Here is a 288,358-nt window from a genome sequence, read left to right on the forward strand (position 1 = left end):
CAAACAAAACAAATACCCAAATTGGCCTCTTCCAGAAATATATGCCTTATTCGGTATATTGAGGGAGTTGAGGGGATCAGGACAGCAAATGGTTAATTGTGGGAACTGAATGAACCACACTGACTCCATCTTGTGACTCAATTCTGGAGCTAGTTCAATTTCCTTTCTATTCAATTATGGGTCTTGTTCAATTTCTGTCTTGTAATGAAACTTTATTTGATTGCAAAAACTGGGACAAAACCTTATTGTATTGTTTGAACTGTCAACTTGGAAAAACACAGCACTACTAAAGTAGTCAGAAAAACCAAGTCTTTAATCAGGAAAGAGGTCCATAATAATCTGCCACTATACAGAGCCAAATGCCAAAATATTACAGTCAAAAACCTGGGACTCTGGGAACAGATTCTCTGGGAGTGAGAAGATTCTCCAAAGAATAAGAGAACTTGAGGGACTTATATATCATTTGGGGGACTAAGGACAGGGAAGTATGATTGATTACTATGGCTACAGAGAAATGGGAGAGGCTGATGCTTTCCAAGGGATATAAAAGAGAAAGGTCCAGCCAAGGTCTCAACTACCTGGGAGAGGACTTTGATACCATGGGAGAAACTACTAGGACAAAAAGGGTACTTATCATTTGATTAGATCTACTAGTTCAATCTGAAATGGGTGAGTCTGGGACTTCCCTCAGGGTGAGTTCTCAGAGGAAAGGAGCAAAATTGGGGTCCCCCAAAAACCCAGTTGACACACATAATTTAGCAGAACCTAGCCTTGCATGGCTGAGAGGCTGGACCATCTCTACCTATTGCTCAGAGACTCTTAAATAAGGACCTAAGTTATGCTGACCAGAAACTCAGTTAGATCCAAAAATGGATAAAAGGAATTTCCTCAGAAATGTACATATCAAGAAACCCATATGTCTTATCTGAAAACTGGCCAAATAATGATCAGTTATTGTTTCCATGTTCATTTGAGTGTTTACAGATGCTTGGGGGGAATGGGATGTCTCCTTTTCTGATTTCAGGGAACTGAACTTGTTTGCTTTCTTCCCCTATCTTGGAAAGTCCCTAATCTTTCATCCAATTAGAAATCAGATTACCTAATATTGTATTGTCTCCTTTTAATTAATTAGTCTTATTTGATTATTTTTAATGTAGAAAAATCTCTCTCTCTCTGTATTCCAGGTCCAACTCTGAGCTGAAAAGGCCTGGTCCTGGTTTATTGGGCAATTGCTATGCATTGCTTAATAAATCAATATAACCTTGGGGGCATCTGGATGGCTCAGTTGATTGAGAGCCAGGCCTAGAGACCAAAGGTCATGGGTTCATATCTGGTTTCAGTCACTTCTCAGCTGTATGATCTTGGGCAAGTCACTTAACCCTCATTGCCTAGTCCTTACTGCTTTTCTGCCTTGGAACCAATACACAGTATTGAATCTGTCAACTTAATATCTGGAAACTCCAAGTTTGTCTTTATCCCTTGGGAATTTGCCTTTAAGGGAAGTCCCAAACTGACCTTGTCTTAGACTGAACAAGGGATCACCAATTGTCCAATAAATGTTCTGAATAGGAGTAATAAAAATGCTCAAATCCTCAATCATCCTTTTTGTCCTAGAAGTTTCCCCATTGTATCAGAAAGATCAGTTCCCAAGAAGACCAACACTTGTGCAGGAACAATCCTTTTTGTATCCATTGTAGTAGACGACTCCCTGATACTCCAGCCTCAGTCTACATCCTCTTTCCCAAGCCTGCTTGTAACCTGTCAGTGTATGTTTGCTGTGCTTAATTCCTCAAAAGGTAAATAAGTTCCCAAGTTCTATTATTCTTTACAGAATCATCTTTGGTGGTGCATCCTCTCAGAGACACTGTTCCCAGAGTCCCAAAGCCCTTGGCTCTGTGTGGTTTTTAGGCACTTGACTCTGAGTGGCAGTCAAATATTGAACAGTTTCTTGTCCTGATTAAAGATTTGGCTTTACTGACTACTTTAGTGGTCCTATGTTTTTTACAACTTGACAATTCTAAGATGGAAGGTAACGGATGAAAAAAAAAATATATGACCAGAAGACTGAACCTTTGTTTCCTTAGTTATTTAATCTCTCAATCCACACAATATTAGCTCACTACCTCTCTGCCTAGAGTAGGTTACTGGCTTCATCATTACTGGCTTCCAGAACCTTGGCTGGTCACTGCCCTATTCTCTAATCCTTGACAAACAATGTCTTTCTCATCCCTGGGCTGTCACAGCTGGAGGAGGAGAAGGAGGAGGAGGAGGAGGAGGAAGGAGAAGGAAAATACTATCTTAAGGTTTGTTGATGTGGAATCTAGGAACCCCCAAACTTGTAGCCTAGTAAGATCTAATGAACCCCAAGTTTTAAGACTAGCTTGTAAGTTGGAGACCCCATAGCTTATACTTGTTCCCTGTTCCCTGAGAATCTATCCTGAAGGGAATCTCAGGCTGGCAGTTTCAGACTGAATCATGGACCCTAAGGTAAATTACAATCCCAATTAGGAGGGGCTAAGCAAATGCTAAGTTCTTTTTTTGTCTTAGGTAGTCTTCCCCATTGTATCAGAGACCCTTTCCCAAGAAGATCCCCAGCTATGATTCCTTTCCCAAGCTTGATTGTATATGGTGTGTATAGTTTAAACACTCCCATTTCCTTGTAGCTATGGTAATGCCAATCATCTTTTCCTGCCCCTGGATCCCCCAAATGGTATATAGGTTCCCCAAATTCTTTTGTTCCTGGGAGCTATCAATCTAGAGTGGCTGGCTATCCCAGGGGTCAGCGACCAGAGCAACCAGAGTCTCGAGTGTCGGGTGCCTAATTTAGCACTGAACCCCTTTCCTTAAAAAGTGGTGTTTCTGACTATTTAATAGTTCTGTGTTGCTTTTTTTCCCAGTTAACAGGTTGATTCTCTCCTTTGGTGTCACAGCAAGAACAAGTTAAACTAAACTATGTCTGAAAAGGATTGTCAGATAATTTTAGGGTTGTGACTTTAAATCTAGATGTAAATGGTCACCAAATAAAATTCCCAAGTCAGTCTGGAAATTTATGGTAATTTAATTAATATAGAGGGAAGGAATTTAAGGAGAAGGAGGAAAGAGGATATGGGATTTATCCTACCTGGCCTATGCCAGGGGGAGTTTTAAACTCCCTGCCTCTAGGTCTCTGAAGAAGATTAGAGGCTTCTGAGAGGAAAAAGTTGGAAAGTAAAGGAGGAAAATTCAGCCAGAAACTCACCACGGAACCGGACAATAGCTTGTAGCCATGCTAAGATGCTGAAAGGTTCAGCACACAGCTCTCAGCTAACTCACCACCGCCAATCAGGGAAAGAGAGAGAGGGACGAAAAATCTCAAATATATAGACCTTTCATCCTTTTGTCTCCTTCTCTAAATTTTCACATCTACCAATCACATTAAAAGCTTTTTCTCCAGGACTGCCCATGCTTTTAGTTCCCACCTTATTTGATTTGATTATATCTTTAGAGTTACTTAAGTTCACCTTTTGTGAGTTACTTGACCTTTTTGTGATTAAATTAACCTTTATAGTAACTTAACACCTTTTTGTATTAGATCTAAAAATAGACTTAGCTTAAAGTTCTAACTTCACTATAAGGTGAGAACTAAGTACCTTCGTTGTTCAATCAGGAGATTACAACTTTATCTTCCCCTAAAGTAGGGTCTAAGTAGGGTGGAGTAGTTTTTAAAGTTCATAGGATGGGGGTGGGATGTATGTGTCTGTGTCTAAGGTGCATGCATCTGTGGTTTGAGAATGTATGGGCTTCTGTATGCAACTAGGAGAAAGTATCTGTGTGACTGTGTGTGTGTATTAGGGGGAGTTATTTGTGTCAGGAGTGTACCTCTGTATTTGTTTTCAGCTGAGCCTGACTCTCCATGACCCCATTTAGGGTTTTCTTGGCAGGGGTACTAGACTAGTTTGCCATTTCCTTCTCTAGCTCATTTTTCAGGTGAGGAGCTGAGGTAAATAGGGTTAAGTGACTTGCCCAGGATCACCTGAGGCTGTATTTAAACTCATGAGTTGAATTTTCATGACTCTAGGTGTAGTATTCTATCCACTGCACCACTTAGCTGTCCATCTTTGTTTAGGGGGGTTGTATATGGTGGGTAAAAGCTGGGGTGAACATATGGGTTGGGATTGGGTGGACTCTTCCTCTTGGCAGGAGGGAGTAGGTAGGGAGCTGACTCCCCTGAGAAACTACAAAATGAGAAATCCTCTTCTGTAAAATGGGGATCCTCATAGAGCCCATCTCCCAGGGTTCCTCTGAGGATCAAGTGAATTAACATGTAAAGTTCTCTGCAAACTTCAAAGTGCTCTATAAATACAAGTTATTATTTTTTTAAAAACACTTGCCTTCTGTCTTAGAATCAATATTAAGTATCAATTCCAAGGCAGAAGAATGGTAAAGGCTGGACAGTGGGGGTTGTGACTTGCCCAGGGTCACGCAGTTAGGAAGTTAGGAAGTGTTTGAGATGTGAATTTTAGCAACCAGGAATGTATACATCCCAAATTAAGTATTAAGTGTGGGGGAGGAAGGTCTATGACCTGTGTGTGCAAGCAAGTGACAAATCAGAAACAACTGACTGACCCCCTGGGCCATCCAAATCCAAGTTTAAGCCACCATTGTTATGTGTGAGACACAGGAAGTAACATAAAGAACTGCCTTTATATTTTGAGTCACTTCCTGTGAGAGGGACTTGGTGGTGAAACTTGACTGTGGAGGAGCTCAAGTGTGAGACCTCAGACAATCACATGGTGAGTAATAAGGCTGATCCCCTTTCCTTGGCTTTTCTGGAGGCACCAGCATCCCTTTGCTGAGACCTTGGAACTCCTGCCAAATCCCTGGCAACCAACTAAAAATATAATAAAATTTACCCCTTGCAGAAATTTGAACCCAGGACCTCCAACCTTGAGGCCTGGCTCTCTATCCTTTGAGCCACCTAGGTCCCCTAATGTTGGTTATTAAAATCTTGAGAAGACAGGCTAGCAGCTCCTTATGCCTTTCTTCCCTAGGCAGATAAGTGGGGCAATGGTAGTAGTGCCATACTTAGAGTCAGAAAGTACTGAGTTTGAATATAACCCAAGGCACTAGCTATGTGACCTTGGGCAAGTTACTTAACCTTTCTGTTTCCTGGTCTGTAAAATGGGATAAATAAAAGCACTTATCTCACAGGGTTATTGTCAGGATCAAATAAGTTCATGTGTATAAAAAGTGCCTTGCAAACTTTAAAAATGACTGCATAAATGCTAGTTATTATTATTCCCAAAGGCACACCCAGACTTAGTTTGGAGATTCCTCTCTCCCACCTTTCCTAGTTAAGATAGATCTTCCACTTTAGTTTCCCAGCTGAGGCCCCCAGTTTATAAAGAAGCTTCTGGTGTACCCAGTCTCTCCTGGGACCTCCCACACACTAGGAGACCCAGTCTCAGCCCTCAGGGAGCTCTCCAGCTTGTCTAGACAAGATAATCAAATTGCTGAGGTGGTGGCTGGCATCAAAGATGAGATAAAAAGCTGGGAGAGCTTTAAACAAAGAGAGAAGAGTTTTTAAGCCATAGCTGGAGGGGCATAAATTAGAAACCTGCACCTTGGCATAGCCAGAGAAATGCTAGACTTAGAGTCAAGTTTGAATCCTAACCCAGGTACTTACTACATGTGTGATGAAAAAGGACTAGGAAAACAATGGCTGTGGAAATTGAAATGGAACACTGTAGAATTATGATGACCAGCCTTGGCCCTGAAAAGAGTTGAGCAAAGGCATCTCTCTCCCTTCTAGGCAAAGTCTGGGAAGTTTTGTTTATACCTTAAAACCTAATTGATTTATTAGTTATTTTTATTAAATGCTTTTTTAAATTCTCTGCCACAAAGTATGATTCAGTGGGTAGAAAAAGCTGGATAGGTATAGACAGGAATAAAGGTAATATAAAAATAAATGATAGTAATAAATTTATTTTTTTAACCTCTAACTTTCCATCTGGAATCAATACTATGCATTAGTTCCAAGGTAGAAGAGTAGTAAGGGCTAGGCAATAGAGGTTAAGTGACTTGCCCAGGGTCACACAGCTAAGAAGTATCTGAGGCCACATTTGAATCCAGGACCTCCAGGATCTAGGCTTGGCTCTCTATCGAGCCACCTAGTTTCTCCGTGTAAAGGTGAAAATTAATAGTTGGGCAATAATTTTATGAAATTATGTGGTTGCCAATATTTATTATATCTTGAGTCAGAAATTTATTTACAAGTATTTACAAATAGAGAGGAAACAATTAAGAGGAGAAATGTGAGATGGATAGAGAAGTTATCTATCCTATCAATGTAAATGTTTTGTCCCAGGTCTGCTTAATCCAGGCAGAGATTAATTAGCTCTCAATCAGGAAGGCTGGTAGTGAGTAATCACAAGGCCTCTTCCAAGATGGAAGCTAGTCTCTCCAGAAAGTAGGAAAGTAGTTAGCCTTTCACTTACCCAGTGAAGTAGTCCAGGAGTCAGAGTCTAAGTTGAAGCCAAGTTCCACACCCAGGATCCAAGCTACAGTCTTCAGCAAAGCTCCCCCCCTTCCCCCCAAAGACTCTCCCCAGTTAGAAGACCATCTCCAGAAGACAATCTCTTCAGACCACCTTCTCAAAGACAATGTCCTCTGAGGGAGTTTGGGCTTGCTTTTATGGTGACTTCGTATCTCCTTCTCTCTTCACATGGGCCAATCACAGTTTCCAAATTGTCTAGCACTGTCCAGGGAGCAGTGTCTGTGGGATGGACTTCTCACCTTCTGAAGGTCAATTTCTCATCAAAAAGATTCACAGTTTCTGAGAACTCTTAAAAGAATTCACAAATTTCTGTCTTATTGAGTTTAAAAAAAAGTGGAAATCTCCAAGTATCTTATTAGCTTCTTATCTAGCACTAAGTAGGGTGTTCAATCTTTTGTTGATTCAATCTAAAAGGTAGACAAAGGAGAGTTAATCCTCTTTTCTGTCTAGTGAGGTACTAAGTAGGGGTACTTAATGTTAACCAAAGTGTCAACTTCAAGAGGGAAAGAGAACAAAGAATTCCCTTTCGGGCTCCTAGTAATAAATTTATAATAATAAATCAGTCTAAAGGGAGGGTTCAAGAAGCATATCTGGAACACAAGCACTTAAACTAATTTTTAAAATTAATTAAAAAATAAGAATAGGGCAGAGTTCCCTGGCTCTGGTTGGGTAAGATTAAAACACAAGCATTTTCTACATAAAGGCAAAAAATTCCCCACAAAAACCCAGCAATAATACCAGAGCTCCCATTTATGATACTTTTGTATGGCTACAAAGCAATTTACAAATTTTATCTCATGTAAATCTCATAGTTCCCTTGTAAGTATTATTTACCTCCGTTTTGCAGATGGGGAAATCAAGGTCTGAAGACATTAAATGGCCTGTCTTAGTCACTTTGCAAATAAGTTACTCATCTAGAGCCTGCCAAGTGTTCTGAATTCAGATCCATTGATCTTTCCATTGACACTACTTGGTGTGGAAGACACCTGAGAGGAGAATCAAATGAGATAATATTGGTAAAGCATTTGACAACTGTCTGGAACAAAGAAACTTAATCAATGCTTATTCCTTCCCTTTCCTTCTCTTCTACAGTTTCATCCCAAGGTGTTTAAGGCCCAGTTCATTCCTCTATGTTCTTTTTCTCTAGTCCTTCCCTTCCCCTAACCTTTCTAATGAATTATTTTAGCCCAGGCAAAAGTGTTTTTACCTAGGTAAAATGCAACTTTCTATAACTCATCTCAATTCAACAAGTCTTTTATTGTGGATCCTGTAAGCAGGCCTGATCTGTTGCTGGTTCAGTTCAATAGCTATAATCTTAAATGTTCAAATTGCCACCTTGTTAAAGGAGAGAAAATATACCTTCAGATTAAGTGTTAGGCCTGCTCCAAAACTGTGGGACTCTTGAGAGGACAGACATTTTTAGAAGGAGCCATCCTTTGTACTGGCCTATAAAAGTAAGCCCACAGAATTTTTCAGACTTTGGGGGCTTCTTCTGCTTTAAAATTTAAATTAATATCAATAATGATAACTCCAGATTCTTATTTTCCATAGTTTCATTAATTATCACTAAAGATAGAGAAAGAAGATTAAAGCCTAATGTAACCTAACTGACCTCTGCCTCTCTCTCAGCTCTCAGCCATGGTCCCATCCAGCCACCACCAAGGGAATTAAGAGAGTGGGTCTGTCTCGCCCAACACCTTTATCCTTTCTCTTGAACTTGGACCTGTAACCTTCAGTTCTGGGTCGTATTCTTAGGGCTTTTCACCTGTGACCTCTGTTTGGAGCATCCACATGACATCCAGTCACGCAGCAAGGTGGGGATGAGCTGGACAGAAGGGGAGCATTATTGGATATTAATTTTAATATTACAGTGTGTTCACAGAGGAGTACTGCCACTAGTATGAGGACTTGCCCAGTCCTTTGCAGGGATCTTCATCCACCTTTGGTATCCACCTGTTACCCAACTCTCACCTGTGGCTCCCAAGAAGCTGATGCATATTCAGTGGCCCAGTAAAACTGTCTAGGCAGACCTGCTAAATCAAATTGAGGATAACCAACAGGCCTTAAACTCTTTTTTTTAAACCCTTACCTTCCATCTTGATCAACACTGTGTATTGCTTCCAAGGCAGAAGAGTGATGACGGCTACGCAATGGGAGTTAAGTGACTTCCCCAGAGTCACCTAGCTAGGAAGTGTCTGAGGCCAGTTTTGAACCCAGGACCTTCTCTAGGCCTGGCTCTCAATCCCCTGAGCCACCCAGATGCCCTCCAGGCCTTAAACTCTTTGGTGAGTTAGGAGGGTGTCTACCCCACACATATGAAGACTTCCTCTGGTGGAATGGGTAGATGAGAATGATTTGTTCCAATGGCCAGAAGGTGGCTGAAGTAGACAGTGTGGAGTGCTTAAAGCTTGGGTGAACATCAAAGATGCCAAGGTCATCCACTGCATCCTGAGTGACATCACCAGTTGACCTGTCCTTTTTCTTTTCTTTTGCAATTTGAAGACTCTAGAAGAAAGAGTGAGGATGACAACATTGTGTAACTCTGCCTCACTAAAATCCAAATCACTGGCAAGTCAAGACATCATCCAGTGATATCACTGGTCTTCTTCTAAGATGAAAGACAAATAACAATAGATATAGCCGGTGGAAGGAAAGGCATAGGAAGGGATTCCTTCCCCATCTGGGAGCTGCTAAGGACTGCTTTGGAGCAGAAGTACAGGGAGGCTGCCTATGCTTACCTGAAAGGCCTAGAGAAGAGAATTCTCAGCTTCTCTTGTCTTTTTATTTCCCATCCTGAGCATAGACCAAGGACCAGAGAACTGAAAGTAGGCTTTCCAGGTAGCCCGAATCTGGATCTGGGTATGGACCCAAGGCTAGTGATCAGCTCTGAAGTCAAGAATTATATGTTTACCTTTCTTTGTAACCCAAGTGATTACTGTAGTTCCTGGCATAGACATTCAATGCTTGTTAACTGACTACCCCCAAAAATCTCCTTTCTCTGGCTAGAAGACTAGATTCTGATACCATACTATCTCAGAAACCCCCTTTCTCCAAGTAGATAGTTGGGGTTTAGCAATAATGCTATTCTTGATTCTTTTCTGGGATTCTTCACTGTTCCAGCTTCTCCCAGAGTCTCCCATCTCTTGGGCCACAAAAGCCCACTCTTAGGTATCTGACCTATACACAGAAAAGAAAAAGGCAGCTGGTAAAACTCACCATTCTTTAAACTCATCAGATTGATCAGAGAATTCTTTTTGATTAGACACCCCCCCCCCACATTACATTACTAGTACAAGGCATCTTGCTTGGGAATGGGGGACAAAAAAGAAAAATCATATTGTCTTTGGCATTTACAATCTACTATAGATAAAACATATAAATATTTTGAATAAGATGCAAGGTAGAATGTAATAAATGCAAAGGTAGGGTCCAGATGAATTGATTTAAGAAAACTAAAGGAGGAAGAGGGCACTTTTAATCAAAGGTGATCAGAGATTACACTGTGGTACAATGGAATGTAATTGCGAATCCTACTGAATCTGAACTGATCAGCACTGAATCCAAGGCTTAGAGCATAGACCAGTATTGTTAAAGACACTAGTAGATAGCCAGGGCTGACTATCAGAACCTTTGTGGGGAAGCCAGGGGAACACAGGTCAGTGACAGACTAAATCAAATTAATCTAATCAAGGAGTATTTTAATAGATAATAGCATCTTCTATGTGATAGGCACTATGTCAAAGCTCTTGGGAGAAAAAGAAATTAAAAGTAGTTCCTGCCTCCAAAGGACTTTTATTCAAATGGGAGAAACAATATGCACACACACACACACACACACACACACACACACACACACATACAGAGTAAACTGGAGGAGATCTCAGAGGGAAGGCCTTAGTATTGAGGGGGTCTGAGAAAGGTCCCTTGAAGAAGATAGAATTGTAGCTGAGACTTGAAAGAAGCTAGGAGGTAGAAAAGAAGGAGAGCATCCCAAGAATGAGACCAACCACAATGAAAAGGCACAGTTAAATACTCAACTCTGACTAATGGGCACCTGATGTGAATGCAGAGTGCCACTAATGTTGTCTCCCCTCATGAAAGCATTGGAGAACCTGCCTTCTGCTTCGAGGCAGATGCTATGCTGGAACCGAGATAAATTGAGCCTACTCTCCTGAGTCCAAGGTCATGCAGAGAAGAGTATGCCTCTGAAGCATTAGGGGAAATGTTTGTACTTTAATTCTTGTTCCTTCTTGAAGGAAGCCAGGGATTCTCAGAGGCAGCAGAGTTTGAAGTAAATAATCTTTTAAAAATTATATTAAGTGGTTAAATGCTAGTTTCTGGCTCAACAATGGGCAGGAAAAATGAGGTCACCAACGTAAGTGCTTAAGAGATATGGTAAGGTAAGGGGCAGCTATGTGGTTCAGTGGATAGAGTCAGGCCTGGAGATGGAAAGATCCTGGGTGACTGAAACCTCCTAGTTGTGTGACTCTGGACAAGTAGCAGCCCTTACTGCTTAGCCCTTATTGCTCTTTTGCCTTAGAATCAGTACATGGTATTGAGTTCAAGATGGAAAGTAGGTATTTTTAAAAAATGAGAGAGATGTTAGAAAGAAGATATACTCCCAACCCTTTAGAGTATCCTAGAACCTTGCAGGGCTGATGCAGCTAGCCTGGCTGAGAGTTCATTGCTACACATGGGGCCATGACGGAAGAAAGAAGGCTGAACTTTTTCCATTTCCAAACCTAACTTGTATCTTCTTTTGTTTTCCCAGGATTCTCTGCAAATTCTCTTCCCAGCAATACTAATTCTAACATGTCATCCAGCTGATATCCAAGATTAACATCAGTCTAGACAAAGAACAGGCAAAAACAGTCCTTGTCCTCAAAGAGCTTAATACTAATGTTTGAGACAACATATGTAAATAGGCACATACAAGCTACATGCCAAGTAATGAAAGTAACCTGAGAGGAAGCTAGGCAATATAGTTAAGAGAACACTAGACCTGGAGTCAAGAAGACCTGAATTCAAATCTCAACCCTGTTGCCTCTGAGAATCCCTGGTTTCCTTTCCAATAAAATTATCTTCCATTTATTAGGTATATCTATCTATCTATCTATCTATCTATCTATCTATCTATATCCATTTATCTATTTATCTTGTATATATTTATCTATATGCATGTTGCTTATTTATTAAGCACAGTAAAAATGTTTAATAAATGCTAGTTGGTTAATTGATTGATTTCCTCTTTCCTAATCACTCTTCTCTCTACTCATAAAGTTTATCTACTGTCTTCATTCAGGCCCTCATTAGCTTTCATCCAGATCACTGTAATAGACTCTTAATTTGTCCCTTTGCTTTTAATCTCTCTCCTCTCCAGTTCATCTTCCACAACAACTGTCAAAATAACTTTCCTAGGATGCAATTTTCATCATTCAAACCATTCCACCATTTAGAATCATTCAATGGTTCCCCATGGCCTCTAGGAGAATATTAAAAAAAAAATTATAGCCTGGCATGTAAGGCCCTCAACAATCCGACTCCTACCTACTATTCCAACTTTATTCAGGAACTTAAGTATTTACTTAGTGTCAAGTACTGTGCTAAATGCCAGAGATAAAAAAGAAAGGCAAAATCAGGTGGTAATGTTTGAATGGGAGAGACAACAGGTACATACATATGTAGGTACATGCAAATTATATGGAGAGTAGATGGAAGGCAGAAACTGGTGGGAGAGGGATTGAAGAGTAAGGGTGAAGACCAAGAAAGACCACTTGTAGAAGGTAGAATTTGAACTAAGTCTTAAAGGAATCTGAGGATTCTTGGAAGCATAAGTGAGGAGGTAAAGCATTCTAGGTATGAGGGACAGCCAAGATAAAGGCATGGAGCTCAGAGGTAGAGTATAATGCATGAGGAACAACAAATAGGTCACTCTGATTGAAGCTTAGAGTTAGTGGAGAGGAATACGGTCTAAGAATTCCAAACATTTTTAAAGTACCTACTATGTGCCAAATAGAACAGCTAAGTGGCACAGTGGATAGAATGCCAAGTCTGGAGTTGAAGAAATCCAGGTTCAGACATTTACTAACTGTGTGATCCTAGGTAAGTCATTTAACCCTGTTTGCCTCAGTTTTCTCACCTGTCAATAAGCTGGAGAAAGAAATGGCAAACACTCCATTAGCTTTTCCAAGAAAACCCCAAATAGGGTTAGGCAAGACTAAAGTAACTGAACAATATGTTTCAGGCACTTTGTTAACTGCTGGAGATATAAATAAAGAAAAAGAGACAGTCCTTGCCATCAAGGAATTTACAGTGATGGAAGGAGACAACCCACAAAAGAAATCTGGAAAGTGAGGAGAGGAAAACTGTGTTCCAGGGATTTGAGCAGAACTGCTAATGGAAAATGGCATAACCCGGAAGGTTATGAGCCCTTCATAAAGGAAGGCTTTAGTAGGAGTTTATTGTTTCACCTTCCAGACCTTCATTCAGAGGGGAGAGGCAGCTGGGGTTGAATTGAGCTGTTGAGTATCAAACCCAATTCAGTCTGCTTGGGGATGAGATTTCAAAAGGTGATCAGTTTATTTTAGGAAGAAGATAGGAAAGGGAGGAAGAGACTATGTTTTTTTTAATCACATCTTTAAGTACTCATTCTAACTGCTTTGCCATGTGGACAATCTTCTATCACTAAGGAGCACGATATTCAAAAACTGGAATTCAAACCACCATTTCTTACTCTTGACAGGTGCAGAGGCCTCCCCAATTTCCTGGGCCTGGAATGCATCACTTTCTTAGCTCTGCAGAGTTCTTATTTTCCTTCACCATTCAGCTCCTTAGTCTTCTCTTTCACATAGCCTTCAGAGAACTCCCTAGTTATGGTTCTCTCTCATCAATTTACATAGTACTAGACTTGTATGCCCTTTATATCTGTCTCCCCTCTCCCCCCATGACCTTGCATTAGAATGCAAGCTCCTAGAAGGCCAGGATCATTATTTTGTCTTTGTAGTCACAGCAGAGGGCCTTCAGTTCAAAAAGCTTTTATTAGACACTAGTGATACAACAATAACTACTATTTATAGAGGGATTTAAAGTTGGTAAAGCACTTTATGGCATCTCATTTGACTCTTAGAACAATCCTGTGAGGTAGGGGGAACAGCTAGGTGCAGAAAGCCTTCAATTAAAATCCAGCCTCAGATACTTACTAGTTGTGTAACCCTGGGCAACTTAATCAGTGCCTACCTCAGTTTCTTCAACTGTAAAATGAGGATAGTAATAGCATCTACTTCATAGGGTTGTTGGGAGGATCAGAAGAGATATTTGTAAAGCAATTAGCCTGTACAGCACTTGGCACATAGTAAAGTGCTTAATACATGCTTGTTCCCTTCCCCTATAGAAATACTATCATTACTGGGCAGCTAGGTGGATTGGTGGATAGAGCACCAGGCCTGGAGTCAAGAAGACCTGAGTGCAAATCCAGCCTCAGATACTTCCTAGGTACATGACCTTATCTAAGTAATTTAACATCTATATGCATAGGAAGCAGCTAAGCAGCTAAGTAGCTCAGTGGATAGAATGCTGAGCCCAGAGTCAGGATGCCCTGAGTTCAAATCCAATCTCAGACACTAGCTGTGTGACCTTGGGCAAGTTATTTAACCTTTGCCTGGCTAACAGATCTGCTGGAGTAGGAAATGACAAATCACTCAGGTATCCTTGCCAAGAAAATCCCATGGACAGATGGGGTCCATGGCACACAGAGACACACACAACTGAACAGCAACAAATTATGATTACTCCCATTTTACAGATATAAAAACTAAAGCTGAAGAAGGTTAAGTGACTTGTCTAAGAGTCATATAAATAGTATGTATCTGAGGTAGGATTCAAACTCAGGCTTTCCTTTTGGGCCAATGTGCATCCAATTCATTATGCCAGGTATTTGGTTTAAATAAAAAATGAATGAGTCTCTGTATCAAATAGCTTACATTTTCCTTGGGGGGATAATATTTATACAGGAAAAAATATATAACTGGAATAAGAATATTGCACATAATTGGTGCTTAATGTTTGAATTGAATTAAATTGGCTTCTGGGCTACTTTTTTTGAGGTTTGGATGAGGGAGAAAGTGTCCTGAATTCTGGGATGGACCCTAAAAGTTATTTTAAGATAAATTCTTTATTTAACAGAAGCAGAAACTGAGGCAATGGAGGTTAATAGACTGTCTGTGAGTCAGTAGCATAACTAAGATATTTGGAATCTCTTGTCTCTCTCCCGCCCCTTTCTCCTAACCTGCTTCTCTTCCTCACCGGGTCGAAGCTGGACAGGAATTTTGGGACTCCTTTTACAGGTGAGAAAACAAGCTCAATGGGTAAAGTGACTTCTTGCCAACTTCGGCAAAATTGGGCTTCGAATTCCCTCCGACCTGGTACATATCAGCCTATAAGTGTGGGATGGGGCGCTAGAGAGGACAGGGTATTCCCTAGACTTGCCCGGGTCTCCCCAGGTCTGGCTTTTGGTGTGTTTGTGTCCAGGCAAATCCTCGGGCCCAGCCCCACCTCCCCCAAGGGTTTATGCAAAGCAATGAATTCTCTGGCCCCTAGGGGCGAGGAGGACGGGTGAATAGAGAGGGAAAGGAGGAGAATTTATCTCCTCCTAGCGGCCAAGAGTAGGCACTTCCTTTTCCTCCCCATTTCTCCCCTGTAGCCCACTAGGGTCTCCACCCCAGCTCAACCAGGCTGCTCACGGGGGGGGGAGGGGAAGAGGAAGGGGAGAAGCCACGTGACTGACGACAGAGCATAGCGTGGAGGCCAGCGTCCGGCTCGCGCCGTCGCGCGTCCTTGTGGGAAACGTAGTTCTCCCGGTCGCCTCGGCTGCCGAGCAGGGTGCCACTGCCCAACTACGCGTCCCAGAAGGCTGTGGGGCGACGCTGCCACCGTCGGTGGAGAGCGGAGACGCGGGACGGAGAGACGGAGGCACTACGGTCGGACGGGCGGGCGGCAGAAGGGTTGTGGCCAGGGCCGAAGCTGTGGCAGAGGCGCGGTTTGGCCTGGTCTGATTCTGCCGTTGAGAGGCTTCTAGCTGCAATCCGCCCCAGGGGCTCCGGTGAGTCTGAAACTCGGCGGGAGAGCCCTGGCAGCGGCTTCCGGGAGCCCGCGGGGCCTCGGCGGCCTAACGGCCCCGGCCCTTCCTCCTCAGAGCCGGGTTGGATCCCGGCGCCCCAAGCGCTCAGGCCGGGCCTTCTGCCATCTCCTCCTCCCTCCCGGCTTGGAGCAGCTGTGGTCTTGTAGTGCCACCTCCGGTCGGAGATTCGGAGAACTAACCATCTTTTGAGCAGAACCCCCATTCTAGGCTTGTTCCTTTCTGCGCCCCCGCCTAATTTCTACGCTGCTTTCTTTCTTGGCTGCTTCCTTCTCTACCTCCCACTTCTAGGCTTCCTTCTAGAGACTAGTCTACGCTGTTTTCCTTGTTACCCTTAGTGTATACCCAGATTTTCTTCTCTGCCTGGGGTCCATGCTTTTTCCGTACCTTCTCCCCAACTCCTTGGTTCTAGGCTGTCCTCCCAAGCCAGTAGGGTTTAAGCTGTTTCTCCCCTTTTCCTTAGGGACCAAGCCTGCTTCGCTCTTTTCCTTTCTACGACATATACTGCTTTTCTTACCTTCAAGAATCTAAACTGCTTTTCTCTTTGTAGGTTCTAGGTTGTCTCCCTTTCCCCCTATAGATTTTAGGCCACTTTTTTTCTTCCTATTTTTGGTTTAAGCTGTTTCCCTTCTTCATTTCTCTTAGGGGCTAAGCTGCTTCCCTCGTCTCCTCTTGGGGTCAGGGCTGCTTTCCCTTGCCTATCGAGTTAAACTGTTACTCGCACAAATTTTCCCAATGGCCTAGTCTATTTCCCTTCAGTCTACCGAAAGGAATTTATTAAGAGCCTATTATTTGCCTGGCAGTTAACTATCTCCCCACCATGCAATAAAGAAAACCAAAATACACCGTCCTTAAGAAGTTGATATTATTTTGGGGTGTATACTGCCAATGTATATAAGTAGGTACAAAGTGTAAACAAAGTTATGTTTGGGACGTCTAAGAGGCATTAGCAGGAGTGTGTGAATGATGGGTCAGAAAGGGACTTTATTGGAGGTAGTTTCAACTGAGCTTTCTCTCATCGTTAGAATTTTCTCTCCTGGCTCACTGTTTCAGCTGCTTCCCTCCCTCAGGCCTTACCATCTTCCCCTTTCTTAGTCTCTCTTTAGGCTTCAGTATGAAGTCTTTGGGGTTGATGTATTTATTGTTGCTTCCCTCTCCCAAATGCAAAGGATCAAATTACAGAATCTTTCTAATTAGTGGGATACCTCGTCCTTCAAATCCACTTAACATTTCTTCTCATCAAGACTGTGCCTTTTCTTATAGTAACTCCCTCCTACTAAATACTACCTGGCTTTAAAGAAGATCTGCTTTACATGAACCTGTAGATTATATAGATTGTGCAATTCTATTCCAGGAAAGGGTGTTTTTTTTTAAAATGCTTACCTTCCATCTTAGAATCAATACTGTGTATTGGTTCTAAGGTAGAAGAGTGGTAAGGGCTAGGCAGTGGGGTTAAGTGACTTGCCCAGGGTCACACAGCTAGGAAGTGTCTTGAGTGCAGATCCTCCTGACTCTAGGTCTGGCTCTCAATCCACTAAGCCACCCAGCTGCCCCCTAGAAGGGGTGTTTTTAATTCTGGTACATATTGACTTTGGAAGACTAGCTGCTGAAATTCTAAGCCATTTCTACCATTTCCCTTTTTTTATCTACTCAGAATTGTAGGTTTTGTGGTGCTATTTAAAGGTATGTGGCCAAAAGTTTGGTTATTTTTTCAGGCAGGAAGGCAACTACCTGGTACCTTTACCATCATGTTCTTGTCTTCTAATCTTTAGAGTATGGGTGTTGAATATGGAAACTGTCTGCCTTCAACTCTGAAAACTTCTACATTTAATTCATATAGCTATTTCAATCATAATTTCGTTTTTATTACAACCAATTGGTCAGCAACTTCCTTTATGTAATCACCTTCGTTTTTTGGAGGGGATAATAATTTAAGGAAGAATTAGGACAGGTTTAAATGAGTATACTATTACTGGTACTTGAAAGTTGGTATCTACCAATTAGAGTTTAGTGCCAGCTATGTAGAGGAGAAGTTGCTAATCTCACTGAAGAAATCCTGTGGAAAGACCTGATGAAGAGGAAAAAGTCATTCCTAGCCACAAAATAGATTTCCATTTTGTAGACTTGGATTGAAGAGACATGCAGCATTTCATAGTTTCTTAATTCTTTTGATTGAACTTGCTTTTCCCAGCTTTGACCAAAACACCTCAGTTAAACTGTTGCCTGGAAAGCAGCATACTATGAGGATATACTTGAGCAAAAATAACTATTGTCAGAGAATAGATTTCCTCAGTGGGGTACATAAATGAAGATAAGCAAGTTCTCTGTCAGGAAAGAAGATTTGAGGAATACTTGACTAGGATTCTCTTTTGTTTTATATTTATTACCTGAGTGAAGCCTCATATTGTCAGCACCTGGAAAGTGAAGTGAGTTGAAATCAATATAAGAAGCTAGCGATTATTTTTATTTCTGTTATCTAACCCCCCTCCCCCTTTTTGTTTTTCTCATTTCAAATTGATTCAGCACCAGTAACAAGATCTACAGTCTTGGAGATCTACGTCTTCTGTCCATAATACAGGTACAGTACAAATAATAGTTAAGAATTTTCTTCTCTATCCTTTCTATACACATCTGTTTATACTATTGGACAATTTCTCCTGTCCATCAATTGATGAGATTCCTGTAGATGGGGGAAGTTAACTTCTCTCTGTTGAAAGAGATGGGTTAAGAACTTTATTCAGTTTGGAGAATTTACATTGGGGTTGGTATAGTGGTCTGTATTCAAATGGTGGAGGGTCAAGAAGGGAGAGTTCTCTTCAAATTGGACTCCTAATCTTTAATGGGTGATTTCTTCATTTCTGGAAAAGAGGGCCTACTGTTGTGATTGGCTTTTGCCCAAATTGAGGGAAAGATTTGATGATGCAACTACTTCCAAGGATTTATTCAACTTGGTCTCTTATTTATAGACCCGAGATCATCTTTAGACCTAGAAATACACACAGGTTTGTACCATGTCAATATTATTTACCCCTTAACTTAACCAGAAGAGTAAGAAACAGAAATGCCTTTTCTCTTCAAATGTTGACTTTCTAGTATTTCAGGGAAAATTCTGATTTCTTAGGGAGAAATTGCCTGGATCATGTTGTGCATCAAAAATGATAATAGGGAACTTGTATGCTTTACAATTAATATATTTTCCTTAGAACAACTCTACAAGGTAGATAGTGTGAATACCACTAATCTCAATCTATAGATGAAAAAATAGGCCTTGGGAGTAAGATGACTTGTTAAAAGTTCTATCTATTTAAGGTAGCAGACTAAGACTTGAACAAAGATTGTCTGATTTCCACACATATTGCCTCCCATGGCCTTCTAGTTTGTTACTGGGCAGGAGTTATCTCCCCAGGGGATTTGGAAGTTGAAAGATATATGAAACCAAGGATTTGTTATATATCCTTTTTCCTCTTCTGTTATTCTTTCAAGAATACCCTATAATAATGGTTCTCAAACTTTTTTTTTAGTATGAATGTGTCTGCCTCCAAATAGTTAATAGATCCTTACGTGATAGTAGTTGTATTGTTAGTTTCCTTTCATTGAGGAGCTACATGATAACAAAGCTACAAATGCTGTAATGCTTTTAAATAAATTTTATTAATTATAGCATTAACCTATGTTTTGAAAAATGAGAATATATTTATACACGTATATGTGTTTTTATACACATACCAAGAGACAGGCAGACACACTTAGGCCACAGAAAATACGTTGACTTATCCTACTGAGTCATGATGTTTAGACTCAAAAGGATACAACAAATATAACTTAACAGTAAGTTGATACTCAAGCTAAGTAAGGAAATAGTAGGAGAGTACTTAGCAACTTTTGTTGAGTTCATATCACATGGCCCAGAGGAACCACATCTTTGGGTTAGAAAGAGCCATTGTCATTGTTTTTTGAAAGCAATGGCAGAAGCACCTCTGGACTAGAAAAGAGCAAATGTCTTGATTTTTAAGAAAGAGGGGAAAAGAATGTAGTTTTTCAAATTAAAGGTCAGTATGTTTGACTTCTTTTATATTGACTTATAGCATTTTATAACATATTAAAGAGATAACTAGTGAACCTCTAGAAAAAGGAGCAGTTGTCACAGAGAAGCACTTCAGTTTCATCATTTTCTATTCTAAACTGATAGTTAAGTGGAATGCTGGAGATATGATATACTTAGATTTTAGTAGAGTATTTGATAATATTTCTCATGCTTTTCTTGTGGACAAGAGGGAGAGATGTGTGCTAGACAATCCCACCTTTAGGATAGATTTAGAAACAGTTGAATGACCAAATCCGAAGAGTTATTATATATAATGCTTTGTTTTTGGAAGTGGTCTTCAGTGGAGTCCCCCAGTCATCTTTTTTTTTGTCCTGTACTATTTGACATTTTAGTAATGACTTAGCAGACTTAAATCATATTTATAAATAGTGTGCAGTTGATCTGAAAAATATGTTGTAGTTTTAGTGAACTGCAAGTTTAGTATGACTGTTGTGTGAAATAGCTTCCAAGAAAGCTAATGATCTGTTAGGCTGCTTTAAGAGAAGTATGGTTTTCAGGAATAAGGTGGTAACAGTTCCACTGTATTCAGTTTTGGTCAGACTGTATATAAAGTAGAATGTTTAGTTCTGGATATTACATTTTAGCAAGGATATTGAGGCTGAGGATGCCTTACAGAGGGCAGCCAGGATTGTGAAGAGGTCTAAATTCATGCCTGTGAGAAACAATTGGAAATATTTAGTCATGGATAAGAAATCCTTCTGTAGCTAATTGCCCTAGTTTGTGGCTGATCTCCACACTTGAGTGTGGAGTCCATGTGGCAAGAAGGGGCAGATTTCAAAAATTTTTATAGCCTAATCTGCTCCTATCTTTGCTGTCTTAAGTTTTTCTTCCCTCTACACAAACTACAGTCTTAACGACCGACCTTTTTGTTATTTGCACAGGCACTCTGTCTCCCAGTTTCAGTCATTTATATTTATTTATTTACGTTTTTGAGTATTTTTTTCCATCTGAATAAGTATATTTAGTCAATTTAGAACATTATTCCAACTGGGTATTACTTGTGTCCTTGATCAGAACCTATCCTCAGTTGGAGTAGTATTTTACCAGAGTTATTGCTTGCTTCTCTTCCAGAGTATTTATAATTAGAAGGGGTAACCATTTGCTTTGATATAGCAAGATCAGATAACAATATGCAGCCTGCAGCACTCTGAACCAGATTAAAATACAATTGGGAAATATTTAACAAAATAAAAATATAATAAAACAGATAGCGTATTTCAAAACTTAGGTCATTGTGTCCCCTATTGGAACCCTGACAGATGATTTAGTGTCTCTTATTTCTATATGAGTTTGACATCATTGAGTCAGGAAGATCTGTAATTGAATCCTGCCTCAATCACTTGCTAGGCATATGACCCTGGGCAAGTCATCAAGTCATTCTCAGACTCATTTTCCTCATCTATAAAATGAGGATAATAGCACTTCACAGATTTGTTGAAAGGATTAAAAGACATCACAAGTAACGTGTATTGCAAACTTTTAAGTGCTACTGATGATGATGTCCATGCCGTCCATGCCCTCACCCTGGGAAACAGCTCCAGTTCTCTCCAGGTCACTATTTCCCTTGCATTATGTAGTTATTTTGTCTTTTGACTTTCCTTGACATTTATGCTCAGCATAAATTTTTATTGATAGCATTATATTCTTCTGCATTTGCCTTTGTTATTAGGACCTTATAAGTATTCTCTTGCTCCTTTTGCACTTTTGCTGCCTGTATGGTCTTAGAAACATCAGATCCTTGACAGATGGTACCATGTGGACTAACTGAACTTATTTAGCCTCCTTGACTTAGGGATGCTTAGCACAGCCTTGCATTGAGGCTTTTTTTTTTAAATTTATATTTAAAATTTTTAATTAAAATTTTTTAAAATCTTTATTCCAATAGCAAATTTACACACAAGTTTTGTGAAATTACATGTTTCCTGTTGCCTCCCTTTTTTCCCTTCCACCTCCCAGAGTTGATAAGCAATTCCACTGGATTATACATGTATTATCACTGAAGACATATTTCTAACTTATTCATTTTTGCAAGAGAATAATCTTAAAAAACCAAAACCCTAAATCATATACAAACCCTGTATTTTCATCTGCATTTCTACTCTAGCAGTTCTTTCTCTACAGGTAGATAGCATTCTTTGTCATAAGCCCCTCAGAATTGTCCTGGATTGTTGTATTGTTGTTAAGTAACAGAGTCTATCACATTTGATCATCCCATAATATTTCAGTTACTGTGTATAATGTTCTCCTGGTTCTGCTTATTTTACTTGACAGGTAGGTCATATAGGTCTTTCCAGCTCTTTCTGAAATCATCCTGTTCATCATTCCTTATAGCACAGTAGTATACTATTACCATCATATATGACAACATCTCTTTAGTTTCCAATTCTTTGCCACCACAAAAAGTGCAGCTATAAATATTTTTGTACAAACAGGTCCTTTCCCATTTAAAAAAAATCTCTTTGGGTTACAGATTTATATTGCTGGATCAAAAGGTATGCTTTCTTTTTCTTTTTTTTTTCCTAAACCCTTACCTTCCGTCTTGGAGTCAATACTGTGTATTGGCTCCAAGGCAGAAGAGTGGAAAGGGCTAGGCAATGGAGGTCAAGTGACTTGCCTAGGGTCACACAGCTGGGAAGTGTCTTAGGCCAGATTTGAACCTAGGACCTCCTGTCTCTAGGCCTGACTCTCAATCACCCAACTGCCCCCTATGCTTTCTTTTAAAATCTTTTGGGCTTAATTCCAAATTGTCTTCTAGAATGGTTGGATCAGTTCACAACTCTACCAGCAATGCAATAGTATCTCAATTGTGCCACACCCCCTCCAACATTTATTATTTTCCTTTACTGTCGTATTAACCAGTCTGCTAGGTATAAGGTGGTATCTCAGAGTTGTTTTAGTTTGCATTTCTCTAATCAAGAGGGATTTAGAACATTTTTTCATATGATTATTGGTAGCTTTGATTTCTTCCTCTGAAAACTTCCTATTCATGTCCTTTGACCATTTATCAAATGGGAAATGACTTGGTTTCTTATAAATTTGACTTAGTTCTTTATAGATTTAAGAACTGAGACCTTAAGAGAAATTTGTTATGAAATTTTTTCCCCTGTTGTTTCCCTTCTAATCTTGGTTTCATTGGTTTTGCTTATACAAAAACTTTAATATAATCAAAATTATTCATTTTATAACTCAATGTTCTTGATCTTTTGTTTGGCCTTCATTTCTTCCCTTCTCCATAGATCTGAGCATTGAGGCTTTCATATACACACACGTGAATCCATGCTATGCTGATTGTATTTCAGGTCTCATATCATCTTAGAGGTCATCTAACCCAATCTGTCAATGGATGTTTATTGAATTATTAAACTCCTATCATGTGCCAAGAATTGTCATGTACAAGGGGTTCAAAGGTGAAGGAAAAAAACATCTTTACCTGAAGAAACATAATATATTAGGGGAGATGACATGTACATACCTAAGTATGGACAAAACTTTTAGTGGAGTAATCATTAATGAAGCCCATAAAGAAATACCTCATGAAGATGATGCTTAAATCTGAGCTTTGAAGGAAACTAAGACTTCTAAGAGGTGGAAATAAAGGGGAAGAGAGGGCATTTCAGACATGGAGGACAGCTTGTGTAAAGGCATCAGTCAGTGATAGATTATTGCCCAAACAATGTTAAGTGATTAGAGAGTTCAAAATATCCGGTTCCATTTTTGTAAATGTCATTGCTTTCCCCAGCTCCACTATCCTTTTTGATTTCCACTCTTTAGTAATTAAAAGTTCTGTAGTTAAAGTAGTTCCCTGGAGGTACAAAGAAATCTAACCTATCTTCTATTGCAGCCCTTTAAGTAATCTAAATGATCATCATATCCTTCTTGAATCTTCTCTTTCCTAAGAAGGGACTTTCTATTCCTCATATGACATGGTTTCAAATTAGTTTTTAATATTCATATTAAAATGTAGAGCTCAAACTTGAACATATTGCTTCAGATACATAATGGGACTATCCCTTTTCTTATTCTAAAAACTGTACTTCTTATAATGCATCCTAACATTGCACTTATTTGTTGACTTCTGAATTATACCGTTGCTTCACTGACTACTGGCAGCTAAAAACCATACTAAAGTTTTTTCTTGTTAAAATAAAATTTTAAGTTTTATTTAAAATATCACCATAATTTCTCCTAACATGCTTCCCTTTTTATTAGAAACCCACCCCATATGACAAAAAAAAAATAAGATTAGAAAAGAGGAAAAAAATCAGCATTATTGAGCAGTACATGAAAAATTTTGAATTCATATGAAAGGTGCAACACTTAGACCTTCCACCTTCTGAAAAGGATGAGATGGGAATGTCTTTTCATAGCTCTGTCTTCATTTTCACATACATTTCAGATAGGTCTCCCTCATTCTGCATTTGCATTTTTTTGCAGCTATTTTTTTTGGCTAAGTGTGGGATTTGACATCCTTAATCTTATTTTTTATTTGACTCCCCATTCCTTTTAGAATTCTGATTCTTTAATGTCTAACAAATTAGCCATTCCCACTTGCTTTGTGTTATTTGCAAAACTGATTAGTATCCCATCTGTGCCTTCATCAAAATTAATGTATCCAAGAGAATATTGAATAAATATCTCACTGAATAAATGGTCAAAGGATTTGAACAGATAGTTTTCCAAAGAAGAATTTAAACCCATAAACAACCATATGAAAGATTGTTCCTGGGCATTAATAAAAGAGAGATGCAAATCAAAACATTTGAGATTTTATCCCATACCCAAAAGATACAGAAGTCATCAGTGTTGTAGGAAATTGTGGCTAGTACATGGATATACTTGTAAAACTGTAATTTATCCAGACATTCTGGAAATCAGTGAAATTAAGCCAATACAATGACTAAAATGTCCGTATCTTTTTAAAGTCCCAGAGAATCACTGAGATCTAGAACCCCAAGGAAGTAAAAATGGAAAGAAAGGTCTCATGTATAAAAATAATTATAGTAGCATTTTTTTTTTTGTAATAGCAGTGTACTTGGAAAGTACACAAAGTAGGTGGCCACTTATTGGGCAATGACTAAATAAATTGTGACATCAGTATGATGGAATTTTACTGTGTGGTCAGAAGTGATTAATATAGGATGCAAAGAGAAATAAACAGAATCAGAAAAAAATAGACATAATTCTTATGACAATGTAAATGGTAAGAAAATGTGCCTCCTTTATTTGAAGAGACAAGGGACTATAGTTGTGGAACATTACGTGAGATGTTAGATTTAGTTGGTACATGGTGACTTGACTAGTTTTGTAGAATTGCTTTCCTCTTATTTCTAATTAAAAGGGGAAATGAAAGGGATGAAAAGACAAGAGAAGAAGAAAATTTTTTTTAATGTTTAAAAAGTTAGGACCAAGAAAAGAAATTCTGTGACACTCCACAAAAGAGACCTTGATCTTAAAAAATTTTTTTTTCAATTAGTATGTAGAAAAAATTTTTGACTTGGTTTCTGACGTTTTGCAATTTGCTTTCTCTTCTGCCCTCCTTTCCAGAGGCAATAGTCTAATTTAGGTTATACAAGTGCTTGTATTAAATATATATTTCCATATTTCCCATGTCGTGATTGAAGACATATTACACATACAGTAAACTTGTGAAGGATGGAATGCTTTGATCTGCAATCAGATTCCAACAGTTATTTGGCTGTGCATGTTTTTTGTTTTTGTTTTAAATCATGAATCCTTTGCAGCTTTGTTTTGCTGATAATAGTTTAATCCTGACACATTTGTTCATTGTTCAATATTTCTGTTGCTGTGGGCACTGTTCTCCTGGTTCTGCTCACCTCACTTTACATCATTTAAGTCTTTCCAGGTTTTTCTGAATTAATCTTTTGTCATTTCTTATGGCATAATAGTTTTCCATTCCAACCATATTAAAACTGCAGCTTAAGTTACTCCTCATTTGATAGATTACTCCCTTAGTTTCCAATTCTTTGCCACTACAAAAAGAACCACTAAAAATATTTTTGTACAATAGGGCCTTTTCCCCTATCTCTGATCTCTTTCCCAAAGAGATCCAGATCCAGTAATGTTATTGCTGGGTTAAATGATATGCATAGTTTTGTGACCCTTTGTATGTAATTCCATATTGCTCTCTAGAATGGTTGTGTCTGTTTTGCTAACATTCTTGAGGGATACTTGGACCTTATTTGAAGATTTCCAGTGACTGGGAAGCAGTTTACTCCCATCTCTTCTTAGACATCCCATTTTCAGATAACTAATTGTTAAGATGTTTGTCCTCTCCCCTCTGCAATTTATTTTCATATCTTTTTCCTAGTTTGTTCCCTGAGACCAAACAGACCAAGTCTCATTACTCTTTTTTCATGCTAGCTCTCCAGGTACTTAAAGATTACTGACATTTCCCTCTAAATCTTCTCTTCTTGAGTTTTAAAGACCCCTGGCTCTTTTCAGTAATTATCAGAATGTGATGTTGAGGGTGATTCTCTGTTGGAATCACATCATCTACCAGACTCATAAGCCTGTCTAAACATTAACTCTCTGGGAACTGATTTTTAAATGGAATGCTGACTTTGTTCTTCTGAGTTCACTTTTCTATTCCTTTACAGTGACTCCCACATGATCTTATGGTAAATCCAGAACATAATTTGCAAGTGTTTGCTTTTAGATTGAAAATTTGATCTTTTACTGTGATCTCTTATGCTTAAGATCATCCTAATTAAAGCTGAAAATATTTGTCAAGATATAAATTACATAGTTAAAAGTTGTGTATAATATAGTCAGATATGCAGTCATTTAAACTTGATCTATTATAAATGATCTATTTTTTAGATTTTTATCTATACCTTATTTTCCAAGTGTAGAAACTTTTAGATAAAATACTTAAATATTTCTATGTAATTTTCTTTTTTCTTTCATTCAACAAGCTATTTTTTTGCATGCTTAATCTGTATTTGCAAGGCATGGTTTAGAATGGTGGTTCCCAAATTTTTTTGGTCTCAAGAACTATTTACATTTTTTTCTTTGTAAAGCTTTTACCCTTAGTATCAATTGTAAAGACAGAAGAGTGGCCAAGAGTTAGGCAGTCAGGGTAAAGTGATTTGTCCAGGTTATACAGATAGGAAGAGTCTGAGTCCATATTTGAACCCAACTCCAGGTCTGGTGTTCTATCCACTGAGCCATATTGTTGCCCCTGTCCTTTTTACAGTTTTAAAAAACATTTTATATTTTTGGTATAATTTTACATATTTACATATTATATAATTTACATATATTATACAGTATTTATATATTACATACTTTTACAATTATTAAAAATTAATATGGGTGCTCCAAATAATTTTTACTTGTGAGATATATTTATCAATATTGTTATAGAAATTAAGATGGGTTATATTATTATTATTATTATTATCCCCTAAGAAGGTCTCAAGGACTCTCAGGGTTCTCAGGCTACACTTTTAAAGCAGTTTATATGTTTGATAGTATGGATTGTGGGGCAAAAAAAGCAGTACTGTAACATCTTTGGAGCAAAATTAAGCAAAAGTCTCTGGTGACAAAAAATGTTTTTATTGTTATCTTTGGCTCTATACATTATTGTATTTTTCCTTAGCATCTTTCTTCCTTTCAGAGAACCATCCCATATGCTAAATAACATTTTTAAGATAAGAAAAAGAGGGGGAAACCCAGCATAATTGATTAATACATTGAAAAAAGTGAAAATATGGGCAATAAACAAATCTTATAGACTTCTCACATCTGCAGGGAGGGGAGCTTGGGAATATCTTTTCATATCTCTTCAAGCCATTATTTATAATTTCATAAGATTCAATTTTGATTTGTGGTTTTGTTTTTTTTTTTCATTTATATTGCTGTAAGTAGTGTATATAGTTTTCTTCACTCTGCTTATTTCACTCTGTTTCAGTTCATTAGATTTTCTTTGTTTATCTCTTTTATCACATTCATCATTTCTTATAGCATAGTACTTATTCCTTTATATTCTTGTATCACAATTTGTTTAGTCATTCCTTGGTTGATAGGTGTCTACTTTGTTTCTATTTCTTTGCTATCAAAAAGTACTGCTATCAATATTATGGTATATATAAGAATTTTATCCATGTTCTCCTTGGGATATAATCTAAGTATTAGAATCTCTGGGTCAAAAGGCACAGACCTTTAGTCATTTATTTGCATATTTCCAAACTGCTTTTCAAAATGGTTGTAACAATTTACAGGTCTACTAACAATGCACCAGTGTTCCTAGCTTCCTGTAATTTCTTTACTATTGTCTATTTCTATTCTAATAATTAACTATTTGCCTACAGCATATTTGACTGTGATTGGGATATATTTCTTTTACTATTAGTGGAGTTAAACTAATTTGTTTCTTTAGATAGCTAACTGTCACAAATAAGTTACATAAATAGTATTGCTAATTACTTTTAGCTGGCATTTTTTTTAAGTCCTTACCTTCTGTCTTATATCTCAATACCGTATATTGGTTCCAAGGCAGAAGAGCGGTAAGGGCTAGGCAATGAGAGCTAAGTGACTTACCCATGGTGACCCAGCCAGGAAGTGTCTGAGGTCATATTTGAACCCAGGACCTCCCGCCTCTGGGCCTGACTCTGACCCACCTAGCTGCTACCATTTAGCCAGCAATTGTAATGCTATACATGCAAATACTTTCACTTTAGGTGATGATGAAGTAAGTGAAAGTTGTTGTAGATTTGTCTGAGCTGTGATTTTAAGCTATAAATCTAATGAACAAACATTGAGTACCTGTTATATAGTACATTCTGCTTGGTTGCTCTGGAGCACTAAATAATCTCAAGGAGATTACAATTTTGATGAGGTGACATTTCTTTCTTTATTATTATTATAGTAATACAACTTAGAATGGGATAATAGTATTCAAATGCATCTGTGATCTCATTAATTTGGAAATCTCTAAGGATCAATCATTAAGCCTTACTATGTTCCAGACCACAGATAATACTAGTGTAAAGAATAAAATAATTTCTTATTTACATCTGATATTCTAATGGGGGAGACAAGTACATATAAAATGTATACAATGTAAACAAAGTTAATAAATTCATATCCATACACATACAAAGTAATTAAATACAAGGTACTATTTATAGGGTAATGAATAAGGAGTATAAAAGTGATGAAAGAAAATCATGAAAAAATCTACTGCGTGGTAAAGGAGGCACAAGAAAATACTGAAGAAAATAATACTTTAAAAAAAAAACAGAATAGGCCAATTGGTAAAAGAAGCACAAAAATCCACTGAAGAGAAGAATTTCTTTGAAAATAGAATGCATAATGGAAAAGAAGGTTCAGAAGCTCACTAAAGAAAATAATTCCTTAAATATTAGAATTGGGAAGATGGAAGGTAATGGCTCCATAAGACATCAAGAAACAATAAAATAGTCAAAATAATGGAAAAAATAGAAGAAAATTTGAAATACTACATTGGAAAAGCAATTGACCCAGAAAATAGTTCCAGGAGAGATAATTTAAGAATTACTGGATTACTTGAAAGCCAGGAACAAAAAAGAAACTAGATACTATCTTTTAAAAAATTATTAAGGAAACTGCCCTTGTCTTCTAGAACCAGAAAATAAAATAGAAATTGAAAGTATGCACCAATCATCTCCTGAAAGAGATCTCAAAATGAAAACTCCCGGGAATATTATACCCAGATTCCAGAGTTCTCAGGTTAAGGAGAAAATATTACAAGCAGCCAAAAAAGAAATAATTCATATATCATGGAGCCATAGCCAAGATAACACAAAATTTATCAGCTTCTACAGTTAAATACTCAAGAGGGTCAGGAATATGCTATTTCAGAAGTGAAAGGAGTTAGGGTACACAACCAAGCTACAGGTTACCCAGCAAAACTGAGTTTAATCCTTTGGGAAGGGTAAGGGTAGGGAATGGTATTCAATGAAATAGAGGACTTAGAGGCATTCTTGGTGAAAAGATGAGAGTTGAATAGAAAATTTGACTCAAATATAAAACTAAAGAGAAGGCTTAAAAGGTATACAGCAAAAAGAAATAGTAAATTTAATGAGGTTAATTTGTTAAATGTCTACCTGGGAAGATGATACTTTTAACTACAGAGAACATTATTAGGGTAGTTAGAAGGAGTATACATAGACAGAGGGTAAGGGTGTGAGTTGAAAATGATGGGATGTTATAAAAAATGAAGGAATGAGAAAGGAATGCATTAGGAGGAGGAAGGGAGAGATAGAATCGGGTAAACTTTCTCAAAAAAGAAAGTGAAAGAAGAGGGGCAGGTGAGGGAGGTGAATTCTTGAACCTTATTCTCATCAGAATTGGCTTAAAGAAGGAAAAATATACACACTCAGTGGGCATAGAAATCTACCACCCCACAGGAAAGTAGGAGAGGAAAGGGGATAAGAGGAAAATGGGGCTGGGGGGATGATAGAAGGGAAGGTAGATTGGGAGAACTAGTGGGCACTTTTGAGGATAGAATGGAAGAAGAGAGAAAATGTAAATGAGGAGAAATAGGATGGAGGTAATCAGATTAAATAATGCTATCTATAATAGTGAAAAAAATGCTCTTAAATTCTTAATTGAAAAAAAGCACATTAAAACAATTCTGAGATTGGCCATCTTGACAGAAGAAGGAAAAATTACATAAGTTGGAGGAGATGTTGGAAAATTGAGACACTAATACATTGTTGGGAAAGTTCTGAATTGATATAATCATTCTGGAGAGCAATTTGGAACTATGTTCCAAAGACTATAAAACTGTGTATACACTTTGACCCAGCAATTCCACTATTAAAATTTTTTTAATTTATCACAAAGATAAAAAACAAAAAGGAAAAGGATCTATATGTACAAAATATTTCTAGCAATTCATTTTTTGTGGTGGCAAAGTATTGGAAAGTGATGAGATGCCCATCAATTGGGGAATGGCTAATCCTTTCAGAAAAACTTGGAAAGACATATGAACTGATGCAGAGTGAAGTGAGAAAATCAGGAGAAAATTGCATATTGTACGATAAACAGCTGTGAATGCTTTAGCTATTCTTAGCAGTGTTGTGATCCAAGACAATCCTAAAAGATTTGTGATGAGAAATCCTCCTCTAGAGCCTCCAGAGAAATACCTGAAAGAATTTGAATCTGGATCAAAGCATCCTATTTTATTTTTCTTCATTTTTTGTTCTAGAAAAAGACTATTATGGAGAAATGATTTACATGATTGCACATGTGAAATCTATATCAGATTGCTTGCCATTTTGGGGAGGGGAAAAGGAGCAAGGAGTAAAGGAGAAAATTCAGGACTCAAAAAAATGTTAAAAACTTTTTTTTTAATGATTGGGAGAAAAACAAAATATAATTTTTTTTAAAAGAACTCTTTTAAAGGAGGAAAGAATGCTTTCTAGTTATGGGAGATGGCCAGTGCCAAAGCCCAGAGGTGAGATGAAGTGTGCTAAGTTAAGAACGGAGAGCAGTACAATTTGGCTGAATTGCAGAGTAGGAAGAAGAGTAATGTCCAGTGGACCTAGAAAAGAAGGTTAGGGCCAAGTTGTGAGCTTTAAAAGCTAAACGGAAGAATTTGATTTAACCTAGAGGCAATAAAGAGCTGCTGGAATTTGTTGAAAAGAGAAATTTGGTCTGGTCTGTGCTTAAGGAAAATTACTTTGATTGCACTGGAGTACTGAAAACACTTAAGGCAGAAGTACCAGGTAGGAGGTTATTGCAATAATCTAGTTGAGAAGTCATAAAAGCTTGAACTAAGGTTGTTGTAGCTATGTGAGTGGAGAAGGAGAGCTGGGGGAAAGATGGAGATGACAAGATTTAGCAACAGATTGGATTTTTGGGATGAAGAAGAGTATACAGTGGAGGATAATCACAGATTTCAAACCTGACACACAGTGGAAGTATGGTGGTACATTTAATAGAAATAGGGATATTTGGAAGAGGGGGAGGGTTTAGGGGGAAAGATATGAGTTAAATTTTAGTCGTGTTGTGTTCAGGATATCTTGGTGACATCTAGTTTGCAATAGGCAATTAGTTGTCATTTAAAACTAATGGGAAAGAAGATGTGACAGTCTGTATTTGTAGATTTGGTAGTCATTTCCATTGAGATGATAATTAGACATTTGGAAGTTGAAACAGTGAATGAGTGTGTTTATGGCTTTTAAAATTGTTTTTACAGTTTTGATATGTATTTTTAGCTTTCTCTGAAATAGCCCCCTTTATCCTTTCTTAAAAACAATTGTATTCCATACATAACATGTAGTATAATTTGTTTAGCTATTCCACTATTGACGGACACTCCCTTAGTTTCCAATTCTTGGCCACCACAAAAAAGAGCTGCTAGACATAAGAGTCTGTTACTCTTTTTTTTTTTTTAAACCCTTACCTTCCGTCTTGGAGTCAATACTGTGTATTGGCTCCAAGGCAGAAGAGTGGTAAGGGTAGGCAATGGGGGTCAAGTGACTTGCCCAGGGTCACACAGCTAAGAAGTGGCTGAGGCCGGATTTGAACCTAGGACCTCCCGTCTCTAGGCCTGGCTCTCAATCCACTGAGCTACCTAGCTGCCCCCTCTTTTTTTTTTTTTAAACAGATTTGGTATTAAGGACATTATTTGGCATCTTTGAGGAGAGCAGTTTTGTTTTACTGGTGAGATTAAGAGTCCGATTGTAAAGGATCGAGGAGTGAATGAAAGGAAGTGAAGGCAAGGAATGTAGACAACTATATTTTGAAGAATTTGGCAGAGATAATAGCCTATCCTGTGTGACTCTTACATGTTCTCTTTTAATGTGCTGTAGTAGAATATGACACAGATTCTTACAATATGGAAGAGTAAAATGTGTCAGATGATCAAGAATTTATATTCACAAGACACCTAAATGAATTGCTTTTCCTTAAAACTGCAGTTAGCCTCCAGGAACAGTTTTGGTTTATAACTTCTATTTCTGGTAGCTTAATGGAATGAAGTTGAAAGTTATGTTTGGATTCAGGAAAACCTGGGTTTGAAATCTGCCCTCACAGTATTTGTATGATCCTAGGGAAATTATTTAACCTTTTTGAGACTTGGCTTTCTAAGCTGTAAAGTGGGGATAATACAGTATTTACTTCAAAGGGTTGCTGTATCATTATCAAGTGACAAACATTTAAAATGCTATGTAAATGTGAATTGTCATTTTTCTCTTTTTCCTTTGCTAGCCTACTGTTTAAGGAGCTAACTAGATGTCCTTTTATAAAGCCCCAAAAGAATTGTTTTGTTATTGCTGTGCATAAATCATTTTTGGACAGTGATGGGATGCAGAGCTGTGGGAAAGTATTGCTAAATTATTGGGATTTCTCTGTAGAACCACTCTGCTTTTGCTAGGGAGGCTATCCAGGATAGTTTGAGTCATAGAAGAGTTTATAATTTGGGAGGTAGTGGGAAACCATTTGTTAAAGGATTTGAGTGTCCTAGGTTCAAATCTGGCCTCTAGCTGTGTGACCTTGTGCAAGTCACTTAACCCCATTGCCTAGCCCTTACCATTTCTAATGCCTTGGAACCAATACATAGTATTGTTTCTAAGGTGGAAGGTAAGGGTTTTTAAAAAATACATACAGGAAGGAAGGACGGACGGACAGTCAGACTTGAGTCAAGAGGGCTTGTCAGGCCAAAGTCGGAGTTTTTGGCTATTGGAGAGCATTACTTGAAGACAACTTATTTGCAGAATGGCTTCTTTGCTTACTTGTAAGTGTTTTGTGTAGTCTTGTGTCTTTGCACAAGTGGCTTGCCTTGTGGCAGACCTCTATCTAGCTTAATCCCAAGATCCAACTATGAGCTTTTAACTGCAGCAACTTTAATATATGCTATTGGAGTTGGAATTACCACTGCTGACTGCACCAGATTTGCCCTCTAACAGATCCCTGTTAAAGGATTTAAAGTGTACTCATTTCAATTACAGGCCCTCGAAAGAATCCTGTATTGTTATTTTTTCTCACTACTCTGGGTTGGGAGTGAGTGATTTGCTCTGTGCCTGCTGCCTTCCTTGGATGTTCCTTCCTTTTCCTTTGTTTCAAATCAGCTCTCAGGGGTGTTAACTGCCAAGCATGTTCTTCAACATGCAGTAGCCTCTTAGCCCAGGAGAAATTCGTAAGACTGGAATATCCATTGAGACTGCTATTTTGAATGAGTATTTGGGGCCATTTGGTTTACCTTGTTCCTTTTTCCTAATAAGACTGGTGGTAGAATAGTTATAAAGAAAGATTTCCCTGGTGTGATAGGGAATTAGTGATAGAAAGCTACTTGAGGAAGAGTTGTCTTGAACTGTACTATTGTGATCCTCCGAAAAATTTCAAAGAAATAAAATTATGACCCTTATTGTACTTCACAGCATGCAAACCTGCATTTACAGACTTCTGTGGCATATGAACTGAGTTTGTAATAGATATCTAGGGGTCATTGTTGTCCCAGAAGAGTTCAATGGAGGGGGGGAAATCACCTTCATATCATTAGTGATACTTTGTAGAGAAAAGACTTTTTTTGCTTAAGATTTTGCCAGACAAATATAGATTTGTTGGGGGTGGGGTGTGTGCGCACACACACAAAGCTCATTCCAAGTTGTCTGAAAAAGGGTGAAGAACAAAACAGCTTTGAGACAACTGTAAAACACAAACTTTAGATTCTGACTGGAAAATATAGGAGAATCTTGTGCATAGGTATCCCCCAAAGAAAGTTTGTGGTAATCCATGCAACCTTCTAGGAATGTTGCATCCTTTTTCTTGTGTTGGCAATTCATAAGATCTCAGAATATTGGTCAAAAGTTGACTACAGAGACCATCATACAGTAGCTCTGGGACTGAAACCCAGCCTTCTGGTTCTTAGTTGTGTGGCTTTTTCATTATGGGAACCACATGGGGCAATTTTTTTTTTTTAATCTGGACTGGGTTGAACTCTTCTCTGGTAATAATTTGTTTTCTTTTCTTTTCTTTTCTTTTCTTTTTTGTCAAATTCTCATCTTGGGTCTTAGAATCAATATGAAGTTCCAAGGCAGAAGAGTATAAGGGCTAGACAATTGGGGTTAAATGATTTGTCTAGAGTCACACAGCCAAGAAGTGTCACCTAGCTAAGAAGTATCTGAGGCCATATTTGAACCAAGAACCTCCAGTTTGGAGACTGGCTTTCTATCCATTGAATCACCTTACTGCCTGTGATAATTTATTTTCACAGAAGAGGTTAATCACTGCTTTTGGCTGTCATCACTTACATATTATCATTTTTGTTTCAAGCAGTCAAGTTTGTTTTTAGCCAGCTGCGGCCACCTTACTTTGGGAATTCCTATAAGGAGATACCTATCTAGGGTTGATGGAAATACATTATAACAACATTCTGTCACAGCTAGGAAAATTTGTATCGTTTTTAGGACAAGCTAACATTTGAGATGATAGCCTTAACTTGTGTGAACTTTGTGACAGTTGCTCCTTTTGACCTGTCACCTTAAAGGTTGTTTTAACTACTTCATTGTCAAAGTAGCTGAAAAGACTAATAGAATTCAGGTATTTTACCTGTGTGTACTTGCTATCAAACTAACATTTGTTTTCTGAGCACTGCTCTCATTATGTGGTGCTCTATATAGAAGGGATTTATCTTTTTAAAAAATTAATACTTAAACTCTTTGTTTTCTGGAATTTTCATGATAGTCTTATTGCTCTTCAGTAGTTTCATACTTTGGTATGTGTATACTAGGCCATATTGTCTGGAAACTCTTTGTAGGAGAGGCTAGAAAGATATTATTGTATTCTGAAATCACAGTTTCCAGGAAATGAAAAGCATAATTGCTGAATCAGAGAATGTGGCTTTTATTGAATTAGTTGTTGCAGGAGGGAGCAGTTGGTTTTGATCTCCAATGGAAAATCAGTTTTAAATAAATTTGCAAGCCTACACAATTCTTAGTAAATGATCACATTTGTAGTTCTTCCAGTTTGTGGTTTTATTAATCTACTGTCTTGTTATATTTATGGACAAAATACTGATTCAAGTGAAGTGATCCTCTTTGTAAATGTTAAAAAAAACCATAATTTTATTTAAAAATTATTTTTCCATGGTTACCTGATTCACATTCTCTCCCTTCCCTTTTCCCTCCCCTCTCTTGGAGCTGACAAGCAATTCCACTGGTATTATCGCTCAAAATCTATTTCCATATTATTCATTTTTAAAAAGTAATCTTTTGGAAGCAGCTGGGTAGCTCAGTGGATTGAGAGCCAGGCCTAGAGACAGGAAGTCCTGGGTTCAAATGTGGCCCCAGACACTTCCTAGCTGTGTGACCCTGGGCAAGTGTCTGCATTTCTACTCACACAGTTCTTTCTCTAGATGTGAATGGCATTCTTTTCATAAGCCCCTCTGAATTGTCCTGGATCATTGCATTGCTGTTAGTAGCAAAGTCTATTACATTTGATCATCCCACAATATTTCATTTACTGTGTATAATGTTCTGGTTTGCTCATTTCACGCCATATCAGTTCATGTAAGACTTTAAGAGTTCTTATGGAGATGATGCATTTTGTGAAGAAACCACCATTCATGAAACATGAATGACCCAGGGCTTGAGAGCTTTGTGGAAGAAAGATTTGCTGCTTGCAGTTGCTTACTTCTAAGTTGCAATCAATTTTATCAACTGCTTAGATATCGTTTGGGTGTTTTCTGGAGTTTGGGGAAATTGTAGAATGTGGTATTTCAGGTAGGAAATCCTTCCCCCCCCCCCCCAAAAAAAAAACTGCTGCTATAATAACGTTTTTTAAAAAAAACCCTTACCTTCTGTCTTGGAATTAATACTGTGTATTGGTTCCAAGACATCCTTGGAACCATTGTTCCTGGATCATTGGATTTGCTGAGAGTAGCCAAGTCTCTCAAAATTGATTATCGTACAGTATTGCTGTTGCTGTGTGCACTGTTCTCCTGGTTCTGCTTATTTCACTTTATATCAGTTCATGTAAGTCTTTTTAGCTTTTTCTGAAATTATCCTGTTCATCATTCTATGTAACTTTTTTCTTAAGAAAAGCTGGTGGCTCCAGAGAAAGAACTATTGAAGTCAGATACAGATGAAAACATGCTGTTTTTCACATTAGTTTCTGACTATATTTGGAAGTTTTGGTTTTATATTAGTATTCTCTTAACAATGGCCAATATGGAAGTATGTTTTGTATTATAATACAGGTATAACACAGATCTAGTTGATTACCATCTCTAGGAGTAGGGTGGGAAGGGAGGGAGACAATTTGGATCTTATAATTTTGGGAAACATGTTGAAAATTGTTACTACATGTAAATGGGAATATAAAATATCTTTGAATAAAAACTAGTGGTTTCACATTGCCCATAGAATAAAATTTAAACCCTTTAGCTAAGCATTCAAGATTTCTTAAGATTTGGCCACTCCCTTTCTTTATGTCCTCTCTACTCTCATTTATTAAACAAACTAGACTGCTCTCTCCAGATATGCTTTCCTGAACTCTTCTTGCCTTTGCTTAGCTTTCCCTCCATTAGTCTAATTCCTTCTTTAAGGATCATATCAAATCCTTGATATCTGCCAGATTGAAGAAACCTCTTCTGAATTCCCATAGTATTTTGTTTCTTTCAGAGGTATTTCCACAATCTCTTTTCTAGTTATTTGTATGGGTATTTTCCCTTACTGTGTTGCAACTTCTTGAGGCTAGGAAACCATGTCTTTTTCATTGTATTTCAGACATTTGTTGAATGATCGAGTCAGTCAGCAAGTATTTGTTAGGTATCTATTCTGTACCAGGCCCTGAGGGAAGTGCTAGAGATGTGAGACAAAAATAAATTAGGCCTTGTTCTCAGGGAGCTTGCATTCTTTCAGAGGAGAAGACACTTAACCTATGAAATATATACATACAAATGGTGTCAGTCAACAAACATTTCTTAAGTACTTACTATTGGCCAGACACTGTGCTAGGAATATAAAGAAAGCTTTTTAAAAATCTGCCATTAAGGTCAATGTGTTCTAATGGAGACAACTTGCAACAACTGTGTAGATACAAACTGTGTAGTAGTGTAAATGTAAGGTAATCCTAGAGAAAAGTGGGGGTAGGTTAGGAAAGATCCCTTACAAAAGGCAGGAGCTGAATCTTGAAAGAAGCCAGGAGACCCCTTGAAGAGGGAGAGCATTCCAAGCATGATAGAGGAAAGCAAATGAAAAGGCATATTGTTGGGAGAGGCATAGAATTGGGAGATGGAGTATCTTGTGTGAGCTATGCAGAGCCAGTGGCCTTGATTGTACAGTATGCAAGGGAGACTGAGGAATAAAGAGTAAACTGAAAAAGTGAGAGGAGGGCCAGCTTGTGAAGACCTTTATAAACCAAAAGACATTTTATATTTAGACCCAGAGGTAATAGAGAATCACTGGGTTTTATTAAATTGGAGATGACATGATCAAACTTGGACTTTAGGAAAATTACTTTGACAGCTCAAATGGAAGATGAACTAGAGTGGATATAGAGACATAAGACAGAAAGTCCAACTAGAAGGCTGTTGTAATAGTTCAGGCATGAAGTGATGAGGACATGTATGAGGGTGGTTCCTGTGTGAGTGGAGATAAGAAAGAGGTGTGAAGGTAGAAATGAGAGGATATTATAACAGATTTGGCTATGTGAAGTTAGTACAAATGAGATGTCAAGGATGACACTGAGGTATTCTGCACATTAAATACAAGGTTATTTTGAGAAGAGGGGAGTCTAGTCTCTGAGGGAGGGAATTAAAAATGATCTTTGAAAAAAACTAAGGATTTGAAGACATAAGTGAGGAAAATGCATTCTAGGCATGAGGATAGGCACAGATGTTTGAGGAATAGCAAAAAGGCCAATTTGATTAGATACCATAGAGCAGTGATAGCAAACCTTTTAGAGATGGAGTGCCATTCCCCTCCCTCCACATGCTGGGTACATCTCCCCCCCCCCACACACACACACACACCACACAGGGGAAAGGAGGAAGCACTCCCATTGGGCTGCTGGGTGGAGGGATGGGTAAGGTAAGGAATGAACTCAGTGAGTGTAGAGAGTGGGAGGGGAGTAGCCTGAGCCCTCTGCTCCCCTCCAGCTCTGGCTCCTATGAGCTGTCCACCTTACCCCCTGTGCACTCCCATTGATTGCTAGGCAGAGGGGTGGGGATGTGAAAAATGTCTGGCACAGTGGAGAGTCCCTCTGCCCTTCTGGTAACAAACAGGGGGTGGGGGGTGGGGGAAGCACATGCCATATTTGGCACCTGTGCCATAGGTTTAACATAGAATATATGGTGGGGAGTAAGCCTGGAAAATTAGATTGGCACTACATTTTGAAGGGCTTTAAATGCTAAATAAAAAGAGTTTATATTTGATTCTAGATAGTGTAAGGGCCAGAACATAAGGGGCAAAAATAAAAGGGTTGGACTAAATTTATGAGAGTGTGATCATCAGGAATTATTACTCAATTCCAAGTGAGTTTTTATGGTAGTTTATTTACAAAAGGAGAAAGAATGAAAGCAAGAAAATCAGAGAGAGTAGATATTTACTCTGGCCTTGTTGGAACCAGACAGGGCTTAAGAGTCCCCAGCAAAGGGGACCCAGAGGTAAATTAAACAAAAGTTTTAGCCACAAGACTCCTCCAAGATGAGAGGCCTCTCCAGAGACTAGTACCTCCAGAACAAGCCAGTTTTTTACAGTCAGCCTTTTTCACTCACCCATATGGTAGTTCTAAGGGAAAATAGAAGCAGTCCAAGGTCCTCCAGAGTCAAGTTGAAGACACAAGCTCTTTCTCACAGGAAGTTCTTGCCACTTTTAAAGACCATTCCTTTTGTCACTGCCTGTGCCTTCCTTCCATTTTACATGGACCACTTAGGACTGCCCAGGGGGACAGTCAGTGAGTTCTGATTCATCACCCACTTTCACACATGTGGGTCACAGACCTGCCCCACTTAAGGATAAGTGGGGTGTTTATGCTTCTGGTGAATAAATCTAAAAAAAAAAATAGACAGGGGAGAGTTAATCCCATCTTCACAATAGGTAATAGATAAAAAAGGAACCACTGAAGTTTATTGAGCAGAAGAGTGACATGATCAAATCTCTGTTAGAATTGTCACTTTGGTAGCTGCTTTGAAGGAATGAATCTTGAAGATTAACAGTGACCTTTATATAGAACTCCTAAAACTGTAGTTTTAGCTAATTTAAGAATAATCTCTAATATTTATGTGGTCTTTTCCTCATAGTAAACCCTCTGAGACAGGTAATGAAAATAATTATTATCGGGGTGGACAGAAGAGGACAACTGAATTTGAGATGCTAAGTAATGTGCTTATGATCACATAGTTAATAAATGTCTGAGGTGAGATTCCAATTTAGTTTCCGACTTCAGGCTGACCATTCTTTCCATTAATCCAGACTGCATATGAAGGAATAAAACTGCAAAAATGCTTTTGATTGCTGCCTATATAGTAATGGAATCTTTTGAATAATCATTTGACACTTATAAATTGTGATTAATCTTTCATTGAATATTTGTCTAATAGTTTTTGGCAGAGATTGTTAGTATTTGCAGTTATGGATGATGATAGAAACTTAACTTAACCTAATAGTCCCTATGACCGTAAGACCAGGATCAAACTAGAATTGTGAGAGACTTTGTCATAAAATTTGTTTCATCCTGGTCGTAAGGGCATCTAGGTTATAAGTTTCTGTTTTCCTCAATTGCAAATACTGATACTCCCCATCAAAAATGTGTTTAATGTTGGCATAATTTCCTCAATCTCTAGCAAGAGAAATTTTGTGGCCATGTTTTCACTAGCTATTTGATTAGATGACTGATAAAAAGCAGCAATTAACTCTTTAGTGAAGTTAGTAAAAATATATTCTTAGCCACTAATTCTTCTGTCCAATTGGCAAATCCTCTCCAGGAAAATATTTGATATAGCAAGAATTCCTGCATTTAATTTTGGTAATTCACATTTCATTTTATTATCCTCTTTAGTTCTGCAGATACCCCAATTGACAAACTTTTTCGTAGTAATTATGACCCTTAGTAACACTTTACTGGATAGAACCCTGTCATTGGACATCTTCAGCATCTCTACTGCTGGCTATTCTCTTTTTGCTAAAACAGTTTTTTTTTTTAATTTTATGTAGTCAATTTAGGACATTATTCCTTGGTTACAAGAATCATTTTTTCCCCTCCCTCCCCTCCCCCCACCCCTTCCCATAGCCGACAAGCAATTCAACTGGGTTTTACATGTGTCCTTGATCAGAACCTATTTCCATCTTGTTGATGTTTGCACTAGGATGATCATTTAGAGTTTACATCCCCAATCATATCCCGTCTACCCATGTAATCAAGCAGTTTTTCTTCTGTGTTTCTACTCCCACAGTTTTTCTTCTGATGTGGATAATGTTCTTTCTCATAGATCCCTACAAGTTGTTCAGAATCACTGCATTGCCACTAATGGAGAAGTCCATTACATTTGATTGTGCCACAGTGTATCTGTCTCTGTGTACAAAGTTCTCCTGGTTCTGCTCCTCTCACTCTGCATTAATTCCTGGAGGTTGTTCCAGTTCCCATGGAATTCTTCCACTTTATTATTCCTTTGAGCACAATAGTATTCCATCACTAACATATACCACAATTTTTTCAGCCATTCCAATTGAAGGGCATCCCCTCATTTTCCAGTTTTTTGCCACCACAAGGGGTACAGCTATGAATATTCTTGTACATGTATTTTTCCTTATTATCTCTTTGGGGTACAAACCCAGCAGTGCTATGGCTGGATCAAAGGGCAGACAGTCTTTTAGCGTCCTTTGGGCATAGTTCCAAATTGCCCTCCAGAATGGTTGGATCAACTCACAACTCCACCAGCAATGGATTAATGTCCCAACTTTGCCACATCTCTTCCAGCATTCATTACTTTCCATTGCTGTCATGTTAGCCAATCTGCTATGTGTGAGGTGATACCTCAGGGTTGTTTTGATTTACATCTCACTGATTATAGATATTTAGCACACTTTCATGTGCTTAATAATAGTTTTGATTTCTTTGACTGAAAATTGCCTCTTCATGTCCCTTGCTCCTATGGCTTGATTTTTTTTACAATTGATTTAGCTCTTTGTAAATTTGAGTAATTAGACCTTTTTCAGAAGTGTTTTTTTTTTCATTTTAAATCAAAAGTTATGATTTTATTTTGAATATTAATACACCAGAAAAAAATAGTTCTTTTATATTGTGAAATATGCACTTGAAAATGGTAACAATCCTGACAATGCTCTGGTTTGCCCTATCAAGCTTACATGGATGGCCTTCTAGCTGAGCACAGTTTACAGATTTCCAAAGAGTCTGCATCTTCCGGTGGTTTTCAAAGAAACCCTGTGACAGGCTAGCCCCTATGAAGCACACAGAGCCAAAGAAAGAGTAGGATCTCTTGCTAAGGTCCTTAATCTTTTCGTTAGGGTTACCCCCACTTTTTATCTACTAGGGAATGACCAAAGTGGGAAAATAATTCATTATAAGTATCAACCTGCTACTGAGGACCCACTTCCCCAGCCTAGCCAGCTTAACTCATTTCTTTGAATGATACTTCAGGAGAAGCCCACTACAACGTAGTCCCTCACACCAAGGGTTTGTATTTACTGTAGTATAGGGAGACACATCTTCCTATAGGTGAGCCTTGGCCCAGTAGAGACAATTGGATACATTATCAACTTTGTTATTGATACTCCCCAAACACATGCTACCGATGTGTTTCCATGGTATTTTCTGCTCAGCTTTCATCAAAAGGAGAAGACCAATTACGCCCCAGTTTCTAATTACACCCATTCCATCAATCAATGTGATGCAGGGAGAAATGAGAAACAAGAAACCCAGATTCCTCCCCCCCCCCCCCCCCCCAGCTTTTCCATGAACCTTGACCTTTGAATAAGAGGAAATCAGCATGGTGACATCACCTTGCCACCTCATGCCCCAAGTGCACTGCAGAGGTTTTTGTTATGAAGATTGTTTCCCAATTTGTTCCTTCCCTTCTAATTTTGGTTGCATTGGTTTTTTATTTGTACAAAACCTTTTTAATTTGAAGTAATCAAAATTATTTATTTTACATTTTGTGACTTTTTCTAAGTCTTGCTTGGTTTTAAAATCGTTCTTTTCCCAAAGGTCTGACATGTAAACTATTGTGTTCACATAATTTACTTATAGTTTCCTTCTTTATGTTCAGGTCATTCACCCATTCTGAGTTTATCTTGGTGTAGGATGTGAGATGTTGATCCAAACCTAATCTCTCCCACACTGCCTTTCAATTTTCCCAGCAGTTTTTTATCAAATAGTGGATTTTTGTCCCAAAAGCTGGGATCAAATTCCCTTTAATATTCTTTTCTAGGCTAGAAAAGTTTGCTAGTCCATTTCATTGTCCTGGTTGCACTCCTTTTGGCATTAATTGATTAAGTGTTCTTCCTAATCTATAGCACCCATAACTGAAGATAAGAGTTCTAGATCTGGTTTAATTAAAGCAGAGAACAGTGGTACCATCCCTTCTTTATTTCTGGAAACTATGTATTCATTTTTAAATTTAGCCCAAGATTTCATTAAACCTTTTGGGATGATATAGCATTTTTACTCAAAACAAACTTGCAATCAGTTCACTAAAACCTCAGGATATTTTCCACACAAATAAGACTCCCATTCTGTATTTATTTGTGAGGTTAATTTTTCTGAATGCCAGCATAAGACTTTATATTTATCCCCATTGAATTTGATCTTACTAGATTTAGCGCAATGCTTCTGTCAAAATCTTTTGGATGGGGGACAGCAAGGTGGCTTAGTGAATTAAGAGCCAGGCCTAGAGAAAGCAGGTCCTGGGTTTAAATGTGGCCTCAGACACTTCATAGGTGACCTTGGGCAAATGATTACACTTGATTTTAAGATGGAAGGTAAGGGCCTTTTTTTTTTAACCCAAACTTTTTGGATTTTGACTCTTATTCACTGTTAATTATCTCTTACAGATTTGTTTCATTTGTAAATTTCGTAAGTATACCAATTGCCTTTATCCCCGTCATTGATAAAAATGTTAAAAAACCAAAGGACTACCCAAAGAATCTTGGAATGGTGTAACTGACCAGGGTTCTATCTCAGGTCAATCAGATTTTCTGTATCTTTTAGTTTAAAGTAGTTTAAAAGGAAATAAAACCTGCTACACTATGGGAATCATGCAAAGTCTTCAATATTCTCTTTCTCTAGTGCCAGAATAGCAACTAAGAATCCTCAATCATAGACCAATATAACAATTGTTTACATTTTTATAGTCCTTCAAGGTTTAAAAAAAAGTGAGCTAGTGAGTAGACAACACAATCCTCATTTTGTAGAAAGGGCAAGTGAGGTTCAGAGATTTGTCTACTATACAACTAGTAAGTGTTGGTACCAAGCTCTATTTTGTTAGTGTCTATTGTTTTAGTTGAGGTTTGTTAGAAGAGGTGAAAGACTGTCTTAAAATGATTATACTGGGGAAGAAATCATTTGAAATCCAAGATGAGATCTTCTGGCTCTGAGGCCCTATCTGCTCTACTATATTGACCATCCTATACTCATTTGGAGTTTTTTATTGTTTTCCTCTTGAATACCATACAAGTTGCCTTTTTAAAAAATTGTCAGATAACAAGTATTTATTAAACCCCTATAATCTCCTAGGCAGTGGGGATGTAAAGAAAGGCTAAAGAAAGGCCTGATCTCAAGAAACACTCAACGTAATTAGGGAGGCATGCAAACAATTAGGTACAAAAAAAGATAAATCACATTAAAAAGGATTTGGAAAGACACTTGTAGAAGGTGAGATTGTAGTTGATATTTGGAAGAAATCAGGAGATTAAGGCAAGGAGGGGAAAGCATTCTAGGCATGGGGCATAATCAGTGGAGAATTTCTAGAGCTTGGGAGATGTCTTATAAAGTATGAGGAGGGGAATAAGGCATAAGAGGACTGGAAAGGTAAGAAGAGACTAGGTTACAATGGGGTTTGAAAGTAATCATTTAAACAATTCCCACTCAATGAATTTACATTCCAACAGGGAAAACACCTATGTAACTGCATGTATACACATGTATGTATATAGGCACATGCATATATGTAATATACACACATGTGCAGAATAAATGCAAACAGAATAAAAATCATTAAGGATAAAATAGTTTGAGAGGGAAGACACCAGCAACTGATGGACTCAGTAAAGACAATGTAGAAGATGATACTGAGTTCTTGAAGGTAGAGGGGGATTCTGTGAGGTGAAGGTAAGAAGAAACTACTTTACAGACATGTGGAACAATCAGCGTGAGTGTATGGAAATGGAAAAGGGAGTGTTGTGGCTGAGTAACCAACAGATGATCAAAATCTGGCTGTGGAAGGGGCAATCATGTCATGTCTATCGAGGTAGGAAATGGTATTCAAGAGGAAAACAATAAAAAACTCCAAATGAATATAGAATGGTCAATATGGTAGAACAGATAGGGCCTCAGAGCCAGAAGATCTCATCTTGGATTTTAAATGGTTGCCAGGAAAAAAAAATCCCAAAATAAAATACCCAAGTCAGTCTGAAAATTTATTGATTTTTTTTTTTAAAATTAATATAGAGGGAAGGATTTAAGGAGAAAGAGGGAAGAGGAAATAGGATTTCTCCCACTTGGCCTGTGCCAAGGGGATTTCAAGATCTCCATTCACTAGGTCTCTGAAGAAGATTAAAGGCTTCTAATAGGATAAAGTTTGGAAAGTAAAAGAGGGAGACTCAGCCAGAAACTCACCACTGAACTGGGCAATAGCTGTAGCCACGCCAAGATGCTGAAAGGCCTAGCATACTGCCATCAGCCAACTCCACCGCCAAAGGGTATCAGAGAGAGGAAGTGACTTGAAATATATAAACCTTTTACTTTTGTGTCCCCTCCTCTCAATTTTCACATCTACCAATCACATCAGAGACTTTTCTCCAGGACTTCCCTTTCTTTAGTTCTCATCTTCTTTGATTAGCTTATCTTTTGAGTTACTTAACACTTCTTTGTTAAATTCACCTTTTGTTAGTTACTTGACCTTTTTGTGATTAATTTACCCTTTATAGTTACTTAACCGCTATTTGTATTAAGATCTTAAAATAGACTTAACTTAAATTCTAGCTTCACTATAAAGTAAGAACTAAGTACCTTCATTGTTCAATCAGGAGATTACAATTTCATCTTCTCCATAAAGTAAGATCTAAGTAGGACCGAATAATCTAAATTTCACATTACTAATCTCATCTAACCTAACTATATTTATTTATAGCCTGCCCCAAGTTCCTATCCATTAATATTAACCTCTAAATTTATAGATGAGAAAACTGGGGCCTATAGAACTTGTGACTTGTCTAAGGTCCAGTAGACCAGATGTGGCAGAGTCAGTATTCTAACTTGAATCTTTGGTTCCATATCCTGTGCTCTTTTCATTTTCTCCTTTAAGGCTGCTTTACACTGTTAAGTTAGAATCCTAGCTTCCTTGCATATTAACTGAAAGACTTTGGCTAAGTTACATAATCTATTGAGTCTGCTTTTTTAAGGGACCTCCCAAGGTCTGAATCTGTAATCCTGTGATCTTAACTCAGGTATTTATTAGCTGTGAGCCTGTGGACAATAGGAAATTATCTAGAACCTCCAGTTATTCTCCTGTAAAATGGAGATAATAATACATTATCTGCCTGACAAGGTTATAAGAAAGTGCAATCCAATCCTTAAAACACTAAACAAATATGAGTTGTTATAATTGCTTAGTTAATAGTTTAGAGCTTGACCTCATGACTGGAAATAAAGTGTTCCAATTGCTGTGTGATTTCCCCCACCTCCACCCCCTTATTCTTGGTATATGAAAACCCCAAATAGGACACAACTAATCAATTAAGCAATAACAGCAACAAAAATTGATATACCCAGAACTCTAGAGGTCCTCTTATGAATCTAGAAACTAGAAATATTTTGTAAATACCATTGAACTCTCCATCTGTTTTATTTCTCACTGTTCCATTTAAATAAGTTACCTGTTTTAGTCTTATATTTACAACACCTTTTCCTGAAGCTTAAAGTAATGTTAACGCAGGAGGTACTGATTTAGTAAACATTTATTAAGTTCCTATGCAGAATACTATTCTTAATGCCAGAGTATGTTCTAACATGTAGATATTATGGGAGTAGTAGAGAGGAATATGATCTATACACCAGAAATCATAATACACAGCAATAGGTATATAACAGAGGTATGAGCAAAGTGTTATGGAAGAAAGCTTGACTTGAGAGTTGGACTTATATATGAGAAATCAGAGGCAATCAGAGGTTAAGTAGACTTGACCAGGGTCACACAACTAGTAAGTATATGAGGTCAAATTTGAACTTAGATCTTTCTGAGTCAATGCTCCATCTATTGTACCACCTAGCTCTCTCAGTGGAAAGTATATATCTGGATTAGTTGTTATTGGTATTTTTAAATCTTTTGTGTATTATAGTCCCCCCCCAAAAGTTTTTTAAACCAGCTTTTGGTATCTTCTCTAAAATAACTGTAATCAATGGGCTTTCTCTGAATATTGGATCTAGTCTTAACTACTCTTCCTGTCTTCATTTCTACTTCCTCATATAGCACACTGGGGGCAAATTTGGAGGGTTTTCTTTATCTTAGCTCTTGGACTTTGGTCTATGATTTTGTATTGCATGCTTTATATTTGCCTACAAGAATTCTTTATAACTAGACAAGACTGGTTTGCTTCATTGCAGCTGATACATTTAGCATTTAAAGATAATATTTATTTGTGAAATCTGAATGTCACAATTGTGTGCATGGAAGAGATTGTGCTGTTCCCATTGACCTTGACATAAAATATGAACTTTGTTAGCCAGCTGTTTTGATAAAATTTCATTCAAATCTCCTTATACCTTCCTTTCTCCCTTCCAGTCTGAATCTTGACAATTCTTTAAAGTTTATTCCAAATCCTTTCTCTTTTGTATCTCTTTCTAGCTTTTATTCCAAGTGTTACAAACTAGTGAGAAAGATATAATTACCCTTTGTGTTTGTTATTAACATTATCAAATTGGGACAAATTGAATGAGTATAAGACATTGTTTTGGTTCAAAAATTTTCCCTTCTAACTTTGCTATTCCTGCTTCAAGTTATCTAGGCTCTGAAAACCTCACTGTCACTTTTAACTCCTATCTCCCTTTTCCCCCTCCCATCTAACAATTTTCTTTTAATAAAAAAATTTAAAACCCCCTTCCATTACATGTAAAAACTCCAACATTTTTAAAAGAGTATTGAGTTTTGAATTCTTTCCCTCCCTCCCTCCCCTCAACCTCCTTCATATTAAGCAGCCTCATATAGATTTTAGATGTGGACTCATGTAAAACATTTTTCTATATTAAGCCTTTTGTGGAAGGAAACTCAAATAGAAAAAAAAATTAAGAAAGTGAAAAAAGTTTGCTTTTGTCTGGATCATACTTGGTTCTTTTTCTCTGGAAGCAGATAACATTTTTTATCATGAGTCTTTTAGGATAGTTTTGGATCATCATATTGCTGATATTAGCTGTTATTCATAGTTGTTCATTGTAAAGTATTCCTTTCACTATACAATGTTCTCCTGGTTCTGCTTATTTTATTCTGTGTCATTTCTCCCCTCCCTTCCTCTCTTCTCTTCCCTTCTGTCTTAGAATCAATATTGTGTATTGGTTCCAAGGCAGAAGAGTGGTAAGGGCTAGGCAATGGGGTTAAGTAACTTGCCCAGGGTCACACAACTAGGAAGTGCCTGAGGTCATATTTGAACCCAGGACCTCCTGTCTATGTGTGCTGGAACTGCTGCAGTTCCTATTTAATTTCCTTGTGGGTGGTCACCTGAGAAGGAGAACGGAGACTGAGGGAAAATGGATGAAGAGGTAATAGAGATAGAGAGAGAGACAAAGGAATAAAGACTTAGAGACAAAAAGTTAAAAACACGAGGGATGTAGCAAGCTCCAGTGATGCTTCTCAAAAGAAAGAGAGTGGCTTGCACATGTCCCCGAACTTTTATTGGAGAGTTTAGGAATGTGGAGTGGGAGCTAACTAATGAACATGTGACATGGCATAGGTTTTAACATTGGTTTAATTGACAATCATGTAATCAAAGAGGAGGAGGCTAATCAAACATGTGACTTGGAAAGGAATGTGGTCTAACTAGGTGTGAGCTAGGACCCTTTGGCAAATAATGTCTTGCTCAGGAATTCTTTTGTCCTTTGGACTGAAGATTTGGAAATGTAATAATCAATAAGTAACATGACCATGAGTCTAGTATATGAACACATGAGATACACTATTAATACATCAATAATACTTCCAAGATGTTAATATACCTGGTATGGTACACTTGGCCTAGCTCTCAATCCACTGATTCACCCAGCTGCCCCCTCTTGTGTCATTTCTTCTAAGTTTTCCCATGTTTTTCCGAGCTCCTCATGGTTGTTATCTCTTATAGCACAATAATGTTCTATTAAAACCAGATAATATAACTTAACTTAGCCATTCTCCAGTTGATGGGTATCCCCTTACTTTCCAAATCTTTGCCTCCTTAAAAAGAGTTGTTTTAAATATTTGTTGTACATATAGTTTCTTTTCCTTTTTTTTTCCAATCTCTTTGGGATTGGATCAGTGGGTATGTACTGATTTAATAACCCTTTGAGCATAGGTCCAAGTTGCTCTTCTGAATGATTGAGTCAATTTGCAATTTACCCAAGAATGCATTTGTGTGCCACTTTTCCCATATTCCCTCCAAATTGTCATTTTCCTTTTCTATCATCATAGCCAATCTGATTGGTGTGGGGTGGTACTTCAGAGTTGTTTTAGTTTTCATTTCTCTAAATAATAGTGACTTTGAATATTTTTTTTGCATGACTATATAGAGCTTTAATTTCTTTGTCTGAGAACTGCTTGTTCATATACTTTGACCCTTTAGCAATTGGGGAATGACTTCGTGTGTGTGTGTGTGTGTGTGTGTGTGTGTGTGTGTGTGTGTGTGTGTGTGTGTGTGTGTAACTCCTCTGTATTGACAAATGAGACCTTTATTAGGGAGACTTGTAAATAAAATTTGCACTTTTATGATTACTGGATATTACTTTCCATCTCTACCTCCCCCAATTTGACCCTCTTTTCTATCAGCCCCATTTCCCTTCTCTTATCCCCTTCCCCTAAGATTTCTATGCCCAGTTGATCATGTATGTTTTTCTCTCATTGAGCCAGTTCTGATTAGGGTAAGGTTCACATGATCTCTCCCATCTTCTCCACTGTGAATGCTTTTTTCATGCCTCTTTTATGTGCAGTAATTTACCCATTCTATTTTTCCTTCCCCCTCCTCCTAGTGCATTCCTCTTTCTCATACCTTAATTATATCTTTTATATCATCTCATCATATTGTACCTCCCCATTTCCTCTTGCCCTCTGTCTTTGTACTCCTTGTAATTGCTCTAATAATGACAAAGTTCTTTGGTACCATTACAAGAATCTTCTCCCCATGTTGGGATGTACATAGTTTAAACTTATTGAATGTCTTTTGATTTCTCTTTCCTGTTTACCTTTATTATTCTCTTGAGTCTTGTATTTGAGAATCAAATTTTCCATTCAGCTAGGTCTTTTCATCAGGAATGTTCAAAAGCCCTCTTATTTCATTGAATGCCCATTTTTCCTCTGAAGGATTATGCTCAGTTTTGTTGGGTAAGTGATTATTGAAATTCTTTCTCCTTTGCTCTCTGGAATATCATATTCCAGGCTCTCTGATCCTTTAATGTAGAAGGTATAAATCTTGTATCATCCTGACTGTGGCTCCTAGATATTTGAATTGTTTCTTTTTTACTGCTTGCAATATTTTCTCCTTGACCTGGGAGTTTTGGAATTTGATTGTAATATTCCTGAGAGTTATCCTTTTGAAATCTCTTTCAGGAGGTGATCGATGGGTTCTTTCAATTTCTGTTTTGTCCTCTGGTACCAGTTTATCAGGTCATTTTCCTTGATGATTTTTTGAAAGATGATGTCTAATCTCCTCCTGCAATACTTTCATGATACTATAGAATCCTTTCTAGCTCTAAATCTATGATTTTATAATCCGGCTTTCTCCTGATTCTCCTCTTAACTTTCTGCTTAACTGTGCTTTCTCATTCTCCTTTGCTGGTACATTATGGGCTCGATGATTGATTCTAGATCACTAAGAAGCAGGCTTTCCAGTAATATCTTGATTTCAGCTGGTCCCCTTGGTGGCTGAATGCTTATTGCTGATCACCTTCCCATTTAGGTTGTAAACCTTTGAGGAAAGGGACTAGAGCTGTGAATTATATTTCTTTTCTTCCATCAGTGCATAGAATAGTGTCTTGCATATTATATGGATGTTCTGCAGGTATTGGGAATATAAATAATAAAGAATTAAACAGTTCCTTTTTGAGGAACTTCTAATATAACAGGGAAGAAATATACTGTAGCAGTAGATAAACTAGTATTTACAGAACAAAAAAAAAAACTAGGAAGTGGGCCGTAGGGACCTGGATCTTGAAGAAATAGAAGAATTCTATGAGGTGGAAGACAAAGTCAATTTGTCCGGATTCTTTAGTAGGAACAGGAGAGTAGTAATGTTTCTTGAAGCTAGAAGGATAAATTCTTGTCAGGTTGGATTTTTAAAAGATTTAAAAAGCTAAAACAAGGAATTTATTTTGTGTTAGAAGTTGCAGGGAGTCATTGGAGATTGACTTAGAGGAGAGTTACATGATTAGATGTATGCTTAAGGAATTTCACTGGAATGTCCAGTAGACAATTGGTGATATGAAACTAAAGTTCAGGGGAGAGACAGAGATTGTTTATGGTAATTAGAAATTGTTTCATTGGTAACTTTGGAGTTTGCATATGCAAAGAAAAGAAATAGAGGATGACTGTAAACAAACTGAATCCCTGCTCTGTCCAGATTATTTGCTTTTTAAATTCATAAGAGGGGGCAGACAGCTGGATGGTTCATATCTGGCCTCAGGCACTTCCTAGCTGTGTGACCTTGAGCAAGTTACTTAACCCCCATTGCCTAGCCCATACTGCTTTTCTGCCTTAGAACCAATACACAGTATTGATTCTAAGATGGAAGGTAAGGGTTAAAAAAAAGTTTATAAGATACTCCACACATTTTCTTAAGTTATACTAATTGTCTTTATCCCTTTGGGCACCCCCTACTCTCTCATGCATATTTTTTTTAAGATTGACTGTTGCCTTTTTAAATTGTCGTGTCTTTTAAACACCCTCTCAGCATTGAACCTTCCCTTGTAAAAAAGAGAAAACATTAGGGTAAAGTCAGCCCATCTAATGTCCCAACTGACAGCACATGTATCTTATTTCATGCCTGCATGTTCCACTTTTTTGGGTGAGATTGTAGTTCTATTATTCTGAAATTAACATATACCAACAACAAATATGTTGGCACAATCAAGCAAACAAAATCACATGTTGGCTATGTCAGAAAATATTTGTATCATTCTGGACCTTTAATCCAACACTTCTCTTCCAGGAAGCAAATGAATCAAGAGCACTTATAGATGAGGGGAGCATAGAAATAGTGAGTTAGGAACTGACATCAGCAGGTTTTGATATAAAGGGGGTGATCCTGCTCTAGTGCCTTAATTTTCTTATTTTGGTGAAGTTTTTAGATGAAACTAATTTTTTAAACAAGGAATGGCTTCCATGAGAAGTGAGGAAAAGAAACAAGGAGAAAAAAGGGATTGTCTTACTGCCCAATTGGATCCAGCTGAAGTTGGAAAAGATTAATGTGTATGAGATGAAGCACATGGAGAAATTTAGGGCTAGTTAGCAGAAGATGAATGTCAAGAGGACAAACGTGGGAAGGATTCTAAAGTTAGGTGTTGTTAAAGTTAAAGTGTTGTTGAATTGGTTATCTATAGGGTTCAAGTTGGGAAGGAAGGTGAAAGCCAGAGAAAAGTCTGGGATAATACTAAGTGAGGTAGAGGCACTGGAGGTCTCAATAAGAGAAATTAGACTTTGGTGTAGCAAAGCACATTGAGAGTATTGGAATAGATAAGAGATATGGCTAGATAGGAAAATAGCAGACTTTTTGAACATGGAAATGGAAAAAATGTGAGTAATGATTTAAGTACTATAGCTGGAGTAGAAAATGACCTGAAAAGGTGAGAATTTCACAATTGCTTTCATCTTCCAGAACAGTGAGTTTCTGGAGAAGTCCAGGAAAGTAGCTTGGTGGGAAACATTGAAGAAAATCCCATGGCCTCTAGAATTCCTTGCCCTAGCAGTAGGGCATCAGCTGGGGAGGAGGAGAAGGCTAGGAAGCCTAGGCCTCAAACTATTGAGAAGGAATAATAGCCTGGGGAGAGTTGGATAAGCAATCATAGCTAAGATTCAAATTTTGAAATTAAAGGAGGAAGGATGGTTGAATAACAATGTCAGAAGGAAAGTCTGGCAGTGACAGAACATTTTGTCACCCCTATGTATTATTGTGTATATATGAAATGGAGGGTTGGTATGGTTAGTGTCATCTGGGAACAAGTGGGGGAAAGAAAGGGGGAGAAAGAGAGGTCTAGAATGAAGATGTTTGTCACTATGGTGTGGCAGTTCCAGAGGGTACATTGGAAGGAATGATGAGCAGGGTTGGTGTGATAGTACAGGCCTATTATAATAGTATCTTTGAGGAGGATAGTAAGGAGGAAAGGGAAATGTGGATCTGGAATAGTTGATTGAATAGTGTAGGGATAGTGTGAGAGAGTAGCAAATAGTACGAATTTGTTAGCCTTGTGGACTAAACAATCTTGCTCTCCTTTTGATTTCCTTTTAGTGTTCATTTTATCTTGATTTTAGTGACATAAACATAGTTCAATTGGTTGAAAAGATTTATATAATTGGGAGTTTAATCTAGTGCTTAGCATGGCAGGTACCTCTAATGCAACTCTAGTTACTTAATGCTTTTTAATTGATTGATGTCATTCATTTCTGTCATTCATGTTGTCTCTTCTACCTTCACTCTCCTACATCCCATTTCCTTGGCAGGAGAAACTGTTAGGGACCCATTCTCTTAGATGCCTTAAAATTATCCCCAATTATATTGAACTTCCAGTATATGTGTGCTTCTTCATTAAGCAGTAACTTCTAAATTGCAAAAGTATTTTGACCACAGAAAGTTGGTAAAGCTAGAAATCAGTATTGTGGGTAAGTATAAAAGATAATCTTTCCATCAATTCTGGAAACTTTGTTCTAGTAACTCCCATCTTTTTTTCTGTATTAATTTTTTTATTTTAATAACAAATTTCCACATGCATTTTCCAAAGTTATATTGTCTCCCTCCCTTACTCCCTCCCCCCTCCTGAAACTGACAAGCAATTCAGTCTGGATTATGTGAAAGGGAACTCTATTATCTTTGACTATTTTGAGTTAACACTTGGTTAACACTAACTTAAGTACCTGTGAAGTGTTGTGAACTTTAAAAACTACTCCACCCTACTTAGACCCTACTTTGGGAGAAGATAAAGCTGTAATCTCCTGATTGAACAATGAAGGTACTTAGTTCTCACCTTATAGTGAATCTAGAACTTTAAGCTAAGTCTTATTTTTAGATCTAATACAAAAAGGTGTTAAGTAACTATGAAGGTTAAATTAATCACAAAAAGGTCAAGTAACTCACAAAAGGTGAACTTAACAAAGAAGTGTTAAGTAACTCTAAAGATATAATCAAATCAAAGAAGGTGAGAACTAAAAATATGGGAAGTCCTGGAGAAAAAACCTTTAATGTGATTGGTAGGTGTGAAAATTTAGAGGAGGAGACACAAGGATGAAAGGTCTATATATTTGAGATTTTTTGGACAAGGTCTCTCTCTCTCTTCTCTCTTCTCTCTCCTCTCTCTTCTCTCTCTTGTGACAAAGAAATCACTTTAAAAGACTGATATATATTAATTTAAGGTCGCCAAGGAATTCAGCTATGTAATTCCTAAATGAAAACTCAAGTCAGCAGTCAATCTTTTATAAAGTTTAATTACAAACAGGATGAAGAAAGGAATTAGAGATAGAGAGAGAGAGGGAGAGAGAAAGGGGAGAGAAGGGAATAGGGCTTAAATACCCCTTCTGTTTAGGCTGGGCCAAAAGGCCCAAGCCCTTAGATAGCTGAGGCAAAGAAAGGAGATCAGTCCCTATTACTCACGTGACCAAAATGGAGAAACAGTCTCAGGGGCCTCCACCTCCAGCTTCCTTCAGAGCCAACTCTCAAAGCACCACCTCTCAGACCAAAAACCTCTCCAACCAACCACCCCTCAGTTCTCAGACTCCTCTATCTATAAGGAAACCATCCAAGTTCCCTCCCCTCAGTTCTCACATCTATCAATCACTGTCCATGTCTTCCCTGTGCCAATGGTGGCTCTAGCTTAACCCAGGACCGTCCAGAGGTCTGTGGCTTTGCACATGTCTGTTGAAGGTCATATTCTCAAATAATTAAATTTTGATCTATGCTGCAGCCCTTCCTAAATCCTGTTAGGACTGAGTGGGGTGGAAATTGTATTTTCCAAGACCTGGTTCTGTCATTCCAAGTATCTCTATTGTATCAATTCTAAAATCAATCATGACTCAAAGAACTTCCTGTTCTATGCTTAAGCATAGGTCAAAGCCCTTTCCATTGTTCAGCAAAAGGTTTCTGTCCTAAAGTAATCTTAAGAAGGGAGGAGGAGGAACCTCCCATGCCAATGGGGTTCACATTCCAATCGAGTTCCCATTATCAATAGGAAATTTTTCAAGTATGAAATTTCCCAATGGTGAAATTTCCAACATTTATAAGTCTAAGAAATTTTAAGGTTTACACTCTTCTCTCTCTTCTCTCATCTCTCCCTCCGTGGTGAGTTTCTAGAATTTTCCTCCTTTCCAACTTTTTCCTCTTAGAAGCCTCTAATCTTGTTCAGAGATCTAGAGATGGGGAGTTTAAAACTCCACCTGGGATAGCCAGGTAGGAGAAGTCCTATATCCTATTTCTTCCTTCTCCTTAAATTCCTTCCCTCTATATTAATTAAATTACCATAAACTTCCAGACTGATTTGGGAATTTTATTTGGTGACCATTTAAATCTAGATTTAAAGTCACAACCTTAAAGTTATCTAACAGTCTGAATCAGATTTTCTTTTAGTATCCCTACTTTGTACCTCACCACACACTAAGTAAGAATGTTCGCAAGCCATTTGCTAGAGTGGGTAAAAACTCAATCAGTTAGGAAATTGTGAATCCTTTTAAAGAATTTACACCTCCAGAGGATGAGAAGTGGATCCCACAGACACTGTGCGGCGCCCTCCTCCCCCCCCCCCCCCCCCCCCCCCGCCTCCATCAGTGCTAGACAGTTTGAAAGCTGTGATTGGACCCTGTGACGAGGGGGAAGGGAGGACAAGAAATCACTATGAAAGCCCTCAATTTCTGGGCTAGAGGTTGGCTTCAGGAGTCGTCTTCAGCTTGAACTGCCTCTTGTAGGGAACTTGGGTGAGTGAATAGCTGGCTTTCCTTTCCTGACTTCTGGAGAGAGATTAATTCTGGTTGAGGGTTAACAGGTTGTGCAGAGATGAGTCGAGCACTGGAGCAGTATTTAGTGTGATAGGCTAAATATCTTCTCTTCCCTCTTTTTGTATTTCTCAACTTTCAATCTCTCTACCTATTCTGTAAATTAAAACTATTGAAGGTCATTTTGACTTGAGCTATAATATTTTAAATCGGTGACCATCATATTATTTATATATAATTTTCATATATGTTAGTCAAACCCTTATTTTTAATTCCTTACAATTATATATTATCATGCAAAACATTTCTATATTCATTTTTGTAGAATAGAGAATGATATAGACCCCTAAACCCCCAAACATATACCCAAATAAACAAGTGATAAGTCATGTTTTCATCTGTATTTCTACTCCAACAGTTCTTTCTCTGAAGATGGATAGTATTCTTTTTCACAAGTCCTCAGAATTGTCGTGGATCACTATTAGTAGCTGTTAGTAGCAAAGTCTATCATATTTGATTATTCCACAAAATTGCAGTTACTAAGTATAATGATCTCTTGGTTCTGCTTGTTTCATTCTTCATCAGTTCATGTAGATCTTTCCAGCTCTTTCTGAAATCATCCTGTTCATTATTCCTTATAGCACAATAATATTCCATCACTGTCATTTACCACAGTTTGTTCAGCCATTCCCCTATTGAGGGACAATTCTTTGTCACAGTAAAAAGAGTAACTATAAATATTTTTTTTGTACAAACTGGTTCTTTCCTTTTTTTTTTTAATATAAACCCAGTAGTGATATTACTGGATCAAAAAGTATAGGTTCTTTCTTAGCCCTTTAGACATGATTCCAAATTACCCTCCAGGATGTTTACATCTCTTTCAGTTTACAACTCTACCAGCAATACATTAGTGTCCCAATTTTGCCACATTCCTTCCAACATTTATCATTTTCCTTTACTTTCATATGATCAATCTGATAGGTATGCAGTGATACCTCAGAATTGTTTTAAGTTGCATTTCTCTGAGAGATTTAGAACATTTTTTTCATATGATTGATAGCTTTGGTTTCTTTATCTGAAAACTGCCTATTCATATCTTTTGATCAATTGGGGTATGACATGGATTCTTAAAATTTGACTTATTTTTTTATATATTTGAGAAATGAGTCCTTTATCAGAGAGATTTGTTATTAAAAAAATTCCCACTTTGTTGTTTCCCTTCTAATCTTGGTTGCATTAGTTTTGTTGTACAAAACCTTTTTTAACTTAATATAATTAAAATTATTCATTTTATATCTTGTAATGTTCTCTATCTCTTGTTTGGTTATAAATTCTTCCTTTCTCCATAGATCCGACAGGTAAACTGTTCTATGTTCCCCTAATTTGCTTATAATATCACTCTTTATGTTTAAATCATATTCCCATTTTTGACCTTTATCTTGGTATAGGACCATGTTGGTGAACCATGGCACAAGTGCTGGGGTGGGTGGCACAGAGGGGGCTGCTCTGTTCCCTCACTCCACAGTGCCTGAGGACATTTTTTGCATGCTCTACCCCTCTGTCCAGCTGTCTAATGGGAGCACTTCATCTTTCTGTTGTCTGTCTGGGGTAATGGGATGGGGTGGATCACAAGCAGCTTACAGTTGCAGTTTGGGCACTCAGTCTCGAAAACATTCACCACCATGTATAGAGTGTGAGATACTGATCTGAACCTATTTTTTTCCAATTTTCCCAGCAGTTTTTGTCGAATAGAGAGTTCTTATCTCAGAAGCTGGGATCTTTAGGTTTATCAAACACTAGATTGCTGAGGTCATTTTACCCCCCCTGTATATTGTGTATATTTCATTGATTTCCCCCTTCTGTTTCTTAGTCAGTATCAGATTGTTTTGATGATTACTGCTTTATAGTACAGTTTGAGATCTGGTATTGCTAGACCACCATCTTTCACATATTTTTTCATTAGTTCCTTTGACATTCTTGACCTTTTGTTCTTCCAGATGAATTTTTTGTTTATTTTTTCTAATTCTAATAGTAGTTTGATAGTTTGGTTGTCGTATGACACTGAATAAGGAAATTAATTTAGGTAGAATTGTCATTTTTATTATATTAGCTTTGCCTACTGATGAGCAATTAATGTTTTTCCAGTTGTTTAGATCAATTTTTATTTGTATGAAAAGGGTTTTGTAATTGTGTTCATAGAATTCCTGAATTTGTCTTGGCAAATAGATTCCCAAGTATTTCATATTGTTTAGAATGATTTTAAATAACTCCCATTATTTTAAAAGAACTCTTTGTTATAATATATTCTTGTTTGAAGTATGTTCTAATATGTTTTGAAGGCCTTGCTGGTTATTTTGGTATTGCTACTTAAAAGTATTTATTCAGATATATAAGCACCAAAAATTATTGAAGTATGAACTCCTGGCCCTGATCCAGCCTGATCCATAGTCTGGCTCCAGCATACCTGTTAAACCTTTTTTCTAACTACTCTAGGTTCCATTCCTGACTAAATTCTTTCTCATCATTATTATGTTTTCTTCCTTTTCTCTATATCTTCATGCTTAGAATTTACTTCCCCTAACCTCTTTATCTTTCATTGATGTCCCTTTTTTTCTTTTAAGCCACAGCTGCCTTTGGACTGCTCCCTTGGAACTTCCCCTTTCTTAGCAAAATTTTTTCTCCCTCTTCAGATTTCTCATAGCACTTTGCCTGGATTTGTCCTTTGCACTTGTCTTCCTCTCTCTATTATAATTGTTTACTTGTTCTTCCTTTGCCATTAGATCGTAGATTTACTGTTTTGTAAAGTTATTTCCTAAATTAGAAAAAATTAAATTAAATTACTGTATTAATTAACTCTGTCTAAAAATTTTTTGTTTCCTAGAGTGAACCCTTTTGTTTCAGAAGATGGGTATCATGTTTTATTGCAGTTGGTCAGTACTTTGACCAGAGTCTTTCAAATTTTTTTCTTTTCACTGTTGTTGTATAAATTCTCCAGGTTCTGCTCACTTCATTCTGTTTTCAGTTAATACAAACATTCCCAGGTTTCTCATCCTCTTCATTTCCTCTAGACTAATAATGTTACATTGTGTCCATAAGCTCTAATATGTTCATCTATTAGGCAATTGATGTTTACCGTCTAGGTTTCCAGTTCTTTCCACCACAAAAATGAGCTGCAAGAAATATTTTTGGACATATAGGTCCTTTTCTCCTTTGCTCTTTTTGGTATATAGATTGGCATAGTGGTATTAGGTAGGGTATGCCCCTATACAGGTATTTGGAATATAATGCTGTTGCTGGGTTTAGGTGATAAAGCAAAGATGTTCATTACCATTACTATTTTATATAGTGCTAGGAATCCTAGTCATAGCAATATAACAAAAAGATCTTGAGAGAATAATAAGCATAGGCAAAAGGGAAATAAAAATAATTGCTTTTTTGCTGATAAATTCTTTTACTTGGTGAATTCCTGCTGGTCTTGGCCATAGTTGGAGCTCCAGCAGACTTGCTGGATTCAGAGGAGGCTCATGATAGAGTTGTAGGCTCCCCTTTGGTCCAAGTTCTCTGCTCTAGTTATTCTACATGTTTCAGTCTAGTTGGGGGCTGGCCAATCCTTAGGTATAGGTCTTCTCAGTTTGCATTGGATCTGGAATCTAGTTCTGGGTCTGAATGACAGGCTGCCAGTTAATACCTTATGTTCCTTCTATCCCCTCTATATTGGATCTAGGATTTCAGCCTCAAGCTGAATTTCTTGTTTCTAGCTAGACACTTTGTTCTTAGTTTCTGAAGGTCTCTCTTTCTTTGCTTATCTAGGGCAGAAAAATACAACTCTTTTTGTTTGTTTGTTTGTTTGTTTTTAATTTCCTGATCAGAACTTGGCTTGGCACTTATTCTATATCTTTTGTAGAATACTTGCGAGACCAGGCAGGCTTGTCCTACTTCTCCCAACTCAACCATTTTACCTGGTCTTCCCCCAATATTTTTTGGCTGGGGGTGAAGGGGGCACGGATGACGGCATATTTTTTTCCTTTTTTAGTTCACATGTGTTTTAAAAATTACTAAATTATTTATAAAAATTGTTACTAAATTACTAAATATTTTTTCAATTAGCCAAAATCTACTACCTCACCCTATCATCCCAAGACCCCTACCTGTACATTGAGAACTAAAGAAAAGTAAAACCCATTACAAAAATGTATAGTTAATCAAAGCAAATTTCCCCATTAGACATATCCCAAAAAATTTTTTTTGTCTTCTGCACTCAGAATCCTTCTCCTCTCAACTAGTGGGTAATGTGTTTTCTCTGGGAAAGTGGTTGGTCATTATACCGATAAGAATTCAGAATTCTTTCAGAGTGGTTTTCCTTTACTATATTGTTATCATTGTATAGATTCTATTACCTTCATTCTGCATCAGTTCTTACAGATTTTCCCAGATTTCTCTGAAGCCTTTCCTTCATTTCTTAGAGTACAATAATCTAATATTCAGTTAACATTTACATGCTGTAACTTGTTATGAGACCTCTTCAGTTCCCATTTTTCGCCATCTCAACAAGAGCTAAAAATGTTTTTGTACCTTTTGCTTGAACCTAATCCTTTCCTTAACCTACTTTCCCTCTTATTACCCTTCCCTCTTTTCTTCTATTTCCCTTTTTAGTAAAATACATTTCTATACCCAGCTCTGTGTGTATGAGTTTTCTTTGCTTCTTTGATCAGTTCAGTTGAGAGTAGCATTCAGATATTGACTACCCTGACTCTTTCCTCCACAGATGTCTACTTGTACACTCCAGTTATATGAGATAATTTCCTTATATCTTTCTTTCTCTCCCTAAGCTCGCTTCTTATATTCCTCTTCCCATCAAGACTACTTCCTAGGCCTTTCCTAGTAAGACTTCCTAAGTAACTCCTGATGATAGTTGGGTTCAGAGGGAATACCTGTATTATCTCCTGATATATGAATGTATGAATATAAGCAGTTTATCTTTGTTTAGTTTACTTTTTTATGTCACTTAACTCTTGTATACAAACTTCAGAACTTAAGATTTCCTTGCTGACCTAGTCATCACATCAAGAATGTGTATGTCTTCTATTTAATTTAAAGTTCATCTCCACCCACACCCCCAGAGTAACATTGCTCTCAGTTTTGCTAGGTAAATTCTGTTGGCCTGTAAGCTTAGATCCTTTGCCTTCTGGAATATTGTATTTGAATTTTTCTGCCCCTTTATATTGGTGTCTTCCAAATTGTGTGTAATCCTAAGAATCCATGAATTCTTTCTTTCTGATTACTTGCAGTATTTTTCCTTTAACTTGGAACTCTAGATTTTGGCTGTGACATTCCTAGGAGTTTTTATTTTAGGGTTCCAGGGCAGAAGAGTGGTAAGGACTAGGCAATGGAGGTTAAATGACTTGCCCAGGATCACACAGCTGTCTGAGGTCAGATTTGAGCCAAAGACTTCACATCTCTAAGCCTGCCTGAATCTACTGAGCCACCTAACTGGGCCCTTCCCCAATCTGGTACATTTTCTAGGTCTATTTGGAATAGTTTTGTGGAGGAGAGCTTGAGTTATTAAATATTTTTCTATACAAAGGAGAATAGAAAAAATCACAGATGAAACCATGAATCTTCACTATGTAAAACTTTTAAACAAAAATTTCAACATGGAAATGCAAAATAATTTTCTTTTCATATTTAACATGAAGATTCCTTGTCTATGGTCCCTTCAAGAACTTCTTGTCTCTTCTGTTTATTTTAAAGTTACTCATTGATACTCTATTTTCTCTAATGTAACCTATATTTGTTCACAGTTACTTACATGGTTCCCCACTTTCCCATTAGATTGTATGCTTCTTCAAGGAAGGGACCTTTACTTTTCTTTTCCCCTTTGGTTTTTAGTAATAGTAGTATGTAAGATTTTTAAAGGGTTTTATAAATATCTCATTTTTTTTTCTCACAACAATCCTAGGAGGTAAGTCATTATCTCATTTTATAGATGAGGAAATTGAGTGGTTGAGTCCCCATGTCCACATAAATATTAAATGTCTAAGGTCCAATTTGAATTCTGGTCTTCTGATTGAACCACTGTACAACATATATGCTTAGTAATAATAATAATAAATGCTTTTTGATAATTATCACTGTAACTATCGACCTGCCTACCTCCCCCAAATACTCCTTTTTAACAGTAATAGCTAGCATTTATATGTATATGCCAGGTACTAAATGGTTATTTTCATTTGATTCTTACAACTATCCTGGGAAATAGATATCTCTCTCTCTCTCTCTCTCTCTCTTTCTCTCTCTCTCTCTCTCTCTCTCTCTCTCTCTCTCTCTCTCTCACACACACACACACACACACACACACACACACACACACACACACACACACACACCCTGAGGAAACTGAGGCAAACAGAGGTTACATGCCCAGGATCACACCAACATTATAAATATCCAAGACTGAATTTGAACTCAGGTCTCCAAGTCTGAATTTGAACTCAGGTCTTCCTGAGACTCAGGCCCAAATCCACTATACCAAACTGCCTCAAATAAGCATGGTCACTTTTTTTTTTTAATGCACACTTTCGCTGTGTCTGAGAAATTATGTCTCTTTTTACCCACTAGTTCATTATATCTCTCCTGAGAGGAATAAAAGCATGGTTCATCATCATCCTTCTAGTCATTTCATTTATCATTGTTTACAGTGTACCTGTGTAAATTGTTTTCCTGGTTCTACTCACTTTGTTCTAAATCAGTTTATACAAGTTCTCTGAGGAGTTTTTGAATGCAATAATAATTCATTATTATTTGATTGATATACCAGTTGATAATTGATGTACCAGAATTTTAAAAAACTAAGTTAAAAAATGTTTAAAGAAAATCTACTTATTTTTCCTCTTATTCTCTTTCTCCTTCCACTGGAAGAGAGAACTTTTCTTTTGGTCTTTTTTTATATATTATTTTTGCGATTACATGTAATAATTTTCAACATATGTTCCTAAATTATAAGATCCAAGTTGTCTCCCTCCCTCCTTTCCCTCCCCCCTCCTGAGATAGTAAGCAATTTGATCTGGGTCATATATGTATTATCATGTACAACTTCCATATTGGTCATTGTTGTAAGAGAATACTCATATAAAACCAAAGCCCCTAAATAAAAACACAACTAAAGTGAAAAATATTGTGATTTGATCTGCATGTGAACTCTTAACATTTCTTTCTTTGGAAGTGGATAGCATTCTTTGCCATAAATCCTTCAAAATTGTGCTGGATCATTGTCTTGCTGGGAGTAGCTAAATAAAAGAAAACCTTTTCGTAAAATATGCAGAGAAATTTGATGCAAAATATTTTACCCTGGTTAACTATTTACATTCTAAATAAAATATTAGTTAAGCAGAAAAAATTTGATAAAATTAATCTGGAGAAACAATTTCAAGGGAAATTATTTTTTAAATGAGAAGGAATGAAGAGGAGCATAGGGACAGCTGATCTAAAACTATTCTAAAAAGCAGTAAGCATTAAAACTATTTGGTATTGGCTAGAAAATAGAAAAATTGATCAGTGTAGTACAGTATTTGGTAAGCCTCATAGGGTAAGGTCTCAGTAATTTATAAAAACTGTTAGAAAACTTGGGAAACAGTTCAACAGAAAATAGGTATATAGAACAACACCTTCTATCATACCACAATTGTTAAAAAATGATGCATGGTTTGAATATTAAATGGTCATATTCACAATAAGAAGAATCAAGAAGATATTCTTCACAACTACAGATGTGGTAGAGTCCTTGATTAAACAAGTGAGAGGGGAACAGGGATAAAAATGCATAATTTTGATTGTATGAAACTGAAAAGCTTCTGCAGAAACCAAACTAATGCTGTAAGAAAGTAGGGAGGGATACAATTTGGATCTTATTGTTAACATAGTCTACATAAAGAACCCTAAATAATTGAAATATTATTGTTTAGAGTGGCCTTGAAGCTGCAGATTAATTTAAATTATGTTGGCATGATCTAACCATAAGCAATATTTCTTCAATTATTTAGGTATTTTTAAGTTGTGTTCATAAAATTCTCAAATGTGGCTTGTTAAGTAGTCTCATCTTCATGTGTTGTACTTGTAAACTTCAAATATTAAATAATAACTCTTCTGCAGAGTACTTGACCTATATTCTCAGTGTGATTTCATTTCATTTCAGAATAATTGCTTCCTGACTTTGTAATTGGAGAAATTTAAGACGCTGGCAGTGTTCTTTTTGAGAAGGTGACGTTTTGGGAGGGGTGCAAGTTGTCATTATTCAAATAAGGTAAATAAATGGACAACAGGAGGAGTTGACATCCTTCTTGGAGAGTAGAAATCTAGTTGAATTAAGATTCTTGATTATTCTTGAAAATGCTTTATAAATATATGGTATTATTCCTACTAGCGATTCTTTTTACAGATTTTAAAAATTAACTTTCTTTTCAATCAGTGAAATTCCCTCTCAATTGCTCTTGCTCCTGATTGAGAAAGAAAAACAAACTTTTGTAATAAACATGTATAGTCAAGCAAAACAAATTCCTATTAGCCATGTCCAAAAAGACATGTCTTAATCTGCCCTCTTGAGTCTATCACCTCTCTTTAAAGATTTCAGTCAAGGGGGGTGTTGGGTAGCTCAGTGGATTGAGAGCCAGGCCTAGAGATGGGAGGTCCTAGGTTAAAATCTGACCTCAGACACTTCCCAGCTGGGTGACCCTGGGCAAGTCACTTGACCCCCATTGCCTAGCCCTTACCACTTTTCTGCCTTGGAACCAATACACAATATTGATTCCAAGATGGAAGGTGGTAAGGGTTCTAAGAAAAATAAAATAAAGATATCAGTCAGCTAGTTATTTTAAGGAATATTTATATTACTAATCCACCTATCAAACTAGATGTAATCATCTGTTTCTTGATAAGACAAAGTAATCAAGACACTTACTGAAATATTTTCTCTTTCTCTTGTTATAAGAGTTTAGAGTTTTGCTTTTTTATTTTTAATAATTTGTTTTGTATTATGGACCTAGTATTTTAGACAGACCCATAAAGAAATACCTTTAATTTTTTGATGCCTTTTACTAAAACATTACAAACCTTATAAAAACAAATTTAGAGATTCTTTTTGAGGAATATCTGGCATCTCATTGTTGACAAATCTTTGTAAAAGTCTTCTGTAAGGAAGTGTGATAAGCAAAGTGACTGAACTGCACGACAACTTTTTGATCAAAAGCTAGTTTTGGCTTTAGAGCAGGAACATGGGACTAGAGTGGAGATATTAGGGAAGTGGGAAGAGAAGAGAATCAGCATTTTATATAGCTCCTATTACACGACAGGTACTGTGCTATATTACAAATATTATCTAACTTTTATAACAATCCTTTGTTGTAGATACTATTATTATCTCTACTTTATAGAGAAGGCCGAACTTTATAGTTGAGGAAACTGAGGTAGGCTGAGGTTAAGCTATTTGCTCAGGATCACTTCATTTGTAAGTGTCTTAAGGCTGTATTTAAATTCCAGCCTTCGTGACTAATGCCCCTTGTTCTATTAAGTTACCTAGGTAGATAGATTAATCTGAGAATCACCTACTTTGGGAAATGGACTAGACCTGTGATTCTATTAATAAAGCACATCTCCTCCTCCTGCCTTTCTTTTACCCTTTCTGATGACCCTTAGGACTAAGAGTGATAGAGTAGATTTCCAGGCCTTAAAATCTTCCCTGCCACTTCATTCTCAGTCCTTCTAGGTCTTTTCATGTACTCTGCCTCTGCTTTTCATGTACTCTGCAGGTGCCCTGGCATAGTCATCTAATTCACCTGGACTTGCCATCTATGCTACTGTACCTTTAGGCTTTTCAGTTCAGAACTTTACATCTTGGTAGCTGAGCTTTCTTTGTCTTGCCCATTTAGTATATGAACTTCAGAGCAGTGCCTAACTTGATTTTTTTTTTTGTTTGTATGTTCATTACTTGGCACAGTGCTTAACACAAAATTAGCACTTGAAATCCCTTTTGTTCATTCATTCAGTTACTCACTGATGAGGAAAATCTCATTGCCTGTACAGGTTAGCATTTTTGTGGCAATATTAATTATTTCCTAGAGTAGAAAGTATCAAATTCATTGGCTAGGCCTCCCTAATGCATCCACCAGATTAAAATGTAATAAGGAAATATTTAACAGCAACCAAAAAATACAATACAACATAGATAATGTTAATTTGTGGTTTTCTAAGTCAATATGTGACCCACAGAAATTCTTTTCTATTTTAGTTTGATACCACTGTCCTAGAGCACTGAGACCTTAATTAAGTGTCTTACCTAGGGTCACAAAGCTAATATATGACCATAGGTGGAACTTGAGCTTAGGTTTTCTTGACTTCAGCGTCAGCTCCCTCTCTATGTCACTATGACTCTGCACAGAGATGATAATTCAACATTTTTAAATTTATGTGATCACCTAGCAGATGAATAGAGAAAGAAGAGAAGAAGGCTGAAGACAAAACACTGGAGAATACCTACACTTAGGATTTGGAGGTAGAGGACCCAAGAAACTGTGGATAGCTGTGAAAAGGAGGAAAATAGAGAAATTCAGATAGGAGTGAGTGAGGAAAATAGAATTTTAATTAAGAATCATCCCCTCCTGTTCGTCCTGTAGGATTCACTTTTTCTCACCAAAAAAATAAAAGATATTTGTGTGTCAACATCCCCTTTCCCCCTCCTCCAGTAGAATGGAGATTTACTAATTCCTGTACCTGGTATATGGGCAGCCAGCAGTGAAAGAGGGGATATGAGGGAACAATGTTGAGGGTGAGATGAGATTGTGTTGAGAGAGGAGTTCATTAATAGGTTGAGGAAATAGGCATATAGCTACCTTTTAAATCTCTAATTGGGTATAATTCCACCTAGGACTATGATGGTGAACCTTTAAGAAAGGAATACTGGACCTCACCCCAGCCCCCAGACCAAATGCCTTGTCTCACCCCACCCCTCACCCCCTTACAGGGTTGGGATGGAAGAAGTACTTTCATTGGCCTGCTAGGCCATAGGCAGTGGGACTGGTGATGAGAGATGTGTGAAGAGGGGGAGGGGAGTGGCCTGAGTGCTCTGTTCCCCTCCTGCTATGTGCTTGTGCCACACTGTGAGCTTTGCTCCCCTCAAACCTAGCTCCTCTCCAGTCCCACCATGGGAATTACCTATACCACAGACAGGCTGCCATCTGTGCCTCACACTCAGTGAAGCATGTGAGCCTTCCTTCCCCCAGCACCTTATCCCAGACAGGAAAGGGAGGAAGCGTTCCAATTGGGCTGCTGGTCAGAGGGGCAGGGAAGTGAAGAATGTCCTTAGGTGAATGGAGAAGGGTGGGCCATAGCTCTGCCCCAGCCCCTCTCAATTTCTAGTTTAAAAAAAAAATGATGATAGGCATGCCCTTTTGGGTATATGTGCCATAGGTTCACCACCACAGACCTATGGGGGTAGGAATTAAGGAAATAGAGGGAGGGCAGACATTTTAGGCAGAAGGTGCAGGCTTTGCAAAAGCATGAAGTTGTGATAGTAATTTTAAACTTGAGAGGCAAAGTGTAACTACTGAATTTTTCTTTCCATTTTCTTTTTTCCTTTGAATTTAACAAATTTTCCTCTATGCAATGAAGAATAAAAATTTATTGTATTAGAAGTTTGAACTTATAGGGGTTTTTTTTGAAGTACGTATTAAAATGAACGTGGTAGTACCATGAATGAGAGGTCCCTTGGTCTCTCCCAGAGAACTGGCTTTGAAGTAGTAACACTAGAGTTCAAGTCCAGCTTTTAATGCATAGAATGTATGTGACCCTGAGCAACCTCTGAGTGCTCTTGGCAACTTCTGAGAGTATAAGTTTTGAAGAAGGTGCTGACCTGCATTAGTAGAGGGAATTTCCCAACGCCAATGAAATCATAAGTCTAATAACAGATTCTAGTAACTTGACTGTTCCGATTATCTATGTTCCCTTCATATCTCTTTCTGTTCACTTTTTTCCCCTTAATGTTTCCCCCTTCCCCAATTATCCAATGTCTCTCCCTCCCTTCCTCCCTAGGAAGCCCCTTGTAACAAGTATAGTTAAACCAAACAAATTAGCATACTGGCTGTTTATGAAAACTTGTGTTTAATATATTTTACCTCTAGTATGTCACCTTTCTGCCAAGAGGTGGGAGGCATGAGATCATTTGTTTACTGCATTGATCAGAGTTCTGAAATCTTTCGGTTGTTTTCCTTTAAAATAAAAATAAATGATGTTATTTTCATTTTTCACGTATGCTTTAATTTTGTGCAAATGCTTTACAATTTCATGTAATCAGAAATACCTGTTTTACATTGTGTACTTTTCTTTCTCCTTGTTTGGCTAAATATATATCTCCTACCCTTAGCTGTAAAATATGTATGATCTGCTTCTCTTCTAAATTTATGACAATATTCAAGTGATGTGTCCATTTCGAATTTATTATGGAACATGCTATAAGATGGTGGGCTAAGCCTAATTTCTACCACACTGCTTTCCAGTTTTCCCAGAAGTTCTTATCAAAATAGAATTTCTTCCTAAGAAATTTATGTTTTCAGGTTTTTCAAATAATATTTTCCTGTGTTCCGTTATTTCTTGATTTCCCCCTTTTTTCTTACCTATTCCATTAATTTACTTTTCTATTATTTAACCAATACCAAATGGTTTTTGATGACTACTGCTTTGAAATGTAGTTTGAGATCTCAAAGTGCTATTCTTACATCATTCCTGTCTCTTTTCATTAGATAGTTAAGTCTTTTATTAAGTGCTTACTATAGGTTAAGAATTTTTCTAAGTACTATCAATCAATCAAGGGTCTTACATTCTACTGAAAGAAGATAGTACATGAAAAGGAGCAGAAAGAGAGGGTTTGTGCCCACTCACAAGTAAGTTATAAAAACCCAGAGAGTCAGAAGGGGAATAAAGTTAAAAATTACTATGTTTTGCTTGGGTATATCCTTAAATGGAGATTCCAGGTAAGAACTCACCAATCAGAAGAGGTTTTACGACATTGCCATATTCCCTTGATAGTCTAAACTTTTTGTTCCTCCAAGTGAATTTTATTTTACTGAGTTCTCTAAAGTATCCCTCTTATAAGTTTCATTAGTAGAGTATTAAAACTATAAATTAACTTTGGTAATAACTTTGAAATTTATTTTTTATTTATTTGCATTGATACCTTTTGTCATTCTATTATATTCATTTCCAAATATATATTCTTCTTTCTCCTGCCTAGAAAGTTATTCCTGATAACAAAAATTTAAAAAGAAAAAAAAAGTTCTAAACTAAGTATTTGACAGTGTTTGACATTATTTGCAACATTTCACATCTCTGGGCCTTTACCTCTTCAGTTGAGAGATGAAAGTATATTTTCTCAGTTCTTCTGGGTACCAGTTATGGCCATTATAATTACACAACATCTAGTTTCTTTTTATTCTATTTGTTTAGTTGTGTGTGTTTTTGTTTTTGTTTCCCTTGTTATTATTTATGACTTGGATGACTTCTATTTTATTTCCAAATTTTTACTCCTAAAGAAAATGTAGCTATGAATATTTTGGTGTTTGGAGGTATAGTTTCAAGTTTAAAAAAAAAAAAAGAAAAGGTAACCTCTACATTGAAAAGGAAGAAAGTTCCTCTAAGTCATTTTCCCATGCTGTTCTTACAGGACCTGTATATAATCTGAGTAATATATGTCTTTCATGTGACTTATCTAGTCTGTCAAGATCAAAACTTAGATGTATTCATGTTAATATTTTATATCACAAAATTGTGTTAAGCATAGGTGATTAAGAAAGCTTCAAAGCAGGGTCCTATATTGGCATTCAAATCATGAAAGAAAAATGAAATTATATTTAGTTACAATTTCACTCTTAAGCATGTTTTTCTCAGTGTCTAGTTTAAAAAGTTGTGATTTGTAGATTCATTTTTCAGATAACCAGGATAATTAACCATGAATGATTTAGATGTAATGAACTGTATTTTATATATTTATATATGTGCCACAAGATTCTATTTAAGGCACACAGGACAATCAATATATATCTAAGGATATCTAACATAATATGAGGGGCCATGGAGAAGAGACTGTGTGCTTAGTACATGTAGTGCTAGTCTTTGTGGTTCAACCCATTAATTAATTAGCATTTATTATAATTTGAGCATTAGTGTGGCTTTTATTTCTGGGTACTAATTGGGTTATGATGATAGAAAATAGAAGACCTCAAAAGTATGTAGAAAAGGAAATTAGTGTAATGTCTATTAGAATAGGTGGTAATGGTCAATACAGATTTGCTTCTGGAAATGAGAAGACAGTATCTCTGATGCTGTTGTATGAGAATGATATGTAATATGAGAAGAAAACTGAAATTGCTGCCTTTGGCCTTCCCAAAGGGATGCCACATGAGCTTCTGAGGAGGATCTTGAGAAATTTTTTTACATTCCCAGTGTAATGTTCACTCATTCAAAGGTATTGAGCTGTAATTGCTTGGATTAAGCTGGATTTATACACCTATTAGATGTATTTGCAAGATTGTGTTCAATACAAAGCTTCTATACTGTTTGAAGTTATTATAATATCAGAAGTGTTCTATCTCAAAAGAATACCTCTCAACTTTTTGCCACTGATACCTTGTATTATTAACAGCTAGAAGTTTAGTAGTTTCTATCCCAATGACTGTAACTTTTGAAATCATCCTTTCCCCCTTTTATTTTCTCTGGTACATCACTTCTCCTTTAGTCCCACCCTCAGTACACATAATCTCAGTAAAATTTTCAGTATTATACAGTTTGGAAATATGTGGATAGATCATAAACATATAGATGAGTCACAGGTTTGCACACTCCCTGTCGAAACTCCTTTGATCCAAAGAAAGTTCGGGACTCCTGTGCCATGGACCTGTGGAACCATTGGGTAAGATTACTTAGGATCAGAGAAAAAGCTAGACTTGACAGGAACTGACCTGTTAAAAAAAAATAAAACAGAACAAAAAACTTGCTGGGGCTCTGTCCACTTAAACAATAGTGGAGGCAGTGAGATTGTTTAGTGGATTTTAAGAGCCAGGCCTGAAGACAGGAGATGTCCTGGGTTCATACCTGGCCTCAGACACTTCCTAGCCGTGTGACCCTGGGCAAGTCACTTGACCTTCATTGCCTAACCCTTACCACTCTTCTGCCTTAGAACTAAGCCATAGCATTGATTCTAAAATGGAAGGCAAAGGTTATAGAAAGAAAAGGAAACAATAGCATAAAATTCTTTTACTTCAACAGAAAAATCTGTTCTGATCTGTGGCCAGTCTTACAGGCTGTCCTAATGGACAGTGTTTTTATTTTGTAAGGGTTCTTAACTAGGAGGTCTGTGGATTTTACTTTTCATATTTTGATAGTTTTATTCTTCTGTAATCCTATGCATTTTATTTTTCTGCGTTAAAAAAAAAAATTCTGAGGAGTCCAGGACTTTAAAAAAGTTAAGAACTCCTATTATAATGGAATGAAGACAGGGATAATTATTTTGCGACCTACTCTGCTGTTATTTAGCTTTTCTATGTTTGCCAAGTCACTTCACTTTCGTGAAACTTAGTTTCCTTGCTCTTTTAAATGAGGAAGAAGATCATATTTAGTACGAGGAAGGGACCTTAGAGAGCACAGCATCTAATCCCTTCATTTTACCAATGAAGAAACTGAAGCTCAGAAAAGAAGACCAGAAGTGATTTATTTGAAGTCACACTGAAAAGTAGTTGATTTTTGAACTCCTATGATTCCAACTCTTATGATCTTTTTCATTTGTAGCATACTGTTTTATCAAGTTGAACTAGAAGCTCTGTTCCAGTTTTCAAAGTCACCAATTTATTTAAAAATCACTTATAAGTGTTGGCTTATCTAAATCATTTTCAGTTAGCTTAAAATATTTGAAAATGTCATTGATTCCTCCCTTCAGATAACCCAAGTCCAGTTAGTCACTAAGCTCTGTACTCTCCCTTCTTCTGTCTTTCTGATTTATTAATTTCCTGTCTTCTCCTCTAGCATTATCATTGTTCAGGCATGTATTACCTTAGTCCCAGACTATTATTTCATTGATCTCCTGACTAAAGCTCCTTTCCTTCACAGTTATGTATATCTGTTTTATATAGATAGTATATCTGTTTTATTTAGATAGTATAAGACCTAGTTTATATAGACTAACCATTTCTTGTCAGCTAGGATTAGAAGTTAAGATAATGACAATGAGTATAGCTACTGATGTTTTCTTAATATTGGTTAGTGATAACACTTCACTTTAGACTTTTTTTAGCCAAAAGAAACAAATTCTGCTAATAACTATGACAATAAAAATAAAAATTTTACAGACTTTTAAAAATAATTTATTAATTTGTCCTTCACTTAGAAGGAACAGCTAAAATGACATAAATAATTTCTAGTAAGATCCTAGAATAGAGGAAACTATTATTAAGATTAATCTAGCCACCTTTTTTTTTTTAAGCTACATCATTATATCCAGGGCCTTTTTGTGTTTTTGTTTTCAAATATATCCCTTTCCACCCAGATGAGATAAACTGTTGGTTGTAACAGAACAAAATGAAAGAAAAATACAATTCTGCAAAATCATCCAGCATATCATCAAAGTGATACTATTTCACACCCCTTAACTTCCATCCATTTCCAGGAAGAAAGGAAAGGAAGAACATTTTTTCATCTCTTCTATAGGGCCACGTTTGTTCATTACTCAGTGTTTAGTTTCTATTTTGTTATTCTTTCCACTTAAAATATCTGAATATTGTTTTCCTAGTTCTGTTTGCTTTGCATCAATTCATATGACTTATGCTGCTAAAAAAGTTTTCATATTGTTTCTAATGGCACAATAATATTATAGACATGTGCCAAAAATATTTATTCCTGAATCAATGAACATATACTTTGTTTCCAGTTTTTTGCTACCACAAAAAGTGCTGTTTATAAGTATTTTGATGTGCATGGGATTTTTAAAGCATAATTTTATATTGCTCTCCAGAAGGGTTGGATCAGGTATACATCTCTGCCAGGAGTGTGTTAAGTGTACCCATCTTTCCCTCCAAGAACTATTTCCATCTTTTGTTATCTTTGCCAACTTGCTGAGTGTAAGGTGAAACCTCAGAGTTGTTTTGATTTGCTTTTCACTTATTAGTGAAATGGAACTATCTTTCAGAAGTATGTTATTAATCTATGATGCATCTTTTGAGAACTATCCTTCGTGGATTGCCTCTTTGTCTTAACATTTATAGATCAGTATTGATGCTGATCAGTTTCCATGAATACAGAATTTTATAGCTGTCTTTCTTTACATTTATGTACTCATTTTAGAATCTGCCTTAAGTGAATAGGCAATCTTACTGCTAGCCTACTTTCAAAAACTTATGGACACAAGCAGCATGGTAGATAATCAGTAAGCATGTATCAAATTATTACTGTGTGCAAGGTATTATCATTAGTCATCCTAAAAGTTCATCATGGGATCTATTGTATAAGATCATAATTAGAGCTTGGAGGATTAAAGCTCATCTAGTTCAACTACCATATTTTTTTAAATGAAGCAAAGAAACAATAGTATTGTGCCAATATAAGTGTTGCAAAGTATCTGCTCTAGTTTGGAAATTAAAATAAGTCTTAAGAAAGTACAGGAGGTCTTAACTTCCACTGCCCTTATTTTGGTGGCTAACATAGGTTCACTAAGTTTGTACCATTTTTCTGATTTTGAGAGAATTTATTTGGTTCTGCCCCTTTAAAAAGTAGAAAATGGAGGGGGTGGAGTTTGCCATGTCATCAGATCAAGAAAGCATTCACTAGTTGAAAGCAGGAAGGAAATGTGACCTCTTGTGAGCTCTACGCTGGAAAGAAACTGTCCTTAACTCTCCGTGCTCTGAGTCCTCTGTGGCAGCATTTCTGAAGTTAGCTGAATTTCCCTTCTCAAAGCTTTTCTCACTCAAATGAATGTGGTACTATGCATTTTTCCTGTAGGTGAGTTGCCCCAGATGCAAGTGAAAAGTAAAATTGGTGGGTAAGTATCCTCTGATCCTGCTAATACTTCGATTTTCAGGAGAATTTTCTTATCTGTAAATGAGATAGGGTGAAGTGTAACACTACTTTGCTAAATCTTTCCTCCTTGAGGGATCTTCAGAAGCAGATTTTTTAGTTTCTTTGAACTTGAATGGGAAAGGAAAATAATTCACCCACAAAGCCTAATTTCAATCAACCATTAATTCTTCTGCCATTCTCAGTGTTGTTTCACTAGCATAATGATGAAGAATGTCCCTAATTTGGTTTGAACTTATAATTCTTTTTTTAATCAGAGAAACTCAAAAGCTTAGAAAGGTCCTTACAGAGTATAATTCCAACCCTTGTATTTTACCAATACAGAATTGAAGCCTTGAAGCAGAGAAGGAACATACTTACAATGTGAGGTTTATATGATAATTTAGTTTGGGCAAATTGTTCACAATCAACTGAGTGTTAAAATGACCTGAGTAAGTGTTGCTTAGTATCTTAGGTTTAAAACCTTTAAACTGGACCACCTCTAAGGGAGTTCAAAGAAGAAAGCTTAACTATTTTAAGGCTTACTTGGGGATTGTTAGGCATTGATTTTCATAATGAAGGAAGAATAGTGCTGTCAGTAGCTAAGCATGAGAAGATGACAACATCTGCTATTTCTCAGTTATTGGGTGGGGCTTAGTGTTACATTACCTAGATTCATGGAGGAGGAGGCAGCTCTAGCATGTCTTTCTCAATATAGTATTTGCTATCTCCCAGATAGCCAAGAAAAAATACCTGTGGTTTCATCTTCTCAGATTAGTGAAAGTTTAGGTTTTAAAATATTTAAGTGACAGTGATCTAAGATGTGAATCCAGTCAGAAGTATACATTTCTTTGTGATTCTTGTTACAGTTAAAATGTCCAAAATGTATGACAGCTTGATTAGTAAAATTGATTTGACCAGGCAACTTCCTGGGATAGTAAGTTAACTTTCCTTAGGTAGTGTTAACCTGTATGAACAAAGATAAACCAGAATTGCTTTGTCTATTCAGTTGTCTTCCAGTTAAGTGACATCAGTGAAGAAAATGTAAAATAGGACAGCTGATATCTGAGTATTTAACTGGATAGGGACACAAGTGATTTGCACCTCTCTGGATAGATCTAGGCCACTATTTTCAGTTGGTCTTTATACCTGTATTTTAAATAATTCCTATGTATATTAGTTCCATTATATTACTTTATTCATTTCTGTATATACTTATTTTATATATCATAAATTTCCTTTTAATGATCAGTCTGGGTGTCCTGAATGAAATACCCTGACCTGGAGAACCACTTTAAAGTTCTCTTGGAAAAGACAGTTATTTCATGTTATGTTTTCATTCTATTATCATCCTGATGACAACTATAAAAAGAATAAATGACACATAATTTTCTAAACAATTACCTAAGTGGGAGAAAAGGTGAGAATATTTGTGTTACTATTTTCTGTTCTCAGTTATAATATTCATTAGAAAAACAAGTTGAAGTGGTAAATATTTAATTAAACTGCTATGAAATTAATAGAAGTATGTTGTCAATTTTAACAATAAAAATGGAGTTTCATAGAGCTGGAGTGTTGAGAAGATATATATCATTGATCAAATGCTCTTTTAATTTTATATATTATATATTAAATTATATTTCTTCTAACATCTTCCTCCTCCCCATGAATCAGTGAGGAGACATTTCTGAAAGCAATTAATGAAATAGTCCACACTGGACATGGTATTTTGGACTTCTCTGTCCTAGAATTAGGAGATAGTTGGAACATGACTGAACAACATCAAATTTTATTGCTTCTACCAGAAATTTGCTTTAACAATTCTTTTAGAGGAAAGTTGTTATAAGGCTGGATCTTCTAAAATCATGTCCAAGGAAGCTTACTTATACTTTATGTAAAGTATGAGAAGGATTTAGAATTTGAAGCTATAAACATTTGTAAGGAGTTTTCCAGGACTTTAGGGATAATAGTTTTGCTTCACTTTTTGTTACTTACCTTTAAGTATTTATTGAGAGTGTTTCAAGAGAGATTTACTATGCTACAAATCTTTGAAGGTTAGGGGCAGCTAGTGGTTTCCAAATTACAAAGCTAGAGGATATTGATCAATGTTTAAATGAATTCCAATAGTTTCCAAAGTATTTATGTGTAATGTTTTAACTAAAATAAAGAAGTTAAAAAATTTTAAGATAAACTAGGATAATTTTGATCTTTTAAAATAAAGGCATAGTTAAATTTTTTTTTACTTTTTAAAAATTTTATTTAATTGATTAATTAGAAATTTTTTCCATGGTTACATGATTCATGTTCTTTCCTTCCCGTCCTCCCACCCCACTCCCATAGCCAACGTGCAATTCCACTGGATTTCACATTCGTCATTGATCAAGACCTATTTCCATATTATTGATATTTGCACTAAGGTGATAATTTAGAGTTTACATCCCCAATCATATCCCCATCGACTCATGTGATAAAGCAGTTGTTTTTCTTCTGTGTTTCTACTCCTACAGTTGTTTCTCTGGATGTGTATAATATCCCTTCTCATAAGCCCTTCAGGAATGAAAAGGAGCAAGTTTTAATGGCAGGGAGGGGGCAAGTGGTGGTAAATAATGTTAATTGTGCCAAGGTTAAAAATTTCTTTTAGTATTCTTTGTAAATTTTAAGTTTTTGAACTTGATAGAAGCCAGTTTTGTTGTTTATGTTTACAGATTAATCTGTTATGAATTATTGATGAGAACTATTGAATAGCAGTATAAATGTCAGGACATATCTCTTCTCTCACTTGGTTTCTTCAGGGATCTGAGAACAGCTTTATTGTTGTCTGCTACCCCTGAGCAAAAATATCTGAAGTCCAGGAATATCCCACCGCTCCTCTTAATTCTGTTTCACTCTTGCTTACCATTCCCAGGAGGAGAAAGTCTCTGGAGTCAGGAAAATATAGTAAACAGGTTTAATATTTCACTAGGGATTTGCTTTCTTGCCACTGTCTTCCTAAAGGCTTGTAAGAGTAAAAATCTAGTCCCATAGCCCTGTATTGAAAGCACTTCCATAAGGAGGGGGGGAAGACACATGAATGACTTAGTATATTAGTGTCGTGTCTCATTTGTTTTCTTTGTTCATTTAAGATTTTTGTCTTTATTAACTGCTACAAATCTTTTATTTATGCTAAGTATTCTTATTTCATTTTGTTATTTGGTGTCCTACTTTTTCATAATAGTCAGTGAGTTTTCCCCGTCCATGGCATAATGGATAAAAGTAGGGTAGAGTTTAACTTGTAAAGATGTGTGAGTATGCTTGTGAATATTCTTTGTTTAGCAGCCTAGGAGAAAGGAAGGGTGCATGTTATAGTAGATAGAGAGCCAACCTTGAACTAGGAAAATCTGGGTTAAAATCCTCTCTGATACAAACTGGCTAGTGACCTTGAACAAGTCACTTAATCTCTCCATAGCTAGGGAGCACAATGGATAGGGTGCCAGGCCTGAAGTCAGGAGGACCTGGGTTCAAATGTGGCTTCAGACACTTCCTAGTGATCCTCGGCAAACCACTTAACCTTAATTGTTTAGCCTTTACTGTTCTTCTGCTTTGGAACTGATACTTGTATCAATTCTAAGATAGAAATCAAGGGTTTAAAAACAAAGGAAAACTACTCTGTAAGACTGTAAATTGCAGGGGGTGTGCCAATCTGCATTAGTAAAAAGCTTTTTTCATCCAGAAAATTTCCTTTACTGATGAAATCACAGGCTCAGTTCTTAGTCCTGGTCTTAGAATCCTGACTGTTTCTTCTCAAAAGGCAGGGTAATAATTCTTACATTATCATATTCCTCCATTCTCTGGACCCTTTTCCTCTTAATACTGTGAATGAAGATGTTAAATTGTGAGGTAGAAAAGGCTGCAGAAAAAAAATGTTTTTTAATATGTACACTTTTATTACCAGTTCTATTAAAATAATAGTATGTCACAATAATCTTATTTTTTATTTTATTTTTTATAAAAACCCTTACCTTTCGTCTTGGAGTCAATACTGTGTATTGGCTCCAAGGCAGAAGAGTGGTAAGGGCTAGTCAATGGGGGTCAAGTGACTTGCCCAGGAGAAGTGTCTGAGGCCAGATTTGAGCCTAGGACCTCCCATCTCTAGGCCTGGCTCTCAATCCACTGAGCTACCCAGCTGTCCCCAATAATCTTTTTTAATAAACAGTTTTGGCCCATTTTTAAATCGCCAATAGAGGTCCAGAAATGAGTTAACTGGGCAATTATGAAACCTTTTATCTACAAACTTTTTTCCTAGTACAGTAAAGTCATTAATGGTTAATATTTAAATTACAACTAGAAAATTAGTTTTAAGCAGGTAGTTCTTTTTCTCCTTAAACATTCTCTTTTAATTTTCAACACACATCCTTATATAATTATTTCTAGTAATTCAGATTGCTGGGCGCTACAGTTGGGTTTCAGCTTTATGGAGACTCTTGATACACTTTTTCCTTGATAGGATCGGATTACAGGTCTATTGTTTCCAGGTATGTTCACTGTAAGTGAAACAAGCACGTGATGCTAGTCTTTCCAGCTTTGGCTGGCGTCTTTTGCCGATAATAGATTCTGGAAACTGATCAGCACAAAATAGAGCCAATGACATTTATAGAGAAATTCTACGTATTTTGATTCTTTTTATATCTAAGTTACCAGGACAGCTGGTTGTAGAGTGGCTTCACACAGGAAATAACCCTGATCACAGGCTTGGTTTTGAATGTCGTTTGCTTTCTCACTGCCATAGTCTCCCTTTAGACTCTTGCTTACTACAAGTGGTTATTTTGTGTTTTAAGTTCCTTGAGGAACAGTTTTCTTTTACATTATCGTTATATTTATTTTCCTTTGGTTTCTTAACAAATTAAGTTTTCTCTAAGAAGAATGTATTATCTAGCTAAAGGATACTTAGTTTAGAATCTTTGGATTCACATTCAGACCTTCCCATCAATAGTGCTTTTTGGTTCTGCCAGAACATAACATTAAATAGCAGGACCTTAGGGGAGGCAATTTCTCTTATAGAAACACTTATAAATACAGCCCTCTGACTAGAGAGGACATACTAACATCCATTTATGGCCAGTTTTTTTGCAGTGCCTTTTGACCTCATAACTTAATTGAAAGTTATTTAAATCCCTCTCCAAATTCACCAATATTCTATTGTTAAATCTGATAGTCTTTTCTTAGTCTTTGTCCTTCTCAATAGACAGTTGCTTTTGACACCATTGACTTTTTCTTTCTCAAAATACTACTGTTCTCTGGGTTTTCATGACATTGTTTTCCTTCTCCGTCCTTTTTTGGCTTATCATTCACATTATGCCCACTAGCTATGAGTGTTCCCTAAGCTTCTGTGGTGGATCCTCTTATTCCTCTTAGTAACTTTCTACGGTTTTAATAATCTGCAGATGATTCCCAGATTTGTATATCCAACTGCAGTCTCTTTTTGGAGTTTCATTTTGAATTACTTAAACTCAACATGGCTGAAACAACTTATTTTCTTTCCTGGAAACCCATCCCTTTCCCAAACTTCCCTATTTACTGTTGAAGGCTCCATATGCTTCTTCCAGGTTCTTAATTTTTCTACTCTTCTAGGTTCATAGCTATTCTTCCAAGTTCATAACTCAGCATTATTCTGAGCTCCATTCTTTTCCTTACCCCTGGATATCTATTCAGTTGCCAAAGCTTGCCTTTTCTACCTTCACAATGTAATCTTGCATCTGACTGATTCTCTTCACATAACCAGGTATAACTTTAATTTAGGCCGTCTTCTTCCTGTTGCCTAGTTTATTGCAACAACTTCCCATTTGATTTGCCTTGGATTTCTTTCTATATTTGTTCATTGTACACACTCCTACCAAAGCAATTCTTTAAAAGTTGTATTGTTGGTTGGTCACCCCTTTGGAAAAAAGAGAAAAGAAAAATTCCCTCATTGTATACAATTCTTTACTCTTTATCACTTTCTGACAGTAGATGACTTGTTTTCATCATCTGTCCTTTAGAATCCTGCATGGTTGCTGTGTTGATCATAATTTTTACAATGTTCAAAAGTTGTCATAGTTTTGATGTTATATAAATTATTCTCTTGGTTCTGCTCATTTCATTCTTTTATCAGTTTATAAAAGTTCAAAATTGTAGAGTTTTAAATTGTTGGTGGTAGAAATTGTTCTGATTTTGCTTACTCTGTTTTAGTTCATATAAAGTCTCTCTAGGTCTTTTTGAAAATCAATTTCTTTTCTTATTTTGCAGGACAGTACTTATCCCATCACATTCACATATCACACCTTATTTAGCCATTCTTCAGCCATTCTTGATGGGCATCCTTTTAGTTTCTTTTTTTTTTTTTTTGGACATCCACAGAAAAAGCTACTTACACATATTTTTGTGTATATAGGATCCTTTCCTGTTTCTTTGACCTCTCAAGTGTAGGTTTTTCAGTGATAGCTAAGTTAGATGATATATACTATTTAGTAATTTCTTGTGTATAATTACAAATTGCTTTCCAGAATAGTTGTATCCATAAGTCCATCAGTAATGTATTGATGTAACTTTTTCCCCACAGCACAACCCAGATTTGTTTTCCTTTATCATCACCTTTGCCACCCTAATAAGCACAAAGTGGAATCTCAGAATTTCTTTAATTCAGAGTGAACTTCCTTAAGCTTAGATATGACACTGTCACTCCTTTTCTCAAACCAATTCCATTTCTGTTGCCTTTAACATAAACCATAAACACTAATTTGTTTAAAATTTAAAGACCTATATAATTTTGCCCCAACCTACTTGTCCTCCGTGGATGCTACTGCCTCTCCCACACTGCAATCCAACCCAACTTGTGATCTCTCTATTCTTAGTTTTTCTTTCTCCTGTCTTTATGCCTTTTATGCCTATTGTCTTTTGCACTGGACATCCTCACATACTAAGAATGTACTTCCACTCTACCGGTGCTTCAAACTATCCCTGTTTTCTGTCAGCTGCAATTTAGGCATTGTCTTTTGCTTGAATCCTTTTCTTGTTCCCTTTAACTGATAGTGCTTTCCTTCTCAGATTATCTTTTTTTTTTTTAATTTAGAATATTTTTCCATGGTTACATTATTTATCTTTCCCACTCCTCTTCCCTCCTCCCTCCTGCAGCTGACAAGCAATTCCACTGGTCTAGACATGTGTCATTCTTCAAAACCTATTTCCATATTATTCACATTTGCAATGGAGTGATCTTTTAAAGCCAAAACCCTAATCATGTTTCCATCAAACTACCTGATCGATCATATGTTTTTCTTCCATGTTTCTACTCCCACAGTTCTTTCTCTGGATATGGATAGCATGCTTTCTCATAAGTATCTCAGGACTGTTCTGTAGTAGAAAAGTCTTATTACATTTGATTGTGCCACAATGCATCAGTCTCTGCACAATGTTCTCCAGGTTCTGCTCCTTTTGCTCTGCATCAATTCCTGGAGGTCTTAACAGTTAACATAGAAATCTTCCAGTTCATTATTCCTTTCAGTACAATATTTCATTACCATCAGATACCACAATTTGTTCAGCCATTCCCCAATCGATGGACACCCCCTCAGTTTCCAATTTTTTTGCCACTATAAAAAGCACAGGTATAAATATTTTTGTGCACACATTTTTCTTTATTATCTCTTTGGGGTACAAATCCAGCAGTAGTATGGCTAGATCAAAGGGCAGGCAGTTGTTTAAATCTTTTGGGGCATAATTCTTAATTGCCTTCTATAATGGTTAGATCCGTTCATAACTCGACCAGCAATACATTAGTGTTCCAATTTTACCACATCTCCCCCAACATTTATCATTTTCCTTTGCCTACCATATTGGTCAATCTGCTAGGTGTGAGGTGGAACCTCAGCATTGTTTTGACTTGCATTTCTCTAATTGGGAGGGATTTAGAACACTTTTCCATGTGATTATTGATAGTTTTGATTTCTTCATCTGAAAACTGCCTATTCATGTCCCCTGACCATTTGACAATTGGGGAATGGCTTTATTTCTTGTGTATTTCACTTAGTTACTTATATATTTGGGAAATTAAACCCTTGTCAGAGAGTCTTGTTATAATTTTTTCTCCAGTTTGTTGCTTTCCTTCTAATTTTGGTTGCATTGGGATTTTTTTGTACAAAAACTTTTAAATTTAATATAATCAAAATAATTTATTTCACATTTTGTAGTGTTCTTTATTTCGTTTGGTCTTAAATTTTGTCCTTTCCCATAGATCTGACAGGTATACTATTCTATGTTCACCTAATTTATTTATGATTTCACTTTTTATCAGACTACTTTGTTTTTAACTATTTTAGATATATGTATACATATTTAGTAATATGTACTTGTCTCATTAAAATACAAGTTCATTGTGAATAGGGATTATTTCATTTTTTCTATAATTGTACTCTATTAAAGTCTTCTGTAGATGGTAAAGGAGAGAGCTTAGGACAAAGTCTTGGGAAATTCCTAGAGTTAGGGGGAATGATATGGATGGTTTCCTAGCAAAGGAGACTAAATAGAGTGCTAGGCAAACTAGAAAAGAAAAGTTGTCATGAAAACCCAGACACAAGATGGTGTTTAGATTGAGAGGGTGGTCAACAGAAGAAGGTCATTTAGCAGATAGGTCAGGAATAGGTGTTCTTAACTTATGGTTTTTGTCATGAACCCATTTGGCAGTCCAAAGCCTAAGGACATTTTTTTAGAATAAGGTTTTTAAATCCGTAAAATAAAGGACATAAGATTACAAGAAAAAATCGTTACTCAGAATATTTTTTTAAAACACAGAGTTCATAAACTCAAGGTTAAGAATTCCTGGTCAAGAAAGAGGATTGAGAAAAACCCACTAGATTGATGTATAATTAAGAAATTGTTTGTAATTTTGTTTAGTGTAGTTTTACTTAAGTGATAAGATCAGAAGCCTCCTTTCCAAGGGTTGAGAGAAGTGGAGACAAAGGAAGTAAGTGGTTTTGTCCTAGGAGTTGTGCTTTAAGGGGAGGAGAGAGCTATAAGATGAAAACTAGATGATGTTAGAAGTCTAGTGAGAGGGTGTTTTTGTTTTGTTAAAGATGAAGAAGGGAAACAATCTTCATAAAAACCTCTGACAAAGGTTTAATTACTCAAATTTATAAAGAGCTAAATCAATTGTACAAAAAATCAAGCCATTCTCCAATTGATAAATGGACAAGGGACATGAATAGGCAGTTTTCAGATAAAGAAATCAAAACTATTAATAAGCACATGAAAAAGTGTTCTAAATCTCTTATAATCAGAGAGATGCAAATCAAAACAACTCTGATGTATCACCTCACACCTAGCAGATTGGCTAACATAACAGCTATGGAAAGTAATGAATGCTGATGGGGATATGGCAAAGTAGGGACATTAATTCATTGCTGGTGGAGTTGTGAATTGATCCAACCATTCTGGAGGGCAATTTGGAACTACACCCAAAGGGTGATAAAAGACTGTCTGCCCTTTGATCCAGCCATAGCACTGCTGGGTTTGTACCCCAAAGAGATAATAAGGGAAAAGATTTGTACAAGAATATTCATAGCTGCACTCTTTGGTGGTGGCCAAAAATTGGAAAACGAGGGGATGCCCATCAATTGGGGAATGGCTGAACAAATTGTGGTATATGTTGGTGATGGAATACTATTGTGCTCAAAGGAATAATAAAGTGGAGGAATTCCATGGAGACTGGAACAACCTCCAGGAAGTGATGCAGAGAGAGAGGAGCAGAGCCAGGAGAACGTTATACATAGAGACTGACACACTGTGGTACAATCGAATGTAATGGACTTCTCCATTAGTGTCAATGCAATGTCCCTGAACAATCTGCAGGGATCTAAAAAAACACTATCCACAAGCAGAAGATAAACTGTGGGAGTAAAAACACTGATGAAAAGCAACTGCTTGACTACAGGAGTTGAGGGGACATGTCTGAGGAGAGACTCTAAATGAACACTCTAATGCAAATACTAACAACATGGAAATGGGTTCGAATCAAGAACACATGTGATACCCAGTGGAAATCACACATCGGCTATGGGAGGGGGGGGATGATCTTTGTCTCTAATGAATAATGCTTGGAAATGATCAAATAAAATGTTATTTAAAAATTAAAAAAAAAAAAGATTTCAAATCCTGCTCTCTACTCTGGGTAATTCTGTCTCTAAAAATTATTAATTAGGTGATCATGAGCAAATCACTTGGGTGTTCTAAATTTTTCTTTAACCTGTATGGTGGAGATAATGATATCTGTAGTCCTTACTTTACAGAGTTTTTTATAAAGATCAGATGAACTAATGTATATTAAAGGCTTTTCAAATCTTAAAAAAAAAAAAGATGAAGAAGAGCATTAGGCAGAAGGGAAAGAATTAGTAGATAGGGAGAGATTGAAGATCTAAGAAATTGATCTTTATGCTAAAGATGCTTAAATAGTTTTAGGGATTGCTCTTTTTGAAAGGATTATATATTTAAAGAAGAGAATGGAATATGTGTATGTACTTGTGTGTGTGTGATTTTTTTCCCATAGTAACACCATTTAAATATCTAAGAAGCTCTCCAAATAGTTGATTTGAATTAGCTAGATCTACAAAACAATTTATTTGTATTTAAGTTTAATTTTTAAAAAAAATAGGCCTCTTTAAGTGCTCTTTTTGGGAGGCTGGCATGGGATAATATAACTCCAGGAGTAGTTTTGTCATTGATGCAAAAATTACAAAGTAATCAGAAGAGGTCATTTAGAAATTGGTGGTCCAGATCCTGAATCTAGAAGCAAGTAAGAGATCATGTGGTACAGTGAAAATAGGAAACAATATTGAGTTTGGAAAAATTGGAACTGAAATTGAATCCTCACTCTTATACTTTTCTCATCTGTAAAATGAAATTATTGAGCTAGCTGCCTTTTGAGTTCTAAATCTGTTTCATAAGTACCATATTGTTAACTATTCCTTTTTTTTCTTAATTTTTTTTTATCTTAAACCCTTACCTTCCATCTTGGAATCAATACTGTGTATTGGTTCCAAGGCAGAAGAGTGGCCTAGGCAATGGGGGTTAAGTGACTTGCCCAGGGTCACACAGCTGGGAAGTGTCTGAAACTAGATTTGAACCCAGGACCTCTCATCTCTAGACCTCTCAATCCACTGAGCTACTCAGCTGCCCCCTTAACTACCCTTTTTAAGTCTTCTGTCCCACTAACAGTTAGGAATCACTAGAAGGATTAGACTTTTTGACTAGCTGAAATTTGATATTGGTTTAGAGAGCTTCCTGGGTGGAGTTGTAGTGAGAGATGGGATAGAATCTTCCACTGGTTAAGGAATGGTCCTGTAACCAACCTGTTTTAGAGAAGAAAAGAACATAGGAAATCTAAGACTACAGCTGCAAGAGATCTTAGAGCTCACTGGTCCAACCTTCATATTTTAGAGATAAAATTATTGAGGCTTATAGAGGTTAGTTAAGTAGTTTATCTACACAGTATATGCAAAATTCACACTTTTCTCAAATCCATTGGTCTTTTCTTTGTGGCATAGTGAAGTAGCCCAAAAAGCAAAGTATATTTTCAATACATCAGTGATTTTAAATTAAAGTCAGGTTTTCTTATCATTGGTGGTCCTAAAGTTTCCTTCATTTTCTCCTCCAGTTTCAAGTAAGGATTTAGCATGATGACCATCACTGCTCCTCCATCAGGTTTTTGGTTGTAAATTTATATATTCTGGGTCCTTACATAATTTAATTTTTAAAATTCAGTTTTATTTTATTTTCAATTCCAAATTCTCTCCCTCTTGCCTCCCACATCCATTGAGAAAAGCAAGACCCACTTCTAATGTGTATGGTAATGAAAAACATTTTCTTTTTATCCATGTCCATAAAGAAAGAGAAGAAAATGTTTCTATTTGATCTATCAGCTCTTTATCTGGAGGTGGATAGCATGTTTCATTATGGAACTTTTGGAATTATTAGGGGGCAGCTGGATGGCTCAGTGGATTGAGAGCCAGGCCTAGAGATGAGAAGTCCTAGGTTCAAATCTGGCCTCAGATATTTCCTAGCTGTATGATCCTGGGCAAGTCACTTAGAACCAATACAGAGTAGTGATTCTGAGATGGAAGGTAAGGTTTAAAAAAAAAAAAAGTTGATTACCATTACAATATTGATTTTATTGTATAAATTATTCTTTCAGTTCTTCTTACTTCACTTTGTATTCGTTCATACAAATCTTCCCAAGTTTTTCTGAGACCATTCACTTAATTTATTTTTATTTTTATTTTTAATTTTGTTTTTCTCCATTACATGTAAAAACTGTTACTAACATTTTTCAAAGAAGTTTGAGTTTCAGATTCTTTCTCTCCCTCCTTCCCTTCCTCCTCCCCAAGATGGTAAACAATCTTATAAATTTGACATTTGCAATAATGTAAAATTTTTTCCCCATATTAATCCTGTTGTGGAAGGAAACTTGAACAAAAATAAAGAAAGTAAAAGTTTGCTTTGGTCTGGATTCAAACTCCTTCAGTTTTTTCTCTAGAAGCAGATGACTTTTTTATCATGAGTGCTTTGGGATTGTTTCAGATCACTGCATTGCTGAGAATAGCTAAGTTTTTCACAATTGTTCATTGTATAGTATTGTCACCATGTACAGTGGTCTTCTGGTTTTGCATATTTCCTTTTGTGTAAGTCTTTCCAAGTTTTTCTGAGTTCTTACAGCACAATAGTATTCCATTACAATCCTGGACTATAATTTACTCATCCATTCTCCAATTGATGGGTAGCACTCAATTTTCCAGTTCTTTGCCTCCACAAAAAGAGCTGTTTCCATATTTTTCTATGTATAGGTCCTACCTCTTTTTGTTTTTTATCTCTTTGTGAAATAAACCTAGTGCGAGGTCAAAGGGTATGTGTTTTATAGCCCTTTGGATATAAGTCCTAATTGCTCTCCAGAAATGGTTGGATCAGTTCACAACTTCTTCAACAGTGCATTAGTGTCTCAATTTTCCCACTTCCACTCCAACTTTTGTAATTTTCCTTTTATATCATGGTAGCCTTTCTGATAGGTGTGGAGTAGTACCTCAAAGTTGCTTTAATTTGCACTTTCTCTTAGTAATCATAATTTAGAGGTGTCATTTAGGTGCCTCAGTGGATTGAGAGCCAGTCCAGAGATGGGATGTCCTAGCTATGAGACCCTGAGCAAGTGACTTGTCCCCTTCCATTTCCCATTGCCTAGTCCTTAATGCTCTTCTGCCTTAGAACCAGTACTCGGGGTTGATGTTAAGACTGAAGATAAGGTTGTTGTTTGTTTGTTTGTTTGTTTTTGTATGACCACAGAGAGTTTTAATTACTTTGTCTTGAGAACTTCCTGTTCATATCCTTTGACCTTAGGGAGTAACTTGTATTCTTATACATTTGACTCATTTCTCTATGTATGTGAGAAATAAAGCCTTTATTAGAGAGACATAAAAAATTTTGCACCATTCTGATTACTGTGTATTACTTTCTATCCTATTTTTCCCTATTTTGTTTCTGACAATAAACTCCCATAGATTTGCCCTCTTTTCTCTCAACACTATACCCTCTTCTCTCCATTGCCTTCCTCTCCTACTTTCCTGTAGTATAAGATAGATTTCTATATGCCTGATTGTGTATGTTCTCAATAATTCTGGTGAGTTTAACGTTCTCATTATCCCTCCCCACCTCCATCATCTTACTCTCCATTGTAAAAACTCTTTTGTGCCTTTTTTATGTGTGATAATTTACTCCATTCTATTTTTCCCTTCCCTCTCCTCCCAATGCATTCCTTTTTCTCATACCTTAATTTTATTTTTTTTAATATCCCATCATATTCAACTCACACCCCTGCCCTCTGTCTTTCCACCTGCCCCAATAATGATAAAATTCTTAAGAGTTGAAAGTATAATCTTTCTATGTGGGCAAATAAACAATCCAAGTTTGTTGAATGTCTTTTGATTTCTTTTTCATGTATATCTTTTTATGCTTCTCTTGAGTTTTGTATTTGAGAGTCACATTTTCTATTCAGCTATGGTTTTTTCATAACCAATTTTTCCTCTGAAGTATTATGCTCAGTTTTGCTGGGTAAGTGATTTTTTGATTGAAGTCCTATCATCCTCTGCCCTCTCAAATATCATATTCCAGGCTCTCTGATCCTTTAATGTAAAAGGTTATACATCTTGTATCCTTGTGACTGTGGCTTCTCGATATTTGAATTGTTTCTTTTTGGCTGCTTGCAATATTTTCTCCTTGATTGGGAGTTTTGTAATTGGGCTATAATATTCCTGGTAGTTATCCTTTGGAGATCTATTTCAGAAATTCTTTCCATTTCTTTTTTGTCCTCTGGTTCTAGAATATCATGGCAGTTTTCCTTTGATTTTTTTTAAAAAATAATGTCTAAGCCCTTTTTTTTTATCATGGCTTTCAGATAGTTTAATAATTCTTAAATGAATTCTCATGGATTTATTTTCTAGATAAGTTGTTTTTCTCATGAGATATTTTACATTTTTCTAATTTTTTTTTCATTCTTTTAGTTTTTATTGTTTCTTGATGTCTCGTAGAGTTATTAGCTTCCACTTGCCCGATTCTAATTTTTAAGTCATGATTTTCTTGAGTGAGCTTTTGTACCTCTTTTTCTCCTTGGCCAATTCTGCTTTTTAAGGACTTCTTCCCTTCGTTGGATTTTTATGCCTCTTTTACCAATTGTCCATTGTTTGTAGTGGTATTGACTTTGTTTTCTTCTGAGTTTGTGTTTTTGTCTTCCCTGTCACCAAAATAACTTTCTATATTGTTTCTTTTTGTTGTTTGCTCATTTCGGAGCCTTTTTCTCTTCTTTTAATTTAAAAAACTGTTAGGTTGGGCTCTGTAACTATGGTGAAGGAAACACTGTTCCAAGCTTCAGATTCTTTGTGCAGCTGCCTTTGGTGCTAACTCTGGAGATGTATATGCTTCCAAGGTGGTAGAATCTAAATACTTTTTAATCTTTTCCTGGCTTGTGCTCTGTTCTATAACCATAAGCGCTCTTTTTTGTCTTAGAGCTATATGACCAGGAGCAAATGTTGCCCTGTGACCAGAAGCATTGGTGTGTGCTGGTACTCTTCCTGACTCAGACTTTGACCCAGGGCTATGATTTAGGTCTGCGTCTTGGCAATGTGACAGGTCTTCCACCCAGAACCAGCAAAGGGACCTCTGTAATCTCCTTCAGAACAGTTATCTCACCCTCCCTTACACTTAGTGTTTGTGACTGAGAGCTACTTAAGCCTTTGCTGCTGATTCAGGTGTCTCCAAGGACTTCTGCTGTGGTGGGGCCAGCTTTGGTGTATTGCTTGGCACTCTACTTTCACTAGATCTTTTATGCTGGCTTTCTAAGTTATTTTGGGATGAAAATGTTTTCCTTCAGTCTTCTTAATGGGTTATGCTGTTCCAGAATTCATTTTGAGATGTTATATTAGTTTTTGGAGATCTAGTAGTTCTGTGTCCCGTTCTCTTCCCCCCCCCCCCCCAATTATTTCTAATAGTACAATAGTATTGCATACCATTGACCAACTTGTTCATACATTTCCCAAATGATAGGAGTTCTTTCACTTTCAAGTCCTTTGCCACCACAAAAAAAGAGCTACTATATATATATATATATATATATATATATATATATATATATATATATATATATATTGATTGATTGATTGATTGATTGATTGATTGATTGGCCCTTGCCTTCTGTCTTAGAATCAATACTGTATATTGGAAGAGCAGAAAGGGCTAGGCAATGGCCCAGGGTCACACAGCTAGGAAGTGTCTGAGGCCAGATTTGAACCTAGGACTCTCATCTCTAGACCTGGCTCTCAATCTAGTGAGCCACCCAACTGGCCCCTATAAATATTTTTGAAATATCAGTCCTTTTTCTTTGATCTCTTTGGGGTTTAAATTTAGAGCATCATTACTGAGTCAAAGGATATGGACAGTTTAATAGATTTTTTGGGTGTAGTTTCAAAATGTTTCGCAGAATGACTGGACTGGTTCCAAGCTCAACTAACTATACATTAGTCGACTTGTTTTCTCATGACTCCTCTAGAATTTGTCATTTTCCTTTTTTTTTTCATCATAGGCAATCTGATAGTATGAGTTGGTACCTCAGAATTTTAATTAGCATTTCTTTTGCCATTAGTGATTTAGAACATTTTTTTCATATTTCTACTGATAGCTTAGATTTCTGCCTCTCAAAACTATCTGTATTCTTGTCCTTTAATCATTTATCATTTGGAGAATGACTCTCTTGTACATTGCATTTAGTTCCTTATATATTTTTGAAATAAGATGTTCATCGGGAAATTTTTCAATTAAAATTTTTGCCCTAGTTTATTGTTTCTCTTTTAGATCTTTTTAGATGTATTGGTAAACCCCATGATCTTCTCCATGTTTTCTTTGGTCACTAACTCTTCTTTTCTCCATAGATCTGAACGGTATAATTTCTTCCATGCTCCTCTAATTTGTTTATGTTGCTACCTTTTATGGCCTATTTGTCTTTTAGCTATTTGAAGCTTGTCTTGGTATTGTGTGAAATGTTCTATACTTATTTTCTGTCATACTGCTTCCAGTTTTCCAAATAGTTTGACTATATGTAAATATATGTATGTGGATATAATATTCTTAATTCATTTCACTGGTAACCTTAAAGTAAATTCTAAATGAAATGCAATGCTTCCTGCTTTTTATTTGTCAATGTGGCATATAAATGCAGCATTTTTCAAATGGTTCTGTAAAGAAAAAAAATGTAATGGTGAACACCGACAGCAAATCTATATTGCTGACTCTTACATAAAGTGGTATCAATCATTTGATCCAGAGAACGATCAACAGTTTGTCAAAATTGACCTTGTAACAGAATAGTTGACTACTTCTAGATCTAAAATTGAATGTACCTTTTTTTTAAAAGTCTCTTGTCAAAATTCTTGCAAAATAATGATAAACCATTAATATTCTTGATATTTTGCTGTTGCTGTTTTTAATACCAGCTTTCATTTAAAATAGGCAAGGCAGAGAAATTCAAAAGAGTTAGAAGAAAGGGCCATTAATGTTTAGGAGTCTGTAGTGAAACAACACTTCAACTCTAAATTCCCCCCAAGAAAAGAAACACAACTCTGGTATCAAGTATCTCCATTTTGGATACATTTTTTATAATGCTGAAGTGTCAGGTGGTCTGTCATACTAAAAGAAAATAATTCATGACTTAAAATGACAATGGGAAATATTTATAAATATAAGTCCTGCAGTTTGTTAAGCAAAAATGTGTTTAACTGAAACAATATCCAAATATATCACTTGTGTGAGGAAAAACAAAAATTACAGTTGTTATTAAGTTATCATCTTAGAAAATGATTTCTTGCATCTAATACAGTTTTTGCTTTTTTAAACCCTTATCTTCTGTCTTAGAATCGAACAAGGCAAATCATTCCAAGGCGAAACAAGTAAATTAAATTTTTTGAGTGCTAGTTTTTTAATTCTTCAGTTATAAATGAAACTGTTCTGTCTTTGACCCCTGTGTGTGTGTGTGTGTGTGTGTGTGCAGTACTAAGATCTTATTCAAGAATATGAATATTTTAATATTTTCGAGTCAGTCAATAAGCATTTATGAAGAACTTATCTTTCATGTCCCAGATACTGTACTGTGTAAGCACTGGGACTACAAAGAAAGGCAATAATAGTCCCTGCCCTCATTGGGGAGACAATTTGTAAATGACTGGGTACATATAAGCTATATCGAGAGTAATCAGAAGGTAATCTCCAAGGGGAAGGTGCTAACACAAACAGGATTAAGTAGAGGGTACACTCAAGAAAAATATACCGTGACTGTGTCCAAAAAATTCAGACCTGTTCTATCACCTGTCAGGTGGGTCTTCCATAGAAGAGATATGATTAACCAAGATTTTAATAATAATTAAATCTTTCAAAGTTGTTTTTCTTTGTTTTTGTTCTTGTATAAGAGATTCTCCTGTTTCTGCTTTATTTTATACTACCAAAAATTCTCTGAAATCTTTTCATCATTTTTTGTTGTTTTCAACACAATATTCTTGAATTTCATTAAGAAAATCTGTTCTTATGTCAAAATATTTTGGGGTAGCCAGGTTGCTCAGTGGATTGAATACCAGGCCTAGAGAGGGGAGGTCCTAGGATCAAATCTAGCCTCAGACACTTCCTAGCTGTGTGACCCTGGGCAAGTCACTTAACCCTCATTGCCTAGCCCATACTGCTCTTCTGCCTTTGAACCAATACACACTATTGATCCCAAGATAGAATGTAATGGTTTAAAAAATTAATTAACGAAAGAAAGAAAAATTTCATAGTTCCTTCAACATAGAAAAGCAGAACAAACGTTTTATTGAGCTGTTTCAGTGTGATATTTTGACTAGTGAATGTTAATTATCTGCGCCTAAAATGCTTTCACAAACAAAATAGACACAACGGGACTTGGTAACAAATTGGACATAAGGAATAGGGGGATATATGATGGAGAAAAAAGTAAATTTTCTATTTATAGAAAAATCTAAGTGCTTAGATCATTAAGACACATTTGGAAAATTTCCTAAATTATTGATTTTATATGAGGGACATGTTGGTGACTAATGTTACATATAATCCAATAACACTAGAATGGATCAATCATCTTTTAGCAGAACAGGTGCCTACTATAGGTTTCCAATGACATTCTCTTGGAAAGTAATATGTCTTACTTCATATCATTCACAACAATTGTGTTGTTCCATTGTCACTGATAGTTCTGTCCTCATCTTTGTTTTTCAAAATCTCAAGTTTAGAATTCTATGTGTGGTTTTGCCTTCACTGCTAGCTTGTGTTTGTGTGTGTGTTGTATGTTCTTAATGTAAATGTTTTTTTTTTTAAACCATCCAAAGCATAGCAGTTTTACCTGTTCCAGAAAGTACAAATGTCTTAACATTTATTTATAATAAAAAGTTTATTCTTCACAATAATTCTCCAAGATAAATAGTATGAGAAAAGTCATCTTAAGCCAAGTTCCATTTTTACAGATGGGGAAACTTAAGGTTTTGGAAGAGAATAACTTTTCTAAGGTCATAAAGAAATAGACGCAATACTTAAACCGAAGTCATATATTTGTATTCAAAATCTTCCAATTATAATTCAAAATTAGACTTGTTACACACCTCCCTGCCCCTCTTACCTTCCTTTGCAGATTTGGGATGTCCATGAATGCAAAACCTTTCATACATTAATCAGTTTTGCTGACTTAAAAAAAATTTTCCCCCCATACTTTTTAGGGAGACTGAAGGATACAGTAGAAGATTTCATGTACAAAACAAAAACCTGAGATATCAATAAGATTTTATTTTGTTCCCCAAAAAAGCGTGTATAGACATGGCAACATCATGCAGACAAAATGATGTCTTTCAAAAGCCATTGTGTGAAATAGAAGAAAGTACTATTTTTCAGGAACTTGCCCTATTCATACAGGAGATTAAGAACTGACTTGGCCAGCTGCTGTGAACCTGTCCAATAATTCTCTGCTGCTAGACTTTCTGACAAAGGCAAATCTAGGTTAGGATGCTCTACTACTATACTCAGATTGAGCCAGTAGGAAAAATGTATACAATAACAACATTAGAAAGGAAAAAAATTTAGAAAACTAATCAAAGGAGTGACAAACCAGTATTCCAGAGGACAATGATGAACCATGCCACTCACCTCCTGACAAAGAGGTCACTTTAGAGTGGATCTGGAAAAAAGAGAAAATAAATACTTATTATAATTTGGGTGGGGTAGGGGGACCCAAACCATTGTTGGTCTTAGTGTTCTTTATGTTACTCATTTATTTGTTTTTGTTTTTCAACTCTAGGTATATTGAAAATTAGCCCTCTCTTCAGAGATGTCAAAAACAAATAAATCCAAGTCAGGCTCTCGTTCTTCACGCTCGAGATCTGGATCAAGGTCTCGTTCTCGTTCATTTTCGAAGTCTCGTTCTCGGTCTCGATCAGTATCCCGCTCCAGGAAACGCAGGCTGAGGTAAGGACATGCAGCCATGCTTCTGTTATCGATCTATTGTGTAGCCTGTACACTTAGGTACCTTTTTATTAAATGACAATGTTAACTGTCCTTTATTACCTCTTCCCAGATTTCCATTCATCAGCATGAACATTTTCAAGCTTTTCAATATAAAGGAGTTAATTAGCTTGAGAAGCCTCATATCTGCTGAAATAAAAGGAAAACAAACTTTAATTAAAATGTTTCCTTCTATTCTTTATCCTTGCCTACTCTTTTTTAAAATCTTGAAAAGCCTAGGCAAAATTTTGCCTTTGATTTATTTATGAATAAAGGTAACTAAGCAAAATAATGGTATAATCAATTTGTAGGATTAGTGTTTAACCTATTTCAGGGAATTGAGTTTTATATATATGACAGTACCCATTTGTCCATATATTAATATGATCATTAGAAACTGACTGTATCTGCATATCAAAGCAGTTTTGGTAGGACCTCTAATTGGTGTTACTTTGTCAAGCAATAGATTGTTTTGCTGTATATCTCAGATAATGAAAATACATTTCAGAGTTTCCTGAAACATTAGAGTTAGGAGATGCCATAATGATGATGACCCTTCTCATTTTATGGCTAAGTAAACAAGACTCCAGTGGGAGATGAGGTGGACTCTGTGTAAGCTTGTTCACATGAGAAGAGCCAAGACTGGAAAACTGTCTACTAACCTTTAAATATGAAAAGACTCAGGCCTCTTCCTGATAACTCAAACTACTTTATAAAAATGTTTTAAAATCAAGAGTTTTTTATTCATTCAAATTAGTCTTCCCTCCACTTAATTTAAATTACTGAGGTTTTAATATGTGTGGACATGTTGTCTTAATCCTTATACTTTGCCTTTTTTCTTGTTTTGAATTTTTAATTTTCAGTTGATTAGGAAAGGAGTATTTCAGTTTTCATTTGTGTGGCTAATTTTTTTTGAAAGACAGCTCTTTCTGACTAAGGCTAAGGAAGAAAAGTCAACTTTTGAAAAAGTTCAGAGAAAAAAAGGAGTTTAGAAATCAACTTCAGAGTATATCTTAAGTGGTCATTGATTTCTTTGGATGTTACTGGAAATTAAAGAAAGGTCTGGTAACCTTGATAGGTTACTATAGAAGATTAAAAAAAAAAAAAGATTTTGCTACTTGAAACACCTTTCAGTTTTAAAATTGTATATAGAGTCCATTTTTCCTTAGGTGTATTGGTCATGAGGTTAAAAATATCTTTGGAAAAGGTCACTTGTTTCTTTAAGCTGTCATCTTAGTTGTATTCCTAGCACTCTTGTGCTTTTAAATAGCCCAGTAAATATGACACAGGAGTTTTTCCCTTCCAACATATTTTACTGAATCCTGAAATGCTTCATCTCCAGTTATCTGTGATGGGATATTGTTTTCCATTCAATTTTTTTCTTTATGGAGGTGTTTTATTGTATATCTTCCCCCTCTTTCCCCCTTGCATGTAAAAAATGAGTCTCATTCTATACACATTCACACACTCTCCAACTTGAGATGGTAAGCAATCTCATATAAATTTTACACTGTTTATTTTGTGTATGGAAACCCAAATAGAAAAAAAATTTAAAAGTGAAAAAAATTGCTTTGGTCTAGATTCAGACTTAGTTCTTTTTCTCTGGAAGTTAATGGCATTTTTTTTTATCATGAATTCTTTGTTTTCCATCATATTTAAAAGAAAACTGCTTTTTAATTTTTACCTCCACACTTTGATGTACAGTGTTTTTGTCTGTCTAACAAAATAGTTATCATTAGGGGTATTTTCAGCAATTTCTTTTTTGCCCAGGAGCCTTGTATTCAAGTCATTGTAATTTTTCTCAACTATAAGTCTCTTAAAGGTACACTTTTTAAGATTGCAGTTGGCATATAAACGTTTTGAAGTCCATAAATCTTAAGGGCATGATCCCCAGGTCCTTCTAAACATCAGGTAAAGACAAGCAAAGGTCCTAGGCAGGTCTTCTTTTTTCCTTGTCTCCTTTGCCTCCTGAAATCAGTTGATTATAGTCTGACTAGGAAAGGGAGAAAGAGAGAGAATGTATGTCTCCATCTTCTGCAGTACATCCATAAGGGTTAGAGTTAGATCTGCTTTGTTACCATCATACCATGGAAAAAAACAGTATTGGAAAAGAGTGCCTATATTTTGTTCCTCTTCCCCAATCCTGAAGCAGATGTATTTGCAGTTGGCTGCTCTGTTTTGAATTCTGCCTCGTCTGTTTCATGATTTTTTATTTTAATTTCCCCTAAACTACAAGGAAAGTATATTGTACAGAGTTGTGAAAACCTACACTTTAACCATCCAATTAGCTGCTGTGCTACAGAATGGGAGAAAATGGATTATTTCCATGTATTTCACAGAATGTATCCTTTTAAAGCAACTTCTTAAAATAACTTCATTTTGCAGTCCACAGAGACTCATGCCCGTGCATCTGTACAGTGACCCACAGGTTTTGGATGCAGTGTGCTACAGGCCCCTCACTAGTAATTGGTAACAAAAATGTAAATAGCCTCCTGAGGATGTGAACATGAATTATACTCCCACTTGGTGCTTTGGGTGGATCACATCTCTTCCACCTTCAGTATAATTTTTAATCCGGTCAGATTCAGTTTCAGAGCCTGCATCTGCCCCTTTTCTTTCTTATATTATTGTTTCTGTTTTCACATGAAAAAATGTTAAAGGTAAGGTTTTTTAATTGTACTAATAGTCAGTTAGCAACTTTGTATTGACATCTTTGTCAGATACTAGTGCCAAAACATTTTTATCCTTGAATAAAGACCCAAGTTTAAGGAAATCAGAATTATGAGAAACTAAGATCCAGTTGTATTGATTATATTGAGTATAGTCATACTGAGTATTTGCAATGCAAAAGTGGTAATTTGTTATAATTCTATTTTGAAAGAACATTGAATCTTTGTATTTTAAAAACAAGATTTCAGTACGTGTGTGGACAGACTTCTCCTATTCACACCTCTAGAAACCTAATAGTGCATTCTGTCAAGGATTGTTTGTTACAATCCCTAAGGGAGGTTGATAGGGGCCTCTGTTACAGAGCCACAGAGGATCCCATGAAAGAGACCTAGGTATTTGGTGTCAGACACTGCTGGTGGGAGCAGCTTTGCCTGGAAAGGATTATGTAAAAGTGTTTTTTGGTTGGTTGGTTTAAATCATAAATATGTGCAGATTCATATACAAAATAGGAGACCTGCCAGTGAATTAAATTCAGTGTCTTTATCCTGGTAGACTTTTCAGTAAATGTTCACATTGCTGTAAAATCTCCTCTCTCCATCTCAGTGCTGAGTAGCTCAGTGGATTGAGAGCCAGGCCTAGAGATGGGAGGTTCCAGGTTCAAACCTGGCCTCAGATACTTCCCAATTATGTGACCCTGAGCAAGTCACTTGATAATCTTTCTGTCAACTTCCTAATGACTTGCCCCTGTTCCAATAGAACTTTTTGTTTTAACTAAGAAGTAATTTTGTTTTAAAAAATCAATTCATTGGCTCATTCTTTCAGTGCATACTTCCTTCCACACCTATAGCAACCTGACCTTTACATGAAATAGTGATACTGTTTTCTGATAGCAACCCAAAGTCCAATGTTAATTTTTCCTGTTGATAGAAAGCCTGCCTCCCTGTCACAGATAAGCCCAACGTTTTTTAGTTAATGCCAAATCTTAGAGATTTTTGCACTATGATTTTAAAGCAAATAGTACCTAAAAAATTTTTTTTTAATCAATTACATATAATAACAAATTTTCACATAAGCTTTCTCAAGTTATATGGTCTAAGTTGTCTCCCTTCCTGCGTTCTCTCCCCCCACTTCCAGAGCTGGCAAGCAATTCTATCTGGGTTATACATGTATTATCATGCAAAACATATTTCCATATTGTTCATTTTGTAACTGAATGATCATATAAAACAAAAACTCAAATAAACAACTTTAAAATTATATGCTTTAAATTTTTCATCTGCATTCTTTCTCTGGAGATGAATAGCATTCTTTGTCATTAGTCCCTCAGAACTGTCCTGGATCATTATATTGCTGAGAGTAGCTAAGTCTGTCACATTTGATCATCCCATAATATTTCAGTATAATGTTCTCCTGGTTCTGCTTATTTCACTCTAGATCAGTTCGTGTAGGTCTTTTCATTTCTTTCTAAAGCCATCTTATCATTTCTTACACAAAATAGTATTTCATCAACATCTTATATTACAATCTATTTAGTCATTCCCCAATTGAGGGACATTCCCTTTAGTTTACAATTCTTTGCCACTGCCAAAAGAGCAGCTATGAATATTTTTTGTATAAGCTGGAGGGAGCCCCTTTTTTTAATCTCTTTGGGATACAGACCTAGTAGTGGTATTATTGGATCAAAGGGTATGCATTATTTTATAGCCCTTCAGGCATAGTTCCAAATTGCCCTCCAGAATAATTGGACCAGTTCACAACTCCACCAGCAATGCATTAGTGTCCCAATTTTGCCACGTTCCCTTCATTGTTTATCATTTTCCTTTACTGTCATATTGACCAATCTGATAAGTGTGAGGTGGTAACTCGGAGTTGTTTTATTTTATATTTCTCTAACCAAGAGGGATTTAGAACATTTTTCCATATGCTTATCGATAGCTTTGATTTCTTTCTCTGAGAACTGCTTATTCATATCTTTGACTATTTGCCAGTTTGAGAATAACTTGTATTCTTATAAATTTGACCTAGTTCTTTATATGTATGAGAAATAAGAACTTTATCAGAGAAATCTGTTACAAACCGCCACTCCAGTTTGTTGTTTCCCTTCTGATCTTGGTTACATTAGTTTTGTTTATACAAAAGTTTTTTAATTTAATAAAGTCAAAATTATTAGTACTATTTTTTATACTACCACCACCAGCACTACTACAATCATCCTTGTCAAATGAAGAGAATCAGTGCTAGAAATCTGGCAAATAACTTGGTTCTGCTCTGGAACGTATGGAGTTCTTTGAAACATCTACAACCTTATTAGGACAGTGAATTTTTATGTTCTCCTGATGTTAAGTTTACTACCAACCTCATATATACAGTAACCTCTCGTGGTAACATAGGGCATATTAGACAGTTGTAAAGTTGTGAAGCCAGATGTTAAATTCATGTGAATGTAATATTTTAACCTTTGACTTACTTTAGAGAAACTATCCATGGATATTTTTAAATTATGTGGTTTAGAGTGTTTAGCCAATCTAGTTTTTTAATGGATTCTATTGAATACCATAGAATTGATCCAGATAAGTGTAAGATATGGCTTGCTTGAGAAGCAAGTAAATTACTACAGCCAGGAAAGGTTTAATATATATAGATCAGGGTCTCAGGAACTATTACAATTGGGGGCATAAATACAAATACTATGGAACTTATTTTCCCAAATTTTAAGTTTTTTAGCTATTTTCTGTTCCCATGCTATTTATGTATTTGTGTGCATTAAAATATATTTTTAAATATTCTTCTATGTTTACATGATTCATTTTGTTTCCCATCCCCCTCCTGGAACCAATAAGCAATTCTACTGGGTTATACAAATGTTATCACTTTATACCTATTTCCATATTATTCATTTTTGCAACAAAGGAATCTTTTAAAACCAAAAACCCAAATTGTGTATCCATATAAATAAGAGATAAATCATATGTTTTTCTTCTGCATTTCTATTCTCACAGTTCTTTCTCTTGATGTGGATAACATTCATTCGCATAAGTTCCTCAGGATTATCCTGGATTGTTGCATTGTTAATAATAGTAAAGTCCATTATATTGGATAGTTCCACACTTTCTGTGTATGAAGTTCCCTTGGTTCTGCTTATTTCACTTTGCATCAGTTCATTGAGGTTCTTACAATTCATATAGAAATCCTCCAGTTCCTCATTCCTTACGGCACAATAATATTCCATCACCATCATATACCACAATTTTTTCAACCATTCCCCAATCAAGGGAGATCCCCTCATTTTTCAATGTTTTGCCACCACAAAGGGCATGGTTATGAATATTTTTGTACAAACATTTTTCATTATCTCTTTGGGGTACAGACCTAAGTGGTTTTGCTGGATCAAAGGGCATGCATTCTTTTAATGCCTTATGGGCATAATTCCAAATTGCCTTCCAGAATGGTTAGATTAATTCATAATTTCACCAGCAGTGCATTAGTGTCCCAATTTTGCCACATCTCCTCCAACATTTATTATTTTCCTTTACTGTCACATTGACCAGTCTGCTAGGTATGAGATGGTGGTTACCTCAGAGTTGTTTTGGTTTGTATTTCTCTAATTAATTAATTGTTGGTGGTTTTTATTACTTTATCTGAAAATTGCCTATCCATGTCCCTTGACTATCTGTTACTTGGGGAATGGCTTGATTTCTTGTACATTTGACTTGGTTCCTTATAAATTCGAGAAATTAGGCCTTTGGCAGAGGTTTTTGTTATAAACATTTTTTTTCTCAGTTTACTTCCCTTCTAATATTGATTGCATTGGTTTTGTTTGTATACAAAACCTTTTTAATTTAATATAATCAAAATTACTCATTTTATGTTTTGTAATATTCTCTATCTCTTGTTTGGTCTTAAATTTTTTCCTTTCCCATAGATCTGACAGGTATACTATTCTATGTTCACCTAATTTTGCTTATAATTTCCCTCTTGAAATCACTTACCCATTTCGAATTTAACTTGGTATAGGATGTGAGATATTGATCTAAACCTATTTTTCCCATACTGTTTTCCAGTTTTCCTAGCAGTTTTTGTCAAATAGTAGGCTCTTGTCCCAAAAGCTGGAATCTTTGGGTTTATCTAGCTTGCTGAGGTCATTTACCCCGAGCCTATTCCATTGATCCACCCTTCTGTCTTAGCTAGTCCCATATTGTTTTGATGATCACTGCTTTATAGTACAGTTTAAGACCTGGTACTGCTAGGCCTCCATCCTTCACATTTTGTTTTCATTAATTCCCTTGATATTCTCGATCTTTTGTTTTTCCAGATGAACTTTGTTATAATTTTTTCTAATTCTATATTTTGTTGGTAGTTTGATAGGAATGTATTAGCTCATCCTACCCATAAGCAATTAATGTTTTTCCATTTGTTTAGATCTGTTTTTATTTGTGTGGAAAGTGTTTTGTAGTAATGTTTATATAATTCCTGAGTTTGTCTTGGCAAAGAGATTCCCAAATATTTTATATTGTCTAGAGTGATTTTAAATGGAGTTTCTCTTTTCTAACTCTTGCTGCTGAGTTTTGTTGGAAATATATAGCAATACTGATGATTTATATATAATACTTATTTATTTTTTACCCTAGAACTTTGCTAAAGTTATTTCCTTAGTTTTTTAGTTGATTTCTTGGATTCTCTTAAATATACCATCATATCATCTGCAAAGTGATAGTTTAGTTTCCTCATTACCTACTTTAATCCCTTTAATGTCTTTTTCTTCTCTAATTATTACCTCTAGTATTTCTAATACAATATAAATAATAGTGGTGATAATGGGCATCCCTGCTTCACTCCTGATCTTATTGGGAAGGCTTCCCCATTGCAGATGCTAATTGATGGTTTTAAATAACAAATGCTTATTATTTTGAGGAAAGGCCCTTTTATTCCTATGCTTTTTGGTGTTTTCAATAGGAATGGGTATTGTATTTTGTCAAAGACTTTCTGCATCTATTGAGATAATGTAATTTCTATTAGTTTGGTTGTTGATATTGTCATTTATATGGATGGTTTTCCTAATATTGAACCAGCCTTGCATTCCTGTTATAAATACCACCTGGTCATAGAGAATATGCAGTAATATTTTAGCTAGCATTTTATTTAATATTTTTGCATATGTGTTCATTAAGGAGATTGGTCTATAGTTTTCTTTCTCTGTTTTTGGTTGTCCTGGCTTCAGAATCAGTACCATATTTATATCATAAAAAGAATTTGGTGAGACTCCTTCTTTGCTTATTTTGTCAGATAGTTTGTAGAGTATTGGGAAATTCTTTAAATGCTTGATAGAATTTACTTGTGAATCCATCTGGCCCTTTTAACTAAGTTTATTTGGAAGAACAAAAGATCAAGGATATCCAGGGAAATCATGAAAAAAAATACAAAGGAAGGAGGACTTGCAGTCCCAGATCTCAAACTATACTATAAAGCAGTGGTCATCAAAACAATTTGGTACTGGGAGGATCAGTGGAGTAAACTTGGGGTAAATGACCTCAGCAAGACAGTGTATGACAAACCCAAAGACCCCAGCTTTGGGGACAAAAATCCAGTATTTGATAAAAATTGCCAGGAAAATTGGAAGACAGTGTGGGAGAGATTAGGTTTGTATCAACACCTCACAATCAACACACTCTACACCAAGATAAACTCAGAATGGGTGAATGACTTGAACATAAAGAAGGAAACTAAGTAAATGAGATGAACACAGAATAGTATACATGTCAAACCTTTGGGATGGGAAAGATTTTAAAACCAAGCAAGACTTAGAAAGAGTCACAAAATGTAAAATAAATAATTTTGACTACATCAAATTAAAAAGGTTTTGTACAAACAAAACCAATGTAACTAAAATTAGAAGGGAAGCAACAAATTGGGAAACAATCTTCATAACAAAAACCTCTGACAAAGGTTTAATTACTCAAATTTACAAACAGCTAATCAATTGTATAAAAAATCAAGCCATTCCCCAATTGATAAATGGGCAAGGGACATGAATAGGCAATTTTCAGTTAAAGAAATCAAAACTATTAATAAGCACATGAAAAAGTGTTCTAAATCTCTTATAATCAGAGAGGTGCAAATCAAAACAACTCTGATGTATCACCTCACACCTAGCAGATTGGCTAACATGATAGTAAAGGAAAGCAATGAATGCTGGAGGGGATGTGGCAAAGTAGGGACATTAATTCATTGCTGGTGGAGTTGTGAACTGATCCAACCATTCTGCAGGGCAATTTGGAACTATGCCCAAAGGGTGATAAAGGACTGTCTGCCCTTTGATCCAGCCATAGCACTGCTGGGTTTGTACCCCAAAGAGATAATAAGGAAAAAGACTTGTACAAGAATATTCATAGCTGCACTCTTTGGTGGTGGCCAAAAATTGGAAAATGAGGGGATGCCCTTCAACTGGAGAATGGCTGAACAAATTGTGGTATATGTTGGTGATGAAATACTATTGTGCTCAAAGGAATAATAAAGTGGAGGAATTCTATGGGGACTGGAACAACCTCCAGGAAGTGATGCAGAGCGAAAGGAGCAGAGCCAGGAGAACGTTATACACAGAGACTGATACACTGTGGCACAATCAAATGTAATGGACTTCTCCATTAGTGTCAATGCAATGTCCCTGAACAATCTGCAGGGATCTAGGAGAAAAAACACTATCCACAAGCAGAGGACAAACTGTGGGAGTAAAACACCGAGGAAAGGCAACTGCTTGACTACAGGGGTGGAGGGGATTTGATCGAGGAGAGACTCTAAATGAACACCCTAATGCAAATACCAACAATATGGAAATGGGTTCGGACCAAGGACACATATGATATCCAGTGGAATTGCGCGTTGGCTATGGGAGAGGGGTAGCAGGGAGCGGGGTAAGGGGGAAGAAAATGATCTTTGTTTCCAATGAATAATGTTCAAAAATGACCAAATTAAAAAAAAAAAAAGATCAAGTTTGAGGGCAGCTGGGTGGCTGTAACAAGGGAATCACTTTAAAAGACTGATATATATATTAATTTAAGGTCGCCAAGGAATTCAGCTATGTAATTCCTAAATGAAAAACTCAAGTCAGCCGTCAGCCTTTTTTGGAGTTTAATTACAATAGGAATAAGAAAGGAATTAGAGATAGAGAGAGAGAAAAAGGGAGAGAAGGGAATAGGGCTTAAATACCCCTTCTGTTTAGTCTGGGCCAAAAGGCCCAAGCCCTTAGATAGCTGGGGCAAAGAAAAGAGATCAGTCCCTATTACTCACGTGTCCAAAATGGAGAAACAGTCTCAGAGGCCCCCACCTTCAGCTTCCTTCAGAGCAAGCCCCCTCCGAGCCCAGGAACCACACTGACCAAAACCTCAACCACCTCCCCGAGTCTTCAGACCCCCTATCTTTAAGGAAACCCTCCAAGTTGCCTCCCCTCTGTTCTCCCATCTCCCAATCCCTGTTCATCAATTTCCCTGTGCCAATGGAGGCTCTAGCTTAACCCAGGACCGCCCAGAGGTTTCTGGCTTTTGCACATGTCTGTTGAAGGTCATATTTTCAAATGATTAAATCTTTACTCCTTTGCTACAGCCCTTTCTAAATCCTGTTAACTTGAGTATGGTAGAGATTGGAATAATTAAATTTTGATCTAGGCTGCAGCCCTTACTCAATCCTATTAGGACTGAATAGGGTGGGGATTTATTCCAAGTATCTCCATTGTATCAATTCTAAAATCAATCAAGACTCAAAGAAATTCCTGTTCTATGCTTAAGCATAGGTCAAAGTCCTTTCCATTGTTCAGCAAAGGGTTTCTGTCCTAAAGTAATCTTAAGAAGGGAAGAGAAAGAACCTCCCATGCCAATGGGGTTCCCATTCCAATAGACTATCAGTAAGAAATTTTCCAAGTATGAAATATCCCAATGGTGAAATTTCCAACATTTATAAGTCTAAGGAAATTTGAGGTTTACAATCCCCCCTGATGATCATTGGGAGACTAGTCTCCCCATTGATCATTTAACATAATCATTTTGTAGTTCTAAATTCACTTCTAACTAAAGATATACACAATATTCAATTTTCTAGGAGAAATTAGAATAGTGAGAGAGGAAATAGAAAAGAAAAGAAAGCAAAACCAATGTTTGCTAGGCGCATTGACAGAAAACCAAATTAGGGGCAGTCCCTTTTGGCATAAATGTTACAATAAATGTTCAATCAAAAGTTCAGTCCAATCAATCACATCCAAAGTTCATTCTTGATCTTCTTGATGAAGTGTAGGTTTTTGGCATCTTTCTGCAACAGTTCATTCTCTGGATATAAAAGTTTCAAGCTTCTTTCTTGAAGATCTTTTCTCGAACAAAATCAAAATCTTTGAAATTTTTTATAACATGGCTCAGTGGATTGAGAGCCAGGCCCAGGTCCTGGGTTCAAATTTAGCCTCAGATACTTCCTAGCTGTGTGACCCTGGGCAAGTCACTTGACTCCCGTTGCCTAGTCCTTTCCACTCTTCTGCCTTAGAACCAATATACAGATTCTAAGACAAAAGGTAAGGGTTAAAAAAAAAGAGAGAAAGAGAGATCTATTCTGGAAAAATGGGACTGGCCCATAAGATTAAGAGATGGGGTTCTAGATATGCTTCTGCCCTCAAAGCAAAAGATCAGGGTACATAGGGCTCTATCTACTGTGCTGCCTAGCTACCTCAGTTCCCTAGATCTTTTCTTTTTTCTTAAAAGCATAGATTTTTTTCACATATTTAATATAATATGTAAGATAATATAATGTATACAATTTATTATAATATGTACAGAATTATAATAAATATGCTTATCCAAGAGAAACAAACAAAGAAAAGTATTCTTTTGCCTAGTTGCCATGTTGTCATGTAATTGAGCAAAATAGCTTTTAATTATTGCCTTAATTTCCTCTTCATATTAGAGGTGAGATCACTGTTTTCATTCATGATACTGTTAAATTCTCTTCTTTTTTTATTAGATTAATCAATACTTTTTTTTCAAAATACCAGCTCCTAGTCTTTATTTATTGGTTCAATAGTTTTTCTTACTTTCAATTTTATTAATTTCTCCTTTGGTTTTTTTTAATGATTTCCAATTTGGTCTTTACCTGAGGGTTTTTAATTTGTTCTTTTCCTAGGTTTTTTTCCCCCATATGATTTAAAGATTGTACCTTCTTGGGAATCTAAAAAAAAATCACTATATTCCCTAATGCTTTTTTTAATGTTGAAGCTATTTGCATATACTGTGTGAAAGCATTTACTTTATTTGAATTAAGAAATACATGATACTCTGTGTAACTGTAGGTTTTCATTTATCTCAGTAGTAAGAAAACTATTTTAACATCTCATCAAGCTTGCTTAAATAGAGGTTTTTGCCTTTATAAAATCATAATCTGATTATGGACCCATAATAATCCATTCAAGTAGTAAGATTAATTATTTTCAAATATTTACTTTTAGCATCAAAAAGCAAATGAAGAACAAAGTCCTTGGGAAGCAGATATCATTCAAGAGTATCTTTGTCAGGATTTTTAGGAAGAATATGATACTTTTTTCCCCAGTGATTAGCTGCATCAAAAGTAGAAACCATTTTCTCTCTTTTCAGTTCTAGGTCGCGTTCCAGATCATATTCTCCAGCTCATAACAGAGAAAGGAATCATCCAAGAGTATATCAGAACCGAGATTTCCGAGGTCACAACCGAGGCTATAGAAGGCCCTATTATTTCCGTGGTCGCAACAGAGGCTTTTATCCGTGGGGCCAGTATAACCGAGGAGGCTATGGAAACTACCGGTCAAATTGGCAGAATTACCGCCAAGCATATAGCCCTCGACGGGGCCGTTCTCGATCTCGGTCCCCAAAGAGAAGGTCCCCTTCACCCAGGTCTAGGAGCCATTCTAGGAACTCTGATAAGTCTTCCTCTGACAGGTCAAGGCGCTCTTCATCTTCTCGGTCTTCCTCTAACCATAGCCGAGTTGAATCTTCTAAGCGCAAATCTGTAAAGGAGAAAAAATCCTCTTCCAAGGATAACCGGCCATCACAGGCTGCTGGAGATAACCAAGGTGATGATTCCAAGGAGCAGCCTTTTCCTGGAGGTACCTCTCAGGATGCCAAACCATCAGAGAGCTCAAAGCCATGGCCTGAGGCCACTACCTATGGTGCTGGCTCAGCATCAAGAGCTGCTGTGTCTGAGCTGAGCCCCCGAGAGCGTAGTCCTGCCCTCAAAAGCCCTCTCCAGTCAGTGGTGGTGAGGCGGCGGTCTCCTCGACCTAGCCCTGTACAGAAATCCAGTCCTCCACTCTCCACGCCTTCTCAGATGGGCTCGGCTCTGCAGAGCAGCACTGGCTTTCAGGCTGGAGCTCACCAAGGCCAATTTGATCATGGTGCTGGGGGCTTGAGCCCATCCAAAAAGAGCCCTGTGGGTAAGAGTCCCCCAGCCATTGGTTCCACATACGGCTCTTCATCACAGAAGGAGGAAGCATCTGCTCCAGGAGGAGCAGCGTATTCAAAGAGGCAAGTATCATGTTTTTCTTATCTTGCCTCATGTCATGTGGTATACCAGCTGGGTATTGATTTTAATGTGGTATAGATGCCAAAAACTATTTGTGGTGAAGGAAAATAGTGATTTTTGTTTTCCAAGTCAAATTTGTGATTAATAGTAGCAAGGTAACACTGTTCCCTGAAACTTTGTTTAGCAAAGTTAAAAAAAAAAGACAAAAGTTACACAAGGAAATCTTTAGCTTAACTCTAGCTTTCCTACCTTCCTGAATTTGTATTGCAGCATAAAGTTTCTTTAGACTACTCTGCCATGGTGTTTTCACATTTAAAATTTGCCTTGGAATCTGCCAATGTGTCTATAAACCAGAGAGCAGTAGAGCTTTGTGGGTCAGCCATCAAACAGTATGGTCTTTGCCAGAGTGAATGACCATTGGAACGGTTAGCATTCACCTGCTAGTATCCACCGTCTACTATGACCGATCTGCACCAGCCCATCATTGTGAAGAGCTGCTTACTCACACATTCAACTCAGGAGATCTGGGCAGAATGGGGAAGTCCAAGGCTTATGCCCAGGAATGCCTTATTTTAAAACTGCAAGGTGGGTGTATATCCCAATAAAAAGCCACCAGGCTGCATTTTAAGAGAGGACGTGGCAAAAATACCCCTGTCTATCTGCACGGTGAGTGGAATGTGGATCTTGTTTCTTTTTTGTGTGAGTGTTTTGAGGAATAGGGCAACAGGAATAGTCCATGGTCTTATGGCTGTTAGAGAGTATACTCTGCCATTGACTTCACTTTGCCTCCCCTGGCAGGCATCCTTTCTGTTGCTCTGCCCTTGAGTCTTTTTCTCCCTGAAGAATATGTTTATTGACTTTTTTTTTTAAGATGCCTAACCTCCCTCTGATGCTTTGTTTTAATTTCAGTGCACTAGATGTTCTACTTTAATTATCCCAATGAAGTGGATCATATCTCCCTTGTTCAGTTCTCAATAAATACATTTTTAAGTGGTTCTCATACCATGTTTGTAGACAGCTATCCTCATTAGAAGAATTTATTATGAGATTCATTTTCCACAAGAAAAACCCCACATTAACATTTGTTTTTATTTGTATTTGCAGTAGATGAGATGTTTAGATCTTCTAAGCGACTTGCATCAAATTTGAAGTCGCTTTTGAGACTTTTATTTCCAATGTGTATTATATAAAGCAAAACAATCCAAGGTTGAACGTTCTGGTGTGTTAACTCTGCTGAAAGTAGATTTATAAATGACTGAGTGGAGGTGTTGGGTAAGACCTTAATTTTTTTTCATAGACTTAAGTCTATACAGGTAAGTTGATTCTTTTAGTACTTTAAAAATGCCCTCTGCTGTTCCCTCTTTGCTCTTTTTGCCATACGTTCCCATGTCCTGTATACATTTCTTTAGAATTAGGTGCATAAATCTACATGAGATTTAACAAATGTATTCAAAATTAGCTCCATTGTAAAACTTTTGGCAACTTTGGAAGCAAAAATTCTTGAACTTGAAAAACAAAATCCCAAAGCCTAATCAAATTGCTTAAGAAATCTTTTTTGTATGTATATGTTTATGTTTCTATAAATAGGTATTTGGAAGAGCAGAAGTCTGAGAATGGGAAAGATAAGGAACAGAAACTAACAAATGTTGATAAGGAAAAAATAAAAGAGAAAGGGAGCTTCTCTGAGTTGGGCTTGGGAGATCCAAAAGTGAAGCCTGACCCTTTTGCTCCCAAAGCTGATGCTGAGAAACCTTTTAGGGGCAGTCAGTCACCCAAGAGATATAAGCTCCGAGATGATTTTGAGAAGAAGATGGCTGAGTTTCACAAGGAGGAGATGGATGAATCAGACAAGGAGAAGGCCAAGGGCCGTAAGGAGTCAGAGTTTGAGGATGAGCCCAAATTTATGTCCAAAGTCATCGCAGGCACCAGCAAAGGTCAGGAGGATGAGCGGCCCGGCAAATGGGAAGGCTTGGTGTACATGCCAGGGGGTAAGGAGAAGCAGAGAAAGGCGGAAGAGCTAGAGGATGACACCTATGGCGACAGGCCCAAGAAGGAAGAGCGGGCGGCCACCAAGAGGACCGAGGCCACCACACACCGGGGCTTCGTGCCAGAGAAGAACTTCCGGGTGACTGCCTACAAGGCCCTGCCGGAGAAGAGCTCATCACCACCACCTCCACCGCCTAGGAAGGCCACTGCCACCACCCCGGCTACTGCTGCCCCTGGCGACAAGCTGGGCCCAGCCCGGGCCGAGAGCCTTCCCCTGGGCAAGTCCTCCTTCTCTATCACCCGAGAGGCCCAGGTCAACGTGCGAATGGACTCCTTCGATGAGGACCTGGCCCGGTGAGGCAGCCAGGGAGGGAGGCAGGCCTGAGAGGGAGGGGGAGGGTAGGCCAGCCAGCCCCAACTCCCAGGCAGCCTCAGGGCAGCAGCTGCCCTTGGACCCTAGGGGGCGCCGTAGGGCAGGGCAGAAGGCAAGATGGCTGCTTCAAGGAAGGAGTGAGTGAGCAGGGGTCCTCCTGCCCTGGCCTATGGGCCTCTCTGGAGGGCCTGCCTGTCCACCTGTGACTGGGGTTGGGACTAAGAGAGTGTGAGGGTCCTTCTCTCCTCTCCTCCTGGCAGGGCCTGCTCTTCCTGGGCCTGGTCTTTGCCTTGGCCTGTGCCCCTTGGGCCTGTTCCCAGCTAGGCCTATCTTAGGCCTGCTCTTCCTGGGCTGGGTTTAGTTCCTACCTCCTGCTCCTGGGCCTTGATGCCATGTGCTGAGGAGGTGCCCAAAAAAGGCCCCCCTAGGATGTTGGGGGGAGGGGGAACTTATTTGAGGGTTCTTCAGACATTCTTAACTGACCTCCAGAGGATCAGCTGCATACCAGATAGGCAGGGCTGCTACAGTGATTGTCTTTAGGTCACACTGATAAAATTATTGGGCACTTGGTCTCTAGTCATACTGATTTTCTATGTGCATTTTCCTTAAATCTCCCTTTCCTCTCATTTTTCTATTCCAGTCCCAGTGGCTTATTGGCTCAGGAACGAAAACTCAGTCGAGATCTAGTCCATAGCAACAAAAAAGATCAGGAATTCCGCTCCATTTTCCAGCATATACAATCTGCTCAGTCTCAGCGGAGCCCCTCAGAGCTGTTTGCCCAGCACATTGTGACTATTGTTCATCATGTTAAAGGTGAGTCCAGGCCCACCACTTACCCTTCCATGCCTTCTTCTAAGAAGATCATTTGGGGGTTGGGGGGAGCTTTAGTCCTCTTCCAAGTGGTCCATAAGGCTTTCTAAAAGGAGAGGCCCCTTCTCTAGTCCTTGATTAGTTGAATTAGGTATCCCATTAGAAAGGTCTTTGAAGACCTTGGCTGCTATGAGAGAATTGCCTCTAGGGCTACCTCACCAGTACAGCAAATTATGGGGTTTCAAGTGTTAATTACTGATGTCTGGTGAGAGTGGTTAAAACTCTTGCCCTAGAAATAAATAAATAAATGAATGAATGAATAAATACACACACACACATATACATACACAGTTGAGTTTGTACTATAAAAAGATTTTTCAGATTTCCTTTTCTTTTTCTTCTCAGACTTCGGGTCTAAGGGCAGATCTTCTGATTATAAGCGTCTTATAACAGATCTTTATAATGCCTTTCCCTCTTCCTCCTTGATTTCCTGAAATGAGATTGTTTCTTTGGCCTTGGGATAAAAAGTCCTTCAAGTATTTTTCTTAAGAACTTAAATCATTCCAGAGAAATTGGATCAATTTTTATCTTTCTTAAGTAATTTAGAGGAGGAGTTTATGTGCTATGGGAAGAGATCAAAATCAGGAGTACAACCAGGATTAGGCAGAGCCTGGGCTAGTTCAGACTTGTGGCACATCTGCAAAACTGTGTTTAGGGAGGAGCCTTTGTATTTCAGGAAGAGAAGTTCCAGTTCCTCTTCCTTGACTACAGGTGTCATAAATGAGTGGCCTTGGAGCTCTGTAAACTGGGCATGTCCTCTAGTACCTCCATGCCCCCACCCCCTTTCCCCCTGCAAACAGTGTTTTGATAAATGTCTTTTGTTTGCAATAGAGTTTATCTTAACCTTTGGGATTTTTATATATGATACATTTACTCTGCATCAAGTTTAAACTGAAGCCCACACAATTGTTGATTGAGAGGCCATCTGGTCCAACCCCCTGATTTTACAAATGAGGAAACCAAGACACAGGGAAGTTAAAGAACTTGCCTGAGGTCACAGAGCTAGTAAGCATTAAAGGAGGCATCTGAACTAGAGTAATCTTGATTCTAGATCCTTTGAGCATTCTACCAATACTATCCTGCATTGCAATAATCATGGGTTTTTTTCCCATCTTTCCATCTCCACAGAGCATCATTTTGGATCCTCAGGAATGACATTGAATGAACGTTTTACTAAATACCTAAAGAGGGGAACAGAACAGGATGCAGCTAAAAACAAGAAGAGCCCAGAGATTCACAGGTGGGGAATATGATCCTTCTAGTGGAGGTTTTTATTGGAAGCTTGCTTCAGTTTGATTGTCATATTCTCTGTATTAACTGTGGAATTTAGAACAACTGTTATAAACTCTAGGATAATGCAGAGCCCATTGGTCCTTGTAATAAAGTGCAATAGGGAGATATGAGATTAATGAGGCCAGTCAAACATCTGGCCATGAGCTGTTCTGTGTCTCGCAGAGGGGCAGGGGATGTGTGCCCACAGAGAGTGCTCTGCTTACCACCTTTGGTTTCACCATCACTGGACCAGGCTCTCCTCCTTTGCTTACTTTTGAGTTTTACTTAAACATGTTTGTGGCATTTCTGAAAAAAAAGAAGCTGCAAAATTTTAAGGGGATGATATAGGAGGGGTCTGGTATTTTTTGTTTGTTTATATTTTAAAAGATATTTTCCCAATTATATGTAATAACAACTTTCCTTTCCACATGTGTTTTCTGATTTTATAAAATCCAAATTGTCTCCCTTCCTCCTCCCAGAGATGGTGAGCAATTTGAGCTGGATTACCCATGTATATTTCCATGTTCATTGTTGTAAGAGAATTCTAATTCTCTTAGAGAAATCAAGAGAAAACTAATTCCCAAATTAAAACATAACTAATGTAAAGGATAATATGCTTTGATCTGCATTCTAACTCCAACAGTTCTTTCTCTGGAGGTGGATATCATTCTTTTTGTCACGTCCTTCAGAATTGTGCTAGTCCAGATTTCTGATTTTTTTTTTTCCCAAGAAAGTTGTATTCTGATTTAGACAGTGCTTTGGGTGTTTTTTCAGGAAAATAGTTATCTTTTGCCCTTTGCATTAGGCAGAAGAGGCATGTTTAGGCACAAGACTGAAGGTTTTGTTTTTTTTGTTAAATGTGTTAGGGGGCTGGGCCTTCAGTAGTCAACTCTGTTCTATGGGCCAGAGGAAGAAACAGTGGGAGATAGTCCTACACTTTGCAAAATGAAGTTGGTTCTTGGAATTTAAGCCCTAGAGGTAGAGCCAGCAGGTATGGGATATCACATCACCAATTTGATTTGACTTCTTCAGCTAAGTTCACAATTCTTTATATATTGTTTTGAGTAATTTACACACACATCCTTGGTAGGCTCATTGAATTTTTGGGTGGGGGGCGCATGGAGCGGTGCTATGATCCAGATCTCTAAATTTCATCAGAGAGTATAAGGAACTCTGTTGGAAAATTCTACACTGATGAAGCTCAACACCACATCTACAGCTTGAGAATTTTAGGGCGTTCCTTCAGGAACTGTGTTACTATGTGTAAAGAGACAGGAACAGGACTTTAAAACTCTTGTCTTCTCCTCCAAGGTACCCTCTCTCTCTCTACTATTCCCAGACTCTCCAAAGATATTTTCTTTCCTGTTGATAAATTAAATGAATAGAAACTTTTTTATTTATCACTGTCCCCCTGAATGGCTAGCATATAGTAGATATTAAGTGAATCTGAATTTTGTAGGTAAGTGGTTACAGAGAGCATTAAAGATGAGAAGGTGTGAGATTGAGTTTCATTGAAAAATATTGACTTGGGTTTTGTTTTGTTAATTTCCTAGGAGGATAGATATTTCTCCCAGTACATTCAGAAAACATGGTTTGACTCATGACGAGATGAAAAGCACCCGGGAACCTGGCTACAAGGTGAACTGTCGCTTTCATCAGTAATTTCAACAAAATGAGTGCGTTGGGCATGAACTTAACAGAAATGTTTTTGTTTAAATTACTCTCTACTTAAGTTTGTGTTTTTCTTTTAAGGATGGGCATAATTCTAAAAATGAACTACAAAGGGTTAATTTTTATTAAATGTATCAACAACCTTTGTGAAGTGGTTAGAATATGGTAAATGACCCCAAAGTCTATTGAGGTGAGATTGAGAAAAAAAAGAGAGGAGTTTTGGAACAAGTGCCCATGATGAGAGAAGAAACTTTTTGTGATATTTTTCTGCTTGTAAGTATTATCAAATCAATTGTATACATGCGCTATTTCCAACCATGATTTCAAAAAGACATGCATGTCAGAGAGAGGAAAATAAAACTTTTATTTGTTTTTATGCTGAGTAAAACTATTAATACACAACTAGTCCAGTCTGTTCTAACGTTGTACCCATATCATTTGTCCCTTACTGTTACTTTACTGTTGCCCAGCCCAGCTACATTTAGACTGCTGTGAATAGTAGTATGGAGAGTATTTAAGTACATTTAAGTATTATGAATTTAGGTTGAGTTTTTGTTGTTATTGTTTTTTAAAGCCTCAGTCATTCTTCATGTATGTTTATTATTAAAATTACAAAATATTTTCCATCTTTCTGAAACCTTAATTTTCACATACTTATTTTCAAGGTTTCAAAAAAAAGGGAAAGAAAACAAAAACTTGTTATATCAGAAAAATATGATGAACCTGGTTTTTTTTTCTCCTCTAAATATCAGCTTGACTTTATATGAAACAAATTTAAACTGTGGAAGAAATTTTGTCCTCCATGTTCTTGGGGGGGATCTGTATTAATGTTTACACTCCCCAAGGGAGCAATGGCTACTTCCATCAATGACCATTCTCGATGCTGGGAGTAGTTTGGTGCCTGAGAAGAGATAATAAAATCTCTTTCCTGGGAAAGTATACAAAAAAAAAACACCTCAAAATAAAACTGCTACTAAAAGTACCATGGAAATAAAATCTCTGTCTCCACCAGGAAGAGATGAGTAACTGCCATCTCTTCTTCTTGTGTTGTTTAAGTTTGAATTAAGTAAAATTTTAATAGCTAAAAAGTAATTAAACTAATCTTTTCTGTTCCCTCTGTCATTCATGCACAATTCAAAGGATTATGTGTGAGATAAATGTAATTTTTTGGTATTATATTTACATCTGAATTCACATTGTAATTTCCCTCTCCTTCTTGGTTTTGAATGAAAAAAATCATCTGCCACAAGAGATGATTTCTTTTCTTTTTTGAAACCATTATTGGGGTGTAATACATAAGTGTACTACATCTCTGTAATGTTACTTCTCTATTAAGTATCCAGAAGATAGATTTTTTTTATAATTTGTCCTTTTTTTATATAAGCTCCTACCAATTATTGCCACTTCCATGGTTTTGAATTATTCAGCTTCCTTATAAGGAAGTTTCCTCAACATCTGTAAAGGTAACATTAGGATAGCCTGCTTAGACCCTCCTTTTCCTGCTTATAGGCCAGATGATGCTTTGGAATATTTCCCAAGTTTCACAAAATGCCTTGTAGCAGATTGGGAATGTATCTTTAGTTCACTCTGTCAAATGTCATCAGGTATTCTTGGTTGTATACATAGTTGTTCTGTGCCAGTGCCTGATCTGCCCTACCCCTCAGGAAAGAAAAGAGTTGGGGGAGAAGGCTCTCACTTTTAAGTCTGCCAACAGAATCCTTCTTCATTAGAATTCTCATTCTGTAGATTATCTTTGGCCATTGACAAGCTAGCATGTTCAAGTCCATCTCCATGGTTTATATACAGTGGTAGGAAATGAACTAGTTTCCTATAATGTTTTGTTTTGTTTTGAATAGTTCTTGTTCTTGCTAGGTTAAATAAATGCCCCAAGCTTCTTGTTAGGAAGGGACATTAAATCACTTGTGCAGCTGGGATATGTTGACTAGTATTCTCATCATTCCCTCCCCTTTCATAATATCCCTGCAGTGAAAATCTTGGTTTTTTTAGGGTGACTAATATATTGATAGATTTATAATCTAAGAGCCTTAACTCCTAATTCTTTCTTTCTCTGCAGGCTGAGGGAAAATACAAAGATGACCCTGTTGATCTTCGCCTTGATATTGAACGTCGTAAAAAACATAAGGAACGAGATCTTAAACGAGATAAGTCAAGAGAATCAGTGGATTCCCGAGACTCGAGCCACTCAAGAGAGAGATCAACTGAAAAAACTGAGAAAACTCACAAAGGCTCCAAAAAGCAGAAGTATGTCGGCATTCAGGTCTATTTGGGTCCTGCTTGATACAAGGCTGGTGCCAAGTGTAAACTCTCCAAGCTATCTAGGAATGAATTTTCATTGCTAGTAGTAGCTTAATACAGCCACACTCCCTCAGAAGGTTGCTTCAGCTCTTTTTCCACATTAAATCTATTAAAACCTAACCCTATAGTAACATTGCTTGGTCAGTCACCCATTTAGAATATTATTCTTCCCATATTAAACCTCTCAAAGTCGTTTCACCAGGTTTTCTCAGTGGAAATTATGATGTTAGGTGGGTAAATGTCTATAAATGTTTATTTAATGTATGCCCCCCATTTTTCTGTGCAGTAGAGATTCTAATCAAAACCAGACAGGTTCTTCACTGTATACAAGTTATGGTATTGAATTTTTTTAATGGGGGAGGGGAGAATAAATTTTGAAAGAAATAAATTATAACTTTGCCAAATCCAAAAAAGTGTAGTCTTCCTTCAAAGGAGTCACTTTGGGGATATGCTTGCTCTGTCAATGGTAGCTTGTTTCAGCATTTTTCTTAACAGTTCTAGAATCCTTTGAGACTAGCCTGCTTAGCTTGTAGCATTCATTTCAGTATTCTTCTTGGTGATGAATTTTAGTCCTTTAAGTGAATTTTTTAAAAAAGTGCATCCATTTAACAATTTATCATCAAGCTGTCCTTTCATGGTAAAAGAAAAATAGACAGTGTAATAAGTCCTTGCCTTGCATAACTGATTTAACTGGATTTAAATTCTAGTATGATTTTGAGTATATTCAAAGAACTCCTGATTTCTTTGGTGTAGCTTCTCTGTCCACCAATGCCACTCACAACTCTCCTGCCCTTTAATGGAAGGTCTTTTCAAGTTCTTGTGTTGGAAAAGGATTGACGAGGAGGGTCATCCCTGGTGGCTAATTTTGTGGTGACAAAATTTTCCTTACTTTGTTAGGTGGATTCCTGGATAAAAACTGTTCAAGCCATCTTTGTACCTTTCTAGTTTGGTGTGACCTTTCAGCACTTGGGCTGCTCTGCTGCAGTCTAAGAGAGCCCAGGGTCACAACCTCTGTGCCCCAGTGAGGCATTGGAGGAAAATGTTAGTGAAAGAAGTCCTCTCCTTGTTTTTTTTTTTTTAAGTTTTGTGTTTTTGTTTTTTTGCTTTTCCTTTTCAGAAAATACTCTTACCTTGTATTTGGTTCTATGGAGATCTCTGCCAATATGCCTTTTTTAGCCATCTTAAATTTCTGATAACCTTACATTGAGCTAGTACTGTGTAAAGAACTTTCACATAAATTATCATATTTTAGGCTATGCTGAGAAAGAAAAATTGGACAGATATTTTCTTTGACAGATGAGTAAATTGAGGCACTTGAAAACCATATACTGGCCTATGTTCAGACAGTATTTAGGGACAATTAAGGCTAGAATCTAGGTCTTCTGCCTCTCACTTCAGTACTCTGTTTTATGTATTGCCTAATCAAGTCCCTTAGGCTAGGGTAGAATTTTATACAAGGCTAGTTTAGATTCCTTCCAAGAAAATTTGATCATAGGCTAAAAATTAGAAGGGATCTTGGAAGCCACCTGGCCCAATGCTATCCCTGAGCAGGAATCTTCTTGGTAGCATACTTAAGTGGTGGATATATTTTTGTTTGAAAATCTCCAATAAAGGGAATCTACTCTGTATCCCTCAAGTAGTCTCTTCTGCTTTAGGATAACTCTTAATTTTTAGAGGAGGTGTTATTACTAATTGACAAATAGATTTTATAAAATGATCTCGTATCTAAGATTAAGGACACATGACCATATTTTAGGGAAAAGGTTCATTCCATTGAATTATTTTTCATTTTGACTGAAGATGAAAAGGGAGCAGTGGAGACTTCAGAATCAGAGGATGGAGATATATAAGCTAGACAATAAAAATGTTATTTACATTTGGAACCAGTTGACTTGGTAGACCCAACAAATAGCAATTAATGACTTTTATGTCAACTTGAAAGAAATATCTAGTGGAGTACCTACCCCAGAAATCTATTCTTGGCCCTGTGTTGTTTAACCCAATTAAATGCCTAATATGTGCATGACATTTTACATTCTTTATGGAATGAGCATTTTTACCAGTAACTTTGATGAAATGGCATAGATGACATATTTATTGGATTTGCAGATAATCTAGGGCTGGTAAGGAAGTAAATGACACATTGGATGACATAGTTTCCAAAAATATCTTAACCAGTTAGCATGCTGGTGCAAATATCTCAGTAGATATTATGTAATTAAGATAAATATAATGTCTTATGAAGTTAAATCTTTAAACCTAATTATAAGCTTGACAGTGAGGGAAGATGAGAAAATCCAGGGAGGCAAGGAAGAAATGTAGTTTGAGAGCAGCTTGGCTGAAAAAGATCTGGAGGTTTTGGTGAACTACAAGCTTCACTATGAATCAAGGTTGTGATATGGCAGCCACCAAAAAAAAAAGACAAAATGCTCTTAGGTGACATTGAGAGGCATAGTGTTCAAAAAGGGAGAAATGATCATATCACTATATTCTCTCCTGGTCAGATAATAACCAAAATGTAGCTTTTCTGGGTATATTTTTTATGTGGAGATTGATAATCTAGAGGGCCATTAGGTGATAAAGATCATACCATAGAAGGATTGAGTAAAGTAATTTCAACTGAAAAAGATAGAGAATTCATAATGGCCTTCAAACATTTGAAAGGATATTATGTTAGAAGAGAGATTTGTTGTTCTCAAAGACCTCAGAGGTCAGAATTAAGAACAGTAGATGGTAAGAAGTAAGGAAAATGACATCCAACCTGGACAGTAAATTGTTTTGTTTTGCTTAACTGTCCTTTGTTAAAAGAGAGATTTCCCTTGAAGAACCATTGGAAAATAATGTTATAATGTAAAAAATAAATTATTAATTTCTTAAAAATTAAAATAAAATGGAAGTTACGTGAGAGACAGATTAAAGTTTCATGTAAGGAAAAACTCCAGAAATTAAACTTGTCCAAGATAGAAGATATAGGTTCTTTCTCACTAAATGTCCCTAAGCAAAGACTAGATGACTCCTTATTTGGCATAGAGTAGAGGAAATTCCCACTCAGTTATAATGCAGCCTAGATGTTCTCTGAGATGTCTTCTAACTTTCTTGGTGAAAAAGAAAAGGACCTGTTTATCATCAACCATGTAAATGGCTCTCAGCAGTTCAGAATGAAAAGTATATTAATCCCACAGGTATGACTTCCTAATTTAGTTTTTCACATTGTTTCTTGTGGGTGGGTCTGACTAAGTAGTCCTAACATAAACTCTTCTACCTTATAAACCTGAAGTTTAATCTTGGTTTTACTACCAGTGATCATTAAGGACCTTTTCACTGCTCTGGCAGTCTATGATTATGATTCAGGCAGAATATTCTCTAAACATTCATAGCAATCTAAAAATACCAAAAGGAAACAACTCTGGGAATGTGGTACCACCAACTCCTGGGTTCAGAGTAGTGCTTCTGAGGCAAACCTTTCTTGAGGGGCAACTATATAGTACATGGTAACTCCCCTATTTTGAGTGGAAACTTAAAATTCTCCTTGGAATTCTCAGGCCTTTATGACTTGGCCCTTTCCAGATCCAGTGTTGCCTCAAGAGGCTAATCTTTATACCTCCTTCTGGAGGCCAGCTGGTTACATAGATATATTAATATTAGATCATGGAAATACATTGCTCGCTGCCTGTTTCCCCCTTCTTTAGTACAGACATCACCTTTAAAGGTTGATTACTAAAGCTCTAATCTTTAGGTTCCAAGGGGAACAGCCATTTAAGAAGCAACTCCTAGAATAGCCTTTCTAGCTCTCTGGGTTCCCATCCTGTCCTATGAATAACACCACCTGTTAGTTGATTCCAAAGTGAATGAAGTGGAAGAATACATCTTTGTATTGGAAATGTGCTTTTGGGTTTATCTTTTAATCTAACTTAGATGTGTTCAAACCTGTTTTAACAGTCATGTTAAAAGTCCACACCTATGAGATACCTGGTGCTGGTGCTAAAAGAACCAAGCCAGGGTTCTTTTGAGGGACTCACAGACAACATTGGCTTCTCTTTTGGCACAGGAAACATCGTCGAACACGGGATCGGTCTCGGTCATCATCGTCATCCTCCCAGTCATCACATTCTTACAAAGCAGAGGAGTATACTGAAGAGACAGAGGAGCGGGAAGAGAGCACCACAGGCTTTGACAAATCCCGGCTGGGGACCAAAGATTTTGTGGGTCCAAGTGAGAGAGGAGGCAGAGCTCGAGGGACCTTTGTAAGTCATTTCATACCCCAACCTCCTCCCTCCCTACCATATGACCTGCAGATAAGACTTTCAAGGGTGCTGTTCTCCTTTTTTAAAAAGTCCATCTGCCCCAGGAGAATGTAAAGTAGGCTCAGAATGCCTGCTCAATATCTGTCTCCATGGGTCAAAATAGGTTTCTCTGTATCTCTCCCTTCTTCATCTTGGGCTAATAATTATTCTAGGTTTGCATTTTTCATCCTTTATTGGGATATCATAGGGAACAGGGAAGGTATTTGTAATCAGGTAGAGGTCACAATCCCTTCCATCTGACATTTTCTTTTTGCATCAGCAGTGACTATCTCTGGGTTCAGGAACTAGCAGGTTCTTACAGATCATACAAATATCCTATGCTCCTTCTTGTCCAGATGGTATAGTCCCTTTTGGCCCAGTCACTTTTTTCCTCAATTATCTATTTTCACAGTTTCTTTTTTCAGTTTGAAAGGTTCTTCTGTAGCTTCTGGTTCCTAACCTTGTTCTCTCTCACTGGTCACCCCAAAAAATACTTTTTAGACATGCTCATACATCAATGAATTAGACATCTAAGGTTCCTGAATATTTAGCCACATGATTGAATAGAAAGCTGTTTTATCAGCAGGAGCTTAGGGGGCATGTGTCAGTTTTGTTTTCCTGAAGTTTTCTAACACAATCTTCAAGAAGGGGCCACCATCTACATCCTAAATAAGACCAACTGTTCTTCTCTGTTTGTTGCTGCAGCAATTTCGAGCTAGAGGAAGAGGCTGGGGCAGAGGCAACTATGCTGGCAATAACAGTAGCGGCAACAATGATTTCCAGAAGAGGACCCGAGAGGAGGAGTGGGACCCAGAATATACACCCAAAAGCAAAAAATATTACCTGGTATGTGTCTGGGAAAAGAGAAGGAATTTGACCCCAACCATGGTCGATACCTGGGGCTCTAACAGGATGCTGTACCAAAAGTGACATTGCAGCTAGCCAATGAGTTCAGCTGCCTAGTGATATTGTTCTTTTTTTCAAATGGGTGCTGACAACCATGTATGGAGTAAAGGCCAAATATCCATTAACATAGCTGGAACAAAGTGAATCTAGCTTTAACAACTTATACATAATTGTGTTTGTGCTGCATAATTATTATAATAGCTAACATTTATGGAGTACTTTCTATGTACCAGGTGCTATGCTAATAAGTGCTTTATAATTATCTCATTTAATCTTTAGACACCAGTGGTAAGCCATACATATAAATGGCTAATATTACTTGTATATTCTTAAAGCCAGGCATATTTGGAGTCCAGGGGGGGGCGGGATGGGGGGGAGGTAGATGCAGGCCTAGGAGGAGGATGCTTTCAGACTAAATTGTCAGAAACCTGGTCACTGGCTTGTGAAGCAGTACCAGCTAGAATAAAGGGACTACAAGTGTTCCTTAGCCTCTTCCCACCTCTCCAGGCTGTCCAAGAGGAGTAAGTGAGGATAGACCTCACCTTTGTGGGATCCTTATTGCTCTACATGGTTGACAATCCCACCTTTGAAGAGCATTTTGTGTTAACATACATTCCTGGGTTGGTTTAGGGTTATGGTGCTTGCAACTACTTATCTCTCTTATAAAGTTCCGTTTGGGGGAATTAACAAACCTTTTTCCATCCCTGCTTCTTTCTAGAGTTGCCCACAAACACTCCAAGTTACAATGAACATTTCTAGGCTTTGGTAGAATATTGGGGGGTTAGGGGTGGAGGCATGCTTTGGCTGCAATCAGAAGAAAGTACAGTAGTTGGGGACAGGAAATGTCCTGAATTCAGCAATTCTAGGTGTGTGACAAGATAGTTTTCCCCTCGGCTTAAATGTTCTCTGTAAAAGGGATTCTAATACTACCTGCCCCTGAGGCCATCATAAGGATGGTGTATTTCTTACTGTGCTTAGATGGCTATGGGCCAATTGTGCATAGATAATCCTTTGGTCCTGTCTAGCACCAACATTTATATAGAGCTTCCTTCTATTTCCCCAAAGACTGCCTGCCTCCCAGCCCATCTCAGTCTAGCTCTTAGCCCCAGTGCCTCTGCTTTGGTCTAGTTGAACCAGTTGCTTGTTCCCTGACACATCCACATCCACATCCGCCTGATCCTTGAAGTTTGGAGTTGAGAGAGATTGGGAAGGAAGAGACAAGTTTTTCATTTGAGCCTGGGTAGCCTGGGTACGGAGAGTGCCCATGAGAGTTCTGGATGGCATGACCATTGAGATGGGAAGGAAGGAAAGTAGAAAGTGTTTCCCTTCTGCACCTGTCCTCAGACTTTGTCACTCACGTTCTTCCCTGGTAATTGGTGCAGAGGGAGACAGGAGGGGCTGGACTTAACTCAGCCATTGGTGGGTAGATAAGCAGTAACCTGGGGCCTAGCACTTACTTACCTAACTGAATTCTGATGTCTTCTCAGCACGATGACCGAGAGGGTGAAGGCAGCGAAAAGTGGGTGAGCCGAGGCCGAGGCCGGGGTGCCTTTCCTCGAGGCAGGGGCAGGTTCATGTTCCGGAAATCCAGCACCAGCCCTAAGTGGGCCCACGACAAGTTTAGTGGAGAAGAAGGCGAGATTGAAGATGATGAGAGCGGGACGGAGAACCGGGAGGAGAAGGACAATTTACAGGCAGCCACTGAGTAAAGAGCCCCTGGAGGGCACTCCCCACCCCCACCCCCCAAAGGGAGAGCGGCACCTGGCACTGGCCAGGGAGATGTCCCAGAAAGACTGAAGAGCTGAAGAGAGGATTCTCTAAAATATACCCCAAAGCCCCACCCTTCCCCTGCTCCCACCCCCCACCCCCCAACTAGAGGGGAGCCATCCCTGGCCTGTCTACTCAGAGCTGTCTGTGCAGTCTGGCTGAGGGAGGGCCCAGCTCTCGATCTTAACCACAAGTAGGGCTTTTGGTTGTTTCTTGCTTGTTTGAATGGGAGTGGGGTGGGACATAGGCTATGAAAACTTGTTTGGATTTCAGTCTGTATCCCACTTTGAACCAAGTCTTATTTTTTATTTTTGTATTTAATTTTATTTTTCATTTTCCAATATAAGCTGAGAGATGAGGACTAATTTGGTTCATTTTGGTCTCCTCTTCCTCCATCCCCTCTCCCGGACCCATATAATTTTTTAGGTCTACTTTATGCATATTTAGTAACACTAGCTCTCCAAGTTTAATTTAGGAAAATGATTCTCAAGAACAAAACATTGGTGTGTCAACTTTGATTCGGGACCAAGCAACATTGAAAAATCTAATTTTTAGAGCAGCTTTTTGTATGTAGTAAGTTTAGGTCCTTTCAAACTACTTTGTTTGCATAAGCCTTCCCTGCCGAGCTCTCTGTGACAGGATGTTGGCCCCACACACATCCACACCCTCTAACCTTTCTCATTTCCAGGGGGCTGCTGTCCCTTATGGGACTAGGCCCCAGGAGTTGTGCTTATCCTCTCAGCAACTGGGATGTGAACTGGAGGGCAGTTTCTGGTGTGTTTTCTAAGAAACTTCTGAATTCTAGCTAAAAAAAAATTATAAAATGAGAATAATTTTTTCAATATTTTTTATTAATCTTTTTATAAAATGAAAACTCCTGTGATTAATGAAGGAAGGCAGTTGTGGTTGTGTGGTTTGTGGGGTTTTTTTGTGGTTACTTTTTTTTATTACACCTTATGTTTTAAATTTAAATTTTCTCAAAAGATGTTGAGAGAAAACAATTATCTGGAATGAGTCCCTATGCTTGCTACAAGCAGGTGAATCATAAGGAGTTCATATGTTGTTTAAAAAAAAAAAAGAAAGATTGCCTCCCTCCCCTTCTGTACCTCTGCCCTTTCCACCTTCAGATGGTTGTGCTACTTTTTGTTCCCTCACTTTGCTAAATTTCTATAGTTCAGTTGGTTTTACTTGAATGATTCATGTTTAGGAAAAAAAATTTAAGTTTGTTTCAACTCCTCCAGCAAATAAAGAAAATAAGCACTAGATCTAAGTGGGCCTCTCTTCTTCTTGGCGGACTCGGGGATGGGGTGGCTTCCCCCCAAAGATTCTGGGGTGGACTCTGGGGAGGAATGGAAGGACAGCTTCTGCAAGCCCCGTAGTAATAGCCTCATAGGCAAGCTTTCTCCCAAGTTGACTCACCTTCCCCAGCTCAGAGCTCCATCTCACCAGATGGGTGACTAGAAGATAAAAGGGAAAGATCTGGGCTAAACACCCAAGAACTTGACAGCCTTATCAGGGTGCAGATGCCAAGCATTCAAACAGCACCAGCGTCTAACCCAAGCCCCTCAGTCTCCTGTGCCTATTCAGTCTCGAAAGAGACCAGAGCAAGCACCCTGACGTTATGATTCTGCAACCCCTTTCCCTCCCCTCAGCCGTCTGCTGGGACAGCTCCCCACTACCACCAGCAACAGTTCTTGACTGGCATGACCCTCCCTTAAAAATGAGACCCCCTGGAGGCAGCTAGGTAGCACAGCCGATAGAGCACCAGGCATGGAGACCAGAAGAATGTAGCATCACATCAGACACCCATCGCCCACTCCCAGCCAAGTGATGGAAAACCAGACCACAGGCCTTGGGGGTTTATTGGGTGATGGCAGTGGATGGCTGCGGGCTTGGCTCAAAGGCCAGAGGTGAATGGGCGGCTGCTGATCCCGGAGGCTCGGCCACAAGAGCCATTCTTTAAAACCGGCCCTGCCTCACCCCCCCCAAACCTTGCACAGCCCACAGCTGAAGTCCTTTCTGCCCTCAAAATGCTTGATCTTAGCTGGCAGGCTTTCCTCCCGTGTCTGGTTGAGGAGGCCTGTCGGGTTGGGGAGACATGACCCACCTAGCAGCAGGCCCGGCAGACTGTCGGGGGAGGGGGCGCCGCGCCCCACCAGGTTGCGCTTCCCTGGGAATGGGAGGTGGGCCACAAGTGGCGGGGCTGGGCTGGGCCTCTTCCTCCGCAGCTGCCAGCCCCAGGGCCACTCGACCCGGTCCCACCCCCGCCCCCTCCCCTCCCTGCTCACCTGCGGGCTGGAAGCCCGACTCCGCCCAACCCTTCCACCCAGGAGTGGCTTCCCCTCTCCCCAGGCTGGCCCAGCCAGCCCAGCCCAGCCCCCGGAGCCCCTGGAGCCCCTGAACGCCATGGGTACGTGCGGGAGGGACGAGGAGTCGGTTTGGGGTGCATTTTGGGAATCTCGACTCCCCGAGACGGGCAGGCAGAGGCTTGAGGGAAGGTATATAAGCCTCTCGCTGAGCCCCAGCATTTCCCTCGGAGGCCTTGAGCTTTCCCATCTGTGAAAGGGGCTCTCTCCAGCTGTACGCATATGCGCGGCCGAAGCCCCCTTGGGGCCTTGCTCTCTCTGGGTTTCGCCTGGTTCCCCGGGGGTGGGGGGCGGCTCGGCTCAAGTGCCCTCATCGCTCTCTGCCCTGCGCGCAGAGGTGCTGGTGCTGGCGGACTACCAGGCTTTGCGGGAGGACGAGCTGACCCTCACCGCCGGAGACGTGCTCCGGGACGTGCGCCAGGGATCGGCGGACGGCTGGCTCCTGGGGGAGCTGGCTGGGCGCCGGGGTCTCTTCCCCAAGCTCATCGTCCAGGTGAGAACGAGACCGGGTGGGGCTTGGGGCAGCCCTGGCGACGCCCCGTCTCATCCACTGATCCTCGGCTTTTGACTTCACCCCAGGAGATCCCGGAGAGTCTCCGAAGTGACGGAGCACCCCGGAGGCCCCGCTCGACGCGGCGAGGTGAGGCTCGGACTAGGGCGAGCCGAGACCGAATCTCTGCCCTTCGCCAGCACCGGTCCCAAGGTGGTGTTGGGCGGGGCGGGACCACCCTGGAGGCCCCCTCACCCCGCCCCCCAGCTCCCCCGGGCAGTCATTGGCCGCTCCGCCCCCGCACACAATGGGGGTCTTGCCTTTCCAACCAATCGCGATTCACTCGGGACTGGTCGGGGGGACGGTGGGAGGGGCCGAGGGCTTGCTAGGAGCCCGGGGGAGGGACAGAGAAAAGGGGGCGGGCGCGTCTCCGGCCCCTGAGCCCTCCCCCCGGCCATGGACCCCCCCTCCTATTGTAAGGGCACCAGGCCAGGGTAGGGCCTAGGAGAGGGCTCTGGGCATGGGTCTCGTACCCCTGATCCAAAGTTCTGCCACCCACCTCCCAGGTCAGCCCGGGGTCACTTCAAAAACCCAGCGATGGTGTAAAGTGAACTTTAACTACAGCCCAGAACAGCCCGATGAGCTGCAGCTCCAGGCCGGGGAGATAGTCCAGGTGCTTCGAGAGGTGAGGAGAGAACGGCTCAGGGCTGAGGGTTCAAGCGAATGCGCATGCTCATCCCTCGGCTCTGTCTGCTTGAACCATTTCTCCAGATTGAAGATGGTTGGTGGCTGGGGAAGAAGAATGGGCAGCTGGGGGCCTTTCCCTCTAATTTTGTGCAAGAGCTGGACAGTACGACCCCTGGTGAGAGCAGGGGGTGCGCTGTGTGAGAGGCCCCATTCCTGATCCAGTCCGACCCCCCTTCTCCAGAGCCCCCAACATGGGCTGGCTCCCTGACCTCCGTGCAACCGTCATTCCTAGCCCTTCACCTCCCTATCCCTGCCCCACAAAGGTGGCCCCTTGCCCCTGGAGTTCCTCCTGATCTTTCCCAGGCGCTGTGATCCCAGATACCGTCTCCAAGCCTACTGGGCTGGCCCCGTCTTGCCCAAAGGTAATGGAGGAATGGGAAGATTTGGGGGAAGAGGGGGGATGGAGCTCCTGGCTCTTTGGAGGAGCCTGGGAGAGAAGGGAGACTCCATCCCTCCATCCCTGCCCCTACCTCCCAGATGACCAGGATTCAGGAAGAAACCCCAGCGTACCTCAGTACAAGTGAGTAATGCCCAAGGGACACCCCCACTCCTAGACTCCTCTGGGTGTCCCCCGTAGTTGGGGGGGCCATGGAAGAGGCCCCCAGGCCCTTGATTGACACCCTCACCCACCACTGACCCAGTGACTGAGAGCTGCCGGGTCCTGTTTGACTACGAGCCTGAGGCACCGGACGAGCTGGCCCTGCAGAAGGGCACTGTGGTCAAGGTGTTGAGAAAGGTGAGGCAGGGCTGGAGCCGGGGGACTGCCCGAGCAGAGGGAGCCTCCGCTGGGGTGACCCGTCCACCGTCTCCCCAACCTTCCAGATCACAGAGGATCCTGGCTGGTGGGAGGGAGAATTCGAAGGCAAAAGAGGAGTTTTTCCAGACAATTTTGTCCTCTTGCTGCCCATTGTAAGTGCGGAATCTTCTCCAAGCCCAGTTCTTCTCCCCACCCTCCCTAACGGCCGCTCATCTTTAGCCCTCTCCTCTCCCTAGATTAAGAAGCTCCCAGTCTGTCAGCGGAGTCCCCAGGATTCAGGTAGTGGCTGACCCAGGCCCCTGAAGGGGCGGTCTGGATCACCAGGCTCCAGAGAAGTGCCCGAGCACCCACTCCCCTTCTGGGCTCCTGAGACTGAAACAGAGCAGGCAGGCAGCTCCAGAAAAAGCCCCTCTCCCCCACCTAGCTCCTCTCCCCCACCACTGCGGGTGCCCCCATTAGAGGGTAGAGGGGTGGGAGGGAGCAGAGGCTCTGGGTCCCCGGCGTGATTGGGGCACGTCCTTCTGTCAGTGTTTAGTCGAGAAAGCCATGCCTCCTGTGGGAGGAGGAAGACAGCCAAGGAAATGAGAGGTAAGGGGGAAAGGGCTAGGATGGGGAAGAGAGGGTCCCCTGGGCCGGCAGACTAGCGGCCCCTCACTCCCCCCTCCCTCCCCCAGCAGCTGCTAAGGAGTCTAAGAGGATCGAGTCTAAAATCACCCTCCCCCCCATCAAAAAGCTGTCGACGCCCTCTAACAGGCCTGCCAAGCCTCGGCCCTCCACACCCAGGTATCTATCCCTAGAGGCTGAGAGAGGAGACTCCAGTGGGAGCTGGCCCTCCCCACCCCAAACCCAAGAACAAGGGGCCTGGGTCTGGTACTGAGAGACGGAAAGCGACCTGAGTGTGCTTTAGGCCTCTGGCAGTGGGATCAACAGGGGACAAGCAGAAGAACCCTAGAGAACGTGGAGGAGGAGGAGGTGGAGGTGGAGGAGGTGGAGGTGGAGGTGGAGGAGGAGGTGGAGGAGGAGGAGAAGGAGGAGGAGGTGGTGGTGGTAGAGGAGGAACAGATGGAGGAGGAAGAGGACCAAGAGGGAAAGCAGGACTGGAAGGGCCAACAGGACCAGGTGAGTCCAAGAAGGTCCCAAGTTCTTGTGAGTGACTTGGACCCCCCCACACACTCCCCCCCCCCCACGTGAAGTTCAGGCTGAGTCCCCAGACTGGAAGTCTAAGAAGGGGGGGGGGGGCAAAGAAAAGTGTGTGAGGGAAGTGGAGTGATGGGGAGACCGAGGACAGAAACACTGTGGGTCCAAGGGAGGGAGGCTGCTCCACATCCTTGGGGTGTGTGGAGGTGGGATAATCTAGTTAGAGGCTGAAGGAATCCCCACCTGAACTGGCCTGGCCTTCTTGACATCCTTCATCATTGCTCTGGGAAATAGAGCACCAGACTACGGGGTCTCGGGGCCCCTCCGAGTCTGATCCCCAAATCCTAGCTCTGACCCTAAACTAGTCCCTTGCCTCTTCTACTTGTCTGTCTTCTTGTTAGACCTCCCTATCTCCCAGGGGGACCACGGTGGGGCAGCTGCGCTAACCCTTATTAGGGAGGTCCTAGGTAGCGCCCGTGGGGGACCTCTCTAGCGCCCAGGAAATCTCCCCGTCTGTCTCCCTAAACAGTGACCATGTCTCTGACTTTGCCAGTGCCAGGCAAAGGCAGTGACTCTGCCCATGCGAAGCCTGACTCCAAGATGGCACAATCCCACCGCATTTGGTCGAAGACTCAGTTTCAGGGTCAAAATCCTCCCAACTTGGAAGTGAGCTCCTCCTCGGGTCCCTATTTTGCCCCCAGCTACCCCCCCCCAAGAGAGGGCAGGGCCCCGGGGTATGGCTGGTGGAGGGCTCCTGCCTTCCAGGTGGGTGGCAGGAGGAGGTTCTGGGAGATGAGGATTCAGCTCCTTCTACCTTTTCGGAGGATGGAGCCGTGAAGCCCCTGCCCCTGCCTTGACTTTACAGCTGTGGCGGGGCTTTCCCGCCCTTTACTCTGTATCCTCTCTTCTCCCAGGTACAAGACGAAGAAAAACCCGGTTTGACCAAGAGTCAACCTCCAATCAAGACCAAAAGCTATGCTGCTTCTCCGGAGAAATCTGCTTTCCGGAATAAGGCACCTTCCCGGGAGAAGAAAAGCAAAGAAAAGAGCGCCAAGGCCGCCAAGTCCCACCCTGGGGACAAGGCCCTCCTGGAGGACAAACCCGACAAGCGCAGGTTCTCCGGGGAATCCCACACTTCGGACAAGCACAAGCTCTCCGGGGAGCCCCATACTTGGGGGAAGCGCAAGTCCTCGGTGGAATCCCAAACTTTGGAAAAGCCCAGCCTCCCAGAGGGCCGCTCAGACTCTCGGGGAGCACCAGGCTTGGCTGAACACAGGCCCAAAGGCAGCAGCGTGGCAGGGGAGTCCGTGCCTGGCCTCTCTGGCCGCGTGGGGCAAATGGAGGCCGAACTCAATGCTCTGAGAGGCTTGGTGGAGCACCTGGTCTCCCAGCAGGCGTGAGTATCTCTGTGAGACGGTGGGACGGGCGGAAGAGGCCGAAGAGGGAGTGACACAGGGGTGGGGCAGGGGCGAGGGGGGAGCGTCCTGGTTGGAATGCCAGCTCCGACCTCTCCTTGAGGAAGTCCTTTTCCCCACCTATATATACAATGCGGGGCGCTTTCCCGGTCTGGGGCTGAGCTCGGCTCTCGTCCGCAGAAAGGACCTGTTCAAGATTCAGGAGGAGCTGAAGATCGAACGGAATCTGAGAGAGGAGCTGCAGGTAAGGGGGCTGCGGAATGCGCGCTGGCCGGCCCTCCTTATCCTAGTCGGGTGTGGGGGTCCCTCACTTCTTGGGGCCGTGGTGGAGGCGGGATCTTCCGGGGTCGCTTCTGTAGGGGAGGGAGAGAGTGGAGTCTCTTGCGGGCAGGGCCTTCCCCTCTTTCTCTTTCCCCACCCGAGGCTAAGTTCGAGATGCTGAACTCGAAGGAAAACCTGGTCTAGGGCCCCGCCCGGAGGGGGCTTGTCCCGACCCCGCGGACACAGGCTGCGGACACAGGCTGCGCCTCTTCCCCATTCCCTCCCCCATGGCGGGGGACCTCAGGCAATTCCTTCCCCCAAGAAGTTACCCCCTTCTGGGCTTTGCGAGTGGGGCTACGAGGGTTGTGGCTGGCCCTCCCCCCAACATTACCCCCGTGAGCCCAGCTCTGAGGACGCTCCGGCCCCGCCTTACCCCCCCCCGCTCCCCCCCCCCCGTGTCAGAAACAGAGAAATAAAATTGTATTTGTAATCGCGCCTCTGAAGGGCGGGGCTTGGCGGGGAAGGGGAGAGACCTTTGCTGGCTCCAGCCTCGGGTGGCCCCCTCTTTCCCTTCGACGGACACATCTGGCGAACATGTGGCTTCTATTAGGGTCGGGGCTGCAGGGCTATTTTTATCCGCCCGGACGTGGCTGGGCCGGAGAGGGACTGGCCGGGGAGGGCACGTGGGAAGTGACTCCGCCTCCTCAGGGAGCCGAAGGGGGTTCGCGGGGCCTAGGCCGGTCTTGGCTCTCCCCCAAACTCGGACTCCGAAGCCCAGCCCTGAACACATCTGGAGAGGCCCAGGAGAGCAATGAGACGGATCCCTCCCACACAGAGCAGGACCGGCCCCCACCCCAACACACAAATGCAGACACAGCCCACATTTCGAGACCGGACAGATTCACGCAGGACAGATTCACGCAGGTCCACTCCGTGCCCCCACCCCCAACAACCACATCTCCCCTCCCCCCCCCAAAAAAAACTCCATGCTTTTTCGGAAGCTCGGCCAGCACCCTTGGCTGCATCAGACACACATCACCCCTTTCCTTTAGGGGGAAGGTCGCTACCCCTACCCACTCCCAAGCAAAATGAAGTCCCCACCCAGGGCTTTAGATCCAGTTTCCCAAACCCAATGACCACGCTATACACAGCAGGCAGTCATGCTACATATAGCTAATCTTAGCAGAGCTTTGAAGGTCAGGGTCCTTCCAAAGCCTGGGAAACAAGGAGGAAATCGGGGCGGGGCAGAATAAAGGACAAAACAGTTTTCTAAGGAAGATCTGCTAAATGGGTTGGGGGGGCGAATTCTTAGGGCCCCGGGGCTCCTGGGAGCCTATCCCTTTTCAGCTTTCAGTCCAGCTCCCACTCACAGAAGGGAAAGACAGGGGTCCCCCTCCCCACGAGCCCCTTTTCTCCCCAAGTAAGACGGAAGGAAAACTTTAGGGACTGATCCCTTTGTGCTCCCATAAACTGAAGGAGATTAGTCCTGAGTTTCTTCTGTTCTAGAGCAGGGTTGTTTATGGAGAGCCCCTAAGACAGCTTCTATTGGTCATCTTAAAGCTCCCAGAGCCAAAAGACTCCTCTTCTTCCAGGCTGTACTCCTGAGGATCCATTAAGGGAATTGAGGGAGTCCGGCCTTAGCACCGTGCAAGGGGAAGGATTGATCCAGTCTAGAGGCCAGGGGGAGCCAGAGGGAGCCCTCCCCAAGCTGTAAGGAAAAGGTGGCTCATTTTCAAGTCAGTTCCCAGAGTCCCTTGAAAGGGGGGAGGCACATCAATAATAATGAACCCGGCCCACAGTGCCAGTACCGGTGCCCAGGAGGTCAGGCTGCCCAGTACGCCAGATTTCCCGAAGGATCCTCTCCCGCTCCTCCAACCGCTGGGCTCGTTCTAGCTCCTCCGCAGAGGTGAAGACGTTGATACTGAGGGGGCTGTCCATCTCCGTGGTCAGTTCTGGGCCTGACCCGACATCATCGGGGCCCAGCCGGGTCATTGTGTCGGTATCATCCTCGTCCTCATCTTCATCCCCATCCTGGGGGTCTCCTCGGGAGATTTTCTGGGGACCTTTTCCCGAGGGCCGAGGGTGGGGTCGGCAGGAGATCCGGATGACCAGCAGGCAAAGGGTCAGCAAGAGCCCAAAGCATATGCCCAGGACAAAGTAGAGGCCGAAACTCTCAGGATGATCTGGAAGAATTAGGGGTTGGCAAGGTCAAACTGGGTCCCTGTGCCTGGCATGGGTCTCCCTTTCCCCTCCTCCACCAGCAGTGTCACCCTGGCAGCCAGTGGCCACAGAAGCTCTATTTTCCAAGTTTGTGGGATATCTGGGAATTCTGGGAATTCTAGCTTCAGAATAAGGATAGACCCTCCATTCTTCAGGGCACCATTTATCTAGAGTCCGAGTTAGGACAGCTGGACTAGGGGTTAAGAAGCCCTCCTGCTGCTGAGCACTCACCTCGGACATAGGCAAAGGCTGCCAGGCTGTTACTGAGCAGTTCCATGTCTCGTTTCCGGGCCTCCATGTTTCTTCTGAAGAGGGTACAGGGTGGGAGGCCCCTGGATAGGTCAGCAGGAGACGGAGGGTCCAGACACCTGGGTTAGCCTGGAGTTGGGAGGGGAGGAGACCCAGAATCAGGAAGCCTGGTTCTCAATTCCTGCACTCAATCCTTTTCCAGACCTCAGGGACAAAGCAACTTGGGCTTTTTGGCCCCGTCTCCCCCTTCAAAGCCCCAAGGTATCCTGGGCATCGGGACCCCATTCCTTTCCCCTCGTTCGGTATAGGCCCCCCCCCCTTGCTATGCACGGAAAGCCACTCCCTAGGAGGCAGGGAGAGCTGAAGGCTGCCCCACTGAAGCCCACAAATGGCTTGGGTCCCCATTTCCACAGAGGACTGGACCAGGGTCTCAGCTCCCATCCGCGTCTCCCTTGGGGGGTTGGGGGGTAGAGGCGGAGGTCCTCCAAATTCCCACGGCTCCTCAGTCACTGGAGCGCGGCTGAGACTGAAGTTGGGAGCTGGGGGAAAGGATTGTTGGGAGGGTCGATGAGGCCCGGGGTCACTAGCGGGTTGGGGGGCTCTACCTAGGATTAGTAATTCAAGCCCCAGGGGTAGCCTTCGGGCATTTCCTTGGAAGACCCGGGGCGGGGTAGGGGCGGCAATAACGGGGCCATCTGAGGTCAGAAGTTTGGGGGTTTCACCACCCCCTGAAGGATAGTAAAAGGAGTCCGTGAGCTGCCCTCCGGGAACCCTTTAGGACTGAAAAGAGTGCTCTCCCCCCCCCTTCGCTGATGGGCAGGCGGCCTACCCCGCTCACCCTGCCCCTTTGGGCCCCAGCCACCCTCCCACCCCATCCCCGACTCACCGGCGCAGCTCAGAGGCTCCACCCCAGCTTCAGCTCAGGGAGCGTCCCCCAACCTGTCCAGTGGCTCCATGGCGGGAAAGGAACAGAGGGAGCTCGGTCCGCCCCGTCCGGCTGTGGGTTAAGCTACCAGTCTTGGGGACGCAGGAGCCGCGGCCCGGCCGCCAACGGAGCGGACGGAAAGTTTCCTCCGAGGAAGGAGGAGGGCCCAGGAGGGGGAGGGAGGAAAGGAAGAGGGGGGAGCGCCCCCGCCCCGCCCCCACCCCCACCCCCGGCACAGGAAACTGGCTTTTGGAGAACTCAGGCGGCCCTGAAGCGGGATGGAGGGAGGGAGGAAAGGGGAGGGTCTGGAGCTCTTTGGCCAGACCCATCTCTGTATCATCGTCCCTGGGGTCCTCCAGTTCTCATCCGAGACCCGTCCTCACTGTATGGCCAGCCCCCAGACCTTCAAAATCTCTAGCCACCTCCTCAGCCCTATCAGGCTGCCCAGAACCCCTCTGAACCCCCAGGCCCCACCATCCCATTCAACTTTAGCACCCCAAGTCCAGCTCGCCATTTGAGAACCCCCCAAGTCCCTCATCTCACTAAACTTCAGAGGCCCCCATCTCCAGGCTCATCCCATCGAGTTCCGTTTGCCCTGCAAACTTCAGACACTTTCCGCACCATCTTCCGCACCTCGTGCCCCTAAAGCCGGTCCAGGCCTTCCCAAGCCTCAGGCTCCAGCTCAGAACTCGGGCAAACCCCCCACCCCACCCCGGGATGGGACTAGGATGCCAGTCCCGAGGCAGCCAGGCACCAACAACCCGAGAGCAACGGGGAATGCTCCCTCCTCCCCCTCCCCTCCCGCCAAAGTCCGGGATCTGGGTGGGGAGGGAAGGGTCAGGGGCCCAGCGGGAGGGCCGCTCAGGTTAAGGGGGAGGGGGTCGGGAATGTGTCTGCCTGGCTGAGCCAGGGCCGGGCTGGGGTTAATGATTGCCGGATTCCATTCCTGGAGAGCTGCCGGCTATGTCTGTGTGTGCATGGGTGAGTGTGCAAAATGCGTGTGAGCCTGCTCAGGACTTCTGCACGGGTGGCCTTGCATGTTGGGGGGGGGGGGACGGCGGCATTTTGCACACTCGGATGGATCCTGGGGCGGTTGAGCTTCGCCCCGGCGGCCCTCGGAGGCGGTGTCCTTCCCGGAACGCTGGGGTGGCCGGCCAGTTGGGTTGGAGGGAAGGGGCTGGGAGGGGGGGCGGGGAGAGGGGAAGAGGTCTGGAGGAAATTGTTGACATAGCAGAGGCTCCCGGCTCCGCCTGCGTGGGGAGGCGGGGAAGGGGCTGGGGGCTAGGGCTAGGGGCCCCTTCCCCGCCTCAGCCCAGGCCCCCCTCCCAGGCGGGCTTTGGGGAGGCCTTCCCTGGGTGAGCTCAGCTGAGGAGCTTTATGGCAGTTCTGGCGGGGAGGGCTTCCCCCCTGGTCTCTGCTCCGTCCTCAGTGAGCGGCTCACAGGATCCCAGGCACTTCTCTCAGGACCTCAGTTGTCTTACTGGTAAAATGGGGAGAGCGGAGGACATGCATGGGGCCGGCCTCTTCTAAGGTCCCTTACAACTCCAATACTGGGTTCCTCTGAGGCCAAAGGGACACCAAGCTAAGCCCCAAGGCCGGCACTTGCCCTCCCCTCCATTTTGGACAAGGCCTCTTCCTTGTGGCAGCAGCCATCCTCTAACCCTTATCCCAGAATCCTGGCACTCATCTTCAGTCCTGGTTTAACCCCCCCTCCTTTCTTCTTCTCCCCCCAATTTGTTCCCAAACCCCCCGCCAGAAAAGTCACTCCCCTGATTCAAAGAGCAACTGGACTGGGGAAAGGAATAAACGTTTATGAAACATCCATGTGCCAGGCATACTGCTAAATACTGCAAATAGGAACTCATTTGATCCTCATGATGGCCCTGGGAGATGGCTGCTATTATGCCCATTTTACAGTTGAGGGAACTGAGGCACACAGGAAAAGTGACTTGCCCAGGGTATCCCAACTAGTAAGCGTGTGAGGCTTGATTCGAACATATATTTTCCTGACTCCAGGCCCCGTGCTCTATCCACTGTATGGAAGTGAGCTGGGGGCCAATCGCTTCTCAAGGTGAAAAGATACATAGTGTCTGGGAAGAGAGGGAGGCAGAGAGCCTCCCAACTGAGTATGAACAGTTATCAGAGGAAGGAGTAGTCAGTGTCCTTGGAGAGGAGAGAAACATGTGGGGTCTGCTGGTCAGGAGACTGCTGGCTTGCTTATCTTGTTGCACGACCCAGGGTCTATTATTGCCTCGTTTCTGTGGCCCTCAGTTTCCTCATCTGAACCAAGGATGGACGATTACCTCTGAGCTCCCTCCTCAGCTCAGTCAGCCTCACCTAAGTAGAGCCTCTCCCCTGTCCCCCCTCTCTGAGTCCTCAAGTAGGCCCTTCATTCTAGCCAGCGACCTAGACCTTCTGGGACACTGAGTGCCACTAGGGTAGCCAGAAGGATGGTCCATCTCTGCAGAGGATGGCAGCTGCCACCTAAGAGGATGCAGGGACCACCTAAGAAGGAGGCAGGAAGAAACCCCCATGGCGACATCCCTGTGGCCCCCAAATCTAGCTACGGATGGCTGGAATGCCCTATCAGGGGCAGGTGAGCAGGGGGCAGGGAAAGGAGGGAGCCATGGGCTCTTCACAGAGTCACAGATCCAGACACCCTCTGAAAGCCCACAGAGATTCTATAAGGGTGGGGTTCTGCTGACAGGGAGTAATGGACTCTCTGAGCAGCGATGGGCTCTGCCAACTGTGCCAGGCTCTACAAACAGCAAGAGTGTCTATGGAGACAAGTCACCCCCCAAGGGTGGTCTGCATGTGTGCTTGGAGGAAACTGGCCATCTCCCAAAACTTGCTTTTTAAAACCCTTATCTATCATCTTTGAATCAATACTTAGTTCCAAGGCAGAAGGGTGGGAAGGGCTGGACCACAGCGATTAAGTGACGTGCCTAGGGACAAAGTTTTTTAGTCCCATCCCACAGAATCACCAAATTTCATTGCTGGATGGAATCTCAGAGGTCTCTAAAGAAGCAAAGGTGTAAACATCTTCAGCACTGCAGCAGCATTGTCTTAGACTTTGGAAGGGTTGGTACGTGTGCCCAGTCAGATGCATTCATGTGCACAGCTACAAATGCATATATGCACACACATTGGGGAGAGATTGCATGAGGCAACCCGACCCATCAATGACCATCCATTGCTCCACAGCTCATTATTTTCTAATCCTACCTGGCAAGTGGACCATCGGCCACATGTGCCAAGTTCCCTGGTGATCAGTGTTAGGAATGTTTGTAGAGATCTCATGGCTAGGTATGATTGCCAGGGAGATCAGAGATGGAAAGAAAAGCCCCAGGGACAATAAGAATATTCACGGCAACACTTTTTGTGGGGGGCAGGATTTTATTTTTTTCTTCCTTTCTTGCTGAGGAGGGGAGGGAGGAGATGGGAAGGAGAGAATTTGGACTTGAAAATAAAATAAAATTGAATTAAAAATAAAAGTCCCTGGAAACCAAGTAGTCATCCATCCATTGGTAAACCCATGTCTTATGATGTAAGAAATAATTTTAAGAGCATAAAAAAGCAAAAGACTGGATATCTAGAGCTAGAAAGGATATTGAAGGTCATCAGACCAGACCCCATCTGATACAAGGAAAAGTAAGACTTGCTATCCAGTCAACCAGGTATACTATGATTGGGTCTATATCCCAAAGAGAAAAAGAAAGAGGGAAATAAAGAGGACTGGGCAAATTGTTAGCAACCCTTTGATGGTAGCAAAAAAAAAAATGAAAACTAGGGAATAACTAGACAAGTATCTGAAAATGTTGAGACACTAGTACGCTATAAGAAAGGAGGCAGGTAATGGTTTCAGAAAGACTGGAGAAGACTTCTATGAACTGATGCAAAGTGAAGTGAGCAGAACCAGAACAACTTATGCAAATTGAAATATTATAAAAATAATCAAGATATCTAGTCTACACACTATTTGCTCCAACCCCTAGCTCAACCCAGGCAGGGCTTAGCCAGAAAAGCTTCCACATTGTGCCAAAGACCTGGGAATGCAGGGAGCCTCTCTCAAGAGTAGGTCTCTCCTGAAGCTAGTTTTCCTCAGAAAGTCCAGGAAAGGAGTCAACTCTTTTTACTCACCACGTTTCAGTCCAAAGGGAGATATTTAAGAACAGTCTCACCAAGTAGAGGGTCAGCAGATTCTTCACCAGCCTCCAACTTGAACTTAGAACTCCAGAAGTTGTTACTACAGGAAGTTGTAACTCCCTTTTAAAGACACTTACTTTTGTGTCACTTCCTGTGCCTTCCTCCACTTAAGTCTACCAATTACATTTAAAACTTTGCTTAGGACTGCCCAGAGGGCAGTCAGTTTGATTCTGATTCATCACTCACTGTCCCACCTGTGGGTCACAGACCTCCCCCACTTAATAATTAAGTGGAATGTTTATACTTTTGGTGGTTAGATCTAAAAATGGGCAGGGGAGTTAATTTAATCTTCACACTCCCCATTGCCTAGCCCTTACTGCTCTTCTGCCTTGGAACCAACACACAGTATTGATTCTAAGATGGATGGTAAGGGTTAAAAGAAAAAAATAATCAACTTTGAAAGACTTAGGAAGTCTGAACAACAGTGATAAACCATAATTCCAGAAGTCTCTCTCTCCACACACATATATATAATTCATAATGCAGGAATTTGTTTTGCTTGACTATATATATTTGTAATGGATTTTATTTTTCTTCCTTTCTTGATGGGGAGGAGAGGGAGGAGTTGGGAAGGAGAGAATTTGGACTTGAAAATAAAATAAAATTGAATTTAAAAAATCCCAAATATTATGGTGAAAATATATATTTAAACATGGATAACCCAGATTGAATTGCTTGCCAGCTCCGAGAGAGGGAGAGAAGGGAGACAATTTTTTAAAAATTTTAGAATTATGTGAATTTCTTTTTTAAAAAAATGTTTAATTTTAGAGTATTTTTCCATGGTTACAAGATTCATGTTCTTTCCCTGCTCTCCCTCAATCCCCCTCCCACAGCAAATGAGCAACTCCACTGGGTTTTACATGTGTCATTGATCAAGACCTATTTCCATATTATTATTTGCACTAGGGTGATCATTTAGAGTCTACATCCCCCATCATATCCCCATCGACCCATGTGATCAAGCAGTTGTTTTTCTGTTTCTACTCCCACAGTTCTTTCTGTGGTTGTGGATAGTGTTCTTTCTCATAAGGCCCTCATTGCATTGCTGCTACTAGAGAAGTCCATTACATTCGATTGTGCCACAGTGAATCAGTCTCTGTGTACAATGTTTTCCTGGTTCTGCTCCTTTCACTCTGCATCACTTCCTGGAGGTTGTTCCAGTTCACATGGAATCCCTCCAGTTCATTATTCCTTTGAGCACAATAGTATTCCATCACCAGCAGATACCACAATTTGTTCAGCCATTCCCCAATTGAAGGGCATCCCCTCATTTTCCAATTTTGTGCCACCACAAGGGGTGCAGCTATGAATATTCTTGTACATGTATTTTTTCTTATTATCTTTGGGGTACAAACCCAGCAGTGCTATGGCTGGATCAAAGGGCAGACAGTCTTTTATCGCCCTTTGGGCATAGTTCCAAATTGCCTTCCAGAATGGTTGGATCAATTCACAACTCCACCAGCAATGCATTAATGTCCCAATTTTACCACATTAAGAGAGACAATTTGGATGGTATAACTTATGTGGAAATTTGTTATTATAAGCAATTGGTAAATAAATGTTACCAAAATATATATATATATATATATATAAATAATATCTACCTATAAAAGTGAGGCTTGAGAAGCTGCACCTGAGGGATATATTGGGAAGTATGAGTGACATCAAAATAAGGATATGAAAAATAAAAATAAGAAAAGAGGCTGAGCCCCCCCAAAACTGTGAAACGCCCCTCTGGCTTGGAGACCCTTGAAGGCGTCTGCATTCCACGAGTCCCCACTTGTCTTCGGGGAGAGCGAGCCCAGTCTGCCTTTCTGCATGCAAGTGAATGTAAGGGGCGGTTTTTTTTTTTGCCGTTTCTCAGAGGGAATCCGGGCCTGGAAGGGCCCTTGGAAATCCGGGAGGCGAACCCTTCCTTTTCATTTTTCTCCACAGGTCGCGATGCTGCCTCGGGGCACACTGCTAATACGGGGTACGAAAGTAAATCCGACGGCCCACTGTTCCGGGCTTGACTCGCCCGTGGCCTCGGAGCCTGGCCTGTCCCGAGCCCGGTGCCTCTTCTCCCGGGAGTGTGTGCCGGCCAAGAGCGCGAGATATGGCGGCGGCGGGAGGAAGGCGCCCCTAAATGCCAGGTTCTGTAGCCCGGATCCCGTGGGACCCGGGGAACCACTGCGGGCCTTGGTCCGCTAGGGTAGGACGGTCCGCATGGCGGCATATACCAAATGGGCGGTGGAGGAAGGAGAGAAATGCCTTGGAGAAGATTGTCATCGCCCAGGACGAGAGAAACGAGGGGGCTGCCTCAAAGGGGTGTCTGTGGGTCTAATGGCTCGGCAGGCTAAATTTAGCAAGAAGGAAGGAAGGAAGCCCCGCTGGGCCCGGAGCTCCCCGATCCCAGCGTGGCTCCCGCACTTGCCTGCCTGGGCTCTGCCCGCCCTTATTCCTCCCTGCTGGAAGGCTGGGGGAGGTTCTTCCTCTCTCCAATCTGGCTCCCAGGCAGGATGGGAGTGGGGGAAGGGGGAAGGTAGGCCACGGAGGGGTGGAGGCGTTCTTTTTGTGAATAGGAGCGGGGGTCTGCGAGCCCTCTTCCAGCCGTGCTCCATTTTGGCTGCGATTGCTGCCGCCCCCGCCTGGCCGAGGTTCCTGGAAAACCCAAGCCAGCAGCAGGGAGGGGAGGGGCTCGTCAGCCGGAAGTGCTTGGTGGGGTAGAGCCCCCTCCCCCCCGCCTTGGTGCGTTTCCCCTGGTCCTGCCGGACTCCTGGCTCCGCGGTGGCAAGCAGTCATCCTAGGGGAGCGACGTCTTCTCCCGAAGGAACCCCAACAGGCAGGCAGAGGCCGCGGGTGCCCCCTGGCGTCCGGGCCTGCACGTCACAGCTTGAGGCGGCCGATTGGACCGGGTGGGCGGCAAGAAGTGACAACACAGGCTGGGGTGGTTCTACATTAGGAAATTTTATTGCAGACATGCAGGAATAGTTCTGATATAGTACAAAAATAGGTCTTTATACAAATTTTTTTTGTGACTTTTTCTTTACAATAGGACTTCTTCCCTTCAGTATGTCGTCTCTGCTCCTGGGCCCAGGCTGGCCCTGACCCTGCGGGGCTGCCCCCAGGGGCCTTTTCTCCCTCCTCTGCTTTCACATAAACCTGTAATCATCGTCTGCGGATTAACCATGGCCAGGAATATTCAATAGGATACAACTCTGCAGAGTCCCCAGAATATTGCTTTGAAAAGGAGGAAAAAACCAAACCCAATCACCAAGAAACAACTTTCCCAGGAAGGGCGCCCAGGGAGACCCGGGAGGGGCGGGGCGCAGGCTGAGGTGAGGCGGCGCCTGGGCCCCCCCTCATGCTACAAGGCCGGCGCCCCCGCCCCACTACAGGTGGCCCACCTGCTCTCCGAGGGGAATAGGAGACTCCACCCCCAGGCGGCTCCTGCCACCGCTCCTAGGCTGGGATTCTACTCCTTGGAGAGCTTTTTGTCATTAAAAATAAATAAAATAAGACTCCTTCCTCCCGCCCATGCGTGTGCTCTGGCTAGCAGCCTGCGGGTCCAGGGTGCTCGACCCATCACTGAGATGTCATAGGTGTGGGCTAGGAGGGCTCCCACGGGTGAAGAAAACACGGGACATGGAACAGACACAGAGCTCTCCCCAAAACAACCAAGTCACCGGGGCGGCTGCCCCTCCCCAGGACATGAAGCCCCACCCCGGTAACTTGCTGGCAAGAGTTGGCCCCATTTTTTCCAGATGGGGAAACTGAGGCACAAAGGTTTGGTAACTTGCCCAAGGTCACTCACAGTGAGTCAGCATGGGGGGAACCAGGGTTGGGGGGAGAGAAACATGGGCAGCCTCAGCTTTTCCTTCTTTCTGCACTGCCTCTGGGTGCCGCTTGGAGGGGCTCTCTGAAGACCACTGTAGAAACAGGACTCTATGAAGCAGGAGAGGCCCTGTCAGTCACGGGAGCCCTGCCTTCTCTCTTGGGGGGAGACCCAGGGAAAGGGGGTGCAGGAACACCCCCCAAGCTTAGGCTGGGGATAGCAGAGCCCAAGCTGAGGGCATGAAGACGTCTCATTAACTGTGCCAAAGCGGGGGCTCCCCGGGGGCGAGGGCTGGCATTGGGGCCTTCTCCCCAGAAAGGCTGAGGAGGGTCGCAAGAGGAGGCTTTGGGTAAGAACAGTATATCTGGCAAGACAGGCATCCAGTTCACAACTAGGCTCAAAAATGAAAAAGGACATACGCTGTTCTCGGGCCCGGCCTCTCCCCGGCCACCCCGCACGGGGACCCGAGCCCCTCGCCTGGCCCAAGTCTCCGAGTGGCTGCTGTGAGGAGTGTCTTTCACATTGTAAGTCATATATTAGATCTCTGTGTACCACAATGAGTGTGAGATGGGAAGTCGGAAGTGATGCGAGTGGGAGCCGGCGGCCCCAGGCTGGACCAGCGGAGGTGGAGGACAGCTGGCTCCTTGTGACCAAAATCATCATCTTTTGGAGCCAGGCGGGGGATGAGGCGAAGGTTTCTTGAAGCTTGTGGAAGAGCTCTGGGAGGCTGGGGCGGGGCAGGGGCAGGGAAGGAGGCAGGGACAGGCTTTAGGAAACAGTGAAGTCGCTCCAACTCCCACCGCTCAGCTTATTCAGACCCCCTGGAGCAGCCCCCGAGCCGGCGGCCCTGCCAGGAGAAGGGGCCCGGCTCTCCAGGCGCGCTCCATCCAGACAGCATGGTTGGTTAAAAAGACAGAGGTAGATTAAAAAGTCATGATTAAAAGCAGATTAGTTGTCTAGGCTTTTCGGATTAAAAAACAAACAGCGGATCGATCCATCATTCAAGACGCCAGCAGCGTGGCCTCCCTGGGGGGGGCTCGGCCGGGGAGCTATTGCTGTCGCTGGAGGGTGGGCAGGGCCACTATTTGCGGAGGTAGCGCTGCGCCAGGATGGCGGCGTCCAGGGGGTTCATGGGCTGGGCGTCCCGGCCCAGCCGCCGCACGGGGGGCACGCTCCCGAACTGCCGCTTCTGCAGGAAGCTTCTGGCCTCGTGCAGGGTGCTCTTCTCCTCGGCCAGGAGGAGCTGCTGCCGCATGTAGTTCTCAAACTCGTACTGGGAACACTCCTCCGTCACCTTGGCCTGGGCAAGGAGAGAAAGCCTCGGCTAGAGGAAGGGGATCGGGGAGGGGCGAGAGCGCGGCCCCCTCTCCTGCTCTTGCCGACAAGGGCAGCACCACAGCCTGGCTGGAGCCCGTCCTTTGAGCACCCGAGGCGAGGCCTGCACAGCCTCGTACAAGAACCGTGGGGGGTCCTCCAGGAGATGCCCCCGGCCCACACACAGCGCAGGGCAGGGCTTGGCTTGGAGCGGAGGGAGGGGAAGATGGGCCGGATCTAGCTTCCCTGATTCGGGCTCCAGAGGGGGAGCTCGGGGACACGGAGCCTCGGCTCTGCATTTCATAAGGAACGTGTCCTTGTCCGAACGCCCAGGCTGGCCTGAGCTGTCTGGGCCTCTCAAAGCAAAGGGAGTGCGAGCAGAGCCTTTCCCAGGAGGAGAGCACAAGGGAGAGGAAAGGACAGCATGAATCATTCAGAGGATGAAGAGCAGGAAGGGCCAGTGAAAGCCCAGGAGTCAGAGAAAGCTTTCAAAGGCCCAGGAAGCGGAGGGGAGGACAAAACAAAGGCAGCCAGGAGTAAGGAAGGTAAAATGGAAAGGAAGGGATAAGGATGGCGATTCAGAATCACCCAACTTTAAGGGCAAGGTACTGCTCACTGGGGGGCTCCCTCTTAATGCACAGGGCAGGGAGCATCACCCCTCAGCATGCAACTACAGGGCGCAGAAATCCCGACAGATTTTATGGAAGAGGAGCATTCAGAGGAGAGAGGATAATAACTTTGCCGTGGCCACGGGGGATAGTGAGTGGCGCCCAAATGTCTTCCTAACACCAATCCTGTGCTCTTCTAAGTCTGGCCTCAAGGTCATGGACCACAAGGGAAGTCAAGGGTCTGGTTGGGTGCCCCCCCCCCCCACGACTCCAGGCTCAGTTTCAATTGGACAGACTGCCTGAAAAGCTCACAGGAAAACGTGGGCCCCACACCCCCAGCGGGGCGCCCCTGCTAAGCCAGAATGTCTGGCCCCTCACCTCTTGGGAGCTGTCAGAGCTGTTCACCTGGTCATCAATGTCTGGAACTACTTGCAAAGGACCACTGAGTGAAGACATGGACTGCCTACAGGGGAAGAGGACATGGCATCAGTGTCAGCAGAGCTTCTCCCTCTTCTCTTCCCCCCCCCAGCTCTGCCACCCTCACCCCCAATACCCCTTGGGGGGCCGAGATGACGAGGTTCCCCTCCTCTCCTCCCATGGTGAACAGGGTGGAAACAGCCTGTTTAGTCGAGAAACTCCCTAACGGGTGGGGGGAGCGGGGAGGCCAGCATCTATTTCATGATATCGTAGGCGCTCAAAGCTGCAGCAAAGCTTCAAAGGTCATCTAACTCTGACTCCGTCTGCAGTGTGAGTCTTCTTCCAGGGATGGGACGCTCACTACACGAGCCTGTTCTACTGACCAGCTGATTGTCCCCCTTCTTCCAAAATGCTCTCCCTTTTTTAAAATAGGAGTTGAGTCCTCCTTCCAAATAATGATCCTTCAATGAGGAAAGAGTTGTCGTGCCTCCATGACCACCCCCAGCCTCCTGCAAGCCCACATTTGGGAATGGTTTCCCGGTCCTTTCCTCCATGCACCGGGAACCCTTCCCCAATGTGCACACCAGATGGGGTTTGCATCATGGAGGACGTCTCGGCTCAGACTCATAGACTGGGGAGTTTTTGCGGCTCTCAATTACTCAGATTTTGTACCATGAAAGAATGTTTTGGTCCTTCACATCACCAGGCCTCCTAGGGCCTCACTGACATCTCAATTCACAGGGCAACCACCCCAGCCTCAGGGCCCAGAACTCCCCGCTCTGTTTGCTACTCACCAAGAGGCGATGATGGCGCTCAGAGACTCCAGCACTTCCGGAGCAGCCAGGCGCTGCTGGGGGTCAAGGACGAGCAGCTTCCGGATGAGACACACAGTGTTCTCGGAAACGCGGCCATCTCTGACCAGAGAAAGAGAGCAGAGAGAGGCTGTGAGCCCGGGAGCACAAGGGGAAGGAGGCACAGTGTGGACCAAGGGCAGGCGGGGGCCTCCTCTCAAACAAATGCCCAGGCGATCTCCTCCTGTGAGCTGCTGCTCTGGAGGCTCCTGACCCGGCCTTGGCGCCAGGCCAAGACAACACTTGCTCTCGTGCCCTGGCAATTCTCCCCCCCTTCACCACAAGCACCTGGGCAGGCACCCTGGGGCCAGGGGCGGGCAGGACTCACTCTGGGATCGTATACTCAGCAGCTTTGATTTTCCGGAAGAGCTCCTGTGGGATGCTGTCGTAGAAGGGGAACTGCCCGTACAGCATGGTGAAGAGCACGACTCCCAGGGCCCACATGTCACTAGGCTTCCCTCTGTACGGGCGACCTGCAGAGGAAACACGAGGAGTCCTTTCCGTTGATCAGGCCCAGGGAGCTGGCGGAGGGACCCAAACCTCCCTCATGGACCCTGTGCTTTCTTGTGGCTGTGCCTCTACCTTGTTCTATCTGCCTAGAAAGCTCCCCATGCCACTTGGCACTCTCCTAGTCCTCCTTCAAGGGTCTGTTCAAATGCTTCCTCCTTCAGGAAGTTGTCTTTGATATGTCCTTCCTTCTGTGCCCACAAGGCACAATGCATCGTGAAATGGTGCCAAGAACAGAAAGATAAATAAGATACAGCCCCCCTCCCCCGCATTTCTAGGGGCAAGGTAACAAGGTACAGACATCACTGTCTGTGCAAGAAGGGCTACGAGGAGCTGAACAGCACAGGAAACACTGACTAATCTGGGAAGGCTCTATGGACAAGATGGCACTAGACTGGAGTGGGCTGGAAAGGAACAGGGAAGGACACACTGTAATAATCAAACTAAAACTGCTATTGATTAGGTTCAACTATAATAGGTGTATTGATAGCCAAACTATGATCTGTTATATTGATCTTCCTGTTGGCATTATATATAGGCAAGTTGTTATAATAATTATAGCTGTTAGTTGTTAAACTATTTACTGGCGATGGATGGACTTCAGAAAGCAGTTTGATCCAACCCTACTTTTTTACTGGTTGAGGTAGAAAAAGGAAGGAGGATAAAAACTAGAAATATGGCATGGCATCTATTAATCCCCAATTCTAAAATTGTCTATATCACAGAACCCTCCCCCAAACTGGCTCCTCATGGAGCTTCTTCTTTATCTACTAAGGTAGATACTACACTTAACTATACTCAACTATCTTAAAATATGAAATTTGATCTTACTACCTTACACTAATTTATCATGAATCCTAAAGTAATTTAAAAAATCTTTTATAGAAACAACCAGCTTCTCTCTCTCCTCAGCCAGAGAAGACGAGGTTTCTAACCGTTTCTTCTGGTCTCAGCTCCACTCCAACTTAGTTGACACAAACAGCTCTCTAGCGCCACCTCAGGTTCTGAGGTGAAAAGCTTTCAGTAAACAGCTCTCCAAAAAACAGTATCTAAAGCAAGGGTCCCCAAACTGTGGCCCCCTGAGGCCATGTATCCCGCCCCCACTGCACTTCCAGAAGGGGCACCTCTTTCATTGGTGGTTGGTCCACCAATCTGAATCATAACAACACCAAGGCAAGGTCCCAGGCCTATTCACAGGGTAGCCCTCTTTAGAAGGAGCAAAGAATACCCAGAGGGAGGCAGAAAGACAGGCTGAAACCAAACCATGTGCATGTCTGTTATCCTTCGAACCATGGACAACCACCAATGGGCTCGAACAAGGCCAGGTCCTACGTGAGTCTCGCCTCTTCAAGTTTCTCAAACTTGCTGAAGTCATGGGACCATGAGATATTAAAAAATGAATCAAGGGCAGCTAGGGACCATAGAGGGTAGAGCACCAGGCCTGGAGTCCTGAGGACCTGGGTTCAAATCTAACTTTAGAGACTTCCTAGCTGGGGGGACCCTGGCCAAGTCACTTAACCCTAACTGCTTAGTCCTTGCCACTCTTCTGTCTTAGAATTAATACTTAGAAGATAAGGGTTTTTTTGTTTGTTTGTTTTGTTTTAAAGCATGACCACAAAACCATTTAGAAAAGGAAAAGTAAGAATCTGGAGTTTATAGAAATGAAGGAAAATTCATACTCCCTTATGTTGAAAAGAAATCTGTCTCCTGGTAACTTCTCTCCATTGTTCCTAGTTGTGGTCTCTGGGCCAACACAAAGCAAGTATAATCCTTCTTATAAGAACTTTGTAGACTCAGACAGTCTTCTTCCAAGGCTTTTCTCTTCCCCCAATAGCCTCAAAGTTTTTGAGGGAAAGGTGCCTTGTGTTTACTCATCTACCTCCCCAGAAGAGGCGATCAAGTCTATGCTCAGGAAGTGTTTTTAGCTGGCCTAGGAAAGCCTCCAGTTATTACTGAATCCAGGATCTACTAACAGCCAAACTCTTCTCTGGCCTGCCACAGTCAGGGATGTCCTAGAGACAAGAGCTTGGATGGAATCAAACACTGGAGTCCTCAGGCAGACTGGAGTCTTAGAGCCTAACATTTTGCTGATATGATCACTGTTCAGACTTCCCTGGAAGTGGGCTTGCTGACTAGAGGCACCAGTATAATTTATATAAATACAAACACAAACACACATCATTAAACCTTTGCTGCCTGAGGAAGGTTCCACACAGATTTGCTTGCTCAGTGTACATTCTGCCCAGTGTGCATAATGACCACTTCCTTTTGCGCCTCAGGCCAGGAGAACATTTGCAAAATAGATCTTTAAGAATGAAAACAGGGGGCAGCTGGGTAGCTCAGTGGATTGAGAGCCAGGCCTAGAGACAGAAGGTTCTAGGTTCAAATCTGGCCTCAGATGCTTCCTGGCTGTGTGATTCTGGGCAAGTCACTTGACCCCCATTGCCTAGCCCTTATCACTCTTCTGCCTTGGAATCAATACTATTGATTGAGGTAAGGGTTTAAAAAATAAGAAAAGAAAACAATGGATTCTGAAGCCAGTTTCAAGGCAGCCAGATCAAGGGGCAGGTGATAGACCTTGACCCTGGATGCCAATTGCCCTAAGAGAGATTTCATTGATACTGAGGCTCAGGTGGCTGGGGAGGAGGCAGGCCATGCAGCAGCCTGGCCCTCCTGCCTAAAGCAGGAGTGGCCACCCCATTTGGTACATGGCATCACTCTCCAGAGCTAAGCTTGCTCCTCATCTGCTGGAGTCCTCCAAGGACACCCCCTCTTCTCTCATCCTCCAGCCTTTCTCATCTGTTTCACAGAAGAGTGGCTGGAGCCACCCAGGAAGGCTCCAACATCGAGCCCTAGTGCTGACCCACGGGGGGAATAAAAGGCACTGCTTCCTCTGACTCAGCCTGTGAGTCACCAGGGCAGGCCTCACTAGTTGAACAAATTATTCCTAGTTCTAAAAAGCTAAAAAGAGGTGTTCTGAACCTTTATCTTGTCTTCCACTTCTTCCCTCCCTCCTCAGGCTGTGGGTATCTCCCACAAATCCTTGTTGCTGAATCTTTTAGTCAAGTAGGCGGCTCTTTCCTGAGAAAACTAAAAGCCATCAGCCACAGCTTCCTATGCCAGGCCTAGAGATAAAGAAGTTCCTCTTCAGTTTGGACTGTCAGGAATGGAGTGTTTCCTCTTTGCCTAAACAATGATGGGCTCTCGGGATCCTGTCCTCTCGCTTTGGGGGCTGGGGATTTTGTACCCAAAGCTGGGTCAGAGAAGATATAGGCCTAAGCTGCCCAGTGACCTTCTTTCCTGTGGTTCTGGAAGGAAATGGCAAACTATTCCAGTATCTTCAAGAAAATCTCAGGGACATTATGATCCATAGGATTGAGGTCAAAAAGTGTCCAGGGGGCCATGACCGAATGTCCGAGTAACAACCACTGCAGGGGCTCTGCCTTCATGCATGCAATGGCACACAACTGCCCCCTTCACCCAATGAACTTCTCCTCTCATGGGATTCTGCAGGTATGTTGGGTGCATCTTTAAGTGAAGACCAAGGTGTGTAAATTCAGCAAGATGCTAGGGAGAAGATACTACTTATTACTCCTAATAAAGTATCTGAGATCACTCCCATCAACTAAATCTCCCCCCCTTCCTTTTAAACAAATATCTCTACTTTTCCTAACAAGTAGAGAATAAGGAGTTGAAGGAGAAGGTTGGAGATGACAGCAGGGAGATTGAAACAGCTTCTGTTACCCCAAAATGAGGCCACCTGTTCACACTCTGGGTGCCAATCAGCCCTTGGCACTACACAGGCGACACACACATGCATTTCACGGGTATCGGCATTCCTGACAGGTGCCAGCTGCTCCTTGCAATGGTCCCACCACCACACCTCTCCCAAATTATCCTTTAGAAATAGTAAAAAAAAAGTCTCCAATATCTGAGCATGGGTTTAAAAATAAACTTTATTGTTACTCTAATACTGAGAAGGCCGGACACAGGTACATTTCTTTGTCACGGTGACCAGGCTAGGCCTGAGCAGGAGAAGCAAGGTGAAGTGGGAGCTATGGCTGCTTTCATGGCTCTAGTCCCAGAAGTCTATCTCTAGTCCTCTGGCCCATTTGGCAGAGGCTAATCACTCCCAGACAAGTACTAATGAATTTGGCAAATGCTGCTACCATCTCCCCCAGATGCCAGGAAGGCCAATGCTACTAAAATGTCAGGTTTTTCAGAGGGGCTGTGAAGGCTAAGGAATCCTTTAGTTAGTATATGTGCCAGGAGATAGGAAACAACAGATATGAAAATCATCTTTCCTATTTAGAGATTTTTTCTGAGGAAACTCTTGCTGAATATAGTTATTTCTCTGGTTGGGGTACTCGGAGATAGTTGCCCTGACTCCCTGGATGGGTTCTCTACTGCTCTGTCTCTGAGGCTAAAAGAACTCAACAAGTCTCAGGGACTAAAGAGAGGAAATTTCCAAATTGTACTTGCATGAGACCCAGACTTATATAGTACACTATAGGTTAGTTGAAGAGTCTAAACCCTAAAAAAACAAACAAAAAACCAAACAAACAAGAATGCACCATCTCTCCAGTTGCCTAACATGATAGAAAGAGTGGAGAGATCCAATCCTTTCTTGGAGCTAGTAAAGAAGAAGAATGGAACATGATGTTTCTGGGGAAAGCCTCCAAGACTGAGCACTATACAAATCTCCTTGAAAATCTAATCTTCAAGGGGGGGGGGGGGTGGAGCCAAGATGGCGTCTTGGTAGCAGCAAAAGCTGAAATCAAATCACTCTGATAATCCTTCCAAGTCAATCTTTAAAAAGTGTCTCAAAATGATGGGAGTGAGGGGGTTCTCCCACTGAATAAAATGTGAAAGATAAGGAAATTGAGGTTAAGTGCCAGGCCCAGTACACTATCTACTAAGTAATAAAGGAACTAATTGGATGTGATTGCTGAATGACTGATAGTGATACCTGAAAATAGACTTTTATTATGTACCTACTATGCCAATCACTGTGCTAAACCCTTATAAATATTTTATTTCATCTTCACAACAACTCTGAGAGGTAGGTGCTATGATTATCTCCATTTATTACAGTCAGACAGTGACTTGCTCAAGATAACACAACTTAATAACTGTGTAAGCCTGAATTTGAATTCAGATCTTCCTAACTCCAGGATTAGCACTTTATCCACCAACCTACCTAGCTGACGTTAAGAAGTACAGCATGAAAAACAAGCAAACAAATAAATAAGTACAACATGTCAGATAAAGGGCTCTTTTTTAAAAAAAAAGGGGAGGAGAATTAGAGTCACACACCACAACCCAGTGAACCTGATTTCTGGCAAAAACTGTAAGCTGAATCATTAAAAAAAAATTAATGAATAACCAGAAAAGGAAGCTATAATTGCAAAGAGCCAGCATGGCTTCATTTAAAAAATAAAAAAGGTTATTTTAGATTAAACCCTATTTTCCTTTCCTTTTGTGAAAGCATTACCAGACAGGCAAATCAGGGGACTGCTACATAACTCACAAATTTTAGTACAATAGAGAACCTCCAGCAGCTCTTGGAGAAAAGACAATGAAAGTATAGGATGGACAACAGTACAATCAGGGGGACTGGAATTGTTTGTATGTTTGATATTAGTCATTAGTGTTCCCATGTCAACTTGGAAGGAATGATCCAGTGGAGTGACCATGGGCTATATATCCCTAGTACCAAAGAGGAAGTCATGGCTTACTCTTATCAAATCTGCAAACAACCCAGAGCTAAGAGGGAGAAGTAACAATGGCCACAGAAGGCAAAAAGAGCATGTGGGTCTAGAACACTGGGCCGACTATTTTTTCATTCACCTCTAACTGATGTTTATATATTTGTTGAAAGTGGATTATGGTGAGAACATAATAGACTCTTTTTTATTCTACATTTGTTGAAAAGTACTACAAGTATTTCAATAATCACTTGAAAAAAATGTTCTAAGACATTCTCAATTAGCAAAATGCAAATTAAAACAACTCTGAGGTACTCACACCTATAAGACTGGCCAATATGACAGGAAAGGAAAATGATAAATGTTGGGGAAAAATTGGGACATGAATGCATTTTTGGTGAAGGTGTAAGCTGATCCAACCATTCTGGAGGGCAATTTGGAACTATGCCCCAAAGGCTATAAAACTGTTTTATCAGTGATGGTGAGCCTATGGCACACATACCAAAAAGGGCACTCAGAGCTCTCTGTGGAATTGCCTTGCCAGAGTTTGTTCCTAGAAAGCCAGAGGGACTCAGCTGCTTCCCTATCCCTCTCCATCTGCCTAAAGACATTCCTCAACACAACCACCCCAGCAACCCAATGGGAAGGCTTCCTCCCTCCCCTGTCTGCTGTCTGGGGTAAGGGATAGGGGGCGGAAGGGGGACAGGGCTTGGCACTTGGTCTGGGGGTAGGGACAGGGCTCAGCACTCCACCTCTAAAAGGTTCGTCATCACAGGTGTATATTCTTTGATCCTACAATATAACTACAAGGTTTGTATCCCAAAGAGATCATAAAAAAAGGGAAAGGACACACATGTACAAAAAAGCTGCTCTTTTATGGTGGCAAAGAATTGGAAATTGAGGGAATGTCCATCAATTGTGGAATGGCTGAACAAATATGATGGTTGTGGGATACCACCGTGTTATAAGAAATGATAAGCAGGACGATTTTAGAAAGAGCTGGGAAGATTTGAAGGAATTGATGCAGAGTGAACTAAGCAAAATCGAGAGAACATTGTACATACTAATAGTAATACTATATGATGATCAATTGTGATAGACGTGGCTACTCTCAGCAATACAGTGATCTGGGACAACCCTGAAGGACTTATGATCAATCTCCAGAGAAAACTGTGGAGTTAGATGCAGATCAAAACAAACTATTTTTTCACTTTAGTTTATTTCTGTTTTTATTTTGAGGTTTTGGTTTTTTATATGCGTATTCTCTTACAACAATGACTAATATGGAGGCATGTTTTGCATGATAATACATGTATGACCCAGATCAAATTGCTTACTATGGGATAGGAAGGAGACAATTTAGATCTTATAATTTCAGAAAATATATGTTGACAATTGTATGTGTAATTACATACAGTTGGGAAAATGAGATCTCCTTTAAAATGGAAAAAAAAGAAAAAGAAAATCTAATCTGCCATAGTCAGTGTTTCAAGATGGAAGGGGCAGTTTCCCTAGGTTTTTGGACAAGTGTCACATACCACTGAGCACGTCTGGGCTGATATATGCAGGGCTTCCTCTCTGATCCTTCAGCAAATCATCCTCACTCACAAGGTGCTTTCCAAGACAGAAGTTGGTGATGGTTATCCTGTGGGTTCTTTGAAGAAAGAGATACTCATTTAGTAAATAAATGGCATCACAAGGCTGAAGTTAAGGAAGTTCCCTCCTCAGATATAGAAAAACACCTTTGTCTAGTTCTTACAAAACCAAAAAGTTTCAAACTTACCTGTTCCAAGAGCTATTTTGAGTTTAAGCCAGCCAGTCTATCAGTCTGCCCCTCAGGGAGGCGCACATAGGCCAAAAGAAGCAAAACCAGCATTTGTTCTAACCTTGCCAATCTAGTTGGTACCTTCTTACAACAATTTTCATTAGTCCCCTTTGCCCTGCTGGTCCACAGGCTAAACATCTGTAGCTGCCTGTAGCCAGCCCAGGAAAGGCAGGGATCCATTTGCAGTCACAGTCTGAAAGGTCGTTCACCCCAGGGCTCCATTTCCCTTAAATAGTGAAGAAAAGGGATGGAGTGGGAAGAGAGACGAGAAGCTAGGCAGCTTAGGGGACTGAAAGTCAAGCCTAGAGATGGGAGGTCCTGGGTTTTAATCTAACTATAGATGCTTCCAAGCTGTGTGACTGAGCAAGTCACATAACTCCCATTGCCTAGCTCTTAATGCTCCTCCAATGCCTTGGAATCAATATTTAGTAATGATTTTAGGGCAGAAGAATTTTAATTAGAAAAGGGAAAAAAAAGAGCGACCACCCATCCTCTACAATCTATTTCTCCAGACGCTTCTTGAATTATTCCCTCTCATCCATGTACTTTAGACTCCAATCAGACAAGACTTGAACCATCAATAAAATGTCAACTCCTTCCTTGATGCAGAGATTGCCTTGTCTTTGTATCACTAGACATAGCATAGTGCTTTGGCATAATGCAATTCCCAAAAGCTCCTTCAAAATTTAGCTGAAATACTCCTTACTTCTTGAGGTCTTTTCTGATTGCCCCTCTTCCCCCAAAATTGTTAATGCTTTCCCCTTGCCTTCCATATTATGTTATATGTATCTTGTATTTATCTGGGTACACATAATTGTCATGTCGTCCCTCTCCCCCCATCAGAGTTTGCATCCCCAGAATGGAGAATGGTCTTAGCACAAAGGAGGGGCTTAAACTGAATTCCAGGAGTGGAGAATTTGAGAGCTGCATGGACAGGCCCTCCAGTTGCCTAGCAAAGTCCCTCGATGACATGCCTAACCAGAGGCCACTACTTTCTGCTTGAAGACTTCTGCCAAGAAGGGGTAGGGACGTATGTGAGGTGAGAGACAGATCTACCACTTTCCAAGGTGAAGCCCATTTCAATTCTAATAGCTCTAATGGTTAGGTAATTGTTTCGTGACATTAAGCCTCAATTTCTCTCCTTTTCTCTTTTTGTTGGTTGCAATTTCATTCATTGTTTGAGTCCAGACAAAATCAGTCTCATCAGACTGTCTTCCACATTAGAGGTCCTGGAGTACTTGAAGACAAAGTTATCCTCTAGGCTAATCATTCCCTAGGTTCCTTCAAGGATCATTACATGCCATGATTTCAAGGCCCTTCACCCTCCTGGCTGCCTTTCTCCAGACATGCTACAGTTTAAGTCTGATTTTTTAAAACTGTGGCACTCAGAACCCAATATAATATTCCCAAAGTGGTCTGAGTAGGGTGTGGTGCAAAGGGCCCACCACTGCCCCCTCCCCAGGAGCCAGGGCTCTCTTACAGCTACCCAAGAGGACACCACCTCATGCTGATTCAGAGTGAGGCTGAAGTCCCCTTAGTCTTCTGTAAAACTGCTGTCAAATCACAGCCCCCTATCCTATTCTTAAGAAGAAAAATCTCTTAAACCCACTTAAGCTTTGACAATTAGTGCTTCTGAATCTTATCTTCACAGATAACAACTAATAAACACATTTGGGAAACTGAACTGACTCTTAAGGGCTCCCCAAGAAACCAAAGTCATGTTGGGAATTCTCCTGAAATACTTCTCCTTTCTTGGCCTCACTAATGATTTAGCAGGTTGTAAACCTGCTTAATTGTTCTGAGGCTCCACTCAGGTGAGGGCTGACTATCTGTGATTCCTCCAATGGCTCATCTCTCAGCACCTTCTTTGCACTTGACTCGTAGAATCTAGTGTATTTAAGTGCTTCTTAGAACAGCTCTGGAGAGCAAGCTTAAGTCTCTCTTCCATTTCTCCAGGAGGCTTTATCTCTTGTTTTCTATTTTGCATTAGTCCTCCATCTGTATCTATGTTCTACTTAGACTGGGAGCCCCTTGAGGGCAAACTATGTTTTTACTTCTGTAAGCTACTCCCCTTGCATTGAACATAGCCTACTGGTATACAGTAGCTGTTTGATAAATATTTGCTGAATTGCAAATGCTCTTTTCCTTCCTCAGGTCTTAGAGGGTAAGCATCCTATTCTAGCTTTAAAGATTGTCAGGGCATCTAGGAGGTTCTGTGGATAGAGTCAGGCCTGGAGACAGGAGGTTCTGGGTTCAAATCTGCACTCAAAGACACTTCTCAGCTAGATGACCCTGAGCAAGTCTTTTCCAGGCCTTATCACTCTTCTGCCTGGGAACTGATGCTTGGTATGGAACCTAACAGAAGGTAAGGGTTAAAAAAAAAATTAGCAAGAGAAATGCCTCTAGAACTGAGCTGATTTAATCTCCTTTGGAATAAGAACTGCAATCTTTCCCAAGGGGAGAGCACAGTGCATCTTCCTCAACAGAAAGAGCTCCTGGGGATCAGGGCAAGTTTGAGTCACTTGGCTATCTCTACCCTATAGCTTCCCAGAAGTGTAGATGGAAGAATTGCCTGGCCCTGAAGCAATAGCTCACACAGGCCTTAATCATTCTCTGCCTTTTCAAAACACTATTTACAAGTCCGTGCATGCTGGCCTGATGAGATCACTGAAGGGATTGTCCAGGAAGTAACTGAGCCAGTTCAAGGAGGCAGCAGCCCAGTCATCAGCAACAGAGAACCAGCCTAGAGAACTATAGAAGCCTCACATTATACACCGGGGGTCTTAAAAGTTAAGAACAAAATGGATACAGGAAAGAAGTTCTTCTATCTCTACACCGAGAAGATGCTAGTTTCTCCTCCCCCATAACAATATACAAGGCCAGCTCAACAAAATATAGCCAGGTCTGTAGCGGTTAAATTAGAAGTTTTGTATTCAAATTAGCAGCCACCCAAATGTTAGGGATTGCCTGGTATTATTTAGTCAAGGAAGTCTGCTCTAATTTATAATTATAGAATCTAGTTCCTGCTAAATGTCACTACATAATGCTGGGCTAAAAAAACAACAAGAAACAAAAACCCAAACTCTTGGATACATGGGTTTTCTGGGTGATAACTTCTGCATTCATCACAGAGCAAACCACCTTCTCCTGGGGAAAAAGAGAGGAAGTAGCCAGTTTTGGTACCAGCCCATGCTGCCCTCAGATTCTGTTTGTTCAGAAGGCAAGGGAAATGTGAGGAGATTTACTTTGGATTTAGATGCCAGGAATATTTATAAGTGCTGTCAAGTAATTAAATATGTTTCCATCCATCAATTTTATGCACCTAGTTCAAGGGTAGGGTGAATGGAAGTGATGGTCACAAAGCTATGTACTATGGAACTCTTCCCCAAACCTAACATTAAAAAAACCTAGGATATTCATCCCTCCTTGGGAAAGAGTCCTTTCCTTCCTAAATCTCCAGGAAAGTAGGGTCCTATGGAGGCACCAGGGGTACATTTAGAGGGTTCCTCCAGCTCCCTTACTGAGGAATGCTGGAGAATAAAAGTAGAAACCTTACTCAATTCAGAAATAGTAAAAGGACAGCAAGAGGGACTAAGATGATGAGGATGGATAGGGACATAGTTCTTGAGTCTGGCTCTCAACTTCTGCTGCATAAGGATCAGAGTGGGGGCTGTGTATGAGTGGCACTTTGCAATTATTAAGAAAGGAACAAAATTTTTAGGGTTTTGGAGAGGTGCAAGGGCCTGAAGAAAATGTGACATTTTTTATGATGGACCTGGGTAAACTGTGAAAAAAGGAGAAAACTGGTTTGCTTTCACTTCTAATTATTCTTGTACAATTCTCACTCAAGTCCTTGGGCCTGACAGTCTATCTAAAGGTTAGGAGGAAGTGAATTGGAGGGAAAGGAAAAGAAAAAATATTCATTTCCAGTCAGTGTCAGATTCTTCTTTCCACTATCAGGAGTGGGTGGGCACATTACGGTAATACTCCATCTAACATTATTAATTAGTTCTGGACAAATAAAATTGGGAAGAGCAGAATAAATTCCATGAGAAAAATGTTACAAAGAGGTGGCTGGCCAAATAAGGTTACATTAGAGTTTGGTTTTATTGTGAAATGATGATGATTTAGGAGACCTTTGAGGGATACATGTCTGTGTTCAGTTTAATTTTTTTTAATTCATATTTTTCTGTAAGATAATTATTGAAAATGATATACCACAATAAAAATTTAAAAGTGCCAATGTTGTTCTGGATTTTCTGAGTTCTGGCATAAGGAAAGGCTTTGTTTGTTTAGGCAGTAATGACTATGCCATTTTGGAACTGATATGGATGCTAATCACAAGACAAGGTGAAAAGGGGATTGACTGAATAGCAAATGCTTTTTGATCCTCCAAGGTTTTCAGATGCTACAGAACTACTTCATTAGTGTTCTCCAATGCTTGGTGTGGTGCAAAACAGGTAGGTGAACAGAAGGTCAAGAGAAAAGTGATCCCTAGAAACTGCATGAGAGGAAGGTAAATAGGAGATAAAAATAACCTCAAGATTCTCAAGCTTATTGAGCTGCCTAAGCATTAAGTTTATGAAAAGCAGCCCTCAAAGTGCTTTCCTGTCACTTCTAAGGTTTAAGGTTTAATGAGCAGCAGCAGAACATCAGCAAACAACATTCGGGGCCTGGTTGTATTAGGTAGATTTTGTGGACAATGCCCTGGGGGGCTACAAAGATGAGGTCTTTGAGGTCACTAGCTTCGAGGAGCAGTCTGTTTAGCAGGAGTATGTCAACAGACAGCCTATATCCATGTTGGTGAAACCATGGCATGCATGCTGGAGGGGGCTGCTACCCTCCCCCTCTTCACACTCACCTGAGGACATTTCTCCCATCACCTAGCCTTCCTCTACCCAGCAGCCCAATGGGAGCACTTCTTCCCTCTCCTGTGGGGTAAGGCTGGGGGCTCACATTTGGTGTGAGGGTTGCAATTTGGGCACTTGGTCTCTAAAAGGTTCGACATCATTGGCCTACACCATAAGCAGGACGGAGAAGAGAATGGGATGATTGAGGCCTAGTGAATGTGCTCTATAAGGTTGGCAGGAGTTCTTTTCTAATGGAGCTGGAAGGGAAGGAAGGAGGGGGAAGGAAAGGAGGGAGGTCTGTGGTCTTGTGAGCACAAACTCAGTGGCAGCAATTTAGTACATAAGAACTGATGCCTTGCAATGGGAAGGAACAGGAAATGGCAGGGCTTTGAACTCTGATAGCCTAGAATTGACTAATAAGTTCAGAATCAGAAGAGGTCTACTGGCAGTTTAAAGGCCTGTCCAGTGATTTCAGGATTCCTATCTGTATGCTGCTTCAGAAATGTGTTATGACTACTTGACCCTAATTTCCCCTCATTCATCTCAGAGCTTCAGCTAATTTTTATAAACTAGCTGGCCCAAGGGATACTAATGTGCTTTCAGATCAGCTGTTTTCAAATAGTCCTGGTAATCCCCCTTGTGAATCTTTAAAATTCTCAGACCCTACTTCATAAGATTTGGTTAAGACCATTCCTCATTTAAACAATGAAGGTACTTAATCAGGAATGAGAGAACTCTACTTCACCCATACTTAAGCATACTTTAGGGGAAGATAAAGTTGTAAACTCTTTACTGAACAATGAAAAAGTACTTAACTCATACTTATAGTGAGGCAAAAGCCTTAAGCTAAGTCTATTTTTAGATCTAATACAAAAAGGTGCTAAGTACCTATGAAGGTCAAATTAATCACTAAAAGGTCAAGCAACTTGCAAACTTGCAAGGGGCAAAGAGGTATGAACTTACTCAGAAGTTTTAGTCTACTCAGGTGTGAATTACTCAAAAATTTAGACTACTCAGGTGTGAATTAAGAATGGTCTGTCCTTTGGAAAACGTCTACTGTGATTGGTAGATGTGAGAACTTAGGGGAGGTGACATATGAGAAAATTCTCTTTAAAAGGAACTTTCTCTGAGAGAACTGGGATGGCTGGCTGAAAATTCAGTTTGCCAAAGCTGAATTGGAGCTCGGACTAGTTGGAGTAGCTGGGTCTCTCTGAACACTAGAATCTTGCTTGAGACAAATCTTGTGGTGAGTGGATTAAAGACTGACTGATCTCTCTTAGGGCTTGGGCCAAGGGTGGGCTACAACTTTTCTCATTATTTTCTCTTACTCTCTCTCTCCCTTTCATTAATTCCTTAATTTGTATTAATTAAAATCTCCATAAAAACCCAGCTGACATGGGTATATTTCATATTTGGGAATTTTTCCCTGGCAAACACTATATTTTTGATTTGAAATCATATTTACGCAGTCACAATTTAAGGCAACCACTCTTATCTGTAACAGTTTATACCAACCACTCTTTTAATTGTTATACCCTGAAATGGGCAAGACTGTAGCTTAGCAGGGCAGTTCAGCAAAATGTTTTTAAACCACATGAGTGAGTCCATGCAATTCTAAGAGCATTTGTTTTGTTTTAGACAATTTTCCAGCACCCAAAAAATGGCTGGAAATTTTTGTTCTAAATGTTCTTAGTTCTTGTTCTCTGAACTGCACAGGGCTTTCAATGACACCAAGTCACCTCAGAATAGCAGCCAGATAAAAGACTACAAAAGTCTGGGGGCTTTGAGTTGGGTATGTTTAAAGTAATTTAAACATTAAGTTGTTTGGCTTAACTATACTCATTTGTTTATTTGGGAGGGTTGTGTTGGTGGGGGTGGGGTTTGAATGGAAAGTGAGTGAGAGGAAAAAAAAAAGGAACATCAATAAAAAATTTTTAAAAACGAAGTGATGACAAGCTTGGCCCCAGAAATGAGAAGATGTTTCCCCTGCTCCTTGGCAGAGGTTGATAAGCATGGGTACAGAACATTTGCATAGTACAGCAGGTTTTTTCTTCCTCTTTTTCTTTCTTTGTAAAACAATTTCTTTGTTATAAGGGAGGACTCTCTGAGAGGAGAAAAGAAGGATATGGGGATATATCTTGGTAATATGAAAATTAAAGATATTAATAAAAAGCTATTTTTGAAAAATAGTGTTTTACATAAAGGTGATAACTTGCTTCTAGGTAATACTCCATCTTCATGTCTACTCCAAGGACAATGATGCAGGGATGAATGCTTGGAACATTTCAGTAATGCTTTTACACCTTTTCCTTTGCTAGGCTCAATGTCAATGATGTGTTGCTGGCAGGATGCTTTTAATAATGACCAAAATGAAAAATGGCCAACTGACCCAGAGTTCATTGAGGTCACAGATCATTAAAGCAGGAAGAAAGCTTAGAGACTTTCTGGTCTAGAGGGTTCTTAAACTGAGGTCTATGAACCTTCCCCCCCCCCCCAATCCTGATAACTATATTTCAATATAGATTTATTTCTTTTGTAATTCTATTTCTTCTGGAAAAGAACCCATAGGGTTCCACCAGGTTGCCAGAAGGGTCCATAACACAAAGATGTTTCAGAAGCCTTGATCTAGTTTGACTCCATATTAAAGATAAAGAAATCAAGGCTCCCAGGGCTGTTGTTTGATCTCTATCCTCAGCTCCTAGCACACCTGCCCTTCTGTCTTGGAGTTGTTACTAAGATAGAAAGTGAGGTTTAAAAAAAAAAATACACTCTCTGATCAGGCGGAGTCAAGATGGCGGCCTAGAAGGAGCAGAAGTTCAGACCTCTGAATACCCTTCCTAACCAATCACAAACTGAATGCTCCCAGGGGACTGAAAACCAAACTTAACAAGACAGAGCCAAGGAACCCTCCTGCTGGACTTAATTCAAAAGGTACGCCCCCCTGAAAAGCCGGAATCCGAGAACACTTGGGTTTAAGGGGAAGACAGAAGGAAGGTCCCAGGACCCATCCCCCCTCCCACCCAGAGCGCTGAAACTCTAGAGGCAACGGGAACTTCTGGGCAGGCAAAGGTGCTGGTCTGGAGGGCGTACCTTGCAAGCAGGGCTGTGCCAAGTTCAGAGCGTCCAACACAGACGGTGGGGAAGAAGCTAGAGAGGGAGCATAGACCTGGCAGCCTGGCCAGAGCTGTAGAAATCCTCCATATTTGCTCCAGCCTTCCAGGAAGTTTTGGACTCAGCACACACAGCCCAACTAAGCAGAACTTAATCCCATCAAAAGTCTCCAGAACTCAGGAAAGCCCAGGCACCACACCCATCCTCAATGACTGCTGGACTTTAATCCAATCAAAAGCCTCCAGAGGACAGGGAAGCTCAAACCTCAACAAACCTCCACCAGAGACTACACTGAGATCTCCAGTTAAAGCTCCAAGAGGGGAGACTGACAGAAGCCCCCAAAACCAAAAAAATGAGAGGAGTAAGAGCACAAACAAATACGAGGAGTAAAGAAGGGGTGAATTTGAGCAAACAGAAAAAGAAGAGACTACAATAGACAGCTTCTACTCAGCAAATGGAACAAAGGGGGAGAGATCAGCAAACAATAAATCAGAAATCCCAGCGAATTGGATACAGGCTGTGGAAGAACTCAAAACACAATTAAGAGAGGCTAAAGACAATTGGGAAAAGAACTTAAAAATTAAGATAAGTCATCTGGAAACAGAGGTACTTTAACTAAAACAAGAAAATAGTGTCTTGAAAGCCAAAATCAATCAGCTGGAAAATGAGGCAAAGGAGATGAAAGATGAGAAAAAGGAGATGAAAGACGAGGTAAAGAGGATGAAAGATGACCTCCAAAGAAAATCAGACCAGAAGGAGAGGGATGACCAAAAAGCCAGGGATGAAATCCAGTCTTTAAGAACCAGAATACAACAACTGGAATTAAATGACCTCACAAGGCAGCAGGACACTATAAAACAAAATGAAAAGAATTAAAAAATTGAGGAAAATATGAAGCATCTCATTCACAAAACAGAGGATTTAGAAAATTGTTCGAGAAGAGACAATTTAAGAATCATTGGTCTACCAGAAGACCATGACAAAAGAAAAAGCCTGGACATAATACTACGGGAAATTATTCAAGAAAACTGTCCCGATATCCTAGAACAAGAGGGAAAAGTGGAGATTGAAAGAATCCACAGATCACCTCCTGTTATTTAATCCCCAACTGACAACACCCAGGAATGTTATAGCCAAATTCAAAAACTATCAGACCAAAGAAAAGATATTACAAGCTGCCAAGAGGAAGCCATTCAGATACCACGAAAACACAGTGAAGATAACACAGGATCTGGCTGCACCCACACTGAAGGACTGAAAGGCATGGAATATGATATTCCAGAAAGCAAGGGAACTAGGTCTACAACCAAGAATCAAATACCCATCAAAACTGACTATATTCTTACAGGGGAAAGTATGGTCATTCAACACAATAGAAGAATTCCAAGCATTCATAAAGAAAAGACCAGACCTGAACAGAAAATTTGATGTCCAACGACAGAACTCAAGAGAACCATCAAAAGGTAATTAAAAAAGAGGGGAAAAAAACAAAACAACAAAAAAAATTTTTTAAGAGACTCAATAAATTAAAATGATATGTATCCCTATAAGAAAAGAGGTCATTGGTAACTCTTAAAAACTGTTGCTATCACCTGGGCAGCTAGAAGAATTACACTTAGAGGCAACAGTGACAAACTATATAGGATGATAGGACAAGACATAAATAGGTATATAGATATATGCATGCATAAATACATATACGTGTGTGTGTGTGTGTGTGTGTGTGTGTGTGTGTGTGTGTGTACAACCAGATCTAAAAAAAAAAAGAGGCTAATAATAAAAGAAATGGGAAAAGAAACAAATGGGAATAAATTTATATGTCACAAGGAAGCTCATGGCGGGAAGGGGGAGAACATTGATACACTGGAAGGGTAAAGAGGTTGGAGATAGGAAATACTCAACTCTTATGTGCTTTGAAACTGACCCAAAGAGGGAAGAACAATCCAATCCATTGGGGAAGAGAATAGATTTGCGCCCTATAGGGGAGTAGAAGGGTAAAAAACGGACTGGTGGAGAGAGAAGCAGTACAAGGGAGGAGGGGGGTGGGGGGGGGCAATTTTAAAAAGACTACAGGGGAAAATAAGAAGTGGGGGGTAGAAAGTGAAGTAAAATAAGGGTGGGATCTAGGGGGACTGATTATAAACAAACAATGGTGTAGAAGGAAATAGTGCAAGAAGAAAAGACAGGATCAGGAGTAGAAATCAAAATGCTGGGAAATACACAGCTAGTAATCATAACTCTGAATGTGAATGGAATGAACTCACCCATAAAACGCAAGCGAATAGCAGAGTGGATTAGAATTCAAAACCCTACCATATGCTGTCTGCAAGAAACATACATGAGGAAGGTAGATACGCATAGGGTTAAAGTAAGAGAATGGAGCCAAATCTATTGGGCATCAACTGATAAAAAGAAGGCAGGAGTCACAATCATGATATCTGACAAAGGCAAAGTAAAAATAAATCTAGTTAAAAGATATAGAGAAGATAATTACATCTTGATAAAAGGCAGTATAGACAAGGAGGAAATATCTGTACTCAATATGTATGCACCAAATGGCATAGCATCCAAATTTCTAAAGGAGAAACTAGAGGAGTTCAAGGATGAAATAGATAGAAAAACTATACTAGTGGGAGATCCGAATCTTCCTCTATCCGAACTAAAAACCAAAAAATAAATAAGAAAGGTGAGAGAAGCGAATGAAATCTTAGAAAAATTAGAGTTAGTAGACATGTGGAGAAAAATAAACTGGGACAAAAAGGAATACACCTTCTTTTCAGCAGCACATAGTCCATTCACAAAAATTGACCATGTATTAGGGCACAAAAACATTGCAAAGAAGTGCAAAAGGGCAGAAATAATAAACACAACCTTCTCAGACCACAATGCAATGAAAATAATAATTGGTAAGGGTACATGGAGAGATAAATAAAAAATTAACTGGAAATTAAACAATATGATTCTCCAAAACCAGCTAGTTAAAGAACAAATCGTAGAAACAATAACTTCATTGAAGAAAATGACAATGGTGAGACATTCTTTCAAAACCTATGGGATGCAGCTAAAGCAGTACTCAGGGGAAAATTTATATCCTTGAGTTCATATAAAAACAAATTAAAAATCCTTAGATGAAGACTAAATTAGAGATCCTAAAAATCAAAAAAATTGAAAATCAAAGACCTATTGATTTAATAAATAAGACTAGAAGCTGGTACTTTGAAAAAACAAATAAAATAGACAAAGTACTAGTCAGTCTAATTAAAAAAAGGAAAGAAAAAACCAAATTGACAGTATCCAAGATGAAAAGGGAGACCTCACCTTTAACGAAGAGGAAATTAAGGCAATCATTAAAAACTACTATGCCCAATTATATGGCAACAAATATGGCAATCTAGGTGATATGGATGAATACTTACAAAAATATAAATTGCCTAGGCTAAAAGAAGAAGAAATAAATTACCTAAACAACCCCATATCAGAAAAAGAAATTGAACAAGCCATCAAAGAACTCCCTAAGAAAAAATCCCCAGGTCCAGATGGATTCACAAATGAATTCTATCAAACATTCAAAGAACAACTAATCCCAATATTATACAAACTATTTGACATAATAAGCCAAGAAGGTGTTTGACCAAATTCTTTTTACGACACAAACATGGTACTGATCCCAAAGCCAGGCGGGTTAAAAACAGAGAAAGAAAACTATAGGCCAATCTCCCTAATGAATAGAGATGCAACAATCTTAAATAGGATACTAGCAAAAAGACTCCAGCAAGTCATCACAAGGGTTATCCACTATGATCAGGTAGGATTCATACCAGGAATGCAAGGATGGTTCAATATTAGGAAAACCATCCACATAATTGACCATATTAACAAGTAAACTGACAAAAATCACATGATTATCTCAATAGATGCAGAAAAAGCCTTTGATAAAATACAATATCCATTCCCATTGAAAACACCAGAAAGTATAGGAATAGAAGGGCCTTTCCTAATAATAAACAGTATATATCTAAAACCATCAGCAAACATCATCTGCAATGGGGATAAACTCGAAGCCTTCCCAATAAGATCAGGAGTAAAACAAGGATGCCCATTATCACCTTTATTATTTAATATTGTACTAGAAACACTAGCAGTAGCAATTAGAGAAGAAAAAGAAATTGAAGGTATTAATATTGGCAATGAGGAGACCAAGATGTCACTCTTTGCGGATGATACGATTTACTTAAAAAATCGTAGAGAATCAACCAAAAAGCTAGTCGAAATAATCAACAACTTTAGCAAAGTTGCAGGAATACAAAATAAACCCACATAAGTCATCAGCATTTCTATATATCTCTAACCCAGTTCAGCAGCAAGAATTAGAAAGAGAATTCCATTTAAAGTCACCTGAGACAATATAAAATACTTAGGAATCTATCTGCCGAGACAAACACAGGAATTATATGAACACAACCAGAAAACATTCTCCACACAATTAAAACTAGATCTAAACAATTGGAAAAACATTGATTGTTCATGGGTGGGATGAGCTAACATAATAAAAATGACCATCCTACCCAAACTTATCTATCTGTTTAGTGCCATACCCACTGAACTTCCAAAAAACTTTTTTACTGAATTAGAGAAAACCATAACAAAGTTCATTTGGAAGAACAAAGGATCAAGGATATGAAGAGAAATAATGAAAAAAAAATACAAAGGAAGGTGGCCTTGCAGTCCCAGATCTCAAACTATATTACAAAGCAGTGGTCATCAAAATAATTTGGTACTGGCTAAGAGACAGAAAGGAGGATCAGTGGAATAGACTTGGGGTAAATGACCTCAGCAAGACAGTCTAAGACAAACCCAAAGACTCCAGCTTTTGGGACAAAAATCCACTATTTGATAAAAACTGCTGGGAAAATTGGAAGACAGTATGGGAGAGATTCAGTTTGGATCAGCACCTCACACCCTACACCAATATAAACTCAGAATGGGTGAATGACTTGAATATAAAGAAGGAAACTATAAGTAAATTAGGTGAACACAGAATAGTATACATGTCAGACCTTTGGGAAGGGAAAGATTTTAAAACCAAGCAAGACTTAGAGTCACAACATGTAAAATAAATAATTTTGACTACATCAAATTAAAAAGTTTTTGTACAAACAAAACCAATGTAACTAAAATTAGAAGGGAAGCTTGGGAAACAATCTTCATAACAAAAACCTCTGACAAAGGTATAATTACTCAAATTTATAGAGAGCTAAACCAGTTGTACAAAAAATCAAACCATTCTCCAATTGAAAAATGGGCAAGGGAGATGAATAGGCAATTTTCAGTTAAAGAAATCAAGACTATGAATAAGCACATGAAAAAGTGTTCTAAATCTCTTATAAACCAAGAGATGAAAATCAAAACAACTCTGAGGTATCACCTCACACCTAGCAGATTGGCCAACATGACAGCAAAGGAAAGTAATGAATGCTGGAGGGGATGTGGCAAAGTGGGAACACCAATTCATTGCTGGTGAAGTTCTGAATTGATCCAACCATAATGGAGGGCAATTTGGAACTATGCCCAAAGGGCAATAAAAGACTGTCTGAAAGAGATAATAAGGAAAAAGACTTGTACAAGAATATTCATAGCTGTACTCTTTGTGGTGGCAAAAAATTGAAAAATAAGGAGATGCCCTTCAATTGGGGAATGGCTGAACAAATTATGGTATATGTTGGTGATGGAATACTATTGTGCTAAAAGGAATTCCATGGAGGAATTCCATGGAGACTGGAACAAGCTCTAGGAAGTGATGCAGAGTGAAAGGAGCAGAACCAGGAGAACATTGTACACAGAGACTGATACACTGTGGTACAATCAAACGTAATGGACTTCTCCATTAATGGCAGTGCAATGACCCTGAACAATCTGCAGGGATCTATGAGAAAAAACACTATCCTTAAGCAGAGGACAAACTGTGGGAGTAAAAACACCGAGGAAAGGCAACTGCTTGACTACTGGGGTTGAGGGGATATGATTGAGGAGAGACTCTAAATGAACACTCTAATGCAAATACCAACAAGGAAATGGGTTTGGAGCAAGGACACATGTAATACTAAGTGGAATCATGCATTGATTAGGGGAGGGGTGAAGGAGGAAAAGAAAATTATCTCTGTTTCCAATGAATAATGTATGAAAATGACTAAATAAAATAATGTTTAAAAACAAACAAAAAAACATACATTTTTTGATGCTTCTGCTGCTTGTATGTCTTTGGACAATCACTTTATTTCTGTGATCCTCAGCTGCTTCTACTGTAAAATGAGGGATGGGGGTGGTGGTAGACCAAATGACCTTTAGGCAACCTTCTAGTGCTAAATCCTATAACAAAAAAGCCACTTCTCTGCACCCACATTCCCTTATTTGTGAAAGGAGGAGTTTGCCAATGAAAGCTCAGCTCTAAGTCATGGGAAACACAGGATTCTGTGTTCCCCAAGACCCCACTGAGGAGGTAATACATTTTTCTTTTTTTCCTTTTTTTTTAAAAAATGTAAACCTGTACTTACTTTATGTCTTAGAACTGAGTATACTGAGTATCTGCTCCAAGGTAGAAGAGCAGTAAGGGCTAGGCAATGGGGGTTAAGCTACTTGCCCAGGGTCACATAGCTAGGAAGTATCTGAGGCCAGATTTGAACCTAGGACCTCCTGTCCTTAGGCCTGGCTAACCATTGAGCCACCTAGCAGCCCCCTGTAAAACATTTTTCAACAGGAGCCATCAAGAGCCACCATAGCTGGAATGAGGAGAAATCTAGTTTGTCAGACTTACTCTTAGCTGTTTCAACTTTTGGCCAAGGCCAAATCTGTCTCCACTGTAGATCTCTACCTAGACCTTCCCCTTCCTGAGCCATGCCATCTTTGGAAAACAGAATTCACTCATCCTTCCCCCTATTTTGTTCCAGGAGGGCTTCCAGTCTTCTGCTTTGCTTCTTCCAGGCAGCTCATGTGCCTATTAACAATGGCCTTCTGAAGCTTTACACCTGATGCTCAAGGAGTACTTTGAATGATGAGACCCTCAGGCACCAGGGCAGGTTTGGCAGGCTGGCCTTCAGAGAGGAGAGGACCAGTCCTGGGAAAAGTATTCTCCAAAGCTTGTAGATCTTGGGATGCTCCCCTGAACTGTGCTGTTAGTAAAGGTACTAACTACATGAGGTGGGGGTAGAAGAGTGGAGGGCTTGGACTTCTGTCTGTCTTTTGATACACAGAAGCTGGGCAAGTCTAAAAATGAGTCTCTATTTCTTCATCTCTAAAAAGGAGTAAAACCTATACACTCCTGATCTCAAAGAGCTACAGTTTAGAAAGCACTTTTATACCTTTAGATGAGAAAGATGAACCTGTTCAGCTTGGGGAAGAAGGTCATGAAGCCTCCATTCCTCTTGAAGAGATTAAACAGTAAGAAAGTCCATTTTCCTCCATCCCCAGTTCTATTAGCTGGTGCAGGGATGGACCCATTCTTGTCTTGTATCTTGAGCTACACAGTACCTAACATTTAGCAGACACTCAAAAGCTGGTTAATGAGAGCTTTTTTTGTGTGAATTTAATATAAATTTTACTTCTTATTTGGTTTGAAAACCCAGTTTAGTTGGTATCCGTCCACCCTTTGACTGGGTGAGCATTCATACTCTGGAAGGATGCCAGAGGCCTTGTGACTCCCTGACTCCCAGAGGAGACTGGCCCCTAGTTCATGTGACTCCTGGCATCCGGAAGCCTGGATCTGACCCAGACTGAAGTTAAATCAGAGACGCAGAAGTGACGTCAATGGCTTTATAAGAGGGGACTGAGGAAGTGACAGGGCTTTTTTTGGGCTTTTCAGCTCTTGGTCTGGAGACTTACTGGTGCAATCACTTTGGGCTAGTGTATGGAGACAAATGTGGCAAACTGAGATTAATTAGGAGGGGCCAGGTGATCATGGGATTCTCTCTCTCTAATAAATAATTGTAAAAAATATACCATCTTCAGAGAATTTTAATTGTAACACTTTCTAAATCTGAAGATGGAGGAAGAGGCTTAAAAAAAATAATCTTTTTTGGGATTCCCCAAGAGACTTGAACAGACTAGAGCCTTCCCTTCCTATAGTATAAAATAAGCTACTGAAGAGTTAAGAAAGGCAGAAAACAGAATATAGGGATAAAGTCTGGTCAAATCCAAGGGTTACTAATGTGGCAACCTGACAACAATCTAGGAGGCTTTAAAGACCTTTCACAAACCTGTGGATGTGCTGGCAAAGGCCAGCACAAATAAAACAAAGATGAGCCTCTGCTTTCCAAACTCAAAGAAAATGAGGCTCCAGTTTTTTTGGGAAAAACTGACAGAGCCTGATCAACAGAACCGGAGAACTGTGGCAAAAAGAGAACTCTTACGATAACAAAACGGGGGAGCCAAATAGCGTCTCAGTAATCACCTAGTTCAACTCTATCATTTCACAAATGAGAAAATGTGCCTCACCCAAGTCCTGCAGAGGCAAGACTAGGAACCAGGCCTTTTGGTAGCTTTCCACTGCACCATGCTGGGGTTTCTGAGTAATGGCAAACCAATGGAATGAGACTGAACCACTGGGTCACAGTGTTCAAGGGGAAACTCTTGAAACCTTAAAGAAGAAACATTCTAGCCTCCCTACCATTCTGCCTCCATTAGCCTTGCATGTGAGATGAACAGAGTTGAAAATGTAGCCTGGAGAGACCTTGGAGGCCAGACATATCTTCAAAGATGAACCTTTTGTTCCTATTTTAGATAATCAAAAGGACTTTAGAGCAGAAAGAGCCGTGACATATCATTTAGTCCAACTTGGGGGAAGCAAGCAGACCCTCCAGCCCCAAGTCAAGAGTTAGGGAGATTGTAGACAATCAGTATATCTCAGAAAGAGACATTAGGACACCATGGAGAAGGAAAACTCCTTTGATTCCTAAGAAACTTTCTCTGCCCAAGACAGAAGCCTAACATAGACTCACTCATTAAGACAATTACAGAATTCAATGGAGTATATTGGAAAATGTTACTCTGCAGGGCTGAATGACATGATACTGTGCTGGAGGTGTTTGGGATTAAATATGGATGAGCTCCAACAGAACCAAAGCAGCTTTTCTGTGAAGGATACAGGTTTCCTGCCTTTTCCACTAGAGGATCCCTATCTCAATCTAAGCCAGGGGAAATATGACAACAACTACTTCTCATTTAGGGAGGCATTTAGAGTTTCTAATACTTTCCCTTTACTATAATAATGAGGGGTAGATAGTGCAAATACTACCATTTTTATCTGATAGAGAAGGACATAGTCAGAGAGGTAAGTGACTTGCCTTCCCACAGTACATAGTAAAGCTAGCTCTGACACTGAAACAACCTAAGCTCAACATTCCTACTGTCATATCATGATGCTACTCTAATTGAGGGGTATAAAAAGTCTAACATGGATCCATTAAAAAAATGAAACACCCAAGAAAGTACGGAGAGCTCCCAGGGCCAGCCTCCCTGGGAATGTAATGCCCTGGTCAACTGTGGGGAAAGAGCAAGGCCTTTGGGAACCAACAGACTCCTAGGCCCCTGCTAACAAGGCAGGCAGGGGAGGGAGATCTGTGACAGCGTTAGTACAGTGAGTCACACTTCAGTTATGACCCTGTTGGCTGCCACTGTGTTTTTTCCTTTTCTAGGAACTTGGTATGCAACACTTTAAAAGAGGAGGGAGGGAGTGAGGGAGAAAGGAAAAGAGAGGGGAAAGAAGGAAACTGAGGTGGGGGGAAAGAGACAGAGACAAGGGGAAGGAGGGAGGGAGAAAGGGAGAGAGAGAAAGATGGGGAAAAGAAGGGGAGGAGAGGAAGAGACTGAAGTAAGGGACAAAGAGGGAAGAGGAGGGGAAAACAAAATGAGGGAAGAGGAAGTGGGGTAGAGGAGGAAGGAGAGGAGTAAGAAGGAGACTAAAGTAAGGAAGAGAGAGAAAAAAGGGGGAGGGGGAAGGAAAGAGAAAGGAACTGCACCAAACCTCATTTAACCCAAATGATGACTTAATCATTTCACTTTTTCCAAAGAAGGGGAGAACATAACCACTATCATCATGTGCTTCTGGTAAAAAGTTCTCTTTTTCATTTTCCTTATACCAGGAGAACTCTTGGCTCTTTTTACCAGCAAACTCCAATGGAAGTCATTAGTGTATTGGTTCCCTTCTTAAGGTTGGGAACAGAAGCAAATTAACCAAAGGAAAAGCATGGAGAAAAAAAAAATTTGCTTCAAGGTAGATAAAGAGGGCTTTGGGAATTAATGAAAGCTTAGCCAGGAGAGAAGGGTAACTGAATTGGAAATTATGAGAGCAATGGAGAGTTTCCAGCTTTTTTGAAGCAGCACATGGGCCCCTGGACACTGGAGGTGTCTGTTGGATTTTCAGATGCAGGGGTCTACTTGTAGCAGTGACAGAGGGAAGATGCTGACTAGTAGAATAGGGTGTCAAGCCACTGACAGATATAGTTATTAGACTATTACTGAGTCATGCAAACCTCATATACAAAATATTACTGAATGAGAACCATCAGTGTGTTTTTCTTCTTTTCTTTTTAGAACAAATGCTTTATTAGTGTCCTTTGATCAATGTGGCTTCTGGGCCTTGTAGTCCCCCTATAAGGCCTAGCTTTATTTACTGTCAGTTCTCACAACTCAGAATTGTTGGAAGAAACTTTAGAGTCATAAAGGGCCAAAGACACAACTCTGATTAGGTCAGAATTAAGGTTTTCCAACTTCAATTCAGTGTTTTCTCCCAAAACAGGCTACCTATGAGTTCTAAGCCATAGCCTTTCAATTTCAAATAAATTGAATCTCAGTTGAATAAGCCAGGCATACCTTTCCCCTGAGAACCTGACAAGCATCATCTTTAAGAGCCTAAGAGGAAGAGGCAGTTGGGTGGTTCAGTGAATTGAGAATCAGGCTGAGAGAAGGGAGGTCCTGGGTTCAAATCTAACTGTAGACACTTCCTAGCTGTGTGACCCATGGCAAATCACTTAACCCCTATTGCCTAGCCCATACCACTCTTTTTTGCCTTAGAATCAATGCACAGTATTGATTCTAAGATGGAAGGTAAAGATTAAAAAAAAAATTTTTTTAAGAGCCCAGGAGGATCCCCTGCTAAGAGCTAGGACTTCCTGTGACTCTTTACACTGGCCCAAGGCTAGAGTTTACTCCAAATTCAGAAAGGGCTAACCAAAGAGAAGTGAGTCTATCTTCACCAAGGAGCACACACGTACATGCGGTTGTGTCCAATGATGTCTTAGACTTTAACCACTTTCTTTCAAAGTAGGAGGGCTAACACTTATTGGAAATGTCTTTTCAGTGGTGCAGTAGAAAATAGTACTGGGTCTAGAGTCAGGAAGATCCCTAGCTTTTGACATTAGCTATTGGTCTTAGGCAAGTCATTTGACCCCTCCTTGCCTCAGTGTCCTCATCTATAAAGTTGGGAGAGCAGCACCTACTTCACGGGATTATTGGGAGGATCAAGTAAAATAGTATTTGTAATTTGCCATAGTATGATAGCTGGCACACTTTTAAGTGTTTGTTTCCTTCCCTCTCTTGTCCTCCTCGTGCAAACTCATTGTCAACTGGAGGTCAAGACAGCCTTGTGATTCACTCCTCTTGCTTCTGAAGAGCTTCCTGTTCCTTACAATAGGGTCAGAGTATGAGGCTATCAAACTTGCCATAGAATATGGACTATTTTGATGCAGCCAGGACTGTCACTAACCCCCTGCATCATCCCTTCTTTAAAGGTATTAGAGTATCATTTTGAGGGGGATTTTCTTTGGGTTTGAAGGCCAGGACAATCTGTTTTCCATGAGACTAACAGCAATGGATGATAAAGGAACCTAACTCTTGGCATTTTCACAGTATATATACATATATAATATATTTTTTAGCCTCTGTACTTTCAAGATCATAGATCCATGACTGAGGAAAGAACCTTTAAGGAAAATTCCTCCTCTAACCACCCTGGTGATAAGCCCTTCTACATTCAGGCTGTTTATCAGATAACCTCATCCACTGTAGCCTGTATCCCCAGTCTTTCTAACATTGGTGGGACATAGTTGGTAAAAGGGCAACAGCCTCAGTTCATTCATGCCTTGATGGGAAGTGTGGGTATAATATGAATACACAGAGCTACCCCTGTCTGGGGAGAATAAAAGGGGCCCCAGTTGACTCACTCAGGGCAATAGATTTCCTGAAATGGTGGTGGCTCTTTGAGAAAGGAGAAGCTACAATGTCACTGAAAGTTGTTTCAAATTAGGGGCAGCTAAAAGAAATGAAGATTGCCCAGAGTTGGGAGGAACTACATAGTCCACCTTGTCCCTGCAGAGGAAATCTCTTTCTCCTAATATCCCTAACAAGTTATCCTTCAGACTCCTTTAAAGTCCTCCAGTGGAATTCTATGTGAACTGGAATGACCTCCAGGAAATGATGCAGAGTGAGAGGAGCAAAACCAGAACATTGCACACAGAGACTGATACACTGTGGCACAATCAAATGTAATGGATTTCTCCATTAGTGGCAATGCAATTACCCAGGACAACCCGGAGAGATTTATGTGAAAGAACACTATCCACATTCAGAGGAAAAACCGTAGGAGTAGAAACACCGAAGAAAAACAACTGTTTGACCACATGGGTCGATGGGGATATGACTGGGGATGTAGACTCTAAATGATCACCCTACTGCAAATATCAATAAAATGGAAATAAGTTTTGATCAACGACACATGTAAGACCCAGTGGAACTGCTCATTGGCTAGAGGAGGGGGGTGGGAGGAGGGGAGGGAAAAAACATGAATCATGTAACCATGGAAAATTTTTCTTAATTAATCAATTAAATAAAATTTTAAAAAGAAAAAAGAAAATAAAAATAAAGTCCTCCAGTGAGATTCACTCACTACCTACTGTAACAGCTGATTTCACTTTGGGGCAGATTACTAGAAGTTTTCCATTTTATCTGAAACCTCTCTCTTTGCAATTGCATTGCACTCTGGGACCAAGGAAAACAACAGCTTTTTCAAAAATCTCTCTTCAAACATCTGAAGGATTAAAACTATGTTTCCACTAAGTTTTCTTCTCCCCATGCAAAACATCTCTTGTTCCTTCAACAAGTATTTGTATATTACATGATTTCCAGTCCTGTTTCCAGATCAACGGATCCAGATTTCCAAATCTACAATGGTCACCATTCTATGGATATGATATGAGGACTGTCTATATCTTTTCAAAAATGGAGGCCGTCTTCTAGCTGTGATCCAGGCAGAGCAAAGTACATTAGCAATTTTGGCTGCCATGTCATATTTTGGATTTATCCCTCCTCCCCCCAAATTCTTTTCACATAAACCATCACCTAAACAACTCCATACTGTATGATTGGGCAGTTAAATTTCTGAACCCAAATTATAAGACTAGGACTTGACATTTTAAACTGTTAAATTTGTACTGTTGTTGCCTCAATCTCAGGGTTATAGAAACAGTGAGGAAAAGGTAGCTTACCTTTTGTTTAGCACCATATTGCCAAGTTTCAGGTCTCTGTGCACAATATTTTTCTGAAAAACAACATGGACTGAGAATATACCGATTTTGGATTTGGGTTAGACACTCAAAAAATTCAAGACTTATAAAACTTTAAGGCCCTGAAGCCTAAACTCTAAAATGTTCCCAAAGAAGTTGACCATAGAGCATCTGCTCTAAAATCTCTAATGATGGGAACTTATCCCTCAAATCAGAAATACTTTCCTCTTTAGTTCTTTCTCTGCTATACAACCTGCAGAGAGGCCAAGAATTTTACAGCTCATGTGGGAAAGAAATTGAATTTTAACACCAGAAATCGTCACTAAATCCCACCCTACTCTCTCCTGCTTATGGATAATTGCTAAGAGAGAAAGATCGCACCATACACTTCCATCACTGGTTCACCTATATGTAAAACACCCGATATTGTGGATGAAATTACATTGCCATCTGATTTATAAAAGAGGAAACAAGACAGATGTGGACAGCTCTAGCTAAGAAGACAGTTTAGAGGTAGATCATGGACTCAGAATCATGAACCCTAACAAATTCTCTACAATGACTCATCTGCTGGAACACTATGGATCTACTTCTTTTAATTTTTAATTTGTGACAGACTGACAAAGCTTTCAGACTGATTTTTAATCTCATAATCAACTGAGTCCAATTGTCATAGACTCTTCTAGGTCATGCTCTGACCTGTTTTTAAGTTTGAACACTCCCAAACCTAGGAAATCTGTTGTGCTTAGATGCTAACCTGGCTTACATTGCATTCCACTACTATTTTTCTTGAAGTTTCAGTTGCTGAGCCACCATCACCACTCAGGTGGATGAGAAGATAGAGTCAGGATTCACTGCAAGTATTTTAACTGTTAAGGAAGCTAAGATATTCACCTAGGCTCATCTTTTAACTAGTACTTGAAAGGTAATAGACTCAGGGGGCAGCTAGATGCTAGATAGCCTGGAATGTGGATGGGGTGGGGGATAGGTTCAAATTTAGCTGCAAATACTTCCTAGCTATGTGACGCAGGGGAAATCACTTAACACTAAGTTCCTAGGCCTTGCTGCTCTTCTCTCTTGGGATTGATCCTGGGACAGAAGGTGAGGGTTTTTCAATACAGGTAATGTACTCTCTGGTCTAGAGGAAAAATAAGAACAGCATAGTTGGGTAGCTGCTTACCTTATGCAATGCTTCAACAACTCGGACCACATCATAGAATATCACTACTGTCTCTCTTTCACTAAGTCGCTTCTCCTTTATGACGTAATGTTGGAGGTTGATGAGATCTGCAGTCTTGTCACTAAAGTCATGTGCACAAAGGCAGTCCAGGACGAGACAGATCCGTTTCTTCATTTTCTTGACCATCCGAGTTGATTCCACATCCTCAACAATTTCACAAGCTCGGTCCTAGGAGGAAAGGAAACATGCAGATAGCGGTTTTGTGACAGCTGTTGGAACTGAAATCTCCCATCTGGATTATAGCATATTAATGAACAAGAATGCCATTCAGAAGTCTTAAAAAAACCCAAGCCCACCCATGTACAGGGAAGCAAGAAAGAGAGGCTGAGAAGTAGCACATAATTGTGGGAATGAAACTAAATGATTATGGGGCCAGTCAACATTGCCTAACCTTTAATGTGCCAAGAGCTACACCCAGCAAACAAGTCCTAGTTCAAGTCACTGGCAATCTCAGGACTGGCACTGTGGGTCAGAGAAGTACATTCAAACGCTGCCAGATTCTATAGCTAAAGAAGTGCCCATATCCATAAATGGAAGGACTTAGTGACCCTGGATTTAGGTCATGTGCTTTTTTTTTTTTAAATAAACCTTTACCTTCCATTTTAGAATCAAAGCTGTATATTGGTCCCAAGGCAGAAGAGTGGTAAGAGATAGGCAGAGGGTTAAGTGACTTGCCCAGGGTCACTCAGCCAGGAAGTGTCTGAGGCCATATTTGAACCCAGGACTTCCCATCTCTTCTCCCAACATGTTTTTGGTGGGAATTTGTCGGGGGTGAGAGGGTTGGGAGTAGAGGTCTTAGGAGGAGAAAGAGGTGTTCATTCTTCCTGTTACATCATTCTTCGGCATCTCTGCCATTTCTTCATTGGCCATCAGATGTTCTGCTTGCTTTCAACTCCATCCATATCATCACACATGCTCACCTATAGCTCATTGCCATGAAATTCACCATCATGGAGATTGCGTCAGCTTTGATCTTCATACCTCAATAGTACCTTCAATTGCTTCTGCCTCTCTGATTGGAAAGCTCCCTTTACAGAGGACTCAGAATCTCAGTCATCTCTTTATTTGCCACCAGCTGTTCTGATTAGTTTCTCTCTACCATTTCCATTATATCTCTAAGGCAAGAACCCTCTGACATCATTCCCACCTTCCTCTTTCAAGTTCCATGAATTGTATCCCCAGTGCTTAACACAGTGCCTGGCATACAGTAGGTACTTAATAAATGCTTACTGCATTGTATCATTTAGTGTCTAGGCAGCAATGTGATTTTATTCCTGCAGAACAGTAAAAAAAATTTTTTAAGTAAAGAACAAAATAGTAAAGGTAAAAAATAGAGGTCAGTTCTGGGAAGCTCCTATAGGATTTCAAAAATCTCACAATTTTGCTACACAATTACCCTATCTACATCAATCCTATTCTGAGTCTGAGGGTTTATTGCTATTTTCCTTCTTTAAAATTTAAGCTGAACTAAGACAGATAACAAGATCTTGGATTTTTCTTTCTCTCTCTCTCTTCTACAATGTGCTCTGCTCCCTGACTCATGGTAATTGAATATTACCAAAGATTCTCTAGAATCACAGAATTCCAGTTAAAAGGAATCTCAGAAATCATCTGGTTCAAATAGTATCATTTTATAAATAAGAAAACGGAGGGCCAAAGCTGAAGTGACTTGACCAGGTTGGGTCCCAAAGGAAATTAAAACCTTAGCAGGGCTGACACTAGAACTCCAGTGATTTCTCTTCTCCTGTTCTTCTGAATTTCTAAAGCATTTACTATCTAGACCAAACACTTGGTATTTATCATATTATCTGTATTCCCATCTTTTTATCTTCTCATTGGACTCTAAGATCTTTGAGGTCAGAGATCATACCTTACATGGTTTATGTTGTATTACCCAGAGCATCAAGTGCAGGGGCTTATATAAAGAGAATATTCAACAAATACTGATAGACTATCAAAACCAATCTTAATCTTGTCTTTTAAAATATGTTTAAAATTTTATTTTAAATTAAAAATTTTAATTTAAAATAATAATTTTAAAATTATTAAATTACAACAGGTACTTTTAAAAAGACCTTTTTCTGGTGTTAAGTGTTTCTAAGAAAATAAAACTATTCTAATTGTGATACCCTGGAAAGGAAAAGCTTTTGGATTAGTACTCTTTGTTACCTTTCAGAGTTTCTGAAAGAAAATCTAAACACAAAAGACATCAGGGAGAAAACATCTACAATTCACTCCTCTGGATTACATGGATGAGGAGCAGAGGTTCAGCTGTGCCTAATCATTTATTACAGGAATGTTAGAAATGGGGGTCAATGAGAGGCTCCTCTTATGCTAGCCACTATCTCCCCTTGCTCTCACCTAATGCTGTCAGATGTACTTCAGCAAAGGTTGGAGATTCCCCCAGTGAAGATAGGCCACATATTTCTTTTCTAAGGACAGTTTTTCTCTTTTATTTTAAAGGTGTAAGAGTCTCTTTAAAGACATGGATTTTTAATGAGTGCATTTACAAAAGAATTCCTAACTAGTCAACTGAACTTGAATGACTAGTTTTCTGCTTCAATGACCAGAAGACCTGAATGGAGAATTCAACAAATGCCTAAAGGAGATAGTTATTCATTGGGAAAGAATCTACTTCTGGTCATTTTGAAGAGATATGAAAACCCCCTAGCTTCTTGTTTTACTATTTTTCTTGCATTTCTCATGAGGTCAAAGCAACTTTGGAGAAAAGAACTCAATGCTATCCCAAAAATCCTTGTATCTTTAAGGGACTTCCTGGATTTTCCCCTTTGCCTGGAAAAGCTGCTTTTCAAAGAAATCACAACCATTAAAATATACACTGTTTATGTGCTGGCTAAAGTTGATCATCTTGGCCAAGACTACTGGGTCAGCCAATAAACAATGTCCTCTGTATAACCTCTCTGAGGTTGTAAGGAAGTCCTGATTCATTGGGGGTGGCTCTACATAGGAAATGTCATTGTGAGAAATGGCTGTCTGGGGAGGGGAATGGAAAACAGGGGGAAAATTAGGGTGATGTAAAAACAAAAGACATCAGTAAGAAATTATTTCAAAAAATTAACACAAGAAACCACTGGAAAGTGGAATGCCAGACCCAAGAAGTGGCAAGAGGCTCACAGAACTAGCCAACCACTGGAATGCCACCCCACTTTCTGCCATTTACCTGGAAGAGTCCGTGGTGGTGAACTACTCCATCCTGAGTGTGGAGAAGGGAAAGCAGAGAATACTCCGTGTGCAATAGCATCTTGCCTTGCCTTTCCTCTTGGGTCTCTAACCCTTGTTCTCCCCTTTCTTCCAGAGTCAGAATCTTAGGGAAAAAGAAAAAAAAAGTCTTGCTGTATCTGTTGTTCATAAGACAAAAGGTCTGGTAGGATTGTATTGCAGTATAGGAGAGGTTTCACTTCTAATACACAGGGCAGACTGAAGAGGCTTTTCAGATGTGATCACTTTTTAATTTTATGTACATACAAATCCATTTAAATCAAGAGTTAGAAAGAATGAGAGGATGGGTGAACCTAACTGCTTCAAGGTAAAAACATAGTCACACTACTCATTTGAAAGCAACATTGGACACAGGAACTATATGAACACAACTACAAAACACTCCACACAATTAAAACTAGATCTAAACAATTGGAAAAACATTGATTGCTCATGGGTGGGACGAGCTAACATAATAAAAATGACAATCCTAACCAAATTAATTTACTTATTTAGTGCCATACCCATTGAATTACCAAAAAACTTTTTTACTGAATTAGAAAAAAACATAACAAAGTTCATTTGGAAGAACAAAAGATCACAGATATCCAGGGAAATCATGAAAAAAAATGCAAAGGAAGGAGAACTTGCAGTCCCAGATCTCAAACTATACTATAAAGCAGTGGTCATCAAAACAATTTGGTACTGGGAGGATCAGTGGAACAGACTTGGGGTAAATGACCTCAGCAAAACAGTCTATGATAAGCCCAAAGATCCTAGTTTTGGGGACCAAAAACCACTATTTGATAAAAAACTGCTGGGAAAATTGGAAGACAGTGTGGGAGAGATTAGGTTTGGATCAATATCTCACACCCTACACCAATATAAACTCAGAATGGGTGAATGACCTGAATATAAAGAAAGAAACTATAAGTAAATTAGGTGAACACAGAATAGTATACTTGTCAGATCTTTGGGAAAGGAAAGACTTTAAAACCAAGCAAGAGCTAGAAAAAAATCATAAAATGTAAAATCAATAATTTTGATTAGATCAAAATTTTTTTGTACAAACAAAACTAAGGCAACCAAAGTTAGAAGGGAAGCAACAAATTGGGAAATAATCTTCATTACAAAAACCTCTGACAAAGGTCTAATTACTCATATTTATAAAGAGCTAAATCAATTGTACAAAAAATCAAGCCATTCTCCAATTGATAAATGGACAAGGGACATGAATAGGCAGTTTTCAGATAAAGAAATCAAAACTATTAATAAGCACATGAAAAAGTGTTCTAAACCTCTTATAATTAGACAAATGCAAATCAAAACAACTCTAGCAGATTGGCTAACATGAAAGCAAAGGAAAGTAATGAATGCTGGAGGGGATGTGGCAAAGTTGGGGCATTAATGCATTAATGCATTGCTGGTGGAGTTGTGAATTGGTCCAACCATTCTAGAGGGCAATTTGGAACTATGCCCAAAAGGTGCTAAAAGACTATCTGCCATAGCACTGCTGGGTTTGTACCCCAAAGAGATAATAAGGAAAAAGACTTGTACAAAAATATTCATAGCTGCACTCTCTGTGGTGGCAAAAAATTGGAAAATGAGGGGATGCCCTTCAATTGGGGAATGGCTGAACACATTGTGGTATATGTTGGTGATGGAATACTATTGTGCTCAAAGGAATGATAAAGTGGAGGAATTCCATGGAGACTGGAACAACCTCCAGGAATTGATGCAGAGTGAGAGGAGCAGAACCAAGAAAACATTGTATACAGAGACTGATACACTGTGGTACAATTGAACGTAATGGACTTCTCCAGTAGTGGCAATGCAGTGATCCTAAACAACTCGGAGGGATCTACGAGAAAGAACACTATCCACATCCAGAGGAAACACTGGGAGTAGAAACACCTAAGGAAAACAACTGCTTGAATACATGGATCGAAGGGATATTGTTAGGGACATAAACTCTAAATGAACATCCTAGTGCAAATATCAACAACATGGAAATAGGTTCTGATCAAGAACACAATACCCAATGAAATTGTGTGTTGGCTGCAGGAAAGGTGGGTGGGGGGAGGGAGGGAAATAATGTGATTACTGTAACCAAGGAATAATGTTCTAAATTGACTAAATAAACCAATTCAAATGGAAAAAAAATAAAAAAATAAAATTTTTGCCACTTGAAAACAAATGAAAACAACATTGGTGTCAAGCTACCTGGGGGACACACAGTTCTTTCAAGAAAGCAGAAATCAGAAGTACCGAGGCCTTCTTTTCACCTACCTTTAGCTGATAGAAATCATCTGTCCCATCTTTCCTTGCCAAACACTGAACGATGCTGGGCACAGGTGAGTTACCTAATCGAGGACCTAAGGGCACAGAGCAAAACAGATGTGTTTCCATTTAAAGGGCCATACCTAGCACAGCGGGATGTTGTTAAGATCATACATTCAGAACTAACAGGGGCCTCCAATGCCAGCCAACCCAATTTGCATCTCAATCCAGTTCTCCTATTTAGATAGACATATAGGCCTACGTAGAGCAAATCTTTCCTACAAACTGCTATTCATAAACACAATCAAATTGCTAGGATCTTAGAATCTTCCTGAACAATACCATGTCTACAAAAAGAAGCTTTTTACATACAAATGGGTATTCTTTACAACTTTTTTCTTTGGGCCCAGTGCTGTGGAGGGGAATCCCTTTCAAGTAGCTGTGGGACTAGATGATCCCCTTCTAGCTCTAAGAGTTTATGATTCACTCTTCTTGTACCAAGGTGAAGAAATTCCTGATAAGTTCACATGCTCAAGGGGGCAGTCATGCAATCCAGCATACACCTGAGCTCTGCCCCAGCACGTGAGGGCAGAGTTTCCTAAGACCTGCTTGCTCAATACAGCTAGCTCCTTTCTACAGGCAATCTGGGTTTAATGTTTAGCACGGTGCCTGGCATAAAGCAGGTGCTTAATAAATGTTTGCTGATGTGATGACCAGCTTTACTTAGGGGCTCAAAATAATCAAAGAATTGCAAACTCTGGAACAAAACCCCAGTCACCACGACTGCCATTTCCATCATACTCTGGTTTCTTTGGATTCTGTAGGTAGATTTTCTTAAGTATACTGACACCACCAAATGCTCTTATTCATAAACTTTCAGCCAAATTTTATAGGTACTTGGGAGTTAGATCAATGACTTTCTAGAACTAATCATGCCCTTCAAGCACCACTCCACAGCAAATCTGAGGTCTCTCAGATGGGTTTTTAATCAAACATAACTTGGTCTCATGATAAAAATAGGGCTAGTATACCTCTTATGTCTCAGGTGGGTGGAGGAGGGGAGGAAGACAAGGAGGATTTTTAGGGAAAAGAGAAAAGTATCAATTCCTCAAAGGAACTCAAAGGAAAGAGAGTCTAAGAGAGTCACCAAATGCAAATTCTTTCCCCCACCTACACACACACACACAAGCGCACGCTTAATACTCCCCAATTCCCCTGAGAAATTAAAAACAAACAACCTTTAGTTTAATATAGGAGCTCTGAAGATTATGTGAGGGAACTCACAAGGCCTGAACAATAGTTCCTATTGGAACATTTCTTCTATCTTGCTACTTTTCATTCAGTGAGCACATGGACCAGGAGTGGAGAAACCAGGCACACTTTTACCTAAGATGAATGGCCCGGCTCTCTTTGCATTATTCCCAGAAATGCTGCTCCCGAGAGCCTTTGCCCGAGCAGACGTCTCCCCAGCTCCTCTGTCTGACGCTCTCCGCTTCATCCTCAGCTCTGGAAGACAGAAAGAAATGATTCCCCCACAATGACTACAAGCCTCTGACTTAGCACCTCCTCTTCCTCTTGTAGAGGGGCCATTCTCACTGACAAAAAGTGAAGGCTCCTTAAATACTGGATTAACTGGAGGCTAAAGATGCCTCAAGTCAGAAGAGTAGATTGGCCACTGAGGTAGGAAAAGCTGCATCTACTAAAACCAGGATATTTGTACTTTCCACCTCACTGCACTTTTTTGAAGAAAACAACATATAAATGGCAAGTATTATATAAACTTGAGCTCTGATTATTATTACTTTTCATATCAATTTCAGTTTATAGCATGGGATAGATTTTGGTGGTGTTCATTAAAGGCCTAATTGAAAGAGAACTCAGGATTTTTCAGAAAAATCTACTTCACTCTACTAAAATGATACACATAGAGAAGCTCAAATAACCTGAAATTAAAAAAAAAAATCCAAACTGGGTAAAGGAGCAAAATTTAAAACTTAGCAGTATATGTGAGGGTTTCTTTATTAAACATGAACCACAATCTGGGTTCTTTTGGTTGCCTGGGTAGTCATTTGTATTCATGGATAAAATTAAAATGAAGAAAATTTACTTGGATATCAGAGAGCACTATCTTTTGAAATGGGGAACAAATAATAGGGAAATATGTTTTGTATAACCCAGACTGAATTATTTGCCAACCCTGGGGAAATAATTTGGATCATATAGCTTTGAAAACTTATGTGGAAATTTGTTATTACATGGAATTGGTAAAAATAAAACAAAATGAAATTTTAAAAAATGAAATTGGTACTAGGTGATGCAGGATAAGAGTGCGGAGTCTTCAGTTAGGGAGACTCAAATCCAACCTCAGACACTTACTAGGCTCTGTGACTCCTTTGTGTCAGTTTTCTCATCTGTGAAATGGGAATAATAATAGCATCTGCCTCCCTTGTGAGGATCAAATAAGATAATAATTTTAAAGTGCTATGTAAATGGTAGTTATTTTATTGTTAAGAAGATAATTCCCAGTGGAAGCTAGGTAGCACAGTGGATAGAGCATCAGGCCTGGGATTGAGAGGATGTGAATTCAAATCTAGCCTCAGACACTTTCTGGCTGTGAGACCCTAGGTGAGTCACTTAACCCTAAATGCCTACATTCTTACTACTCTTCTTCCTTGTTACTGATTCTAAGACAAAAAGATAATTCCTATTTCCCCCCAATCCTCAGCATGTTGAAATAAAAAGGTCAGCAATAAAAAACATGATATATTGAGAAAAATACTAATCTTGGAAACAAGAGACTTGTATTCTAAGTCCCAGCTGTGATACTGGACAGGACATCTTTTCTGGGACTCTGTTTTTCACTTACAAAATGAAGGAGTTTATCTCTAAAAGCCGTCCATCTCTAAAATGGAGAAATCTAAATTATTTTACATATGCCAAAGATAACCCATAAAACTAATATTCCTGTTGCTTGAGATGGGCTGTATATCTTGCTGCTGGTCTTGAGCATTGGTAGTTAGCTAGAAATTCCTTGGCCACATATACCATAGTCAGAAATGGGTGACTCTCTCTATTCCACTATTGGAAATAAAAAGGGTTAGGACACCACCTTTAAGAGATTTTGGTAACCCTCCTGCCTTTAAAAAAAATTATAAGTGATTGCATTTATTTGAATACCATGTCTAGTGCACTAGGCCGAGAAACAGGATTTACTTCCTCTTTGGCGACTCCCACAGAGGCCCTGGTACATCTGTGCAAATGCTGCCTTTATTATACAAAACAGAGTCTAGACAACAGTATGATGAGAGCTGTTTCAACAGAGATGAGTGGGAACAGCCCTTATGATGCTGCCATACACTGTACCCTTACTCCCGATTCCCCACACCATCTAAGGCCTCTGGGATTCAATTAGAATAGAACAGAAAACCTGTTTAAAAGTCTAGACCAAAAGAAAGAAGGTAACAGAGACAAAAACCAAATATAAGGCACAGCTGAGGAGTAGCAGGTGAATCCCTTTTCTATTATCAGGTCCGCATCATCTTAAGCAAAGCCAGTCCTGGAGAGTTTGAATACAAGCAAGCATTTACTTCACAAATGAAGGAGATACTCTGCCTCCTGGGTTCATTGCACCTGTTGCAATCTGTCTGTAGAAACTGGGTCTTGGGAAAAAGCCTTTTGAGATAGAGAAGAATATACTGGTGGCATACTAATTCTAACCTCTGAAATCCATGGGCAGGTATTGAATCATTCCTCCCCCTTCCCACCCCCCCACCCCCATATTTGCCACTTAAGGCAGGGCACAGAGATTTCTATGGGTAACACTCCCAGAAGTGCAAGTCCTCTTTTAAGACTACATAGGGTCCCTCATAAGGGGGAGAGGGAGAGAGAATGTGTGTATGTCTCTGTGTGTGTGTATCTATCTGTCCTCTCCCATCAGCCTTAGAATCAGAGAGACAATCTAAAATTAGAGGTAGGGGCTGTGTCTATTTGCAGCTATTCCTTGAATCTGTGCTCTGCTTTGCTGCTGGCACACAGGGATTTCAGTGCTTTCTGGCTTAGAAGGAACCAGAGATGCCTCCTCTCCCTCCTGTCCTCTTATTTGGATGCCAAGAATAAACTCTATTCAGATCTGGATTCATTTAGTGAGGTAATCAGGGAAACCTAGAGAAACACCAAAATGTAGCTTCTCCTCCTTTTGGGGGCTGTGGCAGCTATACCTATTTCTTAAAACAGTTAATTCAAATGTGTTCTGGAGATGGTGCCTTTGGAAAAAAGATGGTTCTAGAAACCTCTGTTACAGGGGTCAACAAAGAGGTCTTGAGGTGATGGCAGCCAGAACACCATTCTGACATCAATAAAACATTTTAAATAATATGGAAGGAAAAAAGTTCAGAAGAGGGCACAAACAGGGAATGGTACTCTTTTGTTAAAATTAACATATTTAAAAAATTATAACAGAAGTTCACACTTTTTGTACATTACACACAGAAATGTTTGGGTTAACTAGAGATTGTTAAATTCATAATAAAAAGAAATTAATAATAAATAAAATAAAATAATAAAGAAAGTAATTAAAGTAATACTCTAACCAAGTAGGGGGTATCATTACTGTATATCGGAAGTCTGGGGGTCTGCCAAATTGGACAGAAAAAAAGTTATATCTTTATTTCAATATAATAGTTTTCCTTTGAAATCCCAGTATTTTATGCATTTAAAACATTATTCTGAGAAAGGGTCTGTAGTTTCTCCAGACTGCTACCCGATAAAGTTAATTTGAATATAGCTGGGCCAAGCTGGAGAGCTCCTTCCAAAATAAAGACAATGCCAGGAGCATGGCCGGTGGGGGACCCATGATGAAACAGTAATGTCAAAGGTCCAAGTTTTTGCTTCTGTATTATATAGGTCCAGTATTATGGAGTTGTATGTACACGTAACTCAAACAGCTGAATTCAACTTGGCATTGGACAGAAGGCCAGGAAAGAAAGGACAGAAGAGGCAAAAAGCTTTGGACATATGACACATGCTGACTGTCCTCCCTTCACATGTGGCCCAGTGCCACCTTATCCTCACCAAGACAGGAGTTCTATTCTTATTCTGGGAGTCCACAAGGCTCCCTCCCAGAAGCTACTCCCCTGTCCCTGAGAACACTTCTAGGAGACTGACTAGGCATACTAAAGAGATTAGCTAGGGATGGTTCTCGGATTAGCAGTCATTTTATGCAAGGCCTGATCCAATCTCAGAGGTGCTTCCATACTTGGATAAACTGGCTGCAAGGCAGGAAAAACAAGGGAAGTCAGAAAATTGAAAGGAGAATTCTCATACTGAGGAGTTATTCATGTGCCCAGGCCAAAAATCAATCCCTTCTCCCTGGGGGACTCCTGGTTGTGACAATTTGTCATCAGCTGTGAAATGTCAAATGAAAGAGGGGAATGCCTGCTTTACAGTGGGTCCAATCCAGCAGTTTTACATGCAGCGTGAGACACTCCGTTACTTGCCTTGCAAAACAGGATGGGGCAGAGAGCTTACATCTTTACCTAGAAAGGATGTTTCCAAAGAGAGCTGATTCTTGTCTTTGGGGTTATTGTCCTGGCAGGCTTAGGGACAAAGATCTCCCACTTTGGGCACCAGGAACCTGGAAATGAATAAGGAGCTGGAGGATATTTGCTACGTTTATTAAGGGGGGCACTGTTGTGCTAGGTCTAGTTATGTGTGATGGGAACTGGTTGGTAGAAAGGAAATACAAAGGAAGTAGAAGACATATCCCCATTCTTTAGGAGTGTGCAATGTAGCTGGAGAGGGAAGATGTACATACATTAAATTCTCAGGTAATAATATATGGAAATATATCAAATACAAGATTATGTATTTAGACTAACACCACCAGGATCTCCTCTTTCCAATTAGTCTGCTGAGTCATCAAATTAATCTTCAGAATACACAGACCTGAGCATTAGCACTTACTCCCCTTCTCAAAAACTTCCACTGGCTCTTCACTGTCTTAGCTCTCCACAATCTAGTTCAAATGTAAATTTAATCCTATTTTTCTATTATTCTCCTTTATATTCCTTTATATAGTCTATATTCCAAGCCAAAGGAAACTACTATACTTCTCCTTGTTCTTGCATTTCACTTTTCTGTCCTTGCATTCATGTAAGTCAGCACTATATATGCCCAGAAAACACTCCATCCACATATCTTCTTGCTGAAATTCTCTTCTTTAAGATGCAGTTCAAGTTCTCCCTCCTAAATGAAATCTTCTCAGATTCCCAACCTTACCAGGGTCCCATTGTACTCCTCTTCCCTTTAAGACACTAACTTCTGGGGGCAGCTGGGTAGCTCAGTGGATTGAGAGCCAGGCCTAGAGATGGGAGGTCCTAGGTTCAAATCTGGCCTCAGACACTTCCCAGCTGTGTGACCCTGGGCAAGTCACTTGACCCCCATTGCCTAGCCCTTACCACTCTTCTGCCTTGGAACCAATACACAGTATTGACTCCAAGACGGAAGGTAAGGGTTTAAAAAAAAAATAAAAAAAGACACTAACTTCTGCTGTAGTCCTCATTCTTAGAGGCCTAATTTCCCCTGGACACAGCAAAAGCCCTCCTAGAGAGACCTCCCCATTTTTTTCCATCCCATTCTCTTGCAATTAGATAAAAGGCCCACTTTAAGAGGGATAGCATAAGCAGAATATCCTGATTTGTCATTGAGTATGAACATAAATAGCATATTTCTAGAAAGGACTCTTACCTAGTCTTTCAATTTCACCAAGTACTACAGCTAGATGCAAATGTTCATAATCTAGTCCCATGTCTTTGAAAACTTCCTTGTCGAACATGAATGAAGCAGAACAAATTTGGGTTGTGAGTGTAGCAACAAATTTGGGAAGAAAGAGGTCTGGTTTCTACTTGGACAGATTTAATTTGCAAGCTTCAGGTTTTTAATTTGGGAAAGGGGCCCATTCACTAAAAAGTTGTCTGGAATTTGCAGTTTGTACTTCCTCTGATGCTTCAGAGAGTCTGAAAGTTGGCCAAAGTGGTTTTTAGCTTAGCAAGATAGTGTGTGGTCATAGTGAGAACAGATGAATAGTAGTAGGCAGGAAACATCCTGGGTGTTGACCACAGCTGACAAAAAAAGAAGTGTATTCTTCAGGATGGAGCACATTGCATAGGTCTATGCAAATTCTCTAATGGGAAGGAATATATGTCCAATTATAAGTGGCTTAACCAGGAACTACTGCTCAAAGATGTCAATTGGTCAGTCAATAAACATTTATTAAGTACCTACTAAATGCTAGAGAAAGCATAGCAAAAGAGAAGCAACAGACAGTCCCTACCTTCAAAGGGCTTACAATCTCATAGGGAAATGAATAGGAAATAATTAATAGAAGGAAGGTGTGCTACAATTAAGCAAATTGGGGAAGGCTTCCTGTAGAAGATGAAATTTTAGTTGGGACATGATTTATATGCTAGTTTGCAGGTGGTGAGCAAAATATGGGTGAACTTGTACCATGGGGGCAGAGAAGAAGCTAGACTAAAAATATAACATGAAATGGGGTGTTCAGTCAGAAAATGATTTGATCTGAGGGTCTTTGGAAGTAAAAGACTTCATAAAATTGGGATTTGCAATGGTGGGTATTCTGTAGCATGGGATGAAGTAACCTATCTTTGATAGACACCTGTTGCCACAGATTGTGGTAAACCACTTTGACAAGGGGATAACCATAATATCTGCTGAGATGGTAGCCTGAGAGCTTTGAGGGTTGCAGGTTGATGGTGTGGGAGGTCCTCTGATTTGCTTGTCCTATCTTTAGCTCTAGTGTATATCAGGAAAAGTGGCATAATCTCTCAAACTCGGTGACAAAAGAGGTCCTGAATGAATAGGTATTTGGGACTATTGGTAATGCTGAAAGACTTCAAAGAATCACAGAATTTTTAAAAAAGAAAAGATCCGAAGAGAGATTTCTGTCCAACCCATTCCCTGAATTAAGATTTACCTCTTCAACATACCTTGTGTGCCAGGCAATCTTGTCTTTGCTTGAAGAAGAAAAATCCATTGAAGTAAAGGGGATTTCCTTCCTAGGCCACTTTTGGATAGCTCACAGAAGCTTTTCCTGACCATAAATGAATCTAAATTTGCCTCTTTTTAACTTATACCCTATTACTTCTACTTCTGCTCTGCAGGGGCAAGCAGAATGAATCCAACTGCTCTATCACAAGTATTTGCAAGAGAGATAAGCCAGAGAGAGTCTAGCTGAGGGGGATCAGGATAGGATGGAGGATCCTCTTTGAGGATCAGCTGAAGGAACAGGCCATTTAGATTGAAGGAGTGAAGCCTTGGGGTAGATACTAATAATGGGCCTTCAAATTTTAAAAGACTAACATGGCTCCCCTGTCCAAGTCTTCTTTTCTAGGACTATTAAAAACAGACAATTGTTACAAGTGCTTTATGTCTGCCTCATTTAATTCTCTTGGCAACCCTGGAAGATAGGAGCTGTTATTATTCCTCTTCTATAATAGCTAAAAGGTATGAAGTGATTTGTATGGCATAACAAAGCTAATAAGTTCTTATGATCAAAAGACCAGATATCAAACTGGAAGGGTTCTCAGAAGCCATCCAGTCCAGTCCTCTCTCATTTTACAGATAAGGAAATAGAGACATAAGGAAATTAAGTGATTTGTCCAAGGTCACCCAAGTAGGTGATCTACATAAGTGATAAGATTTGAATTCAGGTTCTTTGATCCCTAAGCCAGTATTCTTTTCCCCTTTACCATATTGCCTTCCAGCTCAGTTACAATTTGAAATCAGGTCTTCCTGACTCCAAGTTCAGCAATGATCCTACAATCTTAACTATAATTTTGAATCATGTTACCACCATCTCCAGTCTACCAATGTCCTTCCCTAAAATATAGTGCCCAGAAAATATTACAGAGGTCTTATCAAGAAAAAGTGGAAAAGGGGCAGCTAGGTGGCTCAGTGGACAATAGAGAGCCAGGCCTAGAGTCTGAAGGTCTGGGGTTCAAATCTAGCCATTGACACTTCCTAGCTATGTGAACCTGGGCAAGTCACTTAAACCCAACTGTCTAGCTGCTCTTCTAAGATAAAAGGAAAAAAAAAAGAAACACTCGAGATCTCTTTCCTATTCCTGGATACTCTTTTTAAGGCAGTCTCAAGTCAAGCGAACATTTTTTTGCTGTCAGTGCATTGCGAACTCATACTAAATGAACGTGCAGTCTTACTCAGACCCCTTGATCTTTCATATGAACTACTGGCTTCAATTTCCTTTGGGCTTGTAAAGTTGAATTTGTAAGCTTAGTTTAAGAAATTCACCTTATTGGATAACTACTTAGCTATCCTAGTAGCTTTGCATCATTTCTAAATTTCACAAGCATGCCACTTATGTCTTTATCTGCAATGTTAAATTGTTGGCTTCTACCAATACACAGAAGTATGGACTTTATAGATGCAAGGATCTGTCCTAAAAGAAAAAGAAGTTTCTTTCCACAGAAGTAAATTCCATAGGGCCCACATTTAGCCTTGAATCTTATTGTTGCTCTTCATAGATTAACTGTACAAATTCTATTTGGGCTTAAGTGGTGGAGAAGTTTTCAGAGCAAAACAAGATTGGAGAAGTTCTTTGCTAAGAGGCCTGAATTCTACATCCAGTGGCTTTGTTTCAGCCTTTTTAGATTTGAAATATTTCCCCCTGAAGATTCCCTGTCAAGTGGAATTAATATCTGTACTCTCTGCTTCATAGGACTTGTAAGAATCAAATGAGCTAACAGATATAAAGTACTTTGGAAATCATAAAAGACTACATCAATGTTGACCACAATCCTATCCTTATTCAGTGCTGTAGAGAAGGCCAAATATCTTTACAAACTGGGCCCAAACTCTCTTTCCAACCTTATTATATTTTACCTTTCAAATTTTCTAAATGGTTCAATCAAACTGGTCTTCTTGCTGTTTCTCACATACAACCCTACATCTCCTCCCTGCATGTCTTGAATTCATCTCCTCTCTACCTCTGACCCTTATAATTCCTAATTTCTTTCAAAGCTTAGCTCAAGGGCCACCAGAACTCTACCTGAACCCTTTCCTGATCTCCTCAGCTACTAGTGAACTCTCTTCCAAAATGACCATGCATGTATTTTGTACAAATGTATATACATACATATCTTTCCTTAACAGAACGCAATTGTTTCTTGCAAAGACCCTTCACTGTTCTTTTCTGTTACTTTCCTAAAGTAGCCAGAACTGAATATAAGGCTCCAGATGAGAAATAACCAGTGAAGAATGCTGTAGTATTATTACCACTCAATCTGGTTACTACATTTTTATTAAGGTAAGATACAGTAGTAATTGCTTTTTAAAGCAGTTTTATAACATTTAATTTATACTAAACTTGTCAACTAAAACCCCTGGGTATTTTTCACCTAACCTATACATAGCCAATTGATTTTTTAAAAACCTAAGTCTTAGACTTTACATTTATCTCTTACATTTCATTTGCTTATAGCAGCCCATTAAATCTATTGAAATTCTGGAGGTTTGATTCCAGTTTATTACTGATCCTTCCAATGTTTGTAATCTGTCAATTAGATAACTACATTGCTGATATCTTTGTCTTTGTCTTCAGTGTTGCCACCCTTACACCACCCTTGGAAGAGTAAAGTTAGAAGAAAAGGATGGAGGAAGGCAAGGCCCAGCAAGGGCTGAAATCATTAGAAGAATATAAATATATTTATTTAGTATGAAGCCCATTTCTTGGGTTACTTTATTGCCTTGTGTTTGGCTCTTATTTAGCTTTCTCTCTTAAATACTATTCCCAAAAGAAAATGCTTGAAAGTTTGCTTCTGGAGAACAGTTGAGAAAATGCATATTCCTCTCTTTGTTGCAGAAGCAAGGGGCTATGGGTGTGAAGAATCACATACACTTGTTAGACATAATGGACATGCTGGCTAGTTTGGCTGAACTGCTTTGTTATAAGGCATTGCTCACTGTATAAGGAATGAAGAGAGGGAAAGAATACATTTAGAAGTGAATGTGATATAAAAAAATCCAAAAGGCAGCAATAAAAATAAGGTAAGGTAGAATTAGAGAAAGGAGGAAGGGGAGGGGAAGAGGGAGAGAGAAACAGACAGACAGACAGAAAAGGTGGGGGTTGGGGGGAGATGTCAAACCTATTCTAGTCCATGGAAAATACCCTGCTGTGTGGTGAAGACAAAATGCAGATCACCTGTTAACCAACACAACTCAAAATTGTGATACATTGGATAGACCTAGAGCTAGACTCGGAGGTGGGAAGAGTTGGATTTTAAATTTTGTGTCTGAAACTCACTAAATACATAATCCTAGGCAAATCACCAAATCTCACTGAACCTAAATTGCTTACCTGTAAAATGGGAACATTACTCCCCACTGCAGTAAACCTCACAGGATTGTTGAGTGATGCTTTACAAATTTTAAAGTTCTATGTGAATGTCAATTTTTATTAAGTGGAACCAATCAAACTCAATAAAAAAAAAATCCTTGAAACAAATCACAAAGACCAAATATTTAAGTGCTGAAATTCTGAGAAGCTAGTGCTATTTCAAGAGAACCTCTTTACAGACTAGCTTCCAACTACAAATATTCAAGGCCTAAATCAAGGGAAGCCACTGAGATCAGTTTAATTATCTACAGAGCTTACATATAATGGTTGCTGGAGAATTATTTCTTTGTTTCAAATAGTTTTTCTGGGATGAGTTTAGTGCCCCCTTAGTTTGCTTCTAATAGGGCTAGATCTTAATGTTCTTAATAATAATCTTAATAACCCTTGTGTGCTGACATTTTTATTTTTCCAAAGTAAAGCATTTATTTTGTTCATTTGAAAAAAGTGCAAAAGCTTTGTAATCTTAACTTGTCAAATTACATATCTGCATAATTTTAAAAATAACATACTTTACTCAGTCTAGGTAAAGACTACACTTACTCCTTTAACTAAAGATCTCCTATTGCTTGATAAACCCCAGATAAGCCCAATCTTCCTGAAACCTAATTTTCATAGCTATGTAATGGGGAGAATACCTGCAGCAGAAACAAAGGAAGTGACTCATTAGTGGGAAATGGACAGGACAGTCAGAAATAGAACCCCAGGGTCCTGCCTATTTCCTCCTTTAAGCTCTGGACAACATCCTTCTTGCTTTTCAGCAAAATTACAAAATGCTTTTCAGAACAATCTTTTGGTATAAATACTCAATTCAGTTTTTGAGCTCATGAGCTGGGACATTTTGGTTACTTCAAAGTGAGAGCGGCTATGAATTAGGACAGTTCAGTACTTAAAAAAAATCAATTATGTGATTTTAAAAATCTATATGGGGGCAGCTGGGTGGCTCAGTGGATTGAGAGTCAGACCTAGAGACGGGAGGTCCTGGGTTCAAATCTGACCTCAGACACTTCCCAGCTGTGTGACCCTGGGCAAGTCACTTGATCCGCATTGCCTAGCCCTTACCACTCTTTTGCCTTGGAGCCAATACACAGTATTGACTCCAAGACAGAAGGTAAGGGTTATTAAAAAAAAAATCTATATGGAAAAAGGTCCAATTAAAGTTCCCTTTTCATCTTTTTTTGGGGGGAGGGGGGACTGATCTTTAAAAAGCTGAGAGAAGACTGCTTCTGAAAACTAAAAGGAAAGAAGTTAAGTACACTTTAAACATTGTAATTTCACTCCTGTAAACTTCAGTGTCAATGGCCAATAGATATACAAAGATAGTGAAATAGACAGAGGATAAGAAGAATCTTTAGAAAGGGCTGTTTCTGGGAACAACTATTAAATGGGGCAGAAAACTAAGTCTCTGTATACATTAGGCTGAGTTTTCTGTTCTGATCTTTAGCAAATGGCTTCACCAGCAGCTGTTTGGAGTTTTACCAAACTAGTTCCCAGTAGAGCCATGGCAGAATAGAGAAATCATTCAACTAGCTCTCCCAACATTTATTTCCTCACAAATAATTTTACAATAATGCTTCAAGTTGAATTCTGGAGTGGTAGAGAACAAAAGGACAGAATAAGACATTCTTTTAACCCAAGACAACTTAGGAGATCAGAAAGAGAGATCTATGCCAAGGAAGTGGAGGTTGGCCTGAAGCCAATGTGGAGGAAACACCAGTGGTGGGACAAGTTGGTGGTGACAGAAACAGCAACAGCTTCAGGATTTCTCAAACCAGAGACAGTAAGGGAACCTGGAAATTGATCAGAAAAAGATTACAAGAACCCCTGTGCTAGATCTAGTTACAGGACCAGACACTGTTTGGAAATCCCATTGCTCATACCCATTTCTGGGTTAAAATTCAAGGATGAAGAGGAACACTTTCTTTCAAAAGGGAACAGGAACCCTATGGGATAGTATTTTCAACCCTAAGAGAGCAGATACCTTGGCGAACAACATAAAGGGATTGAGGATCTTCCTGGGTAAGAATGAAAGAGAACAGAAGAGCAGTGATTATACCTCTCCCCAACTCCCACCATTTTGGAAGCACAAAAACTTCTAAATACCCAGAATTAGCTAAAACCCAGCAGTGTGAAAAAAGCCTGAAACTTGAAATGGTGCCCCTCTCTGCCACACCAGGAGCGAAGTCCAACTTTAATATAAAGTTTAAAATCAAGAAATAAAATGGGAAAATGAGCAAACAACAAAAAGGAACCCAATCATAAAAAGTTGCTATGGGAAAATCAAGACAAACTCAGAAGAAGAAAATTAAACCAAACTACCACAAGCAAAGCCTCAAAAGAACAAAGTATGAGCTGGACCTAAGTCTAATAAGAATTACTGAAAGAGCTAAAAATGATTTTCAAAATTAATTAAGATTGAAAAAAGAGTGGGGGCAGCTGGGGGCTCAGTGGATTGAGAGCCAGGACTAGAGACAGAAGGTCCTAGGTTCAAATCTGGCCTCAGACACTTCTCAGCTGTCGGACCCTGAGCAAGTCACTTAACTCCCATTGCCTAACCCTTACCCCTCTTCTGCCTTGGACCCAATACATAGTATTGACTCTTAAGACAGAAGATAAGGGTTTAATTTAAAAAAAAAGAACAAAGGAAAAAAATAGATGAAGAAATGAAAGCAAAGAAGAAAAATTATAAAAATACAATGAACAAATTAGAGAGATTGCTTAGGTATTTCAAGGAAAACTGCTCTGAGATCCTAAAACAAGAAGGTTAAAATAGAAATTAAAAGACTCTACCACCTGAAAAGAGGTCCTAAAATGAAAACTCCCATAAATTATAGCCAAATTCCAAACCACCCTGGTCTGTGGTGATGAACCTATTGGCACATGTGCCAGAGGGGGCACTCAGAGCCCTCTCTGTTGGCACGGACACTGTCACCCCAGCACAAGAGTTCACCAGAGTTCATTACTAGAAAATCAGAGGGATGTGGGGTGGACTGTGCTTTGCTGCTCCCCTCTCCCTCTCCACACATGCCTGAGGACATTTCTCACATCATCTGCCCCTCTAAAAGGTTTGCCATGACTAATCTAGGTTCAAAGAGAAAATACTTCAAACATCCAAAAAGAAACTATTGAAACACCTTGGAACCACTCTTAGGAGCACCTACCAAAAGAAAGAAACAGAGGCCTGCTCCATAAGAAACAATGAGCAGATTAGTTTTTTAAGAACTTGGAGATGAGACAACGAAGAGTGAAATAAGTAAAACCAAGAAAACATTATAAACATTTACAAATTTAATACTTGAAGAATAACTCATCTCTAGAAAATGAACTGAGAAGTGATAACATCAAAAATCACAATATACATATCTGTTTGCTGAATGATCTCTTCTATTGTGTGGGGAGAGGAGGGGCTGAAAATTTTTTTAAAAGAAAAGATATTTCAGGAAGCAAAAGAGATGAGACAGGATTAAAACCAAGAGTAATCTACCCAGAAAAACAAAATATAATTCAAAGGGAAAATATGGATTTTTAATGAAAGCGCACTTTCAAGATTCATGATGAAAAGACCAGAACTGAATGGAAAATTTTACTTTCAAATACAAGACTCAAGAGAAGCATAAAAAGATGAACATGAGAGAAAGCATAAAAGACTCAAAGTTAAAGCATTTACTTTTCTATATGGAAAGATGACAGTATAATTTCTAAGAACTTCATCATTATTAGGGCAGTTAGAAGAATTCTACACAGAAAGATGGCACAGGAGTCAGTTGATTATGTTGGGATGATTTTTTTGTTTAAAAAACGGATAGGTGAGAAAGATGCCTTGCGAGAAGGGAAAAGGAAAAATTAGTTTTTACAGTGGAGAGGGAAATAGTGGTAGTAAAGGGCAATACTTGAACCTCTAGTGAAAAAATTCATCTTGCCCTTCTGTCTTAAGAGTTGTTACTAGGACAAAAGGCAAAGGTTTAAAAATATATATATATATATATATATATATGTTTTACCCAATAGAGAAGTAGGAAGGACAGCTTAGATAAAAGAAAGGAAAGAGGGATAAAACAGAGGGCAGATAAATGAAGGCAGTGGTCAGAAACAAAACAGATTTAGAGGAGGGAGAGAATAAAGAGCGAATGACAAATAGAAGAAAATAGGATGGAAGGAAATGCACAGTAATCATAATTGTGATATAATGAAGTCGACTATAAAATCAAAGCAGATAGCAGAACATATTAGAAACCAGAATCAAACAATGTTATTTACAAGAAACACATCTGAAACAGAGAGACATAAAGTTAAAACAAGGGGCTGGGATATTATCTATTATGTTTCAGATGTTAAAAAGGCCAGAATAGAAATCCTGATCTCAGAGAAAGCAAAAGCCAAAATTGACCTAATTAAAAAGGATAAGAAGGGCACTATATCTTGCTAAAAGGAACTATAGAAAATATAGAAATATCAATACTAAACACATATGTACTAAAAAGCATAGCATCCAAATTCTTAAAGGAAAAGTTAAATGAATTTACAGAAAATAGTAAACCTGTAGTAGTGGGGAACCTTAACTTTCCTCAATCAGAGCCAATCTAACCATAAAATAAAGAAATCAAGGAAATGAATAAAAAAAGGATTATATTCCCATTTCTCAACCACAATATGGCACCTTTACAGAAACTATGTTTTAGGGCATAAAAACAGAATCAATTTCAGACTATAATGCAATAAAAATTACATTTAATAAAGGGCCATGGAAGCATAGATTAAAAATTTGTTGGAAGTTAGACAATCTAATCCTAAAGAATAGGTTAAAGAACAAATGAGAGTAACAATAATTTTATTAACAAAAATGACAACAACAAGAAAACATCCTAAAATCTGTGGGACAGTACAAAGTAGTACTTAGGGGAAAACTGATATCTCTAAATGTATACTGTTACAGGTAAAATTAGGGTTGTTGACTGAAAAAATTATCTGTCAGATCTATGGATATGGGAATAATTTAAAGAGAAACAAATCAGTAGAAACAAAATGGATAATTTTGATGACATGAAATTTAAAAAGCTTTTTCTCTAACAAAACAAATGAAGTCAAAATTAGAAGGAAAACAAGAAACTGAAAATTTTTCATAGCAGTTTCTCTAATAAAAACCTCGTTTCTCAAATATAGGCAATAGAGACAAATTTATAAAAGTAATAGCCATTCCCTAGATGATAAGAGGTCAAGGGGTATGAAAAAGCAGTTTTCAGAAGGAAAAAACAAAGCTATTCAAGAGTCACATGAAAAAATGCTCTAAATCATTTCTGATTAGTAAATTAAATTTAAATTACTGATTAGCAAATTAAAACTCTGAGACACCACTTTCATACCAATCAGATAGGCTAACATGAAAGAAAAGAAAAATGGCAAATGTTGAAGGGGTTATGGAAAAATTGGGACAATAATGCATAGTTGGTGGAGCTGTGAACTGATCCAACCATTCTGGAAGGCAATTTGGAACTATGCCCAAAGGACACTAAAAGACTGACTACCCTTTGATCCAGCCATAACACTGCTGGGTTTGTACCCCAAAGAGATAATAAGGAAAAAGACTTGTACAAGAATATTCATAGCCGTGCTCTTTGTGGTGGCAAAAAATTAGAAAATGAGGGGATGCCCTTCAATTGGAGAATGGCTGAACAAATTGTGGTATATGTTGGTGATGGAATACTATTGTGCTCAAAGGAATAATAAATTGGAGGAATTCCATGTGAACTGAAATGACCTCCAGGAATTGATGCAGAGTGAGTGAAAGGAGCAGAACCAGGAGAACATTGTACAGAGACAGATACACTGTGGCACAATTGAATGTAATGGATTTCTCTACTAGCAGCAAAGCAATGATCCAGAACAATTCTGAGGGACTTATGAGAAAGATACTATCCACATCCAGAGAAAGAACTGTGGGAGTTGAAACAGAAGAAAAACAACTGTTTGATCACAAGGGTCGATGGAGATATGATTGGGGATATAGACTCTAAATGATCACCCTAGTATAAATATGGATAATATGGAAATAGGTTTTGATCAATGGCACATGTAAAACCCAGTGGAATTGTGTTAGCTAGGGGAGGGGAGGGAAAGAACATAAATCTTGTAACCATGGAAAAATATTCTAAATTAACTAACTAAACAAAATTTAAAAAAAAAAGAAAGAAATGATGAGTAAGATAGTTTTGGAAACACATGAAAAGATCTATATGATGCCTGCTAAAAGTGTAGTGAGAGGAACCAGAAGAACATTGTATACAGTAACAGCAATATCATAAGGATGATCAGTTGTGAAAGACTTAGCCACTCTGATCAAGGCAATCCCAAAGGACCCATGATGAAAAATAATATCCATCTCCAGAGGAAGAACTGATGAACTCTGAATGCAGATTGAAACACACTGGGGGTTGGTTGAGTGGCTCAGTGGATTGAGCTCCAGGTCCAGAGATAGGAAGTCCTGGCTCAAATGTGGCCTCTGATACTTCCTAGATGTGTGATTCTAGGCAAATTACTTAATCCCCATGGCCCAGCCCTTATACACAGTACTGATTCTATGACAGAAGATATGGGCTTAAAAAAAAAAAGAAAAGAAACATACTTTTCACTTTCTCTATTTTTCTTTTTTTGGTCTGTTTTCTCCAGCAACTTGGCTAATATGGGAATATGCATTGCATGACATCCTACGTTTAAACTGACATCAAACTGCCTGATTTCTCAAGTAGGGAGAAGGGTGGGAGGGAAAGAATTTGGAACTCCAAATGTTAAAAAAATGAATGTTAACTTTTTTTACACATAATAAGGAAATATTTAATGAAATAAAAATATATCAAAATTTAAAAAGAAGCATTTCCCTACACCAAAACCCTTTCCCTACCCCAAACCTCCCTCTTTGCCACAACATTGCCAAAGCCTGGTTTTTCAAAAAGTTCTTCCATGATGGAAGCAGATAAGTTTTAAATGCTTTAAATTGCTACTCACTGTAAAGTGTTACAACAAGTAGTAGACAGAATACCATGTTACCTACCCACCCGTTTCTTGAATCTTCTTATCAGGTCAGTCTTTGGCCAAGCTATCTTCACTTGGACTGGAAGAACCCGGTCCCAAACGACCTACATTACTCCCTCTCCAGAACCTGTAATATAGTCAAACTGACTTTTTTATCTCTTCTCCCAGACCTTTGGACTGGTAACTTCCCCATGCCTGGAACCCACTCCCTACTCACCTATGCCTCACAGACTCTCCCCTTGAGAGAGCTTTCTATCAGAACTACCCATACTTTCCTGATTTTCTCCAGCCCTATTGCTAGTGCCCACCCTTTCTAACCCCCTTGCATTTATTCTCTTTACATGCATTCTGTATGTGTTTACATTTGTAACGGTGGTCTCCTCATTCAAATATAAGCTCCTAAAATAAGACTCTTTCATTCTTTTTATTTCTAAAAAGTGCAGTTAGTGGCCCAAAAAAGGTGTTGTGAGGAAGACAAAGAAGAGATGCTAGATCCACTCTCTCCAAATGTGGGGTGAGGAGTGCTAGAAAATAATGGGAAGGACTAGACAGATTCTGGTCAGGAGCAGCTTGGGCTTTGTTAGAGTGTCTATAGCAACAAAAGGCTGTCAAATACAATTCAGATGAGATGAAGTGAAGTTCATTAGCTATCCTAGGCAAGATGGAATTAAACATAAAATTTCACACCTTTGACAACTGACAATATAGTTCATTTTCTGAAGTTTCAGCAGCTGTTGTGCAGAGAGAGAAGGCACTCTGAATCCATATTCAGGGTGGTAGAGGAAGCAAAAGATTGCTGGCCCACTTGGCAAAGCCCCTGCCAGGAGGCATCCTTCGTTATAAGCTAAGGTAACCTGTCTAAACAGGTGTGGCTCCAACCATCAGGTCTCAAGAAGAGACATTTCACACACATTCTAGCTGGTTATCGACCAGCAACATTACCTCTCCCTACACAGGTTCCAGAGGTCAAACAAGGTCTATGAATGCTGAGAGCAGCAAGGGCACTGAGGGGCCGTTCTAGGGAGTCTGTGGATTGCAACACAGAGCCTGAGCTCCATCTGTGACAACACAGCCTTTAACTTTTTATACTCACTGCTGCACTGAGGCAAGGAGAATCGTTTGTTCAACTACAAAATTAAATTCAGTGTAACAACTCTCCTGGAAGACTTTCAATTATTCTAGAAAAGAGCTTACCTCTGACTCACCAAGCAGAAGCCTGGCAAATCCCAGGATTCTCTATAAGGTTTATACACAACTAACCCCTAGCCCAGGGGCCAAGGACACTCAGGAACTCAGGAACTGAACTGCTAGACTGCTAAGTGGTGCTCTAAAGCCATGACACCCATGGCTACAAGGGCTAAAGGCTAATTTACAGGCAGCCATCACCTGTCACCTGTACTTTGCAAATAACTTTAACTGCACAGGTAGTTTTGCCAGTCTGGCTAAGGTTCAACTATAGCAATCTCATACTTTCCTCACCTTCTTCCAAACCAGTTATAACAGAAAGCCAAAGAAGTCTAGCCTAAACAATGTACTTCAACCCATACAATACTGGCAAAATGTCACATATACAGCTAAGGGCCTTGCACCCTGGAATACTGCCTACCACTCTGGACACTGAACCAAGGCCACTGGAGATGGCGGGCAACAATTAAGTAGGTGAGCTCTAAGCCCCACCAACCCACCCAAAAGAAGAATCCAACAGAGAAAATAAAAGGCTGGAGGAGGGAGGGGACTGAAGTCTGCAAACAAAACTATGAAGTCTGATCTGGGTCAACATATACTTCACCAAAATGTAGGGCCCTACAATTGAGTCTGAAAGAGGTAGTTAAAGTAAACTTACCACAGAGGGTAAAAAACTCCTGAAACTGCCAAGGAGTTTGAGAGGCTAAAAAGAGAAATAGCTCAAAAAAGGAATCTTGAAATGTTTCAAGATAGTTGAAACTTTAGAAGACAACCATGACCTCCAAATCACCCTTTGACCTTCCTGTCAGGGATAGAATCCTAACTTAGAATGGCTACAGAGGGGACAGAACAGGGACTAGGGGCTGCTTATTATAGTAGGGAAGTGGGTTGTTGCTGGCCAATATAAGCAAAGATTTCCTAAAAATTTTAGCTGTCCCCACAATGGGCTGGGCTACCTTGTAAGGTATCTTTACTACATACAGGAGGTTCATGACCATTTCTCAGGGATGTAGTAGAGGGGATGTATACTTTAAGGAGAGGTATGTAAGGAAAGAATCAGTAGAAAAAAACCTGCCACAATGGAAGGACAACTGGACTTGCAATCAGTAGACTACTGTGTCAGATTACCAGGGCTGTAACCCATCTGCCTTAGGACAGACTGCTATTTTTTCATCTGCAAAATGAGTTAGTTGGCCTGGATGACCCTTAAAATCCTACCAAGTTCTAATATCCTTGGATTCTATGGGTTGGACCAGGAAAGGTATCTGAAAATCCAGCTCTGTGACTCCTTAGGACCTTCAGAAATGACATCCTAAAAGCAAAGGGGGATATCAGTTTTGACTTCCTAAGTCAACAAAAGCTACCAACCTGGCTTTAAAGAGCTAAATGATCAATGTGCTACTCCAACTTCAAAACTGGAGAACACCTGACCCGCTCCTACTTGGAAACACTTTCATTTTTTGCTCAACTCCTATGTGTTTCTTAACCACTGACTGTTTCAGGTCCTGTACTAAGTGCTGGGGATATAAATATAAGGTGTTAAGCTGTCTCTGACTTCAAGGAGATTATATTCTAATTCAGGAAGACAGTGTAAAGAGCTGAAACTATGGGCATACTCCTAAAAAGTCCTTTGTCAAGTGATCCTATTTAATTTACACTTACTATAATTTCAGACACATTTTTTACAAATTAGTTTCAAGGGGTAGTAGCTTCCATACTTAACTTTTAAGATTCTTTAAACTTAATATACTGAATAGCCGTTCTCAAAGTGAGTGTGGTCCAGGGAACCCTGGTGGTCTCTGAGGCCCGTGAGGTCAAAATTTTATGATAATACTCAGACATTTACATTTCTAATACTATAAATAGTGATATAACTCAAAGTTTTCTGGGGGATTCACAATAATTTTTAAAAGCGTAAAGGAAAAGGTTGTTAAGCTAAAATGTTTGGGAACAGCTGTATAAGAGAACTTCTTTGCTTTCTGTAAAGAAATACATATGTATTTTAAACCCTTACCTTCTATCTTAGGATCAATACTAAATATTGGTTCCAAGGCAGAAAGGCTAGGCAATTAGGGTAAATGACTTGCCAAAGTTAGGAAGTGTGAGGCCACATTTGAACCCAGGACCTCCCATCTCCAGGCCTGGCACTCTATCCATTGAGCCACTCTAGCTGCTCCAAAAGAAGTCTTCTGTAATGTAAATAACCACTTCCAATTTTGCTGCTTTGTGAATTTTGGATTTTCCTACACTAGTAGTTGTTTTTTTAGCCCTTCCCTTCCCTCTTGGAATCAATACTGTGTATTGGTTCCAAGACAAAAGAGTGGTAAGGGCTAGGCAATGGAGGTTAAGTGACTTGCCCAGGGTCACACAACTGGGAAGTGTCTGAGGTCACATTTGAACCCAGGACCTCCTGTCTCTGGGACTGGCTCTCAATCCACTGAGCCATCCAGATGCCCCCTACTAGTTTGTTTTTAAATTATGTATACCTTTATAGCATCTTACATCTGCAGACCTAACATTTAACCAATTTATCTCCCATTATTATAAGTCCATTGGCTGGTCATCTTCCTCAGAAAACATTTGAATGTCCTATTATGCCATATAATTTTAGCCCAATATGTTTTGGGGAAAAAATGAAGCATTGCCCTGAAATCTTTGCAGCCTAAACTTGGAAAAATGTCAAATTTGGTCTCCTTGGACTCTAGACTTGAGGGTTTTTTTTTTTCAATACATATCACTATGGTTCAAAATATCAATCAACCCTTTCATTTTAATCACTAACAGTCAAAGAAATATCCCTTCAGCTAAGCCTGGTTCCTTGAAAAGAAAGCATCTCGGATATCTGCCAAGAGAAATTCTGGGAAAGTTCCCTGAGAGGTGATGGACTCAAGAATGCTTAAGAGACTTGAGAAGACAAGGTGTTCCAGAATTTTAACTTTAGTAGCTTAAAGCTTAAACTAAGACTTTTATGGCACCCTGTATATTTTTTGGACATGGCTAACACAGGAATTTGTTTTGTTTGACCAGAAGTTTTGGTTTGTCTGTCTTTCTCAATGGGGAAAGTGGAGGGAAAGAAAGCGGATTTTCCTTGATTAAAAAAAAATAAGAAAAAAGGAAATACATTAAAAGTCAAAAATGCCCTTTTTTAATCCTCACCAGTAATTTAACATAGTCCAGAGAAAGAATTTTGTTACAACAGACAACAAATGCTTTACCTGAAGAGACCTATCTGACCTCTTTAACACAATCCCTTCCCTCACTTATTAAGACCAAGGACAAAAGTGCAAAGTAAAGGCACATTTGAAATCAAGAGAATCCCATAAAATCCCCAAGTACAGTTCTAAATCTAATCTCAAAGATGAAACTAGGAATCTCATTAGCTAAAGGTGATATAGTTACTCTTCACAAAGACCATTCTGCATGGATACAAATGTCAATTTATCAAATGCATCATATTTTTATTGTTTTAGGGTAATCATGATAAACTTAAGATTAAAGAAAGTAGGCTTTTCACAGTGGCTGTTCTGGAGTCACTAACAAGTGCAAACTTCTGACCCAGTTTTATCAAGTGAATTAGGAAAAGAAACCTAATGCTAGTATTCCTTTCTAGGATTAGGTCCCCAAGGGTCCTTTGGAAAGCCAACTTTTTGCAAGTACATTCTGTTAATGACCATGGTCAGTTTAGCTGTTATTTGAAGGGGGGTGGGTGAGGGGAGACGAAGGGGTTACAATTCAGTGACCAAAAAGCTGCTTTTCTGGGACTTCCTCATCAAAAAGAGCTCTTTCTAAACAAGGTATTTTGGGGTTGGGAAAGTGATGTTAAGAAATTTGAGCTCCTGGAAAATCCAGGAAGCTTACCTCCCTAAACATATGCAACTGAATAAAGGAGCATGGTTAAGCCTAATTCTCCAAATCCTGTTGTGTACAGCTGCCCTTCTCTGGGAAACCATTTAAAGACAAGTGAATAAGTCATGATATTAAGGAACAATCTATAAATAACAAGTATACAGTTACATGCACACAATCATTTAAAAATTTTCTTTTATTCCTACTTTTGTATTTTAATGCCAGTCAAAAAAAGTTAAAAAAAAAATGAGGGAAAACCATCACTATAGTTTAAAACAGTGACAGGTTTGCACAAAGACTTTGTAATTCTTCCTCACCAAGGCCAGCTACCCTGTATTTCATCTGCCAGTGCGGAAAGTGATTATTGTATACAATCTACAGAATTTTGTATTTGGGGTCAGAGAATATAGTACTTGCTTCTTTCCTAAACCAATTTGGAAATAGGATTGAAGTTACTGGAAAGTTAAGCACATTAAAGAATCTGTAGCTACTTCCCTGCATTGTTTTGAATTCAACATTCTCTCAGGAATTCATACTTTCCTATAAGTTACTGCCTAAGTTTTCTATTTTCCTCCCAAAATGACTCTAAAATCATAGCATTTTAGAACTCAAGATCAACTAGTACAAACTCCTTCCCCCACTGAACTCTACCACTTTACATTAGAAGAAACTGAGTCCTAGAGAGGGGAGATCATGTGGAATAGTGGAAGGAGTACCAGCTTTGGAGTCAGAGGCCTTGGATTCAAATCCATCCTCTGACAGCACTCTACCTGTGTGACCTTGGGCAAATTGCTCAGCCTCCTCATCTATAAAATGAAGGTGTTAGGCTAGATGGCCTGAGGTCTCTTCCAACTCAAGATATGAGATCTTAAGTGATTCATTCAGAGCCATAAAGAACTTGAACTAAAACCCACACCTACTACTGATTTTCCTAGACCTTAATCTGCTTTGGGTCAATTTCTCACAAACTGTTTTAAGAGTAAAATGAAACTATGAATATGAGATTCTCCAGGGTACTTCCTTCAGTTCCAAAGGACACCTTCAGTTGTCACTAACTGCATCAACTAACTATTGGGAGTTCTTTCCTGAAGTCTGTATGGGATTTAGCAACCACAAATGCTGAAAAATGAAGTAAATTCTACATATCTGTTTTAGATTTAGCAACAAGAAAGCAACCTCTTAATCCAAATGTGTAGCTGTCTCAATTGTGGAGTTTAACAACTCTATTCTGCCTAATCTGGGCTATCTCATGGGGAGGTGTGGTGAAGGGCAAAAGAATATCTATAAAGCAATTACCATAGCACTCAGCTTTTAGTCAGATTTCTCTTTATTCCCTATCCTGGCTTTACTACAAGTGCACACAACCTAAATGAGATTTAACTCAATGGGAATTGTGTTTTAACTATGATTTCACAAGTAAACCACGATTTGAGTATATTTATTTCTCTACTTGTCTAAGAGAAAAATTTTCCCATACTTTAAGATTTAAATGTTAAAAGAAGTCAAGACCTTGGAAATGAAGCTTCTAAGGAATTTATAACCACTACTTAAAAGCCCCAGAGTATTCCTCTATGCACAATTATATTTCTTTATTTGATGTCCTGGACTTCCACAAATTTTGTGCTTTCTTATCTCATTGCAAAACCCTTAAGCCTAAGGGGAAACATACCCAGTAAGACTTTCTCTTCCTCCTTAAATTCTTCAGGAGAAACATTCATTAGTAAACTCAATTTGGGGCTTTCCCCCTAACTTAAAATGGAGAAACTTAATACTTTTTCTATTCAAGCAAAGGCTATTCCATTTAAGGGCATCTTAACTACCTTGCTTATCAGTAGGTGGTGCCACCCGGAGTGGGACTGGGACAATCTACACTCAGCAGTCAGGTGAAAGGTACAAACTACAGAAGGCTCTGGCACTGAAAGCGACCAGCTGCCAGATCCACCACAGGATGCCAGCCAGGTTGTGACAGTAAACCAGCATAGCTCAGACAAGCAAGTGGGAGGGAGGGCTGAGATGGAAAGTGAATGCTGCACAGGGCCTAGATTCCTAGGGATGAAGCATGCCATGAAGGTCGGTCACTATGTGGAAAAGAATTCCTCGCTCTTCAAATGCTAAAAGAGTGTGGGTTTCAATAGGACTCCCAGGAAACAGTCTCCTCCTACATGCTCTGCAAACCGCCCTCCCCCCAACTTCCTTCCTAGTCGCTCATGATCAGAAGAGCACCCTGGTCCACAACACATTCCGGCTGGGCTCAACTATCACTTTCAGGATAGCAAGGGAACTTTGAGAATCATATAGGAATAATGTCGAGTCACTTCTGCTCTCAGTCTGAGAGAAGCTGAGTGGGCTGCAAGGCAGAGCAGAACAGGAGACCTTCGAGCAGGAGAGGCAAAATGCAGGAATCCTCCTCCCAACACTAGTTCCCCAGGGCTCCCTCGGCAATCCCTAACCAAACCCCCAAACTCCATCCATTCAAATTAATCACCTCTCCCGGATTACCTCCCGGCCCCCGCCCCCGCCCCCTACTTAGCCCAACCTGGTCATCCTAGCCCTTCCTCCTTCCCAACGTGTTCCCATTCTTCTCTTCATCCATCCCCTTTCTCTCCCATACAAAGTCTAGACCTCTAGATTGGCCCTCGCCTCATCCAATCAATCAATCAACAAGCATTTTTATTAAGCTCCTACTAGATGCAGGGGGAACTAGCCAACACTCTAGGAATACAAAGACAAAAAAGCAGTCCCAGTCCTCGAGGAGTTTCCATTCTAATGGGGGAAATAACCAGTATAATGTAATAAACACAGGTTTTAGACAAGTCATACACCCATATAGCCACCCCATCTTAGGGCAGTGCTCACTTCCACCCCCCCAGGACAGATCCCTCCTCCCCAGACCCCCCTCACGGCAGGTCCTCCACCGCCCCCTTCAGGGAGAACCCTCCCCCCAGACCTCACTCAATACCCACTTCAGGGAAGGTCCTTCTCACTGTAAACCCCAGTCCACTCCCACCCTCCCTTAGAGCCCCCCCACCCCAGCACCCCTCTCAGCTCCGCTCACCTTCCCCCGGCGCTCAGCGCTCCTCGCCCATAGTCCGCGTCCCGGAGCCGGGGGGCTGCTCGGCGCTCCGTCCCGGTGGGCGGGAGGCTGGGGGGCCGGGGGCGGGAGAGCCGCTCTACCGCCGCCGCCCAGCGCAGCCGCCCGAGCCGCCGCCGCAGCCGCTGCCGCCGCCGCCCGAGCCGCCGCCTCCCTCCATGGCTGCGGCGCCGCCACCTGACAACGGAAGTGACGCACCGCCACCCCCACGACCCAGCCCCCTTAGCTCAGAGCTCCGCCTTTCTTTTCCAGTGAAGGGAGCGGGGACGGCCTGAGGGCTCCTTATCCCGACCCTGGCCTAAAACCCGTCGAGACGCTGATTGGCCTCTGGGGAGCGGCCATATTGGTGCAGGGCAGAAGCTTTTCGACTTCAGGTCTGAGGAGCCGGGCCCTGACGGTAACTGGCTCTCAGTGGGGACGGGGCTGAAAGGAGAAGAGTGATTGGCGGCTGAGTAAGAGGGGGCGGGCCCATCTTTCTCAGCTCCTTCATGAGTGAGGCCACGAAAACGATGACGGATTAGCTCCGCCCCTCACACCACCCCCGCCCGAATCCTACCGAGAGCCCTGAATCACGCAGTCCCACCCACCTCCCGCCCCCTTCGGAAATCCGCGGAGACCGTTTGACAGTTGCTCAGGGCTGAGCTGCCCAAGGAGTGGGGGGGCGACCCCGGGAATACCGTATATATCAGAAAAGTGGCCTGGTCCTGGAATTCCATGATAATCTTTGGAAACACGTTTTCTGGAGCCATGTGTTTATATTTTCATTAAGTCCGAATGTTAATAAGAATGATAATAATAACAGCTAATGTTTACATAACATTTACTATGTGCCAGTCACAGTGCCAAGCACTTTACAATTATTATCTCATTTATTTAATTCTTTGACAACCCTGGGAGTTAGGTACAATATTATCATTCCCAGTTTACATATCAGAAAACTAAGTCAGGCAGAGGATATGTAACTGTGTAACACAGGATCACACATCTAAACAGTGTCAGAGGCCAAATTTAACTTTAGCCCAGGACTCCAAGAGTTATTTATTACTGAACATAATGACATCATCAATAATAATAGCAGCACCCATTTCTAGAACACTTTCTAACACAGATCCCTGCTGGGTATGATACCACCACATTACAGATGAGGAAACAATCTCATAGCAGGGAAGAGACTTGCCTAGTGCCACACAGATACAAAGCTGGCCCCTGAGACTCATAACTTTTGGCCCAGAACATTTGACAGGGAGTCCTTAAGGTCTGTGGAGCACTGATTTATCTCCTACTGACAGCAACTCTGTGAAATAGATGCTATTATTCTCTAGAGCAGAATCGGTGCTTAAGAAATGCTTGCGGATCGTGACCATTTTACAGATGAGGAAACAAAGCCCTGCACCAAAATACCCCTGCACACTCTTGTGCCAGCAGATACATGTATATAAAGTGCCTGCTCCTGCCTTGGACGCTCAGCTGAGAACTCATCAGAATGGTGCCATCTCCTGCACTAGCTGGGGAGATCCTAAGGAGCAGGGACTGGCTTCTGCTTTTTGGGGGACCCCGGGTGCTCAGTGGCACCTAGCATATAATAGGTGCTTCACAGAGGTTTGCTGTCTTGAATTTAGCCCAACTTTGGTCCTTCCTTCAAGCCACCTGCGTCCAGAGCCTGCCTGCCTCCTGCCTTCAGTTTCCGGCTCTGAAAAGCACAATCTAATCCACCATCAGTCAATTACCCTATCACACCACATTCATTATTCCTACAACATATGCATCGACTTTTCCACTTAAATCTCCTTCACGCACAAGTGTCTTTGTGCACACTCATCTATCATAGATGAAAATGCACAAAGACAATCGTCATCCTCGGTTACCGAGAGACTACTACTACTACCCGACCATAAGGCCAATCTGTGTTCTCTTCTCCTATTAGAGTACAAGCAATGGGCAGCTGGGTAGCACAGTGATAGAGCATCATGTACAGATTTCAAATCTGGCATCAGACACTTCCTAAATGTGTGACCCTGGGCAAGTCACAACCCCAATCGCTTAGCCCTGATCTCTCTTCTGCCTTAGATGACAAGAGTTTAAAAAAAAAAAAGGAGGGGGTGCAAACTCCTTGAGGACAGAAACTATCTTTTTTTTGTATTTTTAGATCTAGACCATGCCTAGAACTTAGAAAGCACTTAATTAATGTTCATTCATTCCTTCATTCCTATCTCTGGAACACCCGGCTGCATCCTTCCATCCTTTTTATTCTCTTGCCAACCAGAGTACCATAGTGGGGAAACTGGAGGAAGTTGATTCAGATTTCTGCTTTGCTGCTGACCATTTGTGAGATCTTGGGCAAGTCACTTCTCTCTGGGTCTCAGTTCCCTCATCTGTAAAATGAGAAACCTCTTTTTAAGGGAAGTGACCTCTAAGATCCAGGACATCTGTAAATCTCTGACCTATGGTCTCTGAAGCCTATTCTAATTCCAACTCTAAATTATATATACACACGTATACACAGTTTATATGTATGCATATATATTTGTCAATTTTAAATTTATGCCACATATGTTTTTGTATGTCCTTGTTGACTCACTAGAATATAAAACTAATTTTAAGTAGTGATTCTTTCATTCTTTGTATTTGCATCCCAGTGCCTGGCACATGGAGTAGGTGCTTAATAGTTTATTTATTTTTTTGGTGGAACCTTTACCTTATCTTCGTATGAATTCTTTTTTTTTTTAAACCCTTACCTTCCATCTTGGAGTCAATACTGTGTATTGGCTCCAAGGCAGAAGAATGGTAAGGGCTAGGCAATGGGGGTCAAGTGACTTGCCCAGGGTCACACAGCTGGGAAGTGTCTGAGGCCAGATTTGAACCTAGCTTCGTATGAATTCTAAGAGTGGAGAGCAGCAAGGCCTAGGCAATTGGGATTAAGTGACTTGTCCAGGGTCACACAGCCAGGAAGTCTCTGAGGTCAAATTTGAACCCAGGACCTCCTATCTCCAGGCCTGTGCTACATAGCTACTCTATAAATATTGATTGATTGATTCATCCATCTTTCTCCATGTTTCTTCTACAACAAGGGGTGTTAACCTTTCAATGTCATGGACCTATTATATTAGACACATTAGTCCATTGGACTGAGCTTCTTGAGGGCAGGGATTCTCTTTTACCTTTCTTTATATCATCAATATTTGGTACAGGGCCCTGCACATATAAATGCTTATTGACATAATTTGACCCCATTGGCTGGAAGCCCCCTAAGAATGTTTTTAAGTGCACAAAATAAAAATACATAGGGTCATATGGTAAATCAATTATATCAAAATATTTATAAAAATATTAAAAAAAACAAAAACAAAGGGACAGCTGGGCGGCTCAATAGAGAGAGAGCCAGGCCTGGAGCTGGGAGGTCCCGAGTTCAAATGTGACCTCAGACACGTCCTAGCTGTGTGACCCTGGCCAAGTCCCTTAGCTTCCATTGCCTAGCCCTTCCTGCTCTTCTGATTCCAAGACAGAAGGGAAGGGTTTTTAAAAACAACAACCGAGTTCATAGATCTCAGGGTGAGAACCCCTGCTCTATAGAAGCCCCAACTACTCTAGAAGTCACAGTTCCATTCTCTTTGCCTTGGGACAAGACAAGAGCCTCTTCTTTCCTCCCCCAGTTGACACATTTCACCTGTTTCTACCGACTGCAGAGGCAGGATCCTGTCAGTCACCTGTTCCCACAGCTCAGGACTCTGAGCTGTCTAACCTCAGTCCCTCCTGCTGCAGTTTCGGCAGCCTATTTCCCTCCTTGTGTCAGCAACCACACCCGCCGTGAATCAGCTCCTTGCAGCAGCAGATGGGGCCTTTAAAGAGATTGCATCATGCTAGGTGACTCATGCCCCTCTCTGGGCTTTGTTGTGCCTCCCAGAGCTAAGGATCTGCCAAACACAGAAGTTCAGCAGCCTCGCCGGGCTGCAAACCCCCGATTTTCCTTCTCCCCTTTCTCCCTCCTCCAGGGAAAAGCCCAGTGAGCTGTTGCCTCCAGGGGAGAGTCAGAGGCGAACAGAGCCGGCACATGTGGCCCCCCTTCTCTCTGTGTGGGAGTATTTCCATGTCTCTCCCCCGGTGTTAGATTTCAGCTTTGTGCCTGTTGCTGTGTCCCCTGGTCTCCTGGTGTGATGCTTGTGGAGTCACGTGGATCCAATCGGCCCCTCTGGATGCCTCTGGGCACCAGGGTTTGGGTGGCTGGACACCCTCTGGATAAGAACCTGGTGAGAGCCAGCCTCCCACTCAGTGGACAGGGTCTGCTTCTGGACACTCCAAAGGGTCGAGAACATTGAGGTCATCTAATCCATTTTATGAATGGAAAGATTAAGCTCAAGAGAGGGGAAAGAAAGGGGTCTTGCCTGTGGCCAGGGAGGCACAGCTGGCTCTGCAGCAATTTGGTCGGGTCCAGATGGCATTAGGGCTAAAATCCTTTCTGGGATTATCACCCTAAACCCAGTGCTCTCCCCACTATACCATCCAGTCCCCCCAATAACAAAACAGGACTTCTTCCTCCAACGCCTCACCCTTAGCTTTTCTTTTGTTCTGCTTGCCAGCCCTCACCAGCAACCTGGGGTAAGGAGGGTTTGCATGTCAGGAAGACCCCAAGGAAAACAGGTCTGTCTCCAGGGAGAAATCTAAGAACAAGGAGGAAAGAAAGCAAGGGGCAGAAGTGCTAGGGTGTTGGCCAGAGATGTATTTAAGGAAGACTTGGGTGTGGGGGGGCATGGATGGATCTGGGGGTGTGATCGGATCCTATTTCCTACTACAATCTCCAAGACACCGAGTCCCCTTGTCCCTCCCGTTCCCATCCGCAGGGACTATCCCCACTCACAGCCCGCTTCCTGTCCTCGGCCAACCTGGCTAAGAAATCCAGTTCTTCATCAGCAAAAGAGTCTCGCTCTGTGCTCTCCTATTGAAACAACCTCTTGCTTTTAGCTATGAGAGTGTTCATAATTACAAGCCTCAGATGCTGCAACAGATGACATAGGTTTGGGGTTAACATTTCAAAAAGGAAAGGGTCGCGGTGCTTCTGGCTTTGTCTTTCAGCAAATCTGATGGATATTTCCACGGGTTCTCAGAGCTGGAAGGGACCCCAGAGGCCATTTAGTTCAGGGATTCTTAACCTGGGATCTACCAGCTCATGGATTTCAGACTCATGAAACTTGAGTAGCTAGGTGTCGCAGTGGATAGAGTGCTGTGTCTAGAGTCAGAGACTCATCTTCCCGAGTTCAAATCTAGCCTCAGACCCTTACTGTGTGATCCTAGGCAAGTTAATTCACCTAGTTTGCCTCAGTTTCCTTATCTGTCAAATGAGCTGGAGAAGGAAATGGCTAAACCACTCCAATATATTTGCCAAGAAAACCCCAAATGGTGTATGTTTTGGTGTTTTGGTTTTATAAAATTATTCCCTTACAAAAATTAATAATATGGACATGTATAATCCAGATTGAATTGCTTGCCAGCGCAGGGAGTGGGGAAGGAAGGAAGAAGTGAGACAATTTGGATATATAACTCTGGAAAACTTATATGGAAATTTATTACATATAGTTTATAAAAAAATAATTAATAAAAAAAGAAAAGAAAATCCCAAAAGGGGTCACAGAGTCAGACATTACTGAAATGATTGAACAACAACTTGGCTGGGGGGGGGGGGGAATGACATCATAATTTTGATGAATTAACCTTTGGTTTTCTGTGATCTTATACTAAAAACATTCTCCTGAGAAGAGGTACATAGGCTTCACTGGGCCACCAAAGGGCACCCAATAAGGTTATACACAGTATTCAATCTAGGACTGAAGGTAAGTGTTAAAAAAAAAAAAGAAATCTTGGACTAGTCCACCCTGCACCTGGACAGGAATGCCCTTTACAGCACCTCCAGTAAGTGTTCGCCAATCGTGGGCTTCAAGATCTCTGGGGATCCGCAGCTCCCCCTTTCTGAAGACAGCCCCATTCCCCTTTGAGGTAGCTGTCATCTTTTGGATATATTCATTTGCTTTTTCTGCTGCAAAGATCTGCCTTGCGGGCCGCCTGCTTCAGGCACCAAGGAATTTGGCAGAGTGGCTAGGAGAGGTCCGATGGGGGATGCCCCAGAGAGGCCTCACGCCTTGCCTCAAGATGTGGCTGAGATATTGGAAAGTCCCTGGAATGGTTCCTGACATGGTATGATTTCGGATTTTCCAAAGGACTCGTTATCTTCTTCCCTTTGACACTGACACTCTCATCTCCCGCCTGTCCTCCAATGTTCTACCTCCCCCCTTATTTAGCTGATTAAAGGTGAGGCAGTATGGGGGCCGAGGAGAGAGGAAAAGAGAAGGCCGGCCCGTGCCTAGAAAGCCAAGCCAAGGGCGCCAGCCTGGGAGGAGGAATGGAGCCCTGTCAGCAGGACGTGGATGTGGGGAGATGGGTGTGACAAGACACACACGCACCCTCTCCGCCCCATCTCCTGCTCCGGGGATGCAGACAGTACCTGCCACAACAAAATGACGCCTGTCACAACAGCTTGAGACGGCTGGCTGCCGAGGCACAGGCTCCCTGAGCAGCTGCTGGCTGTCACAGAAGGGAGGGGGCGAGGGAGCCGCCAGGCTCCTTCCCCCTGCACCCTCCTGGGAGGGGCTGCCTCCGCAGGCCCTGGGCTGGGGGCATCTCCAGAGAACGGGGCAGCTTCTTGGCTGGGGCTCAGCTTTCTGTCCTCTGACCCTCTTCACAGGGACAGGAGAGCAGCTCTGGAAGGGGATGGAGTCCCAGCACGAAGGGACGATTCTGGCCTGGGAGTCGGCGGGCATCGTCTTGGTCGGACGGCCCAGGGCCAGATGCCATCTCTGTCACTACCAGCATGACTCTGGCAGAGTCACTTGCTTTTCCTCATCTGAAATAAGGAGGCTGGACGAATAGGTCCGGATCTGGCCTGAACCACCGAGCCTACAAAGCTCTCCCAGAGCTACTCTTAGCTTCGTGACGTTGAACAAGATGCTTCCCTGGACTTGACTTTCCTAGTCTGGGGCTCGCTGTCCTCCTCTTCAGATCCTTGGGTCACTTGCTCATTCCAACAGGAAGAGAGGAAGAGCCGGAGGGATTTGATTTCCGCCTGGAGGCAGTCAAACAGATCTGAGTTCATAACTGACTGCTCTTCCCCAAGGAGGCCACCACGTTTTCCAGCTGTTAACTCAGTTCAGGTAAGGCGAGCAGTAGGCAAGTTTGGGGCCATCCACTTCCTCAATGAAGAGGAAGGGAGGGCACAGGGCTCTCCTGTCCCTGGAGTTGGGGGCTCCGCGAACAACAGTTGGGGCATAATCCCTAGGGGCTCCCCGCGCCATCTGGGCATGCCAAGAGCAAAACGGGACAGAGCTCTCCTCACCCTCTCTAGCGGTCTCTCCCTATTCCATTGTCTCTTTCCTCTGCACAAAGGAAACGACGACACTCCAGACCCTCATTTGGTGGTCTGGCAGCCATCCTCAATGCTGAAAGGCTTGGCACTAATACCAAGTGAGACAGCATGCACAACCCTCAGAACACTCCATCGATCCTGGTGACTATTGCCATTGTACTACAGTAACGGCGATTTGGGGGGCAGACACTCGTGTGGAGCCTATTTGGGCTTGCTCATTTCTATATTAATTCTCATCCCCCTGACTTCTGGGGTCATCCAGGGATTTCTACACTGATAATCTCACACTCCCATAATCATTTAGGGTGTACAAATCGCTTTCCCCACAATAGCAGAAGAAGGCCGGTCACGCAGTTTTATCCCTCTGTGGGGAGGCCCATGGTCGATCTTCTATAGCATCATCAGGGGAAACCTCCGTTACGGAAACTGCTTCCACAAAGGCAAACTAATGATGTACAGGTGAGTCTTGGGGACTTGCAGTATGCATTAGAGGTAGGACTTGAACTCGGGTCTCAAATCCAAAGCTGGCTCTCCCTCTGCTATTCCATGCTTCTTTTCATCCTAGCTTTATCCAGAAAGAAATGATAGTCCTTTTCTGCCCAGCATTCCTTGTGTCCAGACTGAGCCTGGCACATTCTTCCTGACTACTTTCCAAATCCCGTCTCCCTTGTTCCCCCTAGCATCTGGCTCCCATTAGGGGTCCGTAGCTCCTTACCCCACTCAGGGTCTGCTTTCACCTGGGCCACTACAGATTCAGAGGCAATCAGTTCTCCAACAATTTAAAACCAGCAGTCTGGCCTTCCATCTAAATCCCAGCAGCCCTATCTGCGGCAGGCTCCTGCTCCTTCCTGACACTTATTAATCATTAGCCTTTTTTCGGAGATGGTTCATGGTGGATGGTGGTGACCTTGATCTTCCTTCTGCCTGCCATTCAATGCCCGTGAAGGTGGCTCTTCCTCATCTCCTCTCACTAGGCAAAAATCTATTCCCATAAAGCACCGCCTGATTTCCTTTGATCTCTGTCCCTCGTCTGCCAGGAACTCTTGGCGATGATCCGTCCCCCCTGCTTTGGGCAGTCAGGGCCATGTCTGTTCCAGGCCCTGGAGAATGCCTGTGAGTGATGTGAGTGATGAGGCAGCAGGGCAGAGATGAAATAGGCCTCTGGAACATCCTTGTCCTGAAAACAACGCTTTTCCAACCACAACCTCCTGGGCTGGGCCTGATAAAAAACACGTCAGCACTGATACGCACCCGCCAAGGGCACTGTTGACATTAGTGCCATTGACCACAGGCCACAGAGGTCATTTTTAGCCTTGGTGAACGGGGACTTCTGACTCGCTGTATGGATTACTTCCTCCCTGCCTCCCAAGGGCTTCATCTCATCACTGCAAACCCGAGATGTGCCCTCTGCTCGCCTCAGGGAGTCCCTTGTGGCTGAACTCTTGGGAACCAGGAACCCACAGCTTGCCCTCATTCTCAGAAAACAAAGGCCAAGCAAATAAACCATCTCAACTGAGAAAACAAAGATGTTTAGGATGGAAGAGAGGTTTAGGGGGAACCAGATCACTGCCTTCTCTGACACGTGGAGAAGAAATCGCAGCCATGTTTCTAGGACCCAAGAGCAGAACGAAAAGTGATGGGAAGTTGAGGGGAGGTCAGTTTTAGCAAAACATCAGGAACAACTTCCCCATAAGGAAAGTTGTATAACAACGGAATAGTAACTCGTAGTAATAACTCACATTTATGTCGAGATTTCAGGTTTACAATGGAACTGGCTGGTTTCCAAAGAGAAGTGTTCAAATAGGCACAAATAGACCCTCCGTCTGCAAGGCTGTAGCTGAATACTGGACTAGGGGAAAGTCTGACTAGATGACCTTTCAGGTTCCTTCTAATTCTAGAATTCTAAGATTCAGGGAAAAACAAACAAACAGCTCCTTTCCCTACTAGATTTGAGCGCTTTAATTCGGCACAATACTGACAGACTAATGGAGCCACGGAGGTCAGGGAAAGCCTAGAACTCTTGTATTTGCATCTAAGTTTGATTTGAAAAGCAAACAATTGAATGGAGAAGGCTCACAAAGGATGCTTGGGCCAGCTCATTTAGCAGCAAAGATCATTCATTCATTTTTGAAAAGTATTAAAAATGGCTAAAATTAATCCTTTAATACAGAATCTGGGAGCTCCACATGTACAATTGGTCAGTTAGCCAAGTCCTAATGCCAGGAAGCATAGGGGAGAGACTTTAATCCAAGACTGATATATCAGATTTTGGGGTACCTAGATTGAACCCTAGGCTTGTAAAAGGCAAATGTGGCTTCGGAATGAGCTTGTCCTTCTCCTTGTGGTCTGCCTCCTAACAGGGAGAACTGGCTGTGAGAAAGCAGTTCAGCAGCCCCCATTTAAAGCTATGAAGCCAGAGTCTGAAGGAATCGGAGCAAGGAGGGCACGTCTTTCATTTGTACTTCCTGGCAGGAAATTCCCTCCGGCCCTTACCCTCACTACCAAAGTTGCGCACTCGATGGATGGCCTGAAGTTGCTGTTCGATGGTGGCAGTGATATCTACGTCGTCAGGAATGTGGACATAGCGGACGTTGCGACCAGTCACAAAGAGATCATCAAGCTGCACCTGCTGGCCCTGCCGGTCTGTGTAGGTGACCTCAGCCAGGCGGATGTTCATGAAGGCATCCACGTTGTCCACCCGGCCACGGGCCACAGTCTCATCCCGTAGGTCCACTGTAGTCACCAGGCCCCGGAGGCCCTGCAGCAGGATGACCAGGCTATTCTCGGCAATAGTACGCTCCTTTACTGAGTGGCTGACCTCCATCTGGCAGACGGTGGGGATGCTTTAATACTTCACTGAAGGCAAAAGAAATAGATCTAAGCAGAGGCCCATGAAAGGCCCACCTCATTCCTTACAGAGTCATTAAAGATAGAAGGCACTTACAGCGAGATCATCTAGTTTGGGGGTGATGTGGACCTGTATGGCAATTTGGTGAAGCGTACAGACCTCTTCTTAAAATGTTTTCAAATGTATACAATAAAATACATAGAATTACCAAGGAAGTCAGTCATAATAAAACACAACTATCAAAATATTTTTAAAAACAAGCTCACAGGTTCCAGGTTAGGAAACTTTGACCTTGAGAGCAGCTATGTGGCTCAGTGGATAGAGAGCCAGGCCTAGACATAAGAGGTCCTGGGTTCAAATCTGGCCATAGACATTTCCTGCCTGTGTGATCCTGAGCAAGTCACTTAACCCCAATTGCCTAGACTTTGCCACTCTTCTGCCTTGGAACCAATACACAGTATTGATTCTAAGATGAAAGGTAAGAGCTTAAACAAAAAAACTTAGATCTAGTTCAACCGTTTCATTTTGGAGATGAAGGCATGGAGATACAGGGACCAAGGTTTCCTGACTCACCTAGAGCCACACAGTTTGTAAATAATAGAACTGGGATTTGAACTCAGGTCTTCTAGTCTCAAAACTAGTTCTTTCCTCGATCTTGCACTGATTCTCAGGGTTACTTCAAATGCTACCTCAAAACCTCCTCACTCTAGGACCCCTGTGACCATCACCACCTGCCTCCACTTCTCACAGTTTTTCAGGATTGAATGGACATGACCCACTGGCACACATTAATCTGTCCCTTCTTCTATGGTCTGTTTGTTTGTTAGCCTAAGAGCTCCCTAAGGCAAAGACAAAGCTGCTGGTGTTGAGTGGAGATGGGCCTGGATTGGGCTGTAGAGTCACACACACACACCATGCCCAAACAGGATGTATATTTGTCTTGTTCTGTTTCTACCTGTGTGACCTTTGGTGAGTCACTGCCCATCTTCCTGGAACTCACTTTCCTCCCCAGTAAAGAGAGGAAGTTGGACTACATAATCTCCAAAGTGTTACATTACAAAGAACCTTGGCTTAGGAGTCACAGGTCTTGGCTAGATAGGTCCTTGCTCTTCCATTTGTTAGTTGGTCAAATCCTTTTCCTTCTCTGAGTCTTGATTTCTCTATCTGTACGATGGTAAAATGAGGGACCTGGACTAGATGATGTTCTCTAAGGTCCCTGTAATTCTTAGTGGATGATCCCATAATCCAGTGGTTCTTAACCTGGAGCAGGTGAACTTTTTTTTTTAATGTTTTGATAACTGTTATTGTTCAGTCATGTCCAACTCTGACCCTATGGGCCATAGTAGACATGGGGTTTTCTAGGCAAGGATATTGGAGGGGTTTGACATTTCCTTGTCCAGTGGATCCTTTTGTCAGGCAATCAGAGGTTAAGTGACTAGCCCAGAATTACACAGCTAGGAAATGTCTGAGGCCAGATTTTTTTTTAACTTACCTTCTGTCTTAGAATTGATGTGAAGTATCAGTTCTAAAGTAGAACAGTAAGGGCTAACCAATTAGAGTTAAATGACTTGCCCAAGGTCATACAAGTAGGAAGCATTTGAGGCCAAATTCGATCCCAGGATATCCTGCCTCCAGGTCTGGCTCTCTATTTACTGAGCTCCCTAGCTATCACTGAGGTAGGATGTAAAATTAGGTCTTTTTGACTCCAGGCCCAGTGTTTTATTTTGTTTTTCAAACCTGTACCTTCTCTCTTAGAATCAATAAGAACTATCAATTCAAAAGTAGAAGAACAGTAAGAGCTAGGCAACTGGGTTAAATGACTTACCCAGGATAACATAACTAGGAAGTGTCTGATGCCATATTTGAACCTAGGAACCCCTCCCCCCACTTATTTGCCCCCAGGTCCTGTCCTCTTTAACCACTGAACCAAAAATTGTCTAACTATTCCAGGATAACTGACTTCTTTTATAATCTTATGCATTTTATTTTACACATTTAAAAATATTCTCCTGAGGGGCCATTTGTTTTACCAGATTGCTAAAGGGCTCCATGACAAAAAGGAAAAAAAAAGATTAAAAACTGTGGTTTTTGATTTAATGATTTAGGATTTAATGACCTAACGATTTGTAGATCCCAAGAGTGTCACAAGGGCAGGTAGATGGTATAGTAGACAGAATGCTAGGGCCTGGAGTCAGGTAGACTCAACTTCTAGAGTTCAAATGTGACCTCAGATACTTACCAGCTGTGTGACCTTGGGCAAGTCAATTAACCCTGTTTGCTTCCATTTCCTCACCTGTAAATTGAGTTGGAGAAGGAAAAGGCAAAACCACTCCAGTATCTTTGCCAAGAAAATCCCAAATGGGGTCACAAAAAATCAGACATGGCTGAAAATGACTGAACAACAATAGAAGAGAATCACAGATTTTTCAGAGTTGAAAGGGCCCTTCCTTGGTGGCCACTTAGGCCTGACATGAGTCAGTCATTCAGTCTTTGCTTGAAGACTTCTAGTGAGGGAGAAACCACTGGGATTTCAGAGGTAGCCCATTCCATTTTTGGATAACTCCAATTCTCAGAAAAATTTTCCTATTATTAAACTGAAATTTATCTCTTGACAACTTCTACCACTGCTTCAAGTTCAAGGCCCTAGCAATCATTAATTCAATTCAAGATCTATGACTAAAAATGACTATGTAAAACATCCTTCCAGTAAGGTCATAAAAACAGATCACAGGTCTAGAGCTATAAGGGGCTTCAGAGATCACCTTGTCCAACACTTCATTTTAGAGATGTGGAAACTGAGGCTCAGGAAGGCATAACTTGCCCAAGGTCACACAAGTAGTCAGCATCAAATCAGCGATTCAAACTCCAGAGCCAGTGCTGTTTCCATCCTGCTCCCTATAGATAAAAGATACCATGCTGATCTAAGGCAGAATCACTGGACACCAGGCTCAGAGAGAGATGGAGGGTCTAGCCCAGAGTAACAGCCCCATTAACTCAAGCTTTTGTCCCTAGACTAGAAGGCCCCTGAGTAGTTCTGAAGGTGAGGGAGAGCTGGGGATGATTATGGCTTTGAATCTGGTAGACTGTCACCTTCCTCTGTAACAGGGTTGAGGGACAAGTAACAAGGAAGATCTGGGGACTCAGAGCCCCCTGCCTTTCAGGAAGTGGGAAGAGTAGGGTGAAGAAAGAAGGAAAGGTATTCTTTAAGGTCTGGGGAAGGATACAGCCTGAGAAGGGGTAACAACTTCATATCTTCAGGGGTGGGTAGGCCCTAGGGCAACTGGGCCCAGGGGACCTAAATTGAAATCCTGCTTCAGACACTTCCTAGTTTAACGGTGAGGAAGTCACTTCACCTATCTGCCTCAATTTCCCCATTTGCAAAAATGGAGATAATAACAGCCAGTCCCTCCCGGGGTTGCTGTGATCATGAAATGAGATTATGACTGTAAAACCCTTGGCACAGTGCGGTAGCCCATAGTATCAGGAAGGCCATCAAGAAAGGGGGGAGGGCAAAGAGGCACTTGCAGGATCTCCTCCTCCGCTTTCCCTTCCTCAGGGCTCCAGAGACTCCCCAGGTGCCCATCCCCATTATATTAGCATCTCTGCTCTTTCCTCAACCCCAACCCCATCCCCACCCCCCACCATTCGAGATACCCCCCTCCCCACGGGGCGTTTTCTCTCTCCTCCGACTCAAGGGCCCTTCCCTCCCCCCGCAGCAGCCTCCTCCCAGCCCTGCAGACCCACCACTCAGGGCCCTTCACTTCTCTCTTTTTCTCTCTCTCTCTCAGGCCCAGGAGGACTCAGGGGCCATGGAAAAGCCGAGCGCAGCCTCGTCAAACTTAGCCTCCAGAGCTATAGAGAGGCGGAGACTATGGGAAAGCAAGACCATGTGATCCAGTCGCGCGAACGCAGCGAGGAAACTACAAGTCCCAGAAGGCTTCGCGGCGCCAGGTCCTTCTGCTCCTTCCGGTCGACTCCTGCGCACGCGGGTTGTTGCTGCTGGGATCCCGGCTCTTGGTTGCCGGGCCTTGTTACTCCTTCGTCCACATGCACACGCTCTAAAACCGGCTTGGGCCTCGAATCCTTGCTTGGTCACTTCTTTTAGAGAGTGACTCAACCTTTCTGGCACTTTGTACCCTTTTCTTCCAACCCTGATTTTGCTTACTAATTGTTCCTTGAGCACCAGACTCCCCTCTCCCTCTAATTTGGGCATTTCCCACATATCTGACTGTTCCTCCTGCCCAAGTGCTCTCCCTCTTCCTCCTCCTCACTTCCCTGGCTTCCTTTCCAGCCTCACCTCCTCCAGGAAGTCTTTCCTGAGTCCCCTTAATGCCAGTCCCTTCTCTCTGTTGGTGATCTTCAATTTATCCAGTGTAAATAGCTAATTCATGCCTCGCTGTTGGCACGACCTCATTGACTATAAGCTCCCCGAAGGCTGGAACTCTCATCTGGTTTTCTTTTTATTAGTGAGATGCCTTGTGTTGGTGTTCAATCGTATAAAACTCTTTGGGACCTCATTTGTTTTTTTTTATTTAGAATATATATATTTTTAATTTGGCCAATTTTGAACATTATTCCTTGGTTACAAAAATCATTTTCTATTCCTCCTTCCCCTTCCCCCACCCCTCCCATAGCCGATGTGCAGTTCCACTGGGTATTAAGTGTGTCTTTGATCAGCACCCATTTCCATGTTGCTGGTATTTGCACTAGGATGTTCATTTAGAGTCTCCATCCCCAATTGTGTCCCCCTCCACCCATGTCATTAAGCAGTTGTTTTTCTTTAGTGTTTTTACTCCCACAATTTTTCCTCTGAATGTGGATAGTGTTCTTTCTCCTGTAACCCTCTGGGTTGTACAGGATCAATGCATTATTTGGGTTCTTTTTAAAAGAGATACTGGGGTGATTTTCCATTTCCTTCTCTAGATCATTTGACAGATGAGGAAACTGAGGCAAACAGAGTGCCTTGCCCAGGATCCCACAGCTGGTAAGGGTCTGAGGTTAGATTTGAACTCTGGTCTCCTCACTCCAAGCCTAGTACTCTGTCTGCAGCAATACCTACTTACCCTACACACAGTGCCTAAAACACAGCGTTTAGTAAATGCTTGTGGCCTTGGGTCTGATTTTCTCTGTAATGTGGAATGATACAGCACATGGCACTAAGTCGAGGACCATTGAAGCAGGAGTCATTCATAATCCTGTTACCACCTTCCAGTTTTGCTGCTTTACAGAAGTTTGAGTCTTATCTCCCCAGCTGGGGCTTGTAAATTCCCAGAGGGCAGATCTATATTTATCTTTGTACCTGTAGGTGCTAAGCAAGTATTTATGGGATGAAGGAAGACTGTGAGAAGGTGTTGGGGCGGTGACAGATGTGGGAAGGTAGAGTTTCAAGGAGGGTGTAGTCAAAGGTTGGCTGAGGAGATCCTGGACTGTTGGATTTAGACCTTTGTGTTTTTCTGTGGCAAACTCCCGATTACAGCATGGTGTGGGGCGTGGTGGAAGCAATTAGGATAAACAGTGACCTTAACAAATTTTGCTATAAAAGTCAATCAACAGAAACTTCCCAGCTGTGTGATCCTGGGAAAGTGACAACCCCCCATTGCCTAGTCTTTGCCACTCTTCCACCTTGGAACCAATACCCAGAATTGTTCTAAGAGGGAAGGTAAGGGTTAAAACAATTACAAAAAAGTCAATCAATCAGTGAACATTTATTAAGCACCAACCAGGTGCTAGCAATAGGAAGAGGAGAAAGACAATCCCTGCCCTCAGGGAGCCTACAATCTAATGGGGGATTCAACTTGCAAACAACTACATAGACAACAAGCTACTTACAGGATAAATAGGAAGTAAAAGAGGGAATGCTGGAATGAAGAGGGTTTCCTGTAGAAGCGGAGATTTTAGCTGGGACTTAAAGGAATCCAGGGAGGTCATTAGGTAGAGCAGAGGAAAGGCAGAGAAAGTGTCAGGAGTGAGGAGATGGAAAAACCAGGAGTGATAAAGGATAGAAGAGTATGAGAAAGGTGTAAGAAGCCAGAAAAGGTAAGAGCAGACTGGGTTATGAAGGGCTGTAAATGTCAAACAGAACACAGAGAGGTCAGAGGCTAGTTGGAAATGTTGTTTCCCCCCCCCAAGATGAGAGAAACTTGTGTGGATTTCTGGGTAGAGGGGAAGGAGGCAATGTCGGAGAAGAAAACCTGGAAGATCAAAGAATCATATGGAATGGGGCTTGGGAGAGGACTTAGAGGTCTCCTTCCCTTGGAGAGAAAGTATGGAATTTAGAAGGAAGGAATGGAATTTAGCTGGAGATGAAGAGATCTGCTTTGGAGAGGAGAGGAAGAAAATGTTGAAAGTCTTCTTTCTTCTTATCTATTGTAATCTCTGTGTTAGAGGCACTTGTGGCACACGCAGAAAAAAAAAATCTTAATTTCATTAATGTGGGCATACTCTCTCATGTCCATGTTTTTTGTAGGTGACTTCACGTGAGTGTTCAGCCAAAAACACTCACCACCCTTTGTGGCCACCCCTCTAGTGATTATTCTCTCCGGAACTTTTCCACTGGAATGACTTTTAAGTCATCTTCATGTAGCAATGAGGATTATTCCTATGTACATAGTTGTTTGCAGGTTGTCTCACCCATTTGAATGAGAGCTCTTTAAGGCCAGGTGTTCCTGTGAACAGAGAGAACCTGGAAGTCTTGAGTTCCTATCCTGACTCAGATATTTATTGTGTGACCCTGGACAAGTCATTTAAACCTCTCTTGGTGTCAGTTTCATTTTTTTCTGTAAAATGGGGATAATATCTACCTTTCAGGGTTGTTCTGTGGACTAAATGAGATGATATTCAAGGCCTGGCACAAAGTAGATACATATTTGATAACCTTAAAGTACTGAAGGGGTGCTCAGGGAGGGGTAATATCTCTGGTATGGAGGGCTTGTCGTGCCCTTCTAGGGCAGCTCTCCAGCCACTGACCCTCACCTGACACCCAGCTCTCACTTGTGGCTCCTAGTAGCTGCTAGCATGCCTCAGCGGCCACACCCCAGGCAACGGCTTAGACAGGCTGGCTAAACCTTGTGAGGGTAGCCATCAGGTCGACGTCGCCCCCTGGTGAACTAGGGCTTTGCTCACCCAGCATGTGAAGACTGCTTTGGCGGAACAGGTGGAAGAAATTAACAAGAAGGTTCAACGGCTGAGATGGCGATGCAGCAAGGCACTGTGGAGTGCTCAGGGCGTGATGGAGCACAAAAGACAACAGGGTCATCCAATGCAGCTGAGGAAGTCTCCATGTGTAACGACTTTTCGTGCCACTGGACCTAGGCTTCCAACTCCGAGAGAGTGGGACTGTCTGTGCATCGGCTTTTCCACTTAAATCTCAAGTGTCTTTGTGCACAAAAATGCACAAAGACAATCGTCATCCTTGGTTCGAGAGATAACCAACAAAAGTACTGAAGTCAAATGATTATAATTTGTATTCCCAGCACTTAGCCCAGTGTCTTGTACAGTATGTATTTAATGCTTGTTGACTGATCAGCTTTGGCAGAAAAATGTGAAAACCCTGGACATCCTTGTGGGCTGGCCCCAGGGGTAGTCTACCCTTTAGTTTCAAGCATGTTTGCCACAGTTTTTTTTTTACCCTTACCTTCAGTCTTGGAGTCAATACTGTGTATTGGCAGAAGAGCAGTAAGGGCTAGGCAATGGGGGTCAAGTGACTTGCCCAGGATCACACAGCTGGGAAGTGTCTGAGGTCAAATTTGAACCCAGGACCTCCAGTCTCTAGGCTTGGCTCTCAATCCACTGAGCAACCCAGCTTCCTCCTGCCACAGTTTCAAAGGAAAGTGTAAACCTTAAAATTCCTTAGACTTATAAATGTTGGAAATTTCACCATTGGGAAATTTTATACTTGGAAAATTTCTTACTGATAGTCTATTGGAATGTGAACCCCATTGGCATGGGAGGTTCCTCCTCCTCCCTTCTTAAGATTACTTTAGGACAGAAACCTTTTGCTGAACAATGGAAAGGGCTTTGACCTATGCTTAAGCATAGAACAGGAATTTCTTTGAGTCATGATTGATTTTAGAATTGATACAATGGAGATACTTGGAATCAATCTCCACCCTACTCAGTCCTAACAGGATTGAGGAAGGGCTGCAGCATAGATCAAAATTTAATTATTCCAATCTCTACCCTACTCAGGTTAACAGGATTTAGGAAGGGCTGTAGCAAAGGATCAAAGATTTAATTATTTGAAAATATGACCTTCAACAGACATGTGCAAAGACCTCTGGGCGGTCCTGGGTTAAGCTAGAGGCTCCATTGGCACAGGGAAATTGATGGACAGTGATTGGTAGATGTGAGAACTGAGGGGAGGGAACTTGGATGGTTTCCTTAAAGAGAGGGGGGTCTGAAGACTCAGGGTGGTGGTTGAGGAGTTCGTCTGAGTGGTTGGAGTGTGCTCTGAGAAGCTTGCTCTGAAGGAAGCTGAAGGTGGGGGCCTCTGAGACTGTTTCTCCATTTTGGTCACGTGAGTAATAGGGACTGATCTCTTTTCTTTGCCCCAGCTATCTAAGGGCTTGGGCCTTTTGGCCCAGCCTAAACAGAAGGGGTATTTAAGCCCTATTCCCTTCTCTCCCTTTTCTCTCTCTCTATCTCTAATTCCTTTCTTCTTCCTGTCTGTAATTAAACTCCATAAAAGATTGACTGCTGATTTGAGTTTTCATTTAGGAATTACATAGCTGAATTCCTTGGCGACCTTAAATTAATATATATCAGTCTTTTTAAAGTGATTTCCTTGTCACAAAAGTTATATATATATTTTATAAAGTGGGGTGGAATATTGAGGAAATTGCATTGGTAGGATTTAGGATTCATGGATTCTAGTCTAGGCTTGGCCATTTTCCCAACCAGGTCTTGACTTTCTTGCTGTGTTGGCTGCAAGAGACAATGTAGTCAGGAAACCCCAGGCCTGGTCCTGACTGAAGTGTTCCTTAACAATCCCACTTGGTATTAATTGACTTTGGCTGCAAGAGGACAGATGCCAAATACTCAGAACTGGAGAGAACCCAAAGGGTGGGGGTGGGATGCTGGGGCCATCCCACAACTCAGATTGCTTTCATTTCATGTTGTCATATTTATATCAGAAAATGGGTGTGTCTAATATTCTGGGAATTGACTTCAAATCAAATCACAAAGGCACATAATGGAGACATGACTCAGGAAGAGTTGGAGTTTCCCCAACCTGATTCCTCAACACCTTCCTGCCACCCATTCCCTGCTGGACACTTTGGAAGATGGCATGAAGCAGTGGAGGAAGGACCAAGACACACACACACAAAAAAGGCAAAAGAGAGGATATAACTAAAGAGAGGGTATATATGTTGAAATGTGCATCTTTATAGTGAAAGCTGATTAGTGTTTTAAAGTTTGCAAAGTGTTTTACAGATATGACTTCATTTGAACCTCACAACCCTGCGAGGCAGGTGCTATTCTATTATTCCCATTTTAGAGAAAAGGAAATTGAGACTGAGATAGAAAATGGCATGGTGATAAGCTAATAAGTATCAGAGATGGGATTCAAATCTAGGTCTTTCAGATTCTGAGCCCAGCAACCCTATCCACAATAGCTTCTGCCCCTTCCAAGCTGAAGACTTGTCTTTTTGCTAATTTTTTTTTCTGTTTGTTTAATTTGTGCCTTCCATTCGTGGTTTGAGAAAGGGCAAAGTTGAGGGCTTTGCTCTGTACTTTGCTATTGGGCATTAACATCCTTTGCCATTTCCATGAATGTCTACCAACATGCATGCTGAGAGGCAGGGTGGTAGTGTGGGTAGGGCTCTGGAATTAAAATCAGAAAAGCCTTGGGGCTAAATCCTGGCTTTACCACTTACATCTTGGTGAGTTTAGTAAGTCAGGCAGTCCTTGGACCTCTTTTTCCTCCGCTCTAAAATGGGGTTAACACCACACACCCAACCTAGCTCGCTGGGTTGTTGTAAGAGAGATAGGGCTCCAAGGTTTACAAAGTCCATTTTCATTACTGAGGTTGGTAGGTGTTAATCATTATTCCCATTGCAGAGGGAGCGTCTGAGAAGAGTTTAAATGACAGGGTTAGACCTTTAAAAAGTGATGGCGCTGATCTGGGGCTCTTTTCACTCCACTAGCATAGGATTCAATGAAAAAATGTCAATGAACATGTGTGGACGAGGGGATGAGATCCATGAAAATCAGCCATAGTATGACAGCCCTTGGTTCTCTAAGATTTCGTCATCAGAGCATGAGCTCCCACAGATTCAACTAAGCTAGAAAGGCTTTGAATTCAAACCTGGTGACAGCATATGTCTCACAGGTTCTTCAATAGGAAATGTGCCACCAAGTGCCTTCTACCTTGGTGCTTGTTCCTTGACTAGAGAAAATAACTTTTAGCTACATATCTTTAAGAGGGCCAGTGTCATCCCGAGAAGGTTGGTCACTAGGTAATGATTTTTTGGTTTTGGCTGCAGCCACCTATCAAAACTGCTCTCTACATGGAGAGATTGGGATCTGTGATAGAGCATAGTAGTCATGGAATGGGCAGAAGCATTTGGGCTGCTTTAGGGTTGGGCCACCAGGGTGAATGCATCTTTGAGGGTTTGTTTGGTATGGCAGATCACTTCCTGATGCTTCCTGGCTCATGGTTTGAGAATAAGGAGAGTTTTGCCCTATGACAGGGAAGGCATGGGTACTCTTGTATGAGTCACAAGATGAGATCATTGATTTAGATCTTAAAAAGACCTTAGAGGTCATCGAATTCAAACCCTTTTACAGATAAGGAAACAGACCTAGAAAGGTGAGATTATGTGCCCAAGGTCATATGAAGAGGCAGAGCTAGGATTTGAACCAGGGTCCAAATCTAGCACTCCTGCCATTAGACTATGTTGCCTGAACTTCTGGCTTAGATCGAAGCAAAGCATGTACTTGAATAGATTATTCTCATTTGTCTCATTTTCTGTTACCCTGCCTCCTCCCCCACCCCAGTCTTAGGACACCCTTCCTGGTAGCCAATGCTGTCTTAGCGTTTACAAGTTTTTCTTGGAAGTAAAAGCTAAACCTATAGTGGTCTTCTTATACTAATCATTACAAAAGTGGCAACTGTCTTAAACAACCATGAAAAGGGAGTTTGGGGCCTTCTTGGTAACCTGTTTTCTCTGCTCCCTTTGGTTTGGGGCTAAACGAATAGAAAGTATAGGAAGTTTTATTCCCATCACCCCCCTTTCTTTTTTTCTTTCTTACCCCTGGTACTCTTGTGGTCTCTGGATAGTCCCACTGCACCACATTCACTTTCTCAGTATTTATGTGAGTCCAGAAAGATGGAACACGCCAAAAGATTGCCTCATCAAAGAGCTACTTTAGGGCTAGAGATTTTTATCTTGTTTATTTACTAAGAAGACAGATATGTTTGAAATCACTGGCATTTCTCAGGAGTATGTTATTGGGATGTGGCCACCTCTTCTTGGCAGTTCGTGGCTCATCTCCAAGGGCCCAGAGGACATGCTCCCAGCAGCTGGCAAAGCCTGGATTTGAAGAGTACACTTAACCAGACTTAAACAAAGGAGTAGAATCGAGCCTTGAAACAGGCTGGAACATTTTCCCCTTGCTTAGTCCCCAGCCAAACTGCCTGCTTCAAAGGGAACCCAAGTTATGTTAAAGGAAGAGGCTGAACAGAAGGCACTTTATAAACCCTTGAACAAGAGTGTTAAATGCATTCTACCCCCATCTACTACATACTTTCCAGGGGGTGGGGTAGGGATAGGAAGGGTTTGCAGAAAACTATGTGAGATGGAGGAGCAGGAAGCAACTTAAAACTTGTTTGGTGTGTGAAGAGGGCTCATTCATACTAAAACTCCCCAGTGCCAGGGCAGCCTATAACTAGCAACACGACTGATGATATCTTTTTAAAGATAAGAACAGGATGGTTCCTCCCCTTGTTCTCACTGCAGAAGAGACCCATTTTAGCTTGGACAGGACATGTAAAGGGGATGTGAAGTGGAAGAAGTTAAGTAACCCATCCTGAGGGCTGACATCACCAAGCCGGATGCTTCTAGAAAGAATTTAAGTCTGATCTATATACTGATCCAGCCTGTTACTCAAATGCAAGAGGACCAATAAGGGAATGCTGCATCATTCTAAAGTGCAAATCCTTCAGCACTGAGCAAGAACATATCTGGCTCACCAGAAGAGGCCATCCTAATGCATGCTTCATGGGATGGCTATTGCAAAGCATGCTCCACAGGCTACTGTCCAGCATATGGGAGGAGAGGAGGGAGTCCACAGACTACTCCCAGATCAACAGCAAGAGGCTGAATTGATTTCAGTCTCCAGAAAAGAAACGGGCAAAGTCTATGAATGCCTTAAATGAGCCCCAATTGGACTCAGGAATTTTCCTCATGAAGGGAAATTGCTTGACTTGTAATCAAAAGGCAAGTGACAGCTCTCTGTGGAATCTCAATTGCCTGAGCACAAAGTGTCAGCTTGGTGACCGTGGAGGCCATGAGACACATTTCATGACCTGCTGGTTGTCTGGTATGCCATCCTGGGGATGGCAAGGATATTGGAAACAATGGAGAAAGAGCTAGGGGTAAGAAGCAGACTATGCTGAAAATAAGGCTATTTTCTTCACCTATATCTCTATCTGTATCTGTATCTCTCTAAATGGTCCCTAGTCTCCATTTAGGGACACAGCTGGGATATTCCATGACACAGCTCTGATTATCCTGCCTTCTTGAGATTCCTGATCTATATGACACCAGGGAGAAGAGAACTTTCCAAACCACCTACAAGGTAGCACATAAACAGAAAGCTTTAGATACCGCGTTACGAGTCAGAAACACTGACAAGATCCAGACCTCCCACAGGAGAGAGGAAGGTGCACAGGATCCTACTCCTTGTGGACTCAGAGTCTGTTTAGGATAGATGGCTGCTGCAACATTTGGAAAGAGGAAAAAAAGGGCAAGTTTGAAAATCAGAATGAATTTAGCTGAATGGCATGTGTGTGTGGGTGTGGGTGGGTGTCTTTGGGAGAGAGCTCTGAGCAAGGGGAGTGTGTGTGTACAAGTTGTCACACTATAAACAAGTATGATAGATCAAGGCTCCACTTGGTAGAAAACTAGCAGCATCTCTGAAGGTCCTAGACTGGTCTCAGGTAGCTATGGTTAAGCAGTCTCTGCTGTAGGTGGGACCTCAGGCTTGCCAGGTCACGGTTACAATTCATCCATCATGGCCAGCAAATCATCACCTTTGCTGGTGTTCTGTGGGGGCTGATCATGGACCTCAAACTCCCCCATGATCCGAGATAGCTCTTCATTCCTTTGCTGGTCCTGTTAATGACAGGAAAGGCAGAAATGAGGAAAAAAGCATGTGTGGACATGTGTTTGGCCCAAGGTCTAGGAGGAAGTCTATTTTAAGAGTTCTCTCTCTTTACTCAGAGGGTCATGTTAGGTCCCTAACAACTCTAAGTAGGATATTTCAGTTCCCCATCTGTTCTGACTGGCAGCATCTCCTTCTAAAGCTAAATGGTGTTTTGTTCATAGCTCCATAATGGCACTTCCTGTTCCAGCTTATAGAGAAGTTACCTGACATCTTCTCTACTCCATTATAAGCTTTCTGAGGGTAGGGGCTGTGTTAGCCATCTCTGCTGGCCTTGCAGGGCCTAGCACTGCCCCTCACTTGGCAGTAAATGGCTGCTCCACTCTGCATCTGCTTCCCTGCCTGATTTCAACTCCAGAGAACAAGAAGCCTCTTCCAGCAGAAGCTCATCACTTTTAACCTCATCAGCAGGCTGCTAACTCAGGACAAGATACCTCCTCCCTCATCCTCCTTTCCCCTCTGACTGGAGGGCTGACTGGTAAACCACCAAACTCCTCCCAACACCTTCCTATATAGACTCTCAGGCTACTTTGCCTGGTTTTAACTCCATGCTCCTGTGCCAGGAATTCACTGATGTTTCCCCTCTACTTTCCAGCCTCCTTTTGTGTTGTCTTCTGTTAGATTGCAAACCTCTTGAGGGCAGGGACTGTCTTTTTCTCATTTGTATACTGTCTATGTGGAATCTAGAAGCCCCCAAACTTGTAGCCTAGAAAGATTTGATGTCCCCCAGTTTACTTAGCTTAAAAGTGAAAGCCTCAGGTTAGACCTTGCCACGTGAGAGTCTCTCCCTGAGGGAAAACCCAACTTTACTGGTCTCAGACTAACAATGGACCTTAAGGTAGTTTAGGTGGGAATAGCTAATTCCATAAAATGTTAAGTATCTCTTTTGTCCCAATGGTTCCTCCTGGTTAGCCCAAAGTCCTTTAACTAGGTGGCCCAGTCCTTGACTGGGTCTTTCCCTTTTTTGTGTCCATTGTAAAGTTTCAGCCCCTCATTTTCCTTTGTTACCCTTGTAAAGTCAATCAACTAGCCCTCTCATCCTGAATCCCTTAGAAAGGGATTTAAGCTTCCCACTTTAATGGCTCCTTGGAATTGTCCAATCTAGCGCAGTAGGCCTTTCCAGGAGTCAGTGACAAGAGCAAACAGAGTTCAGTCCTCTCTGTGAAGGCCTAAACTAGCACTGAACCCATGTTCTTAATTAACCAGTGGTTCTTCTGACTATTTAATAGTTCTGTGTGTTTTCCCATTCGACAATCCTTAGCACTCAGCACAGTGCTTGACACATAGTAGACACTTAATACATGTTTATTGAATTGAATAGATGTGTGTTAAATTGAATTGGCTTTTAAAGGTTATTAAGATTTAAAATTCAAAATGTTAAGTGATAAAAAGGAATATGTTTTGGCTCTAGAGTGGAAGAAACTGAAGTGGAGAAACTTACTCAAGGTCCTGTAGAAAGTGAATGGAAGCAGCAGCACTAGGAGCTGGGTTTCCTGATTTTCAATCCAGTGTCCTTCCTGGCATCAAGTTGATTGGGGGCTTCTTTTTTTCAGGGGAGACCCCAGAATGTGCCTCTCTGCTCTTATCTCCTACATTATTATTATAGTTTTCTTTTGTTTGGCTGAGGTTTCTTATTCTTTTCCATCCAGCTTTTATCTCCCATCCAAGCTCAGCTTTTCATACAAAGTAGATCCTATTATAATGTACTTTGGGCCTTATTCCTTCTCCAAGTTAAATCAGACCTCTATTGGTGTCCTGCACTCACCTGAGCTGCCTGAATGTTGATGACTTGGTATGATAATTCTTCTGGCCTGGTTAATGCTGCATGTCTAAGTAAAAGAGAAGGAAGAAAGAAACAAACACATTTTAAAACTTAGATATGTTCTTAAGGGAAACATAAGAAGAAAGATATCTGCTTCCTAATTTCCTGCAGGTTTTTTCAGTATAACTTCCTTACAACAACACTGCTTATTGCACTCGACTGTGTCCCCTTAGTTGAGGTAGTGCTGTTGTCACCTAGCTGCTAGCTATTCTGTATTTTTATGTAGTACAAATAAACAGGGATTGATTTGACCATCCATACCAGAATTATAAAGTGGATGAAAAGTACATATTTCCAAGACTATGATATGTAGTTTGATGAGCAGATGACTGAGTTAATTTTTTTTTTGTATTGTTCAGGGTCACTAGCCACTGACATCATGAGATTGGTGGATTTGGGGAAAGTAATCTACCTCCAGGTTGATTATGAGGCAAGGTTACAAATGCATAAACACATACACATATACACAAGTGTTGCATGTTTTTGATTCTTTTAAATTTGTGCCATTCTATGATTTGCAATTGTACAGTGTGTCTAGGAAAATAATAACATGACATAGGAATAGATGGGCTTCTTGTGGCATTGAGCAGTCTGGAATTAGAGCCCTATATACTATCCATTGTAACCTTTCCCATTTCCTTTCCTTCATTTTTGGGCTCAAATGAGCTCAGTGTTCCAAAGTGGAGCCAGGCTTGCATTGGGCTGGAACCTGTTTGAGAATCTTTGCAGTGCTTTAATTCCAGACTGCTCAATGCCACGAGAAGCCCATTAATATTATTAGTAATATCAACATGGCCACAGATCATAGAAGGACATGATCTCAGAAAATCGAAATTGCAAGTAACCTAAAAGTCAAAGAAAACACAGAGTAGAGGGTAAGAAGCTTCAGCACACTACCAACACCAAGAAAAGCTCACATTTAAAAAGCACTTTGGGAAAAGGTGTAGGTGCCATCCCCACTTTTCTCCATGGGTCCTTCCTTCAGGTCTGCAGGTCACCCCTCCCACCCTGGGTCCTTGTCCCCACAACCTGTGGGCATCCCCTTAGATCTCTTGACAATGTATAGACATCACTGGAGGCCATGGGTTGTTCCCTAATCATCCCTCACTCTTGATACAACACCAGTCCACTTCCTTCCTGGGTCATGTTTCTTTGGTAATTTCTTCTCTGATGCTTCTCCCCTCATTTTTTTATTAGACACATGCAGTAGACTCTGCATATCCATGGCATGTCTCTCCTTTGCCTCCCCCCACCTTATGTGATCTCTCAACTTCTTGAGAATATTGATGTCAAAAATATGGGCCTTTGTTTTGTAGAGAAGTGTGGGGTCTCCCTCTTTATAGATAGCACTAGGTGGTTAAATGATTTGTTTATGATTACACAGCCACTAAGTTTCTGAGCTAAGAATTGAACTCAGGTCTTCTGCATCTAAGTCAAATGCCCTCTCCATTATGTCATGCTATTTCCTAGATATATGTGACATATGAGAAAGGGTGCAAAACACTATGGTGTATATGTATGCACATATACAAAAATGCACAGAGTATCAGAAAGCATGGAGGGTTATATTCTGGAAGGCTAGAGGGAGGGAGAGTACTTATCCTGACAGGTCCACTAAAGTACCAACAAGAATAAAACATACTCTTCTTCTTCATCTGTGGTAAACAGATTCAACCGGAATCCTGGTTCGGGGCCACTGGTTTTCTTAATTTCCATTCCTCCCATCAATCTGGCCAAGAAATTCAGTTCTTCTTTAGCAAGAGGGTTTGGGGCAGGGCTCGCCTATTGAAACAATTTCATGCTTTTTAGTTTTGTGAAGGTGTCACACTTACAATCTTCAGATACTACAACAGATTGCATAGATTTGGGATGAACATTTTAAGTAAAGGAAAACATAGTTCAAATAAAAATAAGACAACATGATTTGTGTGGTGAGTTAGGCCCATTTAGAATACCTGGAAATATCTAGAATCATTCTTGAACAATGGCAGAAACAAGTTCTTAGTCATGAGAGCAATGCTCTGACACCTAAATAGAGGGACTTCACCAGACAAGCCCAGTCCATGACAGGCTGCTGCAGAAGTGTTGAGCTTCCCTTTACAAAGTATTTTTCCTCTGTAAAGATGGGAGCTTCAGGCCCATTTCTTTCTTTTTCGTCTTTTAGTACTAACTTCCATGGGAACTCTGGCTTTCGCTCAAGCCTCATTGCAGATGAACTCTCACACTGCCCTCCAGTGGTGAGAGATGCTCCTGAGAGGTACTAGTAACTTGATCTGGTGGTAAAGTTATTTACTCCATCACCAGCTAGTTACCAAAGCACTGGGAACTAAAAACCTTGCTTAGAGTTCATGCACCCTACCATCACTAAGCCGAGAAGCCCTTTTAGCAAAAGAGGGTCCACAGAGTGCTGGTTTTAAGCTAGAGTCACCGCTGCCTTCGGATGCCTGCTTCATAGGACTTGGGTGAGTTCTGCTTTTGTCAGGGAGAGCCAAAGTATTTACACCTGATCATTAGTAACCTACATGTTAAATGAAGACAGGAGGAGGACATGTCTGACGACAACAGACTCCAGAAGGTGACAAGTCTGGAGGGAAATGTTTGTTTTGAATTCTAAACAGTCCCAAATCCCCACCTTGACCATTGCAGGCTAGTCACAGGAAAGGTTAAACACAGACTAAAGGCAAAACATCAGGATGGCAACACTGAAGGGCAGAAAGCAGCTCACCTTAGAAGTATTTAAAGGTAAGTTCTTTGGTGCTTCTGATACATGCGTTTCCACTGGCTGACTCATGCTGTACCTGGTATCAGTAACAAGCAGTTAAAGTATGTTCCTGATTCTTGTATTGATATTGGGGTACAGGCTTCCCCAGATACCCTAACACCCCAGATTGTTAGATTACCTAAAAGACTCAATTTTTCCTTGCATTAAAGTAACTTTGAGGCTCTCTGGCCTCTCCCATCATTCTTTTTTTTTTTAACCCTTACCTTCCATCTTCAGCCAATACACAGTATTGACTCCAAGGCAGAAGAGTGGTAAGGGCTAGGCAATGGAGGTCAAGTGACTTGCCCAGGGTCACACAGCTGGGAAGTGTCTGAGGTCATATTTGAACCTAGGACCTCCCATGTGTAGGGCTGGCTCTCAATCCACTGAGCTACCCAGCTGCCCCCTCTCTCCCTTCATTCTTGATGAGCACAGATAGGCACATCCCAGCTTGTTCCTGATAAACATCCATTTTATATCCCAGATATCTGATTATTCTCTAAACTGGGCATTTCACCTCCTTTTGACTTTGAGGCATAGGACCTAACCACATGACCCATCTCGGGTTCCAGAGACCCAGTTAACACATACTATCATTGTCCTTTCTCTAGTCATGTAGGCCCTGTTGTCAAAAGGGTATATAAAGCCCAGAATCCATCTCCTATAGGAGGTAGTGCTCCACATTGCCTCCCCAGCCATTCAACATGAGTTCCAAATGAATAAATTTCTCTTTTTAGTTTTGGAGTCTTGCATTCTTGCAAAGGGTAACCTGTCACCTGTATAGCTTTCCCACAACAGTATATCATTTTGCACCTTCCTGATTACTCCCCATCACAACTCCCACATCTGTTACTTTGAGGTACTACATAGCTGAAGAGAAGAGTGTACTGGTTTTAGGTATATGGACTTTGGAATAGTGATGGAATGCTGGAATGCTGAGTGTATGTCAAATGCTCAGAATTTTCAATCCCTCAAGACTGAACAAAAACAGGAAACAAAGAATGGGGAATCATCTCCCTTCATATTTTAAGGTCATCTCTGAATAGGGCCAAATGTAAGAATCATATGCAACTGAAAAAATGCATACTACTGGGTCAGTGAAAGAATGAATAGAAAAGCATTTATCAAGTGCTTTCAACGTGCAGACATGGGGATACAAAAAGAAAAGCCAGGTAGCCCCTGCTGGAGGCTCTAGCTTCAAGGCCAGAGGAAAGGCCTGTGCTGATGGTAATACAATATCTGTGCCTCTGTCTGTTTGATTAAGGGCATGATTAGAGGCTTTAGCTAGCTTTCTTCCAGGTTGATTGGTACCCTTTTCTTTTAAACTAAGGAGTTCTTTTCAATGTTGTAATCTTAGTTTTCTATAAGATCAAGGATCTGAGTGCATTCCATAGAAAAAGGAGAGCCATCTCTGACTCTGGCAGTGAGTGGCTTTTACAGCTGAGCTCTAAGAGGCTTTTAATTAAAAGCCAATTCTACTTTGTTTTTTTCTGGAAGACAGAGTTTACTTACATATTGGTCCCTAGTGTGAGGCCTCGGTCTCCATAAAGATCAAAAGAACCTTCACTCTTTGCACTGACATAATTTCCACCATACTTAAATTCCACTCTCTTCACTTCTTCTCCTTTGTTATTAAACATCCTGCAATACAATGAATGGCTCAGAATAATGCAAGGGACAAATACCTTTATATTCTTTATTCTTTATACTGGAAGAAAAGGAATTACTGTTTTTGCCAATAGAACATTGCTCTCAATATTACTGGATTAATTCTGATGTTTTTCATAACTACACAGAGTAGAATGGAAAATGAAAAACTGAAAAACTGTATAGTTAAGGCCAATGATTGAGACTTTAGTTTGTAACAATAACAACAAAAAATCTCAAGTGCCTAAAGTGAACTGGGGAAAAAAACAAAAAGAGAACCAAATGTTATCTGGTCCAAATTTTTGTCTGGTTACATGGATAACCAATATGTTATTCCTGACAAAGGATCATTAAGCCTCAACATAAATCTATCTAGTGACAGGGAACTGACTAACTCACTCCATTTTTGGATATCTCTAAATACAAAGTTATTTCTTATATTGATTAAAAAATCTGCCTCCCTATAATTACTACCCACTAGTCCCAATTATTTTTTTTTTGGATTCCCACAAAACAAGTTTAATCTCCATAAGTAGGGCCTTGGAATACCTGAAGATGGTTATGTTTCACTAAGATTTTTCTTTTCCAGGCTAAACCTGACTAGTTTGTGAAACTGATCTTCATATAAGAGGCCATTTAGTCCCCTTGCCATGTTGATCAACCTCTTCTGGGTTACTTTCCATGGATGATTAGTCACTTTTTTTTGTGGAACACAATACTCTGAGAGATAAGCTGATTAGCACAGAGCTATGTAAATAACCTTCCCTGTTTTGGACACTGAATTTCTACTAATGGAATCTGAGATTATACTAGGTTTTCCTTTTAGGAGGGGGCAGCTACATCATACTGTTGACTTATATTAAGCTTTTAGTCACTAAGATGTCCACATGAACTGATATCAAGTTGTCTCTTCTGACATGCACTCATGAAGTTATTTGTTTAAAAGGTATCAAGAATCTCTATCTAATCTTTATCATTGAAAATTCACCTGATGAGTCCAGGAACATCAGTTCCCCATGGCACAGGCCCAGATGTTGGCAACACGAAGCGGCCATTTGAATTCTGGACCTTGTCCTTTAGAAATATGGACACCTAGAAAAAACAGTAGTAATATCACCACTTTTAGTATCAAGCAAAGTGAGTACAATCTGAAAATCAAAAGTATACAGATCATTTCTTAGACTGGCAAATATGATGGCTATTATAGTTATCAGTGTATATATATAACAATAGGGAGGAAAGCCTTCATGTATAAACAAAGCACATGTGAATTTGTGTTTTACAGCCCTCTTCACAAATGAAAATCCTTTATACCAATTTCAATCCCATTGTTCATTGGGAGTTTGATGTCTTGTGGACTAAAAACTGTTGAAAGATTTCTAATAGCAATTGCTTAAAGTTGTTTTTGTACTGTGAATAAATTTATTTCTAATATCTATTACTAATTTTTTATATGGCATGACTAAAAGAAGGTTTGTCAGGGTAGCTTCCTCAGAACTTTTAGAATTTGCTTTATAAATGAAACACAACATTCTCTTAGAAAGTGACTTGAAGGGGTAGTTGGGTAGCTCAGTGGATTAAGAGCCAGGCCCAGGGAAGGGAGGTCCAGGTTCAAATCTAGCCTCAAACACTTCCCAACTGTGTGACCCTGGGCAAGTCACTTAACCCCCATTGCCTAGCCGTTACTACTCTTCTGCCCTGGAATCAATACAGAGTATTGATTCCAAAATGGAAGGTAAGGGTTTAAAAAAAAAAAGAAAGTAATTTGATTTGACATTGAAAACAGTGTTCATCCATTAAAGAGCTTATGTTTAAGGCCCTGTGCTTAGCACTGAGTATAGAAAGATATATAGGACAGAGTCCTTGCCCTCCAAGAAGTTATAATCTAATTTAGGAGATATAGTATGTGTGTAAAAAGATAATTAATGATATAAAGGAGCATATGCTAAATGAGAAAGGCAGACAATAAGTGGCAGAGTAGGTGCAAGGAAAGAATGATTACTGTGGGCTGGGCTGGGCAGCCTGCCTAGAGATGTGATTTGAGAACTGGGACTTGAAGGATGGGAAGGGCTTTGATAATTGAAGATGATCTATGGGAATGGGTGTGAAGAGGGGAAGGAATGAGAGCACTGGGTTGTCAGGACCAGATGTCTGAAGGAATGGATTTGTGTAGGGGATAAAGGGAAAATAAGATTGGAGATGTTAATATAAAAAAAGCTCCTTTGCTGGTTTCTGTTAGAAATCAATCATATTAAAAGCCACTTGTATTTCTCAATTTAACTAGAGAACCTATATTTTGCAAACAAAATTTCATTTGTAGGAAGGATGATAATTAAGTAGGTGATTTCTGCAAATTCTGCTGCAATTGAAGGCAGAACTATCTTTATGTTTAATTAAAACAAGCAAGATATTTGTCCCAAAAAGATTGGTAGTATGTTTTTGAAACAAAGGGATCAAGGACCCTGACAAAATCATACCTATATCTGACCTCTGGCATTTCCTAGCTTCCAGACCCTGGCCAAGTAATTTAGTTTCAATTGTCTAGCCCTTACCTCTCTTTTGTCTTAACACTAATACTTAGTATCTATTCTAAGGCAGAAGGTAATGGTTTTTTTAAAAAACCAAAACCTATAGATGACTCTGTAGGGCCTATAGACTATTATATTAATGCTCTGATTATTGTTGCTATTAACAACAATTACACTTCTAGAGAACTTTATAATCTACAAAGTGTTTTTCTTACCACAACACTATGCAAATTGCTTTTTTACAGATGAGAAAACTAAGGCCCAGAGAGCTTGCATGGCTAGTCTTAGCTAGTAAGTTACAGAGCTGGTCAGAGGGCAGAGTTTGGTCCCCTGTATTTACCTGATAAAGATAGTTCCCCAGAACCCTGCTGCTTCTTGATGTGGGTCCCCCCAAACCCATGCTTCTTTGCTCTGACACTAGCCCTATTTCAAGGATCATTGAACCTGTAGGAGACTGTTTATCTACTTACCCGGATGTGCATGTCCTGAAAGAAAATCAACAGGGTCTGTCTGATGAGCTGGAACTCACCAGCAGAAAGACAACCATATACCTGGCAAAGAGCAGAAAAAACAAGCCCATGACCTTTCTATGAAGGGGCAGGAGGTGGGTGCATGGTGAAATGAAGGAGCCAGAAGGCCAGAAAAACTAAGCAGAGCAGTAGCAATGACAGCGGAGCCACCCAGGGAAACAGTTACAGAATAAAAATAAAATGGAATTCACATGAAGAAAATTATTGGAGAATGGATGTCTTTAAAATATCTTTATGGTATGTTTTATTTCCCCCTAAAACCTCCTGAGAACATACTCTAGAACAGAATAAAAACCACAGAGTTCTAGCCATAAGGGAGAGATCTTACGAGGTTATCCAGGGCCAACTTCCTCCTCTCTCTTCCCATTTTCTGGTTTTACAGAAGAGGAAACTAAAGCCTAATAAGAAATGACTTGCACCTGGGCCACTAAGCTCATGACATATCTGGTAGAACCCTCACTACTGATGTTCCAGGAGGCTGCAGGACCATTGGTGGGGGATATGGTAGAAGAGATCCCTGGTCATATTGGGGATTTAGATACCTTTTGAAATCTTATATAATATAGTTCAGAGACTAGGGGATTTTAGGAACTCTTTTCCAAACAGGACAGAAAACACTGGCTACTCTCGTCATTGATCAGGATAAGGGATTGATTCTAATGCTCAAGATGTCTTCTGAAGTAGTAGCTTCTTCTCAGATAGTTCAGAATTTTGTTAGGACATTTGTTGGCTTCCATGGCTTTGGAATTTATCTTTCCTAAATACTGAAGTGACAAAAAATGTTAATAGGGTTGAGGGTCCTTACTTCAATTACTTTCAACTTACTTCAATTAGTTTCTGAAAAGTCTCATCCACTTGCTTCACAATTAGTGGGGAGTCACGGATAAAATCCTTGATGGCATCTAAGTGGTTGAAAGTGACCAGCAATACATCCTTGGGTCGGGGGCACAGCAACACTTGGTATTTAAAAGCCATCGTCATCAAGTCGTAGAGCTGGAAACCCACCAAACAAAAATAAATTACTTAAGTCATAGTGATGATCAATCAATGAAATGTAATAATCATATTGTACTATCAATATTATTCCGCCTTTAAAATACTCCTCTTTTGCCTCATTGTATCATGGAAGCAACCCTGGATTTTCTCTGGCTAGAAAAGCTTCAGGTGCAGGTTTGGGGATGTCTTTGTATTAATTTTCTCAGGATTAGCTTAGTTAAATGTGGAAAAATTCATCATCAGAAGGCTGGTTATACCAAGCGATTAATTTTCTTGTCCACTGCAACTCAGAAGACAATTTTCTAATGTGTATGGAGCAGTGCCATCTGGGAAAGAGTGCCCACAATGATAACATTATACATTTACTGGGTCCTTTTTTTGGGTCATTTTCATCCTTTCAGACACCAGGACTGACAGAGTCAAACACAGACTCAAAATAAGTACCTCATTTTCCACCTTCTTAAGTTGGTACCATTGAAGTTTAGTTTGGGCATCCAGACCTCTAGAATATTCCCATATCCCTGGTCTTTGGAACAGGAATACTATATTCCATCATCACAGGTCAATGGACTGCAGAGGTTCCAACCAATGGTTATTTCCTAGGCAGGCCTCTAGCCTAGCCTAGCAAGTTTTCAGCTCTTGCTCCTATAATCCCAGTGATTCAATGTCTGCCTCCTGGGAGAGAAGGTCCTTTCTCTGGCTTCCTATCTCCATTCAACTCCATGATACTACTTCCAAATCACTTCTCTGTCCTCCCCTTAACTACATCCTCTAAAACCCTGTTCAATTAGCAACTTTCTTTTATCCCTGATCTCTTCTTTTCTTACTCTATCTTATGCTCACTGAAACCTTGTCCTCTCTATAAAACTGTATTCCAGGGCACCCTCTTTAGTGAAGGTTGTTCCTTAGGCAACTATGAGCTCAATACCGGTGTGCTGGCTATGACAGTTAAAAAAGGCAAATGGAAACTCTGCTACCTGGTGACAGTCAAAACTGGCAGGTACAGTGTTTTATGAGATAGGGCCACATATGGAGAACTTTGTTGAGCTCTGGGCACCCCATTTCAGGAATAATAATAATAATAAAAATAATAATAATAGATGACTGTTATGTACCACTTCTAGGTTGGTACAATGTTTTATGTACATTTTATCATTCAACACAATAACCTTAGGATCCCCATTTCACAAATAAATGAGGAAACTGAAATTCAGGAAAGTGATTTGCCCAAGGTCATACAGCTTGGGAATTAGGATTTGTGGAAAATTTTGAACCCAAGTCTTGGTGACTTCCACCCCTTCCCACCCTCTCCTCTAGCTAGTTCTGTCTGACAAGGGCCACCAGGATGGTGATGGGGCTTGGTTAGGATCCTGAAATATGAAGAATAGTGAAAGTGTTTGCTTCTTCCTGCTCTGGAGAGCTCCATAAGGGGTGGGACATCTCAGGATGGAGCAGGCTCTACAATGGAAACCAACATGCAAGGGCCAGATTTGTCTTCAGCCTTCAAGGAGAATCTTTTTCAGAAATAGGCTGGACATGGTTCCATTCAACATTGAAATTCTGTGATTCATATCCTCAGATGCATAGGAAGAAGTCACTAGGAAAGGAGATGACATGCTGTTCAACAGTCCCCATCACCACTTTCAAAATAATCCACTGCCATCATCTTCTTTGAGGGTATTCCATCTCCCTTTATCAGTCAACAAACATTTATGAATCCCTGTGTCCTAGGCCCTGTACTATTATATGGGGATGCAATACAAAGAATGAAAAGAATGAAACAATCCCTACTCCCACAGAGCTGATATTTTAATAGGGGAGACAATGAGTTCATATATAAACATCCACAGAATAATTGTAAAACAATGACACATATAAAACCCAGTGGAATTGCTTATTGGCTACATGGTGGGGAAGGAGGGGAGGGAAAGAACATGAATCATGTAACCAGGGAAAAATATTCTAAATTAATTAAATGAAAATTTCAATTAAAAGAATAACTGTAAAACAATCAATACAAATAAGCATGAATTAATTAAACCCAAGGCACTTTGGGCACTAGCATTTTGAAGTGACAGGAAAGATTTCACATAGAAGGTACTGCTTGAATTGAGGAGAAAGAAGAGAGGGTCTGAGAAAGGAAGAAAAGAGCACATTCTAGGCATCAGAAAAATCCAGAGTAAAAGCATGGAGAGAGAGCATGGAGGATCATGCATGACTGACAAAGAAAAGGCTAATGTGGGTGGATCTCACGAGTATGGGAGAGGGAGTAATATCTTATAAGGCTGGAAAGGTATAGTTGGGTACTTATGAAGGTTGTTAAAAGCTTAATCAGAGGAATTTCTATTTAATCCTAGATGCAAAAGCTAACTGAGCACGGCAGCATGATAGGTTGTGGTGGAAGAGGCCTGAGTTTGGGAGACTAAGAAGGAGGAGGTTATTATAATCTAGGCAAGAGTTGTTAAGGGCCATGCATAAATAGAAGAGACTGGGTTCAAATGATGTTTTGGAAGTAAAAACAGCAAGATGTGACAACTAATTAGACATTTGTGGTGAGGGAGAGTGGGGAGTCCAGGACATGCTGAGGTTAAGAACCTGGGAAACTGGAAGGATGGTGCCAATTTAGCAGCAGGGTCCCTGATCATCTGATAGCAGTTAAGACATCAGAAGCCAAGGACAAATGACAAAGGTTCAAAGCTTTATAAAGAGCCCAAGAGAAAACAACTTCATACCTTTCTAACTCAAAATCTGTGATTAATCTGCATACCTAAGTGTACAGATATATTTATAGTAACACTTTTTTTTTGCTGTAGCAAAGAACTAGAAACAAAATGGCTATTCATCAAAGGGAGAATGGATGAACAATTTGTGGTATATGAATTTAATAGAAAATTACTATCCTGTCAGAAGTGATAAATATGAAAAGATTTGCTGTGAATTGATACAGAGTGAAATGAACAGAGCCAAGGAAATAATTTATATGAGGACCACAATAATGTAAATAAAAATAACTTTTGACTAATCATGGTTTCAGAAGATCAGTAACAAAGCATCTTGTACATTTCTTGAAAGAATAGTGATAGAATAGAGATGCAGAATGAGACATACATTTTTGGACATGGCTAACATATTGAGGGAGGAACTGTATTGTGAATGGAGGTAGAAGCTGAGTCAGTAAGAAATGAGAATTGTTAAAAAAAATGTTGGTTCATTTAAAAAAATTCACAGAAGAAAATGAAGATCCTAAGGTGACATAAACATCTAATATACAGAGAAGGATAAAAAAAGAAGTGAGAAGAGAGGAAGTGTAGGTAATGAATGTAGCTAGTTTTTTCAACCTAGGAGTTGGGCTCTGAAATCAAAGAGAGATATAGGACAATAGTGGGAAGGGATGGTAGGGCCAAGAGAAAGTGTTTAAGGCTGTAGAAGACTTGTGGTAAGTATGTAAGGGAAGGGAAGGTTGAATAGATAGGGAGAGGATGATTGTAGAAGCTCTGCTTGTGGACAAGAGAGGTGAATTAGAGAAACAATTAGAAAGGCTAGTATGGGTGAGTCTATTAGAGACTGGAATAAGAGAAGAGGGATGATGTCAAGTTGTTTTGTGATATAGGTAGAAGGAGAAGAGTAAGTGAATGGTAAATGCCTTCTATTTTTTCAGCAACATATGAGGTGAGGTATTTTGATGAAAAGCTTTGTGGGAGGATTAAGGAGAGGTTTGAATCAGCTGCTATAGGAAGTTCAATAGAGTGAATTAAGAACCAGTAAAAGAATTCCCTGGCTACAGAATTTTTAAAATCTCCCAGGAACCTGAGTTATCCAAATGTGGAATGGGTTGCTTTGGGAGGTAATGTGCTCTCCATTGCTTGAAGTCTTTAGAATAAAACTGGAGCCATTTGTTGGGATGTGATAGAAGGGATTTTTAGGCTGTGCTAAATGGTTTCAGAGGTTCTTTCCAATTTTGTTTCTGTAATTTTGGGGCTGGGAAAGAAATATAGGTGTAGTAGAAGAGGTAGGGCATAGAAGTCAAAAGAAGAAAGTTTTAAGATGGAGAAAGCTGGTCAAATATTATGGAGTGGTCAAGAAAATTTGGATGGAAGAAAGGGTATTGATGACCTTTGAGAAAGTAGTTTTGGCAGGGTGGTAGGTAGAAACCAGATTATAAAGGGCTAAGGATGGAGAAAAGGGAGATGCTGGGAGGTAATATGTATAAATCACTTATTTTTAGAAGTGTGTGGCAGTGAAAAAAAAAAGAAAACAAAATATAGGAATCCCAGATTTAGAGATGGAAGGGGCCTTAAGGACCATTATCAGATACAACAGAACTCTTATCCTTCTCTTTAAACTCTCCTCTTCTCCTATCTTTTCTATTACTATAAAGGGCAAAGACTCTCTCTTGGGGGCAGCTGGGTTGCTCAGTGAATTGAGAACCAGGCTTAGAGACAGGATCCTAGGTTCAAAACTGGCCTCAAACACTTCGAAGCTGTGTGACCCTGGGCAAGTCACTTAATCCTCATTGCCCAGCCCTTACCACTCTTCTGCCTTAGAACCAATACATAGTATTGATTCTAAGGTGGAAGGTAAGGGTTAAAAAAAAAGGAAACACCACTCACACAGTCCCTCAGGCTTGAAATCTAGAAATCATACTAGATTCTTCACTATTTCTCATTCCTCATATTCAAGTTGCTGCCAAGGCTTGTTGATCTTACCTTTGCAACATATCTCCTATATGTCTCCTCTCCTCTGACACTGCCATATTCTAATCTGTTGGTGAGCCTGCCTGCCTTAAATCTCTCCCTACTCTAGTTCATCCTTCATTTAGTCACTAAAGTGATTTTCCTAAAGCACAATTTTCACTATGTAATTCTTTCACCCCTCTGAACCCTCTACTTAATAAATTCCAGTGATTTCCTTTTGTCTCCACAACTAAATGAAAAAATGCTCTGTTTAGCATTCAAAGTCCTTCATAACCTACCTTCTTCTTACCTTTCCAGGCTTTTTACACCTTACTCACCAATACATACTCTTTGATCCAATGACACTGGCTGGCTTCCTGCAGGCATTTTCTCTGCTATCTCCCATGTCTAGAATGCTTTTTCAATCCTTTTCTCTGACTACTGCCCACTTAGGCTTCCTTTAAGGTGCAACCAAAATTCCACTTTCTGTGGCAGATAGGGGTAAGTGACTTGTCCAGGGTTATATAGTTGGTGAGTGTCTGTGGCTGGATTTGAATTCAAGTCTTCTTGATTGCTGATCCAATGCTCTACCTACTGGGTCATATAGTTGCTTACAATGTGGCAACTAACACTGAATAGCCTTATTATTGTATTACTTAACAGGCTATGTTAATTATATTATTAAATGAATGAGTAGTGTTTTTGTTGATAATACCAGTATGAATATTTCACATTTCTACAGCACTTTCTGATGACTTTTTTAGATAGAGTGTAGGTATTATTCACTCCATGATGAAAGGAAACTCAGAAAGGTTGACCACCATTTCCATGGTCACATGGCTAGTAAATGTCAGAGTCAGAATTTGAACCCCAGGCTCTGTTCTAGTATGTAACACCAAGTTTCATGGAGCAGTGGGAGGTGAGGCCCTTTCTGAGAGAAGACTGGGGAGGGGAAGTGACTGGGGACTCAAAGGTTTTCAAGTCTTCAGGAGAATTAATGAGACAATCAAGTGATAGAAGCCTTGGTTGAAGGTTGGGTGAAACCCCGGAGCTGTGCCACAGTTATATAATGCAGCACCTCTATTTCATAGATTGAAATGCTCTAACTTATTTTCCTGTGATGTTCCTAGACTGGCACAATTTTGAAAATGTTTTACTTTAAGGATAACTGAAATTGCTGGTTTTCCTATGTTCAAAGGGCATAAAATTGTTTATATTCCTCGATCCTGTAATATGTACCATTACTGGTTCTGTGTCCCAAAAAAGATAATAAAAAAGGGGAATGGATCTACTTGCACAAAAATATTTATAGCAGCTCTTTTTGTAGTGGCAAAGAATTGGAAATTGAGGGGATATCAATCAATTTGGAAATGGCTGAACAAATTGTGGTACATGCCAGTGATAAAAATACTATTGTGCTATAAGAAATGATAAGCAAGATGATTTCAGAAAAAGCTGGAAAGATCTGACAGAACTGATGCAAAGTGAAATAAGTAGAACCAGGAAAATATTGTACACAGAAATAGTAATATTGTACAATGATCAACTGTGAGAACTTGGATATTCTTAGCAGTGCAATCAATGATCTTGGATAATTCTGAAGGATTTATGACAGGGAATGCTACCCACCTCCAGAGAAAGATGAATCCAGATCAAAATATACTATCTTTCACATCAGTGTATTTATGGTTTTATTTTGGGGTTTTGGTTTTGTATGTGTGCTTTTACAAAAATGACCAATATGGAAATGTGTTTCACATGAAAATTTTAAAAAAGGAGAAATTCCTGGTTTTCTGCAATATTACACCTAATCAGGGGCCCTTTCAGATAAGAATGAAAGTGAATTAAGTTGGGAAGAGGCAGAGAATATTTAATTTGAGTTATCAATTCAGAAGGGCAATTAAAAAAATAGGGAAAGATAGAAGAAAGATGAATTCTGCTCACCTTATCCATGCTACCCTGGTTTAGTCTCATAATAGAAGCATGAGCCAAGCGATCGTAGACTGTTCTCAGGGCCTTCTTGGAATAGAGCTCTTGGGGCTTGAACAGCTCCCCCAGAAATTTTTTATTGAACATGGTTGAGGTGATGTCATTCATAACTGTAAAGATAAAACAGAACCTATCTGAGTGAAATGCAGGAAGAAACTCTCCAGAAGGACCTAGGAGTACACAAGTCTGGGCTGGGCTGTACTTTTTATGAAATACTATGTGGAGAGGAGTGGTACAGTAGAAACCACACTCAGAAATAGAGGAAGGAAAGCCTTTCACCAGAGTAACCCAGTGCTAATAGAAGAGAGGTATTTCTTTTTCTTCCTTTAAAAAGAAGACCACTAAAAGATCTTGTTTTTTCAACAAAAATATTTATTAAGATACTACAATGTGCAAGAGACACTACAATGTGCAAGGCACTACTATGCTAGGCATAAGGGAGAGATATAAAGATAAAAGTGACAGTCTTGGTTTTCAAGGAGCTACAGCTTCCTGGTGTGGGAAGAAGACTTTTTATAGAAAAGTACAAAAGTACAAAGTAGGGCGTGATAGGGTAAAGGAAAAATCTTGGGGAAATGCTCCAAGGAAATGTTAAGAGAGAAGACCTCTGATAGTGAAGCAGGGTCTTGCACTTAGTAGGCATTTAATACATTTTGGTTGAATTGAAAGGAAGATAAGGATTACAAAAGCAGCTCTAGTCCCATAATACCAACTGCTTGTTGGACATTAAAAAAAACCAAACCCTTCTGTCTTAGAATCAATACTGAGTATTAGTTCAAAGGCAGAAGATTGGTTAGGGGCTAGGCAATGTGGGAGAGGGGTGTTAAATGACTTGCCCAGGGTACCACACCCAGGAAGATCACATTTGTCCTTTGGTTCTGATTTTTGTTCAACAAGCACTTAATAAATGTTTGCTAATTGATTGAATGCCATGAAAGTACTCCCTCCTTTAACACAAATTATAACTGTTCTAAGACTTAGCAGACACACTTGGAGAGTTGCTAAGGACACACAATGTATCACTGGGTAGCTAACATGATCCCAGAATCCCAGATTCATAGGATTTGAGGGTTGGAAGACACCTTAGGAGTCATCTAGTCTAATCTCTACACAAGGAATTCTCCACAATTCCCCACAGCAAATGGTCCTCCAGTCTCTGCCTGAATAACTTCAAGGAGGGAAACATGCTAATTCTCAAGGTGAGCTGTTCCTCTTTGATGAGTTCTAATGCTCAGGGAGTTTTTCCTGACATCAAAGCCTCTTCCATTTCCACCCACTGCTCCTATTTCTGCCCTCTGGGGTCCAATAGAACAAATCTAGTCCTTCCTCATGACAGCTCTTCAAACTGAAATTCTGCTATTGAGTCCTCTCCTAACTTCCTGTCCCCAGGCTAAACATTCTGTTCCTTGAGATGATCCTTATAGGTAATAATCTCACAGTCCAGTGATGGCGAGCCTATGGCACGGGTGCCAAAGCTGCCACTCTCTGTGGGCATGTGGCCACCTTCCCTACCTCTTCCAGAGTTTGTTACTAGAAAGACAGAGGGACTCAGTTGGAGCTGCTCCCTTTCCCCTCCCCACAGTGCCAGACATTTTTTGCATTACTTGCCCCTCCACCCAGCAGCCCAATGAGAGTGCTTTTTCCCTCCCCTGTGTTGGTGGGGGAGGGAGGTGGGGCTGGGGCCCAATACTCTGGCTCTAAAAGGTTTGCCATCACTGTCATAGTCCATTTGGTTGCCCTCCTCTGATCTACACTCTAGCTTATCATTGTCTTTCTTAAATCTTGGTGCTACAAGTCAATTATGATACTTCAAATGAGATCTTTTTTAAAACGGAGTACTGTGAAGAGCAGTTAGGTGACTCAATGGATAGAAAGTCAGGTCTAGAGATGGGAGGTTCTGGGTTCTGGGCTCAAATTTGTGACCCTGGGTGATTCTCTTAACCCAAGTTGCCTAGTCCTTACTGTTCTGCCTTGGAACTGATACTTAGTATCAATTCTAAGACTGAAGATAAGGGTTTTAAGAGGAAAAAAAAAGAACAATGGTATCATTACTTTTTATTTTATTTTAAAGGAAGCTGTGGTCCTAATTCAGTCTGAAATTACATTATCTTTTTTGGCTGCTACATCTCACTGCACTCATGCTGTGCTTGAGGTTCTTAAAAACCTCTACATCCTTTCCATACCAGTTGCCTATCCACACAGCCCCTATATTATATATGGGGTTGATTTTTTGTATTCAAATGCAAAGACTACATTTATCACTATTGAATTTCATCTTTATATATGGCCCAATACTTTAACCTGTCTAGATCCATTTGGACCTTAACTGCCATCTAATGTGCTTGTTATCCCTCCTAGCTTTGTGTCACCTGAAAATTTAATAAGCATTCCTTCTATACCTTTATCCAAGTTATAGATAAAATGTTAAATAACCCAGAGCCAAGTAACAAATTTGTGAGGTGTTCCACAGGGACCATCAACAGCTCTTCTTTGAGTGGGTCATCTGGATTATATTTCTTGGTTAATATAATATAATCCATTGATCCATATCTATCTAACATATCTACAATAATAGTATTATATAGTTTATCAAAAGATTTGCTAAAGTCTAAGTACACTTCATCTGCAATATTCCCTAAACTACCAGTTTAGTAATTCTGTCAAAAAAGGAAACAAGGCTTTTCTGGCATGACTTGATCTTGATAAAGTTTTTTGGAATCATTACTTCTTTTTCTAGATAGTCACTAGCCATCTCTAATTATCCTTTCTAGAATTTTTCCAGGCACTGAAGTCAAGATCACTGACCTTAAATGGATTCTGTACTCGTCCTTTTTTTTTTAAAAATTGAGACATTTGCACTTATCCACTCTTGTGGTACTTCTTTCCATTTTCCATAATCTTCCAAATATCACTGCTAGAGGTGATGGAATCATATATGCCAATTTTTTTTAGAACCTGAGATAAGACTCTCTACTATCAATTAGGCTGATGCTTGAACAAACTAGACATACACCACCAGGCCTGTACTTAAAACTTTTCTACTTTTATAGGATTTTCCAGAATTTATCATCTACTGGCACAATCTTTGAGAACACAAAGTCACCTCTATACCACAATGAGGCATCAATGTAGTGCTTTAGCAAAAGAGATACATATCTAAAAGGTTGTTTGAATCCATATTATAAGCCTTGAAGTCACTAAATCAACAGAATGCTAAATGTGGCTTAAATATTCCTTAAAGGAAACACTGAAAAGTATAGAGATGTTTTTGAAAGGGACACACTAGGTCATCTAATATAAGCTCAACCTGAAATGTGAAAACCTTTAGTAATGAGAAACTCATCATCTTATGAGGCAGTTTACTCCATTATCAGACAGCTTTGTTTATTAAGAACTGCTTGCAATGTATGCTATGTACTTCTGTTGTTGTTGTTGTTGTTTTGGTTTGGCATAGTAGAACAGTCATCTTGATAAAAGCCATAAAGCTTTGCCAGTAATGTAAGTTGGATAACTGAGAGTGCCAAGGAGCCAAGGAAGTACAGTGACAAGAAGAAACAAGGTGGGTAATTAAATTGAATTAGATAATTGGATGTCTGCTTGTGGCTCGATTCTGACTATATTAGGATGTGGCAGGCATATGCTAACTAATAATTAAAGACAGCTGTGAGGATAGCCTTGCCCTATCTTGAAGAAAGCCTGGGAGCCAGCTCTAAATAAATTGTTTGTTTTTTTTCGGGAATCTTCCGTGGAGTCAAGACTTAGCCATAGGAACTGGTCATAAGAGTGAGGTATGTGGTTTGTCTAAAATAAGACAAAGGATTTTGCTTCAGACTGAAAGGGAGAGAAGGATATGACCTGCAGAAATTGTGCCATATTTGCATATCTCCCAGGACAAAGCAAGACTTTTATCTGTACAAAGTGCAAGTTGGTCTACTGCTAGAAGAGTAAAAAGAATGGAGAGATATATCTCTAAATTCCAGACTATGAGGATGAAAATGTGGAAGAGCTTCAAAGAAGATGTAAGCAAGAACAAAAATGTAAAAGGGCATATAAGGGATACATAATTTGTCAGGGGGTTAGAAGATGGAAGAGCATGACAGAAAAGGAAGGATAACTGAATATTAGAGTTAATAAATAGGACCTTCATTTCCGGAAGAGGGCAAGTTGGATCATTTTAAGAAGAAAAGACTTCTTGTGTTGAATGGGATGATGAGGGGGATCTACAGGTCCTTTCAAATGAGGAGTCATCTAGTAATGACTAGAGGAAGAAGAGTGAAATAGTGATTTGTTGACTTGATAGCAATCCTGAAAGTTCACTGTCTTCACAAAGCATGTATCAGAGACATCATAGATGTGCCTTCTGGGTCTTGTCAAAAGTGATAATCACCATTTCCTCCTGGAGATTCATGTGGGGACAAATGATACTACAAAGAGGAATTTTGAGAAGGCAACACTAAGGATTATGAAGTGTTGGGCAAGAATCTGAAGGCTTAAGAGGCCTAGGGAAGAAGAAGGTAGTGTGCACTGTTGATTGAAGGAAAAGAAAGATGGAGTTGGGAAGAACTCTGTCAGGATATTGTCTGAGAATAGAATCTGAAATTTTGTAGTATGGCTTAAAATATAGAATTGATGGGCCCTTGGGTAGGATACAGTGAACCTAACAAAGGCTGGCAAAAATATGTTTGCTTGGAGCCTGGCGACCCTAATGAAGGGAATTTTAAACTGGTAGGGGAGAGAGGTAGAAAATGGACCATATATATGTGACAAGTCTGATAGCTACCGCAGAGATCAAAGGAAAAAAGAATAGCAGAAAAGAGGAGTAGTTGTATATGGGCAACAATATTCAAGAAGACAGGTAGCAATAAAACACAGCCTCAGATGTCTATATAGAAATGCACAAAATGTGGGTAATAAACAGAGTGATGTAGAGTTTCAAATACAAGAAAACAAATCTGTAAAAATTGGTGAGATGGAACTCTTGAACAGACTTTGGCCATAGAAATATATAAGTATTCCTTCCACATCTCAGGGAGTTAGGGGTGAAGTGCCCCTGGAAAATCTGCATAAAATTTTTGGCCATCCTTTTGTACCAGAGAAGTTTAAATTTTTTCTTTTTCTCTTATGGGCTTTTTACATTAATAGAAATTGCATATGTTTATGGCATTAAAAGATAAAATATGTTGATAGATATAATACTATACATATATTTTATGCATTTCTGAGTTTCTACATTTTTTCTAACTCCCTCAAAAAAATCCCATTTAATTCCTTATGCTGACCTGTGATATATTGAAATTGTGATGGGGAAAGTTGTGACATGGAAGAGATACATGTATTTTATTTAGAAATTCTAGTAGAGATAAAATGGTGGTTGTGTAGTATCATTTATTGAGAATATATGGAGGCAGGTGGTAGCTTGGTGGATAGAGGGCCAGGCCTGGAGTCAGGAGAACTTGAGTTCAAGTCTGGCTTCAGATCCTTCTGGGCAAATCATTTACTCCCAATTGCCTAGCTTATGCTGCTCTTCTGTCTTAGAACTAATACTAAGACAAAAGGTAAGAGTTTAAAAAAGAAGAAAATATACTTATTAGAAGAAATCTAAGAATTCATTGGGTAAGGCTCAAAGACTAGAGAAGAAGTGATATTGTTGTATAGAGACTTGGATGTAAAAGGAATTTGATGAAGTTAATGTCTCTAGGCTTCAGTTTGTCATCTGTAAAATGAAGGGTTGGCTCTGAGGATCCTTTCAGCTCTGGATCCTATGACAAGAATTTCTTTTATCATCCTTGTAGATAATTATGAGAGAGTCATGAGTGTTAGATTTCTTTTTCAAAAAATTTCAATTGTATATAAAAACGTTAATACTTGTTTTTTAAAAAAATTAAGTTTCAAATTCTCTCCCTCTTTTTCTCCCACACTCCCCTCATTGAGAAGGCAAGCAATTTGTTATGGGTTATACATGTGCAGTCATGCAAAACAGATTTTCAAATTGGTCATATTGTGAAAGAAAACCCCTGCAAATAAGAAAAAATAGAAATTTTAAAAAGTATGCTTTTATCTGCATTCAGACTATTCTTTCTTTGGCGGTGGATAACATTTTTCATCAAGAGTTCTTCTGAATTGTCTCATATCATTGTGCTGCTGAGTATAGTTAAGTCATTCACAGTCGATCACTGTATGATATTTCTATTTTTGTGTACAGTGTTGTGGTTCTGCTTATTTCACTTTGCATTAGTTCATATAAATCTTTCAGGTTTTTCTGAAAACATCCTCCTCCTCATTTCTTATAGCACAATAAAAGTATTACATCACAATCATATATCACAACCTGTTCAGCAATTCCCCAATAAATGGGCATCCCCTCAATGTCCAATTCTTTGTCGCCTGATGTGGGATATTGAGTATATAATATAGTTGGATGGATTCAGAATTGGTTGAATGACTGGATCTAAAGAGAAATGGGTCAGATATCAAGTGTGATAGAGCTCTTTTCTGTTTTCTAAACATATTTTTTATGACTTCCTCAGGTCCCATGAGTTCAATGATCATTTCTATGAAGATGACTCCCAGATCTCTATATTCATCCCTGGCCTATTGAGCACCAGTCCTATACTGCCCACTGCCTGTTAGATGTCCCATCTCAATGTTTAATCTTTATCTTTTGCCCAAACCATTTCACTTTCTTATTTCTCTCATTTTTGCAAAGGGCATCATCATCCTTCCCATTACCCAGGTTCATGATGCTGGAATCATTCTCAAGTGCTTGATCTCCCTTAGCCCCCGTGTCCAATCAGTTGCCAAGTCTTGTTGACTCTACTTCTATAGCACCTCTTGAATCTTGACACTTCTCTGTACTTACATGACCACCACTCTGGTCTGAGGCCACATCCATAATATTTACATACATATACAAAAATACATAATATTTCAGTAGCTGCCTAATTGATGATGAAAATCCATCTTTAGTCTGCATCCCTTCATTCAGTTTGGAATGCATTCCTGCCTTGCTCTCACCCCTAAGAATTCCTAACTTCTTTCAAAGCTCAAGTTGAGGGTACTCTTCTATGAAGAGTCTAATCTCCTCAGTTATTGTTGCCTCCTCAAAATTATTTCCTTTAGATGCTTGTTAGCATATGTCAGGGCAATGGAAATATTGGATTAAACTAAAAATATTATCCAGAGCAGACATTTAAGATACATCAGAGTGGCAAATAACTGAATGTTCTTAAGCCATTGAAATGCTGAGATGAATCTATAGCTGTTTTTTTAACTAGGTTTTCTAAATGTTCTATCACTATAGAGCCAGGCTTAGAGGTCTTGAACCAAATTAAGATGCAGGTTAGCTAGGGACTGGAGAATAAGGAATAATAAAATCATACAGCATGCATGAATTTCATGCATTCTCCATCCAAGCAGGCACATGCTTGCAATTCTGTACTTTGCTAAATACAGACATGGAGATATGATTAGGAAAGCAGCTCAGGCAATGAACATTACTCCCTGGTTGGTTATGTGATGATACCACAGTAAGCTTGTTTCCAAGAACTTCAAAACAACCCTATCTAAACAAAGGTGTTGCTACTATCCTCAAAGGCCTTGCAATACATTAGGGCAGAGTCCTCCTGAGTACATATTAGGGCGTGGTTCAAAGCTCCCTCTGCAAAGTGCTCTTGGGGGTCTCCTTTGTACTATTGTATCTACTTCTTTGGAGACTAGGAAAAAAGTAAAATGTCTTGGTGTTAGGCTTAAGGCTTTCCCCTCTTTCAGTGACTACTGCTACATGTGGAGGATTGTGTACTTGTGGATGGAGATCTAAGACATGCAGCTAAGAGATACCATACCTCTTTTCCTGTCCACCTCTGTCCATTCATCTACACGAAGCATATAAAAAAAAACACCAGTTCATGAGGCAAGAATATTTTCAAATGAAGTTTTTTAAAAAGACACCAACTCCAACTAGCTAACCAATATAGAATGTCATTAAATAAAAAAGTTAGCATTTCACATCTGCCAAGAAAGCTTTGTTTGTCATTTGCACCTTTTAAAGGGAAGAGAAAGCTTCATTGAGATCTTCTAGGCAGGGTTGGTGTCTACAGAGTACTACAGCACTACAGAGTAGTATCTGGCAGAAAGAAAAGAAAGATTCAGCAGATTCAATTAGCAGAAGGTTCAGCTTGAGGTTTTTTTTTTTTTAATAATGGCTCACGAAGAAATGTCTTCTAGGGCTATACAGGCATGCAACATTGAAGAATATGCTTTAGAAGGAAGGGGAAGAAAGAGAGAACAAGAGGCATACAGTAATAAGTAGAGTCTTACTCCATGCATCCTTATTCCTTCTAAGTTTAAGGTGTCTCTTTCCAGGTACAACTAGAGTGGTTCAAGTTGGGCCACTTACAAAGAATATAAAACAAGAGGGCACTACTTGTATTTACCATATTTTTCCATTTACAGAAATATAAGGCAAGTTAAGTAATAAATGGATTTCTGAACAGAATGTCCCAACGGATAAACTGCAGTCAGACAGACTTAGAGGATCACTCACTTCAAGGAAGATCAAATCAGGCAAAATTCACTGGACTTGAAAAGCCCTTCAAAGTCCAGGGGCAGTTAGGTGGTTCAGTGAATAAAGAATCAAGCCTGGAGAGGGGAGGGCCTGGGTTAAAATCTGACCTTAGACACTTCCTGGCTGTGTAACCCTGGCCAAGTCACTTAATCCTAATTGCCTACACTTTAATGATAAGGAAAGAGTTAAAAAAAAGTTATTTAAAATCCTACTTATTTTACCTTTGAAGTAATTTTGAAAATTTCTTCCTCCTTTTCCATTCAAGTCTTTCTGACACTATTTAACCAAAATAGATGAGAAAAAATTTTAAAATCTCTAATCTAGTTTGCTCCGAAGTTTAAATGAATGTGGGTACAAATAGAATACAACTATTGAGAAATCAGTAATTATCTATTGGAGACATTTATATCCAGTGGATTTTTTTAATGTTATAACAAACAAGTACTTGTAACTTTGTGACTTACAAGAAATACAAGGGATTGCTAATCCTAAATAGTGTTGCAAGACAATAGCTCATAACTATCCTCTCCAGTATTATAGTTTATTTAGTAGCAAAGTGATTACATCCTAGAGAACCAACAACTATAAAATTCACCACCTTTTACTTGGGCTATGGTGTTCTGGAGGAAAAAGATTTATGAAGCAGCACCATGAGCCTGGCTTCTCTGAAGCTGATAGTGATGTCTCGGGATTCTATCAAAGTTTATTTCTTTCTTTTATGTTTGCTTAGGTGGCAGGTTTGAATGGTGGGCTCAGAATTTAAAAAAATATCGAAAAGCTGCAGAATTTTCACTTTGTCCCTGTTACATTTCGTGCTTGGGAATAAGGTGCTTTTGCAGAGAGCTCATCCTGTCTGAAGGACATTCAGGCTATTTACCTGCTGCTGGGTTTGCTTTCGAGTGAGCAGGTGGTGAATGAATATGGGTTGTCCACTGGCAATAAAGTTAAAGTCCAGCAGATGTCTCTGTGGTGCTGTTTTTATGGGCAGTCTTTTCCTCATGTTCCAGAATACCCCATTTGTACAAGGAGACAGAATGTAACTATAGCTCAATTGTTCTATGAATTCTTTAGCTGACTTTGAGTAGTTTATAGAATCACAACATTAAAACTGGATGAGGAACTTGAGGCCCAGAGAGGTGAAATCACACAGGTAGAAAGTGAATAAAAGATCTGAAACTCAAAACTTCAATCTAGTAATCTTTTCATTGCATCACACTCTCTTAGGCTTTACCATGTCATCTATAACTGGAATCCTCTCATAGGATGTTCAATATCTTAGCAAGCACAATAATTTATAGAAGGTGCTCAATAAATATTTGTTGGTTGAATGACCATAAGATACTTTGGATTTCCTCAGAAAAAGGAAGGATGAACCATGCACCTTTCCTATGTCCTCTCTTGTTGTAGTTATCTGTGAATTTGAACTCATAGTTCCATTTTAAGGAGCATTTTTTGAACTAAAGGGTCTAGAGATGATTTGGAGTTATACACATTAAAAACAACTTAACCTAAACAGTGGCAACTAGTTGATCAATTCCCTGCTATCTGAATTTTTTAAGTCATGGCCAAGTCATTTAATCTCTATAATGTCATTTTCTCTACCTGTAAATGGGGATTGCAAAAATGTGGCAGGAACATATTTTTATGAATATTTTTAAGAAGAAAGAAGTAGGTGGCTCAGTGGATTGAGAGCCAGGCCTGGATTCTGGCCTCAGGCATTTCTTAGATGTGTGAACTTAGGCAAGTCATTTAACCCCCACTGCCTCACCCTTACCACTCTTCTGCCTTGGAACCAATATACAGTGTTGATTCCAAGACAGAAAATGAGGATTAAAAAAAAAAAGAGAGACGTAAAAAACCCCACAACATTCCTCCCCTTTCTTTAAATATCTCACAACAGTCAGTGAGCAACCTCAGAATGCTCCATTGAGGCTGAACTTACTTTCTGTTGAATTCTGAAACAAAGACCATACTGAGTAGGGAGCCTGAAGCATCTTCAGTGACGATGCTGGACCAGGGATGGCTTCCATGACATCCATCAGGACTGGCTTATAAGTAAAATATTACAAGACTTTTGCCAGAAAAAAATAGACACACATGTATGTACATATACACACACACATATATATTTATATGTATATATGTATATAGCTATATATACATGCATCTATTATGTATCTATCTATATAATTTTTTCAGGACATAGTACAAAGTCTCATGAATGAAGGGTCTATAGACAAGGGTGATAAAAAGGTTTGTCTGGGTGAGATGGTAGGCAAGGGGAAGCAACCAAAGAAAACTGTGATTCTTATAGCATCATAGATCTAGATCTCAGAGGGTGATCTAGTCCAACCCTTTCATTTTATACAGGAGGAAACTGAGGCCAGAGGACATTAACTAACTTGTCTTAGGGCACACAAGTAGGAAGCTAGAGACAACTAGAATCCAGATACTGACTCATGAGCTAGTATGCTTTCCACTGTACCATGCTGCTCTTCACAATCATTGCTTTGGAAATCAATTTGGTGTCTTGGAACTAGAAGGTCAACTTTCTAATCTCAGGAATCCATACATATTTCCTTATCACTTGCCAGAGAGGCTAAGGAGTTCTCTGGTAGGATCCAAGGCTTCCCTAAATTGTTTTATTTGGCTATAGGGTACTACTATATAGCATTTCAACTTTCCACAATAATTACTATGAGAGTAATTACTCTATTACTATAAGAGACCTTGCAGGACCATTTCCAACTCTTCTGTGAGAAGGATGGGAAGAAAGAATCTCAGCATGGGCACACCAGACTTATCAGTTGGGAGGGTGCCTAGGTTGTAAAAAGCAGTATTGTGGGAGTACTAGGTCTCATACTAGAGAATAATGACCATTAAGGAAAAGAGGGTTGCAGGATAAGGAAAGGAATACACAGGGGTCTTGACCAGAATAGAACAGGGAACTATGGGAATTAGGGTCCTTAGCTGAGACTAAGAATTGCTGGAAGGGAATGTCAAAGTAGCAAATGAGATAAGATGTAACATCCTTTGCAACCTTAAGTCATTATTATACATTTCAGTTGTTGTCATTATTAATTACTTTTATTGTCAGCATGTTCTAGTTTGGAGGAAGAGAATGATGACAGACCAGGGATCATTAGATCTCAGTGGGATCATGTGTATGATCAAGAATATTGAAGGAATAGAATCATTCAGTTTTAACGGGTTAATATTCCAGTTTGAGAGGAGGGTGCTGAGGGAGCAAAGTCTGAGAAAGGGTGTTAGGGAGCAGTCAGTTTTCAAGGGAGGTTATCAAAGTCCCTCAGTTCTGTAGACAGGATAATGGGGAGCAGAGTTTGAAGGGAGGCCATATGTGGTGGGCAGCAGGATTCTCCAGTTTTGAGTGGAAGGGTCTAAAGAAAAGAATGTGAATGGAGGGTCTGAGGTGATGGGGGAGTAGTGTCTTGGTGGAACAAAGTTCCCCAGTTTTTAAGGATGAGATCAGGAGAGCAGAGTGAGGAAAGGAAGTTGGAGGATCATTGTTTGAAAAAGAGGTCCAAGGATAACCTCCTTCACTCTTGAGAATGTACAGGACCTGCAGAGGGTTATAGAGAACAGGATTTCCTACTTTTGAGGGTTTCCAGTTACAGGGTTTAAAGGGAGCCTGCATGCAAAGTCTCTTAGTTTTTTGAGGAGATTGTTGAAAGAAGCAGCTTTCCTGGCTTTGGGGGTAGAGGCAGGTCTAGAGGAGCAGCATCTGTCAATTTTGAGGGTCTCAGGGACCAGGGTCCTCTGCTTTTGAGGAGGAATTAAGAAGCAACAGTTGACTGGTTCATGAAATATCTTTTGCCTTTGAGGGCGCTAAGGTCTCTTTGTTTTGGAGGAGGATTTGGGGGAGCATCATCTGATGCCTTCCCTACTTTGGGGAAGGGTCTGGGGAGATGGGCCCTTGGCTTTTGAAAAGGGTCTCAGGAGCATAATCCCTTGATTTTGAGGGCTTCAGGGGGATAAGTTTTGTGCCTTGGGGAGGTGTCGTAGGGAACAGAATTTCCAAGTTTTTTTTGGGGGGGGTCTTGGGGAACAGTGTCCCCAGCTTTTGAGGGGGGTCCCAGGCAGATGGGTTTCTGTTTCACAGGTGAATGTCATGGAGCAGGTTAGGGTTTTTTTTGGGTCCCTATAAGCAGTGTTCCCAGCTCTTGATGGGGTCTCGGGGAGCAGTCTCCTGTTTGGGGGGGGGATCGCTCAGATCAGTGTCCCCAGCTCCTGACATAGGTCTCAGGTAGCATTCTCCTATTTTTTGGGGGTACCTGGGAGCAGTGACCCCAGCTCCTAAGGGGGGCTCAGGGAACATTCTCCTATTTTGAGGGTCCCTAGGAATAGTGTCCTTAGCTTCCTGCGAGGGACTCTGGGAAAGCAGTCTTCTGTTTTGAGGGGTCCTTGGGAGCAGTATCTCCATCTCCTGTGCGGGGTTCCTCAGGGGCCCGCGGGCTCTCACCTTTGCGGGCCTTGTCGGCCGGGATGTTCTGCGCCCGCAGGCGCTGGTCCAGGATGTAGAGCATCTCTCCGCCCAAGTTCAGGAAGAGCAGTGGCAGCGTCCGCACCGACATGGCGCCGCGGGTCCGGGGGCCGGGTCTGGGGATCTGGCGGCGAGGAGCCGGGGCGCTAGGCACTCAGAAGTGCCACAGGCGAACCCACCACAGGCGTACCCACCAAAGGCGTCCCGGCCTCTCGGTTGCCAAGGTAGCGCCAGGACTGGAGAAAGGGCCAATCAGAGCGCTGCTTGTTGGGAAGTAGGCGCCTTAAGGGCGCCGGGGCGGAGGGCGGGAGGAACGCGTTTGGCCGACATTTAAAGGTCTGGTTGGCTAACACTTTCCCCCCCCCCCCCCTCCCTCTCCGCCTGTAGCTTCTGCAGAGAGGCAAGGCTTGGCGTTTGATTTTTCCTTCCGCTCAGGGGCTTGGGTTGAGAAGAGCGTTAGGCTGATAATCAGGGGATCTGGGTTCGAATTCTACCTATGCCACTCAGTAACTGTGATACTAGGCGGGTCCAGATCATCTCCTTTATCTCTGTGATCTTGGGCAACTCTTTCAAACAAAACTCTCTGGGCTTGGGTTTTCTCCTCTCTGTAGGCAGAGGGGGCTGGACTACTTGATCCCTGGAATTCCTTCCAGGCGGAAACCAATGAGTCCAGATCAATTCCACAAACATTTATTTAGTGCCTACTTATACCGGTGCAACACCAAAAAATAAGAATCCTTGCTGGCACGTGATGCTCTAGTGAGAGATGGCCTGAGAGGGAGAAATTGGACTCAAAATACTTTGTGTGAGGGAGTGATCCGGAAAGAACCAGGACTTGATAATAATGAAATAGAAGTCAGTTCAGTTGTGCCTGACGCTTCCTGATCCCATTTAGGGTTTTATTGGCAAAAGCACTGGAGTGGCTTGGGATTTCCTTCTCCAACTCATTCTCACAGATGAGGAAAATGAGGCAAACAGGGTTAAGTGACTTGCCCAAGGTCTGCTAGCCAGTGTGTGTCTAAGGTCACATTTGAACTTTGGTCTTCCTCATGCCCGACCCACTCCTTTATCCGCTGAGCCACCTAGCTCTCTAATAACAGAAAAGGGAAGAGAATAAGAAAGTGAGGTTCAGGCCTTCTGACTCCAAGATCAGTGCTGTCCTGCTGAGCCACTGGGCACCTGGGGACTGGCAGCTTGGCTGTTTCTGACCATGGGATCAGGGCAACACTTAGGTGGCCTTTGAACCAGAACCAAGTGGGATAGGTTGGTGATGTTCCCAGGGAGCAGCCTGGGCTTGGAAGTGAGGGAGAAACATAGTAATTACTTGACTTCAGTCTGCTATCCAGAACTAACAGTCATTTCAACCACAGCTCCAGTTGGTTTTATAGAAATGTTAAGAATCAGAGACCTGGGTTGAGATTCTAATTTTGACAGTTATTAGATGCCTGACCATTAAGCAAGTCATTTAGAAGCAATGTGGTATAGTGGATAAAGTGCTGGACTCAGTCTGCACAGAAGACCTGAGTTTTAATTCTGTCTTATATACTTAAGAAGGTATGTCCTCTTGGGTCTCTTTAACCTTGGATCATTTACCTTTCAGAGGCACTGGGGCCTAATCTGCAAAAATATGGAGAGTGGACTTGATTTCAAGGTCTCTTCTGTAAAAATTAAAATTAAATCTCAAATGTAGTTCTTTTTTAGGGTAACAGATTTTCAATGATACGCTTCCAGCGTTAGATTTATGATCTTCCAATTTTCTCATCTGTAAAATGGATAAAACCTACTTGTCTATTAGGAAACTATGTTGCTTACCTTTAAATTCTATATATAAACCGTTTCTCTATTTTGGAAAAAATCCTTCATTTATGGATATGATCTACAATCAAAACATACCCTTTGATTTGAACTTTTATCTTTTGTGTTTATATCACAATCTATTAGATTCTGGGCTCTTGAGGGCTCACAATGCTCTTTTTCCTTTTTGTATGTATAGTGTCTAGCACAGTGCCTGGCACATAGTAGGTCCTTTATAAATGTTTTGACTATATAGAACTTTCATTTATAGATAATTAATTATAACACATAATTAATATAGTAATATATTAATATAGATCTAATTAATTATAATTACATATACAGAGAGAAATAAAAAAGGGAAAAATACACAAACTAATACATTAACTGAGGTTGAGTCCTCAACATTTCCTTTATCTGATCATATTCTTTTATTCTTCCAGCTCTTCCTAAACTTACTTTTCATCCTCAATGTGACCTATAATCAGTTCCTCGGCTCTTTACTACTGCCCCAGGCCTTTGGTGAACCAGTTTTACCCCACCCACTATCCTCTTATCTTGAATACCTTACTGTCTTGTCTTGCTGATGATCACATCAAATAAAACTTAAACCATATTGTATTAACACTTTCTATCTTCTTCCTTCCTACTCATGTGCTCTTGAGTTGCATTAGGAATTATGGAAATGCTGATGGGGTCTAATACAAATTTATGCTACCTAATCTCAAAATGAGTCTTCATTACAGCAAATTAATCCTATTACTCCTCCTTAACTGATTCTCTAACTCAACTCCCTAGAGTCATTTTTGAAGAGTTCTCCTTTTCCTAAATCCTTTCTTTCCTTCTTAGAATCAATACTGATTATTGGTTCTAAGGCAGAAGAATTTGAGGCTGTGTTGGCGAACCCATAGTTCATGTGCTTCTGTGTGCAAGCTGTTCCCTTCTCCCTCTCCACAAATGCCTGGGGACATTTCTTATCCACTCTGCCCAGCAGGGTAATGCAAGCACTTCCTCCTGCTTTGTGTGTGTGTGTGTGTGTGTGTGTGTGTGTGTGTGTGTGTGCACACACGCACGTGGACATGTGTGCTCACAGGCAGCTTGAGGGTGCAGTTTGGGCACACCGTTTCTAAAAGGTTTATAATCACTGGCTAAGGGCTAAGCAATTGAGGTTGGGTCTTGCCCAGGGTCACACAGCTAGAAAATGTCTGAAGTCACATTTGAACCCAGGACCTCCTGTCTCTGGGTCTGGCTCTCTACCCACTGAGCTGTTCATCTGTCCCTTTTTATTTCATATTCTTTTTTCTTCACTTTCCTCTAATTTCTCTACAGTTTGGATTCTGATCTTGTCATTCAACTGAAATATCTTTTCCCAGTTATTAATGGTTTCTTAATTGCTAAATTTAATGGCTTCATCCTTTTTGAATTCTCTGTTGACTACCTCTATCCTCAGTGTACTTTTGTGACTGCTCTCTTGGTTCCCTTAACTTTAGGACTTCTCAGTTTCTTATAATGGTTATTTATCCATGTCTGTCCCACTAATTCTGGATTCTGTTTTGGACCTTCTCTTTTCTTTCTATATTCTCTTACTTTAGAGGTCATTAGTTCCCATTACTTGATTATATCTCTATGCCAATGATTTTGATATATTTATCTAGTGTTAGTCCCTTTCCTGACCTCCAATCCCAAATCACTGTTTGGTGAACATCTCAGACTTAATATTCCAGAGTGGTTTAACTCAAACTCATTAAGTCCAAAAGAGAATTCATTATGTTTCTCCACAATTCCTCCCCTCTTCTGAACTTCCCTGTTACTGTGGAGGGCACAAACAACTTTTTAGTCACTCAAGTTCACAACCCTCTACTCTTCTTTCTTACCCCCACATAGCTAATCTTTTTTAAAAAAATTAAAACTTTTTTTAAATTCAGTCTCTTCCTCTTCTCCCATCATAAAAAGCATTATCTGGCAAACAAGAGAAGTCTATAAAGATTATGTATTTAATGTTTCCACTTCTCAGTCCATTCTCTGGAGGTATCTTTATCATTATTTTACCTTATTTTTCCACTGAAATCTCTAGCATTGGTCCTTTACTCTCCACTTAGTCACCACTCTAATTCAGGCCTTCATCATCACTCACCTGGGCTATTCCAAAAGCCAATTCATCTCTCTTCCTGGAGTCTCTCTTCACATCAATTTGTCCACCATCCAACTGTCAAAATAATTTTTCCTAAATGTGTCAACCTGACTGCTCAATAAACTCTAGTGGGTTCCAATTACCTTCAAGATCTGAGTCTTTTGTTTGGCATTTAAAGTTCTTCACAACCAGGCTCCTTCCTACTTTTCCAATCTTTTTACATTTTCCTCCCTCCTATGTACTCTTTGATCAAGGTTCTACTCACTGTTCTTGAATTGGTTCTTTCTCCATGCTGGGAATGTTCTCCCTTCCAATTTCTACCTTAACATCTAAAGACTTAGCTCAAGGCAGCAGCAGCAAGGTGGCTCAATGGATAGAAAGACAGGCCTATAGATGGGAGGTCCTGGGTTCAAATTTGGCTTCAGACACTTCCTAGCTGTGTTAACCCTGGGCAAGTCATCTAAACTTCTTTGCCTAGCTCCTACCACTCTTCTGCTTTAGAACTAATACAAAGTATTGATGTATTGATTCTAAGACATAGGGAGTTAAAAAAAATAGATGGCTCAAATATCACCTTTTCCAGGTCTTTCCTGGACCTCTAGCTGTTAATGGCATCTCCCTCTAAAGTATACATATACACAAATATATACATATTGCCAGAAGTGCTTTGCTAAGATTTAAACTCACTGATTTCCTTTGATTTGCTCTAGCTCTTTCATACCATGATTTCACCAGAACCCTCTGCTTCTGCTTTTCCTTGACTTGTCCAATCCCTCCCCATCCTTCTAGGTCCAGTTCTCCCCCAAAGAGTTGTTTTCTTTGACTGTGCCAGCCCAGTGACTTTCCCCTGCTATGTACCCTGACTATATTTCCTATCTGCATCATTCAGCCCTTATTTCTGTCCTATTGTCATTTACTCATCTATTTATGTATTTATCTATCTAGACTGTTAGTTCCTTGAAGGTGGAAGCTATGCCTTCTCTTTGTACCCTGACTCTTTCTCTTATTCTTCTATCTCTTGCTGGCATTGGGCCTTATACCCTGTATATGCTCAATGTTTTGTTCATTGACAGTCAAAGAACACAAGGTCAAGGGTATATATTTGTGAGCTGGTCAGCTAGAGTTGGGGCACACACAGCTCTCTAATATCTGACAAACTGAAATTAAACTTCTAATTTGTAATCCTTGATTCTACTATTCATAGGATGCTGGAAGGAGCCTGAAAGCCTGAAAGCACCTACTCTAATGCCCTCATTTTATAGATGAAGGAACTGAAGTTCAAAGAATGGAAGTGATTTGCTCAAGGTCACACAGCTTCTAAGTAGAGAGCTGGAATGGGAACCTAGAGCCAACTCTAAATATGGTGTTCTTTCTATGACACTTCTGGGGACCTTCTGAGTTAAAGGGGGCCCCCGTCTTTAGAATGTAACTGTTCTAATCAAGACTTAACAAAACACACCAACCTGGACCTGCAAAATAATAGCTGGGACATGGTTCTTGCTCTTTGGGAAACAGCACATATGTGTACATAGACATGCCCCTTAGAAAACTCTTCAGTGTGTGAATTCTAGATTTCTCTACCCTACTTAATCTAACAAAATCAGGAATGTCTTGTGAACTTTAAATTACTCCACCCTACTTAGATCTTACTTTATGGTAGATAAAGTTGTAATCTCCTGATTGAACAATGAAGGTACTTAGTTCTTACTTTATAGTGAACTTTATATAGAACTTTAAGTTAAGTCTATTTTTAGGTCTTAATACAAAAAGATGTTAAGTAACTATAATTAATCACAAAAAGCTTAAGTAACTCACAAAAGGTGAACTTAACAAAGACGTGTTAAATAACTCTAAAGATATAATCTAATCAAAGAAGATGAGAACTAACGAATGGGCATTTAGAGGAGGGGACACAAGAGTAAAAGGTCTATATATTTGGCTCACTTGCTCTCTCCCGGACATTTGGCTCTTTCCTTGGAGAGGTGGCTCTGGCTGGCAGCATGCTAAGTGTTCTGACATCTTGGCATGGTGGTAGCTATTGTCCGATTTGGTGGTGAGTTTTCCCTTGATACTATACTGGGAGAAGCTGAGTAGCTAGTTCAGGTTCAGGCATCTTAGCAGAGTCCTCTTGGAGTTTAGGCTGATTCCTTTCTCCTTTACCTTCCAAACACTATCCTCTTAAAAAGCCACTAATCTTCCCCCTGGCACAGGCCAGGTGAGAGAAATCCTACACCTTTCCCTCTCCCTTCTCCTTAATTTCTTTCCTCTATATTAATTAAAATCACCATAAATTTCCAGCTGACTTGGATATTTTATTTGGGGTATCCCCTGGAGACCAAAATTTAATTTAGTTGGGTCACAACCCTAAAATTATCCTTACAAGTGACAGTTGGTCAAGTTTTTCTTTTCTCAGGTCTACAACTCTGACCTTTCCCATATTCTGCCAGGACATAAGGAAGACCAGGTTTTAATTTAATTTATTTTTTTTATTAAAGTGCCCCAAGATTAGCAGGCCAACTTCTACTAGGCCATCAAACTAAAGATTCCTGACTCTTTGGCTTCTTTGTTTCTTTATTCTTTAGTTCTGCTTCTTGCTTCTTCAGCTTCTTCAGCTTCTGTTTTTCTTGGAAAACCTATTGGAAGAAATGAGAGGAAATATTCCTGGATTGTAGGTAAATAAAACCTCCTCAATGGCAGTGTCTAAACAGAATTTGGATGAATCTTGGTCAAGAGGAAGAGGTCCCAATATGGAAATTCCATTCTGGCCCAATTCATTATTCAGTCTCTACTTGAACACCTCCAAAGAACCTTTAACACTATTTGAAGTAGTCTATCCCATTGATGGTAGAAAGCTTTTTCCTTTTATCAAGTCAAAATCTGCCTTCCTCTAATTCCCTTTCTCTTCATCCTAAGGCTTTCTCCAGAGGCTAAGCAGAAATCTAATCTATCTCTCTTTGATGTGACAGCCCTATGAATACTTGAAGATAACATTCAATTCAGATCCCTAGAATTCATATTTTCTCCATAGGGCACCTTCCCCTAATTGAAGTCTTCGAAGCCCTGTTCTCTTTCCCTGAGTAGTAGCCACCTGCTACCTCTCTGGCAGGTCAAACATTATTTTAATAGTAAAGATGAGGGGGCAGCTAGGTAGCTCAGTGGATTGAGAGCCAGGCCTAGAGATGGGAGGTCCTAGGTTCAAATCTGGCCTCAGACACTTCCCAGCTGTGTGACCCTGGGCAAGTCACTTAACCCACATTGCCTAGCCCTTATCACTCTTCTGCCTTGGAACCAATACAGAGTACTGATTCCAAGATGGAAGGTAAGTGTTTTTAATTTAAAAAATAGCAAAGACAAAAAATAGAATCATCAAAACTGAATTCAGTTCACGAAGGCTATTCCATGGTGCTACTAGACACACTAACAAGTTAGCACCATATTCCTCTAACCCATCTCATACCAGCTCAGATAAATTAGCTTCTGATTCTTACCTTAATACAAAAAGCCTTCTTAGCCATCCACCGTCGGTGTGTAGGCTGGTTATATCGAGGGGGAATTGTGTACTCAATGTTCAGATCTTTACATATCTTCTCAAACACCTCAAAGTTCGTCTGCCGAAGTTTTTTGAGTAGTTTCTTTCTTTGGTCAATGGACATAAGCAGCCATCGCTTATGAGCCTTGTCCTATAGAAGCATTGAATTAGTGAACTGACAACTGTCAAGGGCAGCAAGGGAAGGCTGGCCTATGAACACCAAGATTTTCCGGATGGTCTCATGCCTTAGGCTGCCATTATTCTACATAGGGATCTTGAGATGTGACTGAACAATGAAGCCTCTTCCTTACAAATGTGGTGGTTGGTTTCTTAAGTATCCTTCCCCATCCTAGTAGATTGTAAGGTTCTCATTCTGGTTTTGCTCTCCTATCTCCAGTACCTAGTCCATTGTCTGGCACTTAATAAATGGTTGCTGAATGCATGAATTCTTGGTGGGTAAGCTCTAGATTCTTTATTTACAAGCTTAGATATAAGCTTAAAGGAGCTAAAGACCTACCCATTGCCTCACTGCTGCAGAGGTAAGGAGACTCAAGAATTGTAATCAATTGGATTAAAACAAAACAAAACAAAAAATAACCCCTAATCTTGGATTTTTAGAATAGATACTGAATATGGGCAGAAAGGGCTAGGCAACTGGGATTAAGTGACTTGCCCAGGGTCACACAATTGGGAAGTGTCCAAGGGGAAAGTTGAACCTAGATCCTCTTGACTCCAGGTCTGGTGCTCTATTCACTAAATCACCTAGCTTTCCCTTGGCCAATGGGATTTTCAGAATCAACAATGTAAAGGTAGAGGGACTTCAGAGGTCATCTAATCTATCTCTTGATTTTAAATATGAGGAACTGAGGTCCAGAGATATTAAATGATTTGTCCAAGGTAACCTAGCAAGTTAACCAGAAAAGCTTGGATTCTAATCCTTGTCCCTGGACTCTAGATCCTGCTTACTTTCTACTTTGCCTTGCTGCCTCTGAAGTCAAGATCTGGGCCTCAGCCTACCCTTGTGATAGGGATTCTCCCTGGTGAACAGAATATCAATAGCTGTCACTGAAGCTTGAAGGTTTGCAAAAGGTGTGCCACCTAATCTATTTCACTAAACCTCATAATTTTTGGAGGTACATCCTTTCTGTGCTAGTTTTCCCATTTTACAGATTAAGAAAATGAGGCTCAGAGAGAGTGAATAATTGTCCTGTGTTCACACAGCCAGTGTGCTGACTAGTGCCACCTAGTGTCAACTTAATTAGCACAAAATGACAAACAATCCAGTAGCACTTTAAGGATATTTAATATCAGTTATGTTTGATAATCATACACAAAATCTCTTTTAGTTTGGTTTATGGGAAAACTCAGTTAATTTCTGAGTATCTGTCTAATAAGCAGGCTGATATCTAGGCAAAAATCCTATTGGATACCATAGAAAAATATTCATTTTCAAACAAAGGCATGTATCTTTATGCATAATATGGTAAAATCAAGCTATCCAAAATTTTATATCCAGTTTACTTCAGATGTCAATAAAAACATTTCCCCTACCAGTACACCAATAAATGTTTCATGAGAAACCTCCACTCCCCACCTCCCAACAAATAAAAGTGGAGTCTGGACTGGGACCAGTTGACTCCAGGTGCTGCCACCTCTCCATGGGGAGGAATGGAAAGGACATAGGGACAGGAGGGGGATAGCTCACCTTGCGGTGTTTCTGCATGTGTTCCTCATAGTTGTGGATCTTGACTGTCAGTCTTGTAACTATAATACCAAACCACAAGAGGTCAGGTCAGCAAGCAGCCAGAACCCAGGAATCACTTTATTCAGGGCAGGTACCCTGGATCTAGTAAAAACAGCCTCCAGGCTGTTCTGTGCCAGTCTTCCCATTTTACAGATTAAGAAAATGAGACTGGGGAGATTAAATAATTGTCCTGGATAGAAGATACTCCATCTCTCTCTCCTCTAGGAATCCTCAAAAGCATTCCCCCTATCTGGAATGCTCTCCCTCCTCCTCTCCAACCACTCAACTCCCCGGCTTCCTTTAAACAGTCCCATCTTCTACAGGAAGCCTCCCCCAACCCCTCTCAATTCCAGTATCTTTCTCTATTTTTTTATCCTGCATATCACTTATTTGTATAAAGTTGTTTGCACATAATCTGCCATTATTAGACTGTAAACTCCTGGAGGGCAGGGGCTGATTTAGGCCTCTTTTTGTATCTCCAGCATTTAGCACTTAATAAGTGTTTATTGATAGAGTTCAGGGTAACCACAGAGATCAAAGGAGTCTAAACTTGGGTAATTTATATCCACTTAACCTATCATCTTCAGAGATGGAATCCTGTGGAAGCTCCCTCAGAGGATTCACTACCAGTACCTCTAAATGTCTTATAGCCTTAGAGGGTTGGCTGGAGCACTGAGAATTCAGTGACTTGCCCAAGGTCATGAAGCTAGTCTGTATCAGAGGTCAGTGGTCCAGTGCTGGTCAATTACTAATATTTTGCAAGGTGCTTGTGGTCTGATCCCAAAGGCTCTGGCAAGCCTTTTGGATAGGAAGGTAGGGTGGGGTGTGGTCTGTAAGTCAGGAGACCTCAGCTTGAGGTCCTGGTGGGAGACTGATATAGGACCCTGGACAAATAAATCACTCCCCTTTCCAGAGCTGATAATTCCACCCATTTGTCAGTTCCCACTCTATTCTCAGGAACATGTCAAGGTGGCTAATCACCTCCGCTGCCCCCGCCCCCTTGCACATCCTTCCTCAAGTTCTTGCTTCATTTCTGTGGGTACATGATGTTGCTATTTCAGAGTTAGGGCAGGAAAAGCAGAAGATGGCGCAGAGAAGAGGCCCTTAAACAGTGGCTCCTTGATGAGAAACCATTAGCTAAAGAGCCTCTCTCAAGACTGACTCATGACACATTGCTTTTTCAAAATTAGAACTAAACTAAGCTCTCTTGGGTGAAAAGAGGTTGGGAGTAGGACTGGCTTAAGGACTAGTTAGTTCCCTTAAATCATGACTCTCCCAAAATGGCTAAAAGCATCTCACAGTTGGTTCATGAGCTCTAGTGTATTTTGTTCTTGGCAGGAATTAATTACTTACCCTGTTGGTACCTCATCAACAATACAGAAATGGGGCACATGGTATGTACTTAGGAAATATCTGCTGAATTAATTGATATTTTCCTATCAGTCCTGAGAGTTGTACTGTAGCAGCAAAGTAAGGGAAGGTGGAGTGGTTCTACTGCCATCAGAGCAGAGCTCGGACCACACAGGCAGAATTGCTAGAGAGTAGGGAAAACTGAGGCCACCTTCTCCAAGCAAGGCCAGAAGGTTCTAGAAGAAGGCCCTCCAAACTTTTTATATGGGTCTCTTTGGTATTTAAAAACTCATCATTTGATAAAAAGAAACTGACCAAAGGACAGGAGAGGAAGTAACAAAGTTTGGGTGACCTGAGTGAAAAGGAAACTGTAATAAACAGCCCAGTGCCTAGGTAGGGCAGGAGAGGGGATGAAAACCAGGGTGGTGGGAGATGGTGGGATGTTGGAGTTGGAAAAGATCTTACAAATACTCAAATCCAATTCCTTAATTTTATATAGGAGACTGTGTCCAAAGAGGGGAGGAAACTTAAAGAGCAACAGAATAAAATCCAAATTAGAAGGAACCTTAAAACATAGCAATATCAGAGCTGAGAAGACTCTTAGAACATGGAGAATCAGAGTTGGGAGAGGCCTTAAAACAGCATTTCAGGGCTGGGCAAGGCCTTAGAACATAATGTGAGACCTGGGAGGAATGCTGGAGCATAGAGCATAGACTAATAACTTAAAGGGGCCTTAGAGATCATCATCCTTTTATATATGAGACATTTACAATCTAGAGAGGGTAAAGGATTTGTTTAAGATTACATACATAGTAAATAGTACAGCTGAGAAGATAGGAGGTCCTAAAGCTGTTTGGTCCCTGGCTCACTTAAATAAGACAAAAGGCCCCAAAGATCATCCATTCTCTTTTATCCCAAGTTCACTCAATTCAGAAAGTATGCCAAAATGGATAGGGAAGTGGGGTGGTTCTTACTGATAAACTAACTAGATTCCAAACCAATTATTAATGATCAGGTTCCCCCAGCAACAAAAATATAAGCTCTGACCTACTGCCAGCACTGACCACAGGGGAGACCATACAACAGTTTCACTGTTCTTTACCCTAATCAGGTCATACCAGCTCTACTATTCAGTTCAGTTTTGGGAGTCAAGATTTTAGGAAAGACATTGATAAGCTGGAGTATCCAGTGAAAGTTGGGTAACCAACCAACTAACATTTACTAAGCACCTACTATCTGTGCCAGGCACTGTGCGAAGGGTTGGGGAATCAAAGATGTCAAAAGATAGTTCCTTTCCCTCAAGGAGCTTATAATCTAATGGGGGAAACAACATGCAAATAAATATATACAAAGCACAGCTATACATAGGACAAATAAGACATGATTAACAGAGGGAAGGCACTGGAATTGAAGGGTTGGGGAAGGCTTCCTCTATAAAGTGGGAATTTAGTTGGAACCTAAAGGAAGCCAGAGAGGTCAGTAATCAGAGTGGAGGGAGGAGAATGTCCTAAGCATGGGGGACAGTAAGGAAGAATGCCTGGAAAAGAGATGGAAGCCAGGAGGCCAGTGCATTGGATTGAAGGGTACATACTGAGAAATAAGGTGTAAGAAGACTGGAAAAATAAGAAAGAGCTAGGTCAGCGTTGGTGAAGTTGGAGTGCCCAAACTGCAACTTCAAGCTGCCTATGAACTCTCTGAATTACCCCAGAGAGCAGAAGGAGAAAGTACTTGCTTTAAGTGGTTGGACAGAGGGGTGGGGCAAGCAAAAAATGTCCTGGGAAGAGGGGGAACAGAGCAGCTTCCTGAGTGCCAGTTCTGCACTTGTATCATGCCTTCGACAATGCTGAGCTATGTTATGAAGGATTTTAAGGATCATGGGTCCATGTCATATGAACAATAGATGAAGGAATTAAGGATGTTTAGCTTGGAGAAGAAAAGACTGGGGAAATTGGAGGTTTGGGGGGAGGGTGATAAATATGGTGGCCGCCTTTGGTTACATGGAAGATTGCCATGTGGAAGAGGGATTAAATTTGCCCTTTTTTTGGCCCCAGAGGGCACAATGTGGAGCAACAGATAGAAGCTGCAAAGTATAAATTTAGTTTTGGTGTGAGACAAAGTTTCCTAACAAGTGGAGTTGTCCAAAATGGAATGGACTGCTTTAAGAGGAAGTGGGCTTTCCTCATAAGAAGGGTTCAAGCAGAGGGTAGCTGAGCATGTGTCAGATATGGAATTGCAGATTCCTGTTGGGGAAGGGTTGGCATAGGAGTCTTCTGAGGCATCTTCCAACTTTCCATTTCTATAACTCTATGACAAGGTTTTGGACCCCACTTGGAGGATTACTGGTTCAAGGCACAGAGCACTTATTGGCAAGGATACTGGTAAAATGGGGTAAGTGAGAGTCAGGCATCTCTCCCACCTCTTAATGCTCTCAATATACCAGAGGGAACAGCTGCATTCCACAGTCAATCAACAATAACTTATTAAGCACCTACTATGTGCCAGGTACAGGGGAAGACAAAGAAAGTTCAAAATAGTCCCTGCCCTCAAGTAGCTCATATTATAATGGGGGAGAAAACATATAAGCAAACTTTATAGAAAACAAGATATATAAAGTGTAAGTGGAAGGTAATCTTAAAGGGATGCCACTAGGAGTAGAAGAGATGGAAAAAGTCTTCCAGCAGAAGGCAAGATTTTCGTTGAAACTGGAAGAAAGCCAGAGGAGCCAAAAGCTGATGAGAGGAAGAGTTCCTGGTGTGAGGGAGAGCTGGTAAAAATGTTGAGGGCAGGTGTCTGGTATAAGGGGAATAGCAAGGAAGCTACCATCACTGATCATAAAGTATGTTGAGGGGAGAACAGTAAGTATAAGACAGGACAAGGGGTCACTGGGGAGGGCAGGGGGGGCAGAGGATGGAGAACTTTAAGGACGACACAGGAGATTTTCTAATTGATCTGGAGTGACCATATACAGAGTAACTATAATTTACTGAATAAGTGGGGTGAGATAGTCAGACTTGTTCTCCCTCCTTTTTTAACTCTTACCTTTCACCTTAGAATCAATACTATGTAAGGACTAGGCAATGGAGGTTAAGTAACAGGTCCAGGGTCACACAGCTAGGAAGTGTTTGAGGTCAGATTTGAACCTAGGACCTCCCACCTCTAGCCTGGCTCTCAACCTACTGAGCCACCCAATTGCCCCAAATCAGATTTGTTCTTAAGGAAGCTCACTCTGGCATCTGAGTGGGCAGACTTGAGGCAGGGAAACCTATCAGATGGTTATTGAAATAACTCAAGGGTTTAGTAATGGTAACTTTACCAGGTCAGTGGCAACAACAAAAGAAAGACAAGACTATATTCTAGCAATGTCCAAAAGGTAAAACTGACCAGCCTTCAAACAGACTGGAAATAGGGTGGAAGTAGAGGGAAAGAGTGAAGAGTCAAGGATGACAGCTAGATTATGAACCTGAGTATCTAAGAAGATAATGGTGCCTTCCATCAGAAAAGGGAAGTTCTGAAGAGGGAGAACTTTGGGAAAAGATAATGAGTTTTGGATATGTTAATTTCTATGGGACATTCAGCTCTAGATGTCCAACAAGCAGTTAGAGAGGTGAGATTGATGGTCAGGAAGAGAGATAAAGGCTGGATAAATAGACATGAAAATCATCTGTATTGAGATAATTGAATCTGTAGGAGTTGATGAAATCCCTGAAGGAAATGAGGTGGTGGTGGGGAAGATTTGGGGCATTTTGGATTACCTTTACCCCTGGAGGATTGATCTAGAATTTAACAGTGAGTCCTCTCCTCAAGAAGAGTTAAAAAAAGTAGTTTTTAGGACTTTGGCAAGGAGCTTACACCTCAGAGAACTTCTTGGCTGAATGCTTTTAACTTCTGGCCAGTGATTTTTATTTTCATCTTCCTCAATTGTTTTTTTTTTTACTAACCTTGATAACAGCTTCTACCTAAGAGTATTAAGATTATTTGTTTGAAGCCTTAGGCTCTTCATCACTTTTTTACTAGATGAGAAATAGTGATACCCACAGCACAGCAGGCTAACAAATGTTGTTCTGGTAGTTTTAGGAACAGAACATAATTTTCATTTTTCTTGGTCACTCAGCTCTTTCTTCCTTGCCCAAGCCAGATTTCAACTCCCATAACCACCTGTGTTGAATAGGGCCCTAAAACCTGTACTGGAAGGTAGGTCATTTCATGTCCCTGCCCCCTATTTGCCCTCTGACCAACCTCGAGCTTCCAGTGATTTGGTGTCTTCTGGATTTATCAACATCTTGTTTAGCAGCTGCTCAGTCTTTATCTTCATCTTCTCCTTCTAATGGAGGAACAAACAAAAAATATTCTGCTGTATGGTCTGAGCCCTTTCATCCTTAAAACACATTTCATTCCCTTCCCCCAACCATTGCCCATGTTCTCACACTTCTTGGGACGCTACAGTGGAGAACTGTCTTAGAGAAGGTCACAGCACTGCCCCCCCAGGAATTAAAGAGGACCGACTCCAAGGAAGTTCAGTAAAAAGCAACCAGAGTACATAAAGATGGAGACTGGGAGTTCTTGATGGTGCCGTCTCTAAAATTTATAATCTTAAGAATATTCCTGGGGGTTTGGAGGTGGAGGTATGGAGTTAGCTGGCTCAGTGAATTGAGAACCAGGTCTAGAGGTGGGAGGTCCTGGGTTCAAATCTGTCTTTAGACAGAGGCTTCCTAGCTGTGTGACTGGGCAAGTCACTTAATGCCCACTGCCTAACCCTTACTACTCTTCTCCCTTGGAACAAATACACAGTATTGATTATAAGATGGAAGATAAGGGTTAAAAGTCTTATGAGAGCAGTGGGGTCAACTCAAAGAGGGAGGCCATGAAATGTACATAAAAATCACCAATAGGATGCATAATGTCTTAACTTTAAAATATAATCTTATCTATATTTGATTCATTTTGTTAAGTATTTTTAAATTATATTTTAATCTGGTTCTGGCTATAATTAAAGAGTGTTGTGGGTCTCAAGTTTGACACCTCCAACCTAGGGCACTATGAGGTTAAAGTGATTTGCTGAAGGTTACACAGCCAATGTTTGTCAGAGGCAGTAAGGTTAGTGGGGAAGTAGCTGGCCTTAGAGCCAGGAAGAACTGTGTCTGAGGCAGAACCTTAATAAATATTTTGGTGAAAGATGGAGGACATGAGCCTGACATCACACTGAGGAGAGGAAGCATGGGAGATGATGGGTGTCATCTTCATCACTAGAAGGACCTGTGTTTCCCTCCCATAAGTTACAATTACAAATCAGCTGACATTTCATATAGGGATTTTGTAGTATATGAAATACCTTTTAACTGTGGCCTCATTTGTTTCTCACAACCTTGTGAGAGAAGTGACTGGGGAAGAAGTGCAGTAGAGTAGCAGCACTGGTTTTGGTATTGGAGGATCTTGCTTTGAACTCTGGGTCTGCCACTTTAGTATGTGACTATAAGTGAATCATTGTATATCCCAGGCTACTATTTCAAACTTCTTTGTACAGGGGTTAGACTACCTGATCTCTGAGGGTCTTTTCAGCTCTACATCTATGAACCGTGATCCTATTCTACTTGATTTATAGATCAGGAAACAGAGAGTTGGGGCTTATCTAAGGTCACAAAGTAAATAGCAGGGTCAACACCAGAACCCATGCTTCCTAAGTGCTTCCACTAACCAACTCCTCTTCTGAAACAAATGAACCCAGAGAACTCCCTTAAATAATTCTGCTCAACAATGCCAATAATTTGAAAGCAAATTACACTTAGTGTTCAACATATCTACATTTGAGTTTAGAGCCAGGGGAAATAAATAACACAAAGAAAACATTGCAGACAACTATGGTACACCCTGTTCTGAAAATAAGTCACAGATGTGTGTTGATAAGAAGACAGCAGAGGAAAAAAAGTGCTTGAAGGAGGTGAGAAGACACTCACCTGATTGGCCATTTCCAGGGATAAGAGTCTTTTCACAATATCATCAATCCTGCAGGGAGACCACAATGGTACAGAACCTCAGAATGGATATGGTGGGAGGGAGCTCTACATTTTGAGTTAGTCTGGAATAACCTGGAATCTCTTTCCAAAGCAGAAGAGTAACCTCTTTGGAGAAAATGATCTTCTCTCCAAGAATTAGAAGAATTGTGAAAGATGGTGCTCTTAGAGGGACTGGGTAGAATGATCTATTGTGATAAGTAAGCAGGAAACAGGCTGTCCTGTCACAGAGCAGGCAGAATTTCAGTATTAACCAGAATATAGGTAATCCTAAAATACTTAAAAAGCTCAGATCATTTTTTTCCTACTTGTGATATGACTGAATGGGATATGAATGACTGAAAGGGAATGGCCAATACCTTTATCTCACCAGATCACTTTTCTTGCTTTCTGATTACCTTGATCCTTACTAAGAAGCTCCATTCTACTACTTCCTATTCAACTATTGAAAAGCCATTTGGTGATATGGGTGATCCAGTTCTTCAAAACAATTGGCTCTCCCCACTTCTTTCCCCTGCATTCTACCTCCAGATCATGACATACATACCTGTCAATTCCTGGGACGTTCTGATAATCTTTTAGCAGCATGGATGAAGGCAGATCATCCATCTGGCTGGACTGGGTTACTAAGGCAGTCACAAAAAGAAATCATGGAAGATCAATTCTTATCCTTACCCATCTGTCCCCAGTAAACCCCAACAGTGCCTAGGGATACTTGGGGGCCAAGGAGATCACTGGATTTGAAAAGTTTGGGCATCTTTTAGTCTTGAGACTTAGCTTATTCATGTGCAAAATTGGGAAGTGGCAGTGGCTGTGATTGGCCTAAATGATGTTAGGAAATTAAGGCCTTTTCTAGTGCTAAAGTTCCAGAATTCTAATTTATATATACACCTCTTAAATTAATCAATAAACATTTGTTACATATCAATTGGGTGTCAGGTTCTAAGTGTAGGGAATACAAGAAAGAGAAAAAACAGTCCCTGCCTTTAGGGGGCTCCCAGTCTAAAAGGGAAGTCAATAGGAAAACAACTCTAAACAGGATGGTGTCAGAGGGAAAGCCTTAGAACTGGGTGAATGGAAAGCTTTCCTGAGTTGGAGAGTGATATAGGATAGGACTTGGTCCTTACCAAGGGCTGGAGGTGCAACAATCCTTTGGAGTTAAGATACACACAAACTATGGGGAGAATAAGTCCCTCTCTTTTCCCCTTTGCTAGGATGCCCACAGGCTCCCTTAAAGTCTCTAGCATCAGGGCTTTTTCATTCAGTTCCTCGGTCAGCTGCAGCCCTGGCTGGCCAGTAGCCCAACTAAGGGTCACTAACCTGGTTTCTTATCTGCATAGTTTCGGACTGCCTGGAGGAGGAGGCCATTTCCTAGAAAGGGAAAGATGAGAAGGGGGAGGGGGTTGGAAATAGTCCCTAAAAGCCCAAACTCAGTCAGCTTGATTTCTTTTTTACTCAAAAATTCGCATGTCTACCCACCAGCTGTGTCTCGTTTTCCTCCCTGATCTCTCCTCGCCGCCTGGTTTCTCTCCACTTTCTTCACTGGTCCCTCGGTCTAATTTCTTTGCTGGCCCTTCTTCATTGTCGCACTTCAAACCCATTTTCCTCCCAGGCCCCACAGCCTAATTTCTCTCGTTTTTCTCTCTGGCTCCGCCGCCCGATTTCTTTCCAGGTCCTTCCTCATGCACCTCCCAGCCCGCCCGGTCCTCTCATCCTTCTCCGTCCCTTCTTTCCTGTCTCTGCCACCCTCTTTCTCTACGACCCCACCGCCTGATTTCTCCTAGTCCTCCTCACCCAGAGGCCGCAGGGTGAGCTGAGGCCCAGCGGCTGCTCCGGCAGCCGGCCCGCATACCAGGGCCCGGGCCTCAGCTCTGACCCACGGTAGCGCTCTTCGTGCCGCCCTCAGCATTACGGTCCCCTGCGGCCTTGAGCCGCCAAACAAACCCAGCAGCAAGAAGACCGCTCACAAGGGCGCGGCCATATTAGCTCAGGCTCAGCTAATCGAGTGTGGCTGCCGGGCAGGCGCGGAGGATGGTCGAGCACATCGATAGAACTTCAGGAGCTCCTTTTCAAAAGTGTTAGGGAATGAGTTCAAATATTTAATTCTCCTCCAGAACGACCTTGAACTCTACCCCCTTTCTGCATCTAAATGCAAAAACTCGGAAGCGCTATGTAAATAATGGCGATCGTATTCATCATCATTGACTTTGACGCTCTGTGCTGAGGAAGACTTCTTGACCAGGGAGGCAGGAGCTTTGGGCTGGACCTTAGGCAGATTATTCCCCAGTCTGGACCTCAGTTTTTCCCATCTGTAGTCAGTGAATAAATAGTAATTAAGCTCCCACTCTGTGTCAGGAACTGTGTTAAACTCCGAGGATACAGAAGAGGGCAAAAGATAGTCTCCGCCCTCAAGGCACCTACAACCTAATGGGAGAAACAACATTTGTAAAACTGTAAAAAAAAAAAAAAGCCATGCACCACAGGATAAATTGGAGATAGGCAAAAGAAGGAAGGAAGAGGCAGAAGTTGGACTTCTCTCTCTGTTGGCTTTTCTACTGCTGACAGTCTGTGATTCTGTGGACGGTTCTAACTCTGGGCATTCATTCAACATGCTTTAAAAAAAACACATTTTAGCTGGCTGTCTTTTGTTTTTACATCCCAATATACCCTGAATGCCTGGCTTCTGGAAAGCCATCTCGTATAACAAAGAATTAAGAAAACAAAAGGTTAGAAAAATTAATCCACAAACGAACTAAGTCGAATATTATTAGCTCTGCTTGGTTCCCCTACCTCTGTCAAGTAGGAAGGGAGGTGACTTCTCATGTCTCATCATTTGGGCCAGATTTAGTCACTATAACTTCATGGCATTCAGTTTTCATTGTTTCCTTGACATAGTCCTAGGCATTTTGTCTTGGTTCTGCTTACTTCACCTTGTGTGGATTGATTTCTATGTCTTCCTCATGTTTCTCCTTATTCAGAATTCATTGTTTTATAAAGCACATTAATATACTTTGTTTCCATTTCTTTGCTAATACAAAAAGTGCTGATACATATACACAAACATATATAGATAGTATCTATACATATACAGATATGTATACTTTATAGATATTGTCTATATTATATATAATTATAAATATCTATGCTATATGTTCATAGATATAATATAGATACTATTTATTTATCTAGATATGGTCTATCTATATCTGAGATCTATATTTATTTTGGAATAGAATCTTTGTTTTTGTTATTGACTTCCTTAGCAGTGAAAGCTCTGGAATATGCACATTTTAGTTGTTCTCTTAGCATAACTATAAATTGGGTTCTAGAATGAAGAGCAAGCCTTTTAAAAATGTTTACTCTATGCCTGCGCCTGCCCTAGGCTATGGGATTTATATAGTGCTTTAAGGTTTTTAGGTGCATTACCTGTGTTATCTCATCTCAAAAATCCCCCCAAACCCTTTGGAAATAGTCTCTGTGGTCAAGTAGATTGTATTTTATTGGTTTCATTTCCCTTCCCTGACTTCTCTTTTTTCACTGCTTAAAATTCATTCTCTCCCATATTGTTTCTCAGGTTCTTCATTTTGCCCCTGTAGAAAAAAGCTAAAAGAAAAACTCCTTTCTCACTCCAATCTTTTAAACCTTTATTTAAACAAAAGGCAAAGTGAGTTTCCTCAAGCTGAAATTAACTAACCACTGTCACTACTTCTATCCCCATTCACTACCCTCATTTCTAGAAAGAGCAAGAGTCACCCTAGGTACAGGATTGGTTCTTATATAGACTAATTCTGCTCAGAAGAAGGTGGGTGGGTGGGCATAGCCCCTCCATAGCATGGTATTGGTCCAACTCAGGACCAATCCCATGCCAGGAAATAGGAGGGAGAGAACCCTGGGGCATGCTGGGAAATGCAGTCCCCAGCCAGGATGCAGTTTAAAACCCACAATTTCCCTCTGTGATCCTTTGGGAGACTAATATCCTCAATGGATCACAACAAACATAACAAACTAACATACATACAATTTTACATGGGGAAAATACAACAACATGGGGATAAACAAAAGAGAAACAAGAACAAAACCATTTAGGGGGCAGTCTGCTTTTGCACAACAGAGTACATATAAAATAAATGCAATTTTAACAAAACAAATGACTTTTGCCCCCCAAAGTTCAATTCTGCACATCTGGTTTGCGCAGGATCTCCTGGAACAGCATGTGGTCTCCATGGGCATCTCCATGGCATCTTCCACAAGGAATTCAGTCTTTGGATTCTGGGAGGCAGCAAATTTCTTACCCTTAAAATAACTTAAACTTTTCATACAAAATAAAACACATTCCCCCCCTGAGAAGGATATAAAGAAACATTGAAATCACACAGGGATATATGACTGATATATGAGGTATATGAATCATTGCCAATTAAAAAACATCAGAAAAAATATCACAAAAAAACCAAATAACTACTGGATGAAAATTCTAAATATTCAATTTCAAATTTTATATGTAACAATTCTAAATAAGGAAAAACAAAATCACAATAGGTCCTTGAATAATGGCCTGATTAAAGCAATTTATATCCTATAAGTCTGTAATAGCAACCATGCACTTACTTACTCAGCAGCTAGGACCATAGTAAACTGCCACAGCATAAAAGATAGAAAAGGGGACTAGATTTTCAGCAGCAAATGGGAAATAGCATTCCCTGTTCTGATCATTCTTCATTTCTCAGGGATAGGGGAGCCAGAAGAACCAATTGTTAGGTACTTGATATAAAGTGATTCACAAGATCAGTCCCACCTGGATTGGTTTCTTTTTGACCTGTGTGCTCTTTTGGCACTATTCAGGTTAAGTCTGTGCTCTTTTGGCACTATGCAGATGAAGTCTGTGTTCCTTTTTGATCCTTTTTCCTTGAATCAGGCATAGTCACAAAGCAAAGTCCCATAATATTTAAAGAGCCAATGGCAGTTTTCCACAGTCTAAGGCTTTTGGGCAGGTAGCTACATTTAGAGCTAATGGACATACTAAAGGACATACTAAATGTATGCTAGTGGAAAATCAAAAAGTCTTCAAATACTGATTACAAAAATATTCTAAAAATCAAAATTAAATATCTTACAATTAGTGACAATAAAAAATATATCTATTACAATTAATGTCACTTAAGGAGAGGTAGAATCTAAAGGTTTCTTACTCACAATTTGAGATCCAGTCTTTCTTAACTTAGACATGAGTGTGAGTACAGTGGGAGTGCAAATGATTTTCTCAAAATAAAGTAAATAGGTTTATAAAATGATAGGCAATGGGTAAGACATCAAAAAAAAGTATCAAATTCTCAAACTTCACAATACAAGCACATCAATTTATCAATACAAGTTTTTTGTCCAATTTTTACAAAGGTATATGTTTAGGGTAAAATACAGGATGGTATAAATAAAAATAGTGGAAGAGAATATATATCAATAGCAAAATACAATAATTGAAAAAGCATATATATATATATATATATTTAAAAAAACAGAATCAAATCTCAAAGCAAACTATCATTCATCACTGGTAGAAGGTGCTCTCTTGACATGGGAGCAATGAAATCATGTGTCCTTTTCTCCAATCTTAATGGTTGTCAGAGTAGTTAAGAGGACTTTGAATGGTCTGTCATAAGCAGGTTGCATTGCCCCAGTATGTTTGAAGTTTTTCACATATATTTTATTACCTGGGTGCAAACCATGAAGAGAGAAATCTATAGGGCCAGCTTGTATAGCAGGTCCAGAGTCCTAGAATTCTCACAATTTAATTTGGAGATTTTGGATGTATGAAGTTTTAGAACAGTGGTTCTCAACCTTTCTAATGCCGTGACCCCGCAATACAGTTCCTCATGTTGCGGTGACCCCAAACCAAAAAATTATTTTGGTGGCTACTTCAAAACTGTAATTTTGCTACAGTTATGATTCAGAATGTAAATACCTGATATGCATTATGTATTCTCATTGCTACAAATCAAACATAATTTAAACATAGTGATTAATCACAAAAACAATAATTATATGTTGAGAAATGTTAATCTAGCAGGAGGCAGCCTGAGTGCTGGGGTGGGAGGTAAGTCCTGCCTGGGGAGGGGGTCTGCAGACGCTGCCTTCTTCTTCCTGTCATCTCCCTCCAGCTTGAGCTGAGGCTTCACTTTGCTGGGGTTACTCGGCTCTGTTATCTGTTCCAGGAGTTATCCACTCCAGGATTTGTTCTTAACCCCTCGGGAGCCAGCGCCCGGGTGCTCTCTCTGGGTCTCTGTTTGAGTTTGGTCTCCAGGCAACAGGGTAAATCCATCGCCCCTCCTAGGGGGAGGGCTGCTGATATGTAACTAATATTAGTACAATGTGTGGGCAGCAGGGTCCCCGTTCTTTCCGAGATCTTGCTGTAAAGTAGCACGATTTCTCAGCGGCTAAAGCCATCAGAAATATGTATTTTCCAATGGCTTTAGGCGACCCCTGTGTTTTGGTTGTTCGACCCCCTCTGGGGTCGTGACCCACAGGTTGAGAACCACTGCTATAGAAGTATCTCCCCCCCTAGTAATGATATATATGTGGGGGAAAAAGGCTTCACCTGCATTGGAGGATGTCTGAACAACATCTCAAATGGTGAGATGTGTAAATCACCTCTGGGCCTGGTCCTAAGATTAAACAGGGCCAGAGGGAGAATTTCAGGCCATTTTAAATGAGTTTTGGTACATAATTTGCCAATCATGGTTTTTAATTCTTTATTCATCCTTTCAACTTGGCCTGAACTCTGGGGATAATAAAGTACATGAAATTTAGGAGTTATCCCCAAACATGAATAAATTTGAGATAGTACTGAATTGGTAAAATGAATGGCTCTATATGAATCAATACGTGCTGGCAAACCAAAACAAGGAATAATTTCTTTTAAGAGAACTTTGGCAACAAAAGTCACTGTGGCTTGAGTAGGAAATGCTTCAGGCCACTTGGTCAGTTGATCTACTATGACCAGACAAAATTCATATTGGCCTGCTTTTGGCATGGTAATAAAATCAAATTAGAGATGTTCAAAAGGTGTGTAAGCCAGAGGATACCCATCAAAAGGACACCCACGCTTTGCCATGAAAAGTGTGCTGATTAAATGCTTGGCAGGTAGGGCAGATTGTACACACCTTAGAGGCTATTGTAGTTATGCCAGGGGCAATCCATACTTTTTTAACAGAGTTCACAATGCCCTGGGTTCCAAATAAAATCCACACCCCTATTTTTGGCTACTGTTCTGTATTACTATGCCTTACCCAAGTTATAACTTGGAATCATGTCATAGATTTACAATCTTTGCTTAACTCCTAAAAAAAATTACCATTTTAACTGGTGTATTCAACTTTTAAAAAAATATACACATATCCAGGGCTATTACTATCTTTTTCTCTTAAAGAAAAGATCCAGGTTCCCATATTGCCTTTTATTTGTTGACAGTGTAATGAACTAGAGTACCTAGCCATAAAAACAAGTTATTTGAAGTATGATTTCAATAACTTTGAGAGAGAATTTTTCCTGAAGCAAGATCTAATGTTAGTCTTGTGTTTGTCAAGGCAATAGGTCTGAGGATGATGGAGGTCCACAATAAGGACAAGACCCATTTTGTTGCTAATGGTGGATTGTCATGTCACTTGCATATGCAGCATGCAGATGCAGTGGAACTTGTCCCATTGGATTTGAAATCAGAGGATCTGGATTCAACCCTGCCTTGGGCAATTGCCATTTTTGTGACCTTGAGCCTCAGTTTTCTTATCTGTAAAATGAGGAGGGAGGCTATATGACTTGAGTTTCCCTCTGACTCCAAATGATACTGTAACTAGGTTGTCTCTGAGGTCTCCTTTATCTCTAGCCCTAGAATTCAATGATGCAGGTTCTTTAAATTCCAGCTCTATCTGCTACTATTTTATTCTCCTTTTCTTGGAAGCTCTTGAATTTGGCAATTACATTCCTAGGGGTTGTCTTTTGGGGATTTAGTATAGAGGGTGTTCTATGAACCCTTTCTATTTCTATTTTGCCCCCTTGCTCCAGAACACGGGGGTAATTTTCTTTTATAATCTCCTGTAGAATAATATCGAGTTTATTGTTCATCTCTGGTTTTTCTGGGAGACCAATAATTTGGAGATTGTCTCTTCTCCCTCTGTTTTCCAAATCTGTGACCTTCTCAGTGAGATATTTTATGTTTTCTTCTAATTCATTAATTTTTTGGGTTTGCTTTATTGATTCTTGCTGTTTTATGATCTCACTTTCTTTGAGTTGCTTAATTCTGGTCGTTAGGGACTGGTTTTGCTTTTCAGCTTTGTCTGCCCTTCTATTGAATGCTTCGAGCTCTTTTTCCAATTGAGTAGTCTTATCTGTCAGACTGCTGATCTCTTTCTCCCATTTTTCTTTCCAGGTTTCCATCTTTTGGATAAGTTCCAGTTTGAGATCTTCCAGAGCTTGTTGATAGTTTCCATTTTGGGAGGCATGTTCTGATTTTTTTTGGATTTCCTCCTCATTCTCTTCTTTTCCTTGGGTACTTCCACCATAAAAGTTTTTAATAGTCACCTTTTTCCCTTTCTTCCTGGAGGCTTGATTTTGGGCCATATGAGCCATCCCTTTGGTGGTTTTATTCCCCTTTCTTTTTTGGTCTGGGGTCTGGGTGATATGGGCGGGTTTTTTGTGAATTTAGGTTGCCTCAGACTAGCTCTTCCCAGTCTCCAAGGTTTCTTAGAGTGCTGGGGCCCTGATCACAGCCAAACTGCCCAGGTGTTCAGCTCTGCCCAGATAATCAGCGTGTGGTCTGCCCCTGGTGTTTAGCTCTGCCCAGATGTTCAGCGCAACCGCCCCAAGTACAGCTCCGTGGACCCCCGTGATCAGCGCTAGGTTCTCCCATGAAACTGTCCTGATATGTTTTTTCCTGCCGGTCCCCAGATCCCAAGGATCCTGGAGTACCCTCCCCCCACCGCCAGACAGAGACGTTCCCCACCCACTCGCTGTCCCAGTGAGCGCTCTGGTAGCTCACTCTGGTTTGGTGGGGGATGTGGGGGGGGGGAAGGGCGGCTCAGTTCATGTTTCTGTGCAAGCTTTTCCTCCTTCTTATTATAGTGTGGAAATGTTCAAACCCCATGTACCTTCGCCTCTGTGGGGTGCTGAGGAGTACTGGGGAGTCTTTCTGTTCCTCCAAAGGTGATTTTTATGCTCCTTTGATGTAGTTTATTTCATTCGGTGCTGGGGAGAGGAAGCGTGTGGCGTCTAGATTGAAGCCATGATTACCTGGAAGTTGCTACTATTTTATTCTTAGGCAAATTACTTCATTTTTCTGATTCTTAGTAAAATTGGAGAGTTAGACAGGATGATCTCTGTGGTTCCTACTTGCTCCAAGTCTATCATCCTCTGAACTCCTCCTAAGTTCATAATGTAGTCAATTTAATTAAGAGCTTACTATGTTTAGTGTTCAGTGCTCATTGCTCCTAGGAATACAAAAATGAAAAATGACACAGTCTCTGTTGCCAAGAAATTTACAGCCCCATTTTTCTTGAAATTGCTTGCTACTCAGGCAGGGTCAAGGTAGGGTAGAAGGATGAAAAGCTGGAACTGTTCTGAGAATTCTTTCCAATTAATCTCCCCAAAATACTTCGAAATGATTACTGGAGTGACAAAATCAACAAGGGGATAGAGTAAAGCAACTCTCCTGAGTAAACAATTTGAAAGGTAGGCAGAGAGTCTATTTCACTAGGGTGATAGGGGAGCATAGATGGCAGCAAAGCCATATCAAAGAATACTGGCATAAACCAATAGTAAGCTGTCTACTCTCTACCTTCTGCTTCAGGTTCTGAATCTGTGTCCAAGCCAACTTTGAGACCTGAAGAATTAGCTGAAGCCAACAGTAGAACACCCCATGCCTACCCCTTGAAGTGCCAAACCCTAGCACTAACATCAGTGGTCCCCCAAGCTCCATTGCAGGACAGTCTACAGTCCACTTGGCTAGTAGAGGCCCAGAATGAGGCTCTGAGCCCCTGCCCAAGGCTGCAGTAAAGACCCAAACTCCAGTACAACCCCAGCTCAAGACAGACCATGGTACACCTGGCTGGTACTAGCCGAAGGGGTAGCCCAGAGCCCTGCCTAGGCTGAAGGTGAGGCCCTAAGTTCTAACATAAGGTAACTTATAGGTCTATGACCCCTGCAAGCTATCAGCAGTCCTTGGAGGAGACTGAATAAGTATCAGGAGGTGACTTTCAAAGTTCCCAGCCCACAGGCCATCGTACCACCTTGGAAGAACTGATATTTTCAGAAACCTAGAATTGGAGGTGAGGGTAAAAGCAAGGAAAAACTAAAGTTTAAGAAAGTGCACTCTCTATCCTGAGAACAGAG

General features: G+C 40.6%; 7 protein-coding genes and 1 long non-coding RNA gene across 20 annotated transcripts; 2 read left to right on the forward strand and 6 right to left on the reverse strand.

The window, feature by feature from the left end:
- The first annotated feature begins 15,325 nt into the window (after nt 1-15,325).
- THRAP3 (thyroid hormone receptor associated protein 3) lies at nt 15,326-124,398 on the forward strand. 4 transcript variants are annotated; one of them, XM_056795151.1, is made up of 13 exons: nt 15,326-15,632; nt 18,192-18,246; nt 64,518-64,625; nt 94,293-94,459; nt 106,786-107,691; nt 109,277-110,029; nt 110,689-110,861; nt 112,047-112,158; nt 113,744-113,828; nt 115,936-116,123; nt 120,226-120,421; nt 121,166-121,306; nt 122,854-124,398. In XM_056795151.1, exons 4-13 carry the CDS (start codon nt 94,323-94,325, stop codon nt 123,073-123,075), a joined length of 2,913 nt encoding a protein of 970 aa, XP_056651129.1. In that variant the 5' UTR covers nt 15,326-15,632; nt 18,192-18,246; nt 64,518-64,625; nt 94,293-94,322; the 3' UTR covers nt 123,076-124,398. The 4 variants fall into 4 exon arrangements, with proteins under 4 accessions (XP_056651129.1, XP_056651130.1, XP_056651131.1 ...); XM_056795153.1 differs by having other exon boundaries at nt 15,396-15,632; nt 64,518-64,582; XM_056795152.1 differs by lacking the exon at nt 64,518-64,625 and having other exon boundaries at nt 15,386-15,632.
- Nucleotides 111,199-120,284, reverse strand: LOC130453854 (uncharacterized). 2 transcript variants are annotated; one of them, XR_008911482.1, is made up of 2 exons: nt 120,147-120,284; nt 111,199-111,348 (listed from the first exon to the last, which is right to left on the reverse strand). It is a non-coding gene; the product is annotated as an uncharacterized LOC130453854 (long non-coding RNA). The 2 variants fall into 2 exon arrangements; XR_008911483.1 differs by lacking the exon at nt 111,199-111,348 and adding an exon at nt 116,017-116,806.
- A 690-nt stretch (nt 124,399-125,088) lies between the features above and the next one.
- SH3D21 (SH3 domain containing 21) lies at nt 125,089-141,629 on the forward strand. 6 transcript variants are annotated; one of them, XM_056795159.1, is made up of 17 exons: nt 125,089-125,543; nt 125,835-125,992; nt 126,079-126,139; nt 126,556-126,674; nt 126,761-126,851; nt 127,040-127,098; nt 127,214-127,256; nt 127,378-127,472; nt 127,559-127,645; nt 127,730-127,772; nt 128,022-128,081; nt 128,168-128,276; nt 128,401-128,612; nt 129,160-129,296; nt 129,545-130,026; nt 130,226-130,289; nt 139,842-141,629. In XM_056795159.1, the coding sequence occupies exons 1-17, from the start codon at nt 125,540-125,542 to the stop codon at nt 140,094-140,096; spliced, it is 2,079 nt and encodes a 692-aa protein (XP_056651137.1). In that variant the 5' UTR covers nt 125,089-125,539; the 3' UTR covers nt 140,097-141,629. The 6 variants fall into 6 exon arrangements, with proteins under 6 accessions (XP_056651137.1, XP_056651134.1, XP_056651133.1 ...); XM_056795156.1 differs by lacking the exon at nt 125,089-125,543 and having other exon boundaries at nt 125,592-126,139; nt 128,171-128,276; XM_056795155.1 differs by lacking the exon at nt 125,089-125,543 and having other exon boundaries at nt 125,596-126,139.
- EVA1B (eva-1 homolog B) lies at nt 131,465-134,485 on the reverse strand. Its single transcript, XM_007492810.3, has 3 exons — nt 133,662-134,485; nt 132,758-132,904; nt 131,465-132,489 (listed from the first exon to the last, which is right to left on the reverse strand). The coding sequence occupies exons 2-3, from the start codon at nt 132,822-132,824 to the stop codon at nt 132,080-132,082; spliced, it is 477 nt and encodes a 158-aa protein (XP_007492872.1). The 5' UTR covers nt 132,825-132,904; nt 133,662-134,485; the 3' UTR covers nt 131,465-132,079.
- Nucleotides 140,834-208,143, reverse strand: STK40 (serine/threonine kinase 40). Of its 2 annotated transcripts, none has more exons than XM_056795161.1 (11): nt 207,738-208,143; nt 182,587-182,706; nt 181,210-181,295; nt 178,883-179,026; nt 175,642-175,869; nt 174,444-174,496; nt 152,664-152,779; nt 145,239-145,383; nt 144,854-144,973; nt 144,021-144,105; nt 140,834-143,020 (listed from the first exon to the last, which is right to left on the reverse strand). In XM_056795161.1, exons 2-11 carry the CDS (start codon nt 182,696-182,698, stop codon nt 142,802-142,804), a joined length of 1,308 nt encoding a protein of 435 aa, XP_056651139.1. In that variant the 5' UTR covers nt 182,699-182,706; nt 207,738-208,143; the 3' UTR covers nt 140,834-142,801. The 2 variants fall into 2 exon arrangements, with proteins under 2 accessions (XP_056651139.1, XP_001364509.1); XM_001364472.4 differs by lacking the exon at nt 207,738-208,143 and adding an exon at nt 199,671-199,778.
- An 8,970-nt stretch (nt 208,144-217,113) lies between these two features.
- Nucleotides 217,114-221,919, reverse strand: LSM10 (LSM10, U7 small nuclear RNA associated). Of its 2 annotated transcripts, XM_007492811.3 has the most exons (3): nt 221,774-221,919; nt 220,792-220,924; nt 217,114-218,037 (listed from the first exon to the last, which is right to left on the reverse strand). In XM_007492811.3, exon 3 carries the CDS (start codon nt 218,003-218,005, stop codon nt 217,634-217,636), a length of 372 nt encoding a protein of 123 aa, XP_007492873.1. In that variant the 5' UTR covers nt 218,006-218,037; nt 220,792-220,924; nt 221,774-221,919; the 3' UTR covers nt 217,114-217,633. The 2 variants fall into 2 exon arrangements, with proteins under 2 accessions (XP_007492873.1, XP_003341185.1); XM_003341137.4 differs by lacking the exon at nt 220,792-220,924 and having other exon boundaries at nt 221,774-221,914.
- A 7,478-nt stretch (nt 221,920-229,397) lies between these two features.
- OSCP1 (organic solute carrier partner 1) lies at nt 229,398-261,662 on the reverse strand. The gene is made up of 10 exons (XM_001380770.5): nt 261,405-261,662; nt 248,317-248,471; nt 241,529-241,696; nt 240,644-240,724; nt 238,634-238,737; nt 237,511-237,639; nt 235,963-236,035; nt 234,880-235,019; nt 233,181-233,244; nt 229,398-231,366 (listed from the first exon to the last, which is right to left on the reverse strand). Exons 1-10 carry the CDS (start codon nt 261,514-261,516, stop codon nt 231,250-231,252), a joined length of 1,143 nt encoding a protein of 380 aa, XP_001380807.2. The 5' UTR covers nt 261,517-261,662; the 3' UTR covers nt 229,398-231,249.
- A 6,153-nt stretch (nt 261,663-267,815) lies between these two features.
- Nucleotides 267,816-280,002, reverse strand: MRPS15 (mitochondrial ribosomal protein S15). Of its 2 annotated transcripts, XM_007492813.3 has the most exons (8): nt 279,776-280,002; nt 279,302-279,352; nt 278,529-278,607; nt 277,925-277,973; nt 276,210-276,294; nt 270,585-270,643; nt 268,839-269,030; nt 267,816-267,983 (listed from the first exon to the last, which is right to left on the reverse strand). In XM_007492813.3, the coding sequence occupies exons 1-8, from the start codon at nt 279,888-279,890 to the stop codon at nt 267,882-267,884; spliced, it is 732 nt and encodes a 243-aa protein (XP_007492875.1). In that variant the 5' UTR covers nt 279,891-280,002; the 3' UTR covers nt 267,816-267,881. The 2 variants fall into 2 exon arrangements, with proteins under 2 accessions (XP_007492875.1, XP_007492876.1); XM_007492814.3 differs by lacking the exon at nt 268,839-269,030 and having other exon boundaries at nt 279,776-279,998.
- Between the last annotated feature and the right edge of the window lie 8,356 nt (nt 280,003-288,358).

The sequence above is a fragment of the Monodelphis domestica genome, chromosome 4 (genome assembly GCF_027887165.1).
Source record: "Monodelphis domestica isolate mMonDom1 chromosome 4, mMonDom1.pri, whole genome shotgun sequence".
Lineage (NCBI taxonomy): Eukaryota > Metazoa > Chordata > Mammalia > Didelphimorphia > Didelphidae > Monodelphis > Monodelphis domestica.

Bases quoted from the DNA above. Each gene is read 5' to 3' on its own strand.
- THRAP3 (XM_056795151.1), top strand. From the start codon at position 94,323: ATGTCAAAAACAAATAAATCCAAGTCAGGCTCTCGTTCTTCACGCTCG. The intron at 116,124-120,225 runs GTATGTCGGCAT...CTTTTGGCACAG, and splicing joins AAAGGCTCCAAAAAGCAGAA to GAAACATCGTCGAACACGGG. The intron at 121,307-122,853 runs GTATGTGTCTGG...ATGTCTTCTCAG, and splicing joins AAAGCAAAAAATATTACCTG to CACGATGACCGAGAGGGTGA.
- SH3D21 (XM_056795155.1), top strand. From the start codon at position 125,722: ATGCGCGGCCGAAGCCCCCTTGGGGCCTTGCTCTCTCTGGGTTTCGCC. The intron at 128,277-128,400 runs GTATCTATCCCT...AGTGTGCTTTAG, and splicing joins CCTCGGCCCTCCACACCCAG to GCCTCTGGCAGTGGGATCAA. The intron at 128,613-129,159 runs GTGAGTCCAAGA...CTCCCTAAACAG, and splicing joins GGAAGGGCCAACAGGACCAG to TGACCATGTCTCTGACTTTG.
- EVA1B (XM_007492810.3), bottom strand. From the start codon at position 132,824: ATGGAGGCCCGGAAACGAGACATGGAACTGCTCAGTAACAGCCTGGCA. The intron at 132,490-132,757 runs GTGAGTGCTCAG...TAATTCTTCCAG, and splicing joins AGCCTTTGCCTATGTCCGAG to ATCATCCTGAGAGTTTCGGC.
- STK40 (XM_056795161.1), bottom strand. From the start codon at position 182,698: ATGAAGCGGAGAGCGTCAGACAGAGGAGCTGGGGAGACGTCTGCTCGG. The intron at 175,870-178,882 runs GTAAATGGCAGA...CTTTCCTCCTAG, and splicing joins ACCACCACGGACTCTTCCAG to GACCGAGCTTGTGAAATTGT. The intron at 144,106-144,853 runs GTGAGTAGCAAA...CTTCCCCTGTAG, and splicing joins AGCGCCATCATCGCCTCTTG to GCAGTCCATGTCTTCACTCA.
- LSM10 (XM_007492811.3), bottom strand. From the start codon at position 218,005: ATGGAGGTCAGCCACTCAGTAAAGGAGCGTACTATTGCCGAGAATAGC.
- OSCP1 (XM_001380770.5), bottom strand. From the start codon at position 261,516: ATGTCGGTGCGGACGCTGCCACTGCTCTTCCTGAACTTGGGCGGAGAG. The intron at 238,738-240,643 runs GTAAGTAGATAA...TGTTTTTTCTAG, and splicing joins TTCAGGACATGCACATCCGG to GTGTCCATATTTCTAAAGGA. The intron at 235,020-235,962 runs GTGAGCTGCTTT...TTGTTTCAATAG, and splicing joins TACCTTTAAATACTTCTAAG to GCGAGCCCTGCCCCAAACCC.
- MRPS15 (XM_007492813.3), bottom strand. From the start codon at position 279,890: ATGCTGAGGGCGGCACGAAGAGCGCTACCGTGGGTCAGAGCTGAGGCC. The intron at 278,608-279,301 runs GTTAGTGACCCT...TGACTGCCTTAG, and splicing joins CTATGCAGATAAGAAACCAG to TAACCCAGTCCAGCCAGATG. The intron at 270,644-276,209 runs GTTGGTCAGAGG...TTGGTATTATAG, and splicing joins CAAATCACTGGAAGCTCGAG to TTACAAGACTGACAGTCAAG.